The sequence below is a fragment of the Corvus hawaiiensis genome, chromosome 4, assembly GCF_020740725.1.
Source record: "Corvus hawaiiensis isolate bCorHaw1 chromosome 4, bCorHaw1.pri.cur, whole genome shotgun sequence".
Lineage (NCBI taxonomy): Eukaryota > Metazoa > Chordata > Aves > Passeriformes > Corvidae > Corvus > Corvus hawaiiensis.
In genome coordinates this window covers 44504948-44734241 of record NC_063216.1, presented here as the reverse complement: position 1 = coordinate 44734241, position 229294 = coordinate 44504948, and the positions used below count along the sequence as shown (strand labels likewise).

The 229294-nt window shown below is 39.7% G+C and overlaps 7 protein-coding genes across 19 annotated transcripts; 5 read left to right on the top strand and 2 right to left on the bottom strand.

Moving 5' to 3' along the window:
* The first annotated feature begins 6826 nt into the window (after positions 1–6826).
* Positions 6827–24911, top strand: MDM2 (MDM2 proto-oncogene). 4 transcript variants are annotated; one of them, XM_048299941.1, is made up of 11 exons: positions 6827–6920; positions 7446–7518; positions 10162–10236; positions 10609–10742; positions 10902–10951; positions 12202–12269; positions 12418–12511; positions 15032–15192; positions 16175–16330; positions 17695–17772; positions 19298–24911. In XM_048299941.1, the coding sequence occupies exons 2-11, from the start codon at positions 7450–7452 to the stop codon at positions 19865–19867; spliced, it is 1455 nt and encodes a 484-aa protein (XP_048155898.1). In that variant the 5' UTR covers positions 6827–6920; positions 7446–7449; the 3' UTR covers positions 19868–24911. The 4 variants fall into 4 exon arrangements, with proteins under 4 accessions (XP_048155898.1, XP_048155899.1, XP_048155900.1 ...); XM_048299942.1 differs by lacking the exon at positions 6827–6920 and adding an exon at positions 7117–7138; XM_048299943.1 differs by lacking the exon at positions 6827–6920 and adding an exon at positions 7206–7353 and having other exon boundaries at positions 15035–15192.
* Positions 24912–26144: 1233 nt separating this feature from the next.
* CPM (carboxypeptidase M) lies at positions 26145–54317 on the bottom strand. 2 transcript variants are annotated; one of them, XM_048299944.1, is made up of 9 exons: positions 54275–54317; positions 53955–54111; positions 39025–39122; positions 31654–31826; positions 29710–29894; positions 29295–29465; positions 28644–28796; positions 27503–27651; positions 26145–26856 (listed from the first exon to the last, which is right to left on the bottom strand). In XM_048299944.1, exons 1-9 carry the CDS (start codon positions 54290–54292, stop codon positions 26617–26619), a joined length of 1344 nt encoding a protein of 447 aa, XP_048155901.1. In that variant the 5' UTR covers positions 54293–54317; the 3' UTR covers positions 26145–26616. The 2 variants fall into 2 exon arrangements, with proteins under 2 accessions (XP_048155901.1, XP_048155903.1); XM_048299946.1 differs by lacking the exons at positions 39025–39122; positions 54275–54317 and having other exon boundaries at positions 53955–54192.
* A 39402-nt stretch (positions 54318–93719) lies between these two features.
* On the top strand, positions 93720–125250 carry CPSF6 (cleavage and polyadenylation specific factor 6). 5 transcript variants are annotated; one of them, XM_048300359.1, is made up of 11 exons: positions 93720–93849; positions 104387–104596; positions 105769–105872; positions 106613–106758; positions 107415–107588; positions 108734–109238; positions 110450–110542; positions 111542–111657; positions 111995–112148; positions 112743–112934; positions 120479–125250. In XM_048300359.1, exons 1-10 carry the CDS (start codon positions 93790–93792, stop codon positions 112927–112929), a joined length of 1749 nt encoding a protein of 582 aa, XP_048156316.1. In that variant the 5' UTR covers positions 93720–93789; the 3' UTR covers positions 112930–112934; positions 120479–125250. The 5 variants fall into 5 exon arrangements, with proteins under 5 accessions (XP_048156316.1, XP_048156314.1, XP_048156315.1 ...); XM_048300357.1 differs by having other exon boundaries at positions 112740–112934; XM_048300358.1 differs by having other exon boundaries at positions 112740–112934; positions 113070–125250.
* Positions 125251–134223: 8973 nt separating this feature from the next.
* YEATS4 (YEATS domain containing 4) lies at positions 134224–145095 on the top strand. Of its 3 annotated transcripts, none has more exons than XR_007203231.1 (8): positions 134224–134321; positions 134427–134546; positions 135098–135164; positions 135255–135349; positions 136790–136882; positions 136961–137048; positions 138672–139288; positions 144291–145095. XR_007203231.1 is itself a non-coding variant. In XM_048302024.1 (7 exons), the coding sequence occupies exons 1-7, from the start codon at positions 134271–134273 to the stop codon at positions 138839–138841; spliced, it is 684 nt and encodes a 227-aa protein (XP_048157981.1). In that variant the 5' UTR covers positions 134224–134270; the 3' UTR covers positions 138842–145095. The 3 variants fall into 3 exon arrangements, 1 of the variants encoding a protein (XP_048157981.1); XR_007203230.1 differs by having other exon boundaries at positions 142390–145095; XM_048302024.1 differs by having other exon boundaries at positions 138672–145095.
* A 14033-nt stretch (positions 145096–159128) lies between these two features.
* FRS2 (fibroblast growth factor receptor substrate 2) lies at positions 159129–209783 on the top strand. 3 transcript variants are annotated; one of them, XM_048301266.1, is made up of 7 exons: positions 159129–159265; positions 191010–191115; positions 193458–193549; positions 195408–195594; positions 198620–198778; positions 199595–199758; positions 202101–209783. In XM_048301266.1, exons 3-7 carry the CDS (start codon positions 193484–193486, stop codon positions 203049–203051), a joined length of 1527 nt encoding a protein of 508 aa, XP_048157223.1. In that variant the 5' UTR covers positions 159129–159265; positions 191010–191115; positions 193458–193483; the 3' UTR covers positions 203052–209783. The 3 variants fall into 3 exon arrangements, with proteins under 3 accessions (XP_048157223.1, XP_048157224.1, XP_048157225.1); XM_048301267.1 differs by lacking the exon at positions 159129–159265 and adding an exon at positions 171845–171863; XM_048301268.1 differs by lacking the exons at positions 159129–159265; positions 191010–191115; positions 193458–193549 and adding an exon at positions 197911–197942 and having other exon boundaries at positions 195520–195594.
* A 1665-nt stretch (positions 209784–211448) lies between these two features.
* On the top strand, positions 211449–222130 carry CCT2 (chaperonin containing TCP1 subunit 2). The gene is made up of 16 exons (XM_048302017.1): positions 211449–211558; positions 212365–212439; positions 212905–212970; positions 213069–213180; positions 214001–214077; positions 214801–214913; positions 215455–215657; positions 215856–215956; positions 216037–216164; positions 216574–216677; positions 218203–218322; positions 218872–219000; positions 219086–219189; positions 220195–220294; positions 221006–221147; positions 221822–222130. Exons 1-16 carry the CDS (start codon positions 211556–211558, stop codon positions 221850–221852), a joined length of 1608 nt encoding a protein of 535 aa, XP_048157974.1. The 5' UTR covers positions 211449–211555; the 3' UTR covers positions 221853–222130.
* Positions 222131–223939: 1809 nt separating this feature from the next.
* Positions 223940–225598, bottom strand: LRRC10 (leucine rich repeat containing 10). Its single transcript, XM_048302018.1, has one exon. It carries the CDS (start codon positions 225517–225519, stop codon positions 224683–224685), a length of 837 nt encoding a protein of 278 aa, XP_048157975.1. The 5' UTR covers positions 225520–225598; the 3' UTR covers positions 223940–224682.
* Between the last annotated feature and the right edge of the window lie 3696 nt (positions 225599–229294).

Below are 229294 nucleotides of genomic sequence, written 5' to 3'. Positions count from 1 at the left end.
ACAAAGGTGATTTAAACTAAGATGCTAGGATGGATATTACAAAACCAGCTGAATGAAGGAATACCAAAAGTCCGTGCACTCGCTTTTTGTGGAGGCAAGAGATAACTGAAATACTAATGCTTCAACGGAACCAAACAAAGCACAGAACAGTATTTTGCATGGCTTCATCATCTGCAGTCAGAGCTTAGTTTGTGTCCTGCTTTTCCAGGGGTATCAATGGGTTTGTGCGACTTTATGCATTAATTCCAAGAACCTTTTTCTGCATGCTGAAGGTGGAAAAAAAACCCTTTTCTGCACCAGATGGCGCAACCACCAGCGAACCTCCCCTGACAAACCTCCTGCCGGGGTCAGCAGGGCGGGGGCTCTCAGTCCCGAGGTTCTGAAACTGCACTGGTGACTGTAAGGAAACTGCATTGGTGACTGTAAGACCGGCTAATGGAATCAGGGCAGGTGGCAGAAAAACAAGTTCAGTGGCACACACAGCCTTCAAAATTAATATATCATTTGGCTTATTACTTCCTCTCCCTCTCATCAAATACTACCTTCCTGATAAAGGCTCTGGATGTTATCCCGATCTGTACTGCCTACTGGTACTTAGAAAGAAGTTTCAATTTGTAAGGCAGCTGGGGTGGGGGATTTCCCTTAATTTTCCTGTTTCATATTTAGTTAAAAAAAAAAAAAAATTATTCTGGTAACAAAACCAAGTCATGGACTTGGACAAGAACTACCTGTTACTTCTTCAAATGTCTCTAGTGCAGCTAGCCCCATCACAGTTCTCCTTAGGCTAATGCATGCCACATATTGGAAACCACTACCAGCTGGCTTTCAGGTGGAAGTTATGAAGAATTAAAACTCTACAATAAAAGAAGAAAAGCAGAGTGTGAAATATATGGATATTAAAACACTTTTTTAAAAGGAGCAAACCCTCTTGCTATATGCTTCTTTACTGATTAAATTCTACAAACATTTTCACCTATAACTACCAAAAATCAGGACACATAAAAGTAATTGCAGAATAGTTTGTGAGCTCTTTGTATGAAACTACTTTTTATATCTCTAGAGAGTGTATGTGTATATATATAAAATATACTGTGGAAATAATAACAAAATCTGAAAAGCGGAAATGACATGGAAGACAGAAAGATACACAGAATATGCAAGTACTGGGAAGAAAACACCGTTGAAGGTGTTCAGGAAATTCAGAGGTGAATGTGAAAAATAAGCTCAAGACAGTGCTGGTCATCCCAACCAGTGTCAGGCACCTGAACTGCAGGATGCCCAAGTTCTACTTTCTTAGTGTTTCTTACCGCAGATGTGAGAACGTAAAACACGTGTGAGAGCTTTTTCTTTGACCCAGGGGGAAAACATGGCATTTTCCCTTGATTTCTGTGACTGTCACGTTCCAGGGCCTTGGAACCCAGCTTGGAACAAGCAGGTAAACCATCAATGCTGTTGCAGTTGAACTGTGCTGCATCTCTGTGGGTCACCAAACTCCTCCCAGGAACACCCAGTTCTACACCAGTTCTCTCCTGAGTGCAGTGCTGAACTTGCTATTCCCTTGCTCCACAGAGAAACTGTTTCTGTTTCAGTGTCATGAATGTGCTCCTTACTTACATGCCATTGTTTCATGTTTGTGTTTAAACAAGTACTACCTCACAGGCAGGCAACTGGGCACTGTAAAAAACTTCCCTTGCTTGGCAACAAGTTATTGCATAGCAGCTACTGGGTGCTGAGGTGACTTACGATCTGGATCCACCTGAATGAAGAGAAGGCATATGCACAAAAGAAAAAAGACAGACTGGGTAAGAAATGTGTTTTTTCAGAACAATGACTTAGCAGGACGAATCAGTTTATTTCAGGAGGTATATGGATCTATGCCTCATTTGAGGGGACATTTAACCTCAAGGAAACTCTTCTCAGCAAATCTACTTCCAAAGTGGGCTTCAGAATATACATCCAAGGTTGATAATTTAGCCCTGTTTGTGATGGCAACAAACTCTTGGAAACTACTCAAATTAACCTTGAGGGTTTCATGTTGAGGCTACCCCAGACACTATTGCCTCTAGTAAATGCTCCAAACTACTTGTCCAGACACTTGCACTGTTGTTTAACTGCATGGGCTACAGGCTGTATGCTGAAAGTTGTACTGTCGAAGCTGTGCTCTCAAACATAGAGAGCCAGCAGAAAGGTGACTTTGTAATTCATCAGTAAATCAATTCTATTAGGACAAGAAGAGGGCTGAGGCTGTTGTCAGGAATGGGTGGTTCATTCTGTGTCAAGTAAAATCATACACCAGTCAGTAAGACTGCATCATCCAAACATTAAATTGTGGAGTGGACCACAAGAAGGTCTGCAAGGAAGGATGTTACAGACCCTGTGATCCAAAGCAAAGCATATATTCTTTGTATAACAGGGAGCTAGAAGGCAAGTATGGAATCATGCAGAGGAGATGTGGGCAAGTGGGTCGGCAAGACTGGGAGAATTCTGGGAGATAAATGACCAGGTACATAGAATGGGTCTGAGTTAAGAAGCTAGCTGTGTAATAAAATCCTTTCTGGGTTTTGTTGTTAGAAACAAACAGTTCAAGGAACAGCCGGACACTTAATTTATTGTCTTTTCCTCCTCTAACCTAGACTGCAGGCTGACTTGAATAGTACTTCAGGCCTGACCTCATCATCAGCTGTAGTTCTGTCCATGCATAGCATCCCAAACAGACTGGATTTGGATTGCACGCTGTATTTGCTCTCAGCTTCTCCTAGATCTAGGTTGTCCCTGAATACATTTCAGTTTCAGACTGAAAGATGCCTCAGTCTTTCACATGAGTCCTTTTAGCATGTGCACACCCCAGACACCCTTCTGGGCCACTCCCTTGAAAAGAAATGTGTTTTGTGCTGGACTGAACAGCACATTTGAATGACAAATGAGCACTGAATTAAAAGAACAATTCTAAACTGAACTGGCATCATCCTAGTTTGATTAAATAAGGCAGATGAGCGTGATTATCCTGGGGCTTTTCTGATCTAATTACATACAATCAAGTATATCTAGGAAAGGAGAGATCACTGGATTGTTTAATTTTCACAGTTTAGTAAAGCAGGATATGGTGACAACCTAGCCACATACTTCACCCTGCTTAAGAAGAAAAGCGTGTTTCTTCACTCGGTGATGTGCCCATAACAAAAACTATTTGAGAGTAAAAAGAATCTTTTCCTGAGGTTTCTTCCTTTCAGTTCTTTAGAATTGTTCCATGAGCTTCTTTCAGAAGTGATGACTAAACAGAAAACTAGGAGAAAGAAAACACCCAACCCTTTCATTCTGTGTTAGATATTTAGCAGAAGTTCAAAATAATTGGTTTATATTTTTGCCAGTTGGCTTCCCTTCAGAAGGCATACACTATTGTTTTGTTTAATTGTGCTTGTGGCTGACTGCGCTGCTACTAAATAGGAATCAGATTTGGGCAGACAGATTACCAATGCCTCCCAGATGGATGAAGGAATAAATATACCAACTAAACAAAAGCAAAAGAGCTGTTGTTTTCTGATGTGGGGTTATTCCAGCTCCGGGTGGTTTTGAAGCAGCTGTAGTTAATGTGCTCGAGAGCAGACACACCTGAACTGCGTGCCTATGGGAGGGAGGTAAGAGTTCATGAACAGCTGCTAGAAAAACATTTTGTTTGAGACTCTATTTTCCAGTACACCTGAAGTAATTTTACATTTTTCAAAATGTACATCTGAAGTTACAGAAATGTACAAAAGTGCCGATCTCATATCCAAAGCACCCACATGGCACATGGTGTGATTCTTGGAGATGTCCTGTGCAGGGCCAGGAGTTGGACTTTGATGATCCTTTTGGGTCCCTTCCAAATCAGAATATTCTGTGATTCTGTGGTAACACCACAGCCCAGGGTGTGCACCCAGGTGAAGCTGCAGAATGCCTACCGTGCCACCCAGCCTGCAGAGTAGCCGGGGTTGTTGGGAAGGGCAGTGCAGCCCTGGGCAGCTCAAAGACACGGCTCCTGCACACGAGGAAAACACAAGTTGAGTTCAGTGTTCCTTGTTAAACAGCTGCAATAGCATTGCATGTGGTATTTGGGTTCCCACTGCTGCTATGAGCCGTGCTCTTGATTCCTGCCTGTCTGTTCAAACTTGCTCCCAGGAAGGCTGCATCTGCTTTTCACTTAGTAGAATCTGAGTGTCATTTCTAGTAAGAAGTTTCTGGTGGAGGTGCTGACAGACCTCTCCATTGGGATAGGTACTAGCATGAGGATTTCTTATCACTGTGTTTTTTGTTACACAACAGGAGTGTCAAGAAAACAACAAAATTCTTTCCCCTGTATTTGTACAGAATTGAATTGACCTACTGTCTGGAACATGGGGTCACAGCTGCAGCAGGCAGGCCTGACAGAAAGCCACATTAAGCAACACATGCCCCAGTTGCTTTTCAGCATCCTTCTTCCTTTGTCCTTTTACCTTGAGGTGCCTGACAATCTTTAGCACACAACAGATCCCAGCTTTATGTCACAGTAACGGAGATGCAGTCTAAGGCTTCAGAAAGGATACATCAGCACAGTGCAAAGCCCCGGAGGCTTGCTTTGAATTTATTTGGTTTTTGTCTGGGAGCAGTTCATAGTCAGTACATGAGATTAGTCTATCTGATTAGGAGCAGCAAATGGCTTGGAGATGAGACCGGACAAACCCTGGCCACCTATGCCTCTGATCAGCATCTGGCAAGGACCATTTTGTGTATGTGCTGGATGCTGAATAGGCAGCTGCCAGGAAAGGGTAGGCAGGATATGTTCAGGGAAAAAAGATTACAGTGAGGAACAAAAATCAGAAATTGAAGTGTTTAATGCTCCATCCATTCACTTCAGTTGGGCACTCCTGCAGCACAGGGGCCCACCTTTCCTCTGACACAAGATGCCTATAGGTAGACCAGATCCATCTCAGGAAATAATTTAGTGTGTAAGCATTAAACAGTGAAATGTCTACAGTTAGAATCTGAATTTATATTAAAAAGGGTCTCATATCATGTTAGTTAACCACAATGTAAAGTGAGTATCTCCCGTTAAGGCAGCTGGGCCTTAACTGCTCCAGATATTTTCTGTAGCATTATAAGTAAAACACACAGCTGTAGTGAGGTCTCCTTTTCCATTTACAACCCTCAAATAGTGGAGAAGTCAGCGCTCATAACTATACAAGCTTATTACTCACCCTTCAAGTAAAACTTTTTAATTATACTTGTCCTGAATTGTTAAGCACAAGAAAATAATTACGTACGTTGATGACATAGCAATACTAACTGTTATTAGTGACAAACAAATGTTGCAGCACTGCATATCAGAAAATATCCCCCTCTTTCCCTAAGCTAGCACAGACAGCATATTTTACCTACTTGCAACCTCCCTTAACTCAAGATTAGCCTGTTGGAGAAAAGAGATAAGATTGTCCTTGAAGACTGATAAAAATTCTAGACAGAAACTGTTGGGGTTTTTTATCCTTAGCAGTTAATGAATCAGTAAGGGAAATTATTATTTAAATAATCTCAGTCTCTGAGTCATTGGTCACAAGATGCTTATTGGTAGAGAAGTGGAAAAAGAAAGTCATAGTTACAAGTTTGGTAAATCTTGGACTGCAGAAAATTTATTGCTAATTTAAAAAAGCTCTTTAATTTCCACACATCCATAGCAAAATGATACTGTTCTTAAGACAAGGATCAATAATGTGATACCTTGGGGAGAACTACATAAACAGTTTGGTTTGGTTTCAGTTCAGTAAAATACATTTTGCATTGGAATTAAATAGTTCTCATGTTGTCTGCATGAAGACAAGATTGAGAATCAGTAGTACAGCTATTCAGTAGCCATTTGCTTCCATCCTCTTGCATTTTTGTGTAGATGGAGTTTTCTCCTAACAATGATATTAGCTAGCTAAGGATCCCAGGAATTGGGGTGCTGGGTGGAAAAGAGCAGATATCTGACTTTGCCTGCTGCAGGACATTCTTTACTCCACTTGAAAACAGATTTCTGTTTGGCTTGAAATCCCAGCACTAAAAGGAGGTGAGCAGGCTTTGCAAAATTCTGGCAGCTTCTCGCTTGTCCCTCACTAGACCTTGAGCTTTATGCTTTTAGAGAGATAACAAGGTCATCTTGAAAATCCATCATCACACAAATATCTAGATTTAAACCGTTGCTGGAATTTTTACAAGGTGCCATGGTTGCTGAGGAGCTGTATTTGGCCAACAGACAAGTCCAGGCAGTTATCCACTGCTTGTTTGGACAAGTCAGTTGTCATGGGAAATTACCATTACGCTCCCTCTGCTCTTTAACTGTCTGCAGCACTCATGTTCTCTGACAAAGCTTTTCATCATTCAAAAATAATTTTAAAATGTCACCATGGGCAAAGAAAAAACCTGAGAATTAGAAAAGGCAGTCAGACTAAAACCTAACCAGTTCCAGTTGAAGTGCAGCAACTAGTAAGTACCTATGAAAGTAACATACTTCCAAATGCCCTCCATTTAAAAAACACAGAAAATTACAGAGTGGGAGTTGACAAGAACATAGGACGACAACATCCAATTCTCTTTGGATGTAAAGTTTTCTCCTAGTTCCATCTCTTAAATATCAGCGAAAAAAACAACTCAGAGGGCACGAAGGACGGCTGGAAGCGCAGCTGGTATCCCGCGGCGTCGTTCCGGGCGCGGCGGGCGCTGTCCCCGCCGTCCCCGCGGCCCTCCCCGCCAGGGCTCTGCGCCCGCCGCGCCCGCCCCGCCCCTCGGCGCGCCAGGGGGCGCTGCGGCCACCAACATGGCGGCGGGCGGCGCGCGCGGCGCGGCGGGGCCGCGGTAGAGGGTCCGGGCAGGGCTCCGGCAGTCCCGGCGCCCCGCCCGCCGCGGGCCGGGCAGCGGAGCGGGCGTGGTTGGCGGTGCGTGGGGATCAATCGTGGCTCGTTCGGGGGCTGGGGCGGCGCCGGGGGGGTCTCGCTTGTCGCTCGTGCGGCCCTCGGTGCTGGGGGAGGGCCTCCCGCTGGGGGAGCGGGGCCGGGCCGCGCCGGGCCGGGCGGGCGGGGGTGCGTGGACGCCGCTGTTTCTCCACGTCGCCGTCCTTCCACACCGCCGGACCCCCCCCCGTTCGGCGGCCGCGGTGAGTCAGCGCCGGGCCCGTCGCGCCCGCCCCCCCCCCCCCCGCGGTGACTCGGCGGCGGCGCTGCGGGTCATGCTCAGGCATGTCGGGCCGGGCCGGCGCGGGAGCTAAGCCCTGACTTGCCTCCTGGCAGCGCTATATAAGGCCCGGCCCGGCCCGACTCGGCCCAGACACCGCCGCTGGAGTCCGGCGTGTGGGCTGGACGAGGCACCGAGGTGAGTGGGCTCCGCCGGGGTGGCGGCTGCCGCCCGCCCGCGTTGTGTCGCTTGAGTGCCGCGTTCTGAGGTTGTTCTCCCCTTAACTGCAGGCAAATGTGCAATACCAAGATGTCCTCCCTTGCGGATGCCTCCTCTGTCACCTCTTCGGAGCAAGAGGCGCTGGTCAGTAACTCTGTTGGATGCGGGGTTTTTTTGCATGCTTTTTGCAGAGTTTTTAGCGGCTAATTCAGAAGAATCACTGTGCTTAGCGAGCGATGGTTGGAGAAAAGCCAGGAAGTCCAGCTAGTGAAGGTGGTCTCTCTTTGGTTCTGTAGTAAGCGAATCTTATTCACAGTTGAGAGTAGAGGGTGATGGTTTAGATCTAGACTGTTTCCTTCTGAAAACATCCTTTGATGTTTTTTGTCCTCTTTTAATAAAGAGGATCTTATGAGCCGATATGATCGTGGTAAGTATTTTGTGGTGAAAATTGTTAACAGATCATAATTGAAGAGCTGTGGAAAATCTCCGTACGAACCATACTGTTGGTGAAATAATCTGAAGGTTTTCGACCTTCTCATGTGTTGGGATGCCTAAGCAGGTTGTAAGAGTCTGCATTTGTGTTTACAGCTTTGCATTTCCAGGCTTTCCATGATACGGTGGCAGTTCTGCTGTCTTGTGCTTAAGTTTTCCTGAGGATGGAAGCCTTTTACTTCTGAAAAGCGAGTTAAAAATGGCATATGTACGATGATGGTTGAACTGGATTAGTTTGTGTAGAAGGGTAAAGCTTAAAAGTGTACAACTGACAGTAGAACTTCAAAAAAGTGAAATAGCAGAACAGCAGACTGTTCGAAATTTTTTTTTTTCATTTGTGTCTTTTTTTTTTTACGTCATCAAATTGTGATATTACTGTCTGCTGTCAGATCTGCAAGGCTGAAGAACTTCATACTTGGAGGAGTCAGGAAGAGAGGGCTGGGACGGAAAAGTGGGCTTAGTTGTGGATTCAGAGTTCTGAAACTGCCTTCCTACTGTCAGCTGTCAGTAGTACTTGAATAAGTTATTGTTTGCTTCCTTTATGAAGCTCTGGTATATGCTGCATGTTCTAAATAGTTCAGTTCTTAGGAAGAGGTGAATAGACAGCTAATGTTGTCCACAAATTTATCTTTTTTTTGATTATCTGTAATTCTTGCAACTAATCTCTTGTTAACTCACTAAAACTTAACGTTGGTTTTAGCAGATCTTTGGAATGGAATGTAGGGAAGTTCCCATCTGCCACCCTTCCTTTAAACATTTATTCCTTGTCTCATGATATTTTATTCACACTTCTCCATTTTTTGGGGGGTTTTTTCCCTTCTGTGTTTATTTTTTACATTTTATTTTATGTAATATATCAGGATAGCTAAATATTACCTTGGGTTTAGAATGGTTACGCTAGTGTTAAAGAGGTGGCAGTAGAATATACTGCGCTGGGAGCATCAGTGGCTCCACAGGCTTTGCTGTCGTGGCAGCCCCTGCAGCTTGTTCTCATCTGCTGCACTGGTGCTGTATGGGGGAAGTGATTTTTCTTGTTTAACTTTTCCTTCCTCTATCTCGGAAATTGTCATAGACTGGCTGTAGATTAAACTGCTGGCATGGTGAGTGGGTGGGAGGCCATTGCAGAGGTAGGAGTGAGTGAAGTACAACTGAAAAGGCAGGGTGTGCTTGTCCCAGCTAAGAATAGTCTTCAGAGGTAAAGCAGCCCAGCTGGCAAATGCAAAACCAAAACCCCAGAAACTGTCACAGAAAAAGAATAAGAAAGAGGTGGACCAGTGTTTTTCTTTATGACTTGCACTCTGGACCTGACAGTCACAGAGGTCTGTTTCCATCCTCCCTCCCCTTTGGGAGTCATCTTAAGGGTTAAAGGAGTGAAGCGAAATTCCCCAGGATGCAGCCCTAGACTCGGAACTAATAAACAAATCCTGTAGCTCCAGTTAAGGAATCTGTATTTCCCAGTGTGTTGAGGTTTAACCCCAGCTGGCACCTAAGTAGTATGGAGCCGCTTGTTCCCCGGCCCCCACCCCCCACTGTGGTGGGATGGGGGAAGTAGAAAAAAAGGTAAAACCTGTGGGTTTCGTAACTGAAATAGAGTATAATAATAATAGTAAAGAAGATTAATAATATTAATATTAGTAAATAAATAATAGTAAAGAAAAAAAAGGAGAGCAGTTAAATCCAAGGAAGACAAGTGTTGCACAGTGCAATTGCTTACCACCTGCTGATGGATGCCCAGCCCATCCCCAAGCATCAATCAGCACCTCCTGGCCAGCTCCCCTGTTTTTAACTAGGCCTGACATTCTGTGGTATGGAATATTCCTTTGGCCAGTTTGGGTCAGCTGTACTGGCCATGCTCCCTCATGGCTTGTGCACCTCCTCACTGGCAGAGCGTAGGACACTGAAAAGTCCTTGATTTAGTGTAGCTGCTTAGCAACAACAAAAACATCAGTGTGTTGTCAACATTATTCTCCTGCTAAATCGAAAACATAGCACTGTACCAGCTACTAGGAAGAAAATTTAACTATCCCAGCTGAAGCCAGGGGACAATGAAAGACTGGGATTTGAGCTAAGATGTACAGTGTATGAGAAGTTTAGTATGGTTGGTTCATATTTGCTTTTATTTTGTATTTGCTTTTAAATTTTAACTTTGCAAAATTAAAAACTTGAATGTAGCTAGGTTTAAATGCAGTTGTATGTGTGCATATCCGATTAATACAGAAGGAGGAAGGCAACCTGTAAAAATAACTTTTTTTGGTGAATAGTTAGTACATTCTGTTTTTCTACTTCCACACACAGGTTAAACCAAAGCCACTATTGTTGAAGTTGTTAAAGTTAGCTGGTGCTGAAAAGGACACTTTTACTATGAAGGAGGTGAGAACTTTTAACCACTAAAGGTAGACTACAGTGAGTACAGATAAATTGTTCTGTTTTGGGTGAATGGGGGGGCAGTGTTGTTCATAGCCTCTCTAGAAGTTATTGAGGTAAGATACTGTGTTTATTCTGCCGCTGACTTGTAACTGGGTATTTGGCAAGTTTCTCATAAATCTGAGCAAAAGTTCCTGGTGGTCAGTAGGATAGCAGCATTCTTCTGGAGTAATACATGAAAATCTGTCAGCTCAGAGATAGTTTTGGGTGTTTAGAGTTTGAAGAGCAAATTTCAGTGTATTTAATGTACTTTGTCTTTTACACTTAAACTTGAAGCAACAACCAATATTTAATATCTGTATTTTATTTATTTCACAGGTAATATTCTATATTGGACAATATATTATGTCTAAACAATTATATGATGAAAAACAACAGCATATTGTACACTGTGCAAATGATCTCCTGGGGGATTTATTTGGAGTTACAAGCTTTTCAGTAAAAGAACACAGGTAAAATGGGGTTCCTTTCTGAGAGTCTGGTTGGGAAATAATGAAGAACGTAATGCATATGTCCCTTTTTTAACTCTTTGCGTCTTCAAAGATGGTAAGCTCTCTTTTATGATTACATGTACCTAACTTGTACCATCTCTTTCTTTATCCCTGTTTAAGGAGACTATATTCAATGATTTCCAGAAATCTGATAGCAATCAATCAACAAGGTAAGCTAGTTTAGGAGGATGATTTGTTTTGAGAAACAGCAGGAGGGAAAACATAATTTATATAATGCATCTTGCAGGTAGTGATCAGATAACAGTGAGTTCTCCATCATTAGCTATTTGGCTTTACTCACTACGGTCCAGAACAATCACAAATAGTGAATCAGAGCAAACACTGTTTCTTCAGGAGAAGAAAAAAATTCTTCTTTTATTGCACTAGAACCAGAAGAAACAGCTGAACAAAATGAGTACTAAAAAACTTAAGTCATTTGCTTGTATTTGGTATGGATAAAGCCCTCAACAACATAAAAATTTTTACTATGAAAAATTAGCTTCTTGAACTTAGGCCAGCAGTGAAATAAGGGCAGATGGTCTTTTTTTTTTTTTTTTCTGTTAAAGGTCTATTTTAATTTTCACAACTGAATGTGAAGTACCTTTAGAATTGATCATTCTTAGCTACACTCAGCCCTGTTTTAAAAGGTCTGTATACCTTAAAAAAGTAGCTTTGTGGTGAGTGTGGGTAGCCACTCCTTGAATGGAGAATTGTTACATACAGTCCTGCAGTATAAAAATGCTCAATATAGCTGTAATTTTTGCCTAATACACAGGATATGAAACAGAAGTTAAACAATGGAAGCCATTTTGTAAATTGGCCTCTAAATCTGTATAAAGACATCCTTTGTTTCTAATTTTTCCCAAAGGCAAGTGTTCAGCTGCTGAAGATGGGAAACTTGCTCTCTTTGTCGTCCTCATTGTTAAGCTTACAAACTTAAATTTGTCTTTCAATTCTTTTTTCATGAAAGAGTCTTTAGTAATTCAGGATCTGTCTGTTAGTAAGCATATATCATTAACAACAGCTAATTTTTCTTCTATTTTATGTCTTTTTAACTCAGTGTTCCCATAAGATGATAAGTAGTAAAAAGCAGTTTGGAGAGGAGGAAGTAATTACATTCTGTGCATATATTCTTTCATATCTGCAGACTCACAACTTATGTACAGCCTTCATTTGAAGCCATTTATAATAAAATTCTGAGCTGCATTCAGTTGACATTTATTCTTTCTCCCCACATTCCCACTTCAGTAATGTTACAGGAAATGTGCTGCACACAGCTGAGAAGCAAAGGAGTAGTGTGGTTTTTTCCATTGTTGCGAGATGTCTGGATTTTAAGTTTTATTTAGAATTTACTCTTTGAGCCTGAAATTGACTTTTTCTGCTATGTTGTATTATGGGATTTATTTTGGTTTGCTTTCAGACTCTGCCCTTCGTGACACACCTGAGGATGATGCCACATCTCAGCTTGAAGAAGAAAATGTTATTAAGGTGCTATTTTTATTTTATTTGAATAAATTTCTGAGTTGTAAATTCTATTTAGTTTTGCATGACAGTGTCAATGGCTTAATGCAGTAAGTTGATTCTAGTACTTTACCTCATATTCATGCTCAGGCTTACTCAGTATTTCTGTTACCAGGAGTCTGGGCAAGAGTTAGAAGAGAAGCAGACTTCATCAAACGTGACTTGCCAAGCAACTACGTCTTCTAGGAGGAGGACACACAGTGAATCTGGTATCTGCAGATTTATGATGCAGAGCTTTCAGTAGCATAGCCACTTAGGGGGAAAAGCCACATTCTCTTGCCTTGCTGACAAATACTACTCATGTTTCTCTGCTTATCTAAAACAAAATGTTCAGTCTGAAAGAAAAACACAACTCCTTGCATTGCTCCAGTGTCACGTTACAGTTTGGATCTCTAGAATTGTTAGTAAGATGATGGATAACTTGCTCCACAGCTCTGTTAAACTTGTTCACATCAGCAGGACTTTATCAGTTATGTTATCTTCATGATGAGAGCACTTTTGTTTGTAATCGACTGATACCATCAAATTCATTTTAATTCCCTCTGTAGACAGCCACAAAATTTGACTTTTTTTTTGTTCACTAAAGCCAGTTTTCTTTGGATTTCAGTTGGTGGGAGGCACCAAAGGTGTGGTAGTAACACAGGATGATTTTGGATATATTCAGGTATCTCACCATTCATTAAGCACTTGCTAAAACATCTGGTGACCTAAGCATCATATTTGCCTCCCCTTTGTCTTTACAGTGGTTATTCAATAATCAGTGGCAAATACATTTTCAGAATACAAATTGTTTCTTCTGATAAGTAGCAGTAACAAGCTGGTCAGCATAAACCTGAAAAAGTTTCTCAATGGAAGTGTTCTCTACAGTTCTACTTAAATACTACTCTGTGGAATTTCTTATGTTAGTTTGTTCCATCACTTACTTTCTTACCTCGTGACTAGGTGGTTGTAATTACCTGGGCAGTGATAACCTTCTGTCGCTGGGTAGAACTTCTTTTCTTCACTTGCTCCGGAACATTTTTCAGTTCCTCAGCTTTCAAGTAGTATTTTTTGTGTCCCTCGTAGTCCCTGTTACGTTAAGTCCGTCCAAAACCAGTGCTGCCTTGCTGAGCGGTTTGCACTACATTAAAAGAATGTTTTAATGTTGTAACTAAAACTGATGAAAGGATGGAAAGTCTTGGTTAAACATCACAACCTGTAATACTTAGGCACGACCCAGAGCACATAGGTCCTGTGTTGTGCTTACTTATTGTAGGTTTGATTATTAACTCTTGTCTTTGCATCCATTTATTAGTTTGTTACAACCTTAAAAGTTCTTTTAATATAGTGTTTTTATATACACTTTTTTTCTAATTTATAGGAAATCTTCCCTTTAAACCACTATTCTTGTTAAATTGGGATGGTAGCGGCTCCTTTGGAGCCACTTAAATAGTGTATAGAGACCTTGTGGTGATACAGTATCAGTACGGCATGGAGCCATGACAACTAAATGAGGACAACGATGGACAGGAGCAGCCCTTGGGCCTGGGGGCACCAAGTTTGGTGGGGCTCTCAGGGCGGAAAAAAGAAAAGAGAGGGGCTGAGCCAAGAAGCACCAAGGGAAAATAAGAGAAGTCTCAAAGTATGTACAAGTGTTTTGTTCTCTTTTTTTTTTTTTTTTTTTTTACAATGAAAGATTCAAGACTTGAAGACTTGTGGATTGTCACAGTGTGTTTTGCAAGGCGAGGGAGAAGCTGGGCAACAGAGGGTGGGTGCAGAAGGCACCTGTGGGGGGGGCAGCAGACTCATCCTGAGGTCTGTTGAACCAAAACTTGTTGTCATCTTGGGAGGTTTTCGCTCTGCTGCACTGACATTCTGAATTTACAACACGTTTTTTACCAAACGCTCTAAAAGTCAATGGAGCTGAATTTTGACTTACCTACCCCTAAAATGCTGTACCCTTACTCCTTTCATTGCTGTAGGTGGTTGTTCCAAAACACAGTGTACTTAAAAAGCATTGTCTTTTTGCCTTCAAACGAAGCATGCTTAGTAAGCAGAGCTTAAAGCAATGCTTTCAGAGTTCAGCTTTTGCATAGTATGTCTTGAAGATTTTCTTGCTAGGGTGTGATGAAAGTTCTAGTGGTTTGTTACAAAAATCTTGTTGAGTAAATACAATTACATATAGTGCAACTATTCACTGATAAATTTGTTGAGGTGTCTGAAACTTGCACCTGAACTTACCTTGTTTAGCACAAGGTGTTCTGTATGCGTGTGACCTGGGAGCTAATTGCTCTGTCTCCCTGCAAATTCCGGGATGAACTCAGAAGCCCTCTGAAAGTGCCTTTCTCTCTATTGCCTGTAGAGGGAGTGAGGACAAGTAAAATTCTAATAGTATTTCTTAAAATTAGGAAGAGTTTAACGTGTCATGTGTGGAGTAAAAATTCTTTCAAATTTGCAATTGTTTTGCGTGTGGATACTGCCATTCATAAGCTATACTGATGGGACAAGTGGGGAAAGCCAGCCCCTGAAATCCTGGTTTCAGAAATTTTTCACGCTATATGGGTATAAGTGTTACTATGTCTTTTAAAATAAGTCTCAGTGCCTTTCTGCCACATTAAAAAATACTGAAATATTTTATTTTATTAGATTTCTTTATAGTAAATTATATGTTAAGCTTCTGTTTAGAATATTCATAACTGCACAGTGCATAGATGTTTTTTGAGTAATAAAAAATTCTTGACTGTGCCCAGAAGAAAATTCGTCAGATGAACTGCATAGTGACAGAAGAAAGCGACACAAGTCAGACAGCATTTCGTTGACGTTTGATGAAAGTCTCTCGTGGTGTGTAGTCAGTGGTCTGTGCCGTGAAAGAAGCAACAGCAGTGATTCAACAGATTCTCTTTCCATTCCTGTAAGTCAAAATAGAAATGTAAAATATTTTTGCGGTACGAATTTTGCAGATGCCACAAGTGCAAGCATGCATCTGAAAACATAATGTTCTTAATTAAAAGCAGCAGTGCCTTCAGTGGTGTCTGAGGAAGGAGAAGAGGTTGAAAGAAAAGTTGGTGTGTGAGTGGAGTAAGGTCTTGCACGGATCTGCTGGCAAAGCTGAAGTGAAATTTTTTAAAATATTAACGTGGAATATTCTTTAAAAACCAAGATCCTCACTGCTTGGCACAGCATGGAAAAATGTCAGATGTATTTTGTGCTTTAAAATAAGTATTTCTTAGAATGGTAAGAGAGGAAAAGAGTCGTAGACATTCCGTAATTCAGAATTAGTTTGTAGTTGTGGTACAGCTTTGGTAACTGTATCCAGTAGAATGTATGCTGATGGCCCATCGTATCATTTGCCATGCTACTGCTTGGAAGTTTTGCATTGTTTTTAGCAAACACCAAGGCAAATTATTTGTGGTTAGATTAAGTCATGAAGAGCTAAACAATTCCTAGTCACATACTGTGTTCTAAATTGACAGAACTAATACTGTATCTTCAGTCTTCCTATTTTGTAATTGTTTAGCCACAGTCTCAGATTAAGCAAAGTTGAATAGAGAATTTAATGACACACAGCCAAAAGATACCATCTTCTTGCATCTGTTCTTCCACTTCTTAGGAGGGACTTTCTGAAATAATAATGGCAGCCTTTCAGCTGGCCATAGGCTGAGTGCAGTTTCTTATTACAGAGCCAACAAAAGGCTTTCAGACCTAGCTTTTTTTTTACCAACCTGTAATTTGTTTATCTCATAAAAAGTACTCTACCAGCAGCTGGACCTTTTTCTTCCATAGCTAATTATACTGAGTAGTGCAGTTTTATTCTAAGAGTTGTTTTAAAAGTAATACTGTGTGTATGGACTGGTGAGGTTGAATGTGTGCTTTGTTTTTTTGGTTCTTTTTAGGATCTTGACGCTAGTTCATTAAGTGAAAACTCTGATTGGTTTGACCACAGTTCTGTATCAGACCAGTTCAGTGTCGAGTTTGAAGTTGAGTCTGTTTATTCAGAAGATTATAGCCATAATGAAGAAGGGCAGGAGCTCACAGATGAAGATGATGAGGTACTATCTGCTTTCCTTGTTTGACCCTGGGGGGAGGGGATGAGGAGGAAAAGGCATCTCAGCCTGAAATATTCCTGTAAGTTTCCAAGGAGAACTCTTCAGGTATATTTTCTGACTGCATGGGCTGTATCAAAATCTGCACCCAGTTGTTCATTAAATCAGATCACGTCAGTGCAGTTGGGTCACCCTTATACACCCACCAGGCAGTGACTGAAACAGTGCTGAGGCTTTCTGCAGGCTCTGAAATGGGCTGGATAGGAAAGTCTGGGTGCTTAACTTCACTCACCAGCTGTTGGAGTCTGTGGCAGCATGTGTACTTTAGTTTTTCTGCATTTAGTTCTAAGAGTATGTGTTGAGCTTTGACAACACTTGATACCAAAGGAAACATTTCTGAATAACTTTTTCAAAGGGGTATTTCCAAGTTTTTTGCCTCTGAATGTAAATGTTTCATAGAGATGCTGAACCAAAGTTTTAGAAATTCTTATTAGTAGGCAAGAAGACAGAAAAATTGTGATTACCGTAATTTTCAAGAGATTTCTGGAATGTCAGGAATGAAGTGAGAATGTATATGGGGTTTTCTTTCTGGGTTAGTTATCTGTTACTTCAAAGAGGTTGATCAGCTCATGGCAAGATTGGGTAAGTACCGGAGGCAGAATTCACCAGGGACATACATGATGGTGGTATTTGAGAGGCTGAATGGGACCAACTGTACTGATGAACACCAAGTTGTAGTGTAGTGCACAGTTGCACCCCGAGATAGGATTTGGAGGAACAAAGGATTGAGGTGTGCCCCTGCTCCAGACAGTAGTTTTGAGAATTGCAGAATAACTGGTGTTGGAAGGGGCCTTTGGAGGTCATCTTATCCATCTGCCCTGGCTCAGGCAGAGCTGATCGGCCAGGTCCATGTCCAGATGTCTTTTGAATATCTTCAAGGATGGAGGCTTCATACGCTCAGGGCAACCTGTGCTAGTGCTCCTTCACCCTCACAGTACAGAGTGTCTCCTGACAGTCAGAGGGAACCTCCTGTGTTTAATTTGTGCTGGTTGCCTCTTGTCCTGCCACTGGACACCACTGAAAAGAGCATGGCTCTGTGTTCTTGGTGCCATGCTTTCAGGTATTTATCCACATTGATCAGGCACCTCCTGCCCTGAGTCTTCTCCAGGCTTAACGGTCCCAGCTCTTTTCAGCCTTTCCTCACGTGAGAGCTCCTCTAATCCATTAATAATCTTAATAGTCCATCCCTGGAGACTCTCCAGTAGCTCCCTATCTGAAAATCCTATCAAGTTTAAAATACCTTGGGTTTTTAATGAAATGCCAAAATCCAGTTATATATATATTTTTTTTTTTTTTTTAATTTTAATCAGGTTTATCAGCTGACTATTTACCAGGATGAAGATAGTGATGCTGATTCATTTGATGAAGATCCAGAGATTTCTCTAGCTGTGAGTAAAAACTTGTCTAGTGAAGCATCATAAGTTGGGTAAACTGACAGAGTAGATCAAGAAGTATAGATGAATTCTATTGCTACCAGTGATTTTTTAAGAATTAAATTGACTTTTTCTTCTACACGTGAAGGTTCCAATACAATATTTTAATCATTGAACATGTGATTATTAAGGAATCTTGATTTTTTTTTTTTTTTTTTAAATAATTAATAAGCTTCCTAATCCATTTAAAAAACCCCAATCCCGCACTAATTTACCATTTCATTGACTTAATGGAAGGAAATTATTTGGAGCATAAATCTGACTTTCTGCACAAAATGGAAAAAAATTAAAATCTTAGTAATGCACATTTAAAAAACTCTCACTATAAGTCAGAATACCTAGTTTTATTTTCCAACTTGAATTAAGGCATCTGTAAGATACAGATGTGAAGGCTAGCCTTTTTTCAGAACAGTACTGTAAAATTAAAAGATGTTTTTACTACATTCTATGAGAACATTCTTGAAGAGTGGGAAGAAATTTACAGTCTTGAGGCAAAGTGTGGAGATTTATGTGAAAAAACACTGCATTTTAGTGTGCGCTCTTTCCTTATTTGCTTCTCACAACTGAAGCTTGAATTAAAGCTGTTTTGTGGAACTGTCTGAAGTGTTCCAGTCCCTTGATAGTCTGTAGGACTGAGGGGACTTTGTGTGTGAAAGACAGGGCTGACCACCTTCTGAAAACATAGCAGTGCTTATTTTTGGAAAAAGAGGGTTGCCTGTACATTATTTTTAGGGTTTAAAATTGGTCTTTTAAGCTTTTGATGTTACTGATGTTATTCAGGACTCGTGTAAATAAGTTGTGGATTGGTTTTTTTTGTTTTGATTCCCCCCACAGCTTGCATTATTTCTAAGAAGGGTCTCTCTCCTTAAAAAAGAAATGTATTTTTAACAAAATAGTGGTTGATTTTCATTGTAGTGTATGGAGTAACCTCTGAGAGGCTGAAAAACCACGGGTTTTTTCCCCTTTTATTTTTTTTTCTTTTCCCTCCTTCTTCCCATCTCTTTTTCCATTGGCCGAGGTTTTCTCTCATGCGGCTGTGTTGGAGTGCCCTCCCCCGGCCGTTTTGTGCACCAACAGCTCAGCAAACCGCAGGGGAAAGGCCCTCAGGCTTGAATAGTTCCCATTGCAGAAGTCCATAGTCGAAAAGAAGGGAAATTATGACCTTTTTAACAAGTTTTCCGTGAGGTCCCCTGAAGAATTTTGTGGTCTGGTTTCTTCAGTTTTGCATAAGAAGTAATAAATTGTTCTATTCGCAAACCTATTGCAAAAAGAAGGAAAGCCAGAGTCATTTTAAAATAAGAACCATTTTAATCTAGAACTGTGAAATGGGGCCAAAGCCACTGAATGGAATTTTAAAATTATAAACAAGTTGATAGCTCAATAATTATTTTGGTGGTAATAAATTGTTTATAATCTCTGAATACTTCAGTTGTAAGTGTTCCAAGTAGCTTAAGCTGTTCCAACCTTTGATTCACTAAAGGATTATTGGAAGTGTCCCGAATGTAATGAAATGAATCCTCCGCTTCCACGACATTGCCACAGATGCTGGGCCCTTCGTGAGGATTGGCTTCCAGATGAAAAGAATGTGAAATTGGAAAAGAGCAAATTAGAAGGCTCCTTCCTTTCAGAGTCTGGAGAAGGTTTTGATGTTCCTGACTGCAAGAAAACAAGAATGACTGAAGATAAAGAACCAGCTGTGGATGAGAATGAGGATAAAGCAGTACAGATTTCTGAGTCCCAGGAAAGTGAAGGTTATTCCCAGCCATCAACGTCAAGCAGCATGTTTTGTAGCAGTCAGGAGGACTTCAAGGAACCTGAGAAGAGAGAAACACAAGACAAAGAGGAAAGCATGGAATCCAGTCTGCCTGTTACCAGCATAGAGCCATGTGTCATATGTCAGAGTAGACCTAAAAATGGCTGCATAGTACATGGCAAAACGGGACACCTCATGTCATGTTTTACGTGTGCAAAAAAGCTGAAGAAGAGGAACAAACCCTGCCCGGTGTGCAGGCAGCCCATACAAATGATTGTATTAACTTATTTTAGTTAGACACATATTGACTGGAAAGCTGCAAAAGAAACTTCATAAACTGGTTAAGAGAGTAAGAAATTATTTTTGTATGCATATTGGAAAATTAATATTTTGTGTCCCTTGGCATTCTGTGTGAAAAATAATTGCTGACATAAATGCACTGGAGTTATTAAGAGGTTTGCCTAATACTCATAAGTCAACTTGGAGATTTTAAATCCCTCTCAGTAGAAATAACCAGGTGCTCTAAACCACCTGCCTCTCCAAGTGTTTAATGTTCCATACAAGTTAGTGATATTTGTTTTATTGAATTAAATACACACGTTAAAACTCCAAATTCAGTGACTGTTGGAGAAGAGACATGTTGAAGTGTTTATTTCTGCAAGTTCCTCTTTTTAAGAAAATAGATGATGATTCAGGTTCCAGTTTGTGTTGCCTGGTGAAGACATAAAGCTCAATCAGACCCTTCTGAATAAGTGAATAAAATGAATAAATAGAATCTTGTATTAAATTCCTCCAAGTAACCAAAATCTGTGGGAGATCCTACCAGGAAGTGGGGAAAGATGTGATAGAAAATAATTATTACTTTAGAAACAAAAGGGTATTGTGTGTCTTATATTTTTATAGTGTACATTGTAAACTTAAGGGCTGCATGTCTCCTGAGAAGTCATTGATCCAAGCTCAGTCATACAGTTCTCTCTCAAACGTCCTGAGAAACTGACATTTGTGGGTTTGGAGGTCTGTACTGGTTATGGTGATGATTATTACTAATTTAGCAGCATGAAAACAGTCTCAGGCAGACAAGATGAATGAAGGATATGCTATGAACTGTCATGTCAGGCAGTATTAGGGGACAGTTGTTTTTTTTCTGCACTTGTTCTGACTTCAGCAGAATAAATGCAGCTGCATTGCTACATTCACTGGAATAAAAATAGAAGAAAGTCCACCTTCATCTGCAGAAATAAGTAAGCTGTGCAGTTCTAGGTCACATTCTTTAAGTGCAGTATTCTTTCCCACTCACTGTTTTTACCTGTAGCACAAGAATTCTGAAAATCTGCTGCAAGGTGTTTGGCCACCTCAAAATTGGTCTTGTTGGACCTCTCTTTTACTGCTTTAAGCTCTTGCCTCCTTACTGTACTTTGTCAAAAACTTTGTGAAACTTACCAGTTGTGTGCCCAGGGAGTCTGCTGCCTGCCTCAGTTCTGGGGGCCTTCAGGCAAGGTGGTGGAAGTAGGGAAACCAGGATGCAGTAAAGATCACTCAGCTGCTTTTCACATGGTGAGTTTCTGTACCAGCGAGTGATATTTTACAAGAAGAGTTGTATATTTTTAGCACCTTTTATTTTTACAGGTAGTTGCTGACTATCTGCCCAATAGGGAATGGCAAGTAAACAGACAGGGGAGTGCCAGGAGTGGAAATGTAGTCTTAAGTGCAGGAATTGTGCTTTGTTACCCTCTTACAGGCCAAGGTTCAACATCTTCCCTAACACCAGCAGTTTAAAATTCCTGATGCCTGTGTGCTGGAACAGCGACTTCTACTGCTCTCCTTAACTCCAGGGCTATAAATGCCTGGAAGTACCTAGGAAAAGGACATAAAGATCTACAGGAGAGACTCAGTGAATCCTTGGTTGTGACTTGCTTGAAAAGTAGTAAAGGTAAAGACTGAATTATTTGGATCATTCACATTTTGTTCATACATTTGAGCTATTTCTTTAAAAATACCACTAAAAGATGCTGGTGTACCTGAAGTTCTAATATAGTTCATTTTGACTAAACAAAATATAAACCCCAGTTGTATACATTCAAGTTCTTCCTTGCAAGTTTCTTGCCTCCTGCAGTTTGTAAAGTGACAGCAGGTAGCTGGAACTTCTTGGAAGTTTTTTGATCAGCAGAAACCTTTCATGGGTTTTATAGGATTTGATAATCCTTCAGTTTGAGATTGGGAAGGCCTTTGGGCAGATAAATAATTTTTTCAAGTAAGGATACTAATAGAGAGCTACCTGCCTTAATTTGCACTTCCTATTAATTTTTTTTAATTTTTGATTTGATAAACTTAGGTGCATTGAGGCTTGCAGAGGTTCTTCATTGCACCTGCAGGTGAGAGAGAACTGTAGATGTGTATATGCAGAAGCATCAGTAACATGGGGACGGTCCTTAAAAGGCTTCATCTCTAAGAAGCTTTGTCCATTGCATTGTCGCCCATGTCTTCCCCTCTTTTAGCGTAATACCTTCTCTGCAGTCACTGCCATGGCTGTGTAACTGCAGTGCTGGGGGAGCAGCTGTCCTTACCTAGTTCCTGTTGGGACAAATTGTACCATCCCACTCTAGGCATTCTTTTCCAGTCACATGCCTTCTCTTGCAGAGAATAGCCCTGGAACTACCCTCCACTCTCTGCAAGTGAGGAAATGGGGAATTTTGATTTCTACATCTACAAATCACTCTCAAAATGTTTGAGTTACATTTTATGGCTTAATATTCTTAATGAATTCTTTAGTTTGTTTGGTGTGGGTTCATGCCTTCTGAATGGAAGTGATGGGTGTTGATGCCTGTGCCTGTTCCTGTTGGGGACACTGGCAGGCGAGTGCAAGTGCAGGCCTGGTGCCCAGGGGCTGTGTCACAGTGACTCCTGTGGTGACTCCCGGCTGTGACCCGGAGCCCTTGGCTGTGCCTCCACCCCATCTCCCAGCCTGGCTGTGCTCTGTGTGTGGGCAAGAGCAGTGAGCACCTTGCTTATTCTGGCCCTTAAACATTTCTGGCCTTGGGTAGTGGCACAGAAGTCAGTAAAGTTTTGGTACAAAAGTTGTTCCTCCTTGGTGATGTGTTTGAGATGCTTATTTAATGTCACACACATTTTAATCTTTAATTTATTGCTGTTTGTAAATATCCGTGTGCTCACAGTTGAATATTTTGAGCTCTAATTTATTGAATTAGTCTACTGGTACATGTGTAGTTATATAAATATGCTTATTTAGTAAATCACAGGCACAAGAAAAATATTTTAAGAAATGTAGCATTAAAACACAGAGAAATACTCATATTCAGATTAAGAAGGGCAGAGGAAGATTTATGGCTATGTTTCCCTTTTTCCTTCCCTTAAAACAACTTCTGCATTGAACCTGAACAGGATTTATTAAATAGAGATGGTGCTGGTGCAGCATTAGCATAGTGAAAATATTTTGGTGGTGTTTTGCTTTCCTTTGGAATGCTTTTGTATCCCTGAGTGCAGGCAAGAAGCTGACTGACTGCTTCCGGGTGCTGGTAGCATTGGGAGTGATGGTCTAGGAGATGCAGGACAGTGATGAGAGGCTTTAAGGTTAATTTGCAAAGGTGGTAATGGCTTTTGCCTTTGGACACGTGACCAAGAAGGTTGCAGGGGAGGCCAGATGCCAACAGGATGTGATTGTACATGATTTTCAGTAATTTTCTTAGTCTCTTCCTTCTTGCACATCAGGCAGACAATAGTTACGTACAAATGGTGCAAGAACTTGCATTTATTCTTTTTCATAAAGTACAATAAACCTACTTGCTATTTAAATACAACTCTTTAACTATTTACCTATTTGTTGATATTGAATTTATATTAGTATTGAAATTCACCCCACACTGGCAGGATTGTGGGCTGTGCTGTCCTGTGCTGTTCCTGTTAGCAGATGATTTAGAAGGGGTAAAAGTGCTTCAGAATGCTCACTGGTGAAAAGCTTACATCTCTTCTAAGAGCATGGTACGATTTTTATCACTGAGTTCTGTTTGCCATAAATTTGTTCAAATGTTGTCTCTGAAGTGTCTGGGGATATGAAGATGCTTGCAGGACTTCAGGCAGATTTTTTTTTTCTCTTCTATGACTAATATGAGGAAAAGAAAATTCCTCGTTCTTACAGGAAGTGTCAACAAGAATAATTGTTCAGAAAATTGTGTCTTACAAAAGAGAAATTAGAAAATTATTAGGAGCCCAATGAAACTGAGTACACCGAATAAATAGGACGAATACAGGGGTGAAGATTTTTTTCTTCCCCATCTTAATCTAAATCTGCTGTTGTGTTAGGGCGTAACTTTAGGTAGAGTTTATAATTTTAAAGCAGGTACTTTATTCAGCATATATTAACTTGTCACACACACGGTGGAGCAGCAGCTATCCCTTATCCCAGGAAGATACAGCATTTTGTTGTGCAACATTTGGCCTGAAAAGGGGCATTTGCTGTTGTGGGGCTTCCCTGTGGGAAGGAGCATTGGACACATTCACGGCACAGCGTGGTTGTGGAGGGGCTGTAGGCTGGCCTTGGTTCCACAGCAGAGCAGAGCCTTGCTAGAGCGTCAGTCCTCTGGCTCTTTGGGGGATTACCTGCCCTGCCTTTCCAGCTCCTCCATACCGGAGTCCAAGGTGTGCTGTGCTGTTTAAAGGTTGCACAAGCAAAGCACAAAACCCAGCTTAAGGTTTTAACAATGGATTGCACTTACTGAACATGAAAAATGGTTGCTTTTAACTAAAGTGTGGGTGTTTTGTTAGGGGTGTTTTTAGCACAGATGCACTGAAAGCTTCAGGTGAATGCTTCTCTAGTGTACCTATAGCTATATTATAAATGTGCAATTTGTCAGTGATACTTAAAAAGATGGTGGCTCCCCTTTAGCGTAGATGTTGTTTTAGCTTAACAGCCCACTTTTAAAGCCAGTTCTTGGTCTTGAGCCACAGTAGTGGCTGTCAGGATGATGATTACTTAACACCTGAAGTACCAATAGCTTTTCTAAAACCAGAATCTTTGTTGTCTGACTACACATAGCTGGGATGACGATAAACAGAGTAGTTCATAGTGAATTTAAATAACTATGCAACACGCTTTCAAGAGCTTGACCTGGTGCATTACTTTCCAGCTACCCAGTGCATGTATGACCACAGTCAGTAACCATTAAAATGCAAGCATCCACTCCAATTGCACACAGTATGGAGCCATTATGAGAAGTTTCACGTGTGTTGCGGTTATCTTTCAGTTTTCAGTTTTCCCTTTTCTGAAGGAAATTGAGTACTGTGCTCCATTTAAAAGCTTTAAATAAAGATTTGTTTATATACTCCATGGTGCTCTTCTTTTCCTGTCAATTACTTGATTGTTAGAAGTTCTGGTACTTTGTTTTTACACAGATTCTTACTTTTTGTGAGCGAGCACACAGGCTCTTTCTGCCCCCACTCAGCTGCTGGACTGCTGACTTCTGTCAGATTTCTTTGATCTGGGAGATTTTAACTTAAGGAATCTCTCGTTCTTCTTGCTACAAGTGGCAGGATCAGTAATGGGATTTAGTGGATAATTAATTCTCAGTGTGCTAAACAACTCACAGCAGATCAGAGGGTGAGAAAAGGTAGAAAATGCAAATCGACATGAGGAAGACATTAAAAAACCAGTATCTTGCACACACAGCCCTCAATGCTATTGGCATTGCTGTTTCAAGTTCTGAAGTGTATTTGTACACTGATTGTGGCCATCTGGCAGACAAGTGGCTGATGCCCAAGCTCCACAGCCCAGCTGGTAGGGCTTGGTGTGACAGGCAGCAGTGCCTCAGGAAAGATTTTAAAAGGCATTAAAGGATTAACTGCATTCCTGCATTTTTTATTTACTGTATACAGGAAAAGATTGATGTTACCAAAGATAATCTTGGCTGGTTTACTTTTGAAATTGCTTAAGAAAATTACTGGCAGAAAAAGCTTTAAAATAAACACAGGAGATGGTACTAACTGGCTTTTCTTGATAAATTCTTGTGTTTATTGGGCAGCTTCAAAGGGCCCTGAAAATGACTAGCAACTGGCCAAGCAAAAGGAATCTGCTAATCCTGCCTGCAGTACAGCCCAGGCGGGGAACACTGAAACAACCCTCTGTAACTGGAGCTGGCTTGTGCCTTGCTGAGTGTGCCTGCCAGCTCCTGCCATGGGTGTTAAACAGTCCCAACAGTGTAGTAGCAGGGCTGTGAAATCGTTTAAGCAGTATAAAGCCATTGCCAAAACTATTCAAAGAATTCTGAATTGTATGTGGTTCTGTCCCGCAACAAATTCAGTTAAAAATGGACAAAGTATAAAGCTGTCAGTGACTCTTTCCACATTGTTTTCAGCAGCTCTGCCATAAGAGAACACAGTTTTCAGAGCTACAAATTCCTCCCTTTTCCCTGTTGGTGCAGATTATCATCCAGCTTCAGCAGATACTCACATTTCATTTTCATCTCCTTACCTTAAAACATGTCTGTGTTACTGGTCTTCACCTCATTTGAGCCCCGAGCAGTCTCATCTATCCAGGTAAGAAAGAGCATACATAAAAATGCCGTTCCTCATTTATAGCAGTGGCTTTATTATGAGAAATTAGTTTTGAGCTGATCACTTACAGTTGTGTAAGCACGTGAGCTGTTGGCTCAGTGAGGAACCTGAGCTTGCAGGAAACATTGCAGTACAATCCTCAATGTTTTTGAATTTGGGAAAAGTCTTCAAAACACATTTGTGCTTTCTGCATCAAAATTCTACAGTTCTCTCCAGAGGCTGTACAAAATTTATTCAGACTAAAATACTTACGTAGAAAAATATGATAGTCTGTTACAATTAAAAATATGTCTGCTATAACTAAAGTAAAACATTCAATTGTCAAGCCAGTATTTTACAAAATCCAGTAAACATGATCGTGAATCTGAGAATTTGGTTTATAAAAACATACATTCTTTTGCATATACAATTCCTTCTCTGAAAAGCCACATTTGTGCAGGAAGATTTTGCCTTTGCCTTTGTCATTCTTTATTTGTCTGACTTTATTTGAAAATTACAAGCATAACGGTCATTAAAACCAAGATGTGTATGGTTGGTTTTACTGCAGCTGAAGCCCGTGTGAGCTCTTGGTAGAGGGGAGTTCTGGGACATGAAGTAACTCTTGAACGGATCTGATCTGAGACCTCTGGGAAAGAGAAGTCCTGTTTCAAAGCACTGAAGTTACCAGTGTTGTCAGGTATTTCCACTGTCTTCAGCATCGATTTAAATCCTGGTACAGTAGCCTAGGAGCAAATACAAAAGTGTTCTTCCTTGGTTTGAAACCTTGAGTTCAACTGTGAAACAATCACTGTTTACACTTTAAATGTACAAGAAAAATTGTTCTAAAGATACATTTGAGAGCACAGAATGAGAAAAGAGTATAGTTTTCACGTTATAGCAATAAGACTCTTGCTGTACAAGAGAGGGAATCCTGCAGTGATGCTCAAGCATAAGCCCTTGGCAGCAGGCAGAGCCTACAGGGCATGGATGTTCTCTAGTAGTTCCACAGAGAAACCATTTTGACACAAGGAAATGACAGTCACTGGTGGTGGTGTCAGCCCGGTGCTGCCCAGATCCCAGCCTCTCCTCACCCTGCAAGAGCTCTGTGGTTTGTTTCAAACACCTCAAGCTCCTGCTGCTGTGCTCCAGCTGCTCATCCCATCTGGCTCTACAGAGGATTGTTATCTCTGGACATTGAGGACTGTATCAAAAAATTTCCTTTCTGCTAATATTTAAATATATACCTTTTAAAAAATCTGTTAAAGAGTCTTCACACCTCATATCTATGACTTGAGCAGTTCAGCTCACCCACCTCTAAGGATGCTGTCTTACTGTGCTCGGGAACTCAACGCAATTAGAAGCAATACTTCAGTAAGGCTGCATACTCACATTGATCACATATGTCCCAGGCAAAAGGAGGAGAAAGTACTCCCCTTGTTCATTTGTTCTGTAGGGGCAGACGTGTGGCCTTCCTCTGGCTTCCACGATGGCATTGGGAATAGGATTCCCATTCTTATCAGTAACTTGGCCTTTGACACCTATGAAAAAGGGAGAGAAGAGAAAAATCATGAGCTGTAACTGGTGAGCCTCCTTCTCTGAGAAAGTCAGACTGTTCTGTTGCACTCAAAGGCTGTTTGACCACATTTCAGCACATCTAATAATATCACTAGTCACTTTGGTCTCACTGAAGGGAATTAAACCAGAAAATTCTTGGCTGTTGTTAATAGTTTACCCTCATGTTAAGTTAGAAAACAGTACTGTAATCTCCTAAATCTCATTTGCTGAAGGCATCATACACACTGTATGTCTTTTACCGAAGGGCTTCAATCTTCAATACAGGTTTGGCAGTTTTTGCACACAAACACACACACCCCCCCTTCTTTTTGTAATTTAAAATAAGTCAGCCTCTTGTCTAGTACTTCCCAAAGGCAGAATACCAACAATGTCTGCTTATGAAGTAGTTTCCCTTAATTCCCACACAACATCTTCAAGGCAGCACAGGCATTAAGCAGAGATAAAATAGCAGTCAGATATTTAAGGCAACAAAATGCAAGATAAGCAACAGATTTGTGCAAACTCTTCAACTCATTGAAAAGCACCACAGCTTCACTAAGCAGAGTTCTCTTCTAAATGTGAAGTCAGATCACACCTAGAGAAGCCTTTCAAATTTACAAAATCCAAGCAGCAAAGACCCTGTGCTGAGGCACACATACACTTAGAGATGTCTGAAATAAATGATTGTCCCAAGGCTGCTCAGGAAAGTGAGGGGAGGGGTGGAGTGCATGGTCAGACATGCCCCAGAGCCTGTCCCCAGCACATTTTAAGCCCCTTGCACACCTGTAGCAGCACCCATTGCCCCTCACTTGACACACTTGTAAGTTCTCCTGCCTTACCCATCCCCTGGCCTTGTAGCACTTCCTGTTCAGAAGCTCCCAGATCTCTTCCCTGTGAGCTGTGACACTGACAGGCTGCTGAGGAGTTCCCCCTAAGCTGGCCTCAGTTTTCACTCCACCCCCATTTGCATACCCACCTAGGTGTACTTGTTTGATATATTCGATCAGAGCAACTTGGTTGTCTCTCCAGAACTTTTCCAGCTGGTCTGCTGGAGGATATTTACAGCATGACAGCTCCAATGTAATTTCAAAACACTGTCCCCAGACATAGTTGTAATCTTGCATTCCACCTTAAAAGTGAAATAAAAGGGTGTTCAGCTGCAAAGAAACACTAAGGTCAAACTAAAAGACAAATGGCTAAGTTAAAATGTTGGTACTTGCATCATACCTGTAAGAAAAGTAAATCAGATAAATTATTCCTCAATGCCACACTTGTATTTACTGCCTCCTGTGGAAAACCAACTTAATTATTTACTCTAGTTACTCATAGAGTGTTGTTTTCTAAAGCATACTTCATTTTGGAAATGATGATGATTGTGGCTGAGAAGGGTGGATCTTTGACTTAAATTCATTCAAGCTTTCCCAACTAAAAAGGGACAGATAGGCTGGCACAGGATTTGCCACTGCCAAAGCCATTCCAAGAACCTTTTAAGTCTTTGAATTCAGACAATGAAAACAACATACACAGTGCAGAAGCCCCATTTTCTATTTGGCTACACATAAACAGTAATGAAAAGTGAGAACATCTTACCAGAAGCAGCTGAATGAAACATCAGTGATGTTCTTACCTTCCAGCTGGTACCAAGAGTACCCGTTGGTGATGCCGTCTGGGAAGGTTTGCCTGTTGTCACACCCCGTCCCTTTGTACATGCTGGCATGGTTGGAAGAATAGGTTTTTGCCAGGTGAATAAAGACATCATCGTCTGGAGATCTGCTATAGCCTTTCAAAGAGCCAGTAACTGCAGAATGAAGATAGCCATTGTCTCATTACTGGTAAAACATACAGTGCTGGCTTACGAGCAGGATAAACATCACCCAAATGGCCGTATTAGGCAGGGAATTTTGATGGGGTTTATCAAATTTTGCCCATCCCAACTCAAAAGCTAGAAGAACCTTGCAGGAATCCTTGTAAATTTTGCTTTGGTATAGACAACGTTCCTAAACCCAGTCAGTTGTGGAGAACAGAGTTTGTTACCAGCTTACCTGGGTTACCATTATCAAAGGTGTAACTGGCAACCAGGGCACCCCCATGCAAGTTTGCTGAAAGAACAAATGTTTCATTTTTTATCCAGTCCATTACTGCTCGAGTCTCTGGCTGAATGCTAGCATTGTTATTTTCAAAGGCATCAGGAAAATTTCTGTTCAGATCTTCTCCATTCCTGTTGTATCTTAGAAAGAGAGAAGACATTACCATTACTGTTTTGCCTGTGGATAGTTCCACATCACCAGCTTCCCAGTACTCCAGATCTGTGGTGTGCTAGTGTCTCCAGGGAACAGGCAAGATGACCATTTTTTATTTCTCAAGCATTAAGGTGATGGACTTCAGTTTGCTTTCTGGCAGCACTGGAATTTTCATAGGACACAATAAAACAATTCCAAGTGGAAACACAGAATATTTAACATGCACATAGCATGCACACCTACACGTAAGTGAATTAGAAAAACCAGAGGCAGATCAGAAGGACTTTGTCCTCCTCCTATATGTGTTTTTCCTGCTTGTATAGAGGACCAAGGTAACTACTGAATGGCTGTATCCCTTGGACTGTTGTCACTCTCAACAGACAGAAAAAATTTGAGTCAAACACCAGTACATCTTCTCCCTAAACCTTAAGGTCCAGCCTGTGCAAATGCTCTCTTGCTTTTTCACTCAGACAGGTCAGTACAGGAGTAAAGAGGGTATTCACCGTTGACTGCATTAATTTTTGAACTCAGTCAGTTAAACTCTATTTGACAGTGAGAGGATAAAAAATACTCCCCTCCATAAAAGTTCCATCTATTTGCTGAGGAATGCATTTTTTCTTAATAAAAAGGATGGCCTACACTGGTCACCTAAAGAACTAAACTACCTGAACTCTCTTGTTGGGGTCCCTTCCCCTCCTGCCATGGAGCCCTGGCAGAGGGGCCCTGAGGGGACAGACACGGGGTTTCGCTGCCCCTGCTCAGCCTCGTTCCCCTTTGGTTGTTTTGTGTTCCCCTGCCCGGGAAGGACCCTCGGGTCCCGTGATTGAGCAGTTCCTCGGCAGAGCCCCGGCCATGCGGCTGGAGAAATAAACATCTCTGAAACATCTACCACAAATCAGTCCATAGATATTTCTTTTCCATGGGCCTTGTTGTCTGATACACCTGTTGCAGTATCTGCACTGTAACACTCTCTTTGCACTTGTTTCTGATGTTGCCAAGGCCAGCGATCCAAGAGAACTTCTAGCTCATGGGTTTGCTTTTTTTGCACATTCCAACTTTGTCCTTTGGGCATTTCTTCCCATTCTCTCACTCTCTCTTTCCTTCTTCTAGCTTGTTAAGCTTTTCATCCCCTTTTTATTCTCTGCAATAGTCACATTAAAGAATGCAAAAGTAACACAGGATGCAATGCCAAGTTATATTTTCTTCTGTGTAGGTTTTTTTCCTACCACTACTATTAGCACAGAACCTATTACAGCCAGCTCTGCTTGTGTAACTCCTCCTTCTTACTAAATCCACATTCAACATGATTTTAAACACATTGCTAGAAGTCCATTCAACAAGCTTAGACACACCTTTTCTCGTTACGAAGGGTTATAGAATTCTCCAGTTGAAATAGATCCCTGTGGGTGGAATTTTCCTTCTTTTCTTGTAGCACTCTAAAGTTGCTACAAAATAGGGAATTGTGCTTGTATTAGCAATCTGTGTCTCCTGCTTAAAAGGTGAAGTCATTACACCTTTCTGACCAATTTTTTCTGGCCACACCATATATAAACACTGGTCTGACTCAGTCTTCCAGAAACTCTATGCCATAACAACATGTCTTCAGAAGAGCACAGGCAAAAATTAGCCCTAGCACATCCTGTAGACTCTGCTCTCCACCAAGTATGATTCAGTCTTCTGGCTATCTGCGATTATTACTCCCCACCCATCTCTTTTACCTCTCCCACCCTCCTAAGCCACCCTTACCTTCCTCGTGTGTAATAACAATCAGGCACTTTTGTAGCTTCAAATCCATCGGGATTCATCGTTGGCATGATATGAATCCGGGTATTATTGAGTAACCGGGTAATAACTGGGTCACGTCCATAGCTGTTCACTAGGAAATCTATCAAATGGAGCAGGATTTCTCTCCCAACAGTCTGTGTAAAGAAGCATAGATTTTACTTTAAGTCTGATATGGAAGAAAAAGAAGAAGAAAATAAATAAATAAAGACCCACCACCTTGCACTTCCAGCTTTTTCTTATGGACTACACATACATACAAGGCATATGAGAGCATTCTGATCAACACTGCTTTGTTTTATGCTCTCCCCTAAATATATTTAAAGCAATTGAATAGATTAAAGGAATCACTGGAGGGTTTTCACAAGGGTTTTAAACCCAGATCAGCCGGACCTTTTTGTATAATGGGAAACTGACTGTGTCAGATGCACTGCTTAAATCTTGCATGGATAAGGAACAGCTATAAAAAAAACTAAAGCTGCCTGATAAACATCATGTGGGCTTGGGAACACCCCACTGCATTTTCTCAGTCCCACAGGAGGGTCCCAGCTCTGTGCTGGTGCTGAGTGACCCTGCACACAAGCACCGGTGCTGTGCGGCACCACTTGGCAGTGGTGGTTCAGAAGGAAGGGAGGACAAGTCTGCCATGTTTTCCAGGATGCTACAGAGCAGGATTTTTTCTTGTTGATCCTCTTTTATGGAAAGCCAATATTAATACAAGATCAAAGAGGCCACATAGATACTTCTGTTACATTATTTTAATATCATGAACATGTGCATTGGGGAAACCAAATAAATCCTTAGAAAAAGACACGGAAAGACATTTGGATACAGACTTTAGATCAAGGAGAGGCAGTGGCAGGGAAAATGCTAACCATGTATTTTTGTTCATATAAGTTTGTATAAGTCATGAAAGCTGACATCTCCCTTTAGTCTATCAGATTTTAGGCAAAATAGTGTCAAGTACCAGATCCAGAGTTAAGGACAATCCTATTCTACCCCAGAAACCACTGCTAGTGTTCACTGGACCATACTTTCCAGGGGCACTGTGACCCATGCCTCAAGGGTGCTTTAGGGTTCCTAAGCCCTGTCTGGAAAGGGAACAAACCAAGACTTGCAAGCAGATGAGTTCTAGAGATAACTTATCTCTACTTTATCTCCAAGAACAAAGCCTGGTATATCACAACAGGATCTAAACCAGCACCTGAGTATGTGAAAACAGACTGCTCTGCAGGTTTGATAAATACACTCTGTGAAATGTAAGAAGGGATGCAACAGAACCATCTTGTACAGGCAGCTCTTGAAAAGGGTGATAGACATCTTGGGAAGCATGTAAGGGTGGGGGAAGAAAGGAGAGGAGAGAAATCAGCCAAATCATGGCCGTGGGCATGAGAGATGAAGGTCAGAATCAGCAAGAATGGCTCTACCACAGAGACAGCTAAACTACAGACAAGACTGGACTGCTGTCTGGAGAAACTGGGAAAGTGCTCTTCTCCTACTGTACTTCTGTTCAGTGCCTGACCAAAAGAAATCCCAGAAAGAAAGGGTAGAGAAGCAGGAACAGAAAGGGGGAAAAAAAGAAAAGTAACACAAGAATGTGGTAGGAAAGGACAGTGTTTACAAAGAAAGAAAGATGACCAGATTTTCACAGATGACATTCTTTGCACTTAAAAGTTAATCCAGGCTTACTTACATGTACAGTATTTTACAAACTATTTTATAGGATTCCTGGTATATAGCTATTGTTGTACTCAGGACATTAAGCGATTCAGGTCATCATAAGTGTGTTGGCACCTGGATGATTGCACAGTGAGAGAAGAATACACTTATTACCACTATTTTGGTGTGGTAACAGAGGGGTGGTTTTGTTTTGGTCCAGAGGACCCTGCATTGCTTGAGAAAGCACATCTGGAAGTATCTGAGGAGAAGTTTTTGTTTCTGGGAAAGTTCAAGATCAAGTTTTGATCTTTGCCCTTGGAAGGACAGCATCTGCTGCTCAGTCAAGCTTGACCCTGTTACTACAGAGGTCAGATGTACCTGTGGATAAGAGTTATGAGTCACTTAGTTTTACTTTAGAGCTTCAAATAAAGTATCTAGGCAGACTGAAGGTAGGCTGCTGACAGTAAAGTCGAGGACAGACAACTTAACCTGCCTCAAGTTTAACATGAAGATAGAGAGAAAAGCATGTATGTGTTCTGGGGCTTTGAGAGGACATGAACACTTAGTTTTGACTGTAGTATCCCAAGGGAGATGCCAAGGTGTATTGTTTTACTGTATTCACATGAAGTGTGACAGGAAAGCAAAGGAAATCCCTTTCCCCCACCTCTAGGGATACAATTAGACATTAAGTTTCTCTGTTCACTTTCAGATGTCAGCCTCTTCCTGTGCCCCAAAGGGAGAGAGTCAGCAGGAAAGGCTTTCAGTGATCCTCAGGGGAAAGCCTTGAATGAAGAAGCGTGCATATGTCAGGATGTAGATCAACGCTGTAGAAAAGGGCATGACTGCTGCTTCTGCACACAAATCCTTTAAACTTCTGACTCTGCCTGCTGGCAGGGCTGTGTCAGCACCCTGCTCAGCTACCACAGGGATTACTCAAGAAGCCCGAGCAGCAGCAAGTTAGGAGATTAAGGTTAGCTCCAATTGCACCTGCACTGTAACACTTTACTGCATCAGCCCTGAGTTTAGAACACTGTTGTTACCACATGATAGAGACCTAATACCAGGGGACTATGGGTGGATGGACTCTGCCCATTTTATTATTACAATTCTTCCCTTAATCATGGCCTGGTTTTTAAGTTGAACGATGTTGAAAGAAAGATCCAAACCATCAGGTAGGACCTGTTTCAGGGCAACACAGTCTTGCCAGTCTCCCTGCTCCAGCCCCAGCTGCTCCACAGGCCAGGTTCAGCATACCAGGCACAACCCCACCTAAGGAAGTGGAGTTAGAGCAGAGGAACCAGTAGGCCATCCTGGTTTCCCACTGAAATGCCATCACACTTGCAAGGTGTTATTTTTAACACTTGTACAGTGCTAATTATTATGCACCGCTAGGACACACCCCACTGGGGTTGTCCTGCTTTGCTAAAACACACCAGTGTTAAAGTGACTGTTTATGCAAAGAGTTTGGCACACATCCCTTTACTTCTCCAGCAGCAGTCACTGTGGACATCTGAGAACTACCACGTGTATGATAGGGAAGTGCAGTTCCCTGGTTTATCACTGAAGGAAATGGCAACACAAAGCCTGCTTTTGAGCTAGTAACTGGCATTAGTCTTTACCACCTGGACAAATTCCACAGGCTTCAGACTTTACCTGGCTGAGACAGGGATAGCTTTTTCTTTTCCCACTCAGAAGAGTGTGAGGAAAGACAAGGAAAAAAGCAACTGCAGCAGGGCAGTGTTAAAATGTTTTGAAACAGACCTCAGCAACATCCAGATTTTTTTAAAGTCTGTTGTTAGCATTGAGATTTGATTGCTTTGAATTTTGAAATCTCTGGTGCTTATGACCTTCTAATTCTGAAGCTAGGTGGAAAATAGTTCACTATGCAATAAATATTTTTTATAAATTTTTTTTTTTCATAGAGCAAATACTGTTTCACTGCATATCACTTCAATAATACATCACACAGGACTGACGACATAGGAATAAAGGCTTACAATTCCTTATAGCAAGTTGTGCAGTATGTGCAGTATTCTTTTTGTGCAATTGGATGATAAAAAACCAGCCATATTTTCCACAGTGGTATTTTGATAGTGTAAATGCAGCTTCCATTAATTTTTTGGACATAAGAGTGAGAAATTCTACACAAAACTCATCAGTTTATTGTCTGGTCATTTTAAAAGACCCCATTATATTGATCACAAATAAATCTACTCCAGTCCTTACTCATCTAAGCCCTAATATTTCAGGAGAGCCTACTGTGGATATGACTGTGTCTATGATGACATGGAAAATAGGGCATAGTTTCTTTAACTTATTTCACAAGATAAGTCAGCAGATAAATACATCCTTTCACGTAGGCAAGTTCAGACCTATCAGTACAGGCTCAGTTTCACAAAATGAAAGAGGAAAAATACTACTATTTTTAATAATATTTTATACTACTGTATAATTCTACTATTTCTATTAGTGCTTTATTTATATTATTATAAATAAATTATTGTTTATTATAAATAAAATATTGTACTATTTAAGATTATTTGCATTGCTGTTATTTTATACTACACAATGAGAAAATAAAGCGATCAGAAGTGGATACTGCAGGAGAAAAGGACTGATATCAGCACTGCCACCCTGAGAAAGAGTTTATCTTGTGATGGTCCGGTTACACTATAGCTGCAGAAGGTTAAAGCCATATACTCAATACATTAAAGGGAAAAAGCAGAAACACACAGGTAGTTTACAGTTTGTTCAGAGGTGCTTTTCCTTAAAGGGTTTCCCTGCAGTGATATACATGGTTTAGGAACAGCCTTCCAATTAGATCCTATTTGTTCAGTTGTGTAGAATGGACTCAAGTCCCTGGCACAGAGGTTCCAAAGGTAATAGTTCTGCTCCATTTATGACCTAGGAGTATTTAGGTGTTTGGGTGTGGTCAATGTTAAGCAGGAGGAGTACTTCCCCAGGGAGGAATATGTGACTTAGAAAGAAAAGATCTTTCAAGTAAGAATACAAGGCTGGGACAAGAGAAGCTGTGCCTAATTCAGAATGGGAGTTGCCCCAGAAGATCAGGCAACCTCTCCCTCATCTTCCCCCGCAGACTTTATTAACATTTCACAGGCTTATGCATTTTGTGCAGCCAATTACTGCCATTTTGATTAAAGTCAGTTTAAATCAGTTTTAATTTGGCTCGGGTTAAACAAAAAGTACCGCTAAAAATGGTGTCCAGCTACACACAGCCAACACAAAGAATGGGAGAAGTCTTTTGTTACCTCTCAGTGGATCTGGGGCAAAAGTTCACTCTATTTGGCAACAGTGAACACAAATGAAAATCTTTTAAATCTCAGCTGGTTATGTCTTACAGTATTAAGAAAAGTGAACTTACTTAAAAAAATAAATCTTTCCAGTTCTGAAAAAAAATACTCCTTTTCTACTATTGTGTACTCACTTTACTTTGTTAGAACTTCCCTGTTGGGCAGCTTTCCAAATAACCTAGATTTTCTTCCAGCAGCATGTGCGAACAGCCCACACACATGTAATTTAGGTTCCAGCCCAACTTTTATGTTTTTGGAGCAGCTGGCCAGCTGAGTCAAAGTTAAGCCTCATTTGTGTGGTCACAACAGGTTAGAAGGGCAGCATCACCAAACAATACTTGAGAACTTCTCATTTTGTATCATTTGTGGAAAGCGTCGTTGAAGCACAAAAGACCTGAGTGGATCAATGAAGTCATAATCTCTTTATGAAAGACTCTGGCACACAAGTTGAAGCTTGTTGTATAATTAGTGCAAAACTTATCTGCTTAATATATTGCAGGGATAGTTCAATCTGTCCCCAGGGACTAGCAGAATCTTAGATCATGGAAAAAAAATATTCAAGTTCTCCAATGCTTCTCTATATGAGGAATTAATTTCCTGCCATCTGAAATACATTTATGATCAGATAAAAAAATCCCAAACACTAACTGTGAGTTACCTGTATGTACCAAAAAAACCCATACAGCAAAAATCATCATGAGTGCCTAAAAAGGAGGAATAGCTCTATTTCCAGAATGTTCCCTAGGTGTGAGCTTAGTCTGACAAACAACTGGAATGTAACATGCCTTAGCTAGGCAGCTCAAGGATCAACCCTGCTCAGATTGTCTGGCACTGTGTCTGACTTTAAAAGAAAATCATGTCTCATTTCTTCATGAAGTCAACAAAAAACTTAGATCCCAGGCAGTGATCCAAGTTGCCAATCCCCAGCAACTCCCAGCCCTGTGGATGTGCAAACAGTGTGTATTTCTATGGCCAAAGCTCCTCCTGAGTATCCAGCTGGGCAGTGATAATGAAGGGGGTGCTTCCTTGTGGAGACTTCAGTATGTGTGGCCCTCTGCAGTCCAGCAACATTGGATTTGCAAGCCAGGCCATTCTGGATGAGATAATATCCTGCCCTCCACCTCCTTCCCATCAAAGCTGGGTGATTTATAGTCCCAGGTTTGCAATCCCCTTCAGCAGTCTGCAGGGACTGCAGTATGGAGCCTCAGTTCCTGGACGCCTTGGTGACCCACACCAGGTTTCAGGAGCTGCAAACCCTGTCTTGGGCATCCAGTAACAAATGTACCTATTTGAAACCATGAATCAGCTTCCTCCCACACAGAGTTAAATTCCCAAGCAGCCAAGCTCCCAGCAGCACTTTGAGCAAGGCCAGTGTCAAACAAGGTGAAACTAGTCTAACTTGGGGAAATTCTTGGCACAAAATGTCACAAGTGCCTGTAGGCGTGCAAGTGCTCACACACAGTATTGTTAACAGCAGTAATTCGAGACATGTTACCCTTTGCACAGGATACATTTCCACTATGTCTGTTTTTTCTCGGTTTTGGGAATTCAGAGTCTAGCACATATATATATATACATACATATCTTGCTACTCCTGTTAAATTATTTAACCTTCACATGAAAGACTGCATAAAAATATATTGTGTAGTTTAAACTTATCCTGAATATGACTAATATAATCAGGTAAAGCTAAAGAATAAAAGAAAGAGAAAGCAAAGAAGTACTATAGAAGACAGTGAAGCTTTGATTCTTTCTGATTCAGATTCAAGTACCGCACCAGGTAGGCTCATAATCATAATTTCTTCTTTATCATTAATAAGTGGGCATTCTTCCCAGAGCAAGTTTATTGTTCTGGAATTGATTTTTGTTTTGTTCTCAGTGTTATCTCAGGTGAATCTAGGTGTTCCTAGCCTAAGGTTCCAAAGATAAATTTTCTTCCTAAAATAAATAATTTGATGCTTCACAGCAATTATTATTTAATCTTAGGATGTGTTTGAAGAGTTCTATCAGTCATATTTCATGCCTAGGCAATAATAATGTACAAGCAAACTACTGCATCTGACTCATTGCCAGGAAACTTAAAGCCTCTGTGTTTACTCACTTGGAGAAGACAAAGCTCTCCACTCAAGAGAGGTCTTGGGTGTAGGATTGTAGGACTCTTCACCATGATGTAAGGTCTCCTAAGGCCCTTCCACCAAAACAAGGGAACTTTATTCTGAAAATTCCTCAATAAATACACACATATTTTGTCCTCCTTGAGTTATGACATACCTCAATAATAAGAAGCACATGCCTGAGAAAAGTTCACTCTAAACCTCTGGCAAGTGTATTTGGTATAAATGACATTGCAAAAATTGAAACGTACCTCATCCCCATGCATATTAGCAACATACTTGAACTCTGGAATGCCAATCTTATGATGGGTTGGAAACTTTCCCAGAACAAGAACCCACAGGTCTCTACCTTTAAGAGGGGAAGGGGAAAAGACATTTTTTAAAACAAGTGTAAAATCATACAAGCCTTAGAAGAATAAAAAGCGTTGGTCATTAAGACCATTGTACAAATTCCAGTATTTCATTGGTGCCCACTCAGTCCTACATATAACATATCAAAGTAGACTGTGGGGTTCTTTTATTCTATGAATATTTGCAATATTAGTTAGAGGAATGTTTTGCCTTCTGACCAAGTATGTCGTAAACCCTGCAATTTCTAAAGCATTTAACCAGGACTAGAAAAGAAGGCTTCTTTTTTTTTTTTTTTCCTAATAAACATTTTTCAAGTTAAATTTAGCAAATAAGATCACTCTTCCTGCCCCCAAATTTTGAATCATAAGGCTTTTCTGAAATTTATACAGAAGTTTTCATTATCACAAAGAAAGAACATCTGGTTTTGTACAAAAGACAACACAAAAAAGCTAAACATATTCATGCATTACTGCTCAGAAAACAGGAGGTAGCAGAAAGAGCTGCATCAGAGACATATTCCAAATATATCAGCAGGGAAAGAATTAATAGCTACAGAAAGAGTATTAGTTAGGACCACTAAAGCTGCACAAGAAGCTGAACTTTAAGCAACAAAATAAACAAACATACATACATTTTGGAAGTCCTCACTTAAGCAGGGGGGAGACGGCGAGGGGAGGGCATTTTCTGTTACTATTTTTAGTGATACTGTGGCATTTCAGACCTCATCTGCAAATCTGTGCTTCCCACTAGTCTGCTCATAGAGGTGGAAAACTCAAGTTTCAGCAGATGGCAGCAATGAAACTGGACCAGTTCCTTCATACGAGCAGTGACAGCCTATAGATTGCTAATGGCCAGACCTCATGAACATACTACCTGTCCCCAGCTCCACACGGGGCTTGTTGGGGCCCACAGCCTGTCTGAGAGGAGCCCAGCCATCACTGCTACTTGCAGGAAATAGCAACGTAGGAACTGCTATATGCAGTACTATAAAAAGCCTTAGTTCCTAAATCTCTGTGGATCATCAAATCTGCAGTAAACAAACTCTGGAGCATATCAGTTTCCCATTCCTGAAGCCATGACCCCTCTAGTCATGCATGTGCCACAGCATTTTTGTTTTCCTTTCTAGCTATGTGACTGACTCACAGCAGCTATACCACAAGGGTCATGACTTCAGGAATGGGAGAAAAACTTGAAGAGGACTGAAGCAACGCTGCAAGATGCACTGAAACAGTTGGAAGAGAGGTAAAACTGAAGACAGTGATTGCCAAACTAAATTCTCAGTTAACAGAATCAGAGTCTTAGGCCTAGGATCAAGAAGCAACAAAACAGTGCTGAGACCTGATAGACTCAACAAGGAGTGATCTCAGTATCCCCTGGTTTTACAGTCACTCTTGAAGACATTGGTGTTCAACCCTTGTAACCATGCTATGCACAAAGCTGTGAGATGCTGCTACTGACTCTTTCATTAAAGGACAATGTGAGCAAGCAATCCGTGCTTTTAAAAATAATTTTGTGGCAACTGATTTGGTAAGAAGCTAGTTATTTGGCCTTGTTGTATGTAGAGCCACTGTTTCATAAAAAAAGAAAAAACTTGATTTCTGTAAGCCTAGACAAGTTGTAGATGGAGAACCCAAATATACTAGCATTTAAGCACATTCTTCTTCAAAAGGAAAGAGAACACCCACATCATCTCACCCTAGCCCTTCTCCCCTCCAAAACCTCCAGAGGTCCCCTCTAACCTCAACCATCCTGCAGCTCTGTGAAAATAGATGACAAGACTTGCTGCAATAGCCGATGTTTAGAACTAAAAACAATTCTAGTAGTGAAAAAAGTATGCTACTGTTATTCATAATCAAGTGTGGACAACAACCTCAACTTATTTTCCATCTCTGCAATGTGTCATTCTCTCTACAGTTGTATCCTGGGGCAACTTACAATGAATTACCAAGGAAGTCCTTCCAGAATGCTCCTATGATTCTCTGTCCTTATGCCCTCTAAGCTCTGGTTCCCAGCTCTCATTCCCTCTACTGGAAGGCAAGTTCAGACATCCCTCCTTGGTGTTAGTTGCCATGTGGACTTCTGCACCAAGAGGAACACACCTGCCTACAGCTGCGATTGCAGCCTTTCCGCCCAAATTTAAAGGTGGCTACTGCAAACCTACAACATGCAGCTCATTGTATATACTCAAGCAAAGAGTACAAGTAGAGCTAAAGTGCTCTAGATGTTTCCATCATTTAAGATTTTCTACCAATAATATTGTATTCTGATTTCAAATTTAAAAAAAATACTTCCAGTGTCTTGCCATCAGCAGTACTCATTCCTGCTGCTCTCACTGGGAATTGCACTCATGGGAAACACAAGGAAGAGCTAAGTATAGACTAACATTAAGTACTGATGTAAATTGGTCTTTCCAGCATTAGTGTTTAGACTGCTTAGAGTTTGTGTGAGGGCTATCTACATGCTAAACACTCCCATGAACTGAGATACCAATTATTTCCTGGCATTTCCAGCTTGTAAGAAGTATTAAACCTTCCATTAACAATTAAAATACATTCCTGGGTCTGTTCAGCCTGCAGTACTGGATAGTGTACCTATGAGGGATGATGTAAGATTTCTTTCCATGTGGCAGTAATTAACTGCATATAAAAAGATTCAGCATATGGATGGTTTCCTTTAATCAGAAAAGCCTAGATAACTCTGGTTTGGTACCTGAAGGGAACAGCTAAGCTTCCTCTCAAAGCCATTTCTCACTGCCAAATTGCCAAACCAAAACTGACGTCAACTAATTAGTGAACTACATTTCAAGTGATGAAGACAAACTTGTGTTTCTAACTGTGTGTCTCAGGACAAGTAACAAGACTTGTATTGGAGCAGAGCCAGACCCCACAGCTTCTAGTAGAATAAGAAGTCTTTCTAACTTTTTTAAAAGTTTTCTAGCATTTCCACTAGTTCGTGACATAGTGTCAGTATTCTAAACAGGTCTACACAAACTGGTAATTAAAATGAAGAATTGAAACTGATCTCCAGATCTAGTGGGAAAGAAACCAAATCAATTTGTAGATGTTGGAGTCTGGATCATGCTCCCTGTTTTTGTTCTCAATTTTATTTCTGCTTTTCTTGACTTTGTTCTTTACAGCTTCATTTATGAAAAACTTGTCATTTCAAAGAAAGTTATGGCTAGGAAATGAAGTGACTGGGGAAGGGCTCAGACCCACTGTCAGTATCAGTCAGGGTAGGGTACTGATTCAAGAGCTTGCAACTGCAAATTCAAAGCAATAGACTGACTACAGTCCTCCTGGGTTGGCCATGTGTTGCACACTGGCTTCATGGGTAGGAACTGCAGTAATGCTGATCTGTATTGAGGCAGTCCCTACCTAGAAAAATGGAGGACAGAGAGGAGGAGAAGAGAGATAAACTCTCATTAGAATGCAAGATCTCAGAGCAATTCAATCATAGAACCAATCTCAGAATCATTGAACAGCCCAGGTTAGAAGGAACCTCAAGAGATCATCTGGTCCAACCCTACATGGGAAAGAAAACCTAGATAAGATTATTTAGCACTTTGTTCAATTGCATCTTTAAAACCTCCAGTGATGAGGATTCTACCTCATTTCTGGGGAAGTTGTTCCAGTGAATGATTCCCACTGTAAAAAAATGTTCTTATATTGAGATGAAACCTCTCAAAGTGCAACTTGTACCCATTGTCCCTTGCTTTTTTCCATGTGGCTCCTTGTGAAGAGAGAGGCATCCTCTTTGTAGCCATCCTTCAAGTACTAGAATTCTGTGATAAGATCCCCCCTAAGCATTCTCTTCTCCAGGGAGATAAGCCTCCTTGGGGCAACATTGTCTTCCAGCAAAACACTACCATAGCTAATGAAGGACTTCAAGAGTGATACCTTTCACTAAACTAGCACCAGCAGCACCCTTGCCCTGAGGTACTCTGATTTGTCATCACCAAGTCAAGCCGGAAAATCTAAAGCCGTTTTAGAACTTTTCTTCTTCGAGGGGACTGCCTAACAGCACACATGGCTTGATTCAGATTCTAACAGAACTTGAAGTACCAGTACATTATTTGTATAATCAGAAATGGTTAATCAGAATGACTGATGTGGCAGTACTGCAGAAGTAGAACAAAGGCGAACAAATACGTGATTTTAACTTAGCCAGACTGAGTAAAGCACCCCCAAAAGAGGCTACATACCTGAAGCTGAGATCAGACAAACATCTGTATGAACAACTGTACATCAAATTCTTTTGTGAGCATTTAGCCTCACTTTCAAGTATACCATGGTCCACTGAGACAGAATGGATTATCTAAAGACTTGGCCTGTAGTAGCATTGGCATTAGTAATGAACAAAGCTGGTATGCCAAGGAGGGCTAGGACACTTCAAATATAAGAAAGTCTTCAAGGTATTTTAAAAAATAAAGAGATATAGATCAATCCCATACATCAACCAGGCATATCTGGCAATATTCAGCATGGTGCTTAGGTAAGCAGAAAAAATAAAGCAAAAAGAACCTGAGGTAGCATTCAGCTGCAGGTCTATCACAGCCACTGACAGCACTGAGTCACTATGTGGGGGCCACTGCTAAACTTAATATTCTGGCCCCTTCCCACGGATCCCTTATTACAGACATAAGGCGCTCTCTCTCGGCACAAAGTAAATAGAAGTATCCATTTCCCACTATTTAATCAGTTCCTGTCTATTCCAAGAGATTATACCAGTCACTCCAATTTAGAGTCAGCATCATATAAGCAGAACTGTCAGAATAAACAAGGACTCTAAAAAACACTAGATACTGTTTATTCGTATCCAAAGCACTTGAGAAAGAGAGCCAAAACAATTCATGGTTCACACGCTTGCTTATCTTCCTAAAGGTTTACAAATCTTTGGTTGATTGGGACATCCATAGCTGCTTTGGACACTTTCACAAGACTTGTATCTTATGAGAACAGCAACCCTTTCTTTCCTATGTACATGTGAGTCATCACTGTACCATTTCCAGTTCTCATAATCAAGCTGAACACACTCTTTATACACAAAACCAAGAAAAATTGCCAGTGCAGAGCACAGTCTCTACAATAATAACTTACAGGTTATTTGAACAAAAATCAAGAAATAAAAATAAACTTGTAAAGGCCAAACAAAAACAACCCAGAGGGAATACTGGTTTTAAATAAAGATATACTAACCTTATTCAATATTGCTCACTAAGAAGATGAGAACACCACAGACCCCTAGAATTAGTCTGAGCAGGCTTTTTCTACTATTTACACTGACTGGTTTCATATTTACACCCAGAAACCAAATAGACTATTTTTCCTTTTCACCAACTCTTGTTTTTATTACCACAGGGTTTTTAAACCTAGTTCTAAAAAGGTGTACTTTATTTTCTGAGAAAGCTGTGAAACTGGTATGCATCTAGTAATTTTCAGGAAAGCCACTGTTTACATAAAAGTAATAAATATTACCCATTCATAGCAGTACCATTGGATCATCATGAATAAAGTGATTGCTTGTAACACAAGCGGGCCATAAGGGAGAGGGTTGGTTTGGTTTAAAGTGCAATTTATCCAGATTCAACAGTTTTGTTCAGCTTACGTTTTTACCACCAGAGGACATCAGAACTATTTCTGCCATTTATTTGATGGTAACAGAGGGAGTAGGCTACAGCTTGTGGTTCACATGTGGCTGTGAAGCTACTGGTGCACTATGAGGATTTCAGTTCACTGAAGTACCTCATCAAGAGACTTGCCACACCCATCCTGTAAAAATCCTTGTCAGATCTCAGACATTATATTTGCCTCAAGAATGGGAAGCTCAAAACCATACACACCTCAACACTGACAAGCAGACTCCAACAAATCCAGACAGTGAGTAGCTCCCCCGCCCCTATTTTTTCTTTCTTTTTTTTTTTTTTTAACTCAATAAAGGGGGGAAAAATAGAGGCTAGATTAACTTTTTTAAAATAATCCAGTCTCTGCCATGATCACCTGTTTCTGGTTTAGTTAACAAGATACATTAGCTTAACCAGCTGTTTACAGATCTCTCCTAAAACAGGTAACAAAATGTCTCTAGAAACATTAGCGACTGGCTTTCAGTAAAGGTAACAAAGACACAAGGCAACAACTGAGAATCAGGCACTGGTACTACCTACAAATAGAGTAATTTGGTCCTTAGTCTACTGAACAAACATGTTCTGGTGGCCTTTGTTTATTCTTGGGGTTTTGAGATCAGCCTAATGCAATTGCGTATCAAAGCGAGTTTTGTACTTTAGGTACACCAGGATCAGGAAATACGCTTCATCAGAATCATCCTGGTTGCACATTGCTTGAAGTGCATACCAAGGAAGGCATCTGTCCCTACCTTATTCCTATAATTTGCTCTAGCTGTTCTTTGGAAAACAGAATAATGGACCAGAGTGAACTTTTGAACTGGCACAGCAGGACTATATTTCTTACTGAGAACAGAGTTTGCTTTTATTTTAGCTTTAGGATAAGTGTTACTTTTTTAGATCTGCTCAAGCTCAGTTTAAATGCCCCAGGTAACTGCAAGACCATGGACGTAGAACACACTGGCTAGGGACAAACAGGAAATGTAACTCAACTGTCCTAAATCCACTCATGAGCTCAGCATGTTACGTAGCAGCTACAGTAATTTAATTAATTAACTCCGACTGCCATGGTCTGACCTTTCCCATAACAAGTAGTAAATCCTAGATATCAAACTGCAGAATCATCTGCTTAGAAACATCCCCTAACTGCTTTCTCACATTTGAGCCACTTCATAACTGAGTGAACAGTTTACAGGAAGGGTATTCTCTCAGCTGTGAGGGTAAGAGATCTACAGCCAGTCCTATGCATTATTTTTTTCTATGTCCACTTCATAAAATAAATCTCCTAATTAATAAAAGGTTCCAAAAGGAGAATTTTCAGAAAGTTCAGAAATAACATGCACATTCCGATTTCATTTAAAGAAAAATCCCAGCCTTAAAAACAATCTAGATCTCTCTTCTACACAAAACCATGTACAGAACAACTGTCTAGTGAACAAATGCTTCAGTGTAAGAAGTCTTGCAAACAATTAATTCATGTATTATAAGAAGGTCTCCATGTACTTATGTGAACACAATATGCCATAGCTACACATAGCAAACCTTTAATTAGGTAGCCCTGAAAATAAGCAACACTGGTACCTTCAGGGATCTATAGCCAGAGGTCCCGGGCAGAAAGGCCGTGCAGAAGAGATGCGGGGCACACTGCTCTTCTTTTGTGGGAAGTGAATGGAAGCTACTAGAAATACTTTTCTACTAAAATGTCTCACTGTCTGAAGTGGTGTAGGAGGGACGTGTTACTAAATTCTCCTCAAGCTAAAAGGAGAATGCAGACAAATTGACGATCTGGGCAAAACTGAGGCATAAGATAAAAGTTTCATTTCTTTAACTAATTTTGTGGTTAGGATCACATTTCATTTACAGGGCTAAAAATGTATGTACAATGCTCCAAAATGCAGAAACCTACAAGGAGTGAGGGGGAAAAAACATTCATTTATGTCCATTGTGCACCATTTTAACATCCTAAGCTCTGTGTTTTAGTTGGTTTTAAAACAAACAAAACCCCCAAACATAAAATCTCTTACATACTTATTTCCTCAACACCAGGAAAGGATATGGAGACTGCATCCACTAGCTGCAATTGCTGATTCTATGTTACACAGGCTCTAGAGTATTGCTAACTTCACTGGTGTGAATTACAATATCCAGTAGTCAATTCTACCTCCTTCTAAACAAACACAGAAAGCTGCAAAGTCTTGCTGAGGAAAAACAGGACGGCTGCAGGCTTAAGACCTTTACTGCTCTGAAAAAAAGCCTGACAAATATATGCTGCAACTAGACAACTACAAAGCAAAGGGTAGAGAGGAAGTAAGAGAACAGAGATTTTTCCCACAAGGCTGGTTCTAAACAAATGCTACTCACATGAACAGTGTACTATTTCTAAACAGATCAAGTCTTTCCATTTTGAAACTACAACACTAAAATTTCAATACTAGATAAAAGTTTATATATGAGAAAAGTTTGACCTATGTTGCTAGGGAAGGTTCCCCTCACACAGTTTTTTGAATTTATTTATTTATTTAGAAATCTCTGATACAGCATGTTCCACAGGAAAAAACAAACAAACTTTCCCACAAAATTTTCTGCAAGAAGTGTATTTAAGTAGGAGAGATCATAGAAGGCAAGACAAAACTGATTGACCAATTCACAGCAAGCGAAGAAGAGAAGACTTAAATAATTTTACTTTCACTGCAAGAGAATAGGAATGTGCTCCAAGTCAGTGACTGCATCTCCAAGAGTAATGTCTAAGTTTATCAATCTTTTAAACATCTCACACTGACCAAACTACATGTTTTTTATAAATGATTTGCATAAAAAGCAGTTATACTGACAGGAAAGCAAAGTTAAGTCTTGTTACACCAGATAAAATCTTAGTACTTGGCTATTGGAGGACTGATTGCACACAAACTACTTGTGTTGCATTACAGGAATCAAACTGCTAGAGGATGCAGTCAGATAATATATGAATCTATATTTCAATGTTTAAAGAATTTTTAGCTTCTGTTAGGACAAACAGAATTAGAATTTAGAGCTAATATAGTAATGGTGACTTCTATTTAAACACATTATTTAGAGCAAAGCTCAGTTGGGAGCTGAAGACTTAAGAATACAAGCTAATACTTCTTGTTTTTAAAGTCATGATTTAGCTTTCACTAGATAAACTCTGAAGGAGCCAGTCCTCCTTCACTGTTTTATTTCCCCTTTCCCATCATGGTGACTCACATAATGTGCTGCAAATGGAGTTTACAAGGCTATTAATATCAAACCCCTCTGTGAACCCAAACACCTTTTCAATAATAAAATGAGCATGTAAACCTACTTAGAATCCTGTTAATATACATTTATATGCCACACATACTGTCAAAGACTAGAACAAAGATGGTTATGAGGAAAGACACAAAAAGAGCAAGTAACACATAACAGGAAAAAAATTTCTGAAGCGGGCAAGCATGGATAAGAATTTAACAATCCCAGTAAGTTTTAGAATGCCCATTTCTACATGGAACTCTGGACTGGAGCTAAGCAACTTCAGTATAATTTGCATTATGAGGCACTCAGAGTGGAAAATGTCTCATTCATTCTTGTTTCTAAAAACGAACTTTGAAAAACCTCAATGCTTATATTATCTATACACACCATACTTGCATGATGAGCCTGAAAGGAAATTTGTGGCATGGGGATAAGGAAGAGGGAAGGGAAGAAGAGACATTATCAAGGATTGGAGACAGGAGGAAAGTCATCTGCAGCAGTCAAATGGAACAAACATAAGGTAACAATCTTCTACACAAATATACCTCACATAATGTAACCACAGAAAAAAATAACTGCAATAGTCTTTAAAGACAACACATTCGCTGTGGATTTGCCTCTAGATAATTTGTTCATTTTTAAGACAAAAAGAATTTTCTCTATTACCTTTCCTTTTTCTTCTTCTTTTTAAAAACACCGGTCCTAGCATTTAATAATGGGTAACACTGAGAAACTTACCTCAAAGTACAGTGGGCTGTATATAACCTTCTCATTCTATTTTTGTATAGTGCCAGAACCCCTGAAGCCAACTTGATAATAATTCCAGAATAAAAATATTTTATGGGTAATGTATTTCAGCTTTGTGTTCTCCAGCAGTAAAACTTGTTTTCTAGTACTTTAAACAAAGTAAAAACATCCAGAATAGAAATATCTGTAATGTAAAATCAATAAAATTTACAATGCACTTTACTATTGATGGTAGTAACTCTTCTAAGTAGGCTTCTTCCATACTGTGTCACAATAAATAACTTCTTGAGTTCCTATTTTTTCCCAGCTACATACACAGACTATTAATGTATAGATGAGACAAGTACAATACCTGGCCTTTTACTATTAAATATTTTCACTGAAGCACGGTGAACCTTAAATCAGTATTCCCCTGTTCAACAGCCACCCATAAATGCCTAAAGGTATCAATTGCACTGTATCAGAAGAGTCAGGAGACTTAAGTTGACCTCTGGCACACCTTGGGCATGCATTCCACTGACGTTGGTGAGGAATGATGGACAGCTGAATTGCCTAGGTTCTCTATTGACTGTATTACCAGGCACGGGTTCTATACAGCACTACCTGAGTCCTAATTCCCAGCACGCCCTTTTGCTGAAGTCACAGCTGCTTATCAGATGGAAATCTGGGCATGCTCATTCCCTCCTGTTTTCCAAGGAGGAAAGCCCACGAATGCAGGCAGGAAGGAGACATAATGTGCTCCAAGAGGCACCTTGTCACTAAGAAAGCTGGCCTGCTGGGAGCCCTGCTGAACACACCTTCCCTGTAGTCCACAGCACAATCCATGCACGCAGCCACGGGCAGGCCCTGCACGAATTTTAAAACCCAGAGCGACCATACACACACCCCCTGCACATTTAAGCCTCTCTTGCTTACAGAGCAGGGATAGAAAAATGCTAATAAGCAAGACTCACTACTGAATACCAGAAAAACCTCCCCAAAGTTAGCAAGGTGCTTAAGATTAATGGACAGAAGAGAGCAACTGAATACTAGTGTTCACTAAGCATCAGAATAGGGTGACTAAGACACATAGTTCTCACCCAAAGAAGCTTTCTGGACAGCTCTTTTGCAAGGTGTTTCTGAGAATTTCTAGTGGAACCAGAACAAGATCTGGTCAGTTTGTTCTAGTTTTTGTCTCTCTAGTAATAAAATCTGCCAAAGGGATAAATATATATATAAAGTCAACTTTGAAACTTCACTAGGTAAAGACAGGGTTACTTTAACCATACACAACCTTTCCCTCAGTGAGCAGAATCTGGCCTGAGGGTGTTTACAACTGCCCCAAGTTGACTAGAATTCTAAAAATGCAGACTGGCCTCCCAAAAATCTAGATCTAAACCAAGCTGTAATTAGCATGCTATCACTTTATCTCAATCCAGAGTGTATCTGAAAAGACTTTACAGAGTGTGGATCTACCATAAAAGTTACTCCACTCTTCCAATATCTGGCTGTCTTTGTCCTCCTAAGGAGGTCATCAGGTCTGTTAGAATCCTTAAGTCTGCTTCCCACCACCCTCATTTTCTTTTCAAAGAGTAACAACAGCACTGTATCTTGAACAATGAAAAGCCACAGATCATCAACATACATTGAATATTTTCCTTCTGGTAATGCACTCTAAGATTTGCTTGCTGAAGAGTCAGTCTGTCTTTCACTGGGGGGGGCATTAGGCAGGATGGGTTAATATGATTACACCAGGTCCCATTCTCCAGACTGATGCAGCTCTGCAGCTTCCTCTATTATTACAGAGTGCACACACTGTTCTGAGGTTGGATATTGAATGTATTAGAGAACTGAACTCCTGACAAAGAGCTTTTATAACTTTATTCAACAACACACCTGAAACAATATAAAAGAATTAAGGTATTTTCTGGGCCATCACACATCTCTGCCTACCTGCTGCTAAAACTATACCAGGTTTCTCACCGACAAATCACCTACAAATCTTGTGGGATTTGAGGATACCTACTAAGTTAGACCAAAAGGTAACACTCAGTTTTGTCAGCCAATAGGCTACATCTTTTAAGCTCCTTTCTCCCCTCATTTAAGGATAATAGTTTAGCAGATGAGATACATAAATATCACAGCTTCCAAATCAGATCTGGAGACTGAACAGGCCATTGCTAGAACACATTGTTCCCAGTAATTTGGCAGAGGTGCTCCCAATAATCTGGCAGGTGTTTCTGTATGGTGATGTAAGCCACCACAAAACAAATTTGGCATCTTTTGTTTTCCATTGAGTATCTTGGTACATATTCTGCTGTGTACATTGCTATTCCAGTCTACAAACATCAAAGAAACACACTATGTAAACCTCACCTCAAATTTATCCATGACAAATCACACTTGACTGTTTAGGTTTTATGCAGAAATGACTGACTTAGTGAGAGAGAGCAAAGCATCCTATTTCTTTAGTCTTGACCTTAGCAAGGCTTTCAACAGAATCACAGAACCAAGAATTGCATGGGACCTCTGGAGGTCACCTGGTCCAGCTCCCCTCCTTAAGCAGGGCCACCTACAGCCAGCTACCCATGACTGTGTTCAGACAGCTTTTGAATATCCCCTAGTATGCTCCCTGAGCAGCCTGTTCCAGCATCTAGTCACAGTCACGGTATCTTTGTAAACAAGCTGGGAACATATGGATTAGAGGAATAGACTACAGTAAGGTCAAAAGCTGACTGGACTGAACAACTGGTGGTTCAAGAGACAGCAAATTATTAGCAGCATTCCTCAAGGGTCAGTACTGGGGCTGATGCTGTTTAGTATCTTCATCAGGGCCAGGACTGCCATTCAGAGAGCCCCTGGTAAGCTGAAGGAATTTCTTGACAGCAAACTCACGGAGTTTGACCAGGAAAATGCAAAATCCTGCACCTGGAACAAAAGAGTCCCATATTTGGATTACCAACTCAAGAAAATAACCCCATGCAAGTACAGAATGCAGACTGGCTGGGTTGCTGCTGGGCAGCCTAAGGGCTGCAAGGTGGCTCAGGTACCCAGAGACTCCATAGAACCTCCACCTTTGCAGATATTCAGAAGTAGAGCAGAGAGGGCCCTGAGCATCATAATTAACTTTGAAGTGAGCCTGGCTTTGAACAGGAATTCAAACTAGATAGCCTCCAGACCTAAATTACTTTATGATCTGCCTGAAGCAGGTGAGGCTTCTGACATGAAGAGTGTTTAGATAGCTTTCTTAAAGAACTACATGCAATCACTTTCTGAAGTGGTAATACACAGGTCCCTATCACCCTCCACAACTGGGCTTCTAAGAGTGGATTTTTATATCCTTGCAAAGCTCTGGGTCTACACACACCAACCAAAAGTCAAGCCTTTACTTCACATTCTTCATAATCCAAGTCTAGGTGGCAGTATAAAATACAAGATTATTAGATAAAATTGGAGTAAAACCTAGCTTAACAAATAACGTAGGAACAATAGCCATTCATGAAAATAGTAAAATTATGTCTGTTAGCTTTATAGGCCTTACTTTGATCCATGGGATACTGTATTCATCATCAAGAATTTCCACATCAGGAATATCAACTTACTACATCACATTGATCTCAGTTTTATAGTATTTAAATTAATTTCTGTTTCTCATCATCAAGAAGTACATTGTGCTATCATGGTTGAGCTAATTGGCAGGAGAACAACACTAGCAAACCTGCACGAGCGAGTGCACGCACAGTCTTTGTGTCATCTTAACTGAGAAAAGAGGAATAGAACTTCAGCCCATTGGCCAAAATTGAAACTTCATTTTCACCAAAATTATATAACCACTGCTGTCATAAAACTTTCTTTTAATTTAGTATGAGCAAAAAAACCCCCCAAATTAGACCCTAATTCAGTACCATCCCTTACCATAAGGAAGGCACATTTCTTAACATAGGTAGAAATCTCAATCCATTGCTCAATCACAACCAAGAGATGATGCTTTTCCAGTTTTCATGCTGACAGAACTCAGATAAGTTGAACACCTCATGTTATCAGCTTTCAGGTATCTAGATATGTAAAAGCCAAATTTTCAATCTCTCATGTTGGATGAAAGGTTTTTGCCAACCTGCACAAAGATAAGCCAGCAGAGTTCCTGGCAGAAAAGTCAGAATCTAGTCCTATCATCAGAATGTTAGCCAAGTTCTCTAAAGGTATGAAAATGAGGATGTGGATAATTGCTAGTTTCTACTGGAGGGAACTGTACTTACAGGAACTAACCTCTTGCATGGATGAATAACATAATCCAATCTAATTCTGCCTTTGATGAAACCAAAACCAACACACTTTAAATAACTTTAAGATTCCTTCTCTGCTTTGCGATACACAGTAAAACAAGGGAGGAGGCACGACAATGTCTTCATGATCATCTATCAAGAAGAATAGAGATTTTTATTTTTCTTAAGCACAAGTGTGGATTTGATAATAGATGCTACAAATATCTCCTTCCAGTGGTATGAAATGAGATTAGAGGAACAGATGACATTTCTAAAAAATGGATTTTCTATCAGGTTTTACAGCTCTTCTCAAAGCAATTTAGTTTCCTGAACTGAAACCTAACAAAACAGCTTGATTTTTGTGGTTTTTTTGCTTAAAACTAAACAGGTGTACATTAAAGTGCATATGCTAATAAACACTAATATTTTTAATCTCTTTTAAAAAATTAGCAATTCTCCCCCCCAATTTACAGTAAGAAAGTACCAATCATAGAGAGATACATTCAAATATCAATATCAGAAAGGTGATTATTGATTTCATTTTCCTGTAAGGTTTGAGACTGAAATCCTATTCTTCATCTACAGCACAGGACCTTGTATCAGAAGGTATTTCTAAGACAGCCACAAGTTAGAAAACACGTCTTTGACTATAGTCCCACCTAGAACAGCGACTTGGCAAAGGGAGTCTCACATATTCTAAGTTCTGTAAAGACGGCCCTCTTTCTGAAATTGCCACGCAGGACGTTTCCAATTCTCAAAAACCCAGGTGTTGGGAGAACTTTTACCCTGATGACACGTATGATGCTTCAGCCAGAGTGTGTTACTCACGCTTAAGCAAGAGGAAGAGGAACGCCACAGAGGTTTGTTAGAGCAGCCCCGCCGCCAGCAAGAGCCCACGAAACGCCACCTTTACCCACACCTGCCCCGATTTAATTGGAACAAAAAGCCTTCTCCCCCCTCATCCCACCGCCCCTACCTTCCACCGATCGCCCGATGCTGTGCAAGTGTGTGAGGGAGGGGTACGCGGCATGAACCCCCTTCAGGTACTGCTCCAGCTCCTCGGCGTGGTGGTACTTGAAGTCCAGCGCGGCCGCCACAGAAACCAGGCAGAGGATGACGATGCCCACCGCGTCCTAGAAAGAAACAGATGAAGCTCCCTCCGCGGGCTTGTCGCCGTGCGGCGGCGGCGGCGGCCAGCCCGCGGAGAGCGCCCTCGCTCCCTCCCTCCCTCCCCCCTGGCTCGCTCCCTCGCTCGCTCCCTGCCTGCCTGCCGGGAGCAGGTGCCGCCCGCCCTACCCCGGCGGCCGCCCGCATGCTGCCGCCGCTGCTCCGCCACTGCCGCCCGCCCCGGGCGGGGGCCGCCATCCCCCGGCCTCGCCCTGCCCCTGACTGACGCGGCCTCCATCCATTCAGCTCCCCGGCCCGCCCAGGGGTCGGGGCCCGGGGGGAGACATCCCTCCCCTTGTCCCTTGTCCCCTCCCTCCTTCCCGCCGCGCCGAGGGCTCTCACCTGTGCGCGGCGCAGCTCCCGTGCGGCGGAGCCCTCACCGCTGCCCTCTTTTCACCGCTCCCTGCTGCTTTTCCCTCGTTTTTCTTACCGGAGGCGGTGAGCGGTGTCTGTAGGGATTTTAAAAAAAAAAAAAAAAAAAAAAAAAAAAAAAAAAAAAAAAAGGGGGAGGGGGGCAAACGTTCACATTTTGACTTTTGGTGTTATTTTGATTCTCAAGAAGGGTTGGTAAATAAAAACGAAGCTCCTCCTTGGCACCTGTGTGGTCCTGGTGTGTGATCAGGACGGCAGCACCTGGGGCCCAGAGACAAAGCCTGCTGCATGGTCCGTGAGAGAATTTATCCGCAAATCCAAGAAAATATCTACCTCGCGCTATTTTTGTTTTGGCTTGTTTTGTTTAAAGATGAGTTTTTAATAGGCTTGTATTTGCTTGCTAAAAGGACTGGCTTCTATCTACAGAATTAAGTGCTTTTCTTGGTTCTGCACTAACCACATTGCCTTGGGGATATCTTGGTCTTGGGATTCACCACAAAGACTTTTTCATCAGCTTTTGTTGTTTTGAAGATTGAAAAGAACGAAGAGAAAGTTAAGCTGGCCTCCAGCAACAAAAATTAGGATAGTGTCTACATTTATTTAAAAATATGAATGTGGATATAGCTGAGTGTTAGAATACAAGTGCTTGTAAATTCTGTATTATTTTACTGAGGAAAAAAAGTTGTAACTGCCAGTGGGATTTCATCTGCTGCCTTCTGAAATTTACTGTGCTGGTTAATGTCAGAAATGGATGTTAAAGGAACTGAACCAATCTCAAACAACAAGTCCTGTATTCCAAATAGAAGACACTATACTTAACAAAAGTTCTTGTTAAACAAAAAGTTACTGTTAAATTTAAAAGTACCTTTTTTTTTACCATGAAATTTTAAGAAAAAAATGTTGAAGCTATATATTAATGCAACTATCTGTAGTATCCCAATGTACCAGAGGCATATATATCTAAAAATACAAGATATCCACATCCAGACCTCTCTTATTTCATGGGAGGGACTTCTGTATCATAGATGACATACTTACAATGCAAATTACAAGGCTACTATATTAAAAGAGATATGTAATATTATATTTCTGTTGAATAGGGTTCCTTCTAGTATGGTATTCTAGGGGAGGGGAGAGACCCAGAGCCTTTCTCCCATATATTGACTCCACCTTATTTTAACTCTTATAACTTGACAAGACCCTCTCTCTCTTATCACAAATTAAAATTCTTGCAAGACTTAAATATGGATGTATTTTGCATTCTGTATTAAAAAATAAAAAAGTTGATAGTTGATTTTCATTATAGTTACCTGCTATGTGAAATGGGAGAGAAACTGTGGGATTACACTGCAAACATGTCTCCAGAGAAGCAGGAGGAAGGAGTCGACTATGTGAGCTTCATATTTGAATTTATTTGGCTTCAATATACATATTTATAGGCTCCTTGAAAGATGATCTGGAGACACCACTTGAGTAAGCAGGGAAGAAAATATACTCAGGTGATAATCCCACATAAACGTACCTGGAAACCTTCCCAAGATAATCACATGAAATCAGAGAACTCTGACTTTAAGACAGAGTACAGTGTTGGCAACATGGTAAAAATCACAAGCAGTGTGAAAACTTAATCTCAGTGAAATAACTAAAGTCACCTTGGGGACTAGGTAATCACACAGCGTTATCTCATTTGGAAATTACACCACCCTCTAATGTAGCCAGCACAGTCATGGTTAAATGAGAGTATTACTGCATAGGAGTGTTCAAAATGATAGATTGTTTCTGTGCCAGGTGCTCACAAATTAAGACAAGCCAGCCTGTTTGGCAATATTTGAGTTACATGTGACAGAATCAAAACCCATTTCTTCCCCCCCCCCAGCCTGCACAAAACTCAAAGATAAATTTGAATCGCTTTTCACGAGGTCAGTGTAAGCCAGCCTGGGCTATAATATTCTGGTAAACACAGTTGTGGGTAAAAGTCAGTACTAAAGATTAAATCCTGCATTAAACGAAGTCAGCAGTAAATCTGCCATTAGCACCAGTAGTTCAAAATCAGGGACTACGTGTCTGAAACTGATTGCAGTTGTTTTCCGCACTGCAGTGGGCAGTGACCCTTATGAGAAAGTGACATAAACAGAGAAGCCAACTCCTCTTGCTGCAAGAAGCATCATTCGCCTCTCGGTGTCATTCCGGATCGTCCATTCAAAAGTATTCAACAAGTAATTATTTAAGTTAGCCCCTGAGCATGGGATTTGCGGAGAAAAACCGCAAGTTTGTATGTGAGCTTCGCACCCGTGATCTCAGCAGGGAGCTGGCTGGCTGGGGCTCGTCGGAGCGGTGTGATGCTGAGAGTAGCTGCGTTGCCCTCTAGTGACAGGCACAGAAATTCTTGCCACAAGAAACAGGTACGAAAAACTCCTCGTGCGATAGTTACGTACCACCCTAAGACTGACACTTCACAGACGCAGTTGAGATAGGTAACGGCAGCAAAAGGATCTTCTAGAAAATTTTGTGACTTTGGAGAGCCAGTCACAGAGGAGGCCTTGGAATTTGAAATCTTACTCAGCGTTTCAGCATCTTTCGTGTAGGATTCCTGCACTTTCCAAAGATCAGTAAGAAAAAATAGGTGCACCACATTATAACTGAACTGTCAAAATATTTTTGGTGAGAAATTCAAAAAGAAGTCACTAACAAAGATTAAGTTTTTTAAGAATCACCACTGCTATTAAAACCCTCTCATCTGAAATCATATGCTAGGCATACAGACTACAGCTACATGTTCTTTACATTGATGTAACATTAAGGACTAGACAATCAGTTTTCTCTGGAGAAAAACCACAAGATAAAGGCTTTCTCAGGTGAGATGGACCAGACAAGTGAGCTCAGTACAAGTGATGACACAGACACAAGAACTTCATAGGACAGCACAGTCCTGGATTTGCATAAATCCAGATACGAATCACCTGAATAAACATCAATGAAGCCATTCTGGTGTGTAATATCTGCACCGACAAGTTAACAGGCTGATGTTATTATGGCAGAAGAGAGATTCCCTGCAAGGAACAGCACAAAAGCATCAGAAATCTCTCAAACATTTGCCAACTGATTAGTTGTCTCTACCACACCGACAGTTCTCAGCTGAAGCCTGCGTGTTTGGTTCATAAATCTCCTCCCCTCCATCCCAGCACAAGGATTACCCCTGGAGAAGAAAGGGACACCCTGCTGTGTCTGGTAATCTGCAATTAGAAAATGATCCCAAGGGAGACTATTAGCAGCTGGTATTGTTAAGAGCTGTCCAGACAACCACTGATTCAGCTGGAGAATCTGGAACCACAACCAGCTGCCTGGCAATCCTCTCACTCATCCCATCTTGCAAACAGCAAAATCTGCATACAGCAGAGATTTTGAGCTACTGTATGACAGCATGTTGTCACGTGCTATGGTAGAACAGGTCAGTTCTGTTCCACAGGAGGTTGAAAAATGGAAACATGATCTCATTCAAGACAAAGGTCCTGAGTGTGGTGTCTTGGGTATTGTAACACAACTGTAACGTTTTTCAGCTTTATCTTTTTCCTCTTAAATTGGCTTATACTTGCCCTTTTCAGCAGTCCACACAGAATTAGATGTAATCTGAAAATAAATTATCCTTGGAATGGCAGAACCTGATTTTGCACCTGAGGCATTATATGTCCCTGGGTAGGTAAGAGCATAGGACTAGGAATAGGGAAAGCTTGAAAGCTTTGGTGGGAAGTTCAGTGGCCTGTGGACAGATGCATTTCAGGGAAGTAAACCAAAAGAAGGAAGATGAGGAATGTCCATAGACGTCTTTAGGAGGTGAGAGGGGCCTGGAAGGTGGAAGGGTTATAGATACTGTGGTTGAGAAAAAGCAATTGAGAAGATTTGGCAGGTGAGTTCATATGGAAAAGGACTGAGAGCAGTCTTTCTGCTCACTAACATCTTGCTAATCTGACCTCAGGGTAACAAAATTTGAGGGATTTAAGATGTTGACATAGCATCTTGTCAGGTCTGCTAATTTGTATATTAAATGCATTGCAGTTAATACCATGGAATTTACAGAGATTCTTCATAGCTGATTTCTTGTTGATATTAAGCAATACTTTTGAGCAATCTGAAAATTATCCCAAGAATAGGACTCATTTCAGCTTTAGCCATTTGGAAAATCTGTCAAGCTTTGTAATAATGTTTTGCTATTTCTGCTAATTTCCTTCAAATCAAAATATCTTTTTAATTGCCATTGTCAAGAACAATGCAACACTCTTACTCATAATGATAGCACGTCTGTCTCCTGAAAACAAAATTCCTCCAGGCCACTTAGCATATCTGTTTCAAGTAAATAATGGTGCCTTTTGGAAAATGTCATTGTTTAACAAAACAATCCTTTACTTCTGTGCACTGATTTATGTATTATGGGCCTCTACACAGACAACTGAGTAAACAGTGTGCACTGAAATCTCCTATCAGTGAAAAGTACATATTGTGATGTTTTGCACTAACCTTATTCTTTTGGGAAAGAAATAAAAACGGAGCTTTCCAGATATACAATAGCTATGCATTTGCTGATTGACAGTTTAAAAATGAATGTTTACTGGTGCAATAAACAAGCATGCCACTTGTTTGACCTCAGTGAAAGCAGCTGGCAAGACTTGGATTAATCTGTTCTGGCTGTGTACAGGTTAGACTGTCATTTATTAAACCATATGGCTCTGTGTAGGCTCCATTTCTCTGTAGATATGGGTATGGTTTTGTAACCAGCTTAAAGTAACCTAAAACAGAGCTGTCCCTGAGAGAGGCAGCCCTACTGCCTCCCTTTTGCTGGTGTGAGCACTTGAGCAGCTGTGTGGTTGATTGGATTGTGGAACTCTGGAAGTTCTGGAAGCTAACCCAAACAAACACACACACACACACACACCCACCCCCCATCCAAAGAATCTCTGTTTTCTCTGTTAGCCTCACCTCCCTAATCCATACAGGCACTGGCCTTTGCTGGGGGAGCAGAAGAGCCAGATGGCTCCTGGAGAGTGAGAGTGAATTGAGAGTGACGTGCTGGCTAAGAGGAGGTAAGTATGGGATGCCACAGATCAAAAAAGAGTCTCTTTGGAAGAATAAGATGAGCTTATAAGAGAGAGACTGTTGTGCTCTGCCTCTCTTCTGGCAGTGGCTTGTTCCCTAGATACATGAAGTCCTGTTACTCTCCTCCCCCACTAATGATATGGGAATATTAATGCTGAATTTAACTATACATTAATTAGCGCTTGTCAAACAGTCTTGTAATGCCTATTAAACAGAAATTTGAGAAGGAGAATCCTCTTACAAATAAGGAAACCTCTGCTACTCTTAGTCTGATACTGTTGCCTGTTTGGTATAGAAAATGATGATAATATATGAATAGTTCCTCCAGCCACATGAGCCTTCCAAGACAACTGTCATGACAGAAAACTTCTTAAGGTTACCTTGATACAGCCAGCATTTACAAACACAACAGCCTGCATAAAAGAACACTGGAAATAATAACTTTTATTCACAAATGCTGGTAAGTGAAAGAAAAGCTGCTCCCGTGGTGGCTGCGGAGGCTGGCTAAAAAGCAGCCCTTAGCAAGACACAACCTGTACAGCAAGCATCTTTCAATACTCAGGATTTGAAGGTAGGTTTTTTCAGGTCATGAATATCTTAATCAGAAAATCCAAAATCAGGATGAAAAAAGTTGTTTTGCTGACAGCAGAGAATTTTTCCCCCCTAGTTCTTTTACAGAATTATTAGAAAACTATAAAAGTAGGCAAGATTTTATATGAAGCAAGAAAGACCAGGTAAACTTTAATTTGGTCTTGATTCACTGAAGACGTATACAATTAAACTTCCAATGTCATTTATTTACAAATGCTTCAAAGTGATTTCTGGATTTAGAATGCTTTGTACTTAAACTAGATCATGAAAAAATAAACAGTTTTTTACAACAGTGCTTCCCTCAAAGTAACCCCTCAGCAATTTTTCCTGTCAAATCCACACACAGAGAAGATATATAGGATAAGGGATGCTTTAGCATTCTTGGCACATCTTTGGTATAGATGTTTCAGAACAACATATATTACACCAGGCTTAAGCAGAGTCATCAGGCACCAAACTGACATATGAGCAAGCCCCAGATTGGAACAATTTCCTGTACCAGCTACAGAAGGAGACAAATCTTCAATGAGGTTTAATGTCTTCATTTTTATTTTGCTAATATATGGCTGTGTAAATATAATATAACATTCTCCCCTGGGAATGAGGATTTCAAGAGTTTAAGCAAGAGTGACCTCATCTCATTTGCATTAGTAATCCTTGTTGGCAGTCTCACACACAGGAAGCCTGAAAATACACAAGAAAAACATTAATTCCCCAGAGAGCCTGTGGTAAGGAGATCTCTAAATTAAGATAACTTGAAGGATATCCTTATTTCAAGGCATGCATTCAAATCCCCGTAACAAATAGCAAGGCTGAATATTGCATGAACCGCAAAGATTGACAAAACCTTTTCGGTAGTTGATTGATTTTCATATACTTTTAATTATCGTTCATCCTACATGGTTTTTAATGGATATTTATGGGGCCTCAATCTGCTCTTTTCATTATACACAAAGTAGCTTTTCTGCGCCTCTTGTTTGCATGACTGCTCCCATGCAAGCCTAACTCTGTGAAAGTCTGTCTTTGATCAATGATTGAACTGTTGAGAGAAGTATTTGGTCTTTAATACTACCTTGTTGTGGGCTGATACTTCGAATTCCATTGTATACTACAAAAATTTCCATAGATTGCCATGGATATAGATAACTGAGCATTAAAAAATTTACATTTCCCATATTTGCCTTCTTTGAACATAAATTATTTCACTTTGTCCTAATATTCATAGATCTGTTGTGCTCCAGATTTGGCATTATTGCAAAGTAATTATCACAATTACAAATGTATTACAATATAAGCCTAATGTGATTGCTGGTTTACAGAGTCATGGTACAGATCTTAGATGCATGGTGGCAGGCAGATGTTTTACAGGACTGGAACGTTGACCAGTTCTTAAGTGAACTGAAGAGAGTTCTTGTTTTAACTATAAAAACTTTTAAAACTGGACTAAACTTAAAGGAGAATCTGAGTAGACAGAACTTGCATCTTCTTCTGATCCTATGATGTAAGTTATATTAATGTAAGCTTAGGTTTTTTTCTTTTTTTGGTTCCCTTAGATTCATAATTTATGAGATTGGACCTTTAAATTTGGCCTTGTAGTCTAAATGTAACCAAAATGTGTGGTCACTTTTTCCAACTTCTGTCTTTGTTTTGAAACAAAGAACTATTTCTTTTCACTACATGTGAAAACACAAAATGTATTATCCCTTGCATAAGTTTATGTCTAGGACATGACTCCTTATAAAAGGACCAAAATTTATTTCTTCCTTTCCAGCCAGTGTTGTCATAATTACTCTCGGTAATTTTGGTACTTTTGTCTAGATCTAGAATTACAGAAGAGATCTCTATCCCTATGTATTGTGCAGCCTTTACCCAGCTGTAAATAGAGAATCTGAGCCAGTAAATCACACAACCATATGTTCAACAACTTTAAACTTATGCCAAGGCTGCCTTGATTTCAGTCACATTTAAGATAATGTGTACTATCTTGTAGGAGATGGAATAGTCTTGGGAGCTTTCATAGTTGGGGCTTCTACTGTTCCAGAAATGTCTGCCTTCTGTAGAGTTTACATAGCTTTATATTAAAACAGAGGTGATCCATGGATGTAGGCATCTGTAATTTCTATTGTGTTCTCTTTTCATGACTTGGGCTCACAATTTTGATCATCATTATTTTCTCCCATCCTCTTTTGAAACAAGATTTTAGTGAGTTGCTAGGCCAACAGGGACCTATGAGCTTTTGCTGTCTCATAGGGATGTGTTATCTGGTTAAAATATGGTATCATAGTTTACTCTTGTTTTAAGATTTTTTTCCTCTCTGTTTATGTTCTATTCAGAACTGATTAACATGGAAAAAAATCTTGGTCCAGTCTCTTTTGAGAATTAAAGAACTGGGAATGATTTTTCTTTTGCTCCTTTCAAGATTCTAGACTCTCTAGACTCAGTTTTGCATTGTCCTCTGTTGTCATTTACGTATACAGAGTAATTGAAGAGTGCGCAAAAGTGATAAATCAGCACTTTCTGTACATTTGGCAGTGATCCATTGACTGGGCTGCAGAGAATATGTCTACTATCATTTGGCATTCTGCAAAGACCCTGGCCAATGAGAATATTGTTGATTCCACAATGACGTTTTAGTTGTTTCTGTTTCCAGATTTCCATGCTCTGCCAGTGAGGAGGTGCACAAGAAGCCAGAGGGAGCGTGGCCAGGACAGATGACCCAAACTGGTCAAGCGGACCTTCCATACCACAGAACGTCTTGTTCAGTATGGGGAAACTTGTCTTGTTCAGGTGGGGGGAAACTGGACAAGCAGGGCTGATCACTGCTGGGGCACTGGCTGGGCACTGGTCAATGGATGGTGAGAAATTGTATTGTGCATCACTTGTCTTTCTTGGGATTTATTCCTCTCCTCTTCTTATCTTCCTTTCCATCATCATCATCATCCTCATCATTATCATCATCATCTTGTACTTCATTGCAATTACTAAACTGTTCTCTCAATGCACAAGTCTTAACTTCTTACTGATTCTCCTCTTCTTCCCACTGTGGGGGACATAATCCACGGGGGAGACACCTCCCTTCTCCTCCAGCTCTTGCAAATTTCAAATATCCTTGGGATGTTCAAACCAGCACGGTTTTATTGCTGTCTTCTGACTGTGTTCCAGGTCTTGTTGAACAACTCTTTAAGAAAACCACCCAGAAATCTGCACTGAGATTGGGCAGCTCTGAGTGGATGGGTGTGTGGGATAGTATGGACAAATGGCTAGGACAGTGGGTACCTCCAGCATTTTGGAACTTCCCCTGAACAAGTACAGGATCCAAAAAAAAAAAAAAAAGGAAAATATTTGGGAAAAGGATGCCATCAGCCTGGCAATTCCAGAGTGACACGAATCACTGCAACGCGCTGGGTCCTGGCCCAGGCCTACCGAGCCCTATTCAACACTATTGAGGATCCTCAAGGGAAAAGAATCTCCCTGGATTTGATGACAAAGTGACAGGCGCTGTGGCTACTCCAACCCTGGCCCCAGGCCCTGTGGCTGAACCAGAGCACCAACCCCTGCCAATATCAGTCACCCCTTTCCACCAGAAGAAATGGACACGAGAGAGCTTGTTTAGTAAAGGAGAACAAAGCAGGGCCATCACAAGAACAGGAGGAAGAGGCAGAACAAGAGGGAACCACTCAGTCCCTATTCCTGAGAGAGCTGTGGGATATGCAAAAAGATTTCAGCCATCAAGCAGGTGAGCATGTGATCACCTGACTGCTCAGATGCTGGGTACCAGGGCTGGTAGCTCAGAATTGGAGGGTCGGGAAACCAAGCAGCTGGGATCACCTTCTAGGGAAGGGGGCATTGACAAGGCAATTGGCAAAGGGCCACAAGTCCTCAGCCTTTGGGAGGCAGCTCCTGTGGAGTGTGAAGAAAAATCCAGGAAAAGGTTGCATAGACACTTAATTTTCAATGATACTCTTTTAGCGAAGGCACTTTTAATCTAATTTTCCATATAAAAAATCCAAACCAAGGAACAGGTGTTCTGCCCTGTGAAGTGTCACGCTCTAATGACATGACTAATGACCTAAGCTCCTTGTTCTTACTTATTTGCAAAGAAAGCAATGGGTCAAATTCAAGTTGCCATAAACCAAAACAAGAGCCCTCAAGATCCTGAAAGGTATATACATTTATGTAAGGCCTGGAGTAAGTCAAAACCGATTAAGCGTAAGTTTCACAAAGAAGGAGATACTTGGAGTAGAAAGTATTTATATTAAATACTAGAATATAAAAAATGGCTGGAGGTATCTGAAGAAAGAACATTATCAGGACACTAAAATAAAAATACCTAATTATTAATGAAGTAAAAATATTAGAATATTAAAACCCAAGGCAAAAAGACTAAATTTTTTTGGTAAGTCATGGAATTGAGACCCTAAGACTAAATGCATTCTTGGAACTGGCTATCTTGACTCATCCTTTTCTCTGTAAAAAGGACAAACTCAATACATCCTACTTCAAAAAACCTCAAAACTAAGAACCTTAGATTCATCTCTAGTTAAAACACTCAGGCTATGCATGATGCAAATTGACAGATTTTAAAAATAGTAAAGGCAGAACAAAAGAGCCTTTCATTAAAACTTCCTACAACAAACTTTCCTATCACAGAACGATACTGTCACTTCATTACACTCAGAAAAGACTTTAAATTGAATCATGAAATAAACTGCTTATCCTGCTAGTGTAAGATTGCTCTAGGGCACAGAACAGAGCTTGAAGCAGCCTTGTTTTACCTTTGGCTCCTTCAACTTGTAGATTTAAGCAAAATCGAAATCCACCTTGGTGCTCTGTTTGCTTAAAATGCATGTTCTATGAACATTTCAAAACGATCTTGTCATACATGAAATCCCTATTTGTGCTTGGTCTTTGCATATTAAGTGCTTTAATTAATAAATTTTGAGTTAATTATTTTTAAATTGAATGTTACAATTAACCCATCAGCCCAGGTACAAAAATCCAGTTCCATTATCAGTGTTTTCATTTGTTTAAAGTAGTTTATTAATAGAGTTGCACCCTTCCCAGTTAAAATTTTCCCAGTTAAAAATCACAAACTTGCCCCTTTTCAAGCTTCAAACCACTGTTACACCATAAGAGTTACCTTTCCTGTATTTACTGTATACTTTTACAAGTGTTTTGAGGTGTGTTGGATGTATTTTAATACTTTTTGTAGGTGTTTCACTTGCATTTTGATTCCAAGGCCAAAACCCCACCCAGTCTTAATAGCCAGCAGCTATTTTTAGCTACAGAGCCATTACTCTGCAGGCAAGTTCCATGGCAACCGGAATACCTGAATTTTAATGAAAGTATTGTATTCCCTTATCTCAAACTGATACCACCCCCACCCCCCCCACCCCCGACAACGATGAGCCATTGGTGGACGGAGATGATCCATCAAAGGGAAAGCACCAATCGCTTTGGACCAAAGGGGCGGGCTGTGGGCAGGCTGTGGGCGGACTGGGGGCAGAGCAAAAACTATAAAAAGGACGAAGCCGAGAGGCGGGTGCTCTTTTCCCCCTCTTGCTCTCTCTAGACTAGCTGTGGGAGACATCGGTGCTGGGGCATTCAAAGCCTTACCCCTTTTAAGGGGCTTTTAGTAATTTTTTTAAAGTCAACCCAGCACTGCAAGTTCTTTTTCTCTACCTGAGGTCTAGTGCGGTCTCAGCCAGAAGATCTCATATCCCTGCGCTCCTGGGGCATACCATCTACCGAGCCATAGGATCCCAAATTTTTGTATTTTTCTAATTTCTGTAATTTTTCAATTTTTCTGTTTTCAATAAATTAATCTTTTTAAGAGTTGTCTCATTTCTCACAATCTGCCCAATGCTTTGGGAAAATGAGACACTAAATTATAATACACAAGAAGCATATAGTGACTCTGTGGTTACATCCTGCAAACAAACACAGACAAAGAGAGTAAGTGTACTATAGCCCTTCATGGAGTGCTGAAAATGCTGCTGTTTTGCCTAAACTGCCGTGCATTCAATTTGGTCTTTTCTTACAGGCGCTCTGCACTTTATACTGTAATAAGTGCTGTAGCTCTGCTGATGTTACTGTAGCTCCACAAATGATAAGTTAATGTGGAATACTCACAGCTTTTTACCGGCTATCTCGTAGTTCAATGCCTTAGAAAGCCTTGGGCAGCCTAGAGAGGTAGCACGGGCAATCCAGCATTTCAGTAGCTCTGAAAGCGGCAAATGGTAGCTGCAACGCTGATGCCACCAGCAGAAGCAAAGAGGGAGAAATATAGCCTTCGGTTTGCCTAATTTCGGCAATTAGAAGCTTTCAAATGGAAACAGAAGCACACAGATGTTAGCAGAAGGGTCCTTCTTTTATTCGGAGAAGGGAAAAGGGGAGGACTGGGGGCGGACCCGGGGTGAGTGGCCAATCAGACGCTGCTAAAGAGTCTGAGTTACATTTAGTTTTGCCCGTGCTTGGAACAAAGGAGTTCAGAGCACATGGCAGAGGCAAGTCCTGGCTTGTCTTGGGGAGGGGTAAGGGAAGCTAGGAGAAGGCAGCAACAAGTTAAGGCAAAGAAAGAAAAATGCAGACAGGGGATTAAAAATGTATGAACATGTTATTCAGGAGGATTTATTAGTTTTAAAATATTGTTGCAATTGCCAAAAAGTGTTGTTACAATTGAGAAGACTATTTGCCCAGTAGTACAGGATAAGGCCCTGACACGGAAGGTTCAGGTGGCCCTTCAATTTTCCTGCGAAACAGATTGTTAAATCAACTGTTAGATCATGCTAAGACTGCTGAAGATAACTTGGGAACACCAGGCTCTTGCAAACTATGGTGAAAATAATTCTGAATAATGAACACATTGAGTGACGAGTCATACAACAGTTTCCCCTCATCAAAAAATAATCATCTCTATCTGTGGTGGCTTGTGGGCTGCCTCAAGCTGATCTTAGGTATTGCATACCTTTGAATTGACAAGGACTCTCTAGATCGCCTTTTGAACAAATTTCCTGGGAAGACTGACATGTCAGGCTCCCTTACCCTTCACTAGCAGCCTTTTCAAAGTCATCCTGCTTTGCAGGGGTATTTATCAATGTTCTGAAAGATTTAATATTGTCTGTAAGCCGCTAACACAGCACTATTGCCTTCTGGTACGGGCTGTTACTGTGTTAGTCCTCTGTACTCAGAGAAATAAGCTACAGTAGGGCTTTTGTCCTGTCTTTCTGGGATGCACATCATTCCAAGCCAATCTTGTCCTTTCACTGAGGCTATCTGGACTGTTCTGAGGTCTGGGACACTGCAGTTTTGTCTCCATTTCTCTGACTATATGCTTTGTGATACTGTTTCCTATCATCACTGACTTTCCATTCTGGTACACACGAATTTGGCCTTAGAATCTTTTTTTTTCAGTTGAAGGGAAATTTCTACAAAATCTGTCCTGTTGCATCACAGACTTGCTTCTCTGAAAAGCAAGGATGATCAGAGAAGTGGTCTGTGACTCCAAGAGAAACCACTGCAGGGACAGCCCATGACACATGGTTCACTGTCCCCCATCTGACAGCAGGCATTATTTCTAACATTACATACACAGTGTTACTAAGGACAACCAAAGCTTCCCCTTCTGGTAGTCTGCAAACTGTAAGCTTTGTCACTCACAAGAACAGAAAGGATATCGCAAACATCATTTTAGCTAAAAGCTCCTGATCAGGACTGGGCAAAGGATCTCCTAGGAGTTACCTGCCATTCCCTACTTGGTTCTGTCTTGTAATGACAGTCACTGACCTGTGGATGGCCTGTAATACAGAGCTTTGGTGTATCAAAACCAACGTTACCCATTTTGCTAAGCATTTCATTTTTACCACCAAAACAACTTGCACAGTCAACAAAGTCATTATAACAATTAAAATGACAACTGTAAAAGAAAAAGCTCCATTTGAAAATGCCTGCAGCTGTGGGAAGCCACCATCAGGAGAGATTTCAGGGATTCCCACCATGGCTGCCATGAGTAATCTGTAATTTCTGGAAAGCTACCTAGCTGATGAATGTAGGTTACGGACAGTCGGTGACGGAGACGAGAGATCTCTATAGTCCGATCTTGGGACACAGGCGGTTTATTGCAAAGGGCGTGGGTATAGGGGCACTGCTCAGAGCTGCCAGACTCAGCTCTGAGCAGGCCCAAGGGAGCAAGAGAGTAAGCGGGTAAGAGAGAGAGAGAGAGTGTAAGAGCAAGGAGAGTGAGGAAGAAGTAGTAAGGAATGTCTGAAGTCCTGGTTACAATACAATAAATCATCTTCTGTACTGAATATTCTAATTGTCACTAACCAATCTAATACAAGATACAAATCCTATAGCATTTGCATACAGCCTATAAGAGTTCTTATATTACCATAGAGTGTTACATCTTAACTTCTAAAAACTACTCTTTGGACCCCTTCTGCTGAGCTAGTAGGGTCTGCTCTGACCCTTGGACCTGCCTGCAAGCAGAGGGTATTGTTCAATCAAGAGGGGATTACTTCAGTCGGCCATACCATTGTCTTCCAGTTGTTCAGTAACTAAGACTTGGTATTTCAAAAGTGGCTTTCATTTCGATGTTGCCTGTAGTTTTCATATTCCCAAAATCTTTTGTCAGGCAATCATATTTATAAGGCTTTCCTGTTTCATCTTCCCCAACAGATGAATCCAGTAAAAGTAGGGTATTTTAGCATGTACCTCAGTAGTTTATCAGGTACCTAAAGGTATTAATTTAAAGTTAACAAACAACTGACTTTATGTGATGGAGTTTGATGGTCATTTCTATGCCTATCGTAATTGTAATCATGCTCCTTCATGGAGATTATACTACAAATACAGAAACTTTTGTCACTTTTTGCATTGCAAAGATTTACATACACTCATCCATTTCTAAACAATCTATAAAGCCACATATGATTAAGTTAAAATGCAAGCAATTATCTGACAGTTGTAGGTACAGGACTTGACAGATATTCTACACAGTCTGATTTGCAATTTAAGACAGCAATATCTGGATACTAAAACCATCCAGAAAGTTTTCTCTTGCTCTGATCTATCTTGACAAACAACAAGGCTAAAACAGTACATATTTTGGGTTACCACAGCCTGAGTGAGCAGGGCAATTTGCAGTTGTATGACCCCAGTGGCAACATATTTTTCTTTTAATATTGCTGTACATTTCTAACAGTTAGGGTCTTTTAGCCAAAAAAACCCCAAAAAAACAGAACCAAAAACCCACAAACAAACAAACAACTACAATCCCCCCCCCCACCCAACCAACAAAACCCCCAACACCCTCCCCCTCCCCCCAAAAAAACCCCCTCTGGTTTTGATCATATTATTTCCTTTCAATTAGTTTACTCCCATAAACATTTAAAAATATCTCCAAAATAACCCCATACAAAGTGACTTTCTTTTCTAACCTCAATGCTGCAAAACTACACGTGATGCTACACCAAGTACTTTTTACCATAATAAGCATTTCTATAATTAACTGATTCACCTTTTCTTTTTCATAGTGCTAACCCCACAGTCCTCTCAGTTCTTAACCACTTCGATATCAGCAGCCTTTATTTGGGTTCTCATTTTAAATGTCTCTCTTTCTTTTCTTTCCACTGGCCATTGTGCAGCTGATGTACACACTCCTCTCAGATCTCATTCATGAATGTATTCACATATTTAATTGAAAAAACATTATTGATTTTCATAATGCTACTGTCATTAAGCCTGAACAATTTTTTTATTGTGATACCCCTCAGATTTACCTACTTTGAATCTCTCGTTTTAATTGCCTTAAATTTGCTAACAACTGGGAACTTTTTGCTTTCTTTTTCTTCCAAAACTTTTTAGAAGCCATGTTACAGATTCCACGAATGCAAAAATAAATCAGCAAATGAAAAGATAATTTTAAAAAGACTCAAATAGAAGCAAACGGTTCTCTTTCTTTCTTCTACCTCATATTTTTTTGAGATCAGAATAAATGTATTGTATCCAGATTTCTTCATCGTGCTGCTGGATAAGTCGGTGTCTGGCATCTAATAAAAAAAAATGATCCTAATATGCAGCAGCTTCCAAGAACTTCTTGTTCACTTTTCACCCCAAAATTCCACTAGAATGGTGAACACTTAACAGTGGTTAAATTTTTACTGTGAAGGCCCCAGGCAGACTCTTTGTATAAATTCTAGATAATTCCTTTCTCTGGAGGTTTTCTTTTACATGCTTGTCTTTCTCCAGGCTGGTATAGCTTTCTGTATTCCTGTTGATAGTTTATCCCATGGTTTCTCTCTTGTGCCTTTTACTCTAAGAATAGGGAGTAGAAAATTTATTTTCTTGTCCTGAAAGGTCTTTGTGTTTAGTGGAAGACAGCAGCCTGGTCAGCTCAGGAACAAGCCTGATCTTTCATATGAGCTATTTGTACTTGATCACTAGCTGATTGCTGATTGCTACTTAGCTGTTACCTGGGAAGTCAAAGTTTCTAGTTTATTCCAGCAGCAGCAAGGATGACAAATGGGAAACAGCTTTCTAAAACTCACAGTCTCCATAAATTATAAAAAACACATTTTTAATACATAATTGGAATGCTAAAGATCTTTTTATGTGTGTGTATATATATATATGTACTTTAATTTGACAAACCCCCCAAACCCCTTATGTTTTGACTTTTGAAGCTAATTCTATCTTAATATCCAATTAGGATATTTTATTGTTCATTGTCTCCCTCTCAAACCTTCAAATACACATGCAGCATTTGTTACAATGCCTGGACTTCAGTGGCTTGGTAAAGAACAGGGTCTCATCCAGTTCAGAGTTAATGGCTTTCTCTACTCTCTGGACAGCATCTGGCAATCTTCTTCCGATAAATCTTTCTCTTCTATCTTTTTGTCCTAACACATACAGTTATGAGGAACATATGATATCATTTTAGTTGATACATCTCCAGTTTGAAAAGTTCTGACAGCAGGCATAACTGTAAAACTGTTCCCCGGTGATAAATTATAATTGATAAATTAATTAAGATTTCCAGTCTTACTGGAATGCTGAGCAGCATTCAGGAAAAAAAAAAAAAGGGATTTAGTTTAGATCAGGTTTAAAAACAAAGTCAGGGCTTGTTTTTATTTAGTGAACAGTTCCAGATCTGGATTACAGCAGTTTTACATGCTGATGTTGGAGTTACAAGGATGTTGCCCATGCAACATTATCCAGTCATGACTATAGGTTATTTATCTTTTTTAATGAGATACAGATAAATGCATTCTCAGAGAAACCAACTTGATGAAGAAGATATAAATAATTTAAATGCTCTAATGTGATGATTCTTCTGGTTTTATTTGGAAATATGCCACAAACTGTGCTTCTGTGATCACACATCTCTTTGGTTTCCAGAACTCTTCATTCCAAAGTCATGGAGGTAAATCTGACACACAAAGACTGGGGAGGTTGTTTCTGCTCTGCCTTACCAGCAGTACCTAGGTGGGCTTGACTTGGTTTGGTTTGTACAGGAGCTTTGCCTGGTGACCTCCCTGTGGTGTACATACATAGCTCCTTCTAACACATGGTTGTGTTATGGATACAGTCATGGTGATCTAGTTGATGGGGTTTTTTCTCTGTAATGCCTGATGTGACTCTGGTGGTTCATCAGCAAAACTGCGGTCAAGAGAAGTTCCTCTAAATGATAATATATAGGAAATTATATGACCACATAGTAAAACCTGCCTTTAGGCTGCTGCTACACTTGGCAGCCAAAGCAAAACAAAGCCACCTTCTGTTTGATGTACAGCTGGAGGGACTCAAGGTGGGCTGTGTGGCCTTGAGAGATATATCCTGCCAGGGTCAGATGTCCCTGGATACCCATTTACCTCCAGAGATTTCATGTAAATCCTCCAAACTAGAACAGCTGGTGCCTCAAGACTTAAAAATACCATCAGCAAGAAGAATGGGGAGTCATCATTTCAAACAAGATGGCTGCCAACAAGAGCAGCAAGGCCCAGCTGAAAAAAATTACTGTAGCCACTTTGGAAATTAAAATCGCAGTGTCCAACAGTGCTGTTAGATGTTGCTTCAGTTAGTTCTTGGCAACACTACAGGGACAGACAAATGAACCTCAGGGGGGATATTTGTGGTGGAAGATGAAGTACAAGAGATCCCTGCCCAGATCCAGAAAAGTCTTCAGACAGATATATTCTCTGGACTAGCCGAATCCCACAGCCCACAAGGAAAGTCAAACCCTTAAAGCTTGTCTTCCTGTTCCTTACAAAAGTGCTCAGATGCCTGATAGATGGTGAATTTAAATCAGGAAAAGCTCTGCACCTGGCTCCAATTGAAAATACCACGTACTGATATTTACACATCTCAAATTATGAGAGGGAAAAAGTACAACTCAGTCAAAAGAATTCTTTTGGGGATGTGACATTAAAATAATAATTTCCAGCAATTTAGCAAAACACATTATGGGACTGTAATCACCCCTTTAAAAAGCAGGAAATCTGCCAGGTGGTAGGGACATAAACTTCTTAATGAAGTTTCTTGTTCAGCTCTACTTTCAGATCAGTGAGGAGCTGCATCTCTCGCAAAAGCTACTGGTTTGTAGTCTTCAGCTTTCAACAGCTCACCTTCTGGGAACAGGAGACTCACTTCTATTTTCAGTAAGACATCATGAAAATCATTAAATGATAGCTCCAGGAGTTAACAGAGTGGAAGAAGAGATAAGCACATGATGATTCACACCATCTGTATGATCACCCACAAACCTGTTTCCATTCTTCAACTGCCTGTACCCTTCCTATCTCCCCTTTCTTCCTCCCTTCTTTCTTCCCACATGCTCTTCCCTCCCACAGTTTCCACCACCCCTCCCTCCCTTTGATTTAATCCCTTATTCTCTATGCTCCTTTGCTCAGTTTCATGCACCACACAAATCCAGACCTCCCATGCATGAACCTGGAGTGCAAAGTCTGTAATAAAGAATCAGTCACTGGACTTAATCGTCTGTTCCTTTTGCTGCAAACGTTTACAGTTTGTCTCAGAAGCTGGATTTTTCCCCCGATAGCTGAACCTTTCCTTTGCATGGCAGAAGGAAAGAGGCTGCCTGCTTATGAAGAATGTGGAAGGCAGACTCTGATGAACCCTCCCACTCCCCCAGCACATAACATCTCACTGAGAACACAAGGATGTTGATGAGGGTATTCAGTCTGGAAAATTATAAATCACAGGGACAGCATAATAGGCAGACACATCCTCAGTTAGGGAGCACACCTGGCAAGTGTGGATGTGTTTGCACAAAGTGATCATCACCCGAGTGCTCAGCACCCAGTGGTGCAGGAAACGTCCAAGGGCAGCAAAAATGCCAGTGGGAAGGGGAAGTGCTGCCCAGGTGGGCACCCACCTCAGCTCCAGTAACTGCTCCCAGAAAGTTGTTTGTGGTTTAATCAGTGCCATACTAAGTGGCTTTTGCCGATGCTGCCTTCTTTGACATGCAAGACTCTGATGTCCTTCCTCCTTAGCCAGCATGTCTAGCCACACCGTTGTGTTTGTCACAGAGATAGCAAGGAGCAGAGGATGGGGAGGAAGGTGGGCACACTCATACCTCTGATATGCCTTCTGTCTCCTTATAGCCCCTTCCAGTTGCCTCTAATCAGTGCTGGTGCCCACGCCCCACCCTCCCACACTCCCTCAGTGTCCTTCTTCCCAGCTTCCTCCAGCCGTCCCACAGCTGCTGGTGGCAAGTCTCAGCCACTGTCTGGAGAAACAACAGCTGGTGAGAACTGGTGTCTCTCCAGTATCATAGGAGTCGCCTCTAGGGCAGGTTCCCTTCCCTGGCCTTATTATGGCTCCTGGATTGCTCATGTACAGCCAACAGACAGACAAGTTGCATCCTGCCCACAAAGCCAGGCTCCGTCTGGGTATTCTCTCAGGCATCAGAAATGATTAATTCTTATATTCACAGGGGAATAGATTCAACTGGAAGGTGGAGTAAATCACAGATTAGTGGTTAGGCCAGTCTCTTTTAGAGATGTGAAACAGGAGTTTGTTAATGCTCCCAGGCAAAGGAGAGAACTGCAATTCTGGGGCAGTCCTGTGAAAAAGGAGTGATGGTGTCACACCAGCTTCACCGTGATTTAAGTGGAAACAATAGCCAAGACTGTGCCTACTGGTGCATGAGAGAGGAAGCTTTGAGACCTCCTAGAGCAGACCACCAGAGACAGCTCAGCACAGAAACTCTTGCTTCTGAATTCTGGTGAGGTAAAAGCAGTTCATACATGAGTCAGAAAACAAATTGCTGAGCCCTGTCAAAACTGAAGTGCTTCTGCAAATGTCCAGAGGCTGAACCTTCAGAACCTTTGAAAAGCCAAGGATTTTAGAGGCCTCCCAGCTGAGGTCATATCTGAGCCCTCGTCTGAAGGGTAACAATTTTGGGTGCGGGTGTTCACAGTCCACTGTCAATATCAAAGTCCTTCACGTGATCTGGCCTTTCAGCCCTTAGGAACAGATGTGATCTTCAATTGATGATGTTTCAGATTTGAAAAATCCAGGGCAAAGTACAACAACACATTTGAACCCATCTCAATTGCCATTGAAAGAGTATGTTCCTGACACAGAAATTAGGTACAATTTCGGACATATTTTGGCTTTGCTCCTGGGTTCTATCTCGCAACTCTGCTTCTGTGAAGAATAGTGGAATTGCTTAAGACTTTTGGACACTCTTTGGAGTATATGGTACTTATCAACATACAGATGAGTAAATTAAGAGGAAAACTTGAATTAGAGTTGCCTAGGTCTATATTTAGGATTAATATACTTACAAGTAAATGGGACTTTCTGACATTTCTGATATTTCTCACATAAAGACCTTACAAACACAGTCAATATATATGTGTAAGTGAAACACCCCCATGTATTTCTAGTAAAATCAATTGTTAAAAATTGGAGTGATTTGGTCTATTGAGACTCAGTGATGAGCATTTCCCACATCTATACAATTTTGGAGTCTACAAAATTAAACAGCAATGTTGAATTTATGGAGTTCCATTTTCAGCACAGACTGTGCCAAAGTTGCCATAGTTTCCAAGGTTTAAATGCAGTACACATACCCCTACAATCTCCCTAAGAGTCTACCAAAAATCATCAGTCACCAAATCATTTCATTCAGTTCTGAAAACACAGCCAGTAGATGAAGAGATATAGGGGTGTCTTACTGAATGGAGCGTGGTGAGGGATTGCAAGTTACAGGGTGTGGAAATTGTGAACAGTGTTTTCTAGGGAGTAATGCAGTGCACTTGGAAATTGATGGGATTTTTCTGATGACTTTCCTTTGTTCTCAGCTGCCCTTAGGAAGGCGTTTAGGAAGGACTGTGCCTCCTGAACCACTGAGACCGGCACCAGCAGATCCACACATTTAAGCATGAGTTTCTTGACTCTGTTTTGCTCCCCTTTCACAAGGACAATCTAATCTGTAAGATCAAAACACAGTCAAAATTTTGGTGTCAGTTGCTTTCTCTAAACAAAAGACTCTAAGAAATATAGCTGAAAATTGTGCTGAACTTTTGCTCTGCTCAGGAAGAATAAGATGCATGGATGGATGGATGAATGGATGGATGGGTAGACAGATGCACTAAACATTTCACCCTATACTTGAAAGCTAATGAAAAACACATTTTGTGGCTTTGACAAATTAACAGAGCAGAGCAACCTAGTTTTATATCTTATTTCCTGTTTTTCTAGTGAGTTTTGGCTTGGAAAGCAAACAGACTTGTGCACAGATGAATAATGTGTTTAGATTTAGATTTGGCCAGCAAAGAAAGTCACGGAAGACCTTTTTACTTGGATGGAAATAATGTATGTTACTCTGATGTTTCTCTATGGGATTCAGTTCTGTTGCTGCTTTCATAGCTGATTGCAATGTGCTAATGTCCTAGGGCCAATTCTCAAATGGCTCAGTGAAGTCAGTGGGAGTTTTGACTGACTCAAATCTAAAAGATATCTGAAGAAGGATATTAGGATTTGCTTTGTCACAAGATCTTCACTGGCACCCTAAAACCTTTACACCCTGAAAAAAAAAAGAAAAGTATTTTGGAAGAGACCTAAATACTCTGCAACTGAGATGGTTTCTGGAGCACAGACAGGCACTCAGGAAAACAGCTGTAGGACTGTTTTCCAGTAACCCCACCAAATCACAGTGCAAAGGGCATTTCAAGGACAGAGTAGAGTTGCAGCACAGAGCACTGATGTCAGGCAAGCTCTCAGGGTGCGCAGGGCAGCCTGCAGAAGACTGTCCATGTCAGACCCACCCATCTTCTAATGCTGGCCCCTTTACATGACTTATGGAAAAGGGATGATCTGTAGAGCAGGATCAGGAATTCAGTGTTTCAGAAGAAATCATCAGCTTTATTCTCACCTGAGATTGTTGTTAATAAAAAGCAGGAACTTACTTATGCCTTAGCTTTCGTGGGTTTAATTATCATCCTTCTGTAGAAGGTACTGATCTGGGAGGACTAGAACTCCTGAGTCTGACTCTTACCAGGGCCCTTTTACAGTGCCAAAACTCTGTTCATCAGTATAAAGCCAAGTTTGTAGTTTTATGGGATTATACAATGGCCGCAGTTGCTATTTATATGCTTTTTAAGTAGTTGCATTTCTCAATAGATTTCAGGCCTATGTAGCCAGAAAATGCAAACTATATGGTTTTAAACTAGCATACCAACAAAAAGAAATTTCACTATTTTTAATCCCCCTATTTTTAAACTACTCTCATGAATCATCACGTTCTGGGGTCTCTGGGGTTTTGAAGGGTTGTGATTCACATCACTTCCCAGCTCCAGAGGGTGAGAACCGTTCAGTGTTCTCCTCTCCTTGAAATTTCCATTAAGTATAAAGATTAGCATTAGACTGCTATGACAGCTTTGTAATCAGAACTTCCTTTCATGAGAAGCTGGCCAGAGCCACAGATGTTTCTTGTATTACATATCATAGAATACTCACCTGAATCTACAGATTATAGCCTTTTTTAGACATTAATCTGGTTTGAGTGTTAGCCAGCTGGACATTTTTGAGGCACTCTGTTTAATCAGCAGTCCTCTGCCTTCTCTGCATCTTTCCGTACGTATGTATACTTATACACATACAGAACAGCTAAAAGACGTAACAGGAATTCTGGTATGAATATTTTGAATTATCAACATGAAGCCTTGTATGCTTCAGACCTGTACATCTTCCTGAAAACAATACTGGCTCACTGGCATACACCATGTGGTGGGTTGACCCTGGCTAGAAGCCAGGTGCCCACTGAAGCTGCTCCATCACTTCCCCCCTCAGGCTCTTGGGTAGAGATAAGGGAGAGATGACTGGCCCATTACTGTCACAGGCAAAACAGACATAACTTTGGGAAATTAATTAAATATATTACCAATCAAATCAGAGCAGGATAATGAGAAACAATAACTAAATCTTAAAACACCTTTCCCCAAATCCTCCCTTCCTCCAGGGCTCGAATTCACCCCCAATTTTTTGCCTCCTCCACACCAGCAGTGCAGGGAGATGGCGAATGGGGGCTGTGGTCAGTTCATCACATGCTGGTTTTATTTATCCTTACTCCTCAGGAGGACAACTCCTCACACTCTTCCCCTGCTCCAACACAGGGTCCCTCACACAGGAGACATTCCTCCATGAAATTCTCTACCATTGGCCCTTCCCACAGGCTGCAGTTCTTTGTGAATTGCACCAGGGTGGCTCCTTCAGGAACAAACTGCTCCATCATGGGTCCCACACAGGGCCACAGGTCCTGCCAGGACCCTGCGCTAGCATGGGATTCCCACCGGCTCATAGCCTCCTTTGGGCATCTACCTGCTCCAGTGTGGGGTCTTCCACAGGCTGCAGGTGGATCTCTGCTCCACCATGGCCCTCCATGGGCTGCAGGGGCACAGCTGCCTCACTGTGGGCTGCACCATGGGCTGCAGGGGAATCTCTGCTCCATTGCCTGGAGCACCTCCTGCCCCTCCTTCTCTGACCTTGGCGTGTGCAGATCTGTTTCTCTCATGTATTCTGACTCCTCTGCTCTGACTGCAATTGCTCCTGTGCAGTTACTTCTTTCTCCTCCATAAACACATTATGTCAAAGGTGCTCTCACTGATGGGCTCAGCCTTGGCCAGCAGTGGGTCCATCCTGGAGTGGTCTGGCATTGGCTCTGTTGGACATAGGGGAAGCTTCTGGCAGTTCCTTAAAAAAGTTACCCCTGTATCCCCTTTGCTACCAAAACACTGCCTCACAAACTCCATACACATCAATATATGCAGACACATTTTTCACATTGAGGGAAGTCAAAGAACAGAACAGATTTTCCAGAGATGCTGGGCAGCATCCATATTTGGAAGTTTTCAAGACCCAATGGAATAGCCCTGAGTAACCTTTTATGAACTCATGGCTGACGCTGCTCAGAGCAGCCCCTGGGCTGCAGATTTCCTGACATCTCTTCCAGTTTCAGTTATTGGGTAATCCTGGGATTCTAGGACTATGTAGTGGATAGTTAGAGAGGCATAAAATATTTTTTTCAGTGGCTTTGGGGATAAATATTAAATAATCTACACACTGCTACATTTTAAGTCTTGGTTGTGTAAATCAATGAAATCCTTACAATATCCTTGTTTTCCTTGAAGTTACAGTATTAATTTTAACTATTCCAACTAACAATGCAGAGAGCTTAAATATTTTTACAAAATACTTTTTAAAATACACATTAAAGTTATCTTTCCTCCCCGACCACCCTGGAATGCATAGGGAAAGCATTTCAGTCTCTCCAGTTACCATAATTGCAAGCTCCCACTATGTAGGACTAAGAATGCTCTTAGAGTAGAGGTGTACCTGTTCACAAACAGAAGGGTAGAAGTACAGGCTATAAACCAAAGGTAAATCAGAACAGACAAAAGAATGATGAATGCAAGAGAAGATAAAAAACATCTGGTGATATCTTCCCTCAGTTCAATACCCTTCGTTGCTGTCCTCAGAGTCTCTGCTGCTGGCCGTAGACACAGCATATAACTCACTGATTCCCTTACAAAGCATTCCATGCCTCTTGTAACATGTTTGCTGTATTACTCATTGTTCTCAGGTTAATATTCCTTCCTTCTTCTGTTCCTTTCCACTGCCCTACAAGGACAGGATTTTTCTATCCCCTCAGTTTACAGCTACTCAGAGTTCACACCCTTTTCATCCTCTCTCTCAAGAGCTTTTGCAGTGCCCTTTCCATAAAAAATAAACTTTCAGATTGCACAGTGATTAGAAAGACTATCCACATTAAGCATTCCCCTTGTGAGCATGAACACAACAAAAGCTCATTTAAGAAGCTCAAGCACTGTGCTTTAACTGGGAGAGGTATCGCCTGTCTCCTGCAGAAGTGGCCTTTTTATTCCCTTGTTAGATTTAATCAACCATTTGTGTCTATCATCTCATCAAGAAGCTCTTTTGCTTCCTGAGGTTTGCATGAGTTCCAAAAGCTGCTGCTAAACCACCAGAATGCTTATATTAGTTTCTAGGAGTTTTTTAGATTCCCTATCTCCTTACCTCATGCTTAGCCTGTTCTGAGGTCAAACTAATAATTAAAAGCTCACACCTATTTTTTATGTTGGTAAAGCATTACCTAAAATATCTGAAAGCAAACAGAAAGGTCTGCTGTTTCTTGAGGATATTTCTCCCTGATGTTCCTCCCACCTTCATCCACATAGCACTAAAATGACACAGTATAAGATAGAACCTGAAGAAATGTTCATTTATTTGGAGATTTGACTCCAGTGCAGAGAACTGTGTAAGTCATAAGTCTTTTTTACATAATCATCCCCCTTTTCCAGCCAAGTTTCCTGTTGTCCCAACAAATTATCTACAGTACACAGTTGATCCAATATTTTGTTTCTAAGGTAAATATTTTGACGTTTTCTCTCCTTTCAGCAAATATAGGCAAGGAGTTGTTTTCAATTAAGGCTAAAGAGTTTGCTGAGGACTTGGGAGATGCTTTTGAAGTTGGGTAAAAAAACAGTTGAAAACTCTGATAGCTTTGGCACAGCACCAAGCATTACAAATACAAAACCCCCATGTGATTGCCCATTACTGCCATCTCCAAGTGAAAGTGTCAGATTGAAATCTTCCTCATTTCTTAAGCTTTTCTGTTAAGTGAATGTGCTTCATTTGGCTTATGGCTGTTAAATTCATCATAGCAGGTGTAATATTAGCATGCCTACAAGAAAACAGTAAGCTACTGAGTACTTAAATGATTAATTTCCCATAAAAATTAAAGAAAAATTGACAAAAAATGCTGGTAACTCCCATGTCAGTCATGGTCAATATGGTCACGTATCAGGTAATATGTGAAATTAAACAATTATTATAAAATTACTATTTATGGTAAGTGCACTAAACGCAATACAAAACATTTAGACTTTCTTCTACTTAAAAAAAAATAAAAATCTAGATTAAGAAACATCTTTGACTGTGTATGAAAATGTGTTTGTTCCTCATAATAGGAAATAGAACAATTTTCGTTTTGATCTATGGGCCACGTTGCCCTGATTACGTAGGCAAAAACTTTCATTTATTGTCAGATTAAAACTGAGTCAGAGGGTACAGCAGCTCAGTACACAAATTCAGCTCTTAGAAAATATTTTAAAACATAAGGCTTCCATTTTATACCAGTTTTGCATAGGTGTTCTATTCCCACAAAAGAAGTATTAAGGACAAAATTTTTCCAGCCTCAGATGAAGAGAAAACTGAAGAAACAAGTAAGGATCAGGGATAGGCACCCTCTTCATGAGTTTCTTTTTTATGAAGTAAACTGAAAGGGTTAAAATCATTGTACTTGGGCATACTTGGGCAAGAATAAGATGCATTGTAAGCAATGTAGAATTTAGCAAATAACTTGGCAAGAGATAGGGAACAAAGCTCGCAAAAATGAGGGACAAAGCTTACTAAAACCAGTGAACAAACGGCTGAAACCGCTAACAAGAGACTGCGCATGCCTAGAGGAGAAAGGTGGAAAGCGCAAAGCGAGGAAGAAGATGCAGCCTTCATCGAAAGGACCACCGAGCCTTCCTCAGCGCGACCACCAGGGAGCCCTGCGCCCGCGCTCCGCGCCTGCTAATGGTAATAACGGGTTCTAAGAAATGGTTTGCATAACAACACCTTTTCTAAGGAAGACGATGAATATGCATAAGATGTACCCATGTATTGTAATGTGCTGTGTGCCTGGCGTGCGCGTGGCAGGAGGAGCGATCCCCCGCGCACCGGTGCGCTGAATGAAGCAAATACGCGCTTCTTGGACTTTGTCTCAGAAGTGTCTCTTGGCCCGGTTTGGGGCGATTCAAAACTGCAATGTAATGCAAGTTTTGAGGGGCTAGAAAGGCTATGTGCAAATACTGTGTTTTAAAAAATTACATAAGCAATTTTAAATGAACTTTCCCATAAGCAGAATTGTTAGTCTGAGTCATCCCAGAATCTTCAGGGGGTCAAAAGCAGAGAGCTACACTGCCTACCCATGTGGAGGTGGTACTGAAGAATTTTTTTCAAGTCTTTTCATAACCTTGCAGGACTTGTAGAAGAAATAAAGAGCTTTATATAAATTCCGGCACAGTAGAATCAAACAGAGATTGAGTATATACATAGCAAGCTTGTTTTAGTTTGTTAATCTGTTATGGTCAGATGAAAACAGCAATTCTGGCTATAAAATTAATATAAATACTATTATAAAATATATTTTCAAGATTATTTTTTCAATTATATATAGAAATGGCTTATAGTAAACTATGAATGTTCGGAGTCATATTCCTTAAAGCAGTACCCTGGATCTAAGAATTTTTATACTTTTATTTCATATTCGTAGTTTAATGACGTAACTGTATCCTCTGATAAGCAAGTTACATATGTAATGTTTCAGTGAAATATGTTTTAAAAATTATAGCAGCCCAAGAAGAACATTCACACTGTTTGAATTAAGGCACCTGGCTCAGGAGCCCCCTGTAAATGGAGTGAGTAAGGTTCCTCTGAAGGTAAACTCAGGGAATCTTGCTTAGAAGCTTATTACTAATAATTATGCAAACAGTTTAAATATGAAGTATATGACAGCTGTGAAACTATGATGGACATATTTTCCTTCAAAATTTTCATTGCAATTTTTTATTTGAAAATAGTCCCTGGTGACTGCTCTTTTTGGAATAAAAGTCATACCTGCAGTTTGCACTTACCTAGATTCACTCTTACTGTTTCAACTATTTATCTTACCCAGGCCCAGTTGTTTACTGTGTCAAATTACGCCTTGAATCGTTGCTCATTTGAGGTTTCCTACATGGTTGTTTATGTGTCAAGGTAAGAAAAAATAATGCAGTCTTATAAAAAAAATACATTATGAAAAACAGTTCTGAGGATTTTCCTTGTTTGCATGGAACTGTGCTCTCTGCTTTCACTCTGGCAATCTAGTGTACCCTAGTGCAAATGAATCACAGATGGTTTAGCTTTTGGAAAGGCTTTGTGAAACTTTTGCCAAATTAATAGTATTCCTAAGGCAGAAATATCTTGCTCTCCCTGACTTTCAGATTTCACTGTTGTTGTCTTAAAATTTGTTTTGTTATACTAGAAAAAAACACGTCTTTGCATTGTAGGAAGTACTACCAGCAGCATAATTGGTTTGATGAACACAGACATACAGATGGCAATAAGAGTAAAAAATACAGTAAAAAATACTACAGTCCTTTCTGCACTTCTTTTTGAACACTAAGAAAAAAACTTACACCTCAAGATCTGGTTTTATCTTGGATGTGTGTTACTGAAGAAATAAAGGTCCATACATAACTAAAATTATCTTGAAGAAAGTAATGACCCTGATGGAATGCAGTAGCTGCCACAGCTGTATTTCAGTGTACATTGGACAATAAAATGATACATCATGGGAAGATTTACATCTCTTATGCTTTCTTGTGGAATTCTTCCTCTGCCCCTTGGAGAGATTTAGCTTGTCTTTTAAATATAGTATCAAGCCAGAGAATTGATTTATTTACAGCTCTATGATTTTTCTCAATACACCAGAAAGAAGTTCAATAACAAGAAAGAGGTTTAGTAACAGTTGCAAATGCCTGAGGTTTGTCTAACCATCTTTAATTTGGATATCCAATATTGAGGGCCTTTTCCAAAGTATATATGGCTTAACAGCAAGAATCACTTTAGACTGAGTCTTCATTCTGTAAAACACCAGAACAACCTAAATAATAGTAGAGGAATGTGAACTGTTTTCTTCAAATGGGATATGCAGGTATATCTGAGATAAAGATATATTTCACATATAATGCAAGCCTCCATTCTAACACAGTCCCTTTGTGAACAAGGTGAAGTTATTTGGTCTCTCTCCTCTTTGATTTTCTATTTAGAAATGTGAACAACATTGCTATCCTACCTCCTGGGATATTATGAGAGCACAATCAGTAACTACTTTTGGGGTGCTCCAGTATTAGGGATATAGAGTCAGGTACAATTCTAGCTCAGATAAGTCATATTAATATGTAAATACCAAGTGCTTGCAGTATATTTCCAGGATGTGATCCTCCCAATTTACAGCAAGACATGATTGTTTCAGTTAGTAATAAGAAGATAGCAAGTTTAGATCATTATGTTGTATGTTGCTGATAACAGCCCAAAATTGTAACAGAAATTAATGAAGAAAACAAGACGCATGTGTTTTCAGGTGAAATATTAAAAGTAACAAAAAAACTCTCTGAGTTGAGAAATGCAAGCGGATGGAAAAACTATTATGTAAATACATGATTCAGAGTTTTCCTAAGAAAACAATTTGACCTGAAAAATCTAAAACCAGAATTCAGCCACAACACAGATGCATGCCAAAAGCCTGATGCTTACTCCTTGTTGGAGTGTTCTTTAAAATTGCTCAAAGATACTATTTAGATGTTTGTGAGATCCCCAGTCCAGCTGACTTAGTCATTTGACTTAAGTTACAGTGCCATCTACTGTAGTAATAGGCACAGAGAGTCCAGATCTATTCTAAAATTTCCCTCTCCTGAGCTTGTTTTGCAATTCCACTGTAACTGTAGTCAAATCAATCTATGAGTTTACAAGCACTCAAAATCACATCATATATGAATAAAAATGGAAGGACATTCAGAGTTAAAACAGCAAAGTCAGAATACCATTTTAGGAAATCAGACAGACATATAAACTACAATGAAGACTTTTTGAGGGTGTATAAATCTTGCTTCAGAGTTCAGGATAGCCAAACAGAAGGCTTTTTTCTGTACTCTGCTCTATTGAATGTATTTTCTGCTAATCTTAAGTACCTCCCTCCCAAAAGAGATGCCACAGAATTGAATTTTGTGCCCATCTGTCAGAGCATGGATGCAAAGTTGTTGATTTCCATATACAGAAATCCCAAAGTACCAGTACAATGAGCACACATTAAATATCACAGTACATTAACATTGCAATCTGAAAGGCAGAACTGGGCATGGAAACCTTGTCATTTAAATGTAGAGAACTGGAACACCCTGAAAGGACAGATGGTAGTCAGAGATAGTTCCCCTGATTCAAGCAAGGTAAAGACTGATGGAGTAGTCTTCAGAGATTTTTCAGGTATGTTGGTATAATGACTGGGACATAACCAGCTCTTAGGACAGGTGCAGTTGGCAACACAGCTCACAATTTTGCTGCCCATGTTGCTGTAAGTCTGGACAGCCCTGCAGAGTAATCAATGATATGCAATCATCTCATTTTTCTACATGTTTGTTACACCAGAGGTAATTATGTTCCAGAGACTCTCTTATGCAAACGTGTACATATATCATGTACCAGAATGAAGTAAAAGGAGCTACTATTTCTGTATCAGGCTTTAGTTTTCTAGATGCAAAGAAAGAAACCATGACCCTGAAAAGTGAGTAAGCTTCTGTAGTGTATGATTTCTGTTTATATTCCAGACCACATCCACTAACTTACTGAACCTGCAGCCAAATAGTATTTCATATTTTTCTCAACACTTTTGCTTCCAAGTAAAGTCAGGAGAATTCACATCCAAAATGCACCTGGTTGCATTACCAAACATCAAATTTAATGCAAGACTATACTGCTTTGTGTCTTAGACAGATGAGGCTCCCTTCTCTTTGCTCTCTACTTTTTCAGACCAGCCTGCCCTTCCTGCTGATTCCTCAGACCTTTTGGAAGCTGACAGTTGCACTGCAAAGGCTGCAGAGATTTACAACTGGTTAATTCCCTCTTTCCAGTGAACTGCATTGTACATCCTGCTCCTTTTTGCTTGTATTGTGAATGATTCCCCTGTTGGAAGTTTTATTGAGCAATGGAAAACAGACCTTAAAAAACATATGATACTGTAGTTCACTGAGAGGTCATCTCATATAAAGACTGATTCAAGTTGGTTGTGTCTCAGATGGGACTTCCTAAGGATTTCATTCCGTATCAGCTGGTTGAGTTTTAGTAAGCTGGTGTGAAATATGTTACTGCTTGAAGGCACTCCTATTTGAAAGTCCTCTGTTCAACTTATAGCACATATATACCTGAAGAAAAAAGAAAAACAATTTTTCAATGGCTATAGCACCAGAACTTGTGTGAGGAAAAAAACCCAACAAAACTTCAACAAAAAAGACAAGCTAAGGTGCTAAGCATGGCTTCATTTTCACAGTTGTTTGGAACTGGCATAAACCAGAATCACCACTGAAAGAAGTCACCCTGCCCTTACCTTGTGTGTGCAGCCCCCACCACTCCCACCTACTCACACAAAGGATCCTAAAGCCTCATGTCAGTTTTATTCTTTTTACCATTTTGAATCAGATCACTGCTGTGACCCAGTTCACCGTGGTCTACACAAGTTAGGACTTTACTGCTAATTAAGGGAATGCCAAGCACTGCAGAGGGATTTGCAGCTACTTTCTTTACAGCTGGTCACCTCCAGGGAATGTCTCCTTCCTCTCCACAAACCCCCGGCCCTTGGTCTTACACTGTTCACACAGAGTACCATTGTGGCCCCAAGTCATAAATGTTCTTTTGTCTGCTTTTCCTCAGTTCAAAGATTCTGAAAGAATGGGATGACCATGTTGCAGCTTACCAGGAGAGGTTCTTTTATTGCATGAAACAGTGAGCATGTGTTGCACACTGTGATAACATGGGCAGGGAGAGCACTGATGATAGGATCGAGGGACCCAGAATTAACAAAGTCTTACCGGTCCTACCCAGTCGGGGGTATTCAGGGTTAAATTGTATCATGAGCCAGTCAATGCACACAGGGAAGGTGCAGGCAGAAGGAGGAGGGCTGCAGAAGGCCAGTTCCCCTTCCTCCAGTGGCAGTCTCCACTTGAGCGCTTGGAGGACGTCAGCTGCTCTTGGAAGGATGCTGTGAATCTTGTAGCAAAGATGTGTAATAAACGTATCTTAAAGAAAGGGTATGTAATTCAAAGGAGTTTAAAACTGCTGAGTTGGCTTTGGGTGAAAAAAAAGATGTGTGAGCACTGGTGGGCATCAGTTCAGAGAATGAATCACTTAGTTTCAGTAAACCAGGGCTCTGGTTTACTGCTCAGGACAGAGCAACAGAATCTCTATCATGGACTCAATCCTGTCAACTAAAAGTTGTTGCACTTCATCTGTGCAAAATTATATGGTGGTGATACTGAATCTTCACATGTTCAACCTTGGGGCAGAGAATATTATTTGGAGTATGTGGCAGTAGACAGCAACCTTACTGTCTCTGCTAAAAAAAAAATACTGAGTTTATCTTCAGAGCTATTCATTTTTAGTTGCCATAGAAACAGCCATTAGAGCCATTTTATATCTGGCTGACAAACCCCACATTTTCTGATCTCTCTTGCTTTTCTTTCTCCTTTTTTTTTTTTATTCTTTCATGTCTGATTTTTAATTCAATGCAAAATGTCTGACAGAGATATAACTCCTACCTGAAACACAGATACAATTTCTTTTATTTTTGTCTGTGAAATTCTTCATTGCTCCTAATATGCATGTGCTCAGTTCACAATATAATTGAAAATAGAGACAAGGAATAAAGACATATATATATAACAAAATTACAGTTATAGGTACTGTTTTTTTTCCTCTTGCATTAAAGTATCAGATTAATACTAGGATGAAATCTTTCTTCTAATACATTCACAACTGCTCTCCTAGTTTGCTTCTCTTCAGTTATCCCAAATGGATTCCAAGCACAAATCAGGAGTTTATATTTAGTTACTTGCATTTTAAATTAGTCAAAATACATTTTTTTATTATTGTTTTCATTGATTGAGGTGTTATTATACTGTTTCTGAAATTTCCTAGTTCGTACTTTTTCTTTAGTAATGATATCTTGTGACCTCACACCTGCAGGAAGAGAAAATCAATGTTTTTTAAAATGTCTATTCACTTTGAGCAACTCAAGTACATAAAGATGCTAAATTTCACCAGTGTTTACTGACTACTGCTGATACTGCAATGACTGGCATTTTAGACGTCCGATTCTGACAAATTCAAGAGGTGCTTTTAGAAATTTGAGCTCAAATGTCTCCTTTTGATTACAATAAATATCATGGTACTCTTACCTAACTTACAGACAGAGAGTTAATGAATATATCATAGCATTTGTAAATGATATAATAAATTCAGATTTAAAGTGCTGGAAAAGTGCTAAATATTTATGAGTGTTTTGTGCATTTTCTGTAATTCAAAATGAATTTGGGCTAATTCAGAATGAGGCCTTCTATGCCAGAAGTTAATTATTGCATATGTAAATTTTTTTTTCCTAAGATACCCTTTAAATTCCTAAAGAAATAATCTTGTTGAGAATAAGGAATATTTTTCTACCACTAAGCTGTTAACAGCAAAAGGGTGTTCTATTTAGACCCATGAAAACAATGCTGAAGCAGTCCTTGAGAGTGGCCTTGAAACCCATAACTTGGCTGTATGACATACAAGTATTCTGACAGTAAGCCTGGTGGTATCAGCTCAACCATGCACATGGCTTTCATCAGTTCATATTCTGCTTATTTGCTTCCCTTTGCAGTGCTTAAATCTAAACCTCTGTCCTGTAACAAGTGTAATCAGTGCACACATAATTGTTTTATGGTGTGGGCAGCAGTTGATGGCTCCTCCTCTGGGGTGAGTCCCTGAATTGCAGGGCAGGAAGAAGCTGCCATGGGGCTTACAATGGTTATTTATTCTGCGGTATCCTCAAGACCAAACCCCCTAGCTATCTGTGCAGCCTCATGTCCCTGGTACTCTTAGGGATTGTTGGAAGCAAAACCTGAACCTTCGTTCCTCTCTGCTGTCTCTGCAGCCAGGATGGCCCCTGTGAAAGCTGCAGATGAGAGTGATCCCCATTCCCTATAGCACTTCTGCAAAGGTGCCTGGCACAGCCCATCCCGCTGCACCTGCCTGCTGTACCCCAGCACAGCCACTCCTGAAACTGTCAGTGGTACAAATGGGACAGCCTCTCCTCAAAATCTTGGTGATACAAATGAGACACTCAGCTTTTCTGGTGCAACTCCAGCAGTGGGACAGGGGTTGGGAGTTGCTATACCATCCCTGTAGCAGGAGTGATGAGCTCACAGAGGGCACAGGCAGGGGCATGTCCCCTCTGACCCTTGCTAAGTGCTCACGTGAACATCGCTCAGCAGAGCTGCAGAGACGTGGATGAGGGCCAGAGTGAGAAGGTTGGCATGCTCTTTGAATAGGATACATTGCTTTCCAGTGCCAGACTAACTCTGCTTATTTATAACACAGTCATGATAGATACTTCCCCTCCTGAAATCTGGAAGTGTTCAAGTTTAAAAAAAAAAAAACAAACCTGAATACTACAGAGCAGGCTTCTCTTCTCTGAAACTGTATCTCTAAATAGCTGAGCTTGGAAAAGAGGAAGCCTGGAGAACAGAGTTGTGCCAGCCTGTGCTCAATGCGCTAAGGCATGCACAATGCATGAGTGAGCAGTGAAGACTTTATCCAAGTTCAGAGTGACTCCTGGTATCAGAAGTAAACAGAAACTATGTAACAAAGTTATCCCTGAGCTGAAATTCTTTGAAATATTAAAGAACATCTTAAAGTGATCTTCATAGTGCTATTCCTTAATTTGTATATGTATATAGCCCATTCAGAGAAAGAAAGACCTTTTTAATGCAGTTAACAAGTTTGGGAGGTTTCAGTCAATTTAGAAGAGGAGTTGAACAGCAGAAAGTTATTGCAAAAAATAGATTAGTGATGATCTTCAGGAAAAAAATGAAATTTTGGAGACAGGTTTTTAAACAAGGGAAAGGGAAGCTATCAAAAAATAGGATATTATATAAAGCTGGAAATTCAATTTCATACTTTTTCTGAAGGTAACTGAGCCCTCTGACTAGCAGTTTATATGAAAGTGGATTCAAAGGGGGTGATGGAATTTAGTACCACCTTTTGTACTATAGTTGCCTTCTCTAATACACTTTTCTGCCTTGAGGGTTAGAATATGCATTCCATTTGCAAATCATATCCTGATTAGCCATAATTTTCAACCTGAGAATGAACAGTTGAACCAAGAGAATCAGCAGACTGACAGGCAGTTATATGGGGGGGAAAAAGATGGAACACAGTGCTCACATGTACAAGCTCAAAACAATTGAATACCTATAAAAAGACAGCTCTGAGCAAGCAATGAATAGTGCCAACTATTTTCCTACAATAGGTATGACAGTAGGAGTTCTTGTAGATGCCCTTTGGATGCAGTTTTATATTACACTTAATCCACTCTAACTCTGAGCCACAACCAAAAGATGAGGTAATATTCCCTCTTTCCCAGCACAGGCTGTTGCTACCTTTGTTGGGAACACAAATGTCTCTTTTCATGTCAGCCTGCAGTTACACAAGAGTTAACAAAACCTGAAATTTTGGCCTCTGAAAGCAATTATGCAGATTTGTGCCTATTTGTCATCTCATTTTGAATATAACATTTTTTCTCACTTCTTGTCTGTGGAATTTTATAAACTAAGGCATTTCAGTGGAAAAGACAATTTCTTACAGATTAGGGTGTACAGACTTGACCATTTGGATTATTTTACTGTGTGAAAAACAGTAAAAGGGCCTGCAGAGTGGCTGGAAGAGGATTTGGAGAGATCAAAGCCTTCAGGACTACAAATAAACAAAACATATTCAATGCAGTTGGACTGACATAGCTAGGACATAAGTTTATATAACAAAACACACACTGCAGTTCTCAACTAAGCTGATGCCTCTTCTGATTTTGAGTATTATCCTGATTAACACAGCACATTTTCATATCTTATCTTTTCACTTTGTTGTCTATAACATTACTGCCTGAACAGTTTATACTGATATTGAAATAAAAGTCCCTTTGAAAGTTCCTGCACCATTCTCAGTCTTGATCCCTCAGGCAAATTCTACATACATTTATTTTTAAAAATATAAATATATATGTTTGCCATGTTGATATTAGCAGAAATAGGTTAATGTTTGAAAATACTATTATATTGAAACTGGTTGTGCCACTCTTAACTAAAGTAATATATTTAAATGTATTTTGAGGTAATCACATACAATACAAAGGGGAGGGAAAAGAGCTCTTCTCCCCTTTGTCTTGCAGCAGGAACATCCTAGTAGAAAATGGTCTGAAATGCTTTGAAGATGAAGATATGGAGAATTCTGTTGGCTAACAAGGTATGTGTTGGCTAACAGTGTATGTGTTGGCTAACAAGGTTCTCAGAGAACCAGCTGCTGCTTTTGTGTTCAAAATGAGGATTATACCTGAATTTGCATCATTAACAGCACAAGAGACCAAAGGAACAATATACAAATAAAGAGGTTTTTGTGTATCCATGAGAAACAGGGACTTGTAGGCTACCTTCTTATGCAGAACTGCTACAGTCCCTTTCCCCCCCTTCTTTTGGTATCAAGGGAGCTCCAGCTGTTGTCTTCAAATGACGGAACATCCGATGGTGTGAAATAAGAACTGATGGAAGGCACCAGTTCGCCTGCTGCCATTTGTTCCCGTGGTGGGCTATAGGTTTCAAAGGTGTGCATTTTATGAGCAGTGGCTCTTGCTGCCCCAACAAAACTTATGAGGACACTTCTCCAAGACGATGTTGTACTGCCAAGAATTCTTTCTCTCATGATCACACTGCTGTTTCAACCCCTGCTTCACCTTAGCCTTCTGAATTTTATTGGGTGAAGGAAGGCAACATTTTGTCTAAATAATTTTAATGTCTACAATAAATAAAGCATTAACAGTTTCACTGGAGTGGATCAACTCTGAAGTTGCTTCACTGAGACACAGTAATTCACAAAGAAGCTATTGATGACCACAAGGAAGAGGAAGATATATTTAGTAAGTCTACCCATGAAAAGAACGAAAATACAACAGAAAATAAATAGAACAGCTTGCTTAATATTTAGTCTCCTAAATTCTGCCTACAGAATTTGCTTAGTAATATGCATACAAGAATAAAAATTATCATAACCTATTCTGTAAATGACTGTGGACAATAAATCTAGCAAGTCAAACTGTTTAGAAAGGTTCCAAAGTGGAAAAGCCCCCTGAGCATGAAACACAGCATAGGGGAGTCCAGGGTCTTCACTGATCATCCTTCACTATCGTAAAGAGGAAAGCAGAGACTGATGTCTTTTCCCGCCTCTTCAAAGGCCCCGGATGGGGTCCTTCAAAGGCTAGTGGTAATCCCTGCGGTGGTTTCTGAGGTGATGATGCTGACTTTTTCATTCATACTTCATTTCCTTGCCCTTTTAAACTATCTATGGATAATACTCAGACGCATGTAAAACATTGAACAACACACGACCTACTGCCTGCTGTGATTTTTTATCTGATCATTGGGATAGCAAGGCTTAGGTTTTCTTGATTTCAGTAACTTTATTTAGCATGGCCAGAAGTGGTAACTGTCACAGTGCTTCATTTTGTTCTCTAGAAGACTAGTTACTAAATCACCATTAAGCAAGTATGTAAACCCAATTAGATCTTAATACTTTAACAGTACCTGTGTGAACTGTGAGAAATCCAGAAGAGTGAATCCTCCTTCCAAACCAATCACTCATTTAATTCACCAGCAACTTGTGCATTCATAGATGTGAACATGTACTTTTAACCTTTGATCAAACATAGTATTGCAAATCATAATTGCAACCAACACTAAAAGTTCAATTAAGATGTCTTGTTTGTTTATTCCTAACTACCACCTCTAAAATGTTTTTTTCAGGTGATGCTCTGAACTTTACCAAAGAGTTCACAACCTGCTAGTTTCTCTAACCAGGAAACTCCAATAAAAACCCCTTAAATACAGTATTTCTATCTTCCAGAATTAACAGCAGGAATGACACAATATCTGCAGCTGATAAATTGATCATGTCACAAGTTTGGTAAGAACCCCAGGAACAACCCAACCACCTCCATACCTGAAATATATCTAGACTGTCAGCAGGTGTGGTCCACAACATATCCCTCGTTTTGGATCTCTGATTTTTTAGCTATTTTCTGGTCTATTCATATTTCTTTTCCATGGGCACTTCAGTGTGGGATTGCAAGACAGACAGGGATGATCTGCACACAAGTCCAGGACCCAATATGAAGTCAGGACACTTTGGATGCTGATCCACACACTGTGAAGTACTCCCAGTCATGAAACAAGAAATTTGAGTCAAGCTAATAATAACAACATTTTTATTCATTGCAGTGATGTTTTTACATTATTTTAATTCAGTCTAAGAAGCACAAGCTTCTTAGTGTCAGCTTGTGATAAAGTAAAAAAAGCAGGTTTATTTTTGGATGTGGAACATAATGCACAAAGCAGAACATAATCTATTACGTAGAGCATTATGTGCACTGCGCTTTATGTACCAGGAGATGTTGTTTTCTAAAATCACCTGGAGCTTAAACATTGATCTGGGTAACAGAACATTGATTCAAAGTTAATTTGAAGCTGTCGCGCAATCCTAACAGTTCTGAATGCACAAAAAACCAACCGAACAAAAAACCTAACACCGAAAAAAAGAACAACACTTGATTTGACGCTAATTATCTTCACTTTGTGATGTTAAAAAGAGAGCTCTGCAGCAGCACAGTAGAGAGCCCTGGCTAAATGCAGTCCGGCGTGTGCCTGTTTTGTGTCCTTTCCGCACGTCTTACTGCGCTCCTGAGCCAAGCGCGCGCCCGTGCTTTAACACGTAGCACGGCGCTCATTTTTCAGCCGATAATTACGGTCCTTGGCTACTGAGCACCCAGCGCGCTTTGACTGCTGGAAGCTCCCTTCCTCGGAGCGAGGCAGTGCGGAACACGAGCCCGCACCCCGCAGAGCCGACATGGACCTCACTGCCTCGCGCACAACAGCCCGGCCGAGCAGGGCCGGCCCGGGCCGGGCCCCGGCGTGAGGCGGTCCCCGCGGGCGGGGAGCGCCCGGGGCGGGGCAGGAGGAGCGGCCCGGCCCCCACCGCCCGCGCCGCCGGCGGAAGCCCCGCCGCGCCGCCGCGGAAGTGACGCCGCGCTCCGCCTCCCCGCTCCTTCCCCCTCCCCCTCCCGGCGGCGGCTCGGGAGCCGGGCGCGGCTGGCGGCGGCCCCGGGCGGGACCATGGCGGACGGTGTGGACCACATCGACATCTACGCCGATGTGGGCGAGGAGTTCAACCAGGTATGCGCGGCCCGCGGGCGCGGCCTTTCCGCTCTGCTCCGCTCCCCTTCCTCGCCCGCCTTCGCAGCCGCGCCGCCTGCAGGGCCCTCAGCGCGGCGGCCGCGCCGCCGCCATTGTTCGGGCGCTCCCGCCGCCGCCGCCGAGCGCGGGGCTGCGCGGGCCCGGGGCGGGCGCGGCTGGGCGGAGAGCGCGCCTGGCGCTGAGAGGGGGCTGCTGGCGGGGCACTGGATGCGCCAGGGGCGAGCGCCTTCCTTCCCTCCCTCGCTTTTTCGCTTCTTCCCAACCTTCCTCCCTTTCTGACTTTCCTGCTCAGGGGCCGCTCCAGAGGGCTCTCCCGCGCCGGCTCGGCGGACGGGACCCTCCCGGATGCGGCGGGGAGAGCGGCCCCTTCCCGCCGGCTGCGGAGGGGAAGCGCTGCCATTGTTCGCAGATGAATCAAAAAGCCGCCGAGCGGTGGCTGTTTCTCGGCCGCGCTTTGCGGGGGAGGTGGAACTAGTGCGGCTTTATTTTGCAGCACTGGAGAAAGTATCCTGCTTTTTATATTTTCTTTTTTTTTTTTGTTTGTTTTCCTTATTCGTTATTATCTTCCATTTTAAAATGTTGCGCAAGCCTTTTTTAGAGGACGAGTTCCTATTTTGTTGAGGAAATGTGGATGAAATAAACAACTTTTCTGGATTATAAGTAGTCCAGTTTTCTAGTACCTTTTTTTTTTTTTTTTTTGCCTCTCATTTTTACCAAATAGCCGTGTGCCAACTTTCCTAGCGAAACACGATGTTTGTATCGGTTTTGCATGCCATCTGTCCTGTTAGCGAGTCCTGCACTTCTCCAGGTTGAGTTGCCCCAGATTGCTTTGTTCCTGCCCTAGAGCATAAATAACCGGGAACAACTGCACTTTCACGCACTTACAGGGCCCAGCTGTATGCCAGCTTGCCCTACAGAGAACTGGGAAGTAGGCAATGGTTTTGGAATTCACAGGCAATCTGTAATTTTCTCAGCAACTTGTAACTTTCTCAGAAGACTTAATTTCTTCTGATCTCGATTAATACAGTAATTCTAAGTATTAGTAATCTCATAAAGGTATACTATGAAAGAAGGCCATACTAAGGGGAGATGAGGAGTGATTTGCTCTTATTTTGTCTGCATGTGAAGGTTTGTCCCTTACAGTTGAAGACCTATCATAGGAATTTAAACAGGTGGACAAACACCATTTAGCAGAAGAGTACATTTTTTGAGATTCTGTGATAACTTGAGTTTGGTTTAATAAATTCTAGATAAAACTGCTAACAAATAAAGTTTTTCAGGGAAAAAACCCTCACTTGAATCTGGTAGTGTTTGTGTAAATTCATGTGTGCAGAAGCCCTCAGAGTAGAATAGTTGTGTGCTGTAAGTATAGTGAAGAGAGGTAGTGCCAGAACAAAACTAATGGGGTGATCTGTTTCACTCACACGGTCCTGGTCTACTCATATTGTCATTACTGTTGATATTCTCTGTGGCCATGGTGGTGCAAATGAAGAGAGTCTTGTGATAATTTAGTTTAGCTTATTCCACCAGGCAGGGAACCTTTTTGCTTTTTTCACAGTATTCACCCCAGTTGCTTCCCTGCTGGGTTTGCATTTCTGCAGCCTGTTGCTTCAGTTCATAAATCTTGCAAAATATAGGGCAGAAAGTGAGAAGAGGCTAGTGCCCTTTTTTCCATCGGCTTGACTTTAAGGGTTTTGTTTCTTTTAGGGGGTTTTCTTCTATGTTTTTGTCTGTTTCACACACACCCCTAAAAAAGTGCTGTTTTTTCTTGTCCAGATTCCATTTTTGTGACTTTGTATTTACAGTAATATTGTTGAACTGAGCAGGTCTTGAGACAATGTAAAAGTTTTACTGTGAGAGATTGATGCCTCTGCACTGTCCCATTTCCTTCTGTCGTATATGAAAGAAGGCGAGTTGTCGTATTAGTTACTACCTCTTAATTCTGACATCATTGAGAAAGGTTGTCTAGAAACTTTTATTCATGAATTATTGTTCCTGATTTGAAGCTGACAGTTTAAATGGATATGGTGGAACATAGTTGTGGATGTGTGAAGATGACAGTTAAGAAGATGCTTAGGGAGAAAGCGAATTGTATTATTAATTTGTTTGTTTAGAGGGCATTTTACGGAACACCATATTTATAAAAAAGTTGTCTTTATCTAGTGAGTGAACTATTGTTTTTTGATTTTGTTGCTCTACGTTAATTTGAGTTACTAATATTTTTTTGAATTGGACTATAGAAACCCTTTCCACTGGTTTTGGCAGTAACAGGGACTGAAAAATATACTGTTGTGCTTTGCTGTTCTTGTGGATATGTAGTATATAACTGTATTTATGCCCAAGCTTTTGGGACAAAACTTTTGTTTGCATCTGGAGTTAACCTTTCATTTAGGACTTGTGACTGGGTGAACTTCCCTTGGTTGTTTTGTCTTGTTCTGGGCCTCAAGGTGCTCATCTGGGATTTTTTTAATGCCTTTTTTCCAAGAGAAGGCGGGGAGGGATGTTCTGCTTGATTAGCACTAAATGAACCATAGATTATAAAGGTGAAATAAAGACCGCAGAGCCATGGGTTTACAAGCTGGCTAAGATGGATGACAACTCTAAACTGTTTTGGGTAGTATTTAGTGTTGGTTGCAATGAGCTGACTAACTTGATATTAGATCTTTTTAGTAAAAATGCATCTTGCCTATTCTATCTGAAGCTCATCGTCTGTCAGTGTTGCCTCTTACTCTTTTATTAACTTATTGTTCATCATAATCATATTTTTTGTCCTTGGGCTCACAGCTTTAGTCAATTTGGCTCTGACCAATTACTTTTTTTTTAATTGTGCTTTTTTTTTTTTTCTCGGAGAACTTGGTTGAGTAATTCTTCATTATTTTCTTCTAAGCTGGCTTCCCCAGCCAGCAGTCTTTTCTATTTATTTAAAGTCTCATTTTGAGATGACAGTCGCATAAATGTAGTACTTCCTGCATGCATTGCTTGTGCCTTCTTAAAAATAGGTATTGCATGGACTATTTTACCTTGAGCATCTCCCTACATTACACATCTTGCTCTTCAAGAGAGGGAGATCTGTGCTGCTCGTGAAAACTGTTACCTGTGTACAAATAGCTGAGGATGGCATTCTCTCGAGGGCAGAAGACCCTCAGTAAGCCTGGAGTGCTTTAGCAAATATTAGGCTGTGGTTTTATACACAAAACCCTAGACTGTTGCTGCATGATACAGAGATAATGAGCTTGTGCAGGACACCAGTTTGGGTCTGACTTGAGGCTGCCTGCTGCTTCAGCCAGCAAACTGGGTTGCTTTCTTATGGTCATGAAGATTTGACCATGCATTGTCAAGTTCCCTCATGCTCTGAGCAGCTTTGCATTTCCCTTGCTCAGGGGGTTTTTTCCACATGCGCTCGTGCATGTAGTTAAATAGTAAAAACCGTTTATTGTGCACATGTAGTATACAAATATAAATCTTGCTGATCAGGAAGAGGATGCAAAAGAACTTAAGGATATCTTATTTTAATGCTGTGAAAAAGGTGCTTGCTTTGTTTATACTCTTAATAAGTAAACTTGAATAGTTGCATTGTGGATATGTGTAAACATGCCTGTAGTGTTCTATTTTGATATTTAAATGCTAACAAATTAGGAATGAAAGAGTTTTGACTTTGTATTTTGTAACTGGATAATAAAAGTTATTTAGATGGAATAAGCAGTTAAGAGGCTAATTATCTGAAAACTACATTATCTAAGGAATGTGTTAGTTACTGTCTTGACTTCAGCTCTGTAACACAAAGAAAACTTTTTTGTGTGTGATAAATAATAAAAGCTAGCATTTAGTGGCCAGTTAAAGCCAGTTATTAAAAACAGCCTTTATATCATCAAGACAGGTGTCTTATCATGGGAGGGGATGGATACATTGTGGTATAATAAATTTCTACTCAGAAGGGCTGTCCTGGTCATAAAAAACATAAGCTGGCAGACCTGCATGTGTTATAAAATATGTACACAATGCATTATGGCATATGCATTTTGCCAATTCTGCTGAAAGGGGCCCTGGGAAGACATAATTTCTGTATACTGGTAAATACCAAACTCCAGAAAAACTTGATACCTTCTTATCTGGCGCCTCTTCACTTTGTTTTAATGTGAACAGTGATCCTACGTACGTTTAGTTTATATTTTTGACTGCTTGTGAATTTTTAGTTATTCTTTGTGACTCTGTAATTACTCTGTAGTTTTTAGTTACAAGGGATCAGGTCGCTTAAATTTTGGTGCTGTGCCAGTTGTAGAGCCAAGAGCATTTGGGCCTATAGAGTAAACATGAATCCTATGGTCTAACGAACTTGTCCACTGTGCTGGATGTTTCTGCCATAGGCAGTTTGCTGTTTTAGAAGTATCAAAGGCTGTCTTTTTTGTTAATGTTCCAGTTCGTATGTTCAGACAGTTAATCAAAACCAGAAAGGTTTTTGTCTATAACTTGTTATTCTTCAGGACCTACAAATTTTTTTTTTTTATAAGTGAGGATAGTAGCATGTGTTTAGAGTTTTTGACCACAAATATTGTAACTCGAGTGAACAAAAAGGCAAGGGGGAAGCTGGATAGTTTGTTTTTCTTTCTCTTTTTTTTTTTTCCCAGAAGCAACAGTAAATATTTTTCATGAAACTTTTATTTACCTCACTGATTCTTTTAAAATGTGTTCTTGAAGGTGTAAGTTAGTGTTTAACTCTTAAATTGGACAAGGTTCTGCAGAAAAAGCAAGTCTCACAGACCTTTGGACAGCTTAAAAAAATTTTGCTTAACAACAACAACAAAAGCCATTTCCAAAACAGCGCTTGAAAACTAAGTGAGTGGTCCTCTGCGTCTCTGAGGAGTATGACTGCTAAGTTGCAAAAAAGAAATAACATGTTTAGTTTGTCCGTTCTGGACATGAAGTTCCATATGTTTATGGCTTTCATATTGGAATATTTCACCCATTCCACTTATTAGCACAGAATGTAGAATTTCAGTCCTGATTTTAAGACGAAGTATTTCAGACTGCGGTCTAGTTAAAACATAGACTTTGGAAATGCATTGTTGTCTGATTTGGTTTTAGAGGGGGCCAGAACAGTGGCGCTCACTTTGTTTCTTAGCATGTTTATTTGCAAGATTGTGAATTACAGTAATTGAGCAGAAATAATTTCTATTCATGCTTGATGTTCTTCTTGTAACTAAGGAAGTTGGAAGAGGTCAAAATTGGTTCCTGATAGAGGCAGAGCATTTGTTTAAATAGCTGAGAAGTAACACTTCCTGTACTCTTTTTTCCTTTTCTGCATCTAGGAAGGAAGGGTGTGGTTAGGTAAGTTTCCACAGATCATGTATGAAGGAGAAAGGATTGTTGGATCTTGTGCAACATCCACCAGGACACCTCTCTTCTGTCTACACTTGGGAGTTGCTGGTTCAGGTCATTCTTAATCATCTAAGCACACACCTTGCTGACAGATTGGTAACTGAATGAATTCCATGCTGGCTGCAAAACCAGCACAATGTAAGAAGAAATTTTAGTGAACAGCATCAGGTTTTCTCTTGTGTCTTTATTTAAATTAAGACACTGGTGCTATTGGGCACTTTGCCTGTCCTGCCCCTCTCTCAATTACATGCAGACTCTGCTGCCTCAATAATTCTCTCCCTCCACTGATAGTCACCTGAAAGCCTGTGTGATACAAACGATCTGTTTCAAGGAGTTTCTTGTCACTAGGGGAGTGCAGCAGAGCTGCAGTGGACTGCTGCCTGCTCTGGTATTTTGGCAATGCTGACTTCAGAGAGATAGGTTAGTGTACATACATCTGCTGTAAGATTGGTGATTGTCTGTTTGCATCTGTCTACCAAGACTAAATTCTACTTTCCTGAAGTCATCGTTCATATACACAGGTAACTAGAATTACTGCACATTTAGCAGAGGACTTCCTTAACTGCCTCGTGACATCAACCCTAATCTAGCTGTAAGATGTCGTGTTTAGGCCTGTCTCAGGCAGTTCCATGAACCTGATTTCATTAGCTATGGTGATAGGAGGAATCTAAACTGAGAACTGGACAGACTAGGTGAAATATGAAACCCTTAATTTAATAGTGATAAGCTTACCTTAAGAAGGAGATTTTTGTACTGAAGTTTATTGGGACAGTGCAGCTTACTGAGGATTAAATCTACTTGATTGACAATGCCAAAACTCAGTTTACCTGTTTGTTGGGGTTTTTTAAATTAGCATTATTTGTTTTAGTTACATTTTCCCTGTATGAGCAGTAGTTGTTAGTATTTTCATACAGAGAGTGGATCTTGTGGTCATGACTGTGGATATATTGGGTTTGCAGCAAACATCGTTAACTTTGCAGCCTGTGTTTTGTGGGGTCCAGCTTGGTTCTCTCTAGCTGCCATATCTGGTACCTTGAACTATTCTATCTAGGATGCTTCTGTGAGTTTCTAGATACAAATTCATAGTGGGTGCTGAAATATCTGTGATACCAAAATCTGGTGAGGCAGTTTCTGTTCTGGAGTAGGGTATGAGAGTCCAGTAAACTGGGGGGAATTGGCTTAGAGGGGCAATTGCTGCTTGCGGATGGACTTGGGCATTGGTCAGCACATGGTGAGCAATTGTATTATGTATCAATTGTCTGTCTTGTCCATTATTTCATCTCTTTTTGTTGTCATCTTTTTCATCATCACCATTATTATTTTTATATTTTACTTTATTTCAGTTATTAAACTGTTCTAGTCTCAACCCACAGGTTTTACCTTTTCACCAGTTCTCTTCCCTTGTTCCACAGGGTTTGGGGGGTGGAGTGAGGAAATGCCTGTGTGGTACTTAGTTGCTGGCTGGAGTTAAACCACAATAGCCCTTTTTTTGTCACCCATCGTGGGACTTGACAGGTTGAGAAAACAACAAATCTGACTAGAACATGCTAGAACAAATTTGTTAAAAGCATTCATTATATTAGTTTAATAGTCACTGGACACAATGTTGATTTTATGCTCTCAGTTGTTCTGCTGGTTCTCAGAGCTCCATCATTTAACTCCTTATTTCCACTGTGTGCTCCCTGTTGTGCTGTTTATCCTGTGGGATACTGGTCTAGTGGTACAAGGTTATTGTGTTGTATTTTAACGTAAGCAGTCTGGTGTAGTGGAAGATATTCCTGCCCGCAGCAGGGGGCTTGGAACTAAACCATTCAGTGATCCTATGAACACTGACGTATGATACGACAGAATTGCTGGTTGTGAAAGTAATCTATTACTTGTAGTCAGCCCTGCTGTCATCTTTGTACTTTGTGAGTGATCTGTTGGAAACTATTAATGATTACACCTTTTACCTTTCATCCTCTGAGAGTTAATCTGCAGAGGAGACGTGATCCCACATCTTCCTCTTCTCTACCAGGCTAATGACAATAGCTCTTGAAAATTTTGAATATCCTTGGGATGTTGAAACAAGCATGGCCCTATGGCCAGGATCCACAATTGTGTGCCAGGTCTTGTTTAGGATTAAGCAACTATTTGCAGCTACTCAAACCCCGTGACAGGCACTGTGGCTACTCAAACCTTGGTAGCAGGTGCTGCAGCTGCTCAGAGCCTTGCAGCGGGTGATGCAGCTGAACCAGAGCACCAACCCCTGCCGATATCAGTCACCCCTTTCCACCAGAAGAAATGGACACGAGAGAGCTTGTTTAGTAAAGGAGAACAAAGCAGGGCCATCACAAGAACAGGAGGAAGAGGCAGAACAAGAGGGAACCACTCAGTCCCTATTCCTGAGAGAGCTGTGGGATATGCAAAAAGATTTCAGCCATCAAGCAGGTGAGCATGTGATCACCTGACTGCTCAGATGCTGGGTACCAGGGCTGGTAGCTCAGAATTGGAGGGTCGGGAAACCAAGCAGCTGGGATCACCTTCTAGGGAAGGGGGCATTGACAAGGCAATTGGCAAAGGGCCACAAGTCCTCAGCCTTTGGGAGGCAACTCCTGTGGAGTGTGACGGAAAGACATCCCTTCAAGGAAGATGTTCTGTGTCACCCAGGCAAGTGGGCCACCACAGTGGTATCCAGTACCTTTGCTATGACCCAGACAATGCAGTCACCCGCAGACCCAGAAGAATTCCAGCGCATGTGACCCGTGCAGCAGAAACTTGTCCAGATCATGCCATTGTCATATGCTGAGTTTTCAGGAATGTATGGATCCTGTGGTCTGGCACGTCAGGCCCACAGGAGTGTAAGGCTCTAGTGCACAGGGTACCCCAATGCCATCCAGCTCTGCAGGGGCAGAACCTATTTCTGTTTCTGGAGGGAGAGAGGGGGATCCCAACAGCTGACCGTATTGGAGGTTGAAGTGAGCCTGACTGGGAATGTGTGGCAAAAGCACCCCACTGTGTCTGGCCTGGAGGTTCTGTGCATTCCTGGCATAGACTGTCTCAGGAGAGGGTATGTCAAGGACCCGGAAGGGTACTGGTGGGTGTTCAGTACCACTGCCTTGGAGGCAGAGGAAGTTAAGCAGCTGCCTGCCTTGCCTGGTCTCTCAGAGGACCCTTCTGTTGTGGGCTTGCTGAAGGTCAGAGAACTGTGCTGGTCACTACCATGGTATTACTCCAGCAGCAGCATTGCACCGAGACACCATTATTCCCATTCACAAGCTGATTTATCAACTGGAGAGTCAAGCGGTGATGAGCAGGACCAGACCATACGGCCAGTGTGAAGGTATAACGGAGAGTGGAGACTAACAGTGAGCTATGGTGGCTTGAATGAAGTCATGCTGTGGCTGAGTGCTGCATACTGGACATGCTGGAGTCAAAAGCTGCCAAGTGGTTTGCCACAATTGATATTGCTAATGTGTTTCTATACCTTTGACAGGCCACAATTTGCTTTCCCTTCAAGGAATGTCCAGTAGACCTGGAATCCAGAGCCCCAGGGGTGGAAACATAGCCCAACCAGTTCTGTGGACTGATCCATACTGGATTGGAACAGGGTGAAGCTCTGGAACACCTGCAGTACATTGATAATACCATCATGTGGGGCCCTACAACAGCAAAAATTTTTGAGAAAGGGAAGAAAATAGTCCAAATTATTCCAAAAGCTGATTTTACCATAAAACAATGTAAGGTCAAGGGACCTGCATGAGAGATTGAGTTTTTAGGAGTAAAATGGCAAGATGGATGTTGTCAGATTGCAGTGAATGTGATCAAGAAAATAGCGGCAATGTCTCCACCAACTAGTAAGAAGCAAACACAAGGTTTTTTAGGTGTTGTGGGTTTTTGAAGAATGCAGATTACAGTCTAATTGTAAGCCCTCTCTATGAAATGACCTACAAGAAGAATGATTTCAAGTGAGGCCCTGAGCAGCAACAAGCTTTTGAACAAGTTAAATGGGACATAGTTCGTGCAGCAGCCCCCTGGCCAGTCTGGGCAGGGCAAGATGTAAAAATGTGCTCTATACTGCAGCCAGGGTGAATTGCCCTACCTGGAGTGTCTGGCAGAAAGCACCAGGGGAGACTACAGTCCACCTCCAGTCCTCTCTCTTTGGAAGTGGGGGTACAGAGTATCGAGGCCTCCTATACTCCAGCTGAAAGAGATATTGGAATCTAATCAAGGGGCTTGAGCTGCTTTGGAAGGGATTGGTGCTGAAGCACAGCTCCTCCTGAGACTCCAGCACAGCTCCTTCAGCTCCCCAGCAGCTGCCAGTGCTGGACTGGGTGTTCAAAGGGAGGGTCTTCTCTACACGTCATGCAGCTGGGGCTACATGAAATAAGTAGGTTGCAGTGACCACATAATGAGCTCAAATAGGAAATCCCAGTTGACCAAGAATCTTGGAAGTGATCATGGACTATCTAGAAGACAAAGATTTCAGAATGTCACTAGAGGAGAAGATAACATGTGCTGAAGGGGCCCCATTGTATAATAAACTACCAGAAAATGAGATGCAATACACCTCATTTACTGATGGGTCCTCCTGTACTGTAGGAAAGCATCAGATGGAAGAACATCATGCCCAGTACATAAACTGGTGGGAGTTGGGTGGAAGGGGCTGATCAGTGCTCAGGGACTGGCAGTTTATTTTATTTCAGTTTTTAAACTGTTCTTACCCCACAGGTTTTACCTTTTTCTGTTTTTACTCACCCATCCCATGGAGTGGTTGGGGAGGGAGAAGTCAATGAGCAACTCTGTGGTACTTAGCTGCAATCTGGGGTTGAACTATGACACTTGTGCTTTCTAATGTATGCAATTCTGGGAGTAGGGCTTGTGGATTTTTTGATTCCTGCTTGTATTACAAGGGCAAAAGTATTGCAGTGGAAAACAGTGGCCAGAAGTATTTTTTTCCACATAAGTTTAGAATATAATAGGAGTCATAAGAATTTTACATGTTTTGATGTGGATGAAACTGGAGCTTAGCTTTTCAGCAGGGATGTTGTGTAGGTGGTGGATCAGACTGTCTGTGGAACGTGGCAATTATCACCACTTTTTGCTTCAATGAGTTCTAAGGGTAATACTAATTGTAATCAAGATGTCTTTTTTATTTTAGGAGGCTGAATATGGTGGGCATGATCAGATTGATTTATATGATGATGTAATTTCTCCATCTGCAAATAATGGAGATGCTCCAGAGGATCGCGATTACATGGATTCTCTTCCACCATCTGTTGGGGATGATGTAGGTAAAGGAGCTGCACCAAATGTTGTCTATACGTATACTGGAAAGAGAATTGCCTTGTACATTGGAAATCTCACTTGGGTAAGTATCTTACTGCTGGTTAGTTGTAGACAGGAATTTTAATTATGGACGTAACTATTTTTAAATTTTTTTTGCTTTAAAATGTTTTATATGAAATATTATGAGTATAAAAAATCAGGTGATTTTGTTTTTGTTGTTGGTTCGGTTTTCTTTAATTTTTATTTATGGTTGTGGGGTTTTTTTTTCCTTTTACTTGAAATTTGGTGAGCCTATCTGGAGCTGTTGTGATGTCAAATCAAGAAAATCTTCAGTAAATATAAACTTCAGAGTTTCTGTCATGTTTTAAGTGTTATGAAGGGATATTTGTGCTAGTATGTTCTTAAGGTTTTCAGAGAACCGAATGAAAGAAGAGAACAAGTTTAAACTATTAAGTACTTCATGCCTGTAAATACGTCAAGGTTATTAAACAAACCCAATTTTTAGTAAACTCTTGCTGAAGGTTTTAGTTTAAAAGGAGGTTGAAGGTTCTCTAGGATTTTCTTGAAATTACTTTTCACATTTTTCCAGGGCCTTTTCCGTCGGCAGTGACTCTTTCAGCATAACTGTTTTCAGGTATTTGTCTTGAGGCTTATTTCTCTGTCCAACAAGAACAGGTTTATGATAACTCACTGAAATGCAGTCACCCTTAAGACAATTACCTTTGTTAGAATGAAAGCATTTTAAAATCAATTACAGTTAAGCAAACAGTGCAAGAGCTGGTCAGTAGCTGAATTAAGTGGAAATTTTATCTGTTTACAGGAAACCAAGTTCTTCAGGGCTCACATATGCAAAATTCTGTTTAAAAAGATAAATAAAAAATGAGGTTTTTTCCTTTCTGATATTTTCTTACCAGGATTAAACTTGAAAAAGAATACTTTATGGGTGTTTTTTTCATTAGTTATTACATTATTCCAGGAGCTAATAGGTAAGTAAAGGACCTGACTGTTGGGTTGTCCCATTGTGAAATACATGAATGGAATCAGTAAAATGTGCATGAATTAGGTGAACTAACAGTTGAATTGTAAAATAAAAATGAGTACTCCAAAAGTCAGAATATATTGACATCCTGAATTAAAGTATTCCTGTGGATCAGTTTCACACACACACACTCAAAAATCCATGGAAAATTTAATTGCCCTTTGCCTGATGTTTTAGATAAGCTCTCATAGTTGAATATTAAAAATATTTTTCAGTGGACAACAGATGAAGACTTAACTGAAGCAGTTCATTCACTGGGGGTAAATGATATTTTGGAGATAAAATTTTTTGAAAATCGTGCTAATGGCCAATCTAAAGGGTAAGAATTTGTCATTTGTTTTTTCTGTATGTGGATTGAAGTTTGGGAGGGGAAGGAGTTCTCAGTTTTCATAATTGTCAATCTTTGAACTGCTAATCTTAGCTTATTGATACAGAAATGATTTGGCATATCATTTCATCCTAATGAATTAAATTTCAGGTATAAATTCTTGTGATGGTATTGCGTGTCTCATTATTTTGTGAGTTAAAGCTTGTTCATCATCTTCATTTAAGACTGTTCCTAGATTTCAGTTGGTGTGGTGGTGATTCTTGTTTTTCTTCATTGTAAATGCTATTCTCCCAACCTTCATTATGAAATTTTTCTTTACGTCTTTATTTTCCATTAGCTTTTTAAAGTGCTTGAGCCCATTTTTCACTGATAACCTAAATTTCACTGCATAAATGTGCCTTCATGTCCCTTTAACAGTAATGAGCACGCAGTGTATGCTTAATAACTTGGTCGTATGAATTCATTATGTAGTCTGTTGATACTCCACCAAAAAGCTGCCTTTGTTGTGATAAATTTTGATGCATCTTGTACTTGCTCTTTTGTTTTCTTCTTTTATATCCTAGAATAAGTTATTTTATCTGCTCCGAAAACTGGACTAAGACCTGGGAGACAATTTCGGTGTCTAGTTTTCAAGTATTCTTTCGCTTACTGTGTGTAATCTTTTTCATGAGGTATCAGGATGTCAGAAAATGGAAAAAAATTGTGTTGTAACTTTCTTCATTTCCTTTCAGGTTTGCCCTTGTGGGTGTGGGATCGGAAGCATCTTCCAAAAAGTTGATGGATTTGTTGCCTAAAAGAGAATTGCATGGGCAGAATCCTGTTGTAACTCCGTGTAATAAACAGTTTCTGAGTCAATTTGAAATGCAGTCAAGGAAAAGTAAGCTTTTCTTAGGTGCTGTCTTGGAAAAGCAGAAAAAGTAGAATGGCAGGTTTTTAGCTCAGCGTCTTACAATTCTTACACGGTTTAAAATAGCTATAAAATACTTAGAGTCCAGGTGAATGAAGTAATATCTTTGTTTAAAGAAATCACTTCATACACTGAAGAGCTGCTGCATTCTGAAAGAAGGTTGCAGCTTTGTGCAGCTCTTAACATCTGGAGATGCTTTCTCAATTTCTTGTGGACGTAATCTGAAAAAAAAAAAGCACAAGAGCATTTAGAAATTTAACATTTGTAGACAAACTGGACTAAATTCTAATGTGTGTACTGTCTGCGTTTATGACAGAATGGGGAAGAGCGGTTCTGTGTTGTACTTCAGCACCATGTCTTGTGTTTCCCAGTCCTAATCATTTGTAGCCTTGGGCTTCATGGAAGGAAGAGACTGGCAGTCTTTCCAGATCCTCTTCCTTTAGTGTGTCCTTTAGTGTAGAGCATAGTATTTTAGCAAAGAATGTTTTCCTCCCTCAATGCATTGGGTTTGGGTACAGGGAGCAAGTTGGTGCTCATAAGGTCATGCTTTAGCACTTCAGATCAAGTGTTGAAATGCTTTAACCTATTTCAGTGTATGTGATGACGCTTCTGCTTTTCCGTTGCAGCCACACAGTCTGGCCAGATGTCTGGGGAAGGTAAAGCTGGTCCCCCAGGAGGAAGCTCACGAGCAGCATTTCCACCTAGTAATAGAGGTCGGGGCCGTTTTCCAGGTGCCATTCCAGGTGGAGACAGATTCCCTGGACCGGCAGGGCCAGGAGGGCCACCACCACCTTTCCCAGGTAAAATTATTCATATATGGAGTTTCAGTCTTACTTGTGTTTTCTTGTTTCAGTGTGGTATACTTATTTGGGAAATGATAAAGATCAAGGCAATTAATGAACCATAATCAGTGTTCACAGCTAGATTGTAGGATTTGACTGTTCCTTTGTTGCTATTCACCAGGAAGTTGTACTAACTAAATTTGATAGCAAGATAAGAGCTTTTTTAGATACATTCTTTATACTATGTTAATATATGTATTTTAAGTATGAAAAAAATTAAAATAGATCATGTTAGCAAGTAGATTTGGCTTTAATGTAGTATAGTTCAGATTTTCTTATTTGCTATATGTGCTGAGAATGCCTGTGTGGCAGCGTGTAAAGTAACTAATTTCCTTACTGTAGTTCAAGTTTGCGCGTGATCAGAAATTCAGCTTTGATTCATGCCCACTGACAGGTCTGTTAGTTGGCACCAGAAATTTGAAGACGAGGTCTTCATGCTTAGTTAAGTATCTGATATGGAAGAAATCTGTTAAACAATTAGCTTTGCACTGCGGTGAAGTTCTTTTTTCAGCTGACATATTTTTTAGTAAATGTCATTCAGTAATAAATTGTCTACCAACAGTCTAAGGGACATCGTCAAATTGAAAAGCCAGTAATGAGAATCTAAGAGTAGGTTTGGATACTGCATTTACATTACTTTCTCCGATACAGCTTCTCCCATATTTTAATATATATTTTATCCTAAGCCCCATATGAAAGACTAGCTGCAGTAAGATGCAATGGCTTCTAGCTTTTGTAATCTTCTTGTGGGTTTTGGAAACAACAGCAGATGATTAAGTGATTTGAGGAGGGGCGTTGTCCGTTTTCAAGATAATGCTGTTCTCTTTAGATATCTCTAGATATCTAGTATCAATAGATACAGATAAGTTAAAAATTTTCTAATCTACTGGACCCAAAGCGGGAACATGCATGTCTTGTACATGTTGCACAATGTTCAGGGAGGGAGGGTTGCTTTCTTTTTCTTTTGTCATTGTTTTTAAGAATAAAAAAAAGGAAGCATTTTAAAGAATTTTATTTCCTCGTATTTATTCACTCAATTTTATTTGTTGTTTTTTTGTTTGTTTGTGTGTTTGTTTTTTTTTTTTTTTTTTTTTTAATTTTAGCTGGACAAACTCCCCCACGTCCACCCTTAGGTCCTCCTGGCCCACCAGGCCCACCAGGCCCTCCACCTCCTGGTCAGGTCCTCCCACCTCCATTAGCTGGACCTCCTAATCGTGGTGATCGTCCACCACCACCAGTTCTGTTTCCAGGACAGCCTTTTGGTCAGCCTCCACTTGGGCCACTTCCTCCAGGCCCTCCTCCACCAGTTCCAGGCTATGGGCCACCACCAGGTCCACCACCACCTCAGCAGGGTCCACCTCCACCTCCGGGTCCATTTCCCCCTCGTCCGCCTGGCCCTCTTGGGCCGCCCCTGACTCTTGCACCTCCTCCACATCTCCCTGGGCCACCTCCAGGTGCTCCACCACCGGCACCACATGTGAATCCAGCTTTCTTCCCCCCACCTGCCAATAGTGGCATACCCACTTCAGACAGCCGTGGCCCACCTCCAACAGATCCATATGGCCGACCTCCACCATATGACAGAGGTGACTATGGGCCACCTGGAAGGTGAGTTCTTTTGGTCTAATGTGTTTGGGTCGCATATTTTACTCCTCTTGTTGGAAGCATTTGATTTTTCCCTTCTAATGCAAATGTTAGGAACAATTAGAAGTAGGGCCAAAAGGGATCCCACCAGTCCTGTAGTTTGCCCCTTCTAACTTCTCCAGGGGAATAAATCTGAGAAACGTGTTTGCAGCAGGAAGAAAATCCTGAAATGTAACACCAGTAATCTTACTTTCCCTTTTCAGCTCTGAACTGTTTGTTTTATTTGGCAATGTCATCATTCCATGTGTTCTACATGTAAACTTACATATCACTTCTTATGCAGTAGCTTCTGGTTGTGCTTCTGTCTTAACTTGAAATTCTGACTTTTACCTGTATCATCGTGCTTTGCAGGCTGCCTTTTAAGAATGCTCTGGAGTTTTCTTTTTCAAATATGTGCATATGTTGAGGTCTTACCAAGCTCATACCATTTTCATCTTTCAGCAGCATTGCTTGTCCCTTTTTTCTTCAGGATTTAATTAAAACTTAGTGTTTGTCTTAAAAGCCAGGTGTGAATTTACTGCAAGACTTTTACCTTCCTTTCCTACCAAGATGTTTCTGCTCCTTTGGTGCAATCTTGCTGTGTCTGTAGCAGTGGCTTTTTCTATGGTTAATCCTATCTGCGACAGAATTCTTAAGTCCCTGACTTGACTTGTCAAGTTTTTCACTTCTTGTTTGAAACATCTTTTTCATCTGTGATTTCAAGCATCTCTGTCTTGCTGCTGTTTCTTGATTTTCACCATATTTGTATTTGTCAAAAATTTTGGCATAAATTGTAAGAGGGACAATTTTACATAGTTAGATTTGAATTTTTTAATAGTAATTTTATTGCTAGCATGAGACACACTTTCCTGGCTTAAAATGTTTTCTGCAAAGATGCTTTGCTGGGATGCTTTTTTTACCACAAAGTTTAAACCCTGCCCAAGCATTTGTACATGTGATGTTCATACAAAAAAACCCTAGAAATTCAAGCATTTGGCTTAATTGCCTGAAATATAAGACTATAAGGTGTTGGGTGTTTTTTGATGGACAAAATCAAGGTTGTCTGCAGTTTATAGAATGTCTGGGGAGGGAAGGAGTGGGAATAGGACAGTATAACTTACTGTCCAGTATTTTCATTAATAATGTTAAAGCTATCATCCATAACTATTTAAATTGTCATTAATTATATATCATAGGCGTTTCACTGGAAATAACATGTCCATAAGAGAAAAATTACATATTCCATTCTATGGGAGGCACACGAAAAATAATACTCAAAACTCAGGGAGGTATGAATTTTTAGACATTTCCTCTTATGCTAAACTGGCTATAGGATCTTGTTCCACTTCTTGCAATTAAGAGGATAGCATTGCTTATTATTCTGCATTTTCTTTCTACCAGAAGAACTAACACTGTTCTAGAAATATCAAGCAGTGGGCCAGTTTGACAGTCTCAGCATTTATCTCTTAACACATTTCTCCAAATTTTCTATGTGACACAGACTGGCTAATAGGACACTGCAAAACTTTTGGGAAAATTTAGGTTTACTTCTGTTACTTTGCAAACCCTCTATAGGTAGCTGATAATTGAAGTGTAATGAGTATGAGGATTCTGCTTTATTGCTTCCTCCTTACTGTGACTAGTATGGAGATTAAATTGGAGTACCTTGAACTTGACCAGAAATTTAAAAAAAAAAATTGCTGTAAAATGCTGACATATCATTCAGAAAATTGAGTGTTTTAAAGATGATAACTATATTTGTTTTTCAAAAGTTACAGCATTCTGGTCTTAGTTAAGATCTGGGAAACAGGATCATATAGTTCTGATTCCAGTACTGTTATGAAAATTATCTCTAATTTTGCTCAAAGTTGCATTGCCTATGTACATGTATTTCCACATCCATTCAGTTGGGAATATCTATTTACGTACCTTCAAGGATTTTATGAAAATTGTAAATATTTGTAAAGCACAATATTAAGTGCTGCTGAATGTTTGAAATAGATGGGATGAACAAAAAATAAGTCTATTTATACAGCAGTGTCTTAATTGTTTTTTGGGTTTGTTTTTTGTTGGTTGGTTGGTTTGTTGGGGTTTTTTGGGGTTTTTTTTTAAGCTTTCAGGATTTTATACTATAACGATGGTCCTTAACAAAAACCAAAACCAAACCCAGATCCTGCTTTCTTTTCTGTTTGTCACTGCTTAAAGTTGCAAACTTGGATTGTTGAAATTGCAATGATAGCTTCTGAAGTTCTCCTTAACCTTTTAAATACCAGTTTTATTGCTTGCAGAGAAATGGATGCTGCAAGGACACCTCTAAGTGAAGCAGAATTTGAAGAAATCATGAATAGAAATAGGGCGATCTCAAGCAGTGCCATTTCGAGAGCTGTATCAGATGCCAGTGCTGGTTAGTAAAACTCAATTAATGTGTTTGCTATTGTACCCAACTGAAAAGAATTTATAGGGTTTTTTTAAATCAGGACTCTGGAAGGTCTGAACCCACATTTTCCTAATAGGACACTGAATTTAGGTACAATTTATGACTGATTTTGAATTGTGCTTCAGCTAGTTTCTAAGAAAACCTTCTGAGCACTGATCTGGACAGTATTTTAGTATTTGGTGCTACCGTAAATTATCTAGATGGCTGCTTAAGAGAAGATACTCAAAATGATAATACTGTTAGAGATAAATATCTATGTTTTAATTTGCATAATTTTCTGATCCTCATCTTACATCATTTTCAGGGGACTATGGAAGTGCTATAGAGACCTTGGTAACTGCAATTTCCTTAATCAAACAGTCCAAAGTATCTGCAGATGATCGCTGCAAAGTACTTATTAGCTCTCTTCAGGACTGCCTTCATGGAATTGAGTCCAAGTCCTATGGTTCTGGATCCAGGTAAAACTTTCCTTTTCCATCTGCTCTTACTTAGGAAAGAGAAGGTGTAGTGCAGGACTAGTTTACAGAGAAGAAAGTAAGGCATGTAAGAAGTTCAGTGATTTGCTGAGTTGCACAGGAAATGTGTGAAGGAACCAAGTAAGTGTTTCCTGAACTTAGGAAAGCTGCCTTTTAATTAACCCTCTTTTCAAAATTGATCTGACTAGCTTCAATTGAGCTCTTAGTTTAATTTAGTGGTTTTGGCACAGATTTTCCATATGTAGATTAGCAGCCATGTTGTAGTGATCATTTGAGATGAGGTGCATTTCCCCCAGCTGATTTCAGTCATCCTCCATTCTGAGTATGTACTTCGACTTTTCTTTGCTAGATTAGAAAGTGGGTGCCCCTTACTACCTGTTACTGCGTTCTTAGGCACCACTCTTTGTACCAGGTATCTTTAATTGTATGTACAAAAATAGACCTGCATTGCGATGAACAGATCTTTCTCTCGTATCTATTTTTGGTCAAATTCATACTCCTAAGCAGAGTACAAAACTGGTGTGGGGATGACAAGTATTTTGAAGAAAAAGTTAATGAAGTAATTTCTTTTAGAAGACGTGAGCGATCCAGAGAGAGGGACCACAGTAGGTCACGAGAAAAAAGTAGGCGCCACAAATCACGTAGTAGAGATCGTCACGATGACTATTACCGGGAAAGAAGCCGTGAGAGAGAGAGGCATCGTGATCGTGACAGAGATCGTGACAGAGAGCGAGACAGAGAGAGAGAATATCGTCACCGTTAAAGAAGGTGAGCTTTTCTTTCATGTTCTTGAACTTTACTGGCTTACTAAAAGTAACCACTCTAGGTTTGAGATGATTTATACCGTTCATATCTGTATTTAAATGATCCTGCAGTATGTACTGAACCACTTTCTTCTTGCAGCACCTGGCATGACCACAGGTAAGTAATAACAGGTAATTAACTAGTCTTGGGAGGGAGCAAGAATTTATGCAATTATCTTCTACATTTTGCATGCCACTTCTTTTATTTTGGCTGATAATAGTCTTCCCAGTTTTTTTGAAATGTGATTGAACCACTTCTTAAAATGTCAGTAAGTAAGACTGTTCTGTTTGTAATCTTAGAAGATTATATGAATTTTACAGCTTTATTCCTTAATTGTATTTAAAAATACTGATTTTGTATTTTAAAATATACGTGTGTAAGGACTGCAGCATTTAGCCCTTCATAGATTGTGTGTGGATTATTTCAGTGTCCATACAGTTATTGTCCTTGCACAAGTACAGTGGTGATTTTTTGGGTTTTAGTATTTGTGGGTTTTGTTGTTTTGTTTTGTGTTGGTTTTTTTGTTTTTTTCTTTTTCCTGGTGAGTTTTAGTCAAATTCAGGAAATATAACCAGATTTTGGTCTTGATTTTATGAAATGTGACCTGTCAGTATCTTCTGCCTTCTAGCTAAATTCAGGTGTTAATCTTCAGTAAAATTTATTACCAGTTGTTGCCCACCACCCTGATTTTTCAATCCCTCCCCCTTCTGGTAGTAAAGTCATTTTCTGAAGACTAGTAAACAAATACATGACAAAAGAATTGATTTTTTTCTGGTTGTTCACAAACTAACATGCTCTTTTATTTCATGTATCTGAAGTCTTGTATACATCAGATGTCTAGACAGCTAGAGTACCATGCTAAACAATGGGTTTTTTCAGTGTACTGCTTTAAAATGCATAGAAATGTTTACATTATATAATGTACTGTTTCGAAGGTTGGGAATTAAAGCTACCCATGATTCCTTATATTTGACAATTGAAAAAAAAAACCAACCCAACCCTATCTAATAGTGACTCTCTAGTGGTCTTTTCCCTTTTTAAAAGAACTTCCCATTACATCTACACTGAAATTGGAGCTTGTAGATGTGCCTGTCTGCCCAGCTTCCATTTCTTAGATTTAACCTCAGATTTAGTTTCCAGATTTGCATGTGTTATTTATTCATGGAAGTTCATTTGCCAACGTTACAGAGCAAAACTTCAAAAAGTCAAGTAAAACGTAGTATAGTCCTAAGTGAAAATACAGTTTTGTATGTGTTAAGTGTCAGTTTTTCAGTCAGGCTTTTTGTGTCACTGATGTTTTTCTGGGAGAGAACAAATTATGATACTAAATGCTCTTAGTGTGTTGAGAATTAAGTGGGATGTTGTCTCGGGTTCATATGCTAACAGGGGACACAAAAAGAAGTAACTGACCTAGAGAAGGGGAGCCAAAGGCTTAAACAGGAAGGTGAAACATGGCATCTAAAATAAAGTTGGCAGTATATTTCTGTTAATGCCACTTTTTGCCATTAAAAATTGATTGGTAGAAATATTTCTTGAATTTAGTAAAAATATCAACTGTGGTTCTTAATTGTAAAATAACGTAAAAGTATACATATAACAAAAGTAAATGTAGTTTATTTTGTTGAACTGAGTTTTTACCTTTTATAATAACTGTATATTTTTGATATTTGCACATAGTTGTTACAAATAGGGGTAACCATTGAGCTGAGTAATGGATGCATTTCCAGAATGTTTTCCTTCTGGTGGAGATGAGCAAGCCATACTAAAAATTGTTAATAGCCTGGAATGAAAGATAATTTTTTTAACCGTTGGCATAGTTTACTAATGTAGCTTTAATTTTTGTGTATTTACTGTTGTGCACGTAGATAAAGATTTACTGTGCCAAGTACAGATTTCCTACTCTGTTACCCAAAGAAAATATATCAAACAGCATTAGGTTGCATTTCATAATTTCCAAAGCACAATTTACACTGAGGCTGTGATTTCAGTCTCAGTTGAGGTGGGATTTATATTTGGAAGATCCTTCAGCTTTGGTGTGTGTTGGGATTTCTCTTTTCTTTCAAAAGGGTATCTTGGTAGGATTCCCTTGTGCAAAGAAAATAGGTCCTAAGAACTTGCTTTAAAGGGCAAATTTAGTATACTACATGTAATTGAAAGCATTTGGTATTTTTTTTAAGTTAAGTTGTAAACATTTTGTCTTGTTGCTGTCTTAATGAAGAAAAGCTTTATTGTAGTTTTGTTTTTATATATTTACACACACACACACACACACACACACACACACATAAAAGAAATACAGTTATCTCCTGGTTTGTATGTTTCATTTTCACTAAGATGTATGTTGCCATACATTTTTTGTTTCATTTTTTACATTGAATAATATTCATAAATGGATTTAACACTCAGTCATTTAATAAATATCAACAGTGCTGAAACGAGTTATTCCCCATATTAATGTGTTTTGCCAGAAAACATGAAGTTGCCTCTGTGCCTGCACCCTATGAATGGCACCTATATTTCTCCTTATTGTGTACCTATAGTCATAACTGTGATACTGTACTGGCATTTTTCCAAAATGTTAACACGTCTAGTTTAGAAGGATTCTGAGGGTCCATTGTGAACATTTTTGTAAACAGTGAAATTCGGTTTGTACTGTATTACATTTATAGAGATGGGTTAAATTGGAATGACTTACAAAATATGTTTATAACAATAAAACTCTATAAAAAGTTTAGTTGTACCATACCAGGTGTTTACACTTCTGTTTGTACACTTCATGATTTAAAATTAAATTCTTGCAAGATTTTTGTGCCTTCACTTGCGTAAGGCTTCAATCCATTCTCCCGAATTACTGTAAGCTGAATGCTTCCTTGGAACATCTTGCCTTTGCTCATAGAAAGCCTATAAATATAGAAGGGAGCAGTGGATTTAAGACAAATATCTAACCAGTATTAGTCAAAAAAACTAAGAACCCAGTAGAATGACATTTAGAAGAATTAACAGCAAAATTAATGTGTACAAACAGAATAGTAATGTAACTTCATTAGCATGAGTCCTGACTTACTAGGCAGAATTTTTTTTTATTTAACTGATACTCAGTAATGTATTTCTAGCTGATACATTGTCCCAATCTTAATCTGTCTGAATTTCTATAACTGCTGAATGTTAAGTTTTTCATTTTGTGTTTTTGTTATTGGGTTGATTATTTCCTATTTAAACTGGATTTGGATTGATTTACAAAGACAAAACCACAACATTGTAACAGTTGATATGTATGTAGAATTTGTACTCCATATTTCATGTTTATTCTCTGATTTTTCTGCTCTCAAACCACTGTAAGCAAAATAATTTGAAGGTCTGAGGCTCATATGCTTCTTCAAAAACTGCTCTCAGATCACTCCGAAGTTAGTTTCAGCTTTTGAGTGATTCAAGAAGTAAGATGGTTGGAATTTTTTGTGTCAGTAGGAGGGGAAATGGTACTAATGGCTTACATACCATTCATTATATTTTTGCTTCTCTAAGCTGGAACTGTCCTGTGACTGCACTAATAACCACTTAAACATCAAGCGAAGTATGAAATTAGCCTTTTAAAAAACCTTGTAAACAATTGGAAAATGCCTTTTTTTAATAGGCTATTTTAATAAACTTCTAGTTAATATTAAGTGAATCATGTGGTAGCATTGTTCAAGACCTGGGTATACATACCTGTCCAGAATTATATCAGGTCTTAGTCTTAAGCTATTATGAATATTATTTACCTAATCTCTCTTTTTTTTTTTTTTTTTTTTTTTTTTTTTTTTGTGTGTGTGTGTTTTTGAGGAAGCACATATGTGGGGCTGGCACTATTCTTCTGTATTTAGCGTTCATCAGAGAAATGATGCTTTGTGCATCTGATTCAGTATTTGAAATCCAGCATAGCACGATAGAGGCAAGCAGTGCCACTGCTTTATGTGCTTTTTAAAGTCTGTTTTATCATTACTCTGGTGCTTTGCAGAAACACATAGTTTGTCTGTTAATGTTCAGTGGTGAATCTGATTTTCTTGAGGGTGAAACAATGATTTAAAAAATGAGCGGAATATCTTATGCTACTTACTTTCAAATGCATAACTTTTATTACTTTTTTCCCATGAATATGTTGCTGTAATTTTATTGACTTCTGAGGTGTCTTTAGACACTCATTTTTTTTTTAGTTCCTCATATCCTGGGCTTTTTTATTTGTGAATTCATTAGTTTTGACAAATTTGTTCTGTGTGAAAAGTTCCCCATGAAACACAGAAGTGAAAATGTTGGTTTGATGCAATATTCTTCAAAGAATGGAAAAAATTCACTTTTTTACTTTTGCTCATTGTGGTTTGAGAACTAAGATTTCTTTTTACCAAAAAAAGAGGAGATGTGAGAGATCTTCATTTTTATGTTTTCCTGTGGCAGCCCGATCTACATTTTTGTCTCTTCCTCATATATTAATGTGAAAAACACTTGCCAATAATTCATATCTTTTTAATTTGTAAACTAAAGGTTGAATTTTCTGACCGCACCTCTCTGTTCATCAGTTATTTTTGGTGAATAGACAGGCTGGGATAGTGGAAGAAAGATACTTGACAAATGAAATTAGTTTGGGAGGATTTTCCCCCACGTAAAATTATTTATACAGTCATGAAATTGTTGTTGTGTTGATATTAAATTATACACTAAGACTGAACAAAGACAGCAGGTAAGTACACTCATAATAGGAGATGGGAAGAGGCAGCAAATGTGAGAAGATGCTAGGGGTGATAAAATAGTCTGTATGTGTATGGTGAACAGAACAGAACCACATGTGTATTTGCTTACATGCTGAAAGACAAATAGAAAGTCAAGCTTGAAAATCCTTCCTTCTCACTATGTTATAGCTAAACCATGAGAATATTTGGGGTATTTTGTGATGTTTTGGAATGTAGGTTAAAAAGAATTTTTTGGCTTTTAAGATGATACTTTCTGTGGGGTTTTTGGTTTGTGTATTTCTTTTTCTTCATGTATAGAATAAAACAAAGGAGAATTACATGAAGTAATTCATAGGAGCTTGTAGGATACAATAACAAATGTATATTGTGCATTTTACTGGACTGTGAACGTGAGATTGAAATTCAATCTCTGAAAATACACTACTATAATAAAACTTGATGGGTATATGTATATACAGCTTTAAAACTGCTGTAGAATTTTCAAAATTTTAAAGGCTGTTTAAAGCTTTTATGTGATTATTTAGATAATTGGAATTTACAGGGGAAAAATTAGAGCTGCTATTGCAAGATGCTTTTGATACATATATAAGAAATCTATTGGGTTTTGTTGTAAGAGTGTGTCTTTGTGGGTAAAAAAGTGCTCAAGTTGCATCTTGCATAAATACAGAAATGTTTGATTACTAAAGTTCTGGGATTTCATTTGTGAAATATTCTGGCATAAACCCCTAACTTTTAAACCACAAAATGTCTATTCAACACCTAAGTCTGAAATTTGGGTAGACTTGGTAAATTTTGGTAGAAATGCTGAGAAACTGATTGCTGTCTGGTGTTAAATTGTACAACTCTAACACATGCTTGGGACAGATAGCTTATATATGAGCTTGAGGCAGATGGAAAACAGTATTGCCAAGAAATGCTGACTAGAGTTTTAATTTTTTTTTTTGAGTTGTTTGTTGCTTCAATATTCTACTTGCTTGTAGAATACTGAAAAGGGCTGAGCACACAGGTATAATCCATACAGATCTTTTTTTTTTGGAACCACTAGGGTTTCCAGTTTTGCCAAGATACAGTGGCAGAACACTTTGAACCAAAATGTACACTGCTTTGGATTTTAGTTGGTCACGTTTTTAAAAATGAAGGCTCAGTGTGGTGCTGACCGTCTTAAGAGCCCTATACCAAAAAACATTAATCCTAAATTCACTTTATTGTGCATTCTTTGGAGTTTCTGTAGTTCCATAAGTACCTTTATAAATCAACAAATTATTCCCAGGAACTGAAGCTTTCTTATAGTAGTATTATAAATCACATATAGGGTGCTTCGGATCTGTTAACTGTTGCTGTAGACGTAATAAAGATCCATAATTCTGGCTGCAGCAATTGTATGATGAGAGCAGCAAATTCTGACGTGCAGTCTCACAGCTGTCAGCTACTTACTTTCTCCACTGGAAAACTGAGATTCTCTCCTGTCTGTTTGTGCTAACTTAGCTCACAACTCCAAACATATTTTTCTGGTGGAGGCAGCACTTTGTCACTTTGCTACTAATTAATTTCAAAAGTACATATCACCTATGGAAGTATTGGCCTCTGGGGAAGGAAATTCCCCAAAAGTAGTTACTGGCTGATGCATTCAGGACTTGAGAACAAAGTCGGTGTATAAGAGAAGAAATTTCACTCACTGATTTGGATTAGTTTATGTGCATACTGTAGTGTATAGAGTCTAGTTGGTTATACTTTGGATTTTTTTGAAGTTATTATTAACAGTCACTTTGAGGAAATGAAGAAGAAAAATTGAATACTTAGTTTTCCCAGTTTTGAAATTATTGTACTAGTAGAAGAATATTTGACAGCTGTGTACTGTTGCCTGTTCATGAAATTGCTTCTCTAAATGTCTTGGTTTTCAAATGAACAATTTAATGTGTTGGCTTTTTTAATAATTTGATTGAAACTATTTTGAAATTACTGAATGTTGAAATTGTGAATTATGATTGAAATTAAGATAGCTAACTGTTTTGTAATAGAATTGAACTGAAATCCAGTGTATGGAATTATACCATCACAAGTATTTTGTGAACTCTTATAGTAATTAACTCTGAATTGTGTGGTTCCCTTGTTTGCCAAAATAGATGAGAGTAGGAAGTAGGGTTTGGGGTTTTTTCTAGGCCAAGTAGGTGAGGAAACCTGCAAATCTACATTGTATTAATTGAAATGTGGGTTCTTGTGCTTAAACTGCAAGTGTGTATTTTTAGATGTGAACCCCATCCACCTTGCCACGAGTCTGAAAATTTTGAAGTACTGGTGTCAGATTCTGTGTGCTTTTAAATGTTACTGAGCTGTGAGCCATCCACTTCATTATACAATCAATAAATTACTTAAATGTCAAACCAGCTTAAAACTTCTGTAAGTGGGCAGGTAAAAATGTAAAAATTGAATTGTGGTAAAATTAAATTCTTGTTCAGTTACTTTTGCAGAATGCATACTTTAGGAAGTGTTCTATATAAATGTTGCCATCAGTCACAGGAGCAGTAGTTATTTCTTTCTTTATCATCAGTACTTTTAACTGTGAAGTTTATATTCTTTCAACTTTGTTGTACAACAACATGAATCTTATTTTTAATTACTGTATTAGAAAACAACTTCAAATGAGTAGCTACTGCTTCTGGGTATTTTGTGTTAGTTTACATCATGGTGAAGTAGATGCACGAGTTGTGTATGTATAGATAAGCCAACAATTTTCTATGTGTTATGGGGACTAGCAAAATCTACATCACAAATTTTGACACATTACAGCTGAAGGAAGAGGAACAGCATGCAAGACAAGATACATTCTTCAAGGAAAGATGCTTGTCCAGCAGTTTGCTTCATGTGATTGAACTGAGCCTGTAAGGATTCATGGATAAAATGAACAGGAGTAGATCTGAATAAAGCAAATCTGCATACATGGTAACCAGTAGCTCTTTTACTTTTTTATGTTGCTTAACTGTTTTATTTGAGGGAAACCTGTGTGATTTAAACCTTATAGCTTTTGCAACTTTATTACTGGTTATATACATTTGGCAATTATAATGTGCAAGCAATTGAAAAAAAGTCAAGTAAATGCTTGTTTTTATAGTAGTTTGTTCATGTTAAACTGTTCCTATAATGTCTGTACACAGCACCACTGATTACAGTAGATGTAGTGTTGTAATAAACTGTTTAATGGGGCTGATGTGTAAAGCTGTTCAAGTTATTTGATGTTTACACCTCAGGGAAAGTCATGTGTTCAGCAATATTTAAAGATAATGTTACAATGAAAACATTGATGCTGTCTTCAAAAACATCGCAATAGTTCTTGCATATGCCTCAACCTAATCTTGCATTCAGCGAGTGAGTTAAACGTACTAATGTTGCGCTCTCCCACTCAATTTTGATACAAAACCAGGTGGTTACATAAAACCTTTAATGCTATTTTGCTTTTTAGCAGTGTTTACCTAGGTGGCTTGTGAATTTGCTAATTGACATATAAAACTGTAAAAACTGCAGTTCTCTGTGGTCAGTTGTTCTGAGGAGAGATAGTCCCAGATCTGTGATTTTTAGCACACTGAAAATTTTATCTCTCGTACAGCCCTGATCCTTATTGACACTACAGTTAGTATAAACTTAAACTGTTCATATGAACTTAAACTGCCCATAATAAGGGCTAGAAAGGTTAGGTTTAAAACACGCAAAATCCTGCAGTTGTTTACAGTTTTATAGTAATAGTGCTTGTCTGTGTTCCCTGTCCACCCCCAAGGCCGTAGCAGTCTGTACATAGTTGTATATTAGAAATGTGCCAGAAGAAACAAGATGTTACCGTTTTTATTACTTCATGTTTTTGGTATTTTCTTAATACTTCGGGGTTTATTCACACATGCATATAAAAGAGAAGGTACACTTGTATGTCCTTGTTTACCAATGGGCAATATTTAAATGTCTTAGCAAAAAATGGCACTGGTTAAATTTGTCAGATGAGGTTTTGTAAATTTACCTAAAAACAAATTATTGGAGCACTCAGTGAAAGTAGGCATCAAATTAAAGAATTTGTTTTAAATTTCATCAAGTGTGAAATGCAAGCAAATAGAAATTTCATAAAAGCTGCAAAACTTTAGTTTCTGTCAGCCTTGTGCAAAGGCTCGCTTTTAGTCTATTGTAAAGCATTACGTAACGGACATGCTCTTGGAGTTGTCGCTCGTTCAAATAGCTGCACTTAATGTTTTAAGTTAAGTTTCAAGACCTCAGATGGCTTTAAGAGGCAACTCTTAGAAGCCTCTTGATTTCTTTTTTACCAATTTTGAAGATTTTACAGCTGACTTAAAATGTTATCCTGTTCAGGAGAGCACTTATATCTGTTTGATTTTTCCACAGCATATAAAACCATGTGCTTACATTTCATAAATTTCAAGGAATGTAAACATTAAGTATGCTTTAAGTATCGTATTTGCATACATGAGTGATTTTTATGCTTTACTGAGTTGGGACCAGTAGCTTGTGCAACTGCAAAAGTTTTGCATAAGTCTGAAATGCTCTAATATTTTTGGCACCTACTATTCAACCAGGTTTCCTGCAGCCAGGTTGATGCTGTTGGACTTGCCCCTTTTTATTTTTTTCTTAAATTGTGTACCTCAGTTCCTCATGCATGGGATCACTGGTGTTTATTGAACTATTTGCTACTGAGAAGATATTTCACGTGTTTGTTTAATCCTGTTTAAAGATGAAAACTGCCTTTAAAAATTTTGTAAAACTGAAAGTTGTATCAAGCAAGTCATGAGTCACTTCCTGCTTTTTTTTGTGAATAGGTATTGGTTACAAACAGTACTGTTGTAACTTCTTTTTCTTTACTTAAAAACATTGTTTACTATTGTGTGTAATAAGTTTAAGGAAGAAATTACCTGCCTGTAGCAGTTAAATGGGGAATAGCTAATACTGAAAAAACAGCAGGTAAGTAATGTTCCATTGCATAGATATATTAAATTTTAAAATAAAAAAAATTAACTTTACAAGCATTTTATGCAGGAACTGATATTTTAGTCCACATTGAAATAGATTTAAGGAGACTGTTGCTCTTTTTACATAGAGTGTAATTTCTCACTCACTTATTTCCAGTGCTGGCAATGGAAATAGCAGGGAGGGAATAGCAGCAGGTAAATAACATAAGTTAATTAAACAGAATGACCATTGTGACCTGAGAGATGAGATCCCTGTATGAAGCCCATTATTTCTGCCTGTTCTCCAAATACTTAGTTTTAACTGATAAATGTACTGTGTTGCAATTTAGATAATACTCTTGTTGTTGTGAGTTTCCTTTGTTAGTTTTTTTTTATAAAACAAAAAAATGTACAGAAAAAAACCCAAAGACCCTGATAGACACCAAAAAGGAATATGCCTAATGTACATCATGTATAACTGGATCTGTAGTAGAATTTTTACCGAGTTTTGGTTTACTAAATGTTCCTGGCAATTTCCTGTGCACATGCAGGAAATGGCAGTTTGGAAACATAGTGACTGATGGTGATGCCATGATGGCTACTGCTCTTTAATATTCATTCAGCTGCATTTCGTTTCCTTTTGCTGATGAAAGGATGAAATAATCTGTGAGGAAATACTTAATTTCTTTCAAATATTGAGTTTATAAGTAACATTGAAAATATTATCTTAAGGCTGTGTCCTTTATCTTGAAAGACAAAACTAGCTAGTAGTGACTTAGGGGGTGGTGGTGCTTTACCAAGAGAATTTGTTTTATTGGTGATGTATTTTTTAGAAGTAGAGGGTGGTTTTTTTAAAGTAAAAATTTTACAGGACTATACGTTTTTGCAGGTCAAAGTACTTAAGAAGAAGAACATAGCATTTTGGAAACTGTACAGTCTTTTTTTTTCCTCATTCCCTTTTTGCTTTCTGTGCCAATAATTTTTGTTCTGATTACGTTTTGAAAAATGTTTGTCAGAACTTCAAACTTTTATTTACAGTGTGGCTTATAAGCTTGGATAGATGTTGTTTTTTGTGTTAAACAAGATATTTTTATTACATTTAGACATTAGCTTTTTTCTTTATGGACTGAGTACTTTTTGGTTTTGTTCCTTTGAAATCGGTGAGGCTTAGTTTTTCTAACTGTATTTTTTTACCTGGTTGTTTAGTTGCATACCCCAACCCTTGTAAATGTTTTTTTTCCTAGTTGTATGTGGATAATTGGAGATTTAAATGTTGTATATACTTGTCATCTGTGTTTCTAGTAAAATACATGGCATTCTTTATAGAAATACTTAATTCCTGATTTTCTTTCCTTATCCACTTGCTCTCTGTGTACAGGTTAAACAGACTTTGCTCCCATTTTTATTTATAGAATTTTATACATAGCCTGTTAAAGTTGTCTATGATTCTTGTGTAAACTGAGATACAGCCTTAAATTTCCTAATACAGTGCTCGTTAAGATACTGTCAGTCATGTAGATTTAAATATAAAACATGCACGTTTAAGACTGGTATTCTTCAGAGATTTAAGACACTAAATTGCTTCTGCATCAAAATAGAAACCCTTCAAGATTTTAGAGAAGGAAAGTGCAGCTCAGTGTCCATATAAAAAAAAAAAAATTAACTTGAATTCTTTCCAAAATAGCAATTTTAACATAGAAGAGAAGCAATGTGGATTCAGTTGAGATTCAAATTATTTTGGTAATTGACTGCACAGGTCTTGAACATAATGGTTGCAGCATGCTAATGAATCATGATGTTTATGCAGAAATACTGTCTCTTGCAATTATGATGCCTTGCAATTAATACTTCAGACTGGCTTGGGGTGGATGGGGGTGTTCGAGTTGGGGGTTTTTTGGTTTTGTAGTTATTTCACCTTCCTCCCCTTTCCTCCCCATACCCCATTAACGTCTGAAATCCCATGTATTTTTAGAATTCCTTTTAGCATTAGAGGATAAATTTACTAAGGAGCAGTTTGGGGTATAGAAATTAATCAATTTGATGTTCTTGTGGGATTAATTTTCCCCCATGTTGGACAAAATACAATAAAGCTCCTCATTCCATTTGTATATAATACTTTTGTTAATTCTCAAACCCTTTCTGTAGCTCCAGTGATTGCAATAGGTTCTGGGATGATGCTGATGCCTATGCCCGTGCTTAAATCTTCTAAATACACTAGTTTTACAGAAGTCTCTTGAAAACAGTAAGCAGTACACCTTTGATCTCAATGGAATGGAGCATTTAAGTTGTAAAAATTCCCATCTATTCATACAATGTAATGTGATTTTTACATGATTTCAGAAATAACACTTCGGAGTATATTCATCTAATTGACTTCAGCCTCACCCTCTTGTACACAGTATTTTGTAATAGAAAATATTTTAAACTGTGCATATTATTATCACATTATGAAACAGACATTCCCTTGATCTTCAGATGTAAGAAAATGAGGAATGTATGTGCTTTTATAAATATAAGTGATTGCAAATTCATATTCCTTACTTATTCCTTACAGTTGTCCTTTTTTTAAATAATAAAGAAAGAAAAAAAAAAAAAAAAAAAAGCTGAGTATTTTAAAGGTGAAATACATTCCTGTTTGGTAAACGATAACATTTTTATGATGATTACCAGCACTGCTGACTTTCTAAACAAAAGGTTGTGTTGTCTTCCTGTACCATTCCATTTCCTGGTTCCTGCTTTGCACAAGGGTATATGAGTAAAATATTCAAGAAATGGTTTGAAATACAGGAGGGGGGTTGTCCAAGTTGGAATGCAGAATTGCAATGCAAAATGTAAGGAAATGGATGCCTGTCAGAATGCCTGACTCCAAAGGATTTTATATATATAGTAAACAGTTTCCTGATGCTGGCAGGCCAAAGAGTCTGTTGAATACTGGAGTTTTTGGAGACCTATATTTCTCCACAAGGTAAGATGGTATCCTAGCAAATGTGGATTTCAATACATTTTCAGCAGAGGTACTGAAATAATCTGTAAGTTTAGGGATAATTTCTTATTTTTTAGATGTTATACTTGAAATACTGCACAACTTTTAGCTTTCATAGGTTTCTTTTTTTCAGCCTTTAGGAGACTGTTAAGCAATTTGCTGTCCAACTTTTGTGTTGGTCTACTGCAATAGTAGTTTACCTTGTATTGAAGGAATAAAGACCATTTTTATATTAAAAAATACTTTTGTCTGTCTTCATTTTTAGCTTGTCTAATTTCTTTGCAATTCTCATTATTTCCAGACTTTTCAAATTTTCAGATATTAAAACTTGGAGGGTGGACATTCTAAGATAGTTACAGCTAGATTCTGTGCTGTAATTATTTCTGAATCTAGAAATAGTTTATACTAGCTCTTGTCCTTATCTGGTCTTTAAAGACTTTTTGCAAAGTTTAACAGCCAGTGAGAAGTGCAGACTTTTTTTTTTTAAGATAACCATATTTTTCTGTAAAATACAGTGTCCCACATGAAATGTGTTAACTAAAAGGAAAAAATAAGCATATGCATAAAGCAATTTCAGTCTTTTAAAATTACGTTTTCAGACTCAAACATCAGTGTAGTAATGTTTGGAGCTGTGGGCTCTATGAGAGGCATTAAATCACTGATGATAAAACTTTTTAATCTGGTTTCTTGCTTTGACTAGATCTGGCAAACGTTAATCATTGCAGAGCATGTGAGTGTTAAACACAGCAGCTGTAAGACAGGTGTATGGCAGATTGAGCTGTTGTCAGCTCATTTCATGCAGAACATTGGTTTGGTACCAGTGACAGTATCTATCCCCTGATTTAAAACTACTTTTGATACTGGAGTTACACGGGCACATGTTTTTGCTGCTAAAGCAGAACATTGTGTTACATAAAACACATCTCTGTGTTACATACACAAAGCCACTGGCATTGCTATACTGTGCCATTCTAGTGGTGAACTTCCATAATTCATAATACTTGTCAAAGTTCATTCACTGGCACAAAACAAGCTATATCCATTGTACCATCGTAGATTACTGGTATCATTTTCTGTGCTGTTGGCTCCAAATTTGGCCTGTGATGAGCCTCTACCATGTGACAGTGTAAGATTATGTGAGAATGCTGGTTTTTGTTGGGGAAAAAAATTACAGTTTCAAAAAAAAGTCTAAAATTTAATCTGATTGGCTTGGAAGAACACAACATTCATGATTGTATTTAAACCCAATGGGTAATTGTACAGGTCTCTGTAGAGGAAACAAAATGTTCATTAGAAAATTAACCTGAATTTCTTTGGGTTGTGCTCTAAACCTGCAATAATGGAAATAACATTCACTTACTCTAAAGGGCTCAGACATTAATTGTCAAAATAGCAAGCAACAGGATAGCAAAGCCAACTTGGCCACTGGGTTTACTGTACTGTGTCAAAATTTCACTGTTACAACCTGAGTTTTTAACAACATGACTGTGTGTTGTAGCATGGTTTCGTTGACCACATGAAGGGTCAGAGATGGAAATGGTGTTGGGCTATGGCTGGTGGGGTTCAGACTTCCTTCTGGGTTAAGAGCAGAGGGGAAAATCATTGTGAACTCTTGATTTTGAAAGTATCTTCCTGCAATTTTCCTCCAGGTTAGGGTTCAACAGTTCCAATTGCTGAAATGTGAGACAAGTGTAAAACATCCTGTCCCCAAAAACATGGGATGTATACTCTAAGGTAAACATAGTGAGGATTCCGTAGTACGTGGATGAATTCGTTGTGGAGGTGTTCAAGCATAGGCCAACTAACCAGGGTGCAAGACCATCGAGGTATGCTTTGAAATGGTACTGGAGAATGGGGAAGGTAATATAACTAAGTATGAGGTTTGTTTTCTTTTCCTTGAGAGTGCCCTAAGTAAAATATCCTTCGAGTTGCAGACAAGGAAATAATTTGATAATGTTTATTAGGAAAAGTTTCTTTCTCAATTCTGCTTGTTAAGAACCTTGCCTCCAACTTTTTTCTGAGTCTTCTTCATAACTGCTGCAGATTGAAAGGCCCAAAGCCTTAGGTGAGCTGGAGGGAGAGATCGTGGTGGAATCCAGGCTTCAGATTGTTGTCCTTGCTTGTTTCTCTAAGACTGGAGAGTCTCCACTGCTTAGCAATGTGGAAGCTGGTGCAGGAGCTTTCTCTCTGCCACCTCAGCAAAGAGAGCTAATTCTTCCCGTCTGTCTTGTCCTCTGAGGGTTGGAAACAAGGTAAAAATGCCAAAAACTCAAAATCACCCACACCAGGATAAACCTGAACATGGCTGTACGTGGCTGAGTAACTTCACTGAGTGGCCCTTATTATTGACTGTCAGTTTTTTGGGAGGAAAGGCAGGTGGAAGGCATTTCTGAGGTTTGGCAGAGGAGCCTAAACTAGTCAGTTCTGTGAGCCTTCTGTTCTTATGCTAAGTGCAATTGAAGGTAGATTACTGGACTGTAGGAACTTTTTCTTTGAGGAAGATGTGGAGCTCTTATGCACACCTGCTGTGGGTTTTGCATGCCAGGCAATGTGACAGATGAGTTCTCCAGATGTTTTTACAGGAAGAGGAAGTCTTCCCTTTGCTGCTGTACCTTTTCTGCACCAACATCACTGAAAACACTACTGAAGTTTCTTCTCTCACAAAGCTGGCATTTTCCTTTATTTTCTATCAATACAGGAGTTACTTATCAGAGAGAGACTTTAGTTTTGGAAATTTGGTCTCTATGGAAGTGAGACATCTTTAGCACCTTCAGGGAAGCAGACACTGAGTAAGGAGGTCAAAGTGTCTTCTTTAACCCTTGTTTGGGCTGGAAAGAGATGCTCAGGTTTGGAGTATTAGTGCTGTTCTCTGCCTTTTCATTTTCCCCTGGTTCATCATTCAGACAGTTCCATAATACTGCAGCTTGTCCAGGGAAAATGGTAAGCTGCAAAAGAGAGGAGCAGCAGAAAGCAAATCAAACACCCAAATGAGCAGAACAAAGTCTCTTAAGTTTGTCCAGTGCAGACTGAGTAAAGGAAGACAGAGATATGTGTGTGGTTTATGATCACGAAGATGCCTTTTTTACAAATATTCCATGAAGTTCAGGTGCAGGCACCTGAGTGTCTGTACCCTGAAATTCTGGAGTGTAACAAATCATGACACACCAGGCAAGGAAAAACTGGTTTAATCACTTATGGCCAGTACCTGTTTTGTCTTGGGATTTAGCGGAGTCCCCTGGAAGGCCTGCAGTATCACACTCCCAGATATAAAGTAGTCAGCTGAGAAAGGAGTTTTGCCAAGTTAGCATTTTTCTGAAGATAACCTCCTGGTTAGCATAGCATATTTGTTAAAGGAATGTAGTCTGCACGCTCAACACCTCTGACAATGGATTTAGCATATCCTAAAGTACTTAAAGCATGACACTACTTTCTGAATAACAACAGGGATTACTCCAGACACAGCGAGGAATTTATTTATGAGTTGATGCTCATTCATGTTCTGTAAAGTATATGGGGTTCAAGGAAGTGATCAAAAATTCTTCAGCTTTTTTCTCCACTCTTTTTCTGGTCCTGGAGAGACAGTGTGAAAAACAACTGCAGCCCTGTAGAAACCGGGCTCTTTGCTGCAGATAGAAGATTGCTATTCCTTTCAATTATCTGAACCTGTTTATGCATCTCTTCTGAACAATTTGCAGAAAATTTTTAGCATTTTGCTTCCCATCAGACTGCTGGAAGTCTTGTAAATCTTGTGCCCTTGGTGTAAATGGGAAGTAAAATTAATTTCTTCTCAAACAAGGCTTCCCAGCTTTACAGAAAGGACCCAGTGTAAACAGATGGTTTTAAAAATTATATATTGGTGAAACGTTTTTTCAAAACTGATTGAATCTACTTAGCACTGGCAGTCATTGAGTAGATTTTTTCTTTTATCCTGCATTGTAGTGGTGAAGATAGGCCTCTAGTGTCCTGTCACACAAGGAAGAGTACGCTCAAAATGGTGTAGATGTGATCAAGGAGTGTAAAAGGGCTCTTTCTGCCATCTAGTGGCATCAAAAAACCTCTCCACTTAATTAGTAATCTCATTAATTATGTCTGCATTGTCAGAAAAATTAGGTGTAATAATCCTCAACTGTCCTAAATTTAAGAAGATAGCAGTCACTTCTTTCCCCCCTTTTCCACAAAATAAACAAGCTGTACTTTCTTTTCCTTGGCTTGACACCTCATGAAGAAGTCCCTGTTTATTGCCTGAATGCCTTTTGAATGCACTGCTCTTAAATTCCTCTGTGTTTCCCTGTATGATACACTGGTACTGAAATACTTAAAGGCTTAGAAACCTTTCTTTAATGCTAGAAACACTGGAAAAAGATACTGTCCACACAGGCAGATAAAATGTTACCTGTAGTGGAATGCATCTCTAAAACTCCTCTGAAGATGGGTGGGGTTCCTCTGTGGAACAGGCAGCATTTGCCTCTGAAGGAGCAGTGAGCTCTATGGAGTTACTGCATTTAGGAATGGTTACTCTTATACTTAAAACTGGTTTCTGAGGCTCGCTGGTGTCCCATTTCCCTTTCAGCCATTTACTACTTTTGACAGGCGGCTACTCTTGCCACCTTTTACAATCTGCAGCCTGTGCTTCACTTAGCAAATATATGGCTCTGCTTGGATGTGTTATAGCTCCACACTGGTGGGAGGAGACGGAAACAGAGACCATTCATGCCAAACAGAATCCTTATTCATGGCTCAAGTTTTAAGGGACTTGGGCTACCACCTCAGAAAGTTAATTGGAGCCTATATGTACTTAAAACTGCAGTTCTCTCTTTCCTGAAAGTGATTTAGCCTGCAATCTTTGCAAAATGTAGGTTCATAGCCCCTACTTTCTCAAAGACCTATAGTGTAAGGGTAATGAAAATGGTGAATGGTATAGAATGGCCAACAGAACCCTACAGAAGAAACTGTTGGAAATAATGTCTAAATTGTTTGGTGGGTTCTTTTTTTAGTACATAAAGTACTTTGAATAAAAAGAGTCTGAGAAAGCCAGTGTTTTATTAGCAGCTCTAAAAAGCTGTATTTTGAGCTTCTCTATGTAAGTATAAATTCTCCATAAGATTAAAGCTATCTGCTGGCTGGCTTCTATCTCAGCAGGAGTCCAGGAAAATTTTCCTGGTGTTAATTTCACAGTGGTAACAGTATGATACTTCAGAAAAATAACTTACTTTGTCATACAGGATCCCTACTGTGCCCTCCTAATTCCAAGTTGATCCATACTGTGCCCTCCTAATTCCAAGTTATGCCTTGCCTGTTCCATTTAGTTTAGTAATTTATCATATTTTAAAACTAGTTTTATAGCTTTTACTCAAAAAGAATTTAGAAATAAAACTTAAACCTCTACACTATAATTCCTATTTTTTTAGGTATAATTACAGCAATAGGTAGCTCAGATTTTTAACTGTGAGGGGCTTGGGTACATTACTGAAGAAGTAAAAAAATGCAGCTCTTTATTTAAGGGAAAAAGGAGGAACTTGCCAAAACCACATTACCATCAAATTAAATTAGTAGTCTGTTAAAACAGTCAGGGTTAGTGAGAGAGATGGTGGTATACCATTCTTTGCTGGAGCCAGGTTTGTGCTACCTCCAGCTGCACTTGATCCTTGGAGCAGGTGGCCTTTTCCCCCACTCAGTTTGTCCTTTCCAGGACTGGAAGAAGTTTGAGGAAAGTCTTATGTGACAGTTCTACAAGGTCAGCTACTGTGAGGTTGTATGTAATCCCCTTACAAAGAATAAAAATGTTACCATCTCTTTTGAACTTAAGAAAAAAAAAAGGAAAATTAAACCTCACGATTTTGGAATTAAATTTTGAAATGACCTTACTTGGGTAAAGATGCTGAGGAACGTGGTAATTTTGCTGAGAATCTGGAGTTGGAAATGGTTCTTTATTTGTTGTGTATGCCACTATCTGTGTGTCATCTGAGGACAGCTGGCAGTGAAGGGCTCAGCCCTGAGGAGCAGGCTCCCTGTATGTGGCTCTTGCCTTTCACAGCAGTGGCATGTGATAAAGCTTCACCTAAACTGCACACTTGGGCAGAGGCTGGGCTCAACAGTTACAGCATGGTGGCAGATCATGTGCACCAGCTCCCAAAATAGGTCGGTAGAAGCAGATTTCAGCACTTGTGTTCTTCAGGGTGCTCCCAGCCCTTCACTACAGACAGGAACCTGCCTAACATGGTCCCGTTCAAACCATCCCATCCATTTCCAGTCTCTCCCATGTCATCTTGTTATGCAGATTCTTCTCATTCCACATGTTCCAACAAAGCCACCCTCCATAGCCACCATCTGCCTCTGACTCTGAAATTCAGTGACTGCCTTGAAGACTTCTCCATTTGAAATTATTTTCTTTATTTCAGTTGGCACAAAGCACATGTCCAGTGCCAGTTTTTCCAGTTCTGCCACTTCTTTTCCTAAATGTGCTTCCATCTTGGTAACAACATTCAAGCCTGTGAATATTCAGATAATAAATCCATTAACTATTCTTTTGGTGAACAAATCTTTGTATGAGGTTTAAAAAAGGAATTTATTTCTTTTTCAATGAGCCTGTATCTGTCTTCTCTCTGATTGGCCGTACTTACAGGCAAAACAGGTTGGGAATGGTGTGGGTGTGTTTTAGCCTTCCATACTTCATTGCAAGGCCACAAAAGGAAAGAAAATAGCAAGAAAGACTGGGAAATGCTGCCTGAGATATGAAGCTCAATCTTGTCCTGGGGCAGGCAACTGCATTCTTTAACTTCTTCCATGATTTATCTTAAAACCTCATAGGGTCTGTCTGGGGTGTTTGCTCCTGCACTTCTTACAGGACTTCTATCATGCTCCTCCCATGCTCCATGGGTTGCAAAAGGAAATTGCTGCCTGAGTGTCTTCTTGGCTACATTGTATTAATCTGATTTTTGTGCTGATACTGCTCACTCTCTAGTTATTTCCCTTCCCATCATACTTAACCCCTTAAGGCATTTGCAACAGCTAGTTAATACTTTCTCTGCCTTTATTTTGACAAATTTGTTTAAGGAGGCTCTGGCCTTCTTTAGGACACGGTGTTTGCACCAATTTGCCCTGTTCTTGCATATTTGCCTTTCAGTTATTTTTTCTATAACAGGAGATAATGCACTATTATTAGATATTAAGAAATTTGTCACTATGAGGGTGGCAAGGTACTGGAACAGGCTGCCCAGAGAAGTTCTGGATGCCCCACCCCTGGAAGTGTTTAAGGCCAGGTTCTATGGGACTCTGAGCAGCCTGAGCTCGTGGAAGGTGTCCCTGCCCATGGCAGGGGGGGAGGGCGAGAACTAGATGGTCTTTAAGGTTCCTCCGAACCCAAACCATTTTATTACATATTCTTTTAACAGAAAGGTGCACACTTTTCCAGATGGAGTCTTAACAGGGTTTGTAGGATAGCTTCTGATGGAGTTTTTGATGCTCTTAATACTGTTCTCTTTCTAACAAATTAACAAAAGTTGGTTGCACCTCTGTCTTTAAAAACCAAAGCAGAAATGTTCAAGCACACCCTTCCCAAAGAGAGATCTGTAGAGGAGTAATGAGCATGTGGGAGGAAAAGGTTTCTTTAGAGCAGGAACCGCACCATTCCCCTTCTTGCTCATCTTGTTACTGGAATAAAGAGTTTTCCATAGAAGCCAATTATTAATTAGAAGTTAACCTCAGAAAAATTTTCTTTGAAGACAGAGCTTGACCACTTGTAAAAGAGTGGCCCAGCTACCAGTCTTGCCAACTTGCTTTGTTTTACTAAGAAGAGCTGTACCATTACGTAGCTGAGCAGTGCTGTTCACATGAGATCTAGTTCATGCAAGAGCAGGGCAGGCAATTTTTGCTTTCTGGGAGTGGGTTAGGCATGATCTTCACTGCCTTCTTGTCAGCCAGGAGTCCCAGCACAGGCATAGGAGCGCCACCGGAGGGCGATGCTCTGGAAAATGTTTTGCAGGCAGGGTCTGGCTGCAGTTCCCCAGAGGAGTCCACCGAGTTCTCCAGTCCATCACAGGGAGGGACAGAGCTGGGCTGACCAGAGGGTGCAGCTGGGGCAGGGAGCAACTCCACAAATCAACAACCCGCTCAGATTCCTCTCCTCCTCAGAGAGTTGGGGTCAGCCTGGAGAAGGCTCCGGGGAGACCTCAGAGCAGACTTCCACTACCTAAGGGGGCCTGTAAGAGAGCTGGAGAGGGACATGTAGTGACAGGCCTAGGGGGAATGGCTTTAAAACTGAAAGAGGATAGATTTAAAACTGATATTGGGAAGAAATTCTTCACTGTGAGAGTGGAGGCTGCCCAAAAAAGCTGTGGATGCCCCATCCCTAGAAGTGTTCAAGGCCAGGCCAGATGAGGCTTTGAGCACCGTGGTCTAGTAGAAGGTGTCCCTGTCCTGGGCGCGGGATCGGAACTGGGCGCCCTTCACGGTCCCTTCCGCGGCCTGCCTTTCCCGCGGCCCAGGCCGGGACCCCTCCCCCGGGCCCGTTCCGCTCCGGCGGGCGGCGGCGGCGCGGCCCCGCCCCGGAAGCCGCGGGGGATGGCGGGCGCGGGGCGGCGGCGGCGGCGGGAGCGGCGGCGGGGCCGGGCGGGGCGGGCGCGGGCGGTGGCGGCGGCGGGCGGCGCCCCCGGGCAATATGTTCAAGAGAATGGCAGAGTTCGGGCCTGACTCCGGCGGCAGGGTGAAGGTGCGGCCTGGGCGGCCGCCGGCGAGGCGCGGGCCGCGGGGGGCGGCGCGGCGCGGCAGCGCCTCTCTGAACGCGCCGCGTCCGCTTGTGTTCCTTTTCTTTAAGGGCGTTACCATCGTGAAGCCGATCGTGTACGGGAACGTCGCGCGGTACTTTGGGAAGAAGCGAGAGGAGGATGGTCACACTCACCAGTGGACGGTGTACGTGAAGCCGTACCGGAACGAGGTACAGCAGAGCCGCTTCACCGAAGGGCTGGTCGGGCTTTGGAACAGGCGGCCCGGGAAACTGGGGAAGCGCCATCCCTGGAAGCGTGCAGAACGCCTGTGGATGTGGCACCTGGGGACATGGCTTAGTGGTGGCCTTGGGTTAAGGGTTGGACTCCGTGATGTTAGAGGTCTTTTCTAGCCGGGACGTGGGGGTTTGAAAAGCCGGGATTCGAGGAAGGGGCAGGAGGGTCTTTGGCTGTAAGCAGAGGAAACACATAGGCTGGTGGGTTTCCTAAAAAGAAAACCATGGGAAAGGCATGCTTTCACTTCTGTATTTTTGGAGTGGTCTTTCCAGGTTAGGGGAAGACTGGGGAGCATTCGTGGGGACAAAATACTAACAGACCTCTGTGCCAGAACTAGTTTTTGGATTTACTGTTTTACTTTCCTTCTGTGTTTAAAGTCAGAAGTAATACTCTTTTAAGTCAGAAGGAATTATAGGCATGTAGGATAGATGAATGAACAGTAGCTTGGTGTGCTGAATAATCAGAAATAGCAATGTTTCTGTTGTAGGACATGTCTGCATATGTGAAAAAAATTCAATTCAAGTTGCATGAAAGCTACGGTAATCCTTTAAGAGGTGGGTTTTGCATTTTGGCATTTGTTCCTAGAACTGGGCTTTTGTTCCGGCTTTATCATGGGTTTAACACTTCTGTGTTTCCTATTGCAGTTGTTACCAAACCACCATATGAAATCACCGAAACAGGCTGGGGTGAATTTGAAATAATCATTAAGATATTTTTCATTGATCCAAATGAAAGACCTGTAAGTACACTGAACTTTTAACAAAACTGAAATAATTAATTATGGTGGCCTACAGCTGTGCTCTAAGAAATTGGTGGTCAAAATAAGTTTCATTGGTCATGGAAGTAATAAAAGTCTGCTTTTGTAGAAAATTAATTTAAGGATTGGTCACGTTTTCCTGTTTCTGTGCTTTGCTCCTGGTATTCATGACTGCTTTTCCTGTGCTTCGCTTCTCTGACATTTTCTAATACATGACCACGTATTACACCTTACCTAGGTTGAGTGCACGCTGAGGATTTCTTTTCCATGTAGCTTCCAAGTTCTAGGATATTTGAGTATTTTCTTTTTTTTTTTTCTGTCAGATCAAAATCAGTTAAAAAGCAGCAGAGGTACTATGCTAGCATAAAGTCTCTGCCTAAGAAAACCAGGTTAAGACAACTCTGTAGTTGCATAAAGCACTGGAATTAATTTCTTTCTTCCATTCCTGTGTTTCAGACTTATCTTGTAGGCTTGTTTATCCAGGTTTAGGTAGGAAACTTGATTACTCTATTATAGAGAAAAAGGATGTTTCTGGAAGCATTGTGTTCCTTCTGCCACATGAACAATCCTTTTATTTATCCATTTTTTGCTAAATGAGAGGGAAACTGAATTTTATGTTTTTCTTGAATACGTGGCAATCTGTAGAAAGGGTTTCCTATGCTTTTGGTCTCAGTAGCATCCTGATTTGTATTAATTCCATTCACAGCTTGACCAAGCTGTCCTAAACTGGTTGGGTGTTTTTTCTTTGCTGCAGTTCTTGGAAGGCTGTTTTGGAGCCTGTCACATTTTTCCTTTCCAGGAAGTACCAAGAGGAGTAAGGTGGTGCTCTGTCCCACCATCACTCCTGGGCCTGTTCGTAGAAGGGGAGAAACGTGGGCAGTGTGTGCTCTTCCCAGGCCCTGGGCCAGGTGGTCAGTGGCTCCTCAGGGCTGGATAGAGGGCTTCCAGTCCTCTCCCCACCCTGCCATGTGCAGTGCAGGGATGGAAGAGTAACTCCATAAAGAGAGATTCCAGTGAAAAGCGATTCACAGCCTCCCTGGTCCTCTCTTTCTCAGGAAGGGAGGATAACATCACAGAAAGCACTTTCTAAGTGATTCATTGGGAAAGTAAATTTTAATTAAATCACCTATTTGGAAATGTTTGAGAGAAGGTGGTATTAGTCATTTTTACATACCAGTACTGAACCACTTTCCCAGGCATTTTTAAAGTCTCAAGAGGCCTTTGGATAGTTGGCATGTTTTAACAGTTAATATTAAATTTAAGTAATTCTACTGAAGCTATATGACATTTATATTTGCATTCCTAAAACATTTTTAAATCCTATACAGTTGCTTTGTAGAACAAGTACTACTTTCTGATATCTAGAACAAGATTTCTATTTCCCTACAATTGTCAAGCTAATAAAATTCTGTCTTTGCATAGGTAACCTTATATCACTTGCTGAAGCTTTTTCAGTCGGATACCAACGCCATCCTGGGGAAGAAAACTGTAGTTTCTGAATTCTATGATGAAATGGTATGAACATTCTTAATGTAATCCTCACTTTATTTTTAAAGAGTATTAGTGATACCATGTATTTTTCTCCTTCATTAGATATTTCAAGATCCTACTGCAATGATGCAGCAGCTGTTAACAACATCTCGTCAACTAACACTAGGTGCTTATAAACATGAAACAGAGTGTAAGTAGAAAGTCAAAATATTTAATTTTAGAAATAACAATAGCTGGATGTGCTTTTAGTGGTTTTTTTTTCTGGACTGTAGCAGTACAATGGATTTGGATGCTGCTAAAAAGTGATATTTTTGTATTAAATTTAACTTGAACTTTTGCAAAGATATTAATACTTCAATACAGTGTAAAGTTTTTTGTGTCCTTTTTATCCAATTTGTCTCCAAATATAAGCAAAAATATTAAGGGAATTAAGGAAATTAAATTAAGATCCATTGGATCATAAGTTGTAGTGTGTTTAGTGATTATTTCTGTTCTGATCTTCTGTACTTCATCTCTTACTTGCTTTCTGAGAGTAGAAGATTTAGTATTTATTGAGCCAAATTCCTGCCCTAATAATTACAAACTTTATTCCATTGTAGTCCACCTCACCTGACCTTATGTTCACCTGACAACAAATGTCAGGTATTTTTTGGACAGCAAACACCTAGAGCTAAGAGTGGAGAGTGATTATGAGTTTGAAGCTCTTCAAAGTTGGGGTTGCTATTTGCCTTACGTCTGCTTGGCTATGTGGATGTGTGAGCTGCTTGTATTTCCTGCCTCAGTTCAGCCAGTCTTGAGGTGGATTTTTGTTATTGTTGCATGTTACAGTTTTTGTTTAGAAAATGTTTAATAATATGATTCATAAAAACATCCAAATGTAAACTTTCTTAGTTTAAAATTTTTGGATATTTCTCCAGAGAGTAGGTAGAAACTTTTAGTGTGTTTTTTTTTATAATATTTGCCTCTGCCACAATTACATAATGTATGGGATATGAGGGGTCTCTGTGGTCTTCATAGATTTGTTGACTTTACCATCTTTATCCCAAAACTTGTGCATGAAAAAAATAATAAAAAAGAGGATACTTGATGTCAGATGTTCATAAAGCACGGCAGCATCACTAAAACTTTTGAATATGTAGAATTAAACTCCAGTGAGACACAGAAAATGGTTACAGTACGTCGAGGCAGAACCACAGAGTGGTGGAGGCTTGAAGGCACCTGTGGATGCATCTTGTCCACTCCCTGCCCTGTCAGGGCCACCTAGAGCTGATTCCCCAGGACTGTGTCCAGATGGCTTTTAAATGTGTCCAAGGATGGAGATTCCACAACCTCTCTGGGCAGCCTGTGCCACCACCTGGTCACTTTCACAGTAAAAGCTTCCTGATGTTCAGAGGGAACCTCCCAGATTTCAGTTTGTGCCTGTGGCCTCGTGCTGTCACTGGGCACCACATATTCATAGTTCTTTTTCATAGTAATTTCCCATGTATTTGCTGTTACCATGTCAGGCTTTATTTTCCTCACCAATCTTTAAAAAAAACTGTCTAAAATTATTTTATGAATTGTATAACTCCCTCTACAAAACTGATGGGCTGAGGGCTGAAAGAGGCTGCAAAACAAGCTTCTTTTTTTTTTTTTTTTTAATCCAGATTCTTGTGTGGATACCATTTTGATTACAACCATTGAATCTCTAAGGCTAAAAGTAATAGATTATTTTTTCAGGACACATGCTATCCAAATTACTGTTTCAATTTTTTTAAAAATTGCAACTTTTCATGGTACTTGAAACATTTATTTTTCTTTATCACCACCACAGTTGCAGATCTTGAAGTGAAAACAAGGGAGAAGCTCGAAGCTGCCAAAAAGAAGACTAGTTTTGAAATTGCTGAGCTTAAAGAAAGACTAAAAGCAAGCCGTGAAACCATCAACTGTTTAAAGAATGAAATCAGAAAACTTGAAGAAGATGATCAGTCTAAAGATATGTGACCAGTGCTGACTTGTATGTACTGAAAATGGAAAGACTTCAGTCATGGAATTGTGTGAGTTCTCTTCAGTTCTGTAACTGAGCCTATGAGAATTTCACTGGTAAATGATTGAAGTTTGTGGCAATCAACTCCATAAATGGAAAAAAGAAAGAATGTATCCTTGTTTTATAGTTAAAATCTGTGGGTACTTAACGATTTATTTCAAGTGGAAGTGGTCTTGGAGACCAGACTACTTTTTTTTTTAAAACTGCATTTGAGTCGTGTATGAAAACTTTGTATTAAGTCTTGTATTAGTTCAATGTGACTTTACAAAATGCTGGTGTTTACTTTTTTTACTGTTTTTTTTTCTACTGATTGTTTAGAGATGCGTCTTTAAAGCTAAAAATAAAATATGCAGTTTTTTATTTTAGTACTTGTCTCTGTCCAGCAGTGGGCTTCAAGAACAACTGTAAGTAGCATACCCTGATTTCAGGCAGGTTGAAATACAATGGTATGCAAGTTGTTTAAGTCTGGTTGCAGTGACTTTTGGCATGTCTCTCTGTTATCAGCACAGTGAAAACACTTTATGAAAACAGGATTTTAAATAACTTGTTTTTAAAACAGGTAAGAGTTTCTAGCCCCAAAGCTGCTTTAACACATATAAATGCACCAATGCTACAAACTATGTTCAGAAGCAGCAAATTATTCCAGTACTGTTTTGTAGGATTTTGTTTAATATTTGTACTGTACTGCAGTCACTTCACCTGCTCCAGCCTGGTGTCCCTCCCACAAGAGATGGTCTTCCATGAACTTCTCAATGTGAGAGCTTCTCATGGGCTACATTTCTTCACTAAATGCTCCAGTGTGGTTCCCCCAGGGGGTCATAAGCCCTGCCAGCAAACCTGCACCAGTGTGGGCTCCTTTCCATGGGGCCACAGAAGCCTGTCCAGTGCAGGCTTCCCATGGGATTGCAGTCCTCTTTGGGCATCCCTCTGCTCTGGTGTGGGGTCCTTCACAGGCTACAGGTGGATCTCTGCTCCACTGCCTGGAGCATCTTCTCCTTCCTCGCTGACCATGGTGTCTGCAGGGCTGTTCCTCACATATTCTCACTCCTCTCTGTTGCCCTGGCCCAAGCAGGTTTTATTTCCCGCCTTTTAAATCAGCAACCTGTTGGGCTCAGCCTTGGCCAGTGGCAGGTCCATCCTGGAGCCATCTGGCATTGGCTCTGTTGCACATGGGGAAAGCTTCTGGCAGCTTCTCACAGAAGCCACCCCTGTAGCTCCCTAACTACCAAAAACTTGCACATAATTCTTAAGTCACTAGCAAGTGCTCCCCCAAAAATCTACATGATTTTATCAATGCTTTGAGAACAAAGCACTCTTTTCTTCATATTTGAAAAAAACTGATGATTGATTGACTTTTATATGGCATGGTAAACCGAATCACTCAGTATGTAGATTTAGGGTTTTCATTAAGAACAGCAATTTGGCATACTTAGTTTATGGTATTATGTATGCACAGAGGCTGAGGAACAGCTTGTACTGTGCTGTTTACACAGATCCTTCCTAGCACTGCAGAATATCGAAATCTGTCAATTTTTGGCTAAGTGCTTTGGTTTCTTTATTCAGTAGCCAATTTCCTTTTAAGCAGCAGCTGAAGAAGAATGCTGTTTTCAGAGCTGTGCGTTGAGAGTAAGACTTGCATGGGCCACAGTATATTGTGTATGCTGAAACAAAAATGGGAATGGAAAGCACAATTTGTGGTGTATGCAACATTATTATCTTCATATTTATCAGTCAAAATAGTAGTAATGATGACCAGCTCAAATGGAATATTAAAGAGGATCTGCAAGAGCTTTGACTAACATGAGTATGTGCCGAAACAGACTTGAACAGACCAAAAAAGAATGGAGATCTACCTTTTGAATCCAACTTTTTTGTGGGAGCCCAAAGTATTTTTTTTGTTTACATCCAATAAACATCCTGTATCCTAGTGTCCTAGGATACAGGAACAACGATCCTGGCTCCACTGTTAGTAGCCCTCAGCATGCTAGACCACTGATGTAATTTCTGTTTGTCATTAGTGGTCTTTTTTCCTCAGTTTTTCTTTCAACTTTTTGTATTTTTTTCCTTCTCCTTTGTGCTCTCTGCAAAGATCCTAGAAGAGTATTAGGCTCCTGAGAGCATATGTGTACACAGAGAATTTACAGTAAGTGTTGATCTTCTAGTGCATATCATTTTCAAAGTTATTAGAAGTGAAATGGAGTGGGGCACCTAAGGACACAGTTGCATTTGACCTCCATTGCCTTGAAGAAAAAGAAAAACCCAAACGCTACACTCTGCTTTATTTTAGCAGCCCTACAAAGATGCGATTGCAGAGAAAATAGTTCTGGTTTGTGCTTGCCAGGATGCAAACTTAAATGCTATTTATATTGCTGAGGCTGACCTTAGACTGTGGCTTCAACCTGAGTTATGATTGGGAAACACAGTTGTATTTAAATGTTCCTTTGCAGAGACAGAGAAAAAAACCTCACTGTGTTACAGATACAGTTTGATATCACTGAATTGCACAGTAATTTGTTCAATTGCCTACTCTAAAGCTTTAGCAACCACTTGAAGTTGCCTTTTGGTAGGTAAAGATAAACCATGGTTTATCTCAGTTTATGTGCTTACTGTTTTGAGTTTTACCAGTGAGCATCAATATCAAGTATGCAAAACTAGTAGTTAGTGTCATGGCCACTTCCACTATAAAGACTTGGGGGTTTTAAATGTTTTAGCTAGGACAAATGACTACAACAGACAATGACCTGTTTACTCAGTACCCAGTATTATGTATCACTAGTCCTTTTCTTACCTAGCTCCATCTCATATAACTTAGTTCTTTCCTTTGGGTTTTGCCCTCTGTAGTTTACAGTCAGACTGTGAAGTTGTATAAGGCTGTTGCCCAGGAGGTTTCTCACCAAAAGTACCATTATCCGAAAGGAGATGTGTAGATATGGCTAAGTGAAAGATTTACTTGAGAATTTTTGTAGTCAGTACTGGAAGCAACATTAAAGCACCCTGTTCATTTTTCTTCTAGACAGATGCTGGTAATAACCTCTTCTGATTATGCATTTCATCCATATAAAATACATCAGTGTGTGTTTGCTTCTTAATGAGAATACAGATTTAAGAGCGTTTCAGGTGGTTTTCAGACATGATGTTTACCAAACACCAGGTGGCAGCTATGTCCAAAATATTCTCCAGTCTCTACAGCAGCTTCATTACTGGGATTTTGGCAGATCTGTGATATCTTTGGTTGACCTCATTTGCTTTGAGACTTGATCATCTCATGAGACAATCTGTATTTGTTTTAGTAGAGGTGACCAAATTATCTCTTGCATGTTACAGAACTGTTCAGCAGCCTTGTCAGCAAATCAAATGTGCTGTGCCAGGAAGCACAAAATAAAGTGTCAATGTTTACAATTTTTGTTCATTTGGCAAGGGAAGCAGCTTTCAAATAAAAATCTCTTTGTTGTTTTTAGGGGTTGTTTTGAGGGGTTGTTTTCAGGGTTTTTTCTTTCTTTTTCAGGCCAAGATTATGTTACAATCTGAGTGCACAAAACTTAATTTAGGCACTCTACTGGACTACATGCTTTGCTTGCACTCAATTGCAGGTCCAAAATGGCAGGATTTTCCACAAGTAAAAGCAATTATTTTTTAAAACTTAATGTTGATAAAGTTAATAAACTTCTTTGACTACTTACTGTGTAATGAATACTACAAATGAACTTTGCTTTCCAAGTGTGTTGAAACTTCTAATTTTCCTGTATACAGCAGGGAAGAACACTTTTACTTAAGTAAGGGGAAGAGAAGAGAATTAGGATGGTAGAAAAGAATAGCAACAATGAGCAATTCCTGTTATATATATTAGTGGGGATTTATGTAACATTCATTTATGGTATATTTATGCTATTTCCATTTTAAAATGTTCTAAGCTAGCACATGAAGTCGTTTAAGTTTCTAGTGAAACAGGCTTGCCTATGCAAATAGCTAGTACACATCCAAAATTAAAGTTTATGTTTTGATTTTCATAGGAAAAACCTCTTGAATGTCAATGAAAAGGCCACAAAAAGAACTCCATTAACATTGCAATATACAGTATATCCTACTCTGCCCCTAATAACGACTGTATTTTTAAGGCGTTCATGTGTTAAATGAGAAGCTGGCCGTTCTTATTCCCATACTCGTGGGGAATTCTGTACTTTAGGACAGAAACAGATTTCATCTGATGTACTACTGGCTTCTGCTTTGCAAATACTTTCACCTGAAGTGACCAACAGCTTTGTTTTCTTCAATATCTCAATTCTGCAGTGTCTGGCAAATCTCACCTTTTTTTTAGTCTACAAAATCAGCTTTTTTCAAAGTGCACATTTCATTTAACCTCTGATCTAGAATGTTAATAAAAAGCATGGGTTTTAGTTAAACATGCTTCTAAGTTTCTCAGTGAAACTTGTCTTTATTCATAGAATCAAGAAACAGGATATATGACTAAGAAAGTTCTTCCCATGATGAATTGCTCAGGCAGAACTGCACCTCAGTTTAAATGACTTTGAACAAAAGATAATAGAATCATTCCACAGTTAAATTGTATTTTCTAATCTTGCATCTTTAAGCATGCTGGGTAAATGCAGGTATTAAGAGTTGTCAAAACCAAGGTTTATGCTCCTCATGCATGTAATAAGGGTGACAACTTTTGGACCTAAAATGTAGAAACTGAATAGGGTTGCAGCACTGTATTGTTCCATACACTGAGTCTGGTGAATGTAGCAGGGCCAGCATGTGGCTCCTTTTTTATCTCTTTGTTTATTAAAGTAAGAATTAATCCAGGTAATTTTTGTTTTAATTACTGTCCTGAGTAGAGTGATAACTGTGTTCCACATAACACTCCATTCAGGTCCCAAGCCACCTGAACTCCGAGTAAGTAAAAAGGAGAATGTTGAGAAGTTATGTTTCAGGAGCTCGCAGTTAACTTTTGGTGTTATTTCCTGGTTTCTTTATGGAAGTTTATGTAGTAGGTAAAGCATTTACTTGGTAAGCTAAATATTCCTGAGGAAAACTGAATCTGCATCGCACAGTTTTAGACATTCTTCACCGTGAGATCATGAGAGTGCTCTCCAGTGCTGCTGCCCACAGTGAGCTGTAGACAGTCAGCTCTGAAGGACTTCTCTAAGACTGGACAGGGAACAGGCAAAGGAAAACCATAACCTCATGTAGTGATTAGGGCATTAGAGAAAACAAATGGGTGCTATTTTTCAAGCTGAAAAAAGCCACCATCCCAGGAAAGGGTTGCATCCTTAGTAAATAAATATGTCTAAATTAGATTGAATTATTTTCCCATTACCTTTGGAAGTTACACAACTTTTTTGTGGTTGTAGAATAAATATATGTATTGGACAACTGGAACTGGTTTTTTTTTCCTTCCTGCTACAGGTTAAGCATGTTTGCATGGTGAAGAAAGACGCAGGACTAAACTAGACAGACTGAACTCCAGCACCCACTACATAGTGTTTAAAATGATCAAAGCATCCGCTGCTTTGCAAAGCTTTGTGGTTGCTCTGAATCTTCCTTTCACAGCCCTTATCAACAACAGCCAGGAGGGGCAGTGCTAGATGAAGATGGGCATTGCCTTGGATCATGACAGAACATTGTGGGCCGTGTCAGAGGGCACGGCTGATTTGCTGTGCACTCAACTGCTGGGCCTGCAAGTCACCAACCACAAGGCTGCTCCTCTTGGGTGCTACTTTGTGCTCATGGAGCATCTCATCACTGATCAGTCTGCTAGTCCTGCATCCTGATAGATTCACTCGAAATTATTTAACAGTAAGGAGTCTACAGTTTCAAATAGCACAGTCTAGCTGAATTTAAACTAAACTGTGTTGTGAGTTTTGCTTGTTTTTTTTAGTAAATGAGAAATGAGTCCTAGTCCTTGTGCATTTGCTGAGAAAAAAGAAGATACATTTCTAAGGGTGTGAATTCTTTCTAGTATTCTTTTTCCCCTCAGGCATAAAAGACAGAAACAAAAGCACTACTTTTTTGGAAGAGGCTGACACAGTATGTGTATTTTTAAATGGAAAAGCAGTAAAACTCTTCATGGATTCATTGTCTGAAAATTCTTTGTTCATAGTTTAATCTGACCCCATATGGTACTAAAAGCTTGCAAGTGCTCTGCCTCTGTGTTTGGAGATGGAAATGCCTGGTACTTCACTAAATAAACCTGACCTTCGATCCTTGTGAAGTGAGTGAATTTCAATCAGACCTCTGGTGCATGAAGGTAATAAATCAGTAAATGAAGGAGCCACATTTTAATAGTAGAAGGGACACTTTAATCATGTTTTATATTTCATGATAGTTAAGACTTTACAAGTATTAAGCTAAGACTTTTGGAAGTCTGAAGATACCCTATGCATAAACTTAAACCAGTTGTCAGTTTGTCACCTAGCCATTGCTACTGCATGCACTCTTGTTGACTTTGCAGTAAAATTATTTTCTTGCACTGTATTTTGTACATTTGCCGGAAGATTTGGCCTTTATAAGTTCCATCATTCTCCTCAGTTCTATGCTACAGCTACGTCACCACTCAATAAATACTGGACAAATGATCTGTAAGACATAAAGCAGTGCAACTTGGTTTTGCTGCTGCTGTTACTTCCTGAGCTTTATCTGACACTGATGCTGTAGAGTGCTAGCTTCAGTCTTACCTAAGTCTAGAGACAGTTTGTGTGACAGCTCTGAATACACTGTGATCATCTAATAGCTGTGCACACTCAAGCATGTTGAACTTGGTTAGCAGCCATCATATACCTGCATCACTTCTCTGTGGCCTTGTGTAAAAATACCCCCAAAAAACCAAAACACTGTGGCTGACGCTTTATCCTAGTGTCCCTAATACAAAAAAAAAAAAAAAAAAAAAGCTGATCTACTGTATTTTAATAATAATAACATTTTGTAAATGCCATGTAATGCTAAATCATTGATGTTTCACATCAGATGCTTATTATCATTACAGCTTTGTTTGGAATTTCTGTCTAAAAAACCCCAACACCACAAAAATCAACTCAGTTACTTGGGTTCATTCTGATCTCTTTACTGCTCCATAGTCATACCTGGTTTTTTGAGGACTGACTGTGATTTACTCTACTGGGGTTAGAATTGCATCCAAACTAACTTCAGTAAAGACACTTTGTAATTGCAAAGCAGAACCAGATTTGAAATAACATTCTCATGATCAAAGATTCCAAGAAGCTTTTGTAGTAATTGGAGAATAACAACTATATAAAATGTGTTTGCTTCTCATATTTAAATGAAGCATAAAGATAAAATGCATGAGAGGCATATTAAATGAACACACAGATACTTTATCTGATAAAACCAAAGCAATTGAGTGGGATTTTAATTTAGGTATTTGACTGACTTTGTGAAATAAGAAATGTTTTTGAAGTAATGCTGGCCTTGTTCCACAATATCTGAAAGGTTCACTCAGTTGTGGATTGCTCCAGTGGGCTATTCCCTTCACTGATGATATATTATTATTTATATTGTATCCTGAGAATACTGCACATGTAAAATGCACAGGCAGAGTTCCAGGCCTGAAGGCCTGCAATCTGAATGTGCAATATAGGATGGGTGGTATAATAAACTGCAGTCCTTTACTCCAACTGTAAGAAATGTCTTTCAGCTCTAAAATTATACCCTTCATCCACTTTGATCTGAAGAAGCATTCAGTACACTACAGTTCTCATCCTGTGGCAACACAGTCTGACTGTAGTGGGTAAGAGAAGCAACTGCTGCCTATGAATTCACCATCTTTAACAAATCAGACTTATTTCTTATAAAATAATATTCCAGGAAGTCACTTGCATGAAAATTGTTGTTATGGTTTAAGAAAGGAGAGATGGAAAAAAGAGTTGAGAAAAAAATATTCTGAAAGTCTGCCATTTGTAGCAAAAAGGCTATTTGAGGGTTGAGTGGGCACATGTTTTGTACAGAATTAAGTAGCCTTGGGAAAAAAACTTAAGAACAAAAACTCTAAGCATCTTGCATCATTACTTTGACAAAATAATCCTGTACCCACCAATTTTGAAAGCAGAACAAAAGACCCAAATACTTCAGGCTGCTTCACAGAAGTCTGCACTGACGAGTGGGTCTTATTTAAAACCAAGGTATGCAGTCTATCCCGAGCTCTGACACTAATAGCAACTGACTGAACATCTCAGGAAAGGCCAAGAGTGTGACAGAGAGAGAAGGAAAAGCCCATCAAAGATTGTCTGTGGTCCACAGTCACCACTTTGGCTCTCCTGCCATAACGAAGCTCTCTGCCGTGAGGGGCAGAAGTTTTCTTAGTAGTGGAATGAACTTCCCCAGGAGGTAGGCTCATAAACTTCACCTTTTCTCCCTTCATCTTGAAGGTCTGTTTCTTTGGGGTTCTTTTTTAAAAAATGCTTCATTAAAACAAAAACTGTTCTGTCATCTTTCCCTCCTCCTGCAAAGAGGCAGTGGGGAATAACAAACACAATTGGGCAAATCTCTCTGTATAGTACAGTCAGTTAGTCCCACCTGAATCGAACTGCTTCAGGAAAAATTCTATGAGCAAGACTTCTTTGGTCTCCATCCTTCAGACTCTTCTCCATACTTGTTTCTGCATGAGTGAATAATGTTGGTATATATTTTGATTTTGTCCCTAAACTGCCTTAAAATATAAGCTATTATATTACAGCTGGTGAGGGGTCAGTAGCTCTGACCGAGACTGGGCATACCCTACACTATTATATGCTACTGAAGGGAAATCTAATGATTTCTGCTTGAAATAATTATTAAAATATCATTATGTTAACAAGGCTGCTTTTATTTCCCTTGTTTCAAGCAATTATGTAGTTTGCTTCTACTGGCTTGTGTGTGAACTTAGGCAGTCCTAAAAGTGAGAAATAATATGCTGGCTGCAAAATGAGGCAGTGTAAAAACAGCTTTACATTCCATTACCAATAATTCTGCTTTGTCATAAGTCACCTTTTCTTCTTCTATGCCACTTCTAAGGGAACATGCCCAAAGTTATTTCCACAGACTTTTATGTTGGCTGTTTCAGCTCTAACTTTAGAAGTTATTTTTTTCAAGGGCTGGGAGTGGTTCATCACTTTGGATGGCCCATCACCTTCACTTGGTTGTTTCTGCCTACATGGTAATAACGTTCTTGTTTTCCTGAAGAAGACCACTCCTTATTTGCTGGGGAGAAATGAAAAAACCCTGGCATTTATGCTTTTCTTCTCTTAAAACATCGGGTTATGATCAGTACTTCAGCAACAGCTTCATAAACTGAGCCTTCCACTAAGCAGTGGTGAGACCCTTCCAGGGGAGGGTAGGTGATACCTTTCAGAGTGCTCCAATTCCCATCTGTCTGTATAAATCACAATGCTTAGTTATCTACTCATGTCCAGATGGGATTTTGGAGTCCGTGGGACAATGGCACATGAATGATGGAGAGTGAAGCCTGTTCTACCAGTGTTCAGAACAGCTGACCTTGCACTTCCTTTGACCACTGATTTCACTAACAAATTATGATTAAGAGGCAGAAGAGTAATCCTGCCAGTGTGAGCTTGGGTTCCCTCTGTAGATTTACTGCTGAGCAGGCAGAATTGTTTTGGAAGACAGAAAGAGAGTGTGTTTTACTGTTTCTCAACATGATAATCTGACTTCTTCAGAGAAGCTCTTATGTCTTTCATGAAGTACTATATCCATCCCAGAGAAACTGCATATCACTGTGAGTCCAATTTATGTCACTATTTATATAAAAGCTAATTTATATAGTGAAGTATATATAGAAGTAATGTATTTTATTTTTTCTACTCCAGATAGTAGAAAAATACGGGATTAAAACAATCACCATTATATCTGATTTTGCTAAATAAGTTCTATCACTGCTAAGGGAAAAAAAATCAGATTGCAACTTTAAATGTTCCTTTAAACTTCTTCCTGAGCATACCAAAGGGCAATTTTCTAGGAAAAGCAATGGTATTGCTCTCACTGCACAGGACACACTAACTTGTGTGCAAGAGAAAGGAGTTTCAGAAAGGCAGATACACAACTCTGGTATGTAATGTAGATTAGAATTTAACATTCAAGACTATTTTGCAAAGACAGTTAAGTCATTCTGCCAACCATAATGTCCCTTAGTTATGCAAATGTCCAAGTAGAGCAGCGATTATCTGCCTGTGACAATGCAGGTCTTTCCACTACTGCTAAGGATAGCTTTATGAGAAGGTACTGCTGCCCCTATAGGACTGGGTTGCCTGAGGGTCATTTTCATCATCTTTGAACATGAAAAAGTTTATTTAAATGTAGTCCTGGAACCTGAAATGCTTAATTGACCCATTCACAAAAAGCTGTCTGTAAACTGATGGAAAATACATACAGTGACAGCTATTCTAGTAAAAGTTTACATCAATTTGCCAATTTTCTTCCCTCACTGTCTCAGATCCTACATGTTGCCATGTTATCACCAGACTTTCAGCTATTGCTGTGCATTTACTGATTGGAAACCATAGTAGGACACATTCCTGTAACAATGCAGACCCAAGCAGAAAGTTATGTTTTCTCTCTAGTAGTCACCATTCATAACTTATAATATACTCTGTGAAAAGACTGAGAAAACCATTGATTGATTTAAATCTGCCTTAATTTTTGACCAAAGGCAAAAACTCCACACACTGGTGCTTAACCATACTTTGCATCAAGTACAAGCATGCAGTTTTCCATACAAATTCCATAAGGTGTTTAATCTGCTATTGCAAAAATACTTATTTGCATACAATCACACCCTGCTGTGGTTTTAAATGTTTTCTGAGAATACATTTTGAGCCTATTATCTTAACCTCACTGCCTTTCTACCCACATACAGACTAACAGACATGCAAACCCTTTAATTTTTATTCAGGCCTGACTGTAATTAAGTTGAAGTACATTTGTTCTTTAAAACTATAGGACTCAGCTTATTCCATAAGTATTGCTGGTGAACACATGGTTGTTAAGTTGCTGAGCTGTGGCAGGATCTTCAGCTTACAAATAAAAGTTCTTATTACAGGAGAAAACAGTGATGGAGTGATGGGCACTTTTGCGTGTTGCTGTAGTCTGAATTGTTTGTTCAGGCCATGCGTGCCACGTGTTGAACAGACGCAGTCAGCCACAAATAGCACTATCTTACCTTTCCAAGATCTTAACCCAAGTACTAAGAAGCACTGACCCTAGTTAGACATATCAGGGTGAAGAACATATTTTTACTGACCTCCTTGTTGGAGACAGGTTTGATCCAGATGCGGAGAATATGCACCTGCACAAACACATCGTGACATGGCAGCACATGCTACGCTAGGTATACTCTTCCCCATCATTCAGTGTCTGAAAAATGAATATATCTCATTTGTTTAAAGAAGACATTGGAAGTAAAAAACCAAAAACCTTAAGAATGGACAACAATACCATTTACTGACTCCTGCTATAGCTGCACCCTGACAATCAACTCCTCTTCTTGACATTTTACAAAGTATTTTAATACTTTGTCAAGCCAATAGACAGAAAGGACCATAGCTGACTCTTGCTTTGTTTATGCCAAATCCGAAGTGTCTTAGCCCCACAATGCTCCTGAATTGAGTTTTAATATGTAGTTGTTAACCTGGAGCAAATATATTCCACTTCTGTCATGAATATACCATGTGAAATAATGTATAGTTAGGGCACAAGTAGGTGGTAAGAACCCATTTTAAGAAGCCAGAACCCATAGGATGCAACTGGCCTCTGGAGGCCACCTAGGACAGCCTACTGCTCAGTCCAGACTGCTCAGGACCATGTTTAGGCAAACTGGGTATCTCCCTGGAAGGAGGTCACATGCCTCTCTTGGCAACTTCTTATGATACTTGACCACCTTCACGATAGAAAGAAAGACAGAAAGAGACAGAAAGAGAGATAGAGGGACTGAGAGAAAGAGATCAAGAAAGAGAAATAAATAAATCTCTGAATCTAAGCAGAACTTAGCAGGATGTGTCCATTCCCTCTCAGCTGCACATCTCAGTGCACATCTGAGAAGAATCTGGCACATTTTTCCATGTGGGCAACAGCAGTAAGATCTTCCTGTAGCTGTCTCCTTAAGGCTGAACAATATCAGTTCTCTCAGACTACTCCAATACACCATTTTCCCAGCCCCCGACCATCTTGGTGGCTCTGTCCTATACTAGCTGCCAAATGGCCATACTGCATCAGACTACACAAGTATCCCTAACTTGCTTCTGGACTTAATGACCAGAACTAAACCACCAAGGGTAGAAAGAACAGGTCAGGTACAGCACAATCCTTTTTGATATATATTCAGTTTTCTGTAAATCATTGGCTAGGGAAAACCAGAACCAAAGGCCACTGTCTTCCATTCAATTTACTAGCTGCTAATGCACTGCTTTGCTTTTATTTCCTTTATTGGTTTTGCCTGCATTACTTTACAGTTAGAGACTGAATTTCCACCTCTAGTCTAATACCCATGCTGTTCAGCAGAAGGAGATCCTTTTGAAACTCCTTGCTGTCAGCTTCATAGTGCACTACTGCACAGGATTTTGCATGAGCAGCAAACTGTGCTGCTGCTTTTACTCAAGTCTCTTTCCAAGACCACTTCTGAGTATGCTAACTAGTGCAGGTCCCAGCATGAATCCCTGTGGGAATCCAATCTAACCCTCCCACATTGTAAAAAATGACTATCTATTGCTACCTTGTTAACCCTCCTCTTTCAGCTAGTTACTAATTCACAAGAGAGGCTTCCTTCCTAACCTATGACAGCTGCTCCAACAGTGTTCTCTAGCAGCACTGCTGAAAGACTGTGCCAGAGGCTCTTTTGAAATCACTACTATGAATGTATCACCCTGGTTTATCAGTTTCTTGATTTCGTCAAAGAACTTCATAATGATGACAAAGCTTCTCTATCTACAAAAACCCATGTTGATTTTTCCACAGTCTGACATATTTGTCTGTATGCTAAAGCCTCACCCCACCACTCTGTCACTGGTTAGCTTGTGTGACCTGAGACAAGTCTTGGTGACTATTCCAATAAGAGGGCTCAGACACTGAAAATGAACATTTATATTCCTTAAATCCAAAATTACTGTCTTAAAAATTCTCATCCAGTTGTTTTCCAGCTGAGGAGGTGCTTACATTCCATAAATTCTTACTTCAGTGAGGTTCCCAAAACATCTCTGACCACTTTCACATGTACCTCCCAGCAAGATAGTTCTACTCCTAGAAGTCCAGCTCAGATGATCAATTAAACAATTCCAGCATATTGATTTCAGAGCTTAAGGAAGCGGTAATAACTGTATGATGGCTATAGCACACCCTGACTATGTGGAAAATATTAATTTATATCTTCACAGATTGAGGACAAAATGAAACCCACGTCCCCCACAAGTGAATGTCAGGCTTTCTAATCACTGAACTACAGGAAACGGACAGGATGGCTTCTCCTAGCCTTGAATATGCACATTCTGCATAAAAGGGCCCCCTTAGGTGTCTTGCAAAAAAAAGTTGACTGACATGAACTCCAAGTGGAGCAAGCAGCTCCTTCCAACTCTGTTATTTTGAGGATTCTGAGGGACACACTTTTAAGTTTTGCATCTGTACTTGTCTGCCTGTTCTGCCTCTGCAGTGAAACACTTCCCACGTAGCTGTGTTCGTAAAACAGAGTATTTGTCAGTGTCCTGGTTCTGAACTCGCAGCGTGGACTTAACTGAACATTCCTGGATTAGCACTGTAGTGGCTGAGGCAAAGGTGCACATTCCGCCCGCAAGTTTTCCAATAGCAGTCATAATACTGACTCATGGGACACAACTGACACGAGCCCAGCCTCTGTCAAGATTATTTAGCACTATTCCCCAGTCACTGTGACTTCAGTCACATAAATGTCGTTTCACAGTGAAAAGTTTAGCCGGCATCTTTTCCAGAGTAGATCCCAGTGATCTTGTTGGTCCACTTGCTTCCACCACATACCATGTAGGAAACCTGGACAGAGAACTAGATGCAATTGAATTCACCCACCACCAAGGCAATGTTAACTGCCACAAATCCGAGCTGTGCAGTACCAAGACCTGCTGCAGACCTAACCCACACTTCTTTGTAAGCAAAATGAAATTATATTGCTTCTATTGCACAAGAAGCACAGAAATAATTCCACTAATGCTAATGAAGTACCAACTAACACAATGACAACTGCCCTAAGCATATCTAAGTATTTATTCACTAAATGAGTAAGGCAAAGGGCACTTGCTGCATGCAGAGATTTAAAATAACCAGCTGTTTCCTCCTCTGAGAGGCCTCTATTCTGTCCCCCAAAGGCGCAAAATAGAAAAATGCTGTATGATAGGCAACGTAATTCCATCATACTTGGTGCCCACAAGGAAGTCAAAAACACAGCTGCACAAGTTGCCTAATTTTTAAAAGTCTGCCATTGTGATGATGTTCTTTGGACACTGTTTTGTACACAGTACATAGTCAAGTGTATGCAGTTCTGAGGCCCTTAATTAGACATATCCCACTTCTTTATTACAGGCTTAATAACCTGGAAACAGACGTGTGTACATTCAACAAACTGGTGGTTCTCCAGGGAAACAATCACCAAGAAGTTACAGGAACTGCATATGACAGCCTTTTTAAGGAAATGAAACCAGTTCAATTTGGTTATACAGAACATTAACTTGTGAGAAGAACTGAAATAATATATATACTTGTGAGGCCCAAAAAGCAGCTTCATTTGCAATGATGTTTTTCAGGCTTTCAACATTCAAATGATAAAGAGGCAAACATCTAGCATGTCTAAGAATAAATGACATAGTACCTCAGCCAGCAAGCTCAGACTAAAATGAGGTCAGAGGAAATACCTAAGTTTAAAAGTACCTTTTTGCAACTCATTGTATTATCTTTAAAAGTTTACCGACCAACTGTCACAACAAGTACCCTGTCCTTCATAGAGTATTACTTAGAACTCATGGATCCTTTAACCTTGTCAGTGGTTTATTTGTACAAGGACAAGACAATTTATACAACTGAGAAAAAACAAATTACAATATAAAGAGCCCTCAGAAGAATTTCTGAATGACTAGGTCTGCTCCACTTTTTCCTGTAAGAGCAGAAAGTTTGTCATATTCCAGCAGTCATTTCAGGAAAAAAATCACTATGTGAATTAAAATGTCCAGCTGCAAGACACCTTTATTTACTATTGGATTTGAACTTTCTTTTTCACTTTTAAGTGAAATCACAGCTAATGACAATACTCAATGAAGCAACAAACTACTGGTTTAAACTAGCTCAATCTTGCACTTCCTTCTGAAAAACCAAATACTATGAACTGTACTGGGGGGGTGTGCTTTCATAAGAAGGGCAGGATCTGGCCATAAGTAGCTGCTGTATGGCCCCTACTATATGCAGGGGGTTTGTTTGGTTGTGAAAACAAAAACTTCCTGATGTGATATACAAAGGGTTATTCTATCAAACATGCCACACATGAGGGGATGCAGAATGTGACGTGACTGGCGTTATTCTTTTCAGCTAGTACATTAATTCCAGCTCTCTGTCTTTGTAAATCTGTTTTCCACCTCCTGAAATGTTGTCATAGTCTGAATGTGCGGGTTTTTATTTTTAAAAGGCAGGGTTTTTTAGTGTCAAATGAATTTTGGAAAACGTGGGTTAGAATACAATTACTCTAGGTAGCCTCCTATAGCAGAGAAAGCGCACAAGCTTCTGCACCGCATTTCAACCAGAAACATGCTTTCACTGCAGTCATGAACCAGAAAAGACAGTGTTTATAGTAGAGCCCTCACCTATAGCTGTGTTAGGTGGTGCCTACAGGAGTATCAAAGGCCTTCTGTATTACATAACAAAGTGACTGCAAAGTTCAGTGATTTGTCATGAGGCTGCTGCTATGATTCTATTTTTAAGCTAAACTGTTTACTCTCCTATGTTTTCTGCAAGAGTAGAAGTTATGGTTGAAACATTAAGGATCTGAGTCCATGTTCATCTCCAAAAACACATCCAGCTTTCATGCTGGTGTAGACATACCTCATACTGGTCAGAAAAGACTTCCCTGATGAGAAGACAAACTATACATGACATGCGAAAGGTTCCAAAATTCTTGAGAAAAAGAGATACAAGTCTTCACTTCATGCCCCTGAGAAGTTTGTTGCCATGAATCTCTGAACAGCATATGAAAGGAAACTGCAGACACACAATGCAGAATCTGGCATTCTACTCCCCAATAGTCCTGTCTTTGTCAGGTCCAGATATTAAGAAAGAATACAAAATAAATAAGAAAACACTGTTTTAATCAGATAAATCACAGACTCAATTAGGTTGGAAAAGACCTCTAAGATCATTGAGTCCAACCTGTGACCAATCACCACCTTCACTGGTGAGGCTGCCCCTTGAGTGCTGTGTCCAATTCTGGGCCCTTCAGTTCAGGAAGGACGTTGAGACACTTGAACGTGTCCAGAGGAGGGCAACAAGGCTGGTGAGGGGCTTGGAACACAAGCCCTATGAGGAACGGCTGAGGGAGCTGGGGTTGTTTAGCCTGGAGAAAAGGAGACTCAGAGGTGACCTTATCACTCTCTACAACTACCTGAAAGGTGGTTGTAGTCAGGTGGGGGTTGGTCTCTTTTTCCAGGCAGCAACTGACAGAACAAGAGGACACCGTCTCAAGCTGTGCCAAGGGAAATTTAGGTTGGATTTTAGGAAGAGGTTTTTTTCTGAAAGAGAGATAAAGTTTTGGAATCGTCTGCCTGGGGAGGTGGTGGAGTCACCGTCTCTGGATGTGTTTAAAAAAAGACTGGATGTGGCACTCAGGGCCATGGTTTAGTTGAGGTGGTGTTAGGGCATAGGTTGGACTCAGTGATCTTGAAGGTCTCTTCCAGCCTGGTGATTCTGTGATTCTGTGATTCTTGTCAACTAGACCATAGTACAAAGTGCAGTCGCTTCTTGAACACCTCCAGCAATGGTGACTCCACTATCATCCCCAGCCAGTCCATTCCAATGCTTAGCAACCCTTTCCATGAAGAAATTCTTCCTGATGTCCAACCTGAACCTCCCCTGGTGCAGCTTGAGGCCATTTCCTCTTGTCCTGTTGCTAGCTCCATGGGAAAAGAGGATGACCCCTACCTTACTCCAACCTCTTTTCAGATAGTTGTGGAGAGCTATAAGGTCTCCCCTGAGCCTCCATTTTCCCAGGCTAAACAACCTCAGCTCCCTCAGCCCCTCCTCATATAACTTACCCTCTAGACCATTCCCCAGCTCTGTTGCCCTTCTCTGGACATGCTCCAGCACCTCAATGCCTTTCTTGTAGTGAAGGGCCCAGAAGTGACACAGGACTCGAGGTGTGGCCTCACCAGTGCTCTGTACAGGGGAAAAAATCTGCTGTTAAAATCTATGTGACTGCACTGCGCTCCTGCTTACAGAATTGAATGCTGCCTAAATCAACATAGGCCAAAGGCAAAAGCACTTGACCTGCAGGGTCCAAATTTCATTATAAAACCCACCAAAACATGTTGGTGTCATCTTGTAAGAATCCAGGAAGTGGAAAAGGAGTTCCTGGAATGAATCAACACGAAAATACATTAGGGCAGTGCAATGAGAACTTCTGGAAATACAATCTACCACATATCTGATGCAGTTCAATTTTATTTCCTCCTAAAATACTGAGAATCTTTCCAAAATATCTATATGACCTCATTTTTAAATAAAAAGGAGGTGTTAAACTCTGAAAATTTTCATTTGGAGTGAAAGTTTTTTAATAAAGGAAAAAATTTTAAATAGTACTAAAATTTAACACCTTTGAAATGACCATTTAATTGGGTAAACCATTTATGAAGCAAGAGAATTATGAAATGTATGATTATGTCTGTTGCCTCAGAAAAGCCATATATTTAGCACACCCAGCAGTGGTATAACACCACATAAAAATGCCAAAGCAAACAATTTGAAAAGTTTAGTTACTAAAATAATAATTTTACAAATTTTATCTATGAGTGAAACACTTAGGGAAAAGCTTTAAAGATGGTAGCAGCATCTAATTTTTAAAAAGAGAGAATGTGAGCTATAGTGAAATAACAGAGAAGGCTTTTGACTTCAAAGTTTAAAAGAAAGTTTAGCAAGATCTAATAGAAATGAAGATGACATCAAAGGACTTAAAGCAATAGAAGTTCATAATTTACAAAAGTCTGTAGGCAGCTATGAAATCTTTGAAAGACTTGTAATTGATGCAGCATCTGGACAGAGCTGCAATAATCTCAGTTTGGGATGACAGAAATGATTGTAGATATGAGCAGCAACAAGTATGTCATGGATCCAAAACATCTATGAAGTGAGAAAGAGAAGGAACAACACAACAGAAATTCCCAGCAAGAATGCAACACAACAAGGTCTCAAGAAGCAAGAAAATTCCCCAGAGAAAGATCTATGATGGCCACAAAGTGCAGCAAAGTTCCATTATCTAAATACTGAATTGGTCTGTCAGTAAATCTGGATGACCTGGATGAGGTAACACTCAGTTAGACAGTAAGGATGACCAATTTCACACATGAACAAAAACAGCACTTCACCTTTGATGAAGATGTTGAACTTGACTGTAAAAGAGATGCTCTGCTATCCTAATTTAATACAAATCCTGACATAATTTAAGTGCGACCGTTCACATGAACTGGTGAAGGCATGGTGAGAGCTAGAGGGAGGAGAAAATAAATAAATGACCCAGAAGAAGAGATACATCAAAACTTTGTTCCTTGCTCATCTAGACACTGCCAAAAAGACTAGGGAAAAATTGCAAGGCACAATACTTAGTTGAATGTGCACTCACAGATCGGGATCAACAACTGAACAGACTTTAAGGCCAGTCCTGTGACCTGAAGGTCACAAGGAATCCTGTAGATGTTTATCTTAAGAACAGCCTATTGCTTTGTAGCCCATTGGTATAGTATGTTTATGGCATATGAGCATATACTGTATGTTAGATGACAGCGTTTGCTACATGACTTCACCTATTACATGACTCAGATATAGGAGAATCCCATTTGCTCTGTGCATTGGTCCTCTGGTCTCACATGCACAGGAGCCAACAGCTGGGGTGGTGCAAATGCTAAACCACAGTTGTGCTCTCTCCATCCTTTTCCTTCTAGGTATTATCACCCTTCTAGCATGTCCATCTGAAGAAAATTTCTGCACGGACTTCAGCTTTTTCCGCTCTCACACAACATACAGATTAAATGAATGTTGGGATAGTGATCCATTACTTTTGACATTTCTGCTACAAAGCAGTAACTGTCCAGGGAAGGGAAGAAAGTGAGCAACTGTGAGAGCAAGATTTTCTATTCTCTTTATCATGAAGTAACTGAAACAGAGACAAAAGAGGAGTTGCACAACTCCTGAGAAAGTCACATAGACAGACCTGTTCTATGAAACAACTTGGTGCAAGGCATTGTTTGGTGAAGCGTTCAGAAGTTAGATTATGGCCAAAGCAGGTGGATAACAAGAAGAGACAAAGCTGAATTTTATGCAGGCTGCTGGCTGCTCTAACTGTGAGCAGTGTGTTTCTGTGTATGTTGGGACAAGACCTACACATTCAAGATTAATTGTAGATCACAATGCCTTCTGGCCCAAGACCTGTCACACGTATTGGTCTGTAAAGAGGGAACAGACACGGTGACGCGCAGGTAGCGAGAGCAGAACAAACGTGTGGGTTTTTTGCACTGGCTAACAGGAGTGTTAAGTTTCCACAAACGTGCACAGGTGTGGCACCTCCTCTGTTCTTCTTGTTTCCCACACTAATTGTGCTGTATCTTTGTTTATAACGTGCACAGCCCCTGCCTTTGCGTTCAGTCGCGTGTAATGCAACCTTACGAACGCAGCACAACTCCGACAGCCGTAGGTGAGAAGTCACCGCGGCAGCATCTAACGTAACACCGTGACATCGAGTGTTACAAAAGTTACAGCAAACCGAGCCAATCCTTCCCAGAGCTGTGCGCGCAATTACAGTTTTAATTTTTTTTTTTTTTTTTTTTTTAACCTGAGGAACCAGTAAGACACGCTTCGCGGCCGCCTCCCTCGCCGCCGGCCCCCGCACAGCTCCGGCGTCACCCCGCGGCCGCCCCGCCGCCCGGGCGGTGCCAGCGCCGGTGCCGGTGCCGGGTCCCCGCCGCCCCGCCCGCCCCGCTGCTCCCCGGGCGCTGCCCCGGAAGGCGATCGCGCCGCGCTCCGGAAGCGGAGCCGGGCAGGGTCCGTCCCAGAGCGCGGCCCTGTCGCTGCCGCGGTCGGAGGCGCAGCCGTGCCCCGGCCCGACGCGGGGCCGCCGTCTCGCCCGTCACAGGCGGCCCGGCCCGGCGGCCAGCGCGGGGCTCATGGCCCAGGTGGGTGCTGGTCCTCGCCCCCTCCCCCGGCTCTTTCCCGCGGGGTGCCTGGCCGGCTTCGCTGCCGCCCCCTCCCAGCGGAGCCTCCCGGGCCCCGGAGCAGCCCCCTTGTCTGGCCTCCTCCCGTGGGAGCCGGGCTGGGATGTGCCCCGCGATAGGACCTGCTTTTCCTTCCCCGTGGGTCCGGGCGCGGGAGCTCAGTGGCGGCTGCGCCCCCGCGGGCACGGGGGACTCCGGCCTGGGGCTGTTTCTGGACGGGGAAGGCCGGGGACGGAGAGGGGATCGCTGCCTTAGTCTGGGGCTGGGGCTGGGCCGGGAGCGGGGGTGGACGAGCGGAGTGCGAGTTTAAAAACAAAAGACGAGGCGATAAATTTGTCCGGGCTGTGGCTGTGCTGGAGGCAGGTCTGGCGCGGGGAGCGGTCCCGGCTGCCTTGACCGCCCGCCCGCCTCCTCGGTGCTCGGCGTGTCTGATGGTTGTGTCTCATCTCGTGTGGCCTGTCAAGCGCTTGCGCCTTCCTCCAGGTCAGCTGCGTCCGTCATATGCCTCCCAAGACAAGTGCGTTTGCTATTCCACGTCGCTGAGCAAACTCGGGGGGCTCTGAGGTGCGAGCCCTGAGACTAATTGGGAGCTCTGTCGGGTCAGTGGGTTGGGACCCGCAGACAGAGCCTGCCAGGGGAAGGGGGTCCTCCAGGCTCTTCAAAGGGGTGCTGTGTGTATGAATGAAAGCGGTCCCTAGCTCACTTTCTCCTCATTTTAAACTACTCTTCCTATGACATATCTCTAGACTTAAATGTCTTCTTAATGTGAAGACACACAGGCGTCAAAGGTTGTCTCAGTACTCATTTGGCTCGGGTGCTCATCTAAACTTGAAATCTTTTTGAAGAAGAATGCATGTCTTTGCATCTTCCTGGTCACTGCATCTTGTTCAAAGTCATTGCACAAGATGTCATAATCATGATTAGAAATCACTAGCAATGTTGTACTGTGAGTTGAAAGCAATACTGTTGTTGCACTGAAGACATAGTGCAGAAATCAGGATAGATTTTAGTAAGTATTGAAAAAGTTGCCAACTGTGGTTTGTTATCAATAATATTTTTAACAAGTGTTTTATTTGTGACTTTTAAATAGCCACTTTTAAAATTTTTTTTTTACTCTAAGGCCTAGTGACGAAGTGATATTTAGTGTAATGAGCAAAAAAGTTCTCTGAATAAGTCTTTAATGGTGTTAACGTTAGCAGTAATTCCATATAATGAACCTGTCATTAAATCTGTTCTTCTAGTTCTACAGTATATTTGCATTTAGCAAAAAAACCCCCTAATTTTTAAAGATTTATTGCTCTGTTAAAAGTGGCTTGGTATTAAGATGTACAGGTTCAGATCCAATAAGCATCCTGATTTTTCTGTTGAAGTCAGCAGAACTGCCAGGGAAATCCATTGTCTGTTTTCCTTGGTTAGCAAGTGCATTTGAACAGCACACCTGTCTATGCCTGCTTGAAAAGAAACCTGTATCAGTATAAAGCACCAGTTCAGGTCCAAATACTGCTAACTCCACTCTAATAAAGGGAAAGAAATTAAGAACTTTATTCCTTGACTGAGATTCCCTGAGTTTATTTACTTCCATGTCAAGAATGCTTTGAAAATGCTTGTTGAAACAGTGTGCCAGGAGTTGTATGAATATATGGTTAAATGGCTTTTCAGGGTTTTGCTCACTTTCCAGTTCAGTGTTTTGTCTCAAGTGTTGATGGTGAATGTAGTCAAAATAAACTGTTCTCATTTCTGTGTAATTTTTACAGGCAGAGTACTTCGGAACACTTTTTTGTCATACAAGAAATTTCTGTTAAAGAGAAGATCAATTGTCTTAAAATGCTGCTGTAGGCAGGTGGTAGTCTGTGGAAGAATCTAGCTTTGTAAGAAAATGAGGGTTTCATTAACTGGAAAAATATAATACATGGCACTTGGGAAGACTGGTTTTCAGAAACGTGCATCTGATTCTGCACTTCAGGTCTTGAACTGTAATGTTGATACGTCTTACCTTTTGAATTGATATGATTATATTTCTTTTCTTTGTTAAGTGGATGAACATAAGCAGATACATTTACTTTGCGTGGAAATAGTTCTCTGCTAAATTTAGCAATCCAGTAATAAATCCCATTGTTTCTAAGTTAAAAAGATTATTGCTAACAGTCTGTACCTACTTACGAGAAAGTAGCTACATCCGCGTTTATTAGGCATCTGATTATGACCTCATTGAAATTAATTTTGTTCATTTCTGTGATCACTGGGATGCAGTTTAAGCAAAACAACTTTTTGAATAATGGATGAAATTCACTCCTGAGTAGAGAGGTTTGTTAGACGACTTTAATCACCAGAACCATTTAAATTCCTTGTAAGTACTAAACGATGGTTAAGATAATACTTAACATGGCTGCAATGGTTTTATTCCATGTATATTCTGCTTATGCAAATATCTGAGGTGATTTAATCAGTGATATTTAAAATAATTATCTGGTAAAACTATCATTGAGTTAGAGAAGCTAATGCTCTCTGTTATAGTGAATATGAAGGGTGAAAGTGGTTAATGTAGTGAACTGGCCTCACTTCTTGCTTCTTATGCCCAAGTAGACTATGGCTGCTTAGGTTCCTGCAAAGATTGGAATAAGGTTTAATCTTAGGAAAAAGTTGATTAAAATAGCTACTTTCAGCTGTGCAGGCAAGTTGAAATTTAAAATGTGGCAGTGTCTGAGTGTTTCCACAGCATCCCAAGCTGATCAAAATTGGACCTTCCAACTTCCCAGCATCCTTCCTTCTCTTCCTTCCTTGTGCTGGTATGGATTGCACTAGGAACTGGTTCAGGAACCTATACTGGCTGAAAATTAGCAACTTTTTTTTTTTTTTTTTTTTCTTGGTAGAATTAGTTTTCAATTGACTCGGCACGCTGAACCAACTCACCTGGCAGTTGCATACCTGTCAGTAGTGGCTGTGTGAGCGAAGGGGTGGGATCCCAGAAAGGAAGGGTAAGAGTGGCACACCATAGGCCTGGATCTATGAGGTTGACGTTGCAGGACTCCAGCCTTCGACCTACTCTTGCTTTGCCTTGGCATACAGCTGGCATAGACCAGCTCCACCATTGAAAAACATGGTCCTGTTTGCTTCCACTCTGCTCTGCTGCTTCCTCCTTTGTGCAGGCAAATACTTGTATGGTTGTGTGGTGAGCTGGGCTGAGGACTGAACTAACCTGGGGGAGGGGCAGGCAGGGAAGGGTTCGCTTTGAGCTGGATCAGTTTGCTGCACAAACATTTGTGCTGGCTCAGAGATGGGGGTGGAAGCAAGCAGTAAGGGGAGCAGGGTGTGTCTGTTTCTTTTGGTGACAGTGACACATTATGCCAGCTTAGAGTATATTTGATACTGGCCTAATTCTGTGAAGGTAAGATGGTATGGCATTAAGGCTTTGAAAACATCGTTTGGTTATGGTTCATGGGGGTATTTACATCTAAGACCCCTCAAACCAGGGTGTGTGTCTGATTTCATTCTGTGCTTTGAAGGGATTTTGAGGGAAGAATCTGGCCTTTCGTATAGTAACTAATTAAAAAAAAATTATTTGGTACCTGTTGTTTCATACAACTGGTGTTCATCACATTACTGCAACAAATGAATTTGTTTGGCATGTATATTGAATTTTAAATTTAAATAAGGAAAGTTAGTGATCAGTGTGTCCACTAAGAAAATGGCAGGATATTTTGCAGTAATGAGTAGATAAAGAGACAGAACAAATCTATGAAAATTATGAGGCTGATGTAAGATACCATTATAACTTCAGACAGTTTCTGGGGAGGCAGTCTGTGACTTCTCTTCCTAAGTAACTGTTATGGTTAGTGGTTTTCAAAAATCTGTCTTACTCAGCCTATCACAGAGGTTGTAGGTAATGTCTCAGGATATGGATAGGCATTGATTTTTATCTTTTTTTTTCTCCCCTAAGATCTGTGAAAATTGTAGATACAGTGTCCCCCATCCATTTTTCTCTCTTCCTCTGCCATAGATTACCATGTGTAATAATCTTTTCCACCAGAGAAGCCGTATGCAGTGTTACATGCTTTAGACATAATCAGCCATTAAATGGACAGTATTAGCTCAGCCTACCTTTTCTGGTCAGTTACCTTGATTAATTTTTCCCATAGTGGCTTAGTGTGCTCTTACATGATTCACCCTGTTGCAAGTCTGTATGGGTGGTAGTCCCTCTTTGCTCGGTGGTGATGAGTAACTGGGCAGTAGCTACTGCTGGAAGAGATGACCTATCTGCAGCTCTTAAGTAACATTTTCTGTAAAAATGTAATGGGTTTTATTTTTGTCTGCTACTGTTTTTTTATCAGAACTGTTTGAGGAGCTGTTGGCTGAAAACTGTTGTCCAGAGACGTGTAATTTCGTGTAGGGCATGCAGATGGTGTTTTTGTTGTGTATGAGTTGTAGAGCAGCAGTTCTAACAGACTTTCAGTTTTCTGCTCTTAAGGATCATCTTTTCTTGTTGGCCCTTCTGTGTAATCAGTGCTAGATGTGACGATTCTTTTTAAACTTGAGCTGGTGATAAACAGGTGTGTGGTGCTTTCTCTATAAGTATGTGTGCATACAAATGTCTGTGTGTGTATGCCATGTATTCTCCAACTATAGTGTACTTTTCAAAGCTTCATCTTCACCGCATCTGGCAGGGTGGCAACAATCATGATGGCAAATTTAGTTCATTCTTTATTGAGTTCCCTCTTCCTGCAACCATGGGATTCTCCACAATTTCAGTTCTCCCCTCAAGCTTTAAATGACAACAGAAATAATTACCTCTTGGCTTAAATAAAAAGAACTAATAACTTATTTCTGATGTTTATACAATAAAAATTCATGCTTATTGCATGCTTGGGACTGACTGTATGCATTCTTTTCTAATTAGTGGAAATGGCATTGTGATTACTGACTGTTTCCTTCTCATGCCTTAGAGTACTTTAATTTCATGTTTTATTTTGTTCTTTTTCTAAAACGCTTTTACATCCATATGGGGGGTAGTGAGATGAGAAGCTCCTTGTCACAGGAGTGATACCTAATCTGTCACTGACTTCTCAGGCAGTCCAGGGTAATCCCTGACCTTTTTGCCTGAATCTCAGTCAACAAAGTAATACTAGTATCTGTATTAAGTGGTGTGTTCCTCTCAAATACTGCAAGTGTAAAATCATTGTGTTGCATGTCATTGCAATCATACCTGACCATGCTGGTTGGCCTTTACTTACTTCAGTCTCTAGAATCAGCCAGTTACTAGACCTGCTGTTTCTTCTCACAGAACTGTTTTTATTTGTTTTATTATGTTGTTTGGTTTTGGTTTTGTTTTTGCAGCTGTTTGGGTTCTGTTTTGGCTGTTGATAGAAACATGTCTGTGTTGGTACATTTTTGGACCAGGATTTTAAAAAATACCCCAAATGTAGGTTTTAAGCTTATCCTTTTTCTTTTCCTTTATTTATGATAGATGTGTATCTTATGGAAAAGGCACTCAAGTATATCTTACTATTCAGCTTTTTCTTGTACATGTGTTTGTTACTTTTCTGTTGAGAAAAATCTAGTTCAGAAATACTGTATTAATTGTCTTGCTTGTAGCAAATATCAAGTACTGTAGGGCAGTTGGCATATTAGATAGTGATAGTTTTCCTGTATGTATGCCCAAGTCAGGATAGACTGGAGACCTCATGTTTTAAGTCTGAAGAACTGACTCTTTTCCTTGGCTTTTCGTCATAGTGGTTTTGGTCCTGGCAGGGTTGAGATGCCACTGCTGTCATCCACACAGTGGTGCTGGTTACTGTAAGCCCCTGATCCCTACTGGGTGCTGCTGACTCAATGATGAAAAGTTGCTTTAATTTCCTGCTTTTCCAAGGGTAAAAAAACTCTCTATCCCTTATGCCTGGATTCCCGTGTTTCTAATGCAAGATACAGATCTTTGATCTCTCATGAGAGCGGCAGTTTAAAATAGTGTGTTGATATTTTCACTGTTCTCCTGTCGCTGCTGCCAAAGAAGTTAATCTGCATAGTAGTTCTTATTTGCTGGGGTTGCACACCTTGATGCAGATGAAGCATTTGTCTTTCACAAAGATTTTCTTAAATGCTTTGCACAGGGATGTTACCTTGTGTTATAGTATGACACCTGGCACAATATGCAGGTGGGGGCATTTCATTCTTACTGTTATTTAGTGGGCAAACGTGATTGTAGTAATACTGCTTGCTGAGAATCATAAAATAACATGATTTGGAAGAGACACAATTGTGTGAACATTGGAAAGATATTCATCAGCACAGTACTAGGCGAATTTCTGAGATGAAATGTCTTTATTTCATTACTTGCAAGATGTTTGACAGGGGCAAGAGTTGACTGGTTTTGCCGTGCTTTAGGACAGTGAGACATTTTTCCCTGATGGAGATGTTGAAGCAGTTAAAGAGGGAACTCTATTTCCTCTTTTTCTCCTGCAGAAATGCAAACTTTAGTTTAAATATGAACTTGCATTGAGAAATGAACGATCTAGTGCTGTGTTCGATCTTTGTAGCAATGTATCAATCTTATGCTGAGCTTTTCTGAACTGACAGCAGTAGCTTTTTGCTTAGCAGCACAGCAGAGCAAAACTGAGTTGACTATGTAGCCATTATCCTTCAGACATGGCTAAATTTTTCAGTCTATTTATGAGCATCAACAAACACTTTGTGCATACTTTTGCCATGCGTTGAATGCTTCTATTTTCCTTTAATTTAGCTTAAAACTAGTAATGGAATTCCTGAGGTTTTGAAAGGAATAGCTCTTGGCAAGCCTACGGTTTTGAAACCAAAGGCAAATTAAGATACCAAGCAAACACAGGGAGGGCTACTTCTTCGGGGAAGTATGTTAAGATTCTTCTGACATCTTAGCATTTGTTGTAGGGCTTGTTCTTTTTTTTTAGTCTCTTTGAATAACTCCTTTAAAGCACAGTTGTTATTTTTCTTTTAGAAAAATCTTACTGAAACCCAAGGGGACTTTTCTTTCCCCTTGATGTCACTCAACAAGTTTAGCCTTTTCAGGCAATCATTACAAGTAGAGGGTATTAGAATACTTTCTTTCTAGCTGTCTGTGTTTTTCAGTAACTCCACACTGATTGAATCATGTAGTTAGAATACAAATTTTAGTTTAAATAAAATATGCTCTTTTAAATTGCTGCAATAATTGTAATTGAAAGTATTTGCTGTTGTGCATCTGTCACAATACAATGGTGGTACAATAATACAATTAAAAAATTATTTAAATTTTCAAAGTGTAGTTGGGCTTTTTATAAAACACATAACTAAACTGCTTTAGGTTTGTGGGAATGAGAGGACGTATGATGTAGGGAAACTTGCCTGGCTGTCACAGTCTTGACCCTCTCCTGCCTTTGTGGTACTACTTGCTGCAAGCATCTTCCCACTTCTGTACCCTCTTCCCGCTAATCCCAAGGTGTGCAACGTTCATAGAAATCTCTGCATGTCCTATATGTAGGTTGCCGTATTTCTTTGTAGAGTTTCATGGCTCTTTGTGTGCCTTTATTCAGTCTTGCAGTTCCTTTAATGTTTTTTTTATCATCAAAAACATTTGGAATGTTTCAGAGCACTTGGTCTTCTCTCTCAAACTTAACTCATTTGCTTGCCATTTGTAATGCTGCTGACAGTGGTATAATCCTCCCTCACCCAGGGAGGGCACTTGTTTGGGAGTAGCCCTTTCTTTTTCTTCTTCTCCTTGAATCCACAGTCATGTTTTATTCATATACTCCTTCCTTGTCCAAATGACATTTTCAAGACCACTTTTTCTGGCTTTGCAAATGTAGTTTCTGTATCTGTCATCTGGAGTACTTGAAGTACCTTCTCCCTCTGCTGATATTCCTATCTCTGCAATCTGTTCAAAATACAGCTGCTACGATTTTTCAGTAGTCTGACTACTCTTTCCTCATCAAGTTAAAGCTCGCTTATTGTCTTTGAATTCAAAGACTGGTGTCTCGTATTTCTGCATCATAGTCTGTTTTCCTTGCTACTTTTGGCACTTGAATTTGTCTTTTTTTCTCCCCCCCTTGTATGTCTTTACTTATGTTTCATGTCATATTCTTTACTTTGATTTACAAAACTTCTGAGAATAATTTTAGGTTATGTATGTTAATACTATTACAGGAGAAAATGACTGCACCTCTGACCTTTCTTCTTGGGTATTAGAGTATCCTGTTGTCTCTTTGCTTATACAGATAATTATGTTTTAAACTACATAAGCAGTCAGGGATACATGTTACCTTTGAATCTTTTCTTATAGGTACTTGTGAAATGTATGTTGCTGTATATCTTCGAAATCTGATTTATTTTTCTAGTGATTTACTTTGGAGTAAAGTGCACCAATGGCATGCTTTAAAATCTGTTATGTGAATACAGTGTCATATTTTGTGGACTTTTAGTATCATATGTGATTTCAGTTAGTAAATACTGGTTTCTGCACTTGGCAGGTTTCTTTGGTGAGGCAGATGTAATCTGCAGCTTTTATTGAAATGATATAAGAATTGAATTAAACTAGCAATCAAAGTAGTATTAAGTGCTATGTCATAAAGTTGACTTATTGCAGAACTAATACTGATATTAACAGAGGTAATACTTTTTTTTTTGTTGTTATTAAGGAAAGCCAAGTGACTCTTAAATATTTTTTTTTCATGTTTCATAAAGCTTTGGGTCCCAAGGTTTCTGTGGCTTGTGTTTTGCATTTTGTTTGTGATTTTTATGGGTTTTATTTTGGAGAAAGGTAAACTGCTGTGGTTACTTGTAATTTGAGTTTTTTTGGCTGGTAATATAATGAAAAAGTAAACTAGTTATAATAGATAAAATAATAGATTTTAACATATAGCTAGCTGTATGTGTCTTAGGCATGTTCTAGGATAGTATGGTTAAATCATTGTGAATCTCTTCTGTGTCATGGCAGCTGCCTTATGTTTTCTTCTCTTAAAATCTGCTGAGTAGACTTTCATAGCTTGAAATTGAGAATGCAGTGTTTGTGTTGCTCATCAATTTGTATTGCCATAAATGTAAAAGGACTAGAGCAGTGGTACTTAGAGTATTAATTCTTGCAGTTGTACCAATGTTAATACTAAAGCAAGCTGGATGTTTCCTGTCAGATTATACAGTGTGCAGCTTATATATTTGTGCAGCTAGACTGGAGGTAGTCTTAAATTCTTAAATAATTGTCTCCTACTTTAGGGTTCCAAGAAGCATTTAATTGGCAAATATTCAGATCTCAGTGTGAGTGTGAATGCAAATGCTTGCCTTCTTTTCTCTCTGATAGCTATCTCTTTCTTCATTTGCTGTACAGGTTTTAGGTGATGGTATTCAGTTCCTGAAAGAGCTTCCTCTGCTCTTGCAAGTTTGGTAGGAAGCATACCATTATGTTAATCTTTGTTATTAAAAGGCATTTAGTTAAGACTTTTTAGATCTTAAAAAGTAATGAACAAGCTAATATTAAATCCAATCAAATCAATTGTTCTCTAAGCTTGAACTTTGTGGTATTTATTTAGTATTATATTAACAATATTATTGTCCGTATAGTTTGAGAAATTCTGAGTAATACCTGCCAGTTTATCAGTCCTGCTACTCCAGAGAGTGCTCCATTCCTAAAAATTGCTGGAGTAGAAAAGAAGGTGTACAGGAAAGGAAAAAGGGAAGGTGCTACATAGACCTCAGACAAACTATTTTTTAAAATATTTTCTTCCCTCCTCCTTTTTTTTAGTAGAGTGGTGAACCTTTCTTATACAGTACTTATATCCTCCCTCCCTAAGTTCCAAAACTTTTCCTGATAACAGAGGTTGGGGAGAGTATTTCCAGCTTGTCCTGTGGCTCTTTAGTTCTAGAGAAACTTGTGTTGTCTCTCAGAGGTACAGCATATACCAGAAACTTAGATAAGCTTGTAGTTTCTGTAGGACTCTTTGGGTTTAAGTGTACACTATGACTCTTATTTTAAGATACTTGTGGCCACTTAGGGTCTTGAAATATTTCTACCAGTAAAGTGCAACAAAGTGCTTTTTAAAATCTGAAGTTCAAGTTATTTGTCTTGGATTTTCTCTGCCTACAGTGTTATGTGAATCATCTGACTTTCACAAATGTGTTTTCTTTTATGATGATTTTAGTCCCTAAGTGTCAGTACATTTGCTTAATAAATATTTATTTCTTTCAGCTTCAGAGTTCCTTATTCTGTTAAGTCCCTATTAACTAGTCCTATAGAGCACAACTTCATTTATGTCTGCTAAATTTAAATTTACTTCTCTTGAAGAGTTTGTATTTCTTATGTCAGCTGTAATATAGAATTTTATTTGTTAAATGGGTGTAACTTACTAATTGTAAATGGTGTGGTTTTAAAATAGTTTCATGTCAAAGTGAAAAGCAGTTTAACATTGTCAATAGTGTCAAATGAAAACTATTCTTCTGAAGTTTCGATTGTGCCGTTACCACATCAGTTTAGCATTACTGGTTATAAGCTCTCCATAGCAAGGATGTTTTCTTTGAAGTTCAGAGTAGGATGATGTCCGAAGAGAAGAAACCTGTTCATGTGAGGCCTTGAGGACAGACTACAGTACTTAATGATAAGTGGTGTACTCTGGGGAAAGCTCTAAATAAATGATTAACTGTTGACTACCAGAAGATACTTTATGCTGGTAAGTAGAGATATTAATCAGTTGTTATGTGATATATCAGAATGCTCTTGTATTGATTATGACTGGTTGCAGTGGTACTATTTCATTGATGCTGATGCTGACTTCTAAAGTGAACAGTACATTAAGGAGGGTGCACTAGATTCTTATCAGTAGTGTCCTATCATACTGTATTGCTGAGCTTTTAAAGTAGTTACACTTTAGGTTTGTTCTGTATGAAATACTATTTCTTGAGTGTGCTGTACCAGGGAAATGTACCTTCTATAATCTTGACTTCAAACCAAACAGGGAGGTATCACAGAAGAATACTTCTGCTGATGGAATAATAAAGTCTAGCAGTGGTGAACAGTAGAAATGTTTTACGTGGTACTTCGAACAGTAAGTAATTGTGGTCTGACAGTGGTTTGTGAGGGATCTTGGTTTACATTCATTGCAGAGGGTTTCTGTGAATTAATTCCAATACCAAGCTCTCAGCGAAGTCATCAAAAGGTGTCATTGATTACGTTTCACTGTGAGTGAACTGTTTTGAAGTGGGTACTTGTAGGAAATTTTGTAACTACATAGGGACGTGTAAGAAGAATGTAAAACTAGAAAGAATAAGGGAGTGTTGTCTTTGAAGTACAAGTCTAGAGTTGTGACTAAAATGCAACTGAAATTGTCACCAAAAATTGTAACCAAAGTGTTCGATGTTAAATTTTGTATGTTAAAAGCTATTTGCCAAGTTACTGATAGGCTAATCCTAATAACAAGGATTTCTTTGGGCTTCAGATCTGTATTTGTGAATATATTATGCTTATGCTAGTGGTGAGAGTAAAACCATTATTAAATGGAAATTTGGCAAAAGTCTTAGAAATCTAGAAGCTGAATTTCCTTTTTTCTTTGCTGAATATTGTGTAATGTGGGACCAGGGACTTTTACTTTTTTAAAAAAAATATTTTTATAGAAACACTTTATTACCAACACTTGAAAGTTTTGTGCTGGTGCAGATGCACAGTGAGTCGATCATTCCCACTTCCTCTAACTTTATTTTTAGTATGTTTGAACAGCACAATTCGGCCCGGCTCCTGTACACTTGGGTGAAGTGTTAACAGTTAAACTGGATGTCAGTAGGTTTGGATTTTCTAAGTCAGAAATAGTGACGGCATATCTTGGGGCAGGTAGTGCACTTTTTTCTGTAGTTTGTTTTGCAATTGTCTTGTACATGCATGATTAAACTATCTGTGAATGGGTTTACAGTATGCCTTATGGTGTATTTTTGTTTGTTTGCTTCAAAAGGCCACGTACGATGCAGCAATTTAGCAGTTGATTTGTGAGTGGCTCAGTGTTTGTCCTCTGAATAAGGTGGAGATTTTTTTGGGGGCTGGCACCTAGTGAGTACATTGAATTTATCAGCTGGTTTCTTGGGGATGGTGGTTGCTGCTTCCCAGAATTTCGTTTTATTTCCAAGAAAACTGTAAATGCTTCTCTATGAAGTGTGTGCATTCACAGGCACACATTAGACCTGTGCCTGATGTAATGAATTGTACTAGTGGGTTTTGTGGTGCCTTGCAGCTTTTCATACAGATTTTAAGCATGATTTATAAATCTATTTTAGTACTTTTTTTAACAAAGCTACTAGATGTGCTTCAACTCAGATTAAACTTCACGACTGATGGCGTAAGTCTATAGTAGTGACTTGGCAGAGATTTTAAACACAAATGTCATGAGTCTTCTGAAAAGTGTCCACTTTAGAAGATTCCCTAGGGAAACTCTCAAATGTACGTGTCATGTACAGTACCACACAAGTAGCAGACTGAGTTCATAGGATTCTATGATTGCTTCTTGTTCCCTAGGCTATCTGATGACCATCAAGGAAGCCTAGGTGTGCTGGAGGTTAAAGAACTCAGCTCTTGCTTCAATACACAGTAAGTTACAAAAATGGCCAAAATTAACATACCCATACAAATTAGTTCTATCCAGTTTGGTCATAGTTCAGTGAATATAATAGACAAAACGTATTGCCTCAGCTGTCAAGAATTAATGCAATTTAGGTTGAATAATATAAATACTACACCACTGGGGCTAATTGGTTCATGCTGCTGCTGTGTGGGGCTGTTGGAAAGGGCAAAGTTAACATGCTCATGGTCCTGTTTGAAGGTGTGATAGGGCTGCCTGTGAAAGTCTTTGCTGCAGTAGGAGAATTTGTATCAGCCTGCAGCACTGGCAAGTTTCAGAACTTGACAGCAGCCCTCCTTGCATCATACCACAGGCTTTTACTTGCTGGCACAGCAGAAGCAAGGTATGAATATAATCTTGCTGTGGTTCTATCATGTATTATTTAAAAGTTTTCTAACTGCTTGTTTTCCCTTCTGCACTACACTTTGCTTCCCTCTCACTTGAGATGTTAAAGCTGTATATAGGGTGACTGAAATAATGTTAAAAGTCCTCCTTGTTAAACAGTATTGATTTCCAATCAAACCCAGCAGTTTTCTCCTGCTGTAAACTTTAGGGGGTAATGTACAGAAATTGATCTGCATATTCAGATAGTCAACATAAATGGGTTGGAATTTATGAAGGAGTATAGGGATGTTAGTTTACTAATATTTTAAATGTTCAGAGTTAAATAATTTACTTGGAGTTGTACAACAGTATCAAAGCACGTGTTTACAAGCACACTAATAATTTGCTTATTTTAATGATCAGCTGTTAGAGAGAATTCATCCAATTCAGATGTAGAACTGGACTTGTGAAAACTTGCAGTGTTTCACATAGTTGAGCAGCCTAAAGGTTGGTGGGTTAAAACAGAAGTTGTAGGAGCTGGGCAAGATAAGGTAAGGCAATGAATTAACACAGGGAATTATGGGAACTGATAAAGAAAGGGGACTTGGAATCAATTAGGAAGAAGCTTGATTTTGGGAATATTTTGAATTTTGTGTGCTTGACTGAATTTATCCTAATCTTGCGTATTACATATAGAGTTTGAATTATGGTGTTTTACTGTCTTAACATTAGCTAATTATCATGTTTCTTCGTTCTAAATTACTTTCAAAATATCTGCGATATTTTTAGGTAGGGATAAGTGGCTTCTGTGCTTTTGGGTGTCTTCAAGTATATACAAAGGGGTTGCAGTAAGTGGATAGTGTATCTGCGATTAAAGTGCCCTATAAGTAACATAATGATTATTTCACACTGCTTCTGTAACTGCATCTAAACTTTCGTCAGTTCCTTTCTATTCCTGTTCTAGAAAATAATGTAACTTTTGCAGATTTTATTGTTGGGTTGCAGTTTCTGTAACATAGTCTTGTTGACTGATTTCATTATTTATTGATGGTAATATGTTGCTTTGACAGAAACTTTTGTTTGCTTGTACAGTGTTAGACACACCATTTTCATTTGCTTTTGAATTTTTATATTAACTGAGAAGTACAGAGAGAAAGAATAGGAGTCATGGTTTATCTTGGATATCCAAACTTGCTTTGGGATATTACTGCCAAAGGCAATTACTCTTAGTGATTATTATGTTTATGAAGTTGTTGTATTTTCTCAAACCACAGTTCTTGTAAAAGGATAATTAAGTTAAAGCTTGGGCTATTCTTTGCAGATTCTGTGCCAGTGCCAAAATATTTTCAGACAATACGTACTTATCATTTCAAAGATATCCTTTTAACTTGAAAGTTAAAAGCTAAGTAGTGTAGTAAGTTTTTAAAATGGTATTCAGTAAACTAGGACAGTAAGTGTAAGGTGAAAGCAAGTAATTTATCTTGCACTGTCATTAGAAATCAGATGTGAAATGTGCTACTTAATGTGAAGGCTTAAAGTTTATGTTCTTGCTCTGAATTAATTTTTCTCCTATTTATCTTTTGCAGACGGGAGGACAAAAACCTTTCAGTTTGTAGCTGTACTTACTGAATACTTTAGTGATCAGGTTTAGCAAATGACAAACTTCCAAAAGTTTCATGCTGAGTGTTTATGTAAAGTATAATTTAAAACTGGGTTGGATAATGTTTGAGCTGGAGTTTGTAAGGATGCTTGGTATCTGTAGTTGACTTTTTGAAAAATGATGGGAATGACTTCTGTCAGTCAGCTGAAACAGCTTAACTGTCAGGAGCTTAATCTTACCTTGTACACTTAAATGAGGTTTTGTGTTCTTATTTTAAACAAAATGCAAAATTAAGTGCACTTCTGTAAGAAAACAAAATCTGTACTGGCTAAGTTGTCACTGATCCTGTTCCTAAATATTTAGGAATTTTTGAAGCTGTATTTGTGCAGAATTTTTAACACTGCAGTGGAAATGGAAGTTAGAAATAGCACTGTTGAAGTTGTAGAATGCCAAGAAGCTGCATGTATAAGTCTAGATTTAATAAGTCTTATCAATACAATTTTTGATGTTGCAACTTAAATACTGTACTTTGTATGTATAAAACTCTTCCCAACTTTTAAACAGATTTACACTTTGCACATAACTTCATCTTTATATTAACTTAGCGTTGCATAAAGTATGTTAAAAGAAAGCAGTTTCAGAGTCTACAGATTGGTTTCTTTTCCATTAGATTTTCTATAGGGTTCTGTAGAAGTGATACACAGGTTAATTTATTTTAGCAAACTCCTGTAGTATCATCTTAGATATTAATGAAGCTTTATTTTCATGACAGCTTTAAGATCGTTGAAATGTGACCTGCTGTGAAAAAAGAAGGGTCTGATTTCTCCCAAGGCATCATGGTCCAGCTTTCCTTTTGTTGGCACTGATCATGGTGTGGTCATTTGATCTGCAAGACCAGTGCAGTAGTTGGGCTTGAAGCTTGTGTGGCTAATTAGAACATGGCCAGAGCAGGAAAGATCATGTCCTTCAGCTGCTGTCACCTTTAGATCAACTGAGGGGAACACAAAATAGCATTCTGAGAAAGAAAAGCAGTTAATTTAAAATATCCCACTTCACAATGACTCTTTAATTCACAAAAGGAAGGCTTCACACTACTTGATAAACATACAGCTGTTTTCTATACGTGTGAGGAAACGATACATCCTTGTTATATACTGACGTTGTATTATCTCAGAAACATAGGCTTGGTTTTGAAAGAGATGGCTTTTTTATTACCTCTTACCTCTTACTATGTCAGTTCTAGTAGACATAATTGCAGTAGAGAAAATGACAGTTTTTAAAAATAATTATTTTTGGCAATTTTGGGCTTCAATGTCAACATATAAAGAAGAACAAGTGGAGTAGGATATAGGTATGTACATATTAGTATTGAGTCATTTGGACTTCCCTGTGATTTCACAACAGTGGTAAGAAATTAGTTTCGGGTTTTTTTTCAGGCAAGCAAGCAGAGGTTGGAAGTGTAAAGATTTTTGGAGCAGCCCAACTTAATCTTTAGTGAGTTTTACACAACTGTTTTGATTACCAATATTCAATATTCTGTTTTGGCCTTTTTTTTTTTTTTTTAAAGTTGTACAGTCATCTTAAGTTACTCCCTTTATGTAACTAAAATCAAACACTGTGGTTAAAGTACACAGGTACTTCTTATAAGGAAAATTATATTGAGTAGAATACAAATGAATTTCTTCTGTTTATAGAATTTTTTTACATCCTTCTCCCTACCTCCCGTTCATTCCTGTATCACATGTACTTAAATATGCTTCTGGGACACATTTAATGTCACATGGTTTTTTTAAAATTAGGAAAGAGAATATTTGAAAGAAACTCAAAGCTTTTAAAAGTTTAGCTTTAGTCTTGAGTATAAGGTCAAAAGAGCTTTCACAGTTTCAACTGTTTGAAAGCTGTCTGGCTATAATGTTCAAATCTCTGGCATAAAACATGGCCCTTACTAACATGAGCTTATGGGAGTAGAAAAGGCACCCATTTTCTTTTAACCTTTTTATTTCCTTTTCAGGTTAAATACTTGTTGCTGCCTACGAAAGAATTGAACTTTTGGGTACATTCTGCCTAGATTAGTGTTGTCCTAGGATGTGCAGAATGTATTAAAATGCAAAATTATTTGGGATTTCTCCTCACTTTTAAATTCAGAATGATTGGAAGACTACTTCAAGAAAGTTAAATTTGTGTTCTGATAAGACACTACATCCCATTTATTGCAAGCTGTTAACTTTCTACCTAATTATGTATGCCAGAAAATTTTTTGACCTTGATCTTGGAGCTCTTTAAGACATCAAAGCTCCACCAGTATTCTTGTAATGTTATTGCAGACATTAATTACCATGTATTTATTCTGTGTTTAATTATTTGGTAGTTCTTGTAATTAATGGATTTTCAAGGCTTTTTTCATTTTCAAACATTCTATCAACTTATCTCATCTTGAAGTGTAAACTTTTTTTTCCATGCAGCCAATAATTTTTGTGTGTAAATATTTATTAACTGTAACTTCTAATCCTAGAACTTGTTTAGGATAAAACAGCTCAGGAATCTGGTAATATCCCATGTCTCTCATACACAAGAGAGCACCTCAAAAATAACTGCATTTCTTCACACAGTAAAACACATGGGTCTCAGCTGGCAGGGTGTTCAGCAGAAATTACTTCTAAATTACTATATTTTGTTATGGTAACTAGTAAAAGCCAGTCCTCTCTGTGGACAGTGGTAGTTCAGTTTAGCTCGTTTAGACTTTCTGTATATTGTTCCTTGGACTTTGCTGAGCAGTTGAAATGTGCTATAGGGAGTGAGAAGATCCTGTAACTACTTTACGGGAGTTTGGTAAGAAGTGGTAAGAAGCAATTTCCCTTATTTCAAAAAAAGCTGGTAAAATATATAGTTCACTACAGAAATACTAATAAGCTGGAGTAGAGAAATATAACAAGGGAAATCAGTACTTTATATATGTTACTGCTTTGAGTTTTCACCTAGAGAGTAAATCTAGAAGGGGCTTAGTAAGTCAGTTATCTGTTGGATTTGTTTTTTAACTTGAATTCCTCTGTACTTGAAGTCTAGTTTAAGATATTGAGTCATGTATAAATACTACATTTAAAATACAAATCTAGTTCTTAGAATTGAGCAAATTAGAATAGATTTTGTTTTCTTTCCACTCTTTTCTAAGTAAGTGCCAGCAAGCTTTATGGTCTTGTTATTTAAATGGGATTTGTGCCATATCATATTACATTTCATGTTTTTAAACAAGTGGTGCTGGTTTGCTAGAGACTGCAGAGTTTTTACCCACAAAGGGCTGTACTTCCAGCATTTGTAAATGACTGGGTTTTCTGTCCTTTTTGGGCAGACTTCTAATACTTTGAAGCAGCAAATTGGCTGATGGAACTATTTGACTAAACCTATCTGTACTCTTCTAGAAAATTGTTGTATTGGAGTGGTATCCATTTTGCTTGTTATAACTGCTTTAAAATTAAATCTAAAAAGTCCCATGGATGGGTCAGAATCATAAATTTCTTTTAATTGTTCTATTAGAAAGAACCTGCCTAAATCCAAATTCTTCTCTATTCTGTCCTTTCAGGTTTTCTGTGACTTTTCACTGAGAGTAAGATGTGACTGATAACTGGAACATGGAATAGAGTAACTACAAAGATGTATCTGTAGGCAGGGTTTCAAAGAGCATTTCTCTTTGTGGTGGTGTTGGTGTAAACAGTGCCAGCCCCTGGCTTGTGTTTGAGTGTTCATGTGGGGAACCTGATCAGGAAGCCGGTCTAGGTTAAAAAATAGCTGAGCAAGGAAAATAATGATTATTTTTAACCCAGAGCAAATATGAGTTACGAGTGACCTGCTGATGTTGGAAGTGATGGGTAACTGAAAAAATATTTCTAGAAAGGAAAACCTGAGATAGCTGAAATTCAGGTGTGTATGGGGTTTTATTATTATTTTTTGTTTGTATTTTGTTTCTCAGTAAGAATAAATGCTATTTAAATACATTTAGGTAGAAATGCATTAGCTGGAAGAGGAACATAAGTCAGTTTATCCCCTTGCAATTCTCCATTGCCTTCTGCAAAGAGCTGTTTGAACAGCAGGGGAGAATAGGAAGGATGGGAAGATGAAATGAACCTTGAGCTTGCAGTCTTTGGTTTGAGGATTCCTGGTTTAGGACATGGTGGCTGACTTATGAATAGAGACTCTTCATAAAGGAGACAACTTGTCTGCTTCAGCCAGTAATACCTCAGAATCAGCAGCTCACATGGGGGTCTGCAGGATTTTCAAAGCATCAGTATTCCATTTGTTTTGGTTTCTTCTTTGCAAGGCCTTTTTTAAGTTTAATAATAAAAAATTTAACAGAAGAGCAACTGTTTGGACCTTATAAGCTAATGGACTCTGCCAAGTGGTACTACTTCACTATCCACTGAATAGCACAGCTGGCACAGAATAATGAGAGTGTGATCTGTTTGAGTAGTTATTTGTGAAAGAGAGTATCATATAAATATGAAGAATTAATGTAGTGTACTCTGTACTCTGCTGGCCTCCCTGGCTTCAATGTATATGTTTTCCACCGTGGAAGTTCAAACTGTGTATCTGCGGAGGGTAAATTTTGGAGACTTCAGTCCCAAGTAAACACAAGACCCTGTTGTGGAATTAATATCATTTTAAAAGAGTGCTATGGGTGCTGCCTTGAGGTAGTCATGGTTAGTAATGGTAGTAAAGTTTTGGCATCTTCAGCAGTTTCTAGAATTAATTCTTTATGAGAGAAAATGGGCATTCAATATAGCCATCAGATGCTAACAAAATGGATGGGCAAGGGTAAGCTTGTTCATGCTAGCTATAAATCAAATCAGCTTATTTTCCATAGACAAAAGTATTTGGAGTTTGTGTGGTATTTTAAACTACGTTGTTGTAAGGTATTTTAACCTTGATAGTGTGCCTCAGCGAAACCATCTTTAATTCTTATCAGAGCCCTCAGAGTGGGACCAGGCTGGAATTACCCTCACTGGCTTCACCTGGCCTTTCCACCTTCAGCTGCAGCACATCAGCCCCAAGAGGGTTTTTAAGCTCGTCTGAAGGCTTCACGGGAGAGGAGGGATAGACTTATATCTGCTTCCTGTTCTTTGCTGTCTTGTTGTTTGGATTTCCTGGACTAACTTGGCTGCTGATCGCTGGATGGGTTTTGTTGTTGTCATCATCTGGATTCTGCTTGCCTGGATCAGGAGTCCCACCTGTTAGAGCCCTCAGGAATTCATCAAGGACTGAAAGGTAAACTGTGCTAAATTGGAAAAGAATTGAGAAAGAAGAAGCTGAAAAACTAAATACCAAGACAGCAAGGAATAGATGAAAAGGACTGTGCTGCACTGGATTAAAACCAATTGTATTATCAGAAAAGTGCGTGCGGAGCTCATGGACAGAATAGAGAAATCAATCAAGCAGTGTGAAATCTCATGCACAGCAGTTGCAAAGTGTATACATACTGTATTATGGATAAGTTGTAAAATGTGTAAGTAGAGTATCACGTAAAGGTTGTAAGATGTATAAGCAGGTAAAATGCATAAGTACTGTGTTATGCAGAAGTTGTAAAAAGTATAAGTAAGAAAGAAAATGTGTAAGTAGAGTGATATGTATATGTATAAGTAGTATAAGATAAGTAGGTAGAATGTATAACTAAGCAAAGTGTGTAAGTAGGGTATTACGTCAAAGTTGTGAGATGTGTGAGTAGAGGGTATTTTAAACAATAAGAAGCTTCTGCGAAATCATATTGATTCGTTGATCAGAAAGCATGAGTTCCTGCACTACATCAACCTCTTTCTTATTATCTAGAAGTTAGAGAAGTTTGCGGCACAAAAGATTGAGTCACAAAATAATACAGAAACATGTAGCCAGTGTGAACTGATATGTAGAGATTACCACTGAATGCAGCTGTAGAGAAACAAAACATCTGTGTGGAGGCTTTGAGGGCTACAGCGTTTCAGGTGATATTTGACACTCTGCAGTGCTTGGAATTCCCCATGGCCAAGGAGAGGAGAAGGTGTGTGAGGTTTGTCTGAGGCTGGAACTTAAGGCTACTGTGCCTGCACCAGGAAAGTTCAGGGCACTTCTTTAGGCCTTTCACTTAGGAGTTTTTGGTTTTTTTTTTTAACTGAGTTGTGTCACTCTTGCTTATTCAGTCTTCACAGTACTTGTGAATCCAAATCTTGGATATGACTGCTTTGTGAGAGATTGTAGTGCACGTATTCAGGCATCATAGTTGTTGCTTAGAAAACGTGCATCTGTTAGGAAAATGAAAATCTAGAAAGGTTGCTTTTTGTCCTTAAATACCTGCCACTTATGACAATAGGAGATAATTTCAGTACAAGAAAGTGAATATGATTTTTTCTGTGTAGTTGAATGTACCAGTGCTTCTAAATGTCATGTGACACAGAAAGTTGACAGTTTAATCCTAAAAACCTCCCACAGGAATTATTTTCTAAATGACACCTATTCAGACTTGTTAACAGAAAGAATCTTATGGAAGGACTTGTTTAAACAGAAGTATACATATATCTATATACACACACACACACACACTTCTAATGTATTATTTTTTTTTCTGTCTGGTGAGGAAAGCTTAATTTCATTGTAAACTTCCTTTCTTCAAAAATGGGCACTGTAGGTTAAGGGGGTTCTGGAGTCCAGTCGGGACGGCCGGACGTAGACGGTGACGGATGGAGACGAGAGATCTCTATAGGCAGGTCTTGGGACACAGCCGGTTTATTGTAAAGGGCGTGGGTATTGGGGCACTGCTCAGAGCTGCTAGACTCAGCTCTGAGCAGGCCCAAGAGAGCAAGAGAGTAAACGGGTGAGAGAGAGAGAGAGAGTAGGAGCAAGAGTAGAAGTGGAAGAGAGGAATGAATAGAAGAGAGAATGAATAGAAGTGAGAATGAGAAAGTCTGAAGTCCTGGTTACAATACAATAAATCATCTTCTGCACTGAATATTCTAATTGTCACTAACCAATCTAATACAAGATACAAATCCTATAGCATTTACATACAGCCTATAAGAGTTCTTATATTACCATAGAGTGTTACATCTTAACTTCTAAAAACTACTCTTTGGACCCCTTCTGCTGAGCTAGTAGGGTCTGCTCTGACCCTTGGACCTGTTTGCAAGCAGAGGGTATTGTTCCATCAAGAGGGGATTACTTCAGTGGCCATACCATTGTTTTCTAGTTGTTCAGTAACTAAGACCTGGTATTTCAAAAGTGGCTTTCATTTCGATGTGGCCTGTAGTTTTCATATTCCCAAAATCTTTTGTCAGGCAATCATATTTCCAAGGCTTTCCTGTTTCATCTTCCCCAACAGGGCACCTTCACTGTACAGACAGTCTTTCAATTTAAAAATTTGGGACAGTAAAGTGCCTGAAGATTAAGCTTCAGTAATGTCTTGAGAAGAGTTAAATTTTACAAAAAGAAGGCAAAAATCAGATCTTCTTCCCCTTTTCCCACCATCTCAAATCTTGTTATCCCAGGCCATACTCTTCCAGGAAATAGAGTTGGAAATAGAGATTCAAAAAGGTGACTCAGGGAAAAAAAATTAATTTTGTAAATAGTAGCAAATAATGAGGTCCACAACTGATGGTATTGAGGAATTTTAAGTATTGGCTGGGTTTACAAGCCATATGTTCATTCTTACATTACAATTCATTATGTTGTAAAGTAGAAGAGAGCAAATGGTTACTCAGGCTAACTTTGTAATGAAAACAGTTGTTCTATGACAGTTCTTTTACAATAAGAATCAAAGATTTAGTTTTATTTCTGTCTTTTGAGGAAGAATGGTATAACAAAATTCAGTGCAAGATCCTATGGTAGGGCAAGGTGATATTTGTTTCTCTGATCTTCAAGTTACCCGAGATGCATTCTCTGACAGGTTTAATTTGCTTGCACTCTTGTGTCCACCTGCTCACCATGCAGCCGGACTTGTGGCCAAGTGGTTTAGCCAGGATCCCTTGTGAGTGACACAGGACAAGAAAAAAGGTGTAAAATCTTAATGACATATCTGGGATCCTTATTGACTGGTAATGTCAAAATGATTTTTGCATGATCTTTTAGGTGTTTTAATCATCATGAGATGATGTGATGCGTTTTTCTCAATCATCAGCTTCCATGAGTCATAGAAGGGGCATCTGTTAATTTTCTGCTTTATTTATTTATTTATTATGTCTTAAATGTGTGTCAGTAGTCTGTTTTGGGGATGCGGTAACAGGAAAAGGAACAATATACACACTAAGATGCAACTTTGTGTTAGGCTGCAGGCTGTTCTGCTGGTGAGTGTTCTGATCAGGCAGCACTGCTGGGAGCACTCCTGTGGGAATGGTGCTCTTCCTTATTAGGGCAAGCTAAGCTTTAATCTCTGTCCTGCTCCTTGTTCTGGTGTGTAGATACAGCACACACATGCACACACTGACATCCACATTTCTATTGATAGACATACAGTCTTCTAATAGTACTTTTATAGCTTTTTAAAATGCTAAAAGGAGAGTTATACAAAGCAGACAATATGGATTCTATAAAAAGGTATGTTTATTCTTTGCTAAAAGAAAATGGTGCCTGATGTTAACTTTGAACAGCAGTAGTCTAATGTGATGTAAATCATCCACAACAGAATAATGCTTTGTAAGGCTCTGTAGGCTTTGTAGGCTACTACAGACATTTCTGTACTGTTTCAGCAGTGATCAAGAAGGACACATTTTATAAGACCCTAAATGGAGCTTTTTTAAAACATGGGAGTATAAGGAAGTGGACCTTTTAGCTGCTTTAATTATAAAGGACTATGAATAAAGGATTTTTTGCTTAATGAAACTTTGCTCTCCATTGTACAGGTAGATCAAAGTAGTTTTTAGTAGCTTCCATCTGAAATTGGAAAATATTTTTTAGGGCATAGATCAACTAGACTAATGTGGAGGGTGTAAATCACTAGCAAAGTAGTACTCAAATCTAAAGAAGATGTAGTTTTTTAATTACATAAAGTTGACTGTAAGAGATTCAGCAATGAAAAGAAGAAAATAGTTGTTTGGATGCACAGATATGATTATAAATGGGTTTTACTTAAATCTGCTGCACACATCCTAATAATCAGAATTTTAATGAGCTGGTGTAGCCCAAAGCACAGACAGACATCTATGCAGTCAGGTTACCACGATTTGGCAAATCAGACACATTAACTGAATGTTTTTATGCTCTTCTTCATGGTGAATACAAAGAAAATAATTTTAACCTAAACCTGCTTTTTGGCAGATGCAGTTCAGTAGTGACAAAAGATACCCTAAGACTGTGAATTTTACTTCAGTGACCAATCGGCATAGTTTTGATTTAGAGGTGTAACTAGCTATTGTTAATCTTTCCCTTTTATGTAACGAATTGGGGCCACAGGGGTAGCTTAGTTTAAATGATTATTAGAGTTTCTCCTTGAAGTAGAAAGAAAAAAAGGTACAAGAAGCACATGAGGAGATACGTAAACAGGACCAAGAAAATTGTGAACCTTTCAAAAGTTGTAAAAAAGAGTTTTGTGTGGAAAATGGAAAAATGGTAAATACAGAAGGCAAGCTATTTTTTAAAGAACACAGATTTAATGAGATCTTGGGAGGATTTGGTTTTCGGTTTTCCAAGAAATAAAAACCATATATAAAAGCTTGATGTTCAGGTAAGGCCAGATTCCTTATATCAAAGTGCTAAGAACTTGCTGATAGTGGAACCAATGGATAGATGAAAAAGGGCACATATTGAGAATACATACTGAAATGATAGACATACTGTGTTTATTTATTTATTTTAATAAAACACAGTGGCATGGTCCCAGTTTTGATAATTTTTTACTCAATCCGCTTAACATTTCAGTAAGAAAGTCTTGTAGGCTTTCCAGAGTTGTTTCTATTAATGCATTAGAAGATTGTGTGTAAAATATGTCAAAAACATAAAAGCAGAACTTAACCCTTCCTGAAATGTTTGAACAGACAATATTACAAAGATTAAAATATTACAAAATATAAACTCAATGCCATTTACTTAATTACAAGATTTGGCACTTCACTGGCTTTGAAAACTTGGCAAGAGCTGCAGACCTCAAGTTTTAGGAGGCATTTGTGGTTAAATATTGGAGAACTGACTCACTATTCAAACAATTTCAAGTCAAGCTTCCTTTTTAAGAATTAAGCTAGATACTTTTTTCTTCCTTGGCCCCATTACTTAATTATTGTAGCCTTCCACTTTATCTTCCCATCTCCTTGCCTTTCTCCTTTATCCTGAATCCAAAAAGCATTTCCATAGCACAGCTCTTAAAACTTCAGTCCCATTTCTGCTGTTTATTATTGTGTAAAAATGATGCTTTCAGTATATGCTATTCCTTATAGGATGTTTTAAAAGTGATTTAGATTGTCTAAGAATAAAACAATTTAGTAATGCTTGCTTGTTTAACCTAATGCCATGGTTTGGAGTTTGATGTTCTGGCTGTTTTCTTTTAAAAGGATGCAGTTAATCTGGCAGACATTCACAGAAAAGAATATGGTAGTGTGGATCTGGAGAAATTGTTTTACTAAGAAATTGAAAAATATTTGCATGTGTGTAAGTTGTTTTAAAAATGATACCAAGTAAAACATAAGTCTTGTTTCTCTGGAAGTTTAGAGTAAGAGGATCATTTTTTGGAGAGCGATTAAAGAGTAGAACCAGAAACAGTGTCCCACATCCTCAGAAGGATTAATGGGGATGGTGGAGCAAACAGCTTTTGTGCTCCTGTTCAAGATTCATGTTCATTAAAGACGTAGAGTTTTCAAAATGCACTGAGGTGAAAATTAGAAACTCTGTTTAATGCTGTATGTATGTGTGTGTATGTGCACTTGTTGAATAGAATAGTTGTACCAACCTACTACTTAAATGAAATGTGCGATTACTCTTTATATTGCATTGGGACAGGCCAAAGTATGGGGGTACCACATCTCAGGATAAGGGAATGCAGTTCTTATAATGTCATGCTAGAGCAAAGTGGAGAGGTGTAGGATTGGTGTTACATAAATTGGTCTTAAACATCATGAAGTATTTAGTGTTGGCACAACATTGCTGCCTGCTGCAGTTCTCCCTCTGCTCATCTTAGCTCAGCTGTTTGACCTGGTCTTTAATCTTCACTTCTACTGTAATTGTGGTGAATATAAGAGCTTTTCTGTCTGAATGAGCATGTTTTTTTAAGGAATTACTGTTGAACAGTGTTCCTGCAAATGTTTAACTATCTCGCCTAAATTTGAGCATTTTGTTGAAATGATCACTTTTAAGGAGAACGGTAGAGAATTAATTTAATAGTAGCATACCATTTCAAATTTTTGCATAATGACTCCTCAAGATCAGTTGCTAGTTCTGAATTTAAACAAACAACAAGGCTCCAAGTTTGCTTTTCCTCATGTTTCATTTTATTTCATTTTAATTTTATTAAATGGTATTGGCTATTTTTATATGGCACTAAAGTGGGATGAAATAAAAAGTTGCTGTTCATTTTGAATCCAAATATATGAAAACATATATAGCAAAACAGGTCGAGTTGTGAGGTGATCTGACTGTTAAAAAGCAGGAGTAAGAAAAAAAGAAAGCCTCCTGTGAGTTTGATGAGCAGGCAGTTGGCAGCAGCAGGAGGTGCAGGCAAAGGAATGCTGCTGAGAGGGTGAGTTCTGGTGCGATCCTGCATCAGCCTCCTCCAGGCGTGTTCAAAGAGGCCTCTGAGGGCACTGCACTGAAATGGCAAGCTAGTGTGCTTTAGCTGGTATGTGGTTGCAATAATTTTGTTTTCATTGGAGCCAGAAAGCTTTTACAGTTTAGCTTGGGTTTTGTCAGTTTTGTTTTGTTTTTGTTTTTTTGCTTTGGAAAGGGCTAAAGAGAGAAAAGGAGTGTACATTTATTACTGCGTTTTAATCATAAGCCTGACAACATGCTCCTTTAATAAAAATCTTGAGAGAAAACTCCACCTGTTAGCATAAGCAAAGTCATTAACTAGATTCTGCAACTTCACCTCAACCATTCCTACTTTGTTTTCGCTAATGGCAGCCAGTGGCACCAAACTCTTTCTCAGCATGTTTAGTTTCTTTTTGGATCTCCTTCGTTGTAGTTTTTAACTCCATTATGGTTTGTTAGTACTGCTTTTTTCATCCAAGGTACTTAGGCACCTTCAGTAGTAATTTTCTTAGTAATTGTTGCCAAGTGGATGAAGGGCAAGGACTATGTCTGACCTTAGTTCAGTTTGCTTTACTATTAAAGTAAAGCAAACTTTCTTCCCAAAATGCATTTGCTTCTTGGGTGTGAATTGTTATGTTATTGTTTGTCAGACTGTGCAAGGCAAGAGCCTTCCAGGGCACCTGAAAGAAGATGAGTAGATTTGAGTGATGGCAGCAGGCGTGGGCAGGCAAGGAGAGCATTTTGTGCTTCTTTTGCTGTATTTTGCGTGGATTTCTTCCTGTTCTCTTGAACACTCATATCCCATTAAACCCCTGTGTTTCCATGGGAGAACATTCCAGTTTTGGCACCTCTTTTGTCTGTTGTGTCTCCAAATGTTAAAGTCAGTCTTTGCTGATGTACAGATTTTTTTTTTTTTTTCCTTTTGGTAATTATAAAGTGAAGAAGTCTTTTTTTTTGACCATTGGGGAAATAAGGTTCTTGGATTTTAAGGCCACACTCAATAATTACTAGCTTTATTTTGGTGCTTCGTCTCTTACATGCATGTGAGGTCTGGTATGTGGGAGTCCCATGTACCAGAAACGTGAAGTTTTGTTTTCCAGTTGAAAAACTTGGCTTCATGGCAGTGAAGATATGCTAGCCAAAATAAACAGAAGGTCAAAGTATGGGTTATTTTTAAGTCCCAAGTAGGATACCAGGATTCTTAAATCATATAGAATTTGCCAGCATGGATTACATTATGACTCTAAAGACCTAGGATATACCACATTAGATACAGAGTTTATTTGTTTAATCCGTTGTATTAGCCAGTTATGAGATGGGCAGTATTTGGCTACCAGCAAAATTCAAAGGACTGACTGCAGTACCATTCAGCCTCCTTCGCCTATATTCTGAAATGAATAACATGCCAATAAAACAGGCCTTATATTACTCAATAATATTTTTCTTACATGGTAAATTGGCTTCTCTTATTTGTCTGTTTGCTGTCTTACGCTTTCATACAAAGTTTGTTTTGTTTGGAAAGCTGCTTTGCTGTAGTGACAGCTCTGGTTGGTGGGCAGAGGGTGTAATGAGTTACTTAGAAAATTTCTACGTATAACCTGAAATGTTCAGATTTATACTCTACGTTTCAATTTAATCTCTGAGGTTAACACTTTGCAGGTGAAATTATCCCCCTGCTGTAGAAGAACCATTGACATTAACAAGTGCTCTAAAACTGAGATGAGAAAATTAGTTATAATGTATCTGTAGGGATTTGGTTGTGTTTTCTTCAAGTATGGCCAATTTGTGTGTGAGATTGCAGGACGTACTGGGCAGGTGTCCTGATGGTCATCGTAATACTAAATTGGGGATACTTCTCTGAATCCCTGTATATGTAAACATCCAAATTCTTGAGGGCCAGGGATTTTGGGAGGAAGTTATCCAAATTAGTTTTGTCTCCTTCAGTGTGTTCCGTTGTCTAGCACATTATCTGTGATACTTACTCCTAGTGTCTAGTTTAGATGCAGTTTAGACAACAACATTTGGACTCTGTTTCTTACACACTAAATGGAAAGACATAAGAGAGGACCTAGCACTGTGGCAGCTAGTGGTTTGGAAGGCCACTTTTTCATTTGAAAAGACTATGCAAAAGATGGGTTTAGAGACATGACACTTTTGCTTCTCCCTACCTTTTCTGAGGTGTGCTATGGTTTGGGTTTTTTGCCTTTTCTGATTTTTAGGAGGTTTGTGAGAGGAATTTAGGTGTACAGAAAATATCTCCCAAAGTTAATGTTTGATTCTGTAACCAGAGCATGCAGAGCTAAGTTAAAACCAGCTTTTAGATCAGCTTTGCAACCATGAGCTGACTTTAATGGGGTGACTACGAGCAAAATGAGGAGTACGATAGCAGTGTGTCTGTGTAGCCTTTCTTACAGAAGGGGAATGCACACCTCGTTCAGATCATTCCCCACCTGGGGAGACTGTAGAACTGCAAATGTTAGAATTTATACAAGCTGTGTTGTTCTTTTTAAAGTATCTGCTCTTGTTTACACTGATGCCTTGTGTTCCTTGACTTCTGAGAGGTTAGCATAACTTGTTGGCCCTGCTTAGTCTGTGAGGGAAAGAGCTACATTTTGCTTTACAAAGCCAAGTAATAAATCTTAGTGAAGTTACGGCAGTTCCTACCTTTCCCTCCCATTAACAAGGTTTAGATGAATGCTGGTCCTGGTTTGTCTTGCCTGGGATTTTTACCTTGCAATGCAGTAATGTTAGGGAGAAGCAGAAAATATTCTTCATCCCTTTCCCCCTCCTTGCATGACTGCACCCATCCACCACTGATGCTTTGTGAATGGGGAAATTACAGCTCCTAAATTTGACATTGTAGACATAACTTAGGGTTGTGACTGTGGAAATGTCTACTTCTTCTTGTATGTTTAAGTTTGGGTAAATATTTTGCAATCTGGGAAAATTTAAGAAAATCCCGAACTGAGTAAACAGCGAACTTGTAATTGGAAGCAACTGTTCGGAGAATTCTGTTATTGCTTTACATTTAAAAGAAGTTAGGTGCAGCAAGTTTGTATGCTTGCTTTAATCCATTATGAAACTGTTTAGATTGTTTAAGAATCATTCTTAGGTAACTGAAATAGGCTAGTCTGCTTTAGGTAGCCAAACCCTGTAAAAGCTTTAAAACTTTGCTAGAAAAATACCAAGGTAAAGACCAGTGCAAACATACCTGCATTAGGACAGCTTGCCTGTGAATATTTTTATTTTAATTATATTTCTAATGACTACCTCCTAAGTTTTCACCAGAGTGGATGGGTCAGGTTTTCTGCTCCCTCTTTCCATTCTCCTGTTCTGAAAATTTTAGCAGGGAATTTGGTAAACTTCAATCCCAGTAGTTAGTGAGGTGGCTAGTTTTTCTGAAAACTGGGTAGAGGTAACTGAGGCTGTGATTCTGTCTGCAGCTGGCTCTGGCACTTGCTAGACTTTCTGCTGGCCGGTCTGGTATGCTAAGCCAGCAAAAATCTAACCTGACTGAAATCACAGTTTAATAATACCAACTAGATTGGGTAGGGCCATCACATAAACAAAGCTTGTGCTTGTTGCTGAGGGATAGGTCCTGCACACAACTATATGCAAAAGTATGTATCTGTCAAGCAGTTCAATAAGTTTACCTTTAAGTACCTTTGTGAAATCTAGGGTTTATTTTCAAGTTAAGTATAAGTTGTTAATTATTTCCTTTTTTTAATGTCTTACAGCAGAGCATTCACAAATTTATGCTGAGTAGATGTCATCCATATATGTTAATTAGAATGGCTTTGTTGGGTCACACTTGAAGTATCAGTTTGTCCAGTATCCTGTTTCTTACAGTAAATAGTAAATTCTGACAGCCAGTAGTAAATATATAGGGAAGGGAATAGTAAGAAGGAACATTTTATGATCATTCCTTAAGACCCTTCTAAATATCTGCCCCTTAGGGGCTTTTTGAGCCAGATGTGACATCCTTGAGTTTAAAAGCTCTTCATGGAGCTTTCATTTGTCCAATTACTTTCTGAATCTTTAAATATTTGGAACTCATTCCCACAAGACATTGCAGATCACAAAGGTTAACTATGTACCATGTGTGAAAAAAGAACTTCTGTGTGTTTCTTTGAACCCCCTCTTAATAATGTCAACTGCTGTTCCCCTATGGTTGCGTTTGGAAAATAGTTGTGCTTTATTTATCTTCTCTTTGCCACCTGTAATTCTGTACTGATTTCTTCTGCTCTGTGTGCTCCCTTTTTTCAGGCTGAGCCATCTAAGTAGCATATTTCTGCTTTTAATCTGTTTTTTTTTGACAGGGAGGCCTGATGGCATGCATTACTAAATCTGTGGGTGCACTATGGATTCATACAATAGAAGAGTATTTTTGGTTTGGCACTTTTAGTTCTTTTCAAACAGTTTCGTTTCATTTGCTTTATGATATCTGTCCAGCTAGAGTTTCCATTGGACTGCATGACTATGTGACTGATCTTTCCTAACAGATAGAACTCCTTTGCTAGGTATGTTATTTTTGCATTTGCCAGTGTTGAATTTCTGGTGTTCTCTTGTACAATCCCTTCACAAGTGAGAGGGTTCTGCAACTGGTATAATGATGCCTAGGATGTGGGATGAAATTGGGACTACATTACTCTTGATACTATGCAAAAAAGCAGAGTGCTTTGGTTTCCCAAAATGATTTTAATCCAGGGGCAACACAGGGGACAGCTGATGAATACAAAGAATTGAAGCAAAAAATTTATGAGCAAAGCTGCAGTGGTCTCAAAGAAGTTTGCACAGACATCCTGAAAGACTGATAAGGAAGACTAATAATAAAGTATTATTTTGAGAAATTAGCCTTTCTGTTGAGTGTAGTAAGCAGCATCAAAGGAAACATCAAGTGCTTGTTTGACAATTTTACAAGCAGAGAACAGAGACTGCCAGCTGTTAGTGTGATGGAAGCAGCAGTTAGTTTTCAGTGTTAAATGTGAGTGGATAGCTAGTGTGAGAATAGTCGGGGGGGTGGGGAAGTAAAAGCAAGCAATTTATGGTTAGTGTCATGGAGCAAGAATCATGAGGGAAGCAGAGAAAGGGTGATGTGTTAGCCATACAAGTCAGCATTTGTGTATGTGTTCAGTAGGATAAGCAAGAGGCAGTTCAGTAGAGTAAGTTATATGTGTTCTTCTGTTTGTCAGCTGTGGTTTGGTTTGGTATGCACTGAGGATAATGGGAGCTTCACATCTGTCATTTCCACACTGCACTGGGTACGCAGTGGAGAATGAATGGAGTCCCCAGTGTGACAGGCTACCCTGCAGACAGGAATGCCAGATTATTTTCTTCCAAGGCACTGAAATGCCAGGGCAACTCAGAGATCAGTCTTATCTCAAACATTGTGAAGACCTTGCTTGACATAATACTCACAAAATATAAACAAAAGCATGTATTTTTGTTAGTTTACTAACTGGCATCTTAAAAAAAATGTCAATTTTTTTCTTGTTATTTACCCTTCTAGTTCTAGGTCCAATGATTAGTTCTGTGACAAGACAGCATGACACTTTGAGTATGACAGAAGCCCTGATGCTGCAGCAGAGGCTGGGAATATTAATGGCCAAATCTAGGTGAGTGATTTTTAATCCTGCCAGTTCCATAGCTGTTTAATTTCTTCCTCGTAGTCTTGGTTCACGTATCTCTTTTGAAGCAGCATTGCAATTCTTGGTTTTCTGAAATATTAATATTAGAACATAATTGAGGCAAAATAACAAGCTTGTAAGATAATTGATTACATGCCCTTTCTTTGTTGTTCCTGAGATACAGAAGCTGTGTTTCAAACACATACTACAGCTTTCTTCTTGAAACTAGTGATTTTTTTTTTTTCCCCCCAAACTGCTTTGCGTTTCACTTCTGGGGTTTTTAAAAAAGTTTGCAGGCAGCTGTCTTCAACAGACTTGGTCAGTTATTTCATGCTGAATGCATAGAAAGTATGATACTAACAGCATGCAGCTGTGTAGTTCTGTTTGCGCTGCAAATCATTTGAGGAGGTCTAAGTCTAGGCTTTATTAAGTGCATGCATTGTCCCTGAAGGCAGCTAGAGGGAGATGCAACTGCATTGTATGGACCAGAGTATTCACTGTTAATCTGCATTGAGGCTGTTGTCACCTGTTGCCCTTCATAGCAGGGGATTCTCAGAGTGAATAGGGCACTGAGTAAGCTGACAAGAACAACATCTGAACATTACTGTACTGAGGCACTGTGGGGTGCCAGGGCAGGAAGCCAGGAACAGGGTGTTATTACCTGTATCTCCCTTGCTTAATGGAAGAGGAGGAACAACTACTACTACTACTACTACAAAAAAAAATTTAAAAACTTCACCATGCAAAAAAAAAAAAAAAAAAAAATTGTTGTGTGTAGCATAGCTTCTCTCTGCAGCAGTAGAAGCAAGCAAGCAACCCCCCAGTTTTATCTTGATTTGGGGAAAAAACTTTGTCAATATAATGCATGTTTTCATGTTATGGCCAGAAATGAATCCATGATTTTGATTATTTTGCCTCTTTATGACTGGATTAATTGGAGCCATGTCCCCTCTGCAGGGGATTCTTGGCTGATTTATACAGTCTCTAGAGCAGGAGTATCTCTTTTGAGTGGCTTTTCTGATCAAAAAGAGCAGAAGAGTTAGCTGTTCTTCATTGTATTCCTTGCACCTTATTCCTTAGCAGACTAAAGTGCTACATGGATACTACTGCTGCATGCTAATAGAAATGCCTGCCTAGAAAACAAGTCATAGTTTTCTCAAGATGATATTGGATTTTTTTTCCCCTCTAGTCAAGAAAACTTACCAACCCATTCTGTCTTCTTTCTCCTTGATTTCTAATGTCATATCTCCTGTTGACCTAACAGCTCTCTTCCAGGATTTTGCCCCATTTTTCATTTGTGTAGTGGAAATTGTAGTTCTTATCCAATAAAAAGATGATGTAAATGGGTTAAGTATTTTCTTGTATTTAAGAAATACGAGACTTAACCCCCTCTTCATGGTGGTAGAGGGTGAAACAGCAAGCTGTGAGACTTCATTCTGTGAACATTTTATCATATTGTTTTGTGAAAGTTTTGCCATACATACAAAAATCTTTAAATGAAAATACCAAAAATACCAATTTTTTTTTTTGTTTCATTACTTTAGCCATGCTGTTCGGTGTTACTTGAGTATTCTGCTGTTTTATAACGAATGTGTAACACAATTTAATCCAAATGGAACTTAATAGAAATAAAAGAAACCCCAAGTTTTAAAATATTTGTGTTGAATGTGGGTTTTTTTCCTTCCCTTGACTTCAATTACATAGTTTGATGCACACTGCAATATGGGAAGTATTCAAAATTGGAAGCACAGAGCCTCACTGCATGGCTGCCAGCACAGGGCTGCCTCCAGGCCTGGAATGCCTCCACTCTGGAGCTGCCAAAGCCAGGGCAGCCTTTCAGGATTGTCATACGGGCTCTGTGTTGCCTGTGCCTGGTAACCTGCTACAGCCCAGGGCTTCTAGGGGCGTCACTAGTGCTGTGCTCTGAGCCGGGAAGTGCTCAATCAGATGGAGCTGGAATCCAGATAGCAGCCTTGTGTAAAAGCCTGGTTTAGGAGATGAAAATCTCGCATGGTGTTTAGCTTTTGCTTTTCCCCAAGCTGCTACCATGGGAATTAAGGTGACAAATCAAATGAGTCTGTTTGGTAGTAACCTCGAGTTATTGGTAGGACTTTAACAGCTCAGTGTTGCCACTCCTTACTGTCAAATCTAAATTAACTATTATATTTCTAGTATCTATGTTGATTTTTTATTACATATGACTGGAAGATTCATTATGAAGAATTGTATGCCAGAGAGTAATTTGCATTGGGTTGTTTTGTTTATATTACTTTATTTTAACTTCAACTAAGTGATCATTTTGTTGCATGGGGTTTTTTTTCCCACTTTAGAGATCAGATGGTCTTCTAAAGAAGTCATGGGTAGCTGTTGTAGCTGTCCAGATAAAGAAACTGTCCCAGATAACCACCGAAACAAGTTTAAGGTATGCAACTGGTGTGATGTGCTGTGAACTGTTTTGTTGCTTTCTTGCAGACTAGGCCTGTGATTTAAAAAAACCTTTTTTTAAAAAAAAAATTAAAAAAAAATGAAAATAGAGTGCAAATTTCTGAACAGCTGACACATTGCAGAGTTGCAGGTCCCTGTGGCTACAGGTTTCTCTTGCACCTTTGAGAAACCCTCTCTTACCAGTGGTGACAGGAATTCCCTAGACAGGGTAGGCTTTTTAGGACAGTTCTGATCTTCAGGAAAGAGATGAAGCCCTGTGATTTTTATCAATCTCCATTTCAGTTGGTAGAGTCCAAGTAAGTGGTGTTGCCTCTGGAAGGCTATAGAAGGTCAAGTTAGGGAAGGAGTCGTTAGGATAAGGGAATAAATAGCTTTTGGAGAAGTGTGATTATGAACCTGAATGTGGGATCAGAAATGGAAAATTTTAAGACCGCTGATTTTACTTGAAGGTCTCTACCGATTATACATTTTGAAAACTTTTGTCCTTTACATGGAGAAATTTTACTTCTAAGTGCCTTTTGTCCCATATATCTCTGGAATTTATAAGCATGTGAACACTCGTTCATGTGCTTAACCTGCTAAGCATAAAGCATCTGAAGTCAGTGACTGTAAGTAAACATATCTTTGCATAGTCACACAAGTCAGATTTGCTTCTGTGCTCCAAACCGTATCTGTAAGTTGAGAAAGGAATGTAAGGCTTCCATAGTGAAAAATGATTCATGTATTGCTTGAAGGCAACAATGAAACGAGCTTTAAAGCCATGGGAATTTCTGGAAATGTTTAGTATTATCAGTTAAGAAAGCTGAAGGATAAAATATTTTTCTGTTTTCTTGCTCTTTATGTATCACTTTGTGTAACTAGTTCCTATTTTTCTCCATGTAGAAGTCTTCTATTGTTTGTGTGGGTCACTGATTTAGCAGCAGGGGGAGAGAGATGAAAGATATAATTTGCAAAATGAGGAAAATGGGCATAAGCCTCAGGGGCAGATGAAACTATTCCTACTTCTTTTCAATTGACTAGATTTCAAGTTGAAAATGTTTCTTTAAAGAGTAACATTAATTCCATAGGGAATTTTTTTTGGTAGCTTTTTTGTTGATTAAGAAAGAATCCCACTAAAAGCAGCATTGTAAGGTAAAATAGGGAGGAAGTATATATTGTCCAAATTCTGTAAAGGATGCAGATGATCTCAAAACGGGCTTAAAAGCAAAAAGAACAAGAGTTTAGCTTTATATGCATCTTTTCACACAAGATAACTATAAGGTATTTGAATTATTTGTTGACTTTAAAAAGGCAGCAAAATATCTAAAACTGTCAGGTGATTCAGCACAGTGCAAGGCTGCACATGTATGTGAAGGAAACTTTATCTTGGAGCCACTTACTCTTTCTCATTCCTTTTCACAACTGTAAGTGGGGTTATATGACAAAGCAAATACTATTTTTTTTTAGAAATGGGGTTTTGAAATATTCCATTATCTGAGGTATGCCTTATCCATGTGGGAATACTAGAATATGTACATAAAGCCAGTTTAAAAAAATACTTAGCTTACAAATCTCTTCTACTTTAAATTTCTCATCAGATTTTACGCTAATGTTAGGCAGTCTCATTTGTATTGTTTTTAAATAAGTATAACTTTAATTTTTTAAATTCTGGGTTAGGGTAGCAAAGAAACTAGTTTGTTGAGTTCTTTTTTTCTTTTTTTTAAATGTTGACTTCAAGGATTGTAACTAATATGACAGTGCAGATGGAGTCTACCAGTCAGGCATTAAGATTATTAAAAGTGGTGGTGTTTCTCAATAGAGTAATTACCTAATGCTTTTTAATTTCTTTTTTATAGGTTATTAATGTGGATGATGATGGTAATGAACTGGGTTCTGGCATAATGGAACTTACAGATACAGAACTAATTTTGTACACCCGTAAAAGGGACTCTGTAAAATGGCACTACCTCTGTCTCCGTCGCTATGGCTATGACTCAAATCTTTTCTCTTTTGAAAGTGGTCGAAGGTGTCAAACTGGACAAGGTATGTGCAAATGTTGTATATAAAGCTCTGTGGAAATTTATTTGATGTCGGAAGATATTTGCCAGTCCTTTGACAAGAGTTACAAAGGCTATAGTTCTATATGTGAATGTGGTTTCTGGAAAAAAATTACCTTATGAAGAATGGTCTTCTGAGGATTTGAGTTGCACATAGTTTTTGGCATTGTAGGTCTGGAGGACTTCAAGCTTCTATGTGAGTATTCTTTCGGTCAACTTAGGAGGTGGATTTGACAGGGAAATTCTCCGGCCTCAAAGGTTGACTTGACTTAGGGGGAGGCAGTAGAATCTAAAACTGTGGAGGAATCTCCTCAGAATTCAAAGAATCTCTATTTTTAAGATTTTAAAAGACAGGAGCATGAACTGGATATCCCCACCGTATTATTGTCTCCAGTAATAAACTTCTGTGTCATCCTCTTCCTAAAGCAAATACTATTTTCCTTAATATCAATGACATAATTCTCAAATTTTGATATGTTTTTTTATGAAGTGTGTATACTTCAGTTATGCTCAGTTATTTTTTTGTATGGCTTTCACTGGAAAAAGATGGTTACCTTTCCAGTACCCAGACCATGCCTGCCTTGGCCAAGGTTGGCTCCACCTGAGAAGATTCAGGTGTTTCTCTCTTCCCTAGAGAAGTCCCCGAGGGAACAGCTGTTTCAGTTGAGCTCTCAGCCTGGTTTTGCATCTTCCTACCGTGAGATAGCCGTGTGTAGTTGGAATTCTTATGCATTCATATGTTGTGAAATTAAGTTCCAATGTTTTTCTGGATTTTTAGCATTTACTAGTGTTCTTATCAATAATTTTAGACACTGAGGAATTTCGGGTTTTGTTTTTTAATTTCACTGTTAAAAAATCAGAAAGATGGAAGAACTTGATCATAAATAAACCTAGTCAATATTCATTGTCCAAGCAGAGGTAAAGGAAGACAAGTTTTTTTTAATGAGAGTTTAAAAGGCATCAGTTCATCTCCTAATGAGAAATGGAGATATTTTCAAACAATGAAGTATACTCCATATTAAACGAAATCTTCATAACTCTTAAAGTAATAAACTTGGTTTTGAAGATAATCACTTTAATGGGTTTTGAAGGTTTAATTTACTGCTTCTTCGGAACATTGAAAACAGATACTAATAACATTTAATTGAAAATACTAATCTGAAGGTTCTTCTCTACAGTCTATTAGCAAGTCTGCAAAATCTTACACCAAGTCTAATTGACTTCTCTGCTTTCCTTCTAATTTTCTAATTTTTCTTTTTTTCTTTTTATAAACAAGATTAAGCAGGCTGTGTAAGCAGCAACCCTTTCTTCCCTCTTTTGTTTCTTGCCTTCCTTATGTACTACTAAAATACTGTGAATATTGAGAAAAAAGAAATGTGGCAGAAAATGTTCTCTCCTGCCTTTTTGCAATGGAACATTGTTCCTGAGACCTACAGTGGGTTTTGTGGGCACAGTTGCAAAACTTCACTTCATGGGATGACCAAGAAGTTTTTCATTTGAGAATTCCCTGAATACTGTCCAGCAACTTCTTACATTAGTCAGTATTCTTGTTTCTGTTTTTTTTCTTTAAAATTAAGTTATTTCTATTGATAAGTTGTGCGAAGCAATTATGGTGAAACATTGAGTTTGTGCTAGGCGTTAAAGACCTTGAAGACATGTTTTGGGAGCACATCTAACAGATAATTCAGGATATGAAACCTGGAAAAGTTGGTGTGTCACCAGTTGTGTGACAGATCACATTGTATTTAATATGAATGTATTTAAAGGTGGCTAAATTTCCCAGAAACCTACTGGGAACTTTTTAAAATTTGTGAACCTAGATTTTTTTAAAATTCTGGTTTTTGTCCGTTAAGATTTAAATATCCAGGCAAATGTTCAGAAATATACAAAATACTAAACAATGGGCTATTGTACTTGGCTGGATTAGGGACATATAGTAGTAGAAGCACTGTAGCTGCAGTGTTGCAAACATGAAGTTTACTCAGTGCAGTAGCTGCATATTAATAGCTGAGCATCGTTCCTCAAAGCCCATTCGGTGTATTCCCAGCTGGGGCTGTGTGAACTTCTGCCATGTGAAGCGTTTCTGGTGGTTCTGATCTATCACAGCTCTGCATCCCTAAATAAATACATGATGATAGTGAGTGCCAGCATATTCACATGACTGCACTTACAGAAGCAGCTGTATAGGTAGGTAGTTTTCAGTAAAGAGTGTTTTTAGATTGTAATAGTCGCTTTAAAAAATGAGTACCTGCGCCCACGTTTAACAAGCGTGTCAACTTTAACTTCATGCTTTCAATGGAAGAATAATCCAAAGCTGCGACTTTGCTGGTGAGGGTAAGTTGGGACACTCCCTGCTGTTCAAAGGCAAAGTGGCACAATACACACACAAAATACATGGTATTGCTGCTAACTTTGTGTTCTGTGTCTATCCTTTAGCCTAAAACAATTAGTTTGTTACTGTCCGTTTCACACAGTTTGTCTTACTAGCTTTTCATTTTAGTCTTCTTAAAGAAACTAAACTTTTACCCAGTGTTTAAATCCTTTTCTGTTGTGCAGGTATCTTATTTTTATGGTAGTTTAATAGAAATCTGATTTAGGAAATATGACTTTGTAGCAGCACAATAGTTTCATTTAATGTTTTTTAAATACATATTTATTTAACAGGTATCGTTTTAATCAGCTTTAAAAAAAAAAGAAAAAAAAAAATCTTGCTGTTTTTTTCCCCCCTTATTTAGCACTCAAAACTTAGTTTTGCTCCTAACTGAATCAGTTTTCTGTTCTAATTTAACTTTTGGTGCATGGGAACCTTATTCTTCTATTAGATAACCACTCTAAAGGTTGTCACAGTAATTTTGTGTGTTTTGGTGCAATTAAAAATTTCATAACACTTTTGCTTCTTTAACAGGTATTCATTATGTGGATTCCAGTTCTATTTCTTGAAAGTTACATATATTGTAAGGCATATTTCTGAGTTCTAGGATTTTGATTTTTTTCTTTTGGTGTATTTATAGGAATCTTTGCCTTTAAGTGCGCCCGGGCAGAAGAGCTATTTAACATGTTACAAGAGATAATGCAGAATAATAGCATAAATGTGGTAGAAGAACCAGTAGTAGAAAGGAATAATCATCAAACTGAGTTGGAAGTACCAAGAACCCCTCGAACACCTACCAGTAAGTATAGTTCTACTGTCAGATGACATACCTGAATGTAATGTGGTACTTAGCTGAAAATAGCATTTGATTTGAATTTAATCTTTAAGTAGTTAAAAAGAAAGCTAATTTAAAGCTAAGAGGCTAATTACTAGTAATGCATTCTCTTGAGGTACTTGCTGAGGATTATCTTTAAGAAATAAGTTTTGGGACCTTATTTGTTGCATAAGAACACTTACGAATCCACCTATTGAATTGCACTATGATACATCAGCATGCTTTACCTGTAGCATTTCAGAGAAATGTTAATGTTGGGCAATGTTTCAAACTTTTTATTAGGGGGAAAAAAAGGTACTGCTAAAATCACATGTGCAGTGCCTTTGGAATCTTTCTTTGCTCTGAGTAGATGGATGGGTGAGTGAAGTATTTAGCTAAAATCTTCTGGTGTTTTTGAAATCTCAGATGGCTTGATATTTGAAAGTAGGATTTCCAGTTTATTGATGATTTCAGAGAAATGGAAGCTTACGTAAATGAGTCTCTGTTTGCTGGGGAGAGATGCTAATTGTAGAAGGAGAAGTTGCATAGGGAGTTTACTGGGTGTGTAATACACCTAGGTTTCAGTGGTTGCTTCAGAAATGTGTTCCAGTAAATACCGGGATGCTGTTCTGTTTTCCATTTCCTTCCTCCAAGCAAAATTGAGCTTTGTGAATATTTAATACTGTTTTACATATTTTACTTTCTCTTTTGAAACTTAAACTTAAGATATAAGGTGTCTTATTCATATACAGTAAAATGTTCTATTTTAATATGGTTTTGCTTGTTTTCTAATTGAATCAGCTCCTGGGTTCAATGCACAAAGTTTACCTAATGGCTATCCCAGATACCCATCTTTTGGAGATGCTTCATCACACCCTTCCAGCAGACATCCTTCTGTCGGCAGCGCACGCCTCCCCTCTGTCGGTGAAGAATCAACACATCCTTTACTTGTAGCAGAGGAGCAAGTGGGTGTTTTTTTCCCTTCATACAGCTTAGGTTCTACATTACTTCAGATTTTTCTAATGATTGTCCTGTAGGCTTTCACCTGTGTTTTTCAGTATCAGGTGTAATGTATTCCTACAATATTTTAACTACCTCGGAAAAGTGTTTGCCTTGCCTCTTTAAAATGATACTTTCTAGAATGGCTTGACGAGGAATTCATATTTATATACAAATAAAGATATAGAATGTGTGTGTTTGCATAATAATCTTTTCAAAAATTTCAGTAATTATTTTTAAACATGAGTAATTGTATGTTATAATGAGAGATCCTGGTCAAAAACCTTTTTTGTATGTAAGTCTTCTATTTGCCAAATAGAAATCATGGAATAATTTAGGTTAGAAGGGACCTCTAGTCCTCTAGATCAAAGTTCTAAATTAGAGAGTAGCACAGAGCCTTGTCCTGGTCATGTTTTGAATACTACAGTCAAGGAGATTCCACGATATCTGAGCCATGTGTTCCAGTGTTTCACCACCTTTGTTGTGAAATCATTTCTCCCTAATATGTAATCAGATTTTTGCCTGTTACAGCTGGTGTCAGCTGTCCCTTAGCCTTTTGCTGAACATCTCCACAAAGGGTCTGGCTCTGTCTTTGCTTTATCTGTTAGGTAGTAGTAAAACAGCTATTAGGTGGATCCTCCTCCTTCTCTTAAAATGGAACAAGGATGGTGTCCTCAGCGTCTCCTTGTATGTCACATGCTCCAGCTCCTCTCTAGTCTTGGCCCTCCCCTGGACTTGCCTCAGTATGGTGATGTCTGTCTTGTACTGGGGAGCTCAGATTCAGGCTCATGAGAGCTGAATTGATGATAACAGTAACTTTCCTTAACTTACTGGCTGTGCTATTGCTACCACAAACCAGTGCATGTTTGGTTTTCATTGCTGCAAGAGCACACTGCTCACTCATGTTCAACTTACCTGGACCCCTGAAGTTTTGCTGCAAAGCTGTTTTCAATCAGTTGGTGTCTAGCCTGTACTGTACATGCTGTTTCATACCAAGCACTGGACTTTGTATTTGCCGTGGCTGAACTTGGTAAGGTTTCTATGAGGTTGGTTCTCCAGGCCGCTGAGATCCCTCTCAGTGAAAACCCTACCAGTCTGGATAGACTGAAAGCTTTCAGGGTATGTTCTCTCATCATTCAGGTTGCTGATGAAAATGATAGTCAAGTTTAATAATGTAATGTGGTTTAAGAAGACTTTCATGTGTGACAAGAAACAGTGTTGGTAACCAGAGCAGACTGCAGTGAACTATCTTGTGGGAAAGGATTTGTTAGGAGCCCTCACAGAAGAGCTCAGGTGTTATTGTTGGAGTTACTGAATAGTAAATGAGTTTAAAAAAATCCGTGTAGGAGTCAAGTGATCTGGTAAATGACACTCCAGCTTGCAGAGCTTGACAGAGAGGTTGGCCAAGCTACATGACTGCTGCTGTAAAATACTACTTTTGCTGTTTTGGGTATCCATACAGAGAATTAAAATTTAGAGAAGGAATACAGTCTTTCCCATTCAGCCTTCTATTGATCCACTGTGGAAATTGGAGGGATAACCTAGGAAAGTATTTCTGCCTTTCTTATATGGTGCCAAGGCCTGCTTCTTTTTAATTCTGAGTGCCACACTTCATATGGCATTGTATATTTTTCTACTTGAGTTCCTGTTTTTAGGAGTTCCTGTTGGCTCTTGAAGAAAGAATGGACAGTTCTTCCCATAGACCTAAACTCTCTTTTTGTTGCTGGAGTAGTACACAAGGCAAGAGCCCGACGGTTGTCTTAGGTCTCCGTGGTTTTCTTTTTGGTTGAGGTTTTTTTTTTATTTCCCCTTTTATGAACAGTAGATTTCCTTTGCAGTGTGGAAGTTATGAACATAAACGTAGCCAAAGTAATTGCTGGTCACTGGTAAGGCACAGCAAAGTAGAGCTCTCACTGCTCTGCCCAGGTAAAGTAATGAGCTAAGTCGGAGAAGCCCAAGGTTGCCTTGATCAGAGCCAAGCTATAATAGACCCTGAAAAGCTAGAACTAGAGCACAACTGAGATAAAACATCAAATAAAAATAATTATCAGTGTAAGATATAAATTCTGGTTTTTTGTTAGAGGAACATTAATGTGTAATAACAAAATTTCAGGAAAAAACCTAAAACTGACTACAGTTCAGCAAAATGCAAGAGGTGACTTTTGCTGTTAAACACCTGCCATCACAAGTTTTTCTTTTCAGGTATTTTGATTAGAAAAGTGGGGAGTTAAGAAGCTAATAAATATGGAAGGAGGGGAGGGAAGGACACAGCAGTGTTTGAATTTCCTCTTTTTTCTTTCCCTTTTAGGTGCACACTTACGTAAACACTACTGGAGTACAAGAGGAAAGAAAAAATCGATCAAGTGTGCATGTGCCACTGGAATCAAAGCTTTCAAACACTGAAACAACTAAAGTGAAAGAAGATCAGATGTGTACTGATGACAGAGATGCTCAGGTTCTCCTGGAGCCTGAAGGAGTGAAGTTTGTTTTAGGACCAACACCTGTTCAAAGGCAGTTAATGGAAAGAGAGAAACTGGAACAACTTGGGAGAGATCAAGTTAGCGGCAGCAGCACAAACAACACTGAATGGGACACTGGGTACGACAGTGATGAACGTAGAGAGACACCATCTGGTAACAAATTGGTGTATGAAAATATAAATAGGTTATCAATCCCTAGTGCCTCAGGGGTCAGGAGAGGTCGCTTGACATCAACCAGTACCTCAGACACCCAGAATATTAACAACTCTGCTCAGAGGAGAACTGCGCTGCTGAACTACGAGAACTTGCCATCCTTGCCTCCTGTTTGGGAAGCCCGCAAGCTGAGCAGAGATGAAGATGACAGTTTAGGACCAAAGACCCCGTCTCTGAATGGCTACCACAATAACCTAGATCTAATGCATAACTATGTCAATACAGAGAATGTAACAGTACCAGCAAGTGCTCATAAAGTAGAATTTCCACGACGTCGGGACTGTACCCCAACAGTCTTCAACTTTGACATTAGGCGTCCAAGTTTAGAACACAGGCAGCTCAACTATATACAGGTTGACTTGGAAGGTGGCAGTGACTCTGACAACCCTCAGACTCCAAAAACCCCCACCACTCCACTTCCGCAAACTCCAACCAGGCGCACAGAGCTGTATGCTGTGATAGACATTGAAAGAACTGCTGCTATGTCAAGCTTGCAAAAAGCACTGCCCCGAGATGATGGTACTTCTAGGAAAACTAGACATAACAGTACTGACCTGCCTATGTGAGCCTGGGGAGCATTGAATCATTTGCACCTTTTGTGAAGTTTCTAAAATTGAAGATGCGAGTACTTTGCATTTCTTAACACTAACGCCTTTTATAGACTAATAGAACTTTTTCTGCATACTTCATGTACTTGTCTAACTAAAGGGAATTAATGTAGAGCAAGTATTCATTTTAGGTAACACTATTTCATTCTACAGTAGAAGTAATTACTGCATAGCAGCATTACCACCTTTCACAGTGCCTCTTTAATTGATTAGAGTCTGAGTGACATGCCAGTTTTGAATTTATAAATATTCTGGTCTGGTGCCTATACTCATTAATGGCATTTATAACACTTTTTAAAGCCTCTTGATATGTGCATTATTAGCAGGTAAACCTAATCTTTCAATATACATATCTGACGTTCATTCCTCATTGAAGTGGTTCCTCCAGAATGAAATGTATGTAATGCGTTAATTCACTCAGTTTGACATACACAAGATATATTGGTTCATCTCAAAGAATATAAACACCATACCTTTTTTGTCTGTGGGCAAGAAGGCCTCTAATTCCTGACAGTTTCCTTAACTTGCGTGATATTTGAGAGGTCACGTTGTTGATCAGAGCTATAAACACATCAAAAACCAGCCGTAAGCTCCTTCCAATGGAATAGAATTCCAAGTGACCTATCAAATTCCCTCTGAAATCTGACAAAATTTTAATCTCATCAGAATTTTGGGGTTTTTGTGAAGGAATTCACAGGTGGGCTGTATGAATTAAGGCTCTCTTGTAATTTCTTAGTTCAGTGTGCCTTCCTTTCTTTGCATTTGTGTGTTTCCTTTTTATTTGTTCCATAATGTCTTGTTTAAAAGTCAAAATTTTGTACATAGCTTTAATTGTTCAGGGTCATCTATGTATTTGTCTTACTCTCTGCATTTGACAAAGAAAGACTCTTGAAGGTCAAATGGTTGTCTTTGTCCAGTGTTCTACTTTTTTATGCCTGACAGAAATATCCCAGCTCTCCAGCAGCATGCATTATTGCACAACTGGAAAGGTTTTTTATGCAGTTATTGTCTTCCTCTAAAGCATCAAACACAGGTTACACGGGAGGCAGGGTACTGGACTTGATAGTTCTTTATAGAAAGTTGTACGTTCTAGCAATGTGCATCCATAGGTGACAGTATACTTTAATTTAGAAAGATAGGTAGTAAATTATCTGAAGGTAGTATTATCTATGAGCATACTTGTTTTCCTTTTGCAGTTGGTGAATTTGGTTACAGTGATGGCTGCTCAGTGTAACAGGTACGTCCAGGTAGAATGTTGTTTATTGAATATGCCAGAGGCACCCTCAGAAGATTTTGTTCTGTTTTGTTTAATAATACTCTGAATAATCTTAGAATTCTGGCAGTATTGCAGGTGCACCTTGGTACTAGCAACAGAAGAGATTGCTCTTGAGCCTGTGATTGCAAAGGAACTGACACTTGTGTGAACTGGTATGATGTAAAATAAGCCTTGAACTGTGAGGAAAAACATACAAGAAAAGCCATTTGGAGATCTGAAAAAGCATTAAGGGTCTCTATGCAATATTTGAATTGAAGTTTTACAAAAGCCAAACTACAATTATTTTCTGTCTTTTGAATTGGTGTGTATTTCTGTTCCTCCAACTTTTTTCTTTGGTCTTCTCTCATTTAGTAGCGGCAGCAGTAGTAGTACCTGAAATATATGTCTCTTGCCATACCATTAGGTGGTATCAGGCAGCCTTTTCACTCTGGCTTTCATAATTCTTTACAGACTGGTACTGAAATACCAGATGGACAAAGAACATAATTCGTACAAGTAAAAGATGGCAGTCATTGAGACCATTGTGAGGCACTTAAAAGAGATTTTTTTAAAAACCCCCTTATTAATAATTTCATGGTCAGCCTCTGCATACTCTTGTGATAGACTCGCTGACTTATGGGGAGACCTTGGTACTCAAGAAGGTAGAGACTACCTAGATGTAGGCATTTTAAAGGTCTGAAATCTCTACCTGACAGGAGGTTGTAGCCAGGTGGGGGTTGGTCTCTTCTCCCAGTCAACCAGTGACAGGACAAGAGGACATAGGCTTAAGCTGTGCCAGGTAGATGTTAGCAAGAAATTGCATTGGAATGGGCTGCCCAGGGAGTTGGTAGTGTCACAAACTCCCTGGAAATGTTTAAGGAAAGACTGGTTGACAAGGTGATGTTCAGTCATAGGTTGAACTCAGTGATCTCAGAGGTCTCTTCCAAGCCTACTGATTCTGTAACTGCTCCCTCAGATCTCTGCCATTGCCTCACCTTATGCTTTGGACCTCCTGGTCTGTACTGAAGAGAAATTACCATGTATTGCAAAATACTTACTGGGTTAATAATATTGAGGTGATTCTTCTTCTCAGCATATAGCTCACTTAAATTTGTGAGCTGAACTAATGCTTCAGCATGTGTTTTGAGGCAAATGTGTTTGATCTAGCTAGTTGCTTAGAAATATATGGTCCTCATCTGTATAGTTGGGACTAATTAACTGGACCCTTAAAACACATCTGTGAGGCAGGGATGTAATAATATTCTTAACTGCTAAATAGGGAAGCAGAGGCTTTGTGTAGATCATAAGTGACCTGATGAAATTTCAGCAACCAGCCATATCCCTCCTTAGTTCCAGTGCACTGTCCTATGCATTTATTCTGAATAGTCTCAGATAAAAAGAATGGTCTGAGCAATTTTTTTACATTGTTGCAAGTTTCACAGTGTTTTCTTAGCTCTGGTCCCCAAAGTTGAGAACATACTGAAATTTCAACTGTCTGTAGCCTTAATTATATTAACAAGTCTGACATATTTTCCAGGACTACTTTTTTAATCTGTTATGTTTTACAGGTGGGATAATGCTTTCTCGTTTTGTGTACGCTGCAAACATCCTGGATAGTCCCTGTCACTCACATAACTCATCTTTAGTATTCCTTATTTTCTGCCCCTTGAAGTAGATGCAGTTGCAATGCACTTTACCCTTTGAGACTTGGTAAATATTTTTTCAATTCAGTCTCTTTTAAAGGCTGTGATGTTAGATTTAGTGTCTGTAATCTGGGATTCAGTTTTCAGCTGAAATCTCTCCATGGTATTTAGATCATATTTATTTTGGGGCCACAGGTGTATAGACAGAGAAACTAGAAATATGTAACCATTTTCTTTAGTAAATGTGGCATGTTAAGTTTACATAAACTAGGTCCTGTAAAAATGGTAGCATCTCCATCAATTCTACTTTTCATCTGTAACGTGCAGTCAGTTGCTGCCCTTCAAACACATTTGACAAGGGGAAACCTTCAACTGTAGGTATTCCTTTAGTGCAATGATTTGGGAAAGACATACATTACCGTATTTTTTAAACAAGGAAACTGAGTTGTTAAAGGACACAAAAAAGTGACCAAAAGTACATAATAAAGATTGTGCTAGAATACAGGGAGTGAGAATTTATTCCATTGTTATATCAGGAAAAGAATCTTTCCCTCAAAATTATGTCAGAAGGAGGACCAATTGTTTTAAATTTTGTGGTGTTTTTTGCTGACTTCCTAAAATAATATTGATAAAGACCATTCTGAAAACCTTGATAGTCATTAGAACATGTTATTGTTTCCCCCAATAAGTATGTTTTGCATGTGACAGGGGTTGAATCTGGTGGTGTGCATTGAAGCACTATTCCTATTAAAGTCTTCAGAGTTCTTACAGAAAATGTGTTGAAGTAGAAATTTCATATAAAGAATTGATAACATGTTCTCCTCCCTCCCTTCCCCTCTCAATGTTTGGATATTTTTGTGTGTTTGCACCCCTGACTAGGGCTTGGGTGTAAAAAGGATCATGGAAATGTGTAAACTGTACAAAGTCCAAACCAATGTCAAAACAGGGCTGCTTTTTATAGGTGACAGACCAGCAGCTGATTTTGCTGGTTTTATAACACTGTGTATTGGCTCAAAATCTGGCTGTTCTTGTTTTTGTTTTATATTTAACCACTTCTCAATGAGAGAGATTCAGGAGAAAGCAGATTGTTCTTATTTGTTGTTGGTGAAGTAAAAATGGAAATTCTGATTAATGTCAGTTACTATTTTGAGCATATAATGATGTATCTGATTTGGACGTCTATTCCTAAGCAGTATTCCTCGCTTCATGTAAGGTGAGATCAATGGTGAAATTCCATTTCTGCACTGTACTAATTTATTTAATGGCTGCAAATAAGATGAAACTAATGGAATAGGAACTAGTAGTGGACTTAAAGCTGAAATTCTCCTATTTCCCCTAAAGGAGTTTGGTCCTTCATTGTGATAGATAGAGTTAGGTATTTTTGGAATTTAATGATATGATCTTTCCCATCTCTTCTTTGAGGTAGCAATTCAGGCATTTATATTTGACAGTATTTACTTAATATAAACCTAAGTTCATTTATTATATCTTTATTTTTAATTCATATACACTCCAAGAAAAAAAAATCCAGAAGAAATTCCACCACAAAAAACTGCGTTAAGATGGAGTCAGGTTTGCTGATGTCCTTCTTACAAAGCATATGAAAAAGGAGGTCATATGGAGGTTCTTTCGTAATCTATAGGAATTACTTCCTCTTTTGGACAAGATAAGTGAATCAGAAGGAAAAAAGGAGCAACTTAGCATCTGCAACTCTGACCATGTCTACATTATTTCTTGTACTGTGCTGTAAGGTATGTGACTAAGTCTGTCAGATGTCTTATGAGGATATTTTCCTAACACGGTGTTTACTCCAGATTAACGCAGTATTTTGTTTGGAAGTATGTAGGTGTACAGATAGAAATAGAACATGAGAAATAAGGTTGATGAAACAAGTGTTGGACATTTCTATATTTTTATATATAATGAAGGGCATTTTTGAAATTTTTCTTGCAGTTTTAGTAATTCTTTAGTGTGGCAATATACATATATTGTGACAGTGTTTTCCACTATATCCATTTCTTCGGTGTAATGCTATTTTATGTTGCAAATATGTGTATATACAAAGGAAAAAATGTAAAAACTACGATTAAAAAAATAGGCTCAAGCCCTTCAGAACAGGGACCGTCTTCCTCTGTGTCTGCAAAGTACTAAATGCCTTGAGGTCCCAGCCAGAGCTCCAGTCTGAGACCTGTAGTGACCGAATTGCCAAGTGAGGAGCGTGGGGGAAGCAGCTCCTCTGCTTTCCAAGAGAAGCCTTAGTATAAAAGGTGCCCTGAAGCTTACCCTGCCAATCCCTGGTGCTGGGGTTGTGCTGTGTACGGCTGTTCCCAACACCACCTGCTGAGCGACCCAGAGAGCCCAGAGTCCAGGTATCCTTTGCTCTGGTCCTTCCCTTTGGCAGTAGGAAAGGAAGTCTGACAAGGAGCTTTGATGTCATCAGGAAGTCTTCCTTGTTAGCAGGGTGACCCTTCCAGAGCTTGTTCGGTCTGCATGCAGTGTCCTTTGAAGCCGATCAAATGATTCATGTTGACTTCAAGGGCCACTGGATGAGCTCCTGCAAGATAAGTTTTGCTGACGTAACAGCTCTGTTACACCAGAGGACCTGGTTGATCAAGTTCTTCAGGAATGGTCTAAAGAGATGTAAAAATATAAATATATTTAATTACATGTACTGAAAAATCCTATTTGTTGTGGTCAGAGTTCAGATAATTATGGGAATTTTGATTTCTTAGCCATACTTGCATATATATTGCTTTAACTATTGTGTATGAAAGAGGAAGTGATTCTAAAATGTGTGAAAGATCAGGATTACACCTGTTTTTTAATGGTCATGTTATTTAGGAATGGATGTCAGCGAATTTAACTCCATAATAATGCAGTTTTTTTGCATTGGAATATGTGTGTATATCATACACCCACATTTTATATATAATATATTATATATTTGGTACTAACGTTGTATTTTGAAACTTTGCCAAATTGCGAACACAGATGTTCTCACTTGTAAGACTTTGGTATTTAATAACTGAATGTATAAGAAATACTCTGGTATGAGAGGAAAGAGTGTTATATGGTGTCCCACAGTCCAGATGGCTCGACCAGCAGGCACGTTGCCTTTGTCACATCTCGCTTCATTGCAGCATCACCTTTGGTCTCCTGGAAGGCAGTGTGTGTCCAGCCAAACTGCAGGCCAGCTGCGCACCGCGCTAGCGTCAAAGCTGACTGGTAGTAGTGATAAAATAGTCACCAGTGTGCCACAAATGCATTTATTAAATGCAGAAATAGACATTTCTACAAAGGCCAAAATCTTATGTTGTATGTTCCTTTCTTGTCATTACATTGTATCATATTGTAAGATTATTGTATGTCCTAATTTGCATTATAAAATGTTTTTCCTACTTAAAGGCATAAATATAGCAACTTTGTATAAAGGTAGCTTTCTAGATTTTTATTTCTTTTATATAAAAAAGTCTAAACAGTGGGAGTACCATTGCCAAATTGTTTATAAAATTTCAAGTAATTTTCCCTGTTCAGTGAATTTGTTTTTACAAACATTCCATATTTCTTATACTATGCAGAAAGAGTGTATTTTTATGCCATTCCACATTAATCTTAAAAAAATAATTTCACTTCTTTTAAGCTGTCATTATTGAGAAAGCTTACCAAATGTGCATTTTAAAAAAAAATGTGTTATGTATTATGACAACATTTTTCCCCTTACCAGTGCCAACTTCATTTGGAAAAAAAAAAAAAAATGTAGCATGGCAATAAACTATTGATTTTACATTAAAAGTTGTCTGTGGATTACTTCAGTAGTTTGCAGTGTTAGCGTTGCTGTGTTGTGTTTTGTTCGTATAATCTTTTTTGCTTTCCTTTAACTCATTGCTCAACAGTAAAAAAACTGCCCCCAAACTGATCGTGGTGATCTGAAGTCTGTAAATTCGTCTCCAAGATTTTGTTTCATTTCTGCTGGTTTTCTGTCACATCTTTGTCATGCATGTAGATTGAGATTTTTTTTAAATGAGATTTTTTAAATAAGGCACTTTTTCCCTTCACATACAGTGCAACTTGAGAAATGGCCCTTGGCACAACAGAGGTGAGGGCACTGCACAGCTGAGAGAGGAAGGAGCCCAGAACCAGCCCTGCTGCTGTGTTCTTCCTACTCTGGTGTCACTACTTTTTACACATTATAAATCATAGCCTAGCAGTGGCCAAAAGCCCCTTAAACCAAATCGACTCATTTGCTGTAGTTTTGCTGTGGGCATTGGATCTTTCAAAGGCCATTAACTTGGATAAGTGTGAGGCACTTTAAAATCCTTTTTCTCCCAGCTCACCACAGTAGCAGCAAATGTGAATTAAAATGAATTATTACCTCAGTGCAAATCTTTATGAATGCTGTGATTCTGAAAGAGAAGCTGTTTACATTGTTTTAGTTGGATTATTTGCCCTAGACAAAACTTAGATAGTTTTCTGCATAACTATGAGGAAAACTAAAGATACTTAAATTAAATTAAGTCTAGTTTTTGGAACAGGGTTGTGGAAGGAAGTGTATCTAACTGTGAAGAAAATAGAACAAAAAGCCTAATGTACTCAAGAAATAATATACATAATTTTAAGTATTGAGATACTTAAAATTAGCAATACAGGGAGTTGGCAGAGTTTTTGTGATGTTCTTTTTTGCTGTCTCTATTGGAATGGATTTCTGTCTTTGGCCAATTTAAATCTAGAACAAACAACTTTGCATATATCCCAAGAATTTAGTATCTGGCAGCAAGAAGAGGGATACCAGCTGGAATTAATTCTTGAGGATGAGTCATACAAAATAATACATGTTTTGGTTCTCTTTTCTTTATATATGACCAGGTAACAGGCTTTTTGTGTAGAGGAAAAGCTGTGACAGAGCAGGGTTTGGGTGTTGTCTCACACTGGCAAAGTTACCAGGGGCATAGTTACCAATTTTTCTGTATTGAAATGCAAAATGTACTGAGTAGTTTGTGCTCCTGTTCACTGCTTTTAACTGCAGACGTGGTCTATGAGCAGCCATCTGGGATGGTCTGTCAAGCGCACTGGAGGCCAGAAGCAGTAACTAAAAATGCTTTTGACCTGTCTGAGAATTGACCTCCAGGCATATCACAGAACCGCAGAACCATAAAATAGTTTGAGTTGGAAGGGGCCTTAAAAATCACTTAGCTCCAAACCCCCTGCCATGGGCAGGGACACCTTCCACTAGACCGGGTTGCTCAGATCCCCATCCACGCTGGTCTTGGACACTGCCAGGAATGGCGCACCCACGCTTTCTTGGGGCAACCTGTTCCAGTGCCTCTGCACCCCCGTAAAGAATTTCTCCCCCGCAGGTCTCCAATTCACAGAACCCAGCCCGCGGCCGCGCAGCCGCTGAGGGCGCCGGGCGCGGGGGCCGGACTGCGGCTCCCAGAACGCCGGGCGCCGCCGGAAGGGGCGGCCGCTCTGACGCCCGTTCCGGTGGAGCTCGTGGGGGCTGCGGCGCGGCGCTGTTTCTCTGCTGAAGGCGGCGGCGGACGGCGGGTCCCGGCGGTACCGGCACCATGGTGAGCGGCGGGGCGGCGGCGGCGGCGGCTTGGCGCAGGGCAGGGCCGGGGGTGCGGCGGGGCCGCGCTCCGCGCGGGCGCGCGTGCGAGGCGTGCAGGCCGCGCCCTTCCTTTCCCCGCGCTGTGCCGGGGGTGGGGGGGCGGCGCTCGCGACCCCGCGCGCGGGTGGCGGGGGGCCCCGAAGGTTCTGGAGCCGGGGCGGGGCCGGGCGCGCGCGGGGCGAGCCCTCCCGGCCCCGCCTTGAGTGCCGGGAGCCGCGATACGGATGTCTGGCTATTTGATCCTTGTTCTTTAAGGCCTTGGATGCTTTGCAAATGTTGGTCCTTAAAGGCGTATATTGGTAACTGCTGTAATTAATTTGCCTTGATATGCAAAAAAAAAAAAAAAAAAAAAAAATCAGCATAGGTATTAAAATGCTAACGCTTCAGCATGGTCAGTAAATAGAGTTTTTTTAGTTCCTGCTGGTTGTGCCTGCCCTCGGGTCGCATGGAAGGCCGGTTCGTCGGGCAGAGCGGCAGTGCAGGCGCAGCCATGAGCGGTGTGCTGCTGGGGCCGGGGGCGTGTGCGCCGCCGTCTCTGCGCGCAGCTGCGCTCGGCCTCGTAACCCCTTCTCAGGACTATGAGACTGCCAGGCAGATTTTTAAGAACTGTGACTGTTTCTTAAATATATCTTTTATCACAACAAAATGGGGTATGGATGTAATTTTATTAATAAAAACGTTGTTTAGGTTGTTAGTGTCAGGGATTTTTAAAACACATAGTTTTATTGAAGCTAGAATAATATCCTTATGATATCTGTGTTTCAGGCATCCATTTCCCTTGCTCCTGTCAACATTTTCAAGGCAGGTGCAGATGAAGAGAAAGCAGAAACAGCTCGGTTGGTAAGTTTAATTCTCTAAGAAACTGGTAGTACCTGAGGTAATTAAACTTTTGTCCTTTCTACTACTAAAAATACTTTCACTTTATCATGATACGGAACTTCTGTCTCTAACTGGCTTTCCTTGTTGCACGTCTGCGAACAGAAGAGAGGAGGAGTGTTGTTCATAGTGAAAATTAGAGAAACTCTTCATTGTCAAAATCGAAGTAACTACTGGCGCTCAGAAGATTGATGTTTTATTGGGAGGCATTTTTTCTGGCTTTGAGACAGACTTAATGGTTTCTGTGAGAATTAAGTATATTTGTTCTGGTTATCAAAATATAGCAGTAAAGAAACTTGGACACGGCCTCCATTGAAAGAGGTGGAAGGGTTGGTTGAAATGTCCTCTTGAAAGCTACGTGATAGTGTATAATTCTTGTATTACAGTAGAAATAAACTGTTCCCTGAGGTATGTTTATTTTCATTTCAGTCGTCCTTTGTTGGTGCCATCGCCATTGGTGACCTAGTCAAGAGCACGCTGGGCCCTAAAGGCATGGTAAGACAGCTGCAGGCTCTCAGTAGTCATACCTGTTAATGTGGCTTTAATAGTTACAGTGCGTTTTCAAGCAGTGTTTGAAATCTCACGTCTTGTAGGACAAGATTCTTTTAAGTACCGGAAGAGACAGCTCTGTGACAGTTACCAACGATGGTGCAACCATCCTGAAAGCTATTGGAGTTGACAATCCAGCTGCCAAGGTCTTAGTTGGTGAGTTCTTAAAGGCTTGATATTTGTTAGTTTGTAACTCTGTTACAGAGTTTTTATTTGTTCTTAGAAAACTGTTCTTGAAATACTGTGAAAAATTGAAGGGGGGGAGCAGAAATCCTGAAGTAAGGAGGGCAGGGTACTGCAAGAGTTACGGAGTTTTGAAAAAGTAAAATTGAGGTGTATGCTGCTCTTCAGAGCTGTTCTGATGTCTTCTTTCCCGCAACCATGGTTTGTCCCAGGAGTCAGAAGGGACAAAAGACAGCTGTGTGCCCCTCTTTTTTCAGTGGGAAAATTCAGAACAGAAATCTACGAGGCAACAGAGTTTCTCTGGTTCTCCCAGGTTTAAATCTCTGTCACTCAGTGAGCACTGTACTTCTGGACAGAGTTTACCTCTGTGATCAACTGTCTTACTGTTTCAGTGGTCCGGTTCTGGTGACAAGCAGGAGCCTGAAGAGTTGGGTGTCAGATTTCCTAATGATTTTATGTTTGCTGGGTCCCAGTTTATCAGCAGTTCATGCAGCAGACCTGGTTATTATAGTCTCTGATCTGTACCTTAGAGCTTCTATCCAGCTGTACTTCCTTTTGATAAGCATCTTTAGGACTGGGAACAGAGGGAAGCATCTTGACCATCACCAGGCTGAAACTGGTGTCTAGGTTGCAAATAAAGAGCAGGAATTTGAAGGATGCTGAATTTCATTTGCATGTCGTGTTTTTCTGTGGTTGTTTTTTGGAGTTCCCTCTTTACGCAAAGAGTAAGATCTGTTTCTCTCCTCCTAATGCATGAGAAAAATAGCATTAATACTATGTTTTCCTTCTTCAGATATGTCAAAGGTTCAAGATGATGAAGTTGGTGATGGAACTACGTCTGTCACAGTGTTGGCAGCTGAACTACTGAGGGTGATGTATTACATTTTTTCAGATGTTTGCTTGCCAGTGTAGTTGTCTGATACCACCAGTAGGAGGTGTGTTATCCTACGCTTTTGAAAAGGGCTCCCAAAGCATAGGAAGGAATAGCTTGCTCTTTTGCTGTTGAAATTGGTAGGGGGAAAAAACAACCCTTAGGTATTGCATCATCATTTTTTTGGTATTATTTTAGACTATTATTCCTTACATTATTTTTTATAAACTCTCAAGTATTTTAAGTTGACTCTGACAGGTCACTTCCTGGCTATTGCACTGGGCAGCATGCAGCACTGCTTAGTTGTGAGGCTAAGTCCTCTGAAATCCTTTTCCATAACATTAATGAGGAAATTACTGCTAAATTCTGTTCTTTGCTCAAGACCTGAATTCATGGTGTTCCTTTAAACTCTGTATGGGTTTTTTGTTTTTGTAAAATTTTACATTGCCAAACTCTAAACCTGAAATTACTGTGAAAGGGACATGAGAAGTGAGTAATTCTTGCTAGCAGAGCTGTGTCAGAAAGTTTGATCATCTCAAGTCCAGGAACTGGGATCAAGAGCATCTTAAGGAATGATCCATCAGCTTGCCAAGTTCCCTCAGAAAAATGAAGATAGTCATTTTTCAAGTACACTTTAAGTTGCATTCATAAATGAACGTGTCTTTTCTAGTTAGTGTAACTGTACGTTTGGGGGGGAAATAATATTGATTTCATTTAAATAGGAGGCAGAATTACTGATTGCGAGGAAGATTCATCCTCAGACCATCATTGCAGGCTGGAGGGCAGCCACAAAGGCTTCAAGAGAGGCACTTCTGAAAGCAGCTGTGGATCATGGGTTAGTAATGTCCATTTGCTCTTCACAAAAAACTACTCAAGATCAAAACATCAGTGCGAATTACAGTCCATTGGTAAAATCTTCGCTCGTATTAAAGTATAGTGAAGGCTGAGCTAATGATTTTTAACAGTTGAGAAAAAAATACTGGGGTTTATTTCAAGTGAATTACAGAAGCTTTTTGATACTCAGAATTACTTAGGATGTGCAGAAACGAAATACAAGCAGTAATTTGCTCCCTGGAACAAAAATTTGAAGTGTTATTTCAGATTTCACATTCACATTTAAAATGTAACAATTTCCCTTGCCTGGCACTTTGAGAGCACAAACTTTCTAAAGCTGAATGCGAAAATTCTCCTAACAAAACCTGTATTTCAAATAGAAGGTTGTGTTCCAGGACAGTGGAGGGATTCTGTGCAGCATTCCTCAAAACAGAATACGGTACATAAAGGCACAGGCTAGAGGAAGTGAACAAAGACTCATGGTGGTAGCTAACGGTAGGGCTTTCAGACTTTCCACTTTAACTGAACTGTCTTTATTGTAGTAATGATGAAGTGAAGTTCCGTGAAGACTTGATGAACATTGCAGGAACAACTCTTTCATCAAAGTTACTTACTCACCATAAGGATCACTTTGTCAAGCTAGCTGTAGAAGCTGTTCTTAGGTTGAAAGGTTCTGGTAACTTGGAGGCTATCCATGTCATTAAGAAACTTGGTGGAAGTTTGGCTGATTCCTACTTAGATGAAGGTAAGTCTTTTGAGTGTTGACCGTATATGCACTTGAGAAATAAAGCTTCTGAAAGTTACACGTCTATGTAAATTTGTTATAGGAAACATTACTGTGTTATTATTAAATTGAATACTAAAGATGAGGGGATTTTGTTATAATTATGAATTGTACTCCTTTTTTAATTGGAAGTTTTACAAGACCTTTCTGTTACTATAGGCTTTTTACTTGACAAGAAGATTGGTGTAAATCAACCAAAAAGAATTGAAAATGCAAAGATTCTTATTGCAAATACTGGTATGGATACAGACAAGATTAAGGTATGTGGCAGAACTACTGTTGAGATACAGTGTTTCTGTAAATGGAGTGTTGAGAGTGATCTCTCTTTTCTTTCATTTAGATTTTTGGTTCTCGTGTTAGAGTGGACTCCACAGCAAAAGTGGCAGAAATAGAGCAGGCAGAAAAAGAAAAAATGAAGGAGAAAGTGGATCGTATTCTTAAACACGGAATTAATTGCTTTATTAACAGGTATGTATTTCTTGAGAAAAGGGGAGAGTTACGTTGCTTCCCATGTTGTTCTAGTTCACTCTGCTGGAGTAGGCAGTTAAGTACCCAGCAGGCACTTAGGATCAAAGGACTTAAAGCATATGGCTGCCTGTGCTTAGTGTGATAGTGTTTCTTCAGAGGAAGGGTATTTCAAAAAGCATCATAGGTTGAATTGGTTTTTTTTCTTAGCATTTTATGTTTTCCTGTCACTGTGTTTGCTTCTGTGTTGTGTAACATTCTATGTGTGGCAGGTGCCTCATACGTTGACTGCTTTAGTAGCTTTCAGAAATCTGTCCTGTGTCCATGCTACTGAGAATCTGGTGTCTTTTGTTACTCTGTTATTTTCAAAGGTTTGTTCTGTGTGTGATGGGGAGATGTGTTTTAATTTTAGGCAGCTGATCTACAACTACCCTGAACAGCTCTTTGGAGCTGCTGGTGTCATGGCTATTGAACATGCAGACTTTGCTGGTGTAGAACGTCTGGCTCTTGTCACAGGTGTGTGGAGTACCATCTTGTATGGAACTTGGAGGGGCACATTATTTGTTTGATCGTTAGTAAACATTAAACTTACTTGAACATTGCTTCTTTTTCTCCAGCATCTTTGAATAAAGGATCATAATGGAAAACATGGGATATAATTTAGCAAGTTAGTGCCAGTTAGTAATTTTCTTCCATATTTTAAAAACATTTTTAGTTAAGTTCCCGACGGATAAGATTTTGAAATGTTTGTTTTCTAAGGAAAAGATGAAACTTAGCAATAAAAGAAGAACTCCACAAATTAATACTAATAGTTCTTGATTCTGTGATAATAACACTTTGTTCTACATGGCTGTTGTTCAGTTGTAATGATAGAAAAGACTAAAGAGCCATCCTTTGTTAAAAATGTGGGCTTGAGTTGTCGACTTGAGGTGGACCTCAAATGACATGAACAACCTGGATATTCTGAGTAGTGGTCAGCATAAATGTGATTCTAGTAACTAATGAAAATGAAATCTCTGGAATGCTACAGATAATTCTCGTTGCTGAAGTTAGAGATAGTTAACTGGAACATCATAGTTGATTCTGAAAGTGATCAGGAGGATGAAGTAGTTTTGCAGGAGAAAGGAAAAGACAATGACTTATTTATCTTAGCAAAACTGAAGTAGCAATTGTATATAACTGTCAGTAGGCACATTGACAAAGGCAAATACGTGATTGAGAGGAGCATTGCTTTCTTTCTGAATTCAAAGCAAGCTTTCTAGGCAGAGCAAATGGGCCTTACCGGACCACACTGGCTTGAATAGTATAGCTAAAAAAAAGACAAGTTTTTAATATGCACAAACTCTCTGCTATGTATCTTGGTTTTCCTTATAGTGCTGCAACTACACAGTGCTGCAAGCTACTGTGGAATAACTGAGCATGCATTGGTAATGCAAAGAGTTTTCTAATAGGAAGAGGAAAGAACTAGAGCAGTGTTCTGTTCAAAGACATTTTGGTCTTTGTAGTACCTATTTTGTTGACAATATGGCAGTTTACAAATTGTGCACAGTATTGCTGCTACAGCATGGAATGAGACTTGTGATGCAGGAGAATGGTGGCCACTGGTTCTCAGCCATCATCAGGCAGGCAAAGTGAATACTGTCACAAGCTCAAGTTTTAAAGCATAAGAGACTTCATTTAGTATTTTCTAAATATTTAATTAGTAAATACTGTGAAAACTTGAAACATACTGACAGTTTAATGCTAGCAAAGATGAATGTTTATTCTGCTATCAGACACAACTCGAAAGCATTGTAGTCCTTGTGATGTGAAACAAAACATAGGTGTTTTAGGGATTTATCAGCATTGGTTAAAGGTTTCTGGTGCCATATGCTGACATGAGAAAATCTTGGCTTATCAGTATTGTTAATTTAAATTTATTTTGGGGCAATTACAAAGATGATTTTTTTCACATCCCCTCCCTGTCCCCTCTTGGTAAGACATTGCCTGAAGGGATGCTTTCGTTGTGAGCTCTGATTGCTTTATGATCTTACACTTGTAGGTGGTGAAATTGCATCAACCTTTGATCACCCTGAGCTAGTAAAACTAGGAAGCTGCAAGCTTATTGAAGAAGTCATGATTGGAGAAGATAAACTCATTCATTTCTCTGGAGTAGCAATGGGTAAGTGTTTTGTCACTAATGGTGTATGGTAACGTTACTGTAACCCTCTGCTAATGCTGTTCAGTTTCCAGTGAGGCATAGGAATTTTGTAATGATTCATGTCACTGCTTTTATTAAAGTCTTGCTTTTCAGTAAAAATCCTGTGTATGTTTCATGTTACATAAATGAACATGCAATCATTTTTAAAGATGGGAACCAAGACTTCTGCTTTGGGAGATTAAATTGACAAGAAAAGTAGCAATATATCATACATAAACAGCTTTGAGAGCTTGTTCTAGTAAATACCAATACTCTCTTAAGTTTTCAAGGAGTTTTGAGGTGATATTAATTTTCTGTTAAATTAAATAAGGTGTTGTGGAACCAAAGCAATAGCACTGTGTACATAATTTCATCCTATCTTTGAAATGTCATCACGCTTGCTTTTGCTCCCAAAATTAAGTAATACAAAACTTGTCTGCAGTGATAGCAAAACCATTTAAAATGCTTTGTGATAGCCTATTTTTGTGTCCTGGATTCTCTTTTTAATCCTTTTGCATTTGTGCTTTCCAGGTGAAGCTTGCACCATAGTTTTGCGTGGAGCCACACAGCAGATTCTAGATGAAGCAGAGAGGTCTTTGCATGATGCTCTCTGTGTCCTGGCCCAGACTGTGAAGGACACAAGAACTGTGTATGGTGGAGGTGAATATCAGATTCTTTGTATATGACACACATTTTGTATTACTGTACATCAGATATATAACATCTGTGTGTCTTCAATGAATAGGTTGTTCAGAGATGCTGATGGCTAATGCTGTTGCAGAACTTGCTGTCAGAACACCTGGCAAAGAGTCTGTTGCAATGGAGTCCTTTGCTAAGGCTTTACGAATGGTAGGTTTATTTAATCAGTTTGCTGGATTAAGAGACAAAGCTTCATGAAGTTTACTAACTTGTGACATCAGATAGTTGCTTCACTTTAAAAGTTTTGGTTTTCTGAAATAAAAAAGTGAAGTTTAGCAACACATCTTGGATAAACAAAGGGAGAATTTTGTTTTTTGTCTTAGGAAAAAGTACTGGTGTTTTAATAATTCTGCATGTTACAGAATTGTGGAGGTTTATATGCTAGCCCTCCTCTAATTGGTTCTTGTTCACCTTACCTGCTAGTTAAAAGTGCTGTAGAAATAGTACATAAAAATCTCATCTTACATAGTTGATGACTGATTTAGAAAAGAGCGACCCTTCTGTTCCATTGATGCTCTAGTGCTCTTTGGGTGTATTCATACTCCAGTACTATCTACAAGTTTCTAGTCTTGGGTTGTAGATTGCATCTTAGTAGGAAGTAAGAGTGTCACAAGAAGCATTAATAGAATTGTGCTAACAGGCTGTCAATTTGAGAAGAAATTTACTTTCTGCAATTTAAATTAGGCAAAACCTTTCTCCTAAGAAAATTAATTTCAAGAGCATAGTAACACGTGACCTCTTCAGTCAGCACATGCAAGTTTGCACTGCTGTCATGGAAACAGTGATCAGGTGGTTAATGTGCTTACCAGCAGGCTTGTGCTGTTTAAATGGAAACATTTCTTTAGTTGTAGTCTGAAATGATAAACTACAAGATTCTTTTTTTTCTTCTGTCCATGTAAAATGAACTGATAAATCTGCTAACATACTTCTGTCCTCTTAGATACTTTCTTACACCAGGATCTTGAAATTCTTGGAAAAGTAGTTTGGATTTTTTACTTTTTCTATATCTTCTGAACACAGTAACAGATCATCTGCCATGTTTCTGAAGCATCTTTTTGAAATTCAGTTGTAAACTTAAAACATCGAAGTATGTTTCATGTTTACTAGGGATCAGTCCCTGTGTTAAGTAAAAACAACCTGTGTTTATCCCCTTAGATCCCAACAATAATAGCTGATAATGCTGGCTATGACAGTGCTGATTTGGTTGCTCAGCTCAGAGCTGCTCATAGTGAAGGGAAGACTACTTATGGACTGGGTAAGGGGTTCAGTTTTACTTCTGTGTTTGAATTTCTGTTTGGCAGGTCCATTAGGCTCATTAAAGTTGTTCACATATGTCTGTCACATATTATCAGCTGGGAGAACTGAGTATGTTGATTTGTTTGCTTTGCATAGAACTTGGGTGTACAGCACTATGTTCCTTTTCTGTTCAACCAGGCTTTTGACAGTGGAGTGAAAACCTTTATTTTTGAAGTGGATGGTTTACACCTCTAAAAACCACTTTCCTTACACTGAGTCTAGTTATAGGAAGCTTAAAAAGAAAACATTGTTTTAAAACCAGCAACCTGCTAAAAACCCAGCAGAACCGAACACATCCTTCCCCTTGCTCCTTTCTTCCCCCTCCGCCCCCCGCCCCCAAAAAACAACAAAACAACAACCAGAGTTGTGGAGAAGAACCTTGAAGTTAATATATCTAAGGGAATAGTGTGGAGAGTCCTGTTGGGATCTTGTCTCCTTATCACAGTGTATAAAATTTTTATCATTAATTGTTTGTATGTAATTGCAACATTAGGCTTAAATCAGGAGTCTTGAGGTAAAAGACTTTATTTAATACTTCCCTTACTATCAGTGTAGTTCATCTGAGCATGTAAGTTACTATGCTCTCAGCTTCTTGTAATTTCCTTAAAAAAAAAGCCAAGTTAAAAAACAAAACCAAAAAAACCACCTCTTAATGTATTTCTTCTTCCAGATATGAAAGAGGGTGTCATTGGAGACATGTCAGTTTTGGGAGTAACAGAAAGTTTCCAGGTCAAGAGACAAGTTTTGCTGAGTGCAGCTGAAGCAGCAGAAATGATTCTTCGTGTAGATGACATCATTAAAGCAGCACCAAGGTATGACCAGAGTATCTGCATGGTCGCTCACAGTGGTGTAGAGTAAACCTCCTTCTGTGGAAGAGTAGTGGTGCAGAAAAGTCTTGTTCTAAAAATACTTCACTTGAAATGGAGCCTGACACCTGACATGCTGATTTTCATATTAGATAATTTTACTGCATTAGCTAGCAGTATTGTCAGGCCTTTAGAGCCATGAGCAAACTTAAATTGCTGTGCCTGAGTAATGCCTAGTTAATCTTAGGTCACCAGCTGCTTGTGTTGTGTATAGCACTCAAGCATCTGCACAAGTGGCTGACCAAAATGTAAGGGATCATGCTTTCTTTTTTCTTTTGGCAAGAGTTGTAGTGAAATGTCCAGCTGCTTCTGAGATAGAGTCTGCAGCTGAAACAGGAACACGTTTGTTAAAAGGTTTGGGAAGAATTGCTGCTGTTAGGCAGGTTATCCCATGGGTGCCTGCTACCAGGTAGTTTTCAGTGCTTTTTGAATCACAGGATTTTTTTTACCATGGTCATAGGTGGTGTGTTAGCTTTGAGGTGATACTGCTTTTTGTGCTGTGAGATAAAGATGTCACTGAATGCAAAATACCAACTAAAGATTAAAAATAAGGGTGGGTGGGGAGGGGCTGGTGGACATCAGCGTGGTGGGAATTTTCTGATTTTTCTTTTTCTCCCCAGAAAACGTGTACCAGACCATCGCCCCTGTTAAATTTTCTTCAGTTCCTGAGGATGTGTGGACCAGATCTCACCTAGTAAATTTTTTTAATGGTCTAGTTTTTGTGAGGTTATGGAACAGAAGCTTGAGATAAATGTCTCCATCAATGGCACTGTCTTCAGTTGGTTTTTACTTACTGGAGCTTTTATGTGTTGTGGGGAGGAATTCACTTTCAGGGGTGTATAAACCAGGGGTTTTATACAACCCTATTCATTCTGTTCCTTCCAGGTTCCACTTAAAATACACAGAAATAAAAAGCTAGAAATAAATAATTCAGATTCCCCAAAGTTGTATTTCGTTTCTGTACAACCAGGAAGGGCAGATCCATTAGGACTGCTGCGGTGCACATCCTCAGGCCTTGGATGCTTCAGGGAGTGACTAAGCCCTCGTTGCTCACTGGTTCATGTTGGCCTGCTGTGTTAGTGTAAGTGGTGTATTCCAGTCCTGGCTGCATAGGTTTTGAGTTGGGGTTTTAGAAATAGGCTCTGAAGTTAGATGATATCTTTTTCTAGGGATACTGGAATATTACTCTTTTTTTTTTTTTTTTTTTTATGATGGAAGAGAGAGAGTGGAAGAGGAACCTCAGTCAATGCCCAGAACTACAACTAAGTGATTTTACAGCTTTTTACACCACAGGTTCTACATTCTGCTGAGGGGAGTTGAGAGGAACATGGAGTTTGGGAGAGATAGCAACATTGTGGACCAAACAGTCTGAGTGTTGATCTCTAAAGTACTGCGCTGACTTTACGAACACTTACAGTAGAGGGCACTTAGCAGTAGAGGGCACTTAGCAGAAAACGTGCCAGGCTCCATAACATTGACTTCCTGCCCTTTCTGCCCTGCCCTTTTCATGTCGGTTGTAGCCTGTCTTTATATTCACTTTCCCATTCTAGTAGTTACTGCAAAGGCAACATGTTTCTTAACTGGACTGGTTTCTTTGTGCTTAGGTTGTAAGGAAGCCTCTGATGCCTGCAGAAGTCTGCATGCAGATTTATGATGACTGTAAGCACAGACAAGCAGGGGCCCTGTCTGTGTGGGGGCCCAGAATGATGCCTGCAAGGCCTTGTGACTTTTCTGGCCCTTGCAAGTATAGTAAAGCACCTGGCAAACACCAGGGCAAGTCTGCCAAAGCAGAAAGATTAAATTGAAATAACCAAGTATATGTGCAAACATTTTTCTCCCTTAGATTTCATAAAATGAAGGGAATCTGCTTAGAGAATCCTCCCCTTAACTCTTGACAGAGACTCTTCAGCTCTCCAGAAGTGACAAGACTGGAGAGAGCTGAGTGCAACACAAACCACTGCTAAGCAAGTGGAAGTACACTCTTCCCCATCCCCTCAGCTGAAGACAGTACCAGCTCAGTTTTATGGGATATAAAACATTGACCTTGGATATTAAAAAAGCTTTGTTCTACTTTTCTTTTTGTAGGAAGAAATTGTTTGAACAAGACTAGATAAAGAATTTGCTGTTAATTCCAAAGAAGGATGGTTTAACTTGGCAAGATGCTAGTATACTTTAATTTGACTAGTAGCACACTACATGGGTGCCAGCCAGATCCAAATTTGGACTTCATTTAACAAGACAACACGTGCTAGCAGAGTCTATATATTCCCAGATAATTTTTCAAGCATGTAGATGACTTTAAGCAGTCATGAACTGGCATGGAATCAAATCTTTTCTGGGAAGTCAACTGCTGCTTCTGCAGGCTGCACTGCTGAGACAGTTCTACTAGAAGAGCGTGCTGCCACGGCTCTCCACCCTTTTAAAACAGCTGTCTTTCATCTAATTCAACCATGCTATGGAGTCTAAAGTTTAAAATGTCACTTTGAGACAGATTTCTGTTACTCAATTAAAGCAAAGCTTAAAAAAAAGGGCATTTTTAGGGGGATCTGGGCTGGTCCAAGCTGCAAGCTTGAGAAATACACAGCTGAAATCAGTTGAGTAAAGTTTGCCTCACCTTCAGATTATGTGCAAGCCTGTAGTGACAGGCTTACAGCCCTGGATTTTATTCATGCAAGTTTACCTTTGCAATTCTTGTAGCTTTTCCTTTTCAGTTAGGCTTTGATTTTCTTCTTTGCTCCTGCATGAAAACTTGTCCTGTACAGCTGCCCTTAGAGGCAGTGTTGTCAGTAACAAAACCCAGCAGTAAAGCCTACAGCTCTCCTCACCATCGTTTGAAATGCTGTTTGGCAGTACTCAAACAGTACCAAGAACTATTGCAGGAAGAAGGCAGCAGCAAAGGAGGAGAGCCCCCTTTTCATACATGCTGTTTCCTTGAAAGTGCAGCCAGGACTCTGCTACCACTTTGCACGCGTCAGACAGGGGAACCTTCAAGGTGTTGCTGCATTTCAGATAAGTAATTTGGGACAAATGCTGTGGGTTGCTTTAGAGCTGTGGGTCTCAGCAGTGACCATCTTGAACAGTAGCTTCCAGCTGAGCTGGGACACCTCAGCAAGGTGGAAGGGAGAAGAGTGAGCCCACAGGTGAAGAGCAGCAAGTCCATATGTGCTCCATGCAATCTACCCATAGAAAACAGCTAGACTGAGTCTTCATCTCTGCTGTGAACTCTGAGTGGTCCCAGCATGGGGGGAGCGGGAAAGAGAAGAAGTCTGTTCTAGGAAGAGTGCTGGGTGGTGCACAAAGACAGGTACAAGATGGGTCTGTACAAGAGTTTTGCTGTCACATTATCTCCAAGCTGGTGCACATACTCCTGATGACTGCCAGGTGGTGTGGTGATCCCTGGACACCAGCAAGCAAGGGCGAGGTAGAGGTTGGGCAGTGGCGTGAGTGCACTGCCACCTTGGGCAAAAGGAGCAATTGAGCATCAGCAGGGCTCAGCTTCTGGCTCGGTCTTGGCGGCAGGAGGTAGCAATGGTTTCTCGTCGAGCGTGATTTCTATCACCGCCCCGGATCGCTTGCGGGGCTCAGGGGTCTCCTCTGACCATCTCCCCACCCTGCGCACCCCTTTGGCCACTTTGGGTGCGTTCCTGCAGGGGTTGTGGTCGTAGATCACCAGCTTCAGGCCAGGGAGGTGAGCTAGGCTGGGGAAGAACCGGATGGAATTGCGATCCACGTCGATCACCTCCAGGAAGGGCATGTCCAGGAGCACGGGAGGGAACTCGGACAGCAGGTTTCCTGACAGCCAGATGGTGCGCAGCTCCTGCAGGCACTGCAGCTGGGGAGGGAGCGTGCGCAGGGCGTTGGAGCCGGCATGCAGGGTCTTGAGCAGTCTGAGCTCACACACCACTTCGGGCAGGTACTGCAGGCAGTTGGACTCGATCCAGAGGGTCTTGAGGTTCTGCAGGAGTCGGAGCTCGAGGGGCAGGCTGCAGAGCTTGTTGTTGCCCAGGTAGAGGATGCACAGCTGCTTCAGCGTGCACACAACTAGGGGCAGTGCTTTGAAGTTGTTGAAGTCCAGTGCCAAGATCTGCAGGTTTTGCAGCTGCTCCAGCTCCGGGGGCAGATGGTTAAGGTTGTTGTCACTCAGGTACAGCTTAACCAGTTCCCTAAAAGAGCAAATATGCACAGGCAGCTGCCTCATCTGCCTGCCACTCAGATCCACCATTTTATCCACTGGCATCTCTTCTAGGTCTTCTAGGAGGTACTTCTGGCACTTGTTAGAGGGCACAAAAGCAGCTATGGCTTTCAGACTGTTGCCCATCCTGGGATTTTGTTTTGGGATGGCCGGGACTTCGAGGGACGGAGAGGCCCGCCTTGTTCTTCTCCTGCTGCGCACTGGCCTGTTGGTAACTCATTCTTCCCAATATAAGGCTCTGTTTACATGGCAGCAGCCTTTAATCTCAAGGGCTCTGAAATGTTTCTGATAACTGAGTGTTTGGTGACGGGGATTATAGACAGGGCGACTCAGGGCCCAGGTCTCCCTCTCTCACTCACACTCCCACTTGCTCACCCCTCCCCAAAACATTCCTTCTTGCCTCTTCTTGCACACTGTAAATGTTCTCTGATTTTGCCCCAAACAAAATCAGGGTCACGCCAGTGCCCCAGCCCCTCACCTCTTGCTTGCAGCCGCACTGTCTGTGTAGCCAATGCAGGCAGCAGGGATGGGCTTGGGAAACTAAACACTACAGCAGACCAAATTTTTAAGCTCAGATGTTTAACTTTCATGAAACTTTCAGCAGAAATGTCAGATATAATCAAATAGTGATTTAAAATAACTGTCAAGACTTGACTGACTTTCAAGATGAGTGGCACTTTCAGGATGTATTTTGAAAGGTGCCAAATACTTGGATTTCAGAGTGTAACTTGCCACCCAATACCTATTTTAAAGCTTTAACACAAATACTTGGCAAATTGCTATCTTGAGCCATTCTACTATTTATATTCCTAGTTTAATGGTATTTATTATAGCCTCTGGCACTCTTGGCTGTGTAGGGCCTTTTTCATTACATTATGTTTTACTCCTTGTCTGAATCCCAATGTAATGTGCTATCACAAACTGCCAAGGCTGTTCTCCATTCACCTTCCAACTGTGCTACTGCAGTTCCCGTGTCTGTACCAAAACCTCTCAAGAAACTCCCATGGATTTAATTCCATCAAGATTCTCACTTGTTATGAGTGACATAAATCCAATGTTGCAAAGTTACGGCTATTTAGATGTGACAGTATAAACTGTTCTCCTCTCATCAAGACCCATTTTGCTATTCAGTTCTAATTTCCAGGAGCATTCCCATGTATAGGAACCTCTGCATAGTTTGACTTGTTGAGCTGCTGCTATTTCAAGCTTTCCTGGGGACTCATATGTATCCCTGCCCATGGCAGGGGGGTTGGAATTACATGATCTTTAGGATTCCTTCCAACCCATCCCATTCTCTGATTGTCCTGCCTGTGTGTTGGCCATGGCTCTACCATGAACTTTGGACGTTAAAGCTGGCAGAGTGTTTTAAGGTAAAAGAACCTTTTCATCACCTGGCTCTTTGCTTTGATATCTACAGCTCATTGCTGTCATTTTCCACACTCTACCATAATTTAGGGAGAATATTTTCTTCGAACAATCAGCAATTGGTTTAGGCGTATTAGGTTATATACTACCAAAATCCATGACTGCTGAGAGGCATATGCTCTTGAAAAACAAAAGGCTGAGCAAACAGAAGATTGAGGAAAAGGCACCACTTAAAGGGGCCTATAGATTTCTGGTCAAATCTGGTAATACAGAGCTCTCTACTATCACTAGCTATCAGTTTGGTATAGGATGTTTATGAGCCTTTTCCCCACAAGGTGAGTGGTTGTGCCATGCAGCAGTGATGCTATGAAATGTATGGAGGGCTTTCCTCTGGGAGGAGAACAACAGAGAGCACACCTGGGAACCAGTATTGCAGCAGGACGGAGAACGGTGAGTGCTGAGACCTGAGTGCCATAAAATAGGGTTTGGATGGAGAAGCTGGGCAGAGTATCAAGCCTGGAGAACAAAGATAATGTCACAGTTATCTGTGGTGGTGCTGTGGAATAGAAGGCCTGAAAGTTTCCTCTCTGATGGCAGGGTGTGCTGTGCATGGCACCCCAGCAGCAAAAGGCTGGTTTGCACTGCATGAGCATATCCCTCTAGACACTTCTTTCTGCTTTGACACTCTGTGTCCTGTCAGAGGACCACTGTGGGGAATGTGTCAGCAGGTTGTTGTATTTGTTTTTCATTTCTAAACAACCGTGGCACCTTCTGAAGGCAAGGGTCCCTCCCCTTAACGCACTGTAGGCTACAGGTGTGGAAAACCAAATACATTTGACATTATCAATAATGAATGTACATCCACAGCAAAGCCTTGTCTTTTAGACAAATCTTTTCAGATAACCTACTAATCATAACAACATAAGAGCATAGGTAAGAATATAGTAATGATTTAGTTTAGGCATATTTTTCCTCAGTAATCCATATGTAGACAAATAACTTTGCAAAGTACCTTGTGTCTGCAGATACAGATATGGATGTATTTTTTTTCTACTTGAATTATTTCTACTTAATGGAACTTTTAAGCTGCAGATAACTATTTCTTAGGGATGCTCTGCATTGTAGTTTAATCATTATTCCAGCTTATCAAAAAAAGTCACGATGACCTTTTGTTGCCGCATTTTGTACCTCTGTTAGCTAAATTAATGTCTGCTTGGAACATAGTGTGAGATCAGAGAATTTGGGAAAGAATAACCTTTGTGTGTGGATTAATAAAGGACTACACTTGCAATAAAATTAATAATCATGTTCTTTCTGAGAATCAGCCACTCAGTGGAGGCACCAAGGCAAAGGCAGTCCCCACAGTAGACCCAGGCAGTGTTTTGAAAGCCACTTCATGTCTTCAAAGTTATCGTGGTGCCCTCCAACACGAACATTAGCGACTTCCCAGAAACATTTGTAGCATTTGAGGAAAAGTTCAAGTGATAAAGGCACTCAGCACAGACATTGTCTTGCTCTTGTCAAAGTGACACTGCCTCACCCAAGGGCATGACATCTGCTCTGCTGTGCATCAGATGACAGGTGGAGGCTCCTTGAGAAATGCCTTTGCTTTCTAGAAGTTCGCATATGACCAGATTTTGCTCACCATTCTCATTTCCAGCACCCAGCTCCTGCAGCTCAGTGGCTGGGATGACTCTGCGACAGAAAATGTGATCATTTGCTGATAACTTGTGTAAAATCTCTGAGTCCAGGAGAAATATGGAATATTACTCAGAGCTAGATAATTGAAAAAACTAATAATAATAAAATAGAAATCAATATAGAAGATGCATTTTGGAGATTGTATTATTTTTTGAAATAACATATTATAATAGAGATGCTGGTGCTTTTTCAGATCCAAAGCTCTGCCTGCAGCTGTGTGATGGCACCAGACTCAGTCTTTGCTGAGTTTTTTTAGCCCTTACAATTTTGGAGGTACGCTGGCAAAAGCAAACTATGTATTTCAAAATCCCTGGAAACTAATAAATAGAGCTCTAAACTTACTGATTTTAAGGCTCTCATGCCCCTCCTCAATCAGTTTGACATAGCAAGGGAAGTGACTGAAAGGAACAATTTTGGTTTGCTTTGCATTTATTTAAAGTCTGTGACAGGCGTTTAGACCCCTTCTTGGCTCACAAATGCTGTGTTTGGGTTTTTCAGCTGTTTTTTCTTGACATTGCTACTAGGGCAGATGATGACAACTCCTGCCACCTCCATGTCCTTTGACATTCATTCCTTGCTGTGCTGTTGCACATCTGCTCTCTTTTGAGAGGATTACTTAGTTCCAGTTCACTTTTGCATAGTGAGCAGTTTATTTTAAACAAGTGGTGTGTTGCAAGGAAAGAAACATGGTTGCTCTTTTCCCAGCATCCTACCATAGCCTTTTGAACAAAAATGGCTGATTATTCAAAGTTAGCTTTAATATATAGGCTGCAGTACGTGGTTGCTTCCTGCACTTTCTTGCGCAGAGGAAAGATTCAAAAAGTCTGGTAAGTAA

What these genes read in the sequence shown, in the direction of transcription:
- CCT2 (XM_048302017.1), top strand. An exon ending in CGCTGGGCCCTAAAGGCATG is followed by an intron (nt 212,971 to 213,068) that starts GTAAGACAGCTG and finishes CACGTCTTGTAG; the next exon opens with GACAAGATTCTTTTAAGTAC. An exon ending in TTGCTAAGGCTTTACGAATG is followed by an intron (nt 219,190 to 220,194) that starts GTAGGTTTATTT and finishes TTATCCCCTTAG; the next exon opens with ATCCCAACAATAATAGCTGA.
- FRS2 (XM_048301266.1), top strand. Translation starts at nt 193,484, where the DNA reads ATGGGTAGCTGTTGTAGCTGTCCAGATAAAGAAACTGTCCCAGATAAC. An exon ending in AAGGTGTCAAACTGGACAAG is followed by an intron (nt 195,595 to 198,619) that starts GTATGTGCAAAT and finishes GTGTATTTATAG; the next exon opens with GAATCTTTGCCTTTAAGTGC. An exon ending in AACCCCTCGAACACCTACCA is followed by an intron (nt 198,779 to 199,594) that starts GTAAGTATAGTT and finishes TAATTGAATCAG; the next exon opens with CTCCTGGGTTCAATGCACAA.
- LRRC10 (XM_048302018.1), bottom strand. Translation starts at nt 225,519, where the DNA reads ATGGGCAACAGTCTGAAAGCCATAGCTGCTTTTGTGCCCTCTAACAAG.
- MDM2 (XM_048299941.1), top strand. Translation starts at nt 7,450, where the DNA reads ATGTGCAATACCAAGATGTCCTCCCTTGCGGATGCCTCCTCTGTCACC. An exon ending in GATAGCAATCAATCAACAAG is followed by an intron (nt 10,952 to 12,201) that starts GTAAGCTAGTTT and finishes GTTTGCTTTCAG; the next exon opens with ACTCTGCCCTTCGTGACACA. An exon ending in CAGATTCTCTTTCCATTCCT is followed by an intron (nt 15,193 to 16,174) that starts GTAAGTCAAAAT and finishes GGTTCTTTTTAG; the next exon opens with GATCTTGACGCTAGTTCATT.
- YEATS4 (XM_048302024.1), top strand. Translation starts at nt 134,271, where the DNA reads ATGTTCAAGAGAATGGCAGAGTTCGGGCCTGACTCCGGCGGCAGGGTG. An exon ending in TGAAGCCGTACCGGAACGAG is followed by an intron (nt 134,547 to 135,097) that starts GTACAGCAGAGC and finishes TTTCTGTTGTAG; the next exon opens with GACATGTCTGCATATGTGAA. An exon ending in TTATAAACATGAAACAGAGT is followed by an intron (nt 137,049 to 138,671) that starts GTAAGTAGAAAG and finishes TCACCACCACAG; the next exon opens with TTGCAGATCTTGAAGTGAAA.
- CPSF6 (XM_048300357.1), top strand. Translation starts at nt 93,790, where the DNA reads ATGGCGGACGGTGTGGACCACATCGACATCTACGCCGATGTGGGCGAG. An exon ending in TGTATCAGATGCCAGTGCTG is followed by an intron (nt 111,658 to 111,994) that starts GTTAGTAAAACT and finishes CATCATTTTCAG; the next exon opens with GGGACTATGGAAGTGCTATA. An exon ending in TCCTATGGTTCTGGATCCAG is followed by an intron (nt 112,149 to 112,739) that starts GTAAAACTTTCC and finishes AATTTCTTTTAG; the next exon opens with AAGACGTGAGCGATCCAGAG.
- CPM (XM_048299944.1), bottom strand. An exon ending in CATCGGGCGATCGGTGGAAG is followed by an intron (nt 39,123 to 53,954) that starts GTAGGGGCGGTG and finishes CCCCTCTTAAAG; the next exon opens with GTAGAGACCTGTGGGTTCTT. An exon ending in TATCAAACAAGTACACCTAG is followed by an intron (nt 27,652 to 28,643) that starts GTGGGTATGCAA and finishes CCTTTTTCATAG; the next exon opens with GTGTCAAAGGCCAAGTTACT.